The sequence below is a fragment of the Podarcis erhardii genome, assembly GCF_964252035.2.
Source record: "Podarcis erhardii genome assembly, chromosome: 15".
Lineage (NCBI taxonomy): Eukaryota > Metazoa > Chordata > Lepidosauria > Squamata > Lacertidae > Podarcis > Podarcis erhardii.
This window is the reverse complement of record NC_138505.1, coordinates 20,330,224-20,618,581: the sequence shown is the minus strand read 5'-3', so window position 1 is coordinate 20,618,581 and position 288,358 is coordinate 20,330,224. Positions and strand designations below refer to the sequence as shown.

General features: G+C 43.7%; 1 protein-coding gene across 2 annotated transcripts; it reads right to left on the bottom strand.

Moving 5' to 3' along the window:
• Positions 1 to 47,070: 47,070 nt before the first annotated feature.
• On the bottom strand, positions 47,071 to 220,978 carry MED13L (mediator complex subunit 13L). Of its 2 annotated transcripts, none has more exons than XM_081841684.1 (31): positions 220,030 to 220,978; positions 189,647 to 189,884; positions 149,070 to 149,154; positions 145,753 to 145,836; positions 112,057 to 112,202; positions 107,521 to 107,712; positions 106,959 to 107,147; positions 102,013 to 102,175; positions 100,042 to 100,146; positions 98,212 to 98,937; positions 92,410 to 92,632; positions 91,044 to 91,149; positions 90,362 to 90,486; positions 89,547 to 89,646; positions 86,226 to 86,446; positions 85,154 to 85,359; positions 81,362 to 82,308; positions 78,957 to 79,136; positions 78,363 to 78,586; positions 76,220 to 76,412; positions 73,184 to 73,634; positions 72,270 to 72,489; positions 69,657 to 69,845; positions 68,063 to 68,286; positions 66,490 to 66,632; positions 65,794 to 65,952; positions 62,062 to 62,238; positions 59,289 to 59,443; positions 54,598 to 54,759; positions 52,231 to 52,343; positions 47,071 to 50,198 (listed from the first exon to the last, which is right to left on the bottom strand). In XM_081841684.1, the coding sequence occupies exons 1-31, from the start codon at positions 220,087 to 220,089 to the stop codon at positions 50,066 to 50,068; spliced, it is 6,639 nt and encodes a 2,212-aa protein (XP_081697810.1). In that variant the 5' UTR covers positions 220,090 to 220,978; the 3' UTR covers positions 47,071 to 50,065. The 2 variants fall into 2 exon arrangements, with proteins under 2 accessions (XP_081697810.1, XP_081697809.1); XM_081841683.1 differs by lacking the exon at positions 220,030 to 220,978 and adding an exon at positions 218,247 to 218,372.
• Between the last annotated feature and the right edge of the window lie 67,380 nt (positions 220,979 to 288,358).

Here is a 288,358-nt window from a genome sequence, read left to right as displayed (position 1 = left end):
CAACCCTTCTTCATAAGGCTGGGTTTCCAAAACCTTTGATCTTCTTTCTTTCTTTCTTTCTTTCTTTCTTTCTTTCTTTCTTTCTTTCTTTTGAAACAGTTTTTATTTGATTTTACAAGTATATAGTTATAACAATACTACCATTCACATCCACATTTACAGATTCCTCCGAATCTTTGACTTCACACCTCCCCTCCATGGGTCCTTATATTGAACCTTTTCATCATTTCCAGTAATCTGTATTTTATATAACATCGTGGTCTCCATAGTACTTGCTACATTACAAGTGTTATTGCAATCCTGCTAATATTTCCACCTGCTTACAGTGGTCTCCAAGATAAATTATTTTTAAATTCCCATTCTTTATTGAAGTCAAAACCCTTGATCATCTTGGTCACCCTCCTCTGCACAAGTTCCAGCTTATCAATATCCTTCATTGGGCACAGGTCTCCAGGTGGAGGCTGACCATTGCAAAATAGAGAGGTTCTATGCCTTCCCTGGAGTCTATTGCTTCAATCAGATTTGCTCTTCTTGTTGATTTGTAACCCACCCTGGCAGCATGAACCTGGTGACTCAAACAATAGATGATAATTACAGTATTATTAACAGCCTCGTAGCCAGCATTGCTCAGGAATTGTAAGGAACCAAAATGTCGGTGCAGTTTTGAATTTACCGGTTAAAACCAATGCAGTTTTGAAAAGGTCGGTCAGCCATCTTGATTCAGTCGTGTCCAATTGTATCCAAACAAAGGCAGAAGCTCGCTCCTTGATCTCAGGAACCTTCATGCGAAATGCGGTTACGTTGGCTTAAGCAATATCCAAATGCCTAGCAAATAAGGGGCTTTTCAAAATGTGTGGTAGATAACAACAATAATTCTGAAGACACAGCAACAACAACAGTTTTCTAAGTGCTCGGCGCATCAGAGATATAACAAAGGCAAAGCAATCTGTGAATTAAAAGTGAGCCGTGATCCTGCTGACAACCTCTGTAAACCTCTGTTCAGCTAATAGGACCATTGAGGCAGAGGCAGAACATGTCAGATTTGGGAATGAGTGCCCGGCCCGTAGCTGCTTTTGTGGCTAACCTCAACTGAAATTATATTTCCACGTATTACAGCAGTGTTCTGCTGCAAATAAGCAGCACCAAATGGTATCCCCTCCAACATTTCTCTGATGAAAATAGGGACACCCCGACATTTCTCTGATGAAAATAGGGATGTCCTACAGAAAAGTGGGAGATTTCAGGATCAAATCAGAAACCGGGACATCTTCTGTAAATGCGGGACTGTCCCTGGGGGGGGAAATGGTCTGCAAAAGTTTGAGAGAGAGTTGCCAGTGCAAATCTTTTGCTTGCAGGCCTGTACCGTGCGTGCTCCCTCTCCCCCCCCCCCCGCCACTCCACCAGCCAAGGTGGGCCCTTTCTGTTCCTAATCTATTGTATTAGCTCCTGACTCTTCAAGCGCCATCTACCGAATTGCGGGGGGTGAAAGGTCAATGCATTAAGCACAGCAGATTAATACACTGCAGTAAATCCCAGGGCTAGCACTTGAAGGAGCCAGCCATATTTCACACGTGATTGTTCCCCCGACTGATTGCGCCGTCCGGCGAGGGGCGTGCGTGTTTGGTTTGGTGGGGAGAGGGGGGGCTTTCTTTTTACAAGCTTTCCCCAGTTCCCCTGTTTAGTGCCGATTGCTGTGCCCCACACCAGTTGTGCTTTGATCAGAGAAACCGAATACGTGAGGTCTGGGCTTTATAGGAAAGCAAGGTCCAGATTAAGGGAATTAGCCACAGTATATCACAACTAATAAAACGGTGATTGTGCCCCACCACAGCGCTGCCCGGGGGGATAGCAGTGGCGAGGAGGGGGGGCCAGAGCCTTTGCTTATAATTAGAAGGAGCAACTGCACCCAACAGGAGTTTCAGAGCTGTTAATAATACTTTTTGATAGATTACTTATTTTTGAAAGGAAGAGGTAACAGGAAAGGAGAGAGAGAGAGAGAGAGAGAGAGAGAGAGAGAGAGCGCATGCGTATTTGTTAAGTCTCCCCAGACTTGGAGCAATGACTTTCTTAAAATTAAATGACAAAATAAAGGCAATGTAATGCCTAACTTAAAAGTTATTAAAGGGGACAGTGGGGAACCGAATAAAAATTTTTGTGCAATACAGTGACTGCTTATTCAAGATGCAAATGGAACTGGTCTTAAAATAAGCTCTCCAAAGTATCTATGCAGATACGGCTATCCTGAACGGCACCACTTTTACTATATTCTTCTGTGGGAATGATTATATGTGATGAATAAAATGACTTTTGCTCTGTCCCCGGCAAATGATGTGCTGCACATGTGAATGATTTGTGTGGATTGAGAAGAATCGTTCATGTTAATGTACTACCTGATATCTGTTTTGGGATGATGTTATGTTACACATTTGTTACCATGTTTGAAAATCCAATAAAAAGTTATTTTGAAAGAAGGCAGAACAAAGGCAAATGTAATACAAAGGAACTATAGCTAATCTTAAATAAGTATTACAATATCCTTAGCAGCAATGATATTTCAAAGTGCTCTTAGTAATAAAGCACTGGCTTTGGTGAACTCTTATGGAATTAAACAATCATGTCTGATGAAAAAAATCAAGAGAAGTGTTGTGGTTTCACTTCAGCTTTTTGTCTTAAATGTTGGGCGAAATGTTCAAGCATCTATATTTCAGAAAAACAAATGGTGTTCGAATAACTTTTTAAAAGCAGTGACTAACAGTGACCTGTAACTTTTCTGGTAGTGATTCTTGCCCAGAAGAAACTGCTTAGAAATCTAGAGTGTTAATGTAGCTGCGACTGAGTTTTGGCACGTCCAGCCAAAAAATCTGGAGTTCAGGCTCTTTCTAACTCTGCATTAATTTCATGCAGCGAGTATTATATCCTGAGGATGTGCAATAAATAAATGCTGTGTTAATGCAAACCAAATTCATCCTTGTTATATTGATATTGCAAGTAGGGACAGATTAACATGTCCATTTTGGTTTCTCTCACATTTTCCCCTCGCTAATATTAAATTCAGATCTCCACATTTCCGCAACGATGTGCAATTTTTAAAAAATTCCTCATGAAAATTCACCAGCATTTTAGTACAGGTTCCTCCTGACATATATATATATACATGTTTGCATGCAATTATACGCCTTTGCAAAGGAATTTCCCCTGATTCGATGCAGTTGTTTTTGCTATCTTCACTCATAACGTGCATTTACATGGATTTTTCTACGCATTACTTGCAAAATGCAGAGAAGTGTGAATACTGAAGGATGCCTGGAGTTTGATTCCCATATCCTTTCCCAAAGTGCAAATTTTTATTTATTTATTTATATATATTTTTATTAGAAATTTCAACAAAACATATTATCCAAAAACATGTCATCTTTGGGGGGGGGGTTCCCCATTTTCCTCCCTCCCCCCACCCTCCCATACAGATCCCACCCCCACACACCCCACCTTCCCTTAGTTCCAATCTTTGGTTTCTCTGTAAATGCTATTCTCTGCATGTTAGAAAGTTGTATAAATCCTTAAATTATCTAACTGATTATTGTCAATAAAGAGTTTGTGAGTGTTTATTCAAAACCTGCCTTGGCAGGTCCCAAAGTGCAAATAACAGAGGTTTGCCTTTAAAGGTAACAAACAACCTCGGACGACTCTTTTTCCTTGAATATTTTTGAACAGAAGCTGGATGGTCATCTGTTAGCCTTGCAGAGTAGCCCAGCATTGCTATATTAATATCGCTTGAGTGGCAGCTAAGAGAAAGCAGTGTTCAACAAGCATGCAGTGTAGTCCAGTCTCTTTCTTTTGGTGGGTTGTTGTGGGAAAACAATGGGGTAGGGGCCTAATTTGACTGCAGCAGTAACAAGCGAGCAAGTGATTGTTTTTCTCACTCATGGGGGTAGACAGAGCCGTATTTAGGTTTGATGAGACCCTAAGCTACTGAAGGTAATGGGGCCCTTTATATGTCCAGCTGTCCTTTGACAACAACAAATTGTCGCTGTTTTTTGTGTTGAATATATGCTATATGGTAATTTATGGACCTAATAGGTATCTAAAGCCATTTGCACATAACAAAATATGTATTTTATCAAAGTAATTGTTGAATTGAAGTTAATCTGGAACGGATTACGGTTTTGCATTACTTTCTATGGGAAAGTGTGCCTTTGGTTTTGGAACAGACTTCCGGAACGGATTAAGTTTGAGAACCAAGCTACCACTGTATATAGAAATGAGCAAACCAGTGATATTTTAGGGAGCAGCCTACCAGGCGGGGCCCATTACTTACATCATATGAGCCTAAAGGTAAAGGTAAAGGGACCCCTGACCATTAGGTCCAGTCCTGTCCGGCTCTGTGGTTGCGGTGCTCATCTCGCTTTATTGGCTGAGGGAGCCTCCGTACAGCTTCTGGGTCATGTGGCCAGCATGACTAAGCCGCTTCTGGCGAACTAGAGTAGTGCACAGAAACGCCGTTTACCTTCCCGCCAGAGCGGTACCTATTTATCTACTTGCACTTTGACATGCTTTCGAACTGCTAGGTTGGCAGGAGCAGGGACCAAGCAACGGGAGCTCACCCCGTCGCGGGGATTCGAACAGCCGACCTTCTGATCGGAAAGTCCTAGGCTCTGTGGTTTAACCCACAGCGCCACCCACGTCCCCTACACAACACAAAACACTGTTGCTATGTGTAGGTTTTATTTTATTTGTTTTTTATCTTATATTTTTCCTTCCTTTATATTTTTGGGGGCCCCCAAGAGAGTGGGGCCCTAAGCTATAGCTTGTTTAGTTTATATGTAAATCTGACACTGGGGGTAGGAGACAGGGCGATCCTTGGGAGTCAGTGGTTGCTGCTGGTTTAATTTCTTCAATGGATATATGCATATCAAGGGCTCTAATTGTTGTTGTTTTTGCTCCAAAAGAAAATAAAAAGGTGATTGATGGAGCTGTTCTAGAAAACCTGCTGAACTCATTGCAAGGCATAAATAAATAACTGCAACAAATTGTATTAGAGAACAGCGCTTAGCAATTCCATCTTGACTTTATGCAAGCATGGGCTTCTGAACCTTGGCTGCTGTAAATTTTTAATCTCTTTTGACCCCCGTCTCCTGAAAAACCATGCCAGGGAAAGAAGGTACCTTTCTCCGTATGTGGTGGTCTTGTAATAAGGTTAAAGCTTACTGGGTAATAATAGATGATGAATTGAAAAAGATGTTTAAGTTAACATTTGTGTAAAAAAACAAAAAAACAAACACCAGAAGCTTTTCTCTTGGGAATTATGGGATCAGAATTACCTAAACAATATAAAAAATTATTTATGTATGTGACTACTGCCAGAAGAATGATATTTGCCAAAAAATGGAAAGCCGTTTTCTATATTGAAATGCATTTATGAGAACAGTGCTGCTTGCTGTCTGTAAGAGATCTTACAACTTGCATGTGCTTCCTGATTTATTTCCCGGGGGGGCACCTCACTGCAAAAGAGGATGCAAATTTGAACATGATGCAAAGTCTATGCCAATTTTCATTGGAGGCTGGTCCACTAGAGCAAGCAGGGCGCTGCCCTGCCAGCACCAACCTGCCTTTTGCCAGCCCCCACCTTCCATGCCTTTCTACCTACCCCCAGTCCAAGGAGCAGCCTTGCTTGTTCAGCTTCCTCCTCCTGAGTCACAGTGTTGCCCTTGTAAAATTCAGCATGGAGGAAGATGGTGGCAGAGGTAAACTTAGTTATCTCCACCTGCCATTGGCTCTGGCGCCACCTAGTGTTGGGCTCCTTGCCTTCAGCCATTCAAAATGGGCACCAACCACTGGTCCCAATCCTTTTTTTAAAAAAAGACTTTGTTAATTTTTCATAACCTAACAAATTAATTTCAAACTTCAAATTTGTTATACATCTCTCTTACAATTGAACTTCCCCCCTCCCTTCCTTGCTGTTTTTTAAACGCATCCCTTTTGTATACTGCATAAATATCACACATTTCACATAACAGAATCATAGAATCTTAAGAGTTGGAAGGGATCCAAGGGACATCTAGTCCAACCCCCTGCAATGCAGGAAATACATATTCCTCTATTACATCACACATTTCATCTAATATATACCCCTCTATTTCATATATTATCATTTCTTCCTGTGGCTCAAATTTCAAATCCTGCCCACAATTTCATTTGGTTATGAATATTTTTTTTTCAAACAATCCAAAATAAGGCTTCCACTTTTTCATAAATTGATCCCAATCTTTTTTTTCCCCCAGTTTTATTCGAGTTCGGGATTTTTACGTACATTATATTATCTCCTTCCAATTTTTAAATTTCCTGTACATTTTTTTTTTCCCTTTCCCTCCCTTCCCACCCCCCACCCCCATATCCATTGGAAAGGTTCGAACAATTATCCTCAGCCACGGGCATAGCGTCTTTAGTTTCCACCGAATGTCTTTTGTTCCAGTAGTTTTTTAAATTGACCCCAATCTTATGCAAATCCCTCTCCTCTTTTGCATATGGGATGGAGAGGCACATAGAACAAAGTCCTGCTGGCATCCTACTGGCTATTGTGTTGTTGTTGTTGCTAGGTATACATTCTGTGGTGTACCATATTTTTCGCTCCATAGGATGCACTTTTTTCCTCCTATAAAGTGAGGGGAAATGTGAGTGCATCTTATGGAGTGAATGGCACTGCGCAGAGAGGTAGAGCTGCTCAGCGCCCCTTCAGCGATGTGCCTGTCCTGCGAAGCCAGAGGAACAGAAGGGGCTCCTTCTGTTCCTCCTCCCACTTCGCTGAAGGGGCGCTGCACAGCTCTCCCTCTCTGTGCAGTGCCCCTTCAGCCACGCGCCTGTCCTGGCTTCTGCCTTAGCCGCGCGCAGCCTCTTCGGGCAGGGGGAGCCTTCATCCCGCTGCCCTGAAGAGGCTTGGCGCGGTCATCCCAGAAGCCAGAACAGCCACACGGTATCCCAGAAGCCAGATCCCTCTTGCTGTTCTGGCTTCTGGGATTCAAAATATTTTTTTTCTTGTTTTCCTCCCCCCCAAACTAGGTGCGTCTTATCATCTGGTGCGTCCTATAGAGCGAAAAATGCGTTAATTAATTCTGTGTTGTACCCTGCCGTGGCATCAGCACCGATGAATGTCAGGCACGAAACCTTGTTCGTAAAAGCATCCTTGGTCTCATCCATTAAGGCCCTGAAAGTCCTAACCAGCATTTTGAACGGACCCTGGAAACAAACCAGAAGCTGGCAGTGTTCAGCAAGGGAGCAAGAGGCAAACAGCACAAAGCTCCTGTTAAAAAATTCTGGATCAGTGAAAACACTCGAGCTATTTTGAAACACACCACCTTCCATTGAACAAGTTGGAAACGCTGAGATGAATGTGTGATTGTTGCTAATCTGGTGATAAGACGTAAAAAGAGCCTCCAGGATCAGGCCAATGGCCCATTGATTCCAGCATCCTGTTCTCACAGTGGCCAACTAGATGTCTGTAGGGAACCAGCAAGCAGGATTCAATCACATGAGCATGATCTCCCAACACTACAGCTTTTGAACATCCAGTTACGCTGAATGTTGGAAGATTCAGGACAGTTGAAGGAAAGGGCTTCTTCATGCAGTGCAGAATTAAACTTTGGAACTCCCTCCCACAGGAGGCAGTGATGATGGCCACCAATGAGGATGGCTTTAAAAGAGGATTAGACAAATTCATGGAGGAGACGGCTATCATTGGCTAGTAGCCACAATGGCTATACAGTTGTACCTTGGTTCTCAAAAAAGAATCTGTTCCGGAAGTCTGCTCAACTTCTGAAAATGTTCAAAAAGCAAAGTGCAGCTTCTGATTAATAATAATAGTTTATTATTTATACCCCGCCCATCTGGCTGGGCTTCCCCAGCCACTCTGGACGGCTTCCAACAAAATATTAAAATACCATAATACATCAAACATTAAAAGCTTCCCGAAACAGGGCTGCCTTCAGATGTCTTCTAAAAGTCTGGTAGTTGTTTTTCTCTTTGACATCTGATGGGAGGGCGTTCACAGGGCGGGTGCCACTACCGAGAAGGCCCTCTGCCTGGTTCCCTATAGCTTCACTTCTCGCAGTGAGGGAACCACCAGAAGGCCCTCAGTGCTGGACCTCAATGTCCAGGCAGAACGATGGGGGTGGAGACGCTCCTTCAGGTATACAGGACCAAGGCCGTTTAGGGCTTTAAAGGTCAGCACCAACACTTTGAATTGTGCTCGGAAACGTACTGGGAGTCAGTGTAGGTCTTTCAAGACCAGTGTTATATGGTCTCAGTGGCTACTCCCAGTCACCAGTCTAGCTGCCGCATTCTGGATTAGTTGTAGTTTCCTGCACTCAATCGGAAGCTGCGTCAGATGTTTGGCTTCCAAAAAACATTCGCAAACAGGAACACTCACTTCTGGGTTTGCGGTGTTTGGGAGCCAAAACGTTCGAGTCACGAGGCGTTTGAGAACCAAGGTACGACTGGATTCTGCCTCCAGTCGAAGGCAGAAATGCTTCTAAATCCCAGTTGGTGGAAACCACAGAAGGGGAGAGGGCTCTTGTGATCGAATCCTGCTTGTGGATCTGGTTGGCCACTGTGAGAACAGGATGCAGGACTAGATGGGCCATTGGCCTGATCCAGCAGGCTCTTCTTATGTTCCTAAATCCAATCCTGGGCTCATTTCTAAGGGGGGGGGATGGTTCCTTTCAGCTCATTGTCTTGTCATTTAAAAACAACAACAGAGCCTTCAGCAAAATATAAAATAAAGGTCTGGTCTGCTGTCCAAACACCTCCTTAAGTGGCTTCCTGACCTGCACAATTTGTGCTCGTCCCTCTTTTATTCTGGTGAAGTTTTTAGTGGTCATGTTAATTGAGTCCCTGGCAGTCTGAAGAGCGTTTAATAGAAGGTTTAATTATTTTTTCCCCATCTGTCTCAAGAGACAAGTGTTTTAAATAAACATCGCTTGCTTCAGAAGGCTGGAGAGAGGGTTGCTCATGTCCTCTGCCCTCCCCCCCGCCTCCCATGGCCAGTCTCAGTATTATTCCTTGCTGCCGAATCGGGGGCCTTAATAAACTCATTTCTTTTAAAAGCATCTTGGATCGCAGGGGGGAAAGCACTTTGTGTGTTACATTGAACCTCCGCATAAAGAAAGGGCACATGCTCGCTTGAGCGTGAGCAAATCCGTCGATTTCACTTTCTCTCTCCTTCTCATCTTTTCCCCAATTTTAAGTCCTGTTCCCCATATTTTCACATCAGTTTGCATTTTTTTAAAAAATGTCCTAAAAATCCACCAGGACTTTAGTGTGAATTTCTCCTTGTGTACAGATTTCTGGATGCAGTTTTGCATTTGTGGATGCGGTTTTGCAAAGAAACTTTCCAGGGGATAATGTATTTCCAGGGTTTTATTTATATTCTGTTTCTTTGTTGTTCCCACCCTTTTCTCCCACCTGCTGGATCAGACCTAAGACCCATCTACTGTAGCATCTTTCCCAACCAGGTGTACCTATGGAAAGCTCACAAGCAAGACCTGAGAGCGAGAGCGGAATACTTATGTCATGAGAACCTAAGTAGAGCCTGCTGGATCAGCTCCATCTAATGCAGCATTATGTTTTCAAAGTAGCCAGAGATCTTGGGGTACCCAAGCCCAAGATCATTCCCTTGCTTGTGGTTTCCAAAAACTGGTATTTAGCGGTCCACCTACCTACGGGACCACCTCTCCTGGTATGCCCCATGGAGGACCTTAAGGTCCACAAATGACAACACCTTGGAGGTCCCAAGTCGCAAGGTAGTTAGATTGGTCTCAACTAGGGCCAGGGCCTTTTCAGTACTGGCCCCGACTAGGTGGAACGCTCTGTCACAAGAGACTAGGGCCCTGCGGGACTTGACATCTTTCCACAGGGCCTGCAAGACAGAGCTGTTCCTCCTGGCCTTTGGTTTGGACTCAGTCTGACCCTTATGTTCCACTCTCCTTATGGTTTTGATTTATGGGCTACTATTAAAAGGAGGCTGCATTTTAAATTATATTTTAACCTGTATTTTAAATTGGTTTATTTTTTTATTTTATTTTTCATTGCAATTTTACTGGTGTTAGCCGCCCTGAGCCCAGCTCTGGCCAGGGAGGGTTGGGTATGTATAAATAAATTTATTATTATTATTATTATTATTATTATTATTATTATTATTATTCAGAAGCATTGCTGCCTCCAGCCATGGAGGCAAAGCATTGCCATTATGGCTGGTAGCCATCAATAGCCCTCTGTTCCCTGAATTTGTCCAATCCACTTTTAAAGGCATCCAAGTTGGTGGCCATCACTGCGTCCTGTGGCAGTGAGTTCCATAGTTTAACCTGAGTGCTACAGCAACTCTCTCCGCTTGTGATTTGCAGCAACACATATTCTGAGCCATACTGCTCCTGACAGAGGAGGAAGAACATGACCATCATGACTAGGAAAGGTGGAAATATGTGCATCTCTAACAAAATCCGCAAAGGTGGACTTCAGCAGAACTCAGCAGGGTTGGTTTTCTGTGGCCCCAAATTCCCAAAGCTGTTTGCTGTTTCCTGTTGGTGCTGGAAAAGAGAGCAGCAGATTCTGGGCCTTCCTGTTGCCATCAGCCATGTTGCCTCTTATGGCAAGCTTGCAAAGAAGCAGAGCAAGATTTCTCTGCCTATCTCGCTTTCCCGGAGAGAGGTAGAGAGTTTAAGGCTAAGGTCACCCTCTCCGGGTTTATAATCCTAAATAAGCCGGCGAAATGGCCTTGTCGATTAGCCTTTATGAGAGAAGAAACAGGAAGATGGTTTATTTCGCAGACAGAAAGGTTACTGGGCAATTATATTTTTTATAGAGCTGTCGTAGGACAAATCGCCGGCCCCTCTTACCTTTGATGCTCCCCAGCAGACGGCCCAATAAAGATCAGAACAAGGCAGGGCAGAGGGGGTCAGGGACAGGCCTTTCTGTGGGGCCATGCCTCGCCAGTCCGAAAACAGATGCCCCTTCTGAGCGTCACCACCGGAGAGCTTGGGCAGGAGCCTCCACCCCAAATCTAAAACAACAACAACACAGACTTGCAGATCTCCATAACATGAGGAGCAGAGATCAGAAAGAACTGGAAAAACACACACCCCAGTGTTTCACATTTGCAACAACCAGGCCTGGAGCCAACACACAACATCCTTGGGCAGCTGCTGGAGTCTGTGGTTGATGGAGACACCTGCTGAAATCCACAGTCAGTGGAGATACCTGCTGGGACCTCTGCTCTGGACCACAGCAGCACTTGGAGAGGGGGCGGACCATCGCAACTGCTGGGAGTGGCCTTAGAAAAGAGGGAGTGGCCTGGGAGGAGGTGTGGTCTAGGGAGAGGGCCATGGGTCAGGTAGAGAGACCTGGAGGACCATGTTCAGCTCCTGGTCCTGAGGTTGCCCACTCCATCTTAGGTTCTACTCCACCTTCTGCTATGCTATCGAATGGTTAGAGAACCAGGCTAGGACCTGGGAGACCAAATCACAGGAACATTGGAAGCTGCTTTAAGACTGAGCCCATCTCACTCATTATTGTCTACACTGACTGGCAGAGGCTCTCTTGGGTTTCAGGCAGAGGTCTCTCCCTGAAGATGCCAGGGATCAAAACTGGGATCTTCTGCTTGTAAAGCAGATGTTCTGCCAGTAAGCTACAGCCTTTCCCATGCTCAGGCATGAAACTCATTGGGTGACCGGGGGCAGTCACTCATTCTCAGCCTAATAGGGTTGTTTTGAAGATAGAATGGGGAGGAGATATATGCATGTCAGCTCACTGGAGGAAAGATGGGCTATGAATGTGATAGATAGATAGATAGATAGATAGATAGATAGATAGATAGATAGATGATAGATAGATGATAGATAGATAGATAGATGATAGATGATAGATAGATAGATAGATAGATAGATAGATAGATAGATAGATGATAGATAGATAGATAGATAGATAGATAGATAGATAGATGATAGATAGATAGATAGATAGATAGATAGATAGATAGATAGATAGATGATAGATAGATAGACAGATGATAGATAGAGATAGATAGATAGATAGATAGATAGATAGATAGATAGATAGATAGACAGACAGACAGATGCCAGGAGAGGTTTTGTCCTTTTGGTTAGAGATGCACTATATACATATACCAATGGCCCTAAAATCAGATATCAATACTTCAGAATATAAGTCAATACATTTTATTTTATTTTATTTATCTTATTGCATTTCTACCCCACCTTCTGTTGGAGACAGAGGCATACATACTGTCTCCGACGGTGAAGAACTTGGAGACACACACACACACACACACACACACACACCTGCCAAAGAAACAGCCCAACTACACACATTCCACAAACATCCCCAGATCAGTTTGAAACTTCCCCAACCTGTTAAATGCATGCATAACTCTGTGTGTGTTTAAATTGCCGTTCTATTTATGCTGCGAGAGAATCGATACCGACTCTTTAAGAGCAGAAGTTAAATGCACGCATAACTCACTGGGCAAAAAGGGATTTCTTAGCACTGTCCAGAAGCCAGAACTGCTATTAAGTTGTAATCCTCGGGGCGTTCTCTTCTTATTCTTATTCTTCTTATTCTTTTCTCAAACCTTTCCAAGAGGAGCTCCACACAGGCCCTGGTCCCTTCCCCTCCAAGCCCCGGAATCTTGCCCCGGAGTCACATTTGACTCTGTAATTCACCTGCCTTCAGAAACCTGCAGAATCTCACCTGTGACAGCTCTTCTAAGAAAGGGAAGAAGGCGGTGGGGGGTGGGGGTAATCAGAGCCTTTTATCTGGGTGATGTACAGCCAGCTTGTCAGAACAGTGGAGCATCTGTGCCGAGAGACACACAAGGGGCAGGGGGAGGAAAGGCAGAGATGTTCGGGGTCTGACCTTGGCAAGCTCCAGGGAGAGCTTTGCGCAGCAGTGGCGCCCAAATGCCTTTGGGCCCTGCAGTATGGGCCCTTGTCTGTAGCTGGGGTAGCCAACCCGGTGCCCTCCAGTTAGGGCTGGTCTGCAAAGAAATAAGCACCAGTCATCAGCCCTGACCATCAGCCATGCTGACCCAGGCTATGGGTGGAGGAGAAATTTGATTCAGCTCACATTTAAGCTATTAATGATCCATTTCCTGGGAGCAGCCGAGATTGGAGGTTGCATTCTTATGAAGAACCAGTGTGGTGTAGTGATTAGAGTACCGGACTAGGAGCTGGGAGATCAGGGTTCGAATCCCCACTTGGCAATGCTTACTGGATGCCCTTGGGCCAATTATGGTCTGCTTTGGATGTAGAAGGTCTCAGGTCCTTGTAATTTCCAGGTAAGGCTGGAGGAAGACTCATTGTCTGAAATCCTACTATTCAATGTGGTCAATACATTGGTTTGATTTAGCATGAATTGTGTTCATTTTAAATTGCTATAACGCACCCTGGCACCATATGGTGAAGGGAGAGTAATGCAATTATTATTATTATTATTATTATTATTAATCTTCCAACTTTCTAAGAAGTAACAGGCAGCCTCCCCCGGCTTTCCTAAAACAGGAAGTGCATACAAATCCAGGAAATATTGATGCTTTCAAATTAATAGTTACTTCTAGGGGAAATTGGCATTTTACATTGAATGGATGTCACGGAAATAATGAAATATGTACAGATGTGACTTGTAGAGGAAATTTCATTATGATATTCCGGCAGAGAGGAAGAAAGAGGGGAATTCCTTTCTTTGGCCTCTATGTAATAAATCACCAGTGTCAAAGAGAAATATTAACGGTGCAGACGTATGGATTTTCCCCTTGGGAGGCAGACACTCATTCTGCCTATTTGAACGGCTTAAAAGCGAAAGCATCGGGTATATAAAATTATGCACAGTGTACGTAGGACTTCTCCCTTCTCTGATAATACTAGAAATTGAAACGAAGCTGAATGTTGCAAAAAGAAGCAGGTCATGAAAGCAATTCTTTCTCAGCAATTGGTAACCTAAGCTGCAATCCTATATCCACATACCCAAAAGCAGGGTTGGGGGTGGGGCTCAAAGACCCTTTACTATTTCTGCAGCAGAGTCCCAGACTCTAGCAGCCTAGAACTGCCCAATCAGCATGAAAAGGGAGCTTGTTTTAACCACTGAGAAGAAGCCTTCTCACCCTTTGTGCTGATGGGAGCCAATCAGAGTGAAAGGAGGAGAATCAGCCACTGAGGATTGGCTCCTAGGGCCAATCTGGGGAAGGTGTGCAGGAAGAATCCCCAAGGAGGAGTTGTTCTGTGTGCTCCAAAGCTAAGCATTTAGGAACCCCAAAAACACAAAGAGGCTCCCTTTCAAGAATATGGAGAACATAACCATGTTAAAAAATTATTTTATGTGCAACGGAACTTCAACAAAAGCACAACTTAACTCACTCTGAAAGAAGGTAGGCCCACAGGGGGGCAATTTGATTTTTTAAGGGGGCAATTCAAGAATGAGTTAGACCAGGCATAGGCAAACTCTGGCCCTCCAGATGTTTGGGACTACAATTCCCATCATCCCTGACCACTGGTCCTGTTAGCTAGGGATGATGGGAATTGTAGTCCCAAACATCTGGAAGGCCGGAGTTTGCCTATGCCTGAGTTAGACCAAGTTAATGGCCTTTGAGGCTTCCTCCACGTGAATAAGAGTTCACTTTTTGAATTATATGTCACCGGTGGGGGCATGCATCAGGATTTTAGAGATGCTTAGGTGGGGCATGGCCAAAAAAAAGGTTGGAAACGACTGGTCTAGCCAAAGGCAACACAAAGAGGTCTGCGCTGATTGTTGCAATGCATCCCTAATTATTACTACTGCATAGTTATACGATTAATATTACCGTATTTTTCACTCTATAAGATGCACCAGACCGTAAGATGTACCTAGTTTTTGGAGGAGGAAAACAAGAAAAAAAATATTCTAAATCCCAGAAGCCAGAAGCTACATTTTGCTCCATAAGATGTACACACATTTCCCCTTCCTTTTTAGGAGAGAAAAAGTGTGTCTTATAGAGTGAAAAATACGGTATTTTAGAAAACAAGAAAAGCCCTGCTGAATCAGGCCAGTGGCCCACCTCGTCCAGCACCCTGTTCTCACAGCCGCCAACCAGATGCCTGTGGGAAACCCGCAAACAGGGCCCAAACACAAGAGCCCTCTCCCCTCCTGTGGTTTCTGGCCATTGGTATGCAGATGCATTATCCAATCGTAGAGGCAGAATGCCTTCATCATCTCTGCAGGAGGTGTAGCTGTGAGTGGGTGTGGCTGTGCCTACCATGACTAGGCCTTGCTATTCTGAGTATGACACTATGTTGGTGGCCTTGCTGGGACTGTGTTTTGAGCAGACATGCATAGGTTTACCCTATCAGAGGCAAAGGTCTTGTGAATGTGGTGTAATTCACGAGACTTGAAAAGGTGGAAGGACATCTCCTCTGAATCTACTGTCCCTGGCTGCTGCTTCAGACCACGAGCTTCTCCCCCAGAGTCTGTTTGGGGAAAGCCGCCGCAATGCCGCACTTAATTCACGCAGCTGCCGGCTCCGCGAGCTTCCTCCTCAAGCACACAGCAATTATTTTCAGACACCCACCCGCCCAAGAGGGACGTGTTCGATAAAGCCGATAATTTTGTCCTATTCAGAGTCATTTAGATTGCAAGCTCTTTAGTGCAACGACCTTCCCAAACCTCCTCCCTTAATGCTTGCCTGTAAAGCACCGAGTAAACGGCTATCATTATAATAACAATAATTATGGTATTTTAAAGCATTAACCCTGGGCTCTCGATGATCAAGGTCACCTCTTCAGATAAACAGAGCTCAGCGCCAGCCTCCAGCAAGCTGCCGGAGTTTCACTTAAAACACACACACACACCAGAGTCCAGAACAGATGAACACTGCACTGAGGGGGGCAAAGGGAATATGCCAGGGTTTGAGGTGGGGCTGGAGTCCTATTGAAGCGCTGCAGCTTGGTGGTAGAGCAGAACATCTGCTTTGCAGAAGAAAGCACACTGGCATCTCCTGGTAAGGCTGCTTGTGGGTTTCCTGGAGACATCTGGGTGACCAGGAATGAAAGCACTACTGTGCTAGTGAAAGGGCAGGTCCAAGCCCTTCCATCAGGTCCTCAGGACACTTCATAGGTCATACGCTCCCCCAGGAGACACCTCTTTGTGTCTTTGCTCCAAATCATCCTCGAGGATGTAAAGATGGTCATCCTGGAAGTGTAGGGTGGTGGCAATGACAGGCTGGGAATGTGCAGTGTGGCTACATAAGAGGCAGCCCTTAGGTTCAGGGGAGCAGAGGATTGCAATAGGAGGAGCCTGTAGGGAGAGGACCTGGATCTGAGCAACTCAGAGCAGTTCAACGTAACAACAACAACAACAACATTTTTATTATTTATACCTCACCCAACTGACTGGGTTTCCTCAGGCACTCTGTGTGGCTTGTAGTGCATATAGAAACATACTGAAACGTCATACAATGGTACCTCGGGTTAAGTACTTAATTCGTTCCAGAAGTCCGTTCTTAACCTGAAACTGTTCTTAACCTGAAGCACCACTTTAGCTAATGGGGCCTCCTGCTGCTGCCGCGTTGCCGAAGCACGATTTCTGTTCTCATCCTGAAGCAAAGTTCTTAACCTGAAGCACTATTTCTGGGTTAGCGGAGTCTGTAACCTGAAGTTTATGTAACCTGAAGCGTATGTAACCTGAGGTACCACTCTATTGAAAACTTTCTGACACAGGGCTGCCTAAAAGTTGTGTAGTTCTTTATCTCCATGACATCTGAAGGGAGGACATTCAAACAGGGCGGGTGCCACTACCGAGAAGGCCCTCTGCCTGGTTCCCTGTAGCTTCAATTCTTGCAGCGAGGGAACTGCCAGAAGGCCCTCGGCGCTGGACCTCAGTATCAGGGCAGAAGAATGGGGGTGGAGATGCTCCTTCAGGTATACTGGGCTGAGGCCATTTAGGGCTTTAAAGGTCAGCACCAACACTTTGAATTGTGCTCAGAAATGTACTGGGAGCCAGTGGACCGGTGTTATAATGGTCCCAGTGGATGCTCCTGGGAGACTGTGGGTGCAAGTGAGAGAGGGATTGAGAGAGAAACTAAAAGGGTGGGGCGGATATAGAGAGAGGCTGTCTCCAAACAACAAATAAGCAGACTGAGTTGGAACACGAGGAAAGAGAAGTCAAAAGAGGGGAGTCAGCTTATGGGGTCCTTGGATAAGAAGAGTCCCTAGCTTCCAGGGTAGCTAGGGACCCACCAGGTGTACCCTGCAGGATACTGAACTAGATGGCTTTAAAGGAAAATCAGACAAATTCATGGAGGAGAGGACTATTGAGGGCTACTAGCCAGTTTGGCTATGCTCTGCCTCCACCGCTGGTTGCAGCAATGCTTCTGAATACCAGTAGCTGGAGACCACAGGAGGGGGGGGGGCTCTTGTGCTTGGGTCTTCCTCTCTGGCTCCCCACTTACATCTGGTTGGCCACTGTGAGAAGAGGATGCTGGACTAGATGGGTCATTGGTGTGATCCAGCAGGCCTCTTCCGATGTTCTATGCGCTGAGAGTTCCTTCTGACAGCACATTTCTCAGTATTTCAGGGGCCTTGTTCCCCCACCTCTCTCTCTCTCTCAGAGCCGTCTTTCCTGTTGAGCTTGGTGGCACATTGCACCAGGGTGCTGGCCTCTCAGGAGTGCCCCAGCGAGTGGGGGAGCTGCCAGCAGCCTCCCCTTTCCCTGCACACCTGCCAGCTGTGCCCCATCGACTATATGGCGGGCGGGCGTGCAGCTTGCCTCCCAAGCCTCAGCAGGAGGAGAGCGATCCCTACAGAGGCTTGGGAAAAGGTCAACAACTCGGGGGGGGGGGCGCCGGAGGGATCTTTGCTCCACGGCGCCGGATATGCTTAAGACGGCCCTGCTCTCTCTCTCTCTCTCTCTGCAAGTGCTGAAGTCGCACAACCTCCAGAACCGAAGAGCTGAAGATAGGGATGAGCTGATAACAGCCATCATCTCACATGAAGGATTAATCGCCCGAGCTTCCCCATTAGCAAAGGCTCGGCTCTGCCGCCTGCATCCTGTGCTCATTGGCTCAGCAGCAGATGCTTATGCACATTCATGGGATAATGATATACTAGAGAAGCGCCGCTGCCCTACAGTCAACAGGTCGGAATCAGCCTCGTCAACAGATGTCATGTGGAAACAGGAGCTGCACCAGTTCCCTCTGGCCCCCAACCTTCTGATTTAGTTATGGGGGGAGCCAGAATTTCATTCCCTCCGAAGTTGCCACAGAGAAACCGAATCGCTAGCATGTAATGGTGCACTAAACAGGGCTGCCCAATGGCAGGGAATCACCAGTGTGATGTGCGTTCCAGGTGTTCTCGATGGACTCCATCTCCCATCATCCCTGATCATTGGCCACGCTGGCTAGGGTTGATAGGAGATGGAGTCCAGCAAGATCTGGAGGGCTCTTGCTCTGTGGAGAAGCTCAGGGAAGTGGATGGGAGTTGTTATTACAGTGGTACCTCGGGTTAAGGACTTAATTCGTTTTGGAGGTCCGTTCTTAACCTGAAACTGTTCTTAACCTGAGGTACCACTTTAGCTAATGGGGCCTCCCACTGCTGCCGCACCACCACCGCACAATTTCTGTTCTCATCCTGAAGCAAAGTTCTTAACCCGAGGTACTATTTCTGGATTAGCAGAGTCTGTAACCTGAAGCGTCTGTAACCCGAGGTACCACTGTATTATTATTATTTTAATTACCTGCCATTCACCCTAAGGTCCCAAGGTGAGTTACAACATTAAAAACAACTTGCAGGTCCTGCAAGTTTAGTAAAAGGTAAAGGGACCCCGACCCTTAGGTCCAGTTGTGGCCGACTCTGGGGTTGTGGCGCTCATCTCGCTTTATTGGCCGAGGGAGCCGGCGACAAGCTTCCGGGTCATGTGGCCAGCATGACTAAGCCGCTTCTGGCGAACCAGAGCAGCGCACAGAAACACCGTTTACCTTCCCGCCAGAGCGGTACCTATTTATCTACTTGCACTTTGACGTGCTTTCAAACTGCTAGCTTGGCAATAGCAGGGACCGAGCAACAGGAGCTCACCCCGTCGTTGGGATTTGAACCGCCGACCTTCTGATCAGCAACTTCTGATCACCCGCAAGTTTAGGTAGTCCTAAAAAAAAAAACCCATACACCTCAATTGTCAAAAGGCAGGGTGAAGAGGTGAGACTTCGACATTTTCCAGAAGCTGTATAATGAAGGTGCTGGGAGCACCTCTGTGGGGATGGGGTTCCACAGCTTAGGGGCCACCACAGAGAAGGCCTTCTTCTGGGTCACTGCCACCCCAAGTGTCTGAGGGTGGAGGAATTACCAAGAGGGCCCCCTCTGCCCATCTCAGCACCCAATATGGTCTATGGGGAGGCATTTCAGGTGTTTGGGGCCTCAGTCAGCTCTCTAATGCATGTCTTTCCACCAAGGAGGAACCCTGCACATCTGTTAACAAAGAGCATAAAACAACAGAATGATTGGTGAAAACAACTCTTGAAAAACATTCAAAGGATTGAATTTTTATATTGTAATTTCATGTTGTGAACCGCCCTGAGATCTACAGGTAGCGGGCGGTATACTAATTTAATAAATACTAATTATTGAATGGCCGAGGGCCTGGGTTAAGAGGAATGATTTCACCTGGCGCTGAAAGACCTAGAATGATGGTGCCTGGCAAGCCTCTCTGGGCAGAGCATTCCATGGACGGGGAGCCACCACAGAAAAGGCCCTCGAGTGCCTTTTCTATTATTCTATGATTCCAGGAAAACCTCCTCTGGAAGCTTGGCTGGTTTCTCTCCAAATGAAGACACCCATACAGTCACCAAGTTCTTGCTGAAGGAGACTTGGCTGTGCCACGCTCAGGCTTCCTGAGCTCAGCACCTCTGCGCCTTACCTGCCCGTACCTGCTTTCCCTGAAGCCTCCACTCCACTGTTGTCTGTGTGTTTTGCATGGAATGAAAGGTTTCCCCCTACAAGCTGACCTGAATGTCTTCCCTTTGCTGCCTGTCAAAGGCTCCCTTTTATGTGAGCAGGTATTTCAATAGGGCCACGGTGATTTACAGCCCAAATAGCGCTGTTCCCTGTCAGAGATTGCGATCGAAGAGGTGTGTTTTGCAGCTAATAAGAGTTTCTCTCTCCCCCCCTCCTCCTCTGCTGTGTGTCTTCCCCCTGCAACTTCTTCAAATATTGTTTTACGAGGCTGGTGCTCGCTGTCTTCCCAACACAGAGGTTCCACCTGAGGGGATAATTCTATCACCTCAAACCCACAGGGGTGAAGCTTTGATGCTTCACTTTTGAAGAACTTGGAGCGGCTCCACTGAGGAGCTCACCTTTTTTTCTCCTCCTTCCCCCCTCCCCAAAACCGCCACAACTTTCGAGGAACACAGAACCACAAAGGCAGTGTTGCTTAGTGGTTAAAGCAGGCATGGCCAAGGTCCATTTTGGGGGCCTAATTTGCCCCCCCCCAGCTGATTTTATCTGGCCCCTGTGGCAGTTCATTTATTGGGGTCAAATCCTTAAAAAAAAAGCTGCTCAACAACTTTCGTTGACTCTTGTGCATGTTCACTTCATCAAATCTGGCCCTCTTTGAAAAAAGTTTGGGCACCCCTGGGTTAGAGCATCGGGTGAGGACCTGGAAGACCAGGGTTCAAATCCTGTACTCAGCCATGAAGCTCACAGGGTATCTCTTGGGCTAGTCACTTGCTGTCCATCTCACCTACCTCACAGGGTTGTTGTGGAGATAAAATGGGGAGGAGAACCATTGAAGCCACCTTGAGCTCCCTGGAGGTAATACATGAGATACAAATGTAATGAAGGTAGTGGAGGAGGCGGAGGCGGAAAGAGAACCCTCACGTCAACAATGACATGCCAGGCCAAACCAGAAAAGTTTGCTTGTTCATCTTTCATCTCTATTTATTTGTTGCAATTACAGAGGGGAGAGAAGCAGGAGAAATACAAACATTGGTCACCACCGTAACACCCATGGGTGCTCCTGTTGCCACAAAGGCCTTCTGTCATGCCTTCAGGGTCCTGTTCTCCTGCCACCCATGGAAACGGGAACTGAGAGGCAGTGTGGTGTAGTGGTCAAGGTTCAAATCCCCACTCAGCCCTGAAGCTCACTGGGTGATCAGCCTAGCCTACCTCACAGGGCCGTTGTGAGGATAAGATGGAGGAATGGAACCATTCACCTTGAGTTCCTCGGGGGAACGGTGGGATAGGTAAAGGTAAAGGGACCTCTGACCATGAGGTCCAGTCCTGACCGACTCTGGGGTTGCGGTGCTCATCTCGCTTTATTGGCCGAGGGAGCCAGCGTACAGCTTCCGGGTCGTGTGGCCAGCATGACTAAGCCGCTTCTGGTGAACCAGAGCAGCGCACGGAAACGCCGTTTACCTTCCCACCAGACCGGTACCTATTTATCTACTTGCACTTTGACATGCTTTCGAACTGCTAGGTTGGCAGGAGCAGGGACCGAGCAACGGGAGCTCACCCCGTCGCGGGGATTCGAACCGCTGACCTTCTGATCAGCAAGTCCTAGGCTCTGTGGTTTAACCCATAGTGCCACCTGCGTCCCTCTAACAGTGGGATAGAAATGCACTAATACTTATATTATGCACTAATAATTAATCTAATTATTAAATGCACTAATAATTAATCTAAATAAGGAATTTAGATTCCCCTTCCCCTGCCGTACCTTCCACAAACTGAACTATAAAGTGTGTAAGCTTTTCCATGTACAGCGTATGTAATCTGCTACCCGAGTTGCTTCTCCGTGAACTTTCCCCCATCATATTTGCCGTCTCGGTGTGAACTGTAACTGATTTCATTGATTTAAAGGATTTGAAATGCCGCTTTTGATTCACATGAATCCCAAAGCTGCTTCCGAGTAACGAACAAAGGCAACGTGGCAGATCATCATGAGCTGGAAGAACCAAGCAAGCAAAACATAAGCCACACGTTTTTACATTCACCCCCCATGTGTACATGCTGAGCAGCTCACTACTCATTCTGTCTGCTCGGTTCATAAAAATAAACAGCCAGCACACAAGATGACCCACACCCACCAGAAATCCCCACAAATAGAACAGGCACCTCTCTAGCCCCACACCAGTCACATGGGTTGCATCTTGTGGGAGAAGGTCATTGTGCGCTTTTTTATGAATTGCATGCGCTTTCGTAAGAACATGTTAATATTCGAATGAATAATATTTTTAAGCATGCGTCCTGGAGAAAAGTGGCAAGTAGGTGGGGGGGGCATAGGCTTCTGTCCTGGGCCAGTTGCAGATCGACGTATTTCTAACCAACTTGGACAAAGGATCAGATCTGTAGATGGCATTGGAGGGGTAGCCAATGCCCCTGAAGACAGAATCAGGATTCAAGATGACCTTAACAGATTGGAGTACTGTGCCAAGACCAGCAAAATGTCAAAAGCGATAAATGTGAGCCTCTAAACTTAGGCAGGAAGATGGGGAAACGCCTGGCGTAGCAGCAGTACATGGGGAAAGGATCTAGGCCGCAGGGGTGAGCAAACGTATTCAGCAGTCGGCCGGTTCACTGTCCTTCAGACCTTGTGGGGGGCCGGACTAGATTTTTTTTGGGGGGGGAATGAATGAATTCCTATGCCCCACAAATAACCCAGAGATGCATTTTAAATAAAAGCACACATTCTACTCATGTAAAAACAACAAGCAGGCCCCACAAATAACCCAGAGATGCATTTTAAATAAAAGGACACATTCTACTCATGTAAAAAACATGCTGATTCCTGGACCGTCCGTGGGCCGGATTGAGAAGGCAATTGGGCCAGATCCAGCCCCCAGCCTTAGTTTGCCTACCCTTGATCTAGGGGTCTTAGTGGACTACAAGCTGAACACGGGCTGCATCTACACTCTGAAAATGTGTTTTAAAGCTCACAATGGAAAATTTTGTAGAGTTCCGATTTCAGCTCTACAGCACCATTTGGTGTCACAGCGTTATAATGTTTTATTTTTACTAGTGTAGCCATGAACCAACTATGTGGTAGGGCAATATGGAAGCTGGAGCAAGGTTGTTTTCTCCTGCTCTAGAGGGTATGACTTGTATCAACTCTGTGAGTCTATGGTATCTATAATGAATTAAAGGGAGCTGAAGTTGTTATTTAGCCATAATTTGGCAACAGTCTTTCTAGGTACAAACACCTTCAAGCTGCTCAACCTTTTCCTTTAATTCCAAAAAGACATTTGGTGATTCCTCTCCCGCCCCCCCCGCCCCACTTTATAAGACAATACATGTAAATGCAGATTTCCAGTGTCGCCGTTACAACAGTTTGCTTGTGAGACATGTCTGTTATTATCTTCCCATCCACTGTGAATGACAACCTGTGATTTTCTCATGTCAGGACACATTTTAATCGTCTATTAGGCCGGGCTGTCCTTTTACAGCACCACCTACAGTCCTTTGGGTGGGGCCTCCTATTAATCATCAGACCCATAAAAAGCAATTTCCTTTGATACTGGCTCTTGGGAAAGTTTGTGCCTCACGGGGCAGAAAGGTGAAGAAGGTAAAGGTGAACCTGCGGCGTCGAAAAAGAATCCCTCATGCCGCCTGGCTGACATCTGCCAGCCATCTTGAGCAACTTGCTCCTCGCTTTTTTTTCTTCTTGTTTAGTAAGTTACAACAGAATGTCAAAATAAAATATTTAACAAGGTTCAGGCTCAGGGGTCAAATGCAGCCTGCCAGACCCCTCTTTCTCTCTCCCTAGGCCACACCCCTTTATTCACAGGCCACACCCCTTCACAGGCCACACCCCTTCTCCCAAGGCCACACCCCTTTTCCCCAGGCCACACCCTTTCTCTCCAGGCCAGGCCCATCCATGGCCCTGTTTTGTAACAAGTGCTTTTTGCCTGATCTGAATATGTCCTCAAGTTCTGATTATGCTTCTCGCTTGTTTGGATGAGGGACACAAAGAATTAAGGAAGTGGACAAACTCCCGATATTCAGATATCTTTGGATATCTGAATCTGCAGCATTTATAGCTAGATTGGGGCATAATTCTTTACATGCAGATAAGTGAATTTTCACATTGTGAGCAAGCAGATAGCGCGACCTGCATGTAGACAAAGGTAAACATCATATTCTTTGCTTCGCCCCACTTTTACCTCTGGCCGTGCCCACCACTCATGCGGACCCTGGGAGTTTGCCCAGAAGAACTGGACTGGAGAAATGAGAAGGAGAGAGTGAATGTGAAACAGACAGCTTCATCCATCTGGATAGCTCAGTTGGTTAGAGAGTGAGGACCAACACCCTGAATTGGCACAGGCATGTGGGATAAGGTTACCAGACGTCCCTGTTTCCCGGGGACAGTCCTCGGATTTACATATCAGTCCCCTGACAAAATCCATCTATTCAGTAGGAAGTTGAAAAGTGTCCCCGGATTCATTGAAAAAAATCTGGTAGCCTTAATGTGGGATCTTTCTGCCACTGGTGGCGGCCTCCTTTGCAACACACAGGGCACTTCAGCCAGATCATTTGCTGGTGCTCCGACTTCAAAAGGTGTTGGGACACTTGGGAGAATAGCACTGGGTTCAAAACAACCCACAACACCCCCACCCCACCCCCAAAAGCCTTCACTCATTATAGACTAATTGCTGAACCATAACTGCAGTGATTCACCTCCCCATTGCCTATATCTCTTGTCATAATAACAATAATAATAATAATAATAATAATAATAATAATAATAATAATACTAATAATAATAATTTTTATTTATATCCCGCCCTCCCCAGCCGAAGCCAGGCTCAGAGCGGCTAGCAACAGTAAAATGATAAAACATTCTAAAATCATTTCATTCTAAAATTAATTCCAATCAAATTAATGGCAACCATTGGGCTAGAAGTTCTGTGAGGATAATGGCTCCTGGCACCAACTGATGGCATCTTCGGAGATGCCAGGTGCTGTTAGGTGTTTTTGGCATGTTTATACACACTTTGTACAGGACAGGTAAAATGGCAAAAGGTAAATGACCCCTGGGCGTTTGAGTCCACTCAAAGGCAACTATGGGGTTGCAGCACTCATCTCGCTTTCAGGACAAGGGAGCCAGTGTTTGTCCACAGACAGCGTTCCAGGTCATGTGGGCAGCATGACTAAACCGCTTCTGGTGCAACAGAAACACCATGCCACACCAAAAGGAACAGGCTGTCTGGGTACATGTTTTCTTTCCTCATTCTTACAAGCAGCGATTCAGAGCAGGAAAACGCGCACGCTGGAGAGTCCACCTGTCTCCTAGATCACATGCGCTCAGCATGTGCTCTTCTGGAGGGGCTGATCATCGTGAACTCCTTGTCCCTGAGCTCAGTGTTTACTGGCTGGTTCATCTCGTTTCTCTCTCCATCTCTTAATTAGCTCTTTGCAAGAGAGGAGATGCCCTGGGAAGCCGTGCTTCGTCTGCAGGCATTCTCCTCTGCTTCTCGGGGCCCTTTCAGGTGACAATTGTAGCCCGTGGCAGGTAGAGAAGGAGGAGAGAAGGCACCTCGGGCTGCATCGGCAATTGCAAGGCAGTGTAGGATTCCTTGTTGCTGCAGTGCAGGGAGTTACAAGAGGAATGGCATGGGTGGCTGTCAATGGGTGGCTATGCTGTCCCTGGATAGCTCAGTTGGTTAGAGCATGGTGCTGATAATGCCAGGGTTGCAGGTTCAATCCCCATATGGGACAGCTGCATGTTCTTGCATTGAAGGGAGTTGGAGAGGATGATCCAACCCTACAATTCTATGATTCCACAGTCGGAGGAAGTACATCTCTGAATCACTACTGGGAATCACAGGTGGGGAGAGCTCTGTTGAGCTCAGGTCCTGCTTGCAAACTTCCCATTGGGGCAGCTGACTGGTAAAGGTAAAAAAAGGTAAAGGACCCCTAGATGGTTAAATCCAGTCAAAGGTGACTATGGGGTTGTGACGCTCATCTCGCTTTCAGGCTGAGGGAGCTAGCGTTTGTCCACAGACAGCATGACTAAACTGCTTCTGGAGCAATGGAACACCATGATGGAAACCAGAGTGCACAGAAACACTGTTTACCTTCCTGCCTGAGTGGTACCTATTTATCTACTTGCACTTTGACGTGCTTTCAAACTGCTAGCTTGGCAGGAGCTGGGACAGAGCAACAGGAGTTCACCCCATCGTGGGGATTCGAACCGCCGACCTTCTGATCGGCAAGCCCTAGGCTCAGTGATTTAGACCACGGCGCCACCCGTGTCTCTGCATCTGATTGGCCACTGTAAGAACAGAATACTGGACTAGCTGGGCCTTTGGCCTGATCCAGAAAGCTCTTCCTACATTCCTAAGCCCAGTCTCTCTACTCTGCCTCCACCCCACATGTCTAAGAGCACAGCTGACTAAGACTGTTAGTCTCTAGGTGATTTACAATACCATACATATATCATAATACAAAAGTGTGGTATAGTGATTAGAATGTTGGACAAGGGCCTGGAAGACCAGGGTTCAAATCCCGGCTCAGCCACAAAACTGTAAAACTCACCAGGAGACCCTGGGGACCAGCCACAGTCTCTCAGGCTCACCTGCAGCAGAGAGATGTACTGCTCTTTTTGGTCACTTAAAAAAAAAAATTAAAAGGGGAGAAACAGGCAAACGGGAGGGGAAATTGAACCTATCTGTGAAATGGAGAAATATACAAACTAATAACCTGCTTTTGCTCAGGGCTGGGCTAGGAATGGTTGGTGGAGCTGGGAGCTGTAAGTTTTGACTTTTTGCTGGTCTCTTCCCGCCTGCTCATAGGGACTCTCCCAGGGAGAGGAAGCCTATCATATGCCAGATCTTTATTATAACAACTCCACTCAAGCATACTTTTAAATATTCCCTGTGGGTCCAACAATTCTCTTTCAAGGGCAGCCTTTAAAACACTTACTTCCCCCCACACCAGCTCACAAAAGACTGTTCTGGGCTCTTTGCAAATGTGTTAATAAAATGATCTGCGTTGGTGCACCTTTTCAAAAGCCGCCTTTTGAAAAGATTGCATTAGCAGAACCTTTTCTACAATTATCTGCATTGCAATTGTTTCCCCCCTCCTAATTTTGTTTCTGTGTGTGTGTGTGTGTGTGTGTGTGTGTGTGTGTGAGTGTGTGTGTGTGTGTGTGTGTGTGTGTGTGTGAGAGAGAGAGAGAGAGAGAGAGAGAGAGAGAGAGAGAGAGATCACAAAATAACTCCTTTCTCAGATGTGCTGTTTGATATTATTTTTACCTGGGAAATGGCAGGGATGGAACCCAGGACTTTGTGTTCACAAAGAGCATTTGCTACCGCTGGCCTTGGGGAAAACTGCAAACTCTTTGCTCCTCTTGTTAATGGTTTTGCTCCCAAGGCTCTTAGGAGCAGGAGTGAAATAGGAACAGAATGGTTTTTATTGGACTCACTCACAGCTGGTGTCACGGGACTGCCCATCAGGGAAAGTCACGTAAATGGTGCCATCTTACCTCTTCTGAATCACCTTCTTTGGGAGGCAGAAACTACAGAAAGTATCTTAGAATCATAGAGCTGGAAGGGACCCTGGGGGTCATCTAGTCCAACCCCCTGCAATGCAGGAATCACAGCAAAAGAACCCCTGAACCTCATGCCTGGAAGACAAATCGTCTCCCTCAAGACCTCTCTACCTGGTCTTTGGAACCATCCCCACGTAGGGTGGACAGACTTCCAGGGCTGCCCTGAAGTCCTAAAATTAGCCTGCCTGCCTCCAGGTGGCCAGGGGAGTGCTTAATAATGTTGTTGTTGTTGTTGTTGTTGTCGTTGTTGTTGTCGTTGTTGTTGTTGTTGTTGTTGTGAAGGCTGTGCATGCAGCTTGCAAGCTTCAGCCTGGCAAGAGCCAGCTACAAATGATTGCATAGACTTTCCATGAGATCTGCCCTCCTCCCCTCCCTCTTCCCCTCTCCCAATTAACCTCCATCTCCAGGGCTCAGGGAGGGAATGCAGAGGAAGAATCGTCCCATGACATCACCAGGGGCCCATCCCTATGTCTCACATCTCGGCCCTGAAATCTGAGGGTTTGAGATATTCCTGACCTGGCAACCTACACACAGGCCACACCGCTCACCAAGGCTTGCACGGCGACTAGATCTCTTATCTGGGTCGAGAAAAGCGTGCAAGTGTGTAAAAATGAACCGCAGGGAGGTTGAGTTGCAATCTCTCCAGAGCAAGCGTTTCTCCTTAGCTTGAGGGAAGCTGAGCTGTGGAACTCCTGGCCACAAGGAAAATGCAGGGGCAAAGGCTGAGTCATAGGAGCCAACTCCTAGGGGCTGTGGGGAGCTTCGGCTCCTGAAATAAAACATTTGAGGGGGCTGGGGCCCCCCAAAGTGGATGGGCATTGCTATTCAAATGGTGTGTGTGCATTGTGTCATGTGATTGATCATGTGGGGCGGGGTTTACCTGGGCCCCCCGCAATATTTTATTCAAGTTGGCACCCCTGGGCTGAGTCATTTCCAAAGCTGGATTAGTTAGCAGCAAGAAATGTCCTGGCACTGCTAAGGATTGGACTTGGTTTATTTTACATGCAGAGCCTGTTTCTCGTCTTTCTTATACCAGTCACTAAAGACTGAGTGATGTAGCTGAGCTGACTGCCAACTCTCAATTTAGTTCAGTTTAACCGGAGCCTCGGGATCCACATCTAATCTTTAGCTTCCCAGTAGTAAACCTAGTTAGTGCAGAATGCTACAGCACGATTGCTGACAGGTGTGAGGCTTTGTCAGCATCTATAACTCAGAGATCTGCACTGGTTGCTGGTTTTGCTACCAGTCAATGCATCACTACAGTGGTACCTCGGGTTAAGGACTTAATTCGTTTTGGAGGTCCGTTCTTAACCTGAAACTGTTCTTAACCTGAGGTACCACTTTAGCTAATGGGGCCTCCCGCTGCCACCGCGCCACCACTGTGTGATTTCTGTTCCCATCCTGAAGCAAAGTTCTTAACCCGAGGTACCATTTCTGGGTTAGCGGAGTCTGTAACCTGAAGCGTGTGACCTGAAGTGTCTGTAACCTGAGGTACCACTGTATTTTTGTTTGTGTGCTTGTTGGCAAAGCAGTGTGTAGGTGTGCACACACAGAGAGAGAGAGAGAAAGAGAGAAGATTTCTGGGCATTGCCCGCAGATTTTCTTTCTGGATTTGCCATGGGAGAAGCAGAGTTCTTTTGTAAGGGGGGGCTGCTCTCTATCACAAGCAAGGCCGCCAGGACAGCCACGGACATTGGCTGTGAAAATCTGTGACTTGAAGAGTTTCTGCTCGAGCTTTGCTTCCCCCTCCTCCCTCCCTTTCATTCTTTCCTTGCATGCCGTGACTGTTTTAGATTGTAAGCCCGAGGGGCAAGGGCAGCCTTGATACAGGCTTGTTTGATTGTTTGTAAGCCCTTGTATGAGACAGTCTGAGAGCCCTTTTGGCTAATGGTCAGGGCGTATAAATGCCCCCAAATAAATCAACGAATCAACGGCCCCATTTCCCCTCCCGGGAAATGGACAACTTTTCTCGGCACACAACAAGCAGATGCGGAAAATGAGCAGAGACCTCTCTGGGAGCCGTAGCTATAAAAATCCATTACCTCTCCTTTTGTTCCTCTCACATCCTGAACTTGTAAGAAGGGGGACCTAAAGAGGATCAGTAGGAAGAAAAGCTCCATAATTGTGGCTTCCAAGTACCATGCGTCTCGCACGTCACCCTGGCAACCAACCAGCCAACCGCAAGGACAGGGGTAGCTCAGTTGTTATTAATCCCCAATGGGCTGTAATCAGAGCATTTGGGGGAAAAAATAGGCAAAAAACAGGCTCTTGTGTAAAGTAGCAAAAAACGGGGGGAACAAGGATGAAGGGGTGGAATTAATTTCCTCTTCTTCCTCCACTTGCCGGCTGATTGTGGTCCGAGAGCAAATTGCATCCATTCCCCCCGCACCTGGGCCTGTGGCAACGAAGAGTCTCCCTCTTACCTAGCAAGCAGGTGCAGATGCAGTCCTGTGACAAGGGCTCTTCCATCTGGAAGATAGATCAGAGGTTTTCTAACAGGGGCTGCCAATCTGCTCCTCTGAAGCCCAAGCACTCCCATTGCTGCACATCCTTGAGAGATCCTTGAGGCAAAGAGAGAGAGAGAGAGAGTGGGGTGCAGGGAGGTTGAATCATTTAAGGATGTTTCCATAAACACCCGATTTCCAAAGTTGAAGAACCACCACCACATTACAAGCCTTCTCTTGTCAAATACTGAGGTTCAGAAAGTCAACATACACCCTGGATGGGTGCATTTCTGCCTCGAACACCTTGTTCGGTTTTTGCAGGCTTTTGAAATAAATGATGCTTTTCTATGAAGGTGTACTTTTCCCAACAAAACAAAACAAAAAGCCCTCTACACACACACACACAACTCTGGACTGCATGATGCATCAATGCTCTGTGTTTTCATTTCAAACTGGACACTCAAAGCTACATAATTTGAATAGTCCTTTTGGGGAGAACTTCTGGGTGGCCAGAGAAAAGAGCAGAAGAAGGATCAGGCCAGTGGCTCATCTAGTCCAGCATCCTGTTCTCACAGTGGCCAACCAGATGCCTTTTCTGGGAAACCAGCAATCAGGATTCGAACACAAGAGCCCTCTCCTCTGCTGTAGCTTCCAGCAATGGGTTTTCAGAGAAGTAAGGCAAAAACAGAAATGGGAGTTGAAATTCCCAGTGTTTGTTTATCAGTCCCATGTCTGGAATGGAAATCAATCCAGCTAATATGATACGTATCCATAGTTGTTACTGTTTTGGGCCTGACAACAATACATAATTTATTGTGACCGCCCCTTTGCACTGTATTTCCTTTGCACCAAAATGAATCTACATTATGACAATGTAATGAGTTATGTAAATTTTCATAGGTTATGTAATTTCACCAAAGTAGACAGCGAGACAAATAGTGTAGGCTTCTTTTAAAATGAAAGATGAATTGCAGCAGAATGGAAACAGTACTGCAAAGAATGCAGGGCAGAATGGGAAACAGAGCCTTCTTGCATTCCAAGCAATATCTGCCATGTGAAAACACGACACAGACAGAAATGGGCAAATGGTGCCCGGTCAGCCTTTAGAAACTCCAGCCAGAAGAACAACCGCCTCAGCCTTGACTACTGTAAAGTATTATATGTGGGGCTGCCCTTGGAGACAGTATGGAAACTGCAGTTAGCACAAAATCCGCTCGAGTCCTTTCGTCATCCACTTTCAGATCAACTTCTAGCCTAGACTCTTTCATTAATATTAAATGCTGTAGCAATACAGCAATGTGCGTGGTGCTTTAAAAAAATATCTTCTCAAGGTTTCGATCACCTGAACTGCCTGCATTATCTTCCTGTCATTCTAATGTCTTATTCAGCAAACATTTCTGAGCTGGGTTGTTTTTTTCTCCTCCAATGTCTTTGCAAGACCTTCTGCAGCAAGAATGCGTCTCTCTTCACTGCCTGATCTCACCTCCCACCAATCCAGCTGGTCTGGTTCCAGTTATTCCAGGGCGCTTGCTGCATTTCTGAAGAAGGTATCATTGTTCAGATGTGGGAACACCTGTAGGTTTCGAAGCACGACACCTGAACCTCTCCCTTCATCACTTCCCTTTAGGAACCCACTCAGGACAGTGGTACATCTGGTTGCGAACGGGATCTCTTCCAGAGGCCCGTTCACAACATGAAAAGAATGCAACCTGCAGTGGCGCGTCTGCACACGCACAGGTTGTGATTCGCCACTTCTGCGCATGTGCGTGGCGTCATTTTGCACTTCTGCGCATGCACGCGTGGCGAAACCCAGAAGTAACCCTTTCTGGTACTTTCCGGTCATCGCGGGACATAACCTGAAAGAACATAACATGAGGCGGATGTAACATGACTGTACTATGACACCTTTGGCTTTTTCATGTTTCCATTGATGCTAGTTCTGCCATACAGGGGGAATATACTAAGCAAAAGACAAGCTCTCTGTTCTTAGGCAATTACAACCCCAGGGCTGTGTGAGGCTGTGTGGAGCAGGCTGCCGGCTAAGGCTAAGCAAGCCTCGTTGGGGCAGTTTTTGCACACATGGCAATTCAGAGTGAGGGCAAGACGCATTGCCCTCACTCTGATTTGACTTCATGATGACACCAGGTGATGTGGAATCATCATGAAGCCAAATCAAAGTGAGGGCAATGCTCTCTGCCCTGGCTTTATTGAGCCTTATGGGAGGAGGGAATTGGCAGTAGCCTGGACTCCTGGCAGCATGATCATAGACCAGCACCCCTATGAAGTGACGTTGCAGCATTTGGAATGCTTTAATTTAGAGGATGGGGCGACTAAGAGGTGGCATGACAGAAGTTCATAAAATCATACATTGGCGTGGAGAAAGTAGATAGAGAAAAGGTTTTCTCCCTCTCTCATATCACATAGATGGGTGGACATCCAATGAAACTGAAAATTCAGGACAGAGAAAAGAAAGGAATTCTTTATGATGCTCATGCATGGAATGTCATGGCGTATCATGTGCAAACCCACCTCCCCTCTCCCCAGCGCCCTCACAAGCTGGTGCCTCTGGACCAAACTGTTCCCGGCAAGAAAAATTCACTGCACGCCATTGTCCAAGTCTTACGCAGAGAAACTGGGGAGTTGTACGCTGGAAGCTCTGCATGTAAAACTGATTTTCTACCACTGGTCTGCAGTCCTTCTGCTAAGGCCCTGCCCCTAACTTGACCAGTATGCTCAGTTTCCCCCTCACGCCTTCTTGACTCCTCAAAATGGAAACAGGATCAGGAGACTAAGCTCAGGGTCTCCATGCCTCCTGTTTTGCTACAGTTCCCAGGAAACCGACCTGAGAGACATTACGCAGCTTCTTCCTCCTCCTCCTCCGAACATGGAAAGCTGGTCTCTGGATAACTGGCATGAAAGTTAAGCCAGTGTGAATGGCCTGTGCCCAGTGACCAGGGAGGAGGACTTTTGTTATTTAATAATAAAACAAAAAAACCCATCTAAATCCTCCTTTCTCCCCCCACCTCCCTGGAAGAAGCATTTTAAAAATATTAAAAAGGCCGCTTGCTTAAGCCGGGAGATTAAACAAGTCGAAAGCTCATCATCTCAGGTAGGAGATCGGATTCCAAACAAATGAGGAAGGACGGTGACAAGTGTGGTAACAGGAGACCCCACCCGACCGGGGAACTAATCACTCAGAAAGCATTGTCCAGGGGAGGGAATAGGAGGGGGCACATGGATGAAGGGATGAGAGGCAAACAACCCCACGCGCACAAGCTCCTGGCAACCCCGGCGCCTTGCCATGGAGATGCACAAAGGAGGAAAGAGATGCAGGTCTCTCTCTGGCAGCTGAGCTGATCTGAGGCCTGGCCTGACCCTCCAAAGCAGAGGTCTGCAACTGAAGGCCCATGGGCAGGAAGCGGCCCATGAGGGTCACTTAACCGCCCCTGAACCGAGCTGCCCACTCAGCGAGTCCCCATGCACAGCGCTGCATGGGGACTCTCTTTTGCGACTCCAGAAATCGCTTCTGTGCATGCCCAGATGCCGAAAATCGCTTCTGCGCAGGTGTGATTTTCAGCATCTGGGCATGCACAGAAGCAATTTTCGGTGCCGTGGACATGCGCAGACGCAATTTCTGGCATCGCACTGTGCCAGTCGAGCCCATGGAGGATCTCCGTGGTAGTGATCCGACCCATGCCAAGTAAGCCTTGCCGACCCCTGCTCTAAAGGCTGCCCCTGTGGGGCCACATTGGCAGACACTCCAGGCGTCCCTACTTTCCAGGGACAGTCCCAGATTTACAGAAGCTGTCCCCATTTCTAATTTGATCCCTGAATGTCCCGCTTTTGCTTTTGTTGTTGTTGTTGTTTAGTCATTTAGTCGTGTCCGACTCTTCGTGACTCCATGGACCAGAGCACGCCAGGCACTCCTGTCTTCCACTGCCTCCCGCAGTTTGGTCAGACTCATGTTCGTAGCTTCGAGAACACTGTCCCACCATCTCATCCTCTGTCGTCCCCTTCTCCTTGGGCCCTCCATCTTTCCCAGCATCAGGGTCTTTTCCAGGGAGTCTTCTCTTCTCATGAGGTGGCCAAAGTATTGGAGCCTCAGCTTCAGGATTTGTCCTTCCAGTGAGCACGCAGGGCTGATTTCCTTAAGAATGGAGTTATCCAACACCCGAGCCATCTGAAGGGAAGTTTTTTTTTAAAAAAAAAATTATAATGTTTTATTAGGTTTTTATATATGTTGGAAGCCACCCAGAGTGGCTGGGGCAACCCAGTCAGATGGGCCGGGTATTATGATGATGATTATGATGAAATCGGATGCCCCTGTTTTCATCAGAGAAATGTTGGAGCACCAGCCCATCAACTACATAAACTGTGCAGCTTGCTTCCACAGGAGGACACCCAATTGGATGGCTTTAAAAGAGGACTAGACAAATTCGTGGAAGAGAGTGAATGGCCGCTAGCCAAAATGGCTGCACTCTGAATAGCAATTGCCAGAAACCTCAGGTGGAGAGAGGGCTCTGGAGCTCGGGCTGCCACAGAGATCTGGTCGGCCACTGTGAGAACAGGATACTGGACTACAGGGGCCCTTGGCCTGATCCTGCAGGCTCTCCTTATGGGAGAGCGTTCTTGTCCTCAAATCCTGTGCATAAAAGTATTGGGCTAGCTGAACCAACAGTGTGTCTTGGTCTAAGACAGCTTCCTGTGTTCCCGTGTCTTAAGGGAAGGCTCATAGCACAGTGGCATCTCCAGGCTGGACTCAGAGAAGTTGCTTCCTTCAGCCCTGGGCAGTGGCATAGCTAGTCGATCGGGTGCCCAGAGCAGTGCACGTGCCCTGCACCCGGGGGCAGGACAAGCTGCCCATGGGGGCGGGACAAACCAGGGCAGGGTGCTCTGTGTGGAGCCTCACCACTGCCTCCCCCTCAGCTGTAGAGCCACTGAGGGAGAGGCGGTGGGCAGATGCAAACTTCACGCTGCCATTTCAGGCAGCGCAGATCCTGCAGGTGCCCGAACCACCACGTCACTCCCAAGTAAAGGTCAAGGTCAAGGATCCCTGGACAGTTAAGTCCAGTCAAAAGCGACTGTGAGGTTGCGCCGCTCATCTCGCTTTCAGGCCGAGGGAGCTGGCGTTTGTCCACAGACAGCTTTCCGGGTCATGTGGGCAGCATGACTAAACCGCTTCTGGCAGAACGGTACACCGTGACAGAAACCAGAGCGCACAGAAATGCAGTTTACCTTCCCACCGGAGTGGTACCTATTTATCTACTTGCACTGGCATGCTTTCAAACTGCTAGGTTGGCAGGAGCTGGGACAGAGCAATGGAAGCTCACCCCATTGTGAGGATTCAAACCGCCAACTTTCTGATCAGCACGCCCAAGCGGCTCAGTGGTTTAGACCACAGCGCTACTCCCAGGAGAGACACATGGCTCAGGCATGCTGCAGGCCCCATGGTAAGTGCTGCCCCCCCGCGGTGTGGCACCCAGTGCCCTGTCGCCCTAGCCAAGCCTCCTGCCTGGATAGCTGCTGCTCATCAGAGCAGGCAATATAGAGCTAGATGAATGAAGAAGAAGAGTTTGGATTTTATATCCTGCTTTATCACTACCCTAAGGAGTCTCAATGCAGCTAACATTCTCCTTTCCCTTCCTCCCCCACAGCAAACACTCTGTGAGTTGAGTGGGGCTGAGAGACTTCAGAGAAGTGTGACTAGCCCAAGGTCACCCAGCAGCTGCATGAGGAGGAGCGGGGAAGCGAACCCAGTTCCCCAGATTACAAGTCTACCGCTCTTAACCACTACGCCACACTGGCTCTCAAAAAGCCAGTGGGTTCATAAGCAATAACTGCTGGGGCACCTCATCTTTGGCATTTGCCTCCCTCCCTCAAAGAGGACATGCAGCTTATTTGAAATGGCTCCTCCTGTCCGCAGCTTTTAAGAACCCCACACACCAACCACCCAGAAAGCTTTATTCAAGGGCACGGTGCGATCTGCTTGCTGCAGACAGGAGATCATGGGAGATGGTCCTTAATGGCTGGGTCAGTGCATTTGAGTTTGCATTAATGTTTGCTATTTTTTGCAGGACTATTTGTATTTTTAATACAAGGCAAAAGGCACCTAAGTGCTCTGACGAGGCACTCTTTAATGCACAATTTGTATATATCCAAATCAATACATTAGTAAATGAATAATAACAAACTGGGAGAAAGCACTAAAGTTATGGGAACGGCCCACTTCCCAGTTCTCCGTCTGTTTAGACTGAAAGGGCCATTAGGAGCGAAAGGTCTCCCGGACTGTGCGACCTGAGCTGAGCCAAACATGGACCCAGCCGGCCTCGCAATATGGCAGGGCTGCTGCATTTGACAGCCTCTCCCCCCTTATTTCAGCAGCCCCCGGCAGCAAGTGGGGGGAACCTGTTTCCGGCCAAGGGCCACATTCTTCTCCAGATAACTTTCTGGGGGCCATATGCCAGTGGCAGGGAAAGTGGATGGAGAAATAAATGTTCATTTTACCTATGTACAGAAGGCTACTTCCTGCACACAAACGCACAGGTGAACATCTCCCTGTCCAGACAGACAAGAGGCACTTTCAAAGTGGAGGGGCACATTCCAGCCAGGCAAAAACACTCAAGGAGGATGTGAGGCAAGGTAGGGGAGGGGTGTGGTCTGAAGAGGGGTGTGTGGCAAAGGGAGAACAGATAGAGAGTCCATACCCCCCAATATTCTTACCTGTGGATCTGGGACATCAAAGGGGCAGAGGCGACGGGGAGGAGGACATACCCTCCAACATTTCTCCAACAAAAATAGGGACGCCCTATTTAATAATAATAATAATAATAATAATAATAATAATAATAATAATCCTATTACTTATTCCCCTCCCTTCTGACTGGCTTGCCTCAGCCACTCTGAGCAGCCTCCAACATAGATAAAAACATAATGAAACATTAAACATCCCAGTACAGGGCTGCCTTTGGATGTCTTCTAAAGGTTGTACTGTGGTACCTCGCTTTACGAACTTAATCCATTCCTGAAGTCTGTTCTTAAACTGAATCCGTTCTTAAACTGAGGCGTGTTTTCCCCAATGAGGCCTCCCGCCGCCGGTGCCCTTCCACCGTTCAGCTTCCATTCATAGACCGAGGTAAAGTTCACAAACCAGAACACTACTTCCGGTTTTGCGGAGATTGTAAACCGAATAGTTTCTAAACAGGACTGTAAACCGAGGTACCACTGTAAAGTTACTTATCTCCTTGGTTCATGCGTCGTATAACTCCATACCCTCCAACATTTCTCTAATGGAAACAGGGACGTCCTAAGGAAAAGAGGGATCAAATCAGAAACTAGGATGGCTTCTGTAAATCCAGGACTGTCCCTGGAAAAGAGGGACACTTGGAGGGTCTAAAAGGAGCATCTCTTTTTCACTGGCCTCCACAGCGCGCCAGGGAGCTGTGGGGCAGTTTCCTTGGCACCAGCCCAGCATGGCCAGGCTGCAGCTCCACTCCAGAGTCAGGCCTAACCTGGGTGCACAGAAGCGGAAGAGAAGAAGAGTGTTGGTAGCGCTGCCCCTCTCCTCCACTGGGCTCCAGCGTGCGAGGGAGGCAAGGACAGCCCCTGCGAGTGTATTATCCTTGCAGCACTGGCCAGGCTGGCAGTTCCTATAGCAGGTGGGCCAGAGCTATGGGTTCAGGTACATCTCTGGGGGCTGCGCAGCAGCAGCCTCTTCTCTCTTCTCTCTTTGCTACGACCTGCAAAAGGGAGGAGGCCAGCAGCAGCCATGGAGAGGCTCAGCCAGCTCATCCTCCTCTCAGAGCTTGGCAGTGGTTCCAGAGGGGCAAAGAGGGACATTCCCAAATCCAAATGGAAGCTGGAAATGCTTCTGTGTATCTGAGATGTCACGGTAAAATCAGGGCGGGCGTCTGACTTATGGGGCTGTGTTTAGCTCCCAAGTTCTGCTGTGATGCACCAGTGTGAATAAAAATAGTAACAGTGGAGATTCTTGGTATACATTGATCTCGGTAATACAGTAGTACCTCAGGTTACAGATGCTTCAGGTTACGTACGCTTCAGGTTACAGGCTCCACTAACCCAGAAATAGTGCTTCAGGTTAAGAACTTTGCTTCAGGATGAGAACAGAAATTGTGCTCTGGTAGCGCGGCGACAGCAGGAGGCCCCATTAGCTCAAGTGGTGCTTCAGGTTAAGAACAGTTTCAGGTTAAGAACGGACCTCCGGAACAAATTAAGTACTTAACCCGAGGTACCACTGTACAACAAAATTAGACTCTGGTAACTGGTAAACTCCCACTCGGTCCACCAAGGCTCACATGATCCTTCTTATCTTGGTCATGTCAGCTGAGTTAGATATATATGGGGGCACATAATATAATAATAATAATAATAATAATAATTATTATTATTATTATTATTATTATTATTATTATTTATTACTTATACCCCACCCATCTGGCTGAGCCTCTCACACCACTCTGGGTGGCTTCCAACAGATTAAAAACACAATAAAACATTAAACATTAAAAACAGGGCTGCCTTCAGATGTTTCCTAAAAGTCAGATAATTGTTTTTCTCTTTGACATCTGTTAGGAGGGTTTCCACAGGGCGGGCACCACTACCAAGAAGGCCCTCTGCCTGGTTCCCTGTAGCTTTACTTTTCACAGGGAGGGAACCACCAGAAGGCCCTCAGAGCTGGACTTCAGTGTCCAGAGACACTTCTTCAGGTATACCCAAATCTTGTAAGTGCTTAGGGCCTCTAATTGTCTTAAACCAGCCCTAGCCACCCCCACTAGCCAGCCCCCTGTCTATCCCCTTACAAAAAAGCCATCCTCATTCACTCAGAATTCCCCTTCACACTCATACACATACTCTGCTACCTACACTGCTACAGAGCCAGTATGGTGTAGTGGCTAAGAGTGGTGGACTCGTAATCTGGTGAACTGGGTTCAATTCCCCGCTCCTCCACTTGCAGCTGCTGGGTGACCTTGGGCTAGTCACACTTCTCTGAAGTCTCTCAGCCTCACTCACCTCACAGAGTGTTTGTTGTGGGGGAGGAAGGGAAAGGAGATTGTTAGCCGCTTTGAGACTCCTTTGGGTAGTGATGAAGCGGGATATCAAATCCAAATGCTTCTTCTGCAACGTTCCCTGCAGAATTGAAACTCAGTTGAGCAAAACCCCTTTTTGGGTTTTACTTGCTGGACAGGTGGTGGGATGGTGGGATTAACTGGTACACTGTGCCATCCAAACAGGGGTCGGGCAAAAACGTGGATGAGCCCTAAGGTCTACCTGAGGTGAGCATGCCCAGAAACGAGCCTTGAAACTTCTTCATCTATGAAGATCGGCCACCCTTGTCTCCAGGGATAGAGAATTTCTCCTCCCTTTACGCATCCTTTCGCCTTCCCTTTCATAGTGTTGGCCTGTGGCGACACCTGCTGGTGAGAAGTGGAAGCAAGCTAGGTAGCTCTGAAGGTCGCTAACACACCATCGGACAGCACCAGCCTCCGTACTTCGCCTCCCGACCCCCATCCCACTCCACCAATTGAATTAGCCATCAGAGCTTCAGTGCTGAATGCACCAGAAGCCTAATTCAGGCTGTGCACACTGGCTGTCCCAGAGAAGAGCAGGTTTGCTCCGCTCTGTGATGACCGAGAGAGGTGGCGGGGAAAGGACAATGGAGTCAGAAGAGCCCTACAAACTAGTCCAGCTTCCTGTTCTCACAGTGGTCAACCAGATGTCCCAATGGGAAGGCAGCAAACAGGACCTGAACACAGCAGCCCTCTCGCCTTCTGCAACTCCCAGCAAGTGGTATTCAAAGGCATGCCATTATAAAGGCACAGGGATAGTCATGTTCTCAGATTTCTGTTGTAGTCCACCTCTTTCTGTGATGCTTGTAGGGCGATTTTGGGTCACCATTGGCTAAGGGGTTGGGCAGTTTCTGAAGCCTTTAAAAGCTTTTAGAAGCCTTTATCCTTTATCCTCAGCTCAAATCAAGGAGGGGGAACTCAGTTGTAACCAAAAAAATTTCTAAAAAATCTCCCTTGCTTTCAATTGCTGCAATATGCTCTCTTACCTATAATGAACTTATGGGTTCCCTTAAAGTGAGAGTTGGGCTGTAAAGGCCAAAGCCTATTTTTCTATAAGAGTCCTGACCCACAGTAAGAGTCCTGACCCACAGTAAACCCACTGCTTACTGGTGAAGTGGAACAAATAGCAATCTGCAGAAAACCCTAATGACGTTCATTCCGATTCAGCAGTAAACAGTGGGTTTTCCTGGGGAAAGCAGAGGGATAAAAGGAAAACCCCATTGGAGCCATGTCTAGAAATGGCAGGACAAATGGAAACGGGAATGAGTTGGAAGGATCCTGTTCCCTGTGTCCTGTTGGGTTCTCATTGCAGGGGACCAAGTGCTGGGATCAAAGACCTTCCTCTACTCATCTCTGCTTGGGTCAAAATCTCACACTCTCCTATGGATCCACAGGGCAATTACAGCCAAAAATGGGAGATGATGAACACCATCAAGCCACTGGCCAGGATGAGGACGGAAGATAGAATTGGCTCAAGAATTCTGGAACCTCTTCGGGCTCCTTCTCCACTGCCCCCCGCCACAACTCCCATCTGCCCCGATGGCTGGCCACTTGAGATTACAAAAAACGTCAGGTCCATTAGTGTTTGGCAAAGTGCTCTCTGATTTCCTCCTGCTCCTAACTGGATGGGAGGAGGAAGCAGGAATGGGAGAGAGAAGATGGTATACTTGTCACATACAGAGCCTGCCCAAACATTTTGGAAGAGTGAGGCAACTGCTAGGGATGAAAGAATTGGTCCATTCCAATTCTCCTAGGTTCCCATCTTTTCCTATCTTAAATTCAATTCTCCACATTTCTGCAGCAATTTGCAGATTATTTTTTTAATCCTCATGAAATGTCATCAATGATATCCACAAATTTCTGCTCACATGCAGATATTTTAGGGTTGCCATATTTCAAAAAGTGAGTATCTACACACACACACACACACACAAAAATGAAGTTTTTGGCCAGAGTTGTTGGTTTTTAGTTTTGTCCAAGGTTGTTGAGCTTTTATTTGTGATATATATATTTAAAAAGAAAGTTTTGCAGGTTTTTTTGCCATGAAGTCCAGATTTTCCAGGATATTTAAGTGATTTCCAGCCAGACATATGGCAACCCTAACATATTTGTATGCGGTCCTGACTAATGTACATATTATTGCAAGAAATTCCCTCCTATATAATGCATTTTTGTATGTTGGCTTCACTAAATGATGCATTTTTTGCACACATCACCCTTGCACACATACATACACATAAACTAAGAGAGAGAAGATGAAAACCTTGGTTGGTTGGAGACCTGCATTGCAGAATTCAGAGACGTGCAATGTTTTAAGGATAGCTGTGTTTCGGTTCTCATATTGCTTTGGAAAATGTGCATCTCACCCTTCTTCCAAGGAAAGGAAGGATGGATGAAAGGGCTTGTGGTATGATGGCTAGATCTGTCTGCTTCCATTCTGTGTCGGTTCCACATGTCTTCACTCATAGGTTTTCCATCTGTCAGCACAAAATTCTTCTTCCAAGCTACTACTAAGGATCAAGGGGAAAACTTGAGCAGGAAATCTGTCTGCTCTTTCAGATTTGCCAGTGCCATGTTGTCTCTTGCTCTCTTCCTTTACGAACCCTGACTGCTTCCATATATAATTCACTCGCAGTCACGCTGCATCGTGAGACTTGAAGTCTTCATGCAGGGTATGCAAGGATGAAGGAAGTTGCCTTAGGATTCAGATCAAACCTTAATGCCACAGCTGAATTCATACACACCTTAGTGTTGTCCAGGTGACTCAGCGTGCTTCTCTTGAACTTCTCCTGCAGGATATACACATATTTTCTTAAGTATGGTGCATCCACCAGGAATTGGAAATAACAGGGTTTTGGTCCCCCCCCCCCCCCTTTCTGGCTTCTTTTGCTGCTGCTGTTGATAAAAGCCGCTCTCTGTCTGCTTCATCACAGACCCCAAAGGCCCAGGCCCCTTTGTCTAAGAGGTGGTCAATGCAGCACGTACGGTTTAAGTAATGGTTTTGCAAAAGGGTCTCCTAAAAGCAGAACGGCAGCCATACAATGAAGCCATTAGAGGAGAGTGATACCCAGTGAAGTGCGCATTTAGAATGGCTTTGGTGTCCCTGGGCCTGCCAAGGCATCCAGCCACGAGCCTGCAAATCATTCAGCTGCCCCAGAAGCAGGGGAAGCATTTGGTACCGAGTCACGAGTCATGCTAAATTCATCTGGGAAGGACAAAAAAATAAAAATAAACCCGGACATTGGTGGCATAGAAAGTTACAAGCTTTCCGCAAGAAGTTACAGGATACGAACTGGTTGGAAAGGAAGCTGTGAGGTTGCCATGGAACTTTTTGCAGGCATGAACAGGATTGGAAATGGGTTTGTGTGTGGCCCCCCCGATAGCATTGTGAGCACAAATCATCATCAATGTGCTGCAAGGAGAACATCCCGAGTAGACCCTCCGAGTAGTCCCTATTTTCTTGGGACGGTCCCGGATTTATGGAAGCCATCTCAGTTTCTGATTTGATCCTGGAAATGTCCCAAGGGATTCTCATGCAATGGAGTTCATGTTGAAGACACACTTTATCTTCCCTGAATCTCCCATCATCATGATGATCATCATTGTTATTTGCTAAATTTGTATATCTCCCTATACACGCAGGTCTCAGGGCGGTTACTTAAAATCACAATATAAAATCACAAAAAAAGTTTAGCTCCATTGGACGTCCCAAAGGTACTAATGTTATGGGGGGGGCACTTTTCTCTCTACCTTCTTTCTCCAGGTCGTGCATAATTGTATAAGCTTCTGTCGCTTCTTATTCACTTCTTCCCCTGAATTAAAAAGCCCCCAACACTGCAGCCTCTCCTCGTGGAGGGTTCGCGACACCCCCCTCGATGATTTCATTTGCCCTTTTCTGAACCCAACCATCCTAGCTCATTCCCCAATGGGTATGTCAGCTAGCCAGCCAGCCTGTCTCTGGTCGCAGGGCTGACCTTTCCATCACAGAGCTCCGCATCCTGGAGAGGACAGCAGAAAGAGAACGCAGAGCGGACTTCTGCAAGGGACTTTCTTATTTGTCAAAGCCTGACTCCTGGTGGGCAAACACAGGCATGACTTCTGCTTTTCAATACATTAGGCTTCCCCAAGCTGTTTGAACCTTCCAGATATCTTAACATAAGAAGAGCCCTGCAGGATCAGGCAAATGGATCGTCTAGTCCAGCATCCTGTTCTCAAAGTGGCCGACCAGATTCCTGTGGGAAGCCCACAAGCAGGACCCAAACACAAGAGGCCTCTCCCCTCCTGCCCTTTCCAGCAACTGGTATTCAAAAGCATTATTGCCTCCAACTGTGCTGGCAGAGCATAGCCATTGCAGTTAGTATTTATAAAATGTGCTTTTATATCTTCTTGTATTGCTGTTTTATCAGTTGTAGGGGTGTTGTTGTTGTTGTTGTTTATATAGCATACTGTTTGCTTTTTAGACTGTACAGCCATGTGCTCCAACATTTCTCCGATGAAAATAGGGACGTCCTGGAAGATCAAACCTCTCCATTCTGAAGGAAATCAGCCCTGAGTGCTCACTAGAAGGACAGATCCTGAAGCTGAGGCTCCAGTACTTTGGCCACCTCATGAGAAGAGAAGACTCCCTGGAAAAGACCCTGATGCTGGGAAAGATGGAGGGCACAAGGAGAAGGGGACGACAGAGGATGAGATGGTTGGACAGTGTTCTCAAAGCTACCAGCATGAGTCTGACCAAACTGCGGGAGGCAGTGGAAGACAGGAGTGCCTGGCGTGCTCTGGTCCATGGGGTCACGAAGAGTCAGACATGACTAAACAACTAAAGAACAACAACATTCAATCATCATCCTCATCCTCATCCTCATCATCTGGCTGGAAACCCAGCTAGATGGGCGGGGTATAAATGTTGTTGTTCTTGTTGTTGTTGTTAATGCCCTGCCTATCTGACTGGGTTGCGCCAGCCACGCTGGGTGGCTTCCAACCTATATGAAAACATAACAAAACACTAAACAACCTTCCCTATACAGGGCTGCCTTCCGATATATTCTAAATATTGTCTAGTTACTTATCTCCTTGGCTCAGGGGTTGCCTAACTCCATACTCTCCAAGGTTTCTCTGATGAAAATTGGGGCATCCTAAGGAAAAGCAGGACATTCTAGGTTGTTGTTGTTGTTTTAAAAAAAAATCCTGTGTAAAAGCTGGCGTTTACCATTTGTATGTTAACACAGTTTTTTGGGGGGCCCGTGGTTCCTGATGCTGGCGAACTGCAAAGAGGGTGCCGGTGTCGGGTCTGAAAGCATAGGCTGTCTCTGTCCCCTTGTCCAAACATTTGCCAAAGCAATAAGATCACATTTCAAACACAAGAAAATAGGTAGCTGTCTCCCTTGCATTAATGCTGGGAACAACAATAGCAGCTGCCGTTGCAAAGCCTTCCTGTTTGGGGACATCGAAGGTGTTTCTGGTTTCAGTGAAAATAGCAAGTGGTTTGATATCTTTTTTCAAAAAAGAAGAAGAAAGCCCATAATGTTTATTATTTTTCTGGGCCTGCTTGCATCTTGCCGTCGTGTGATTTCAGACTCGCCCGTGCCCTGCTTTGAACTGCGTGATAATAAAAAGCAGGACACACCCGCAGCTCACACATTGGAGCTCTTCCTATGATGCACACCCTGGCTCCGATCCAGTTCTTCTAATGCCTGCAGAGAAGTAAAAGATTGCATTGGGCGCTGCACTATGTTAAAGTCACTTGGCAGTAAACTTGTTCCGTTGTTGAAACGTGCTTTGAACCAGCGGGAAACGGTGGCGCAAGAGAACGATCAAGCGGGATGCAAACGTTGCGCTGGATTCCTCAAAGTTGTGCAACGCTTTAAGAACTCATCCTTGCGCAAGCGGACAGAGGATATTGGACGCAGTTCAGTGCCTGCTTAAGAACATTAAGAAGAGCCTGCTGGATGAGGCCAGTGGCCCACCGGGTCCAGCATCCTGTTCTCACAATGGCTAACCAGATGCCTGTTGGAAACCTTCAAGCAGGACCCCAGCACAGGAGCTTTCTCCCCTTCTGTGGCTTCCAGAAACTGGCACTCAGAAGCATTGCTGCCTCTTGATAGTGGACATAGAGCATAGCCGTTGTGGCTGGTAGCCACTGACAAGCCTTCTCCTCCACAAATTTGCCCAAACAGGGTTGAGGATGGGGGACCTGCAGGAACTGCGAGGGCCAGGTGGGTTTAGGTGAGGGCCAGAGGGAGAGGGTGGAGGGTCTGGCAGGGGTAGGGGGTGGGCAAGGTTGGCAAGCAACAGGGGTTGGCATGAGCAGGGGTCACAGCCCCTCAACTTGGGAAACAGCTGCCTTGAGACCTGATATGTGTGCCCTCTGGAGCCCGTTATTATAATAAGGAAAGTTATAGATAGGATGGAATGCTGAGAAACCCAAATTTTTCCTTTTCTCTTCCTAGTAAATTTCACAGAATCTGAATTATGCTTTTCAGGGCACCATCCTGCATTATAAATCTCAGATGAAGGCTTTGGAAAACTTGGGGAGTGATGGTAGATCGCTCCTATCCCATCCAAATAGCTGTAGAGACTGCATTGCACAATAAAGTCATAGAGTTGGGGGGGGGGGAAGTATCCCTGGTCCATTCTAGTTGACAGGAGGGACAAACCTTCCCAAGCAATTGGTTCATCCCCCCCCCCCCCCAAGTTCTCTAGGGCAGTCTCTTTATTTTCTTTTTAGAGAAGGGTTAAGCAATCATTTTGGAGGTTTTTCTAGAGAAACTTTAGGAAAGCCAAGTATTAAGAGACCATGCCCACAGCCCTCCATGCCAGTGGCCCCTCCTCCCCTACTCAAGCAAAGTATCCTTGTGAGAAGGGTGGGGAAAGACAATGGGAAGTACAGTCGCACCTTGGTTTTCGAACAGCTTAGTTCTCAAACCTTTTGGCTCCCGAACGCCGCAAACCCAGAAGTGACTGTTCCGGTTTACAAACTGCTTTTGGAAGCCAAACGTCTGACGGGACTTCCGCAGCTTCTGATTGGCTGCAGGAGCTTCCTGCAGCCAATCAGAAGCCATGCTTTGGTTTCCAAACATTTTGGAAGTCGAACGGACTTCCAGAAAGGATTTCGTTCGACTTCCAAGTTACGACAGTATCAGGAAAATCTCCTGCAAACAAGAAGTTGTAGAGGCTTTATCCTGGACCTGAAAGCAGGCTTTGGCAACTTGGCACTCTTGTGAGGTTTTGGACTACAATTCCCCATCAGCCCCTGCAAAGCACAGTTGTGATGCACTAAAAGGATTCGGGAGGAGTCAGAACATTTATGCAGCCCAGGTAAATTGAATTTTTTCCCAATTATAATACTAGTGTTTCTGAATTTCATTCAGACCAGTTGGTGTGGCACAACTATGAACATCACCCCCCACCCTTTCAGCACATGCCTGCTTCCGTTAAAATAGCAGGAAATAACTGTATACCAGGATTATCGCCCCAAAGTTCGTTGCTTTCCTCCCGTGATTTTCTGGGTTGAGGTTGCAAATGGCCTCTCCCCCGCACCCCCCAAATCAAGTAACAGAGAAATGAGTGCTTTAAGATGCACTGTACTGTGTTAGATTTCTGGGAGCAGCTTTTACGTGGTGTGACAGCTTAATAAAGTGGAAACATGGAGGAAATGGAATAAACTGTCGTGTGAATGCAGCCCTGGTCTACTATGATATGCTGGAACAAGGCCAATGTTTCACGACTGTGGAATCATAGAATAGTAGTGTTGGAAGGGGCAAGCTTCATCTAATCGAACCCAGTGCGATGCAGGGATCTTTTGCCCAACGTGGGACTTGAACCCACAGCTCTGAGATTAAGAGTCTTGTGCTCTACTAACCGAGCTAACCTATCGCCTTGTCCTTTTCCCCCCCAAAAAGCACAGTTAACTCAACATGGGCCGGCGAGCAGCTTGTTGAGTCACCAGCACGTAAATAGAGCGGCAAAACCCACACGAGTTTCAGTAATTCAATAATTTATTCATCTAAAAAAGTGTGTAAAAGTATATAGCTCTCATCCACAAGGTATATATGAATGACATTTAAAATGGAGGTCTTTATTATTATTGTTTCTTCTTTTTATCAAAGTCTTTTTTTTTTTTTTAGTGTATTGTACCAGCGATATACTGTAAGATTTAAAATGAACTTCACGTAGTTCTTTTTTTTTCTCGTTTTGTTTTGTTTTTGTTTCAAATTGTTGGCTATATATAAAAGAGGCTCACTGCAAAAATGCTCAAGGGGAAAAAAAAGCTCAGAACTCCCCTCCCCCCCCCCCCGCCCCAAGAAATGTACAGCTTTTACATTTAAAAAAGGTTCTGAAATATACATACAAGCATGCTGGACACCCCCTGCACACCCCTTGCCTGCCTCCACCCACCCCACACCACCCCACTTCGCTCAAACTGTTATAATTCCAATTTCTGCATGATTTCCAAAATTAGAAATTAAAAAAAATAAAATAACTTCTTCACTCTGTAGGAAATCCAGGGCTTGTACATTTCAGATTAATTCAGTAAAAAACTCACAAGTAAAATAATGCATATTTTAAAGGGAAATATTATACAGATTTTCACACTGAAGTACATAAGATTTTTTTTCTTTTTAAAATCTATTGCCATTCATTTATTTTGCACAAAAATGTATAAATATGTTACCAGCTTCTATTAACTTAAAAAAATTAAATAAAAACACCACCAGATGAAAACTACTTCTCGCTACCCCTCCATCCCCTTATTTGTGGGGTGGGGGGGGAGGCATTTTAATTTTTGCATTAGAACTGGATCTCTGGGGAAGGAAAGAACCCCCTTGGTAAAAACAGCCCATTAAAAAGAAAAAAGGTAAAAGTAAATCCATCTCTAATTCAAAGTTCAGGTGAATTTTGGGAACAAGGAATCCCAAAAATGGTAAAAGATAACTTTACATAGTTTTCCTCACCAAGATTTTTTTTTTTTTTGTATACAAGTTTACAATCTTCATCTTTTAATGCTCTTCAAAAGGCCTTGAGAATCTTCCTTTCTGATTAAGAAAAAATAGTAATGCAATATTTTTTTAAAATCAATTTTACACTGTATACATTAGATACAAATGGTTTTGATATATCTGATTTTCCCCCTCCTGTACATTGCAAAGGTCCCCCCTGCCCTGCCCTGCCCTGCCCCTAGAGCAGAGAATAAAAGCGATCCATTTACAGGGTCTTCCTCTGACCGATCCCTTCACCCATCACGCATGGGATTATTATTATTATTTTTAATAATAAATTTTGTTTTAAAACCTTACACCATCATTTCAAGAAAAATATTCTTTAAAGTCATAGAAATTTTAATTAATTATTATTATTATTTTCTTCTTCTCCTTTTTTTTTTTTTTTAACCAGAACAAGACGGACTTTTGGAAGAACTTCAAAAATGGTATTCTCTCCAGGGACGATGGTCAGCAACCTGAACCACGTCCCCACAATACTTGATTCCTCTTCTTTAAAGCAGCCCAGGCCTGCCCACAGTGCAAAGAGAAACTTTAGAAATGGGATCTTTTAACAGCATAGACTTCTCAAATCCTAGAATTAAGGAGTCATAAAAATAATATGATTTGTTTTAAACTTTTTTTAAAAAATGGCAAACATTTTAACTAAACCGATTCATTTTTTCCCCACCTCAGTGGTCTTTCATTTTCAAGTACTAATTTAATGATACAACTTTTAAAAATTATTTCTTTGAAATAATATTTTTCTTCCTATAGACAAATACACCAGATTCGAAACTGATAAGAGTGTAAACAATCTATGTATGTGTGTGTGTGTGTGTGTGTGTGTGTGTTTATGCACATATATATCACACATACATACATAACACACACGAATATATGACAGATGAGTCTCTCCCAGATTATAGGTGACTTGAGCTTCGGGAATAATTTCCACATCCATCAGACTCCTCTCTTAATCAGTATTTCTCCCTTCAATTTGCCTTGACGCTAAAGTGTTTTATTGCCTCCCACTGGTCTGTTGTCCTGCATTGCGTTATTGTTCATGTGACTTTATTTAAACCTCGCTAGAGTTCCTTAACCAAAAAAAGTCCACCAAAGATAGTAATAATAATAATAATAAAAATAGTGACTCCTAAAGTTCTTCCTCGAATGCTCTTCCTAACTTGTTTTTGTTTTGTTGTTGTTGGTTTTTTTGGATTTCCTCCATGGTTTTTACCCCATTTCTCAGTCAGAAGAATGCGAGGTATGTCGATAAATACTTCTTGGCAGAGCATAGCTGGATCAACTACTGTACCTGGTCCTCTATAATTTAACAGCCCCCATTAATAAATTAAAAAACAAACAAAACTCGAAGAGAGCATCTCCAAGACCGTTCGCATCTACATGGACAGGTAACAAATGCATGCATTCAACCCAATCCACTCAGACAGGAATTGCAGGTAGACAGAAATCCCACTATTTTTCTTTTGAAAAGACTACAAGAACTGGTTCTTCACTGCAGCCACGTTCATCCGGCGGTTTTTCAAGGAACAATGTTAAAAGAGTTTTGGGCCACCCAAACTGGTCACAACAACATTTCGCTCGGAAGGAGGGCACTTGTCTCTTAGGCAAAGAGATCTGTGCGAAACAAAACAGAAAATAACAAAAAAAAAAAAAAGAAATAACAAAACGGAAGGACACTGTCTTCTGTGGTCCGTTGTTCCATTAACATTCCGCCACTGCGTTAACACTGCCCTTGAGGTTGCAGTACATCTCACTGTCTGGTATGCTTGGCAGAAGTCCTGATGTGGCCTACCAGGCACACTCCACAAACACTGGAGAAGCCTCCTGTTATTATTCCTGGAAGAAACAAGGCGCTGCTTGGGCCCCAGAGGCTGGGGTCCGACGAGGAGAAGGGCTCCTCCGACCCTCGCGAGCCACGGCCCGTCTTTCTCAGGTTGAAGGGGAAGGTCATCCAGGCGCTTCCGGGTGATTAGAGGATGTTCATGATGGCATTGTATAGCTGTGTGAGCACCACAAAATGGACAGGAAGGCAGGAGCTGCGGTCCTGAGTTGCGGGGTTGCAAGTGAGCCACGACAGTGCATTGTACTGCTCCAACACAAACCTGCAGGAGAGGAGAAGGGAAAGAAAGGGGATGGTGGGTCAGGACAAGGGGCTCCTTCTGTCCCACAACCTGCACTTCCCAAGGCTTCTACTTTAGGGCCTGCTCGGTAGTGGCGCCCTTCCTGTGGAACACCCTCCCATCAGGTGTCAAGGAAATAAACAACTATCGGACTTTTAGATAGTTTGGGGAAGTTTTTAATGTTTGATGTTTTGTTGCGTTTCTAATATTCTGTTGGGAGCCGCCCAGAGTGGCTGAGGAAACCCAGCCAGATGGGCGGGGTATAAATATTATTATTATTATTATTATTATTATTATTATTATTATTAATAATAATAATAATTTACTGATATATCAATTACCAGCCCTTCACCAGCAGGTTCCAGGGCAGGTTATGACAATCAAAACACAGTATTAAAAACTCTTTAATACACAGAAATAAGGTGCAGCAGGCAGAAGGCCTTCTCGGTAGTGGCACCCACCCTGTGGAACACCCTCCCATCAAATGTCAAGGAAATGAACAACGGTCTGACTTTTAGAAGACATCTGAAGGCAGCCCTGTACAGGGAATCTTTTTAATGTGTAATGTCTTATTATGTTCTTATATATGTTGGAAGCCCCCCAAAGTGGCTGGGGCAACACAGTCAGATGGACAGGGTATAAATAATACAATTTTATTTTACTATTATTATTATTATTGTTGTTGTTGTTGTTGTTGTTAGGTGGTAAGATGGAGATAGTAGCCAGGTTTCTGCAACATGCAATGAGGATTTGTGAATGTTATACAACATTAAATTAAGTGTTAGGTGCAGATTTTGCTGAGTGATTTTATTGTACTGAACCTTATTGGAATCTTGTATAAATGCCAATAAAGGCTTGAGAATTGAACTGAAAAAAGTATACATCGCAGGAGGGTAAGTATGCCTTCTGCATTTGACAAGAGCTGTGTTGCAAAGGTGCCAGGCACACCTCTGTGGAAAGAGAATTCTGCAGCCTAGGGGCTCCCACAAAGAATGCTTTATCCCAAGGCACCCTCCCCAGACGTCGGAGGGACGTGGGACTACCAAGGGCACCCTGCCTGCTGATCTTAACACCTGGGGGAGGTCTGTAAGGAAGGAGGTTTCTCTTTCCTACTGCTCAATAATTTGAGATCAGTTTGCTGTTCTATTTTTGAAAGACAGAATATTGAGAAGCATAGCCCTGCCTAAAGGGCAGGGTGAAATGTAGCTTCTTTCTCCAAGACACAACTGTATATGGCAAGGCTCTAAGAGGAGATTGTGAGTACCTTCCCTTGGCCACCAAAAAAATACAACAGACACTAGCTTTAATAAATAAATGACCTTATCTCTAAGACAGGCACAGGCAAACTTGGCCCTCCAGATGTTTGGGGACTACAACTCCCATCATCCCTGACCACTGGTCCTGTTAGCTAGGGATGATGGGAGTTGTAGTCCCAAAACATCTGGAGGGCCGAGTTTGCCTATGCCTGCTCTAAAATCTTCAAAGTTTCAGGCTTTTCCTATCAAGGATGTTGTCAAATGCTAGTGACGATTCCTCACCACTCTCTGGCTCAACCTTCCTGGCAGCTAGGCTGGAAATTCCTGCAACAGTGGAGGCTGGCTGGTGAATGGGGTGTTGCCCCGCAAACCTCAATCTGCCCTTTGCTAGCTCTCCAACCATCTGCCTTCTTCCTTACAGCCAGTCTAGTGGTGGGCCTGACAGGTTGCAGCACCTTAGCGAGGCCCTTGTAGGATGCAGCAGGGATGAGGATGGGGCAGAATCAGCTCTGCTTTTCATTGGATCTGCCCACCGTTGGTCTCCCTGCTTTCCATCCCACTAGTCCTGTTGTGCACCAGCCACCATTGCCCTGCAACGATAGGCCAACGGAAAGGAGGGCTGTTTGCACATGCCCCTCCCATAAAGGTCTGCAGAACGAGCCAACAGACATCTTTCAAAGCAGATGAGCAAAGATCAAAGGGCTGGTCAAAGGCCAGCACTTATTTCCGGGGCTTGAAAAGACACAAAACTCAGTTACCTCAGAACATCAGACGTGGTTTTAGAGTCCAAGGGGTGGGGAACCCTCTGGGAGTTCCGTGCAGGGAGGAGTTCATCCGTGTGAGCGACAGAGATGTGGTGATGCAACGATGCCTGTTTTGGGGGAAAGACAGGTGTCACCACACAGGGCTGCTGCAGTTTCCTTCCAGGTTCATAACCACCACCTGACGACGAGGGAGCAGCTACTCTAAGGTGACCAAAGGGCTTGGGCTAGCGGGGTTGTAATCTACAGAGCGGTTCTGCTCTCTCCTCCATCCCCTTGAACCACAACCTTCTCAAAACATGCCCAAAAGATGCCCATGACAAATACTGGCCAAAGACATTTCCTTCAACTTGGTGGGGGGAAAGCTGGCCAAAGAGTTCCTTCAGCCAGCGGCGTAGCGTGGGTTGTCAGCACCCGGGGCAAGGCAAGTAATTTGCGCCCCTAACCCCTAACCTGCCGCCGCTGCCAGCTTCTTCTTGCTGCTGCCGGAGAGCCAGTGTGGTGTAGTGGTTAAGAGCGGTAGTCTCGTAATCTGGGGAACCAGGTTCGCGTCTCCGCTCCTCCACATGCAGCTGCTGGGTGGCCTTGGGCCAGTCACACTTCTTTGAAGTCTCTCAGCCCCACTCACCTCACAGAGTGTTTGTTGTGGGGGAGGAAGGGAAAGGAGAATGTTAGCCGCTTTGAGACTCCTTAAAGGGAGTGAAAGGCGGGATATCAAATCCAAACTCTTCTTCTTCTTCTGCCTGGGCTGGGGTATTTACGGTAAGGTAGCCACAGCGGCGGTGGCAGGTCCGTGTCAGGTGATCTGAAGCGAGTTGCCGCTGGTGCTGGCGCCCAAACGATGCCGCTTGCCAGGAGGAGGAGGAGGGCAGAGAGGTGAGGAAAATGCAACATGGCCCAGCAGCTGCAGTGGCGGCGGCGGCGGCGGGGCTGTGAGGAGGGGCTGCCTGGCGCGCCCTCCACGGCCCTGGTGCGCGGGGACTGCGGCGAGCGCTGAGAGCCGCTGCCTGCCGGACGCCTTCAGCCCGGACGCGCGCACAGCTCGTCGGTTCCGCGAGACATGGGGCTCTGCTACAGCCTGCGCCCGAGGCTCTTCGGTGACTCCGGAGGCGGCGAGCGCGCCCCCCCAGATGTTGCGCCCGGTGCGGCCGGCCCCCCCTGCACCCCCACGCTATGCCACTGCCTTCAGCCAGAGATCAAGACTGGTTCTTGCCGCTTACGGGGAGGGTGGAGCTATGGAAATTCTGCAAATATGAAAGGGGGGATGAATGCAAGGAAGGTGCCCTGGGGAACCCCTAACAAAGCAACCACATCACATCAGAATCTGTTTTTGCTGACCAAAGCAGGAACTGCTGCTATCACCATGTTTGGCAAGCCCACATGCATTTCAGTGAGGTGCTTAGTTTGCAGCTGATCTAGGTAAGTGTCCTCCCACCCCACCCTGGCCAAGCACCTCACAGGAAGGCAAGAGGAACCCTTGAGAGCTTTGGTCCCAGTTTTAACAATACCACCAAGTTGAATTATGAACAGCATTCATGAATCTGGTCCAGGGTGGGCATTGTGGGCATCGGGGTAGGAGAGATGGGAAGAAAGCCTGTGAACATTAAAATGAGGTTTCTGGCCATCCAAGAGGGCTTGGACTAGGGAGACAGGCATTTGAATCCATGCTTAGCCATGAAACTTGGACTAAGTCTCAGAACGAGGCTCCCTTCTCAGTGCCAGTAAGTGGGGGTGCTAGGGATTGAGCAAGGGATCTGAAGTGGAGCATAAAACCCAGTTACAATTCCCTGCCCTTGAGGTAAGGTAAAGGGACCCCTGACCATTAGGTCCAGTAGCAGACGACTCTGGGGTTATGGGGCTCATCTCGCTTTATTGGCCGAGGGAGCCGGCATACAGCTTCCAGCCTGGCTAAGCCGCTTCTGGCGAACCAGAGCAGTGCACGGAAACGCCATTTACCTTCCCACTGTACCTATTTATCTACTTGCACTTTGACGTGCTTTCGAACTGCTAGGTTGGCATGAGCAGGGACCAAGCAACAGGAGCTCACCCCATCACAGAGATTTGAACCGCCGATCTTCGGCAAGTCCTAGGCTCTGTGGTTTAACCCACAGCGTCACCCGCGTCCAGTCCGCTTGAGGTACATTCTTACAAAAGAGCAAGACGTGCTGGCTGAGATAAGATGGATGTGGTCGTGCCAAAGACGGTAACGCAACATTCCCCTGAGTGCATTTCTCTACAGCACATACAAGGCGCTTACAAAGGTGGGTCTAAGAACTTATCTATGACCAAGAGTAAAAGAGCTCTACTCAGGTTACAGATGCCACAAGAAGCAATGGCATTCTTTTCAAAAAATGTCCAACAAACCTTCAAAAAGAGGGGACACTGATTCTGGGCCTGTGGACAGGATGACCAGAACCACTGAGGGAGGTTCTCAGCTTTGGCAGTAGAGACGAAGTACCCCAGAGCAAGAGGCTGCTGCTTCAGTTCTTCAGGTGCCTCCCGGGAGAGGAGACGTTCTCCTTGGCTCTGGAGAAACGAGAAGGGGGATAGGGGAGGAAATGCAAAATTAGGCATGAACGACACATGGAGAAGACAATGGGTACTTAGCTTCGGTTGGTACAGGAGGCTTATTAAAGAGAGGTGGCAAATTTGACTGCCAGTCTTGTCCTCCCCACAAATCATGCAAATGTTGTACCTTTTCTCATTTAATATTTTACTGATCCTGTTAAGAAGGGCAAGCATAAGAAACAGAGAGAAAACAAAGAATCAAAAATGTAAATGATAAGGTAGCACAGGCTGGAAGGACAAAAGTACAAAGATGCAGTGCAGGTCCAATAATAAAGTATAATAATAAAGTATTGACTAATAAATAACAAGGATATGTATAAATAAAATTATTTTCCACCTGTGAGTTCCATCACTACTGAGAACAAAGGTTCTATATATATATTTGCATATATTGGTGACACAGATAGACCACATGCCCCAATATTTGTATAAGAAAGAAAATCATGCCATACAGCCAAGTAACAGTAATTTGAGTTCTGCCCATTCAGATACTATTAGTTTATGAGATCTTTTCAAGGAAGGCAATTTGCCAAACCCTAGAATACCACGCAAATGTTATGTCTTGTTTCAACATACATTTGTATTCCACTGGGCTTCTCTTTGCTCTCTGAGCATGACAATTTCCGATCAACATTTGTGTTGATCAGTTGGGTTGAAATATGGTCGGATGCAGGAGCTAACAACTTCCATCAAATCAATCAACATTCAATGCAAAACTGGTCTACAAGTCACACTGTTCCTATGGGTTACTTCCAGTATCATGTGGAATATGCTGCTATATGTATTGCATATCACACAGTGTACTGATGGCAGAATTTGTGCATTCATTCTGGTAATTAAAGGCACTTAGATCAAACTGTGGCGTGATGGATGATTGTCTTAGCTTACATTTCAATGGTATAGTGCAGTTATTCTCAAACTTTCTTTCCCAGAGACCATCTGAAATTGCTGAGGGTCTTGGCAGAGCACTTAATGATTTTTCTGCCAGTTGTAGCAATTGTAAGGTGCTGTGCCAGATGCTTTATGGCAGGGATGTCAACAACTGTGGCTGAACCTCCCCCCAAAAAGCTCAACAACTTTGATGAAGTTTCCCCTCCAAAAGCCCAACAACTGTGGTCAATCCAATGGATAGATCATTGCCCGTTGTTTTTTATATAGTGGGAGTAGATCGCAGTCTCTTGGAAGTTGGATGTGCCTGCTATATGGTTTTTAAATGTACGTTTGCAGACATATCGCAGACCACCTGGATGAGGCTTACAGACCATGGTTTGGGGATCTCTGACTAGATGGCAAGCAGCTTCTGGCGATTTAACTTACAAGGACAACAGAAAGACCAACCAAGATTATGGAAGGAGAAAAAGGCATATGGCTGAGATGGAATGGTGATCTTGCCTTATCTTTCTTTTCAAATAGCTACAAATCCATCCTTTCATGGATAAAAAGAGAGGCTGCAATTTGGTAATTGGGAAGGGTAACACATGAGATTTGGTTAGTGGAAACAGGGAGGGGGGCATTCCTCCACTAAATATTTTCCAGGCCTATTTGCTTGGTATTAGGAGGATTTGTTCATATCTACATGCACACTTGTGCAATCCTTCAAACATACATGAGCAAAACATCTTAGTGGCTAACAAAACAATTCATTGTTTTTGCTGCACGCAAATGAACAAGAAATTGTTGACAAGAAACAAGAAATGAACACCAGAAATTGTTACGATTAAAAAAATTTCCTTAGGAAAACCTCTAGCACCAACAAAAGTAGTCAACTTCTCAACTCCTTTAGCAGATCGTAGAATATGATTATAATGTTCTTGGTAAGCACACAAAACAAAGCAAAGCAAAACAAAACACAGCCCAGCCCAGCTCTTAGTCATGACAGTCATCAAGAAGGAAAAACCTATATTGCCTTAAAAACAGGTTGGGCTCCAAACTCCGTGGAACTGTTCAAGATTTTAAATTTGTCGTGTTTTATAATGTTTTCAGTTATAAAATACAAATATGCACCCCATCCCTCCTCCAGAAAACAATAAAGTTGTGGTACATTTTTACAGTAGCTGCAGGTGATTTGAGAGACAGCTTGACCACCACCACATCCTCAAAAGGACCCACTTAACAGGTCCCTGCTAAAGGTGAAATTACTTTATTCATCAAGCTGGCCCTCAAAGTGACCAGTTTGTCCACCCAGAATGCCTCAGAGTTCCCCTGGCTGAAAATTCAACAGCAGGACATGGAAGCAGCACTCGCTTGCAAACCGCAGCAATTAATTACAAGGTCCACGGACGAAAGGATGCCCTCCCTTGACCTGGGGGGGAAATGATCACACGCTGCTGCTTTTGTACGAGCAAAAATTACACCTCAATTACCAGGCTCGTGTTAATGGTTAAGCTAGTTGCTCCAAAAGGCATTCGCCTACAAGGGGCCACGCTGGGTTACCAAACTCCCTGATCGCTCATCTCATTATGGGAGAAATCTGAGGCTGTGCAGGATCGTCACGCCGTGTTGCGAACAATCTGCAAAAATGGCTACGACTTGGTAGAAATTACTGAACAACCTGTTTGCTTGAAGACTGCAGGGGTTGGGTGCAGAATGGGAAGGCTGCAAGGGTTCAGAGGTGGTGAGGTACAGAACGGATAGCAAGGCTACACTTTCAAGCAGGAGTGAGGACCCTCTTTCATACAGAGGGCCACCTTCTCTTCTGGGGAACTTTCCGGGGGCCGCATGCCAGAGCTAGTCAGGGCAGAGGGGAAAGTGAGTGGAGCAATGGATGCAATTTGACCTTTGTACCATAGGCTAGTTTTACAAGCACTTGGGCATCCCTTTCTATCCTCTATCCAGGGAAGCAAGAGGCATGATCAAAGTTCAAGCCAGACAAAAATACCCAAGGAGGATGTGAAGGGTGTGGGTTGGGAAGAGTCCCGATAGTTAGGTAACAGAGGCATCTCTGCTTTTAAGAACCAAAAAAGTACCCTATGGACAGGTGTGCATGCTGCAATATATTTAGGTTAACCCAGAGAGCAGGAACTTGAAAATGTCAGTGGGGGGGGGCACACAAATACAATATAAAAACTAGGCCAGCAGCCTATTTCTATCATTCAGTGCCACACTTAGTAAACAACGGCATTCTGGAAAATTTGCATCTGCCACACCAAAGGAAATCCACACAGTAGCTGCCTTTAGGGGCCACTGGAGATCTCACCACTTCCGCACCTGCCACTGGAGTAAATGCGTAACCCCCGGGATGCAAAAACAAAGCCATTTCACTTTGAGTGAGAAGAAGAAGAAAACAGATGTTTGCCTTAGTGGAGATGCGAAACTCACAGATGTGCTATTAATCAGGAAAGCAGCATCAGAACCTTTCTATTGACTTTATTGTCCCCATTATCCTTCATTTATTGAAAGTGAAGATGAAGGGAAATGTTCTCTTTTGAAGAGAAAACACTTTACAGGTTCTGCCGCTGCCACCACCATCTCCTTCAAAATGCACAGCCTGCAGGTTGCAGGAGCATTCCAAGCAAAGGATGATAGGCATACATAATAACCCCCATGAAGTGCCTCGTGCCACAGAGGCTGCAAGTGGGAGGAACTTTGCTAAACACTTCAACTATACACTAAGCTTTCCAGAGTTAGAACCTTCCTTTCTGAAATTAACAAAATTAATTTACATTTTAAATAAGCTTTGATGCTGGAGCCAGCTTCTTAAAAGCCACTTTAAGGAGAACTAACTGCTGAACTACAAGCACCCTGGGCTAAGAAAACAAAATCTGCATAAAAATCCCAGCACCTGGAGAGTGTGCGTTCCGATGGATGGTTTTATCGCTAGCAGGAAAGGAGGAGGGTGGGGGTGGGTGGGGGGAAAGCCTCTTTTCTTGCAGAAACTCTTCTGTGGAAACTTAAATCTAGCCCGTTTCCAAAACTGAATCCTTAAATGTGATTCCTTGAAGCCAAGGGCACCTCAGCACAGTTTGCAAAAAGAACCAAATGTGTTCAATTGTCATGCTTGCTTCTTGCAACATGGCAAAACATTCTCCCCCAGAGAAATCCTAGCTACTCTAGAGCAGGACCCCAGGGAACTTCTGAATGTGGCCTCCGAGGCCTCTTTATCTGGCCCTCAGGACTCTACTGAGGCCACACCCATCATGGGCTGTGCTGCATGCTCCCCCTTGAGTGCTTTTGCCTGGCTGGGATGTATCCTTGAATGGCAATGATGTCTCTTGCTTGTATGGGTGGAGGCTGGATAGACTGTCGGGACAGGCAGGTGAATGAGTGCAGAAGCCCTTAAATTTTTGCATGGCTGGAATGTAGCCTTACTGGACAAAGGTAAGAGTCACTCCCCTTGCATGTGGACCCCAGGAAGTTCCCCACCCCTGCTCTAAAGGAAGCACTTTGTGACTGAACTGAAAGGGAGGGGAGACTGGAGCCCAAACCCATAATGGATTTGGAGCACTACCTACTGAGCAGGTATAGTGCGGAAATCGAAAGGAACTTACCCGGCTATGCTGGAAGGATGGTCCTATTCCAATCCCAGAAGGAGAGCCAGGGGAAGGGACCGGAGAGGAGTTGGGAGACGAGTGGAGATTCCCAGTCATTAGAATCCCAATGTCGTTATCCATGTCATCCGGGAATGGAAGGACAAACATGTCATCTCAAAGAGGAAGGAAGAGTGAAAGAAGAGATTAGTCATGTTGCCTTGTGGGATACAGAATGACTTGGGACATGGCAGCACTAGCACAGAGGAATGGCAACTGCTAACTTTTGCCTTTGAAAATCCCCTGTGTTGCAAAACAGGACACTCTAAACAACAATTTTTTTTTTTTATTAAACTTTTCTTGGTTTACAAAGGTATGCGCTGTTTCAAAATTCATAAACAGAAGATGTAAAATATGTGCTTGGAGTCGCAAATTTTAGTGACCATTAGTGATCATTGAAAGTGACTTACTACTCCTACCATTTCTGTTTATGGAACATGTGTTCGATTCATATTAATTTGTGACTCCATGCATATATTATATGTTATCTGTTCATGAATTTTGAAACAGTGTGATGTTATAAAAATATTGTCAGTATATTATTAGCCAACGTGTTGCTTGTGGTTGTTGTTTCGAACATTTGCCTTTGGACAGGTGTCCCTTCCGTCAGGAGAGTAGCCAGGACTCAGTTTTCAACAGGGCACGTGCTAATTGGGCAACTGCTCATCAGTGGCTCAAAGCCTTGCAACCTTTTGTGTCAAGGGACCAGGGCTGAGAACCGTCTCCCTCTCCCCTACTGTCGCTCTCAATACAGGACAGCAGAATTTCATGTGGCTATGCTAAATTAAATAATATTTATTTCTTTACTATACTATGTTTATATCATACAGTAAAGGAGCTCAATACAGTGTTACATGATGACGCCTCACTTCATTCTAAAAACAGACCTGCAAGGCAGATTAGGCTGAGAAAGTCTGTTTTTTCCCCCCTACATTGCCTCATGTGCTTTTTATGCACCACACATGAAAATTCAGGTTGTTCCATTTCTTAATGTACTCTCCAGGAAGTCCCTGCTAAAAGTGAAGTTAGTGGCAGTAAATTCTTGCTCAGTAACGATTCCAAAAATATTTTCAAACATAGATCTCTTGTTTGCGAAGGAGATCTAAATGTTTGGTGAATGGTTTTCCCCTTTCCAAGGGCACTGGGTTGGCTGGTGAAGAAAACCACTTTTGACTTAGTACAAATGAAAGTATATGATGTTGATTTGCAGCAGAGAGAGAAAGACCAAGAGATGGGGGTGGGCAGGAGCCTTTTGGCTACTCTTTTCATCCACACCTTCTCCGAAGCATTTCTTTTCCCTCCCACAAATCTATCACTCTTCCTTCTCCTCCTCCTCATCCAAAGACAGCAGCCAGAAGTGATTTTTAACATGGCTTATTAAGCTTGCTTCCTACAAACGTGTGCGCTACAAACCAAAAAGCCATTGCCATGCTCTCGACAGCCTCCAAGGCACAAACAAGAGGGTTAATGGCTTCAGAGGCTTTAATTATTAAACATAGAACAAGGAGTTGAGAAAATTAAATCTTAACACCATTTTGGAAAATGCTAGCCTTTAGACATGGCTCCAATTAGCACACGAAACCCCAAAGGCTAGGTTAATGCAGGTTAAATATTTGGAAGCCCTGTGCTCAGGAGGAATTTGGGGGCCATAAAAGGACAGTGGCACTGGAGGGTAGGTGTCCCCCATGAGGCCCACTAAATTCCATCAGCAGATCAAAGCCAGGCCTTTGCATTAACGCCCCCTCCATCATTGAAGGGCCCCTTCATACTGCAACTTGCATGCATTTTTAAGGCCTCTTCTCTCTCTAGATAAAAGTACTAACATTCTCCTAATTTTCCTACAGAAAATTGCTGAAGAGTTGTTTTACTGATTATGTGTTTGCCTCCGTGGATTTCTTCAACAGGAGGAAGGGCAGGATATAAAGTGATTTTTTAAAATAAATAAAAAATCACTCTTCCACTCAGAAGCAGCTTTTACAAATATAACCTTAGTAATTCAAATCATTTTTATTTATTTCATTTATAGAACACCTTTATCTTCCAAGGATCTCAAGGTGGTATACATTGTTCTCCGTCTCCCCGTTTCATTTTAAGAGATATGTACAGGGATAGTACAAATAGCCAAGCTTCTGCAAAAGGCTGAACCATTTTGGGAAATGAGCTTCTGGGTTCTGTGTAGTTTATCCATATATCTCTGCTGGCCTTGCATTATTTGCCTCTCTCCAGAATATCCCTCCCTGTCACATGATTCCAGACCCTCTAGAAACCTACGAATCAGGCGCAGTGCAAGCATGCAGACTGATCAGCTTGATGCTAATCACAGAACAACAGGGCAAATCATACATCCACAAAAAAATATTTGCCGCATATGGTCATAGGGTCAGAAAACAACCGGCCCTTACAAAATCCCCACTAGCCACAGCAAAGCCAAACTATACCACACAGAGTCTTTGCAATTAGCCAAAGCTATTAAAGAAAGAAGCTTGGCTTCTTTTCACTATGTGCAGCTTGCAAATATTGGCCAATTTGGCTTCCTAAACAAGAGCACGTGGCTAAGTAGTCAGTTGAACAGAAAAAGAAGAAACCATTTTTCTCAATGAACAAGAAGCTCCCATTGTTTGTCTTCATGTTTCTGGTATAAAAGCAGCAGTGCTTGCCAATGACTGTTAGAGCAAGAATGTTTTGATCAACGTTATAGGGCAATTCCCTACACGCTGCCCAGCAGCTGACTTACCATTATTGGGGCTGAATCCATCCTCATTTGGATAGTTTGCTGGAGCGACTTGGATGGTTGCAGAGGTTGGAAACACCAAGATGTGTGTACAAGAGGCATCTTGTGGCGTATTCAGCTGGGACGACTGCAAGTTAAGAGCAGTGCTGCGGCCAAACACAGACCCCATTGTGACAGCATCTGTCAAGAGAAGCAGAGTAGATTTGTCAGGCCTCAGAATGGCCAAGGCACCATCAAAAAGAGAGTGTGCAAGTGTGTGAAATTAAGACTATCAAATGCAGCAACAGGAACAAATGGACTCATACCAGCATAGCCGCATCAGAACACAGCTGCTTGCCTATTGTCTGATCCTCAGACCAAAATGTAGGGCTCTTCCTGCTCCCTCTCACACACTAATCCTTTCTACAATTCTTTGTACAAGCAAACCAAGGTTTGCAGTTGCATCTGAATCAGCCATCTCCAGTTCACATTAATCCTCCCCAAGCCTGAATTGGAAACAATGGGTTGAACTGAATTTGCAACCCAAGTTCAAAGCAAAGCTTGCTGATATGGACATAACTGGAAACCACGGCTCAGCCAAACAAGCAAGTTAGTGAAGGAACTGAAGTGTGAATGGAGAACCAAACGGTCAAACCATGGTTTCCCCATTGCATTCAAATCAGCCTTTTTCTCTAACTCAGAATATCCATGCAATGAGGAAGACAAAGGTTTTAATTATATGCCCCTGGGGGAAGGCTTCCCAGGAACAGGGAATGTTTAAAAATCAAAATATAAAGGGCAGGTACCCACATCGCTTTAGGCTGCTACTTTTATTTTATAAGAGATACTGTTGAAAAGTAACAAGAATGCATAGAATTGTGGTTTAGAGACACAAGCAGTGTTGTGCTCATGTCCTGCTTGTGAGATTCCCACTTCAGCATCTGGTTGGCCACAATGAGAACAGATGGGCCTTTGGCGTTATCAAGCAGCAAGGCTCTTACGTTCTTAAGCACAACCTTTCCCCATTAATTGGAAGCTGAACCTCTGAAGAAAAGAACCTCTGGGACTTGTGGAAGGTTCCTGCACAATTTAGAACACATGATGTGCTCCCCCCTACATGATGTTACCTGAGTAGGAGATTATAATGACTAGAAGCCTATACGCAGTGGGGAATGGGGCTCTAATGGCTCTCCTCTCCTTCCTATAGGTCCAATGGATGTCCAAGTGTTAGCTACAATGCTTGCCCAAAGCTTATGCATGTGGAGCCCAATCTATGTGGACCAAATCAGTGTGATGCTTTCATAGGTCATTCAAGGGGAAGCAATTTGTGCAGATTGGGCTCTGACAAAAAGTTGCACCCAGCACCCAGGATCCAGCAAAGATGGGCAGTTGAACTGCTTCAATACATGTAAATTTTACACTCATCTGAACACAATATTCACCAGTCAGATTGAAAAGGAGATCGATGTATTTTATATTTGAGGGCTGTGGAATAATAATAATAATAATAATAATAATAATTTTTATTTATACCCCGCCCTCCTCAGCCAAGGCCGGGCTCAGAGCGGCTTACAAGCAATAATAAAAACAAGTTAAATGATTACAACTTAAAAACAAAATTTAAAAAATACAACATTAAAATATTGAAACATTAAAATATTAAAATGTAGCCTCATCGCAGGAGGAGAAGGAAAAGAAAAAAGAAAGAGAGGGAGGGAATCAAATTGGCTCCAAGCCAAAGGCCAGGCGGAACAACTCTGTCTTACAGGCCCTGCGGAAAGAAATCAGATCCTGCAGGGCCCTGGTCTCGTGAGGCAGAGCGTTCCACCAGGCCGGAGCCAGAGTTGAAAAGGCCCTGGCTCTGGTTGAAGCCAATCTAACTTCCTTAGGGCCCGGGACCACAAGGGTGTTGCTATTTATGGACCTTGAGGCTCTCCGTGGGGCATACCGGGAGAGGCGGTCCCGTAGGTACGAGGGTCCTAGGTTGTGAAGGGCTTTAAAGGTCAAAAGCAGCACCTTAAATCTGATCCTGTACTCCACCAGGAGCCAGTGCAGCTTGAAAAGCACTGGGTGAATATGCTCCCATGGCAGGGACCCCGTGAGGAGTCTCGCTGCAGGATTCTGCACCCGCTGGAGTTTCTGGGACAGCTTCAAGGGCAGCCCCGCGTAGAGCGAATTACAGTAGTCAAGCCTGGAGATGACCCTCACATGGATCACTGTGGCCTGGTCGGGACGGGAAAGGTAAGGGACCAACTGCTTGATGGAAGGTGGAAAAATGTCGCCTTGGCTGTTGCTGTAACTTGCACCTCCATGGAAAGGGAGGCGTCAAGGATTACACCCAAACTCTTAACGGAAGGCAATGGCACTAACTGGGCCCCCGCAAGAGAAGGGAGTTGGTCCCTCATCCCCATGCGATCCCGACCTAGCCATATGACCTCTGTCTTCGAAGGAGTTAGTTTCAATCGGCTCCCATGAAACCATCCAGCCACAGCTTCCAAGCATCTGGTCAGTGTGTTCGGGGCCGAGTCGGTGTGGCCATCCATCAGCAGATAGAGCTGAGTGTCATCAGCATATTGGTGACAGCCCAGCCCAAAGCTCCCAGCCCCAAAGCATTGGGGAGACGATTGTGCCCTGCGGCACTCCACACACCAAGGAGTGACGCGACGACATTTCCCTCCCTAGTGCCACCCTCTGTCCCCGACCAGAGATACGGGCTATGCCCTGTATCCCCACGTCTGCGAGGCTGTGGTCCAGAAGATCATGATCGACCATGTCAAAGGCTGCTGAGAAATCTAAAAGGATCACCAGTCCTGACCCGCCTCGATCCAGCTGTCCACGGAGATCGTCTGTTAGGGCAACCAGAGCCGTCTCGGTCCCAAAACCAGGACGGAAACCGGACTGAAATGGATCTAAAGCCAATGTTTCCTCCAGAAACCTACCAAGCTGTTCAGCAACCGCTCTCTCTATTACCTTACCCAGATATGGAAGATTTGAAACTGGGCAGTAATTCGATAGGTCTAAGGGATCTAATGAAGTTTTCTTTAAGAGTGGACATACCACTGCTTCCTTCAGTTCCCCTGGGAATGTCCCCGTGTCAAGGGACAAATTGATAATTTCAACCAGGGGGGTCCGCGCAACATCTGGACACTCCCTAATCAGCCAAGACGGGCACGGATCAAGGAGGCAGGTGGTGGGCCTACTAACTTGGAGGAATCTATCCACATCAGCAGGGAGTATTTGATCGAAATGGTCCAACACTGGACCTGAAGTCAGTCGAGGGGCCTCCAGTTCAGTCACTGTATCTAAATTGGCAGGGAGGTCACGGCGGAGCAACAGGACTTTCTCCGCAAAAAAGCTCGCGAATGCCTCAGAGCTGTGGGTCGAATTTGTGCTTAAATTTGGTTGTCCTCCTAAGGACGTTATTGATCTAATTATTCTAAAAAGTTGTGCCGGGCAAGAGCTAGTGGATGCAATGGAAGCTGCAAAGTAAGATTTCTTAGCAGCTTTCATAGCCATCTCATAGGCTTTCATAAGCGTCCTATAAAATGTTCTTGAATGAGGGAAATGTCATCTCCTCTTGCCGCTTCTTCATACTACATCTGCTGAATACATGCCACAGTACTTCAACATATGCCAAAGTAGATATATCATTTTGAAAACAAATCCAGCCCCCACTAAAAATAGTGGAAATGGACGAGTTGTTAAATGAAGATAAACACACTAAGCACATTATCAGACTCTAGTGTGGCTTATTACCTGGCATCACCACAAATGACCCCTGGGGCTCCATGGCAACCAAACAGGCACTGAGAATTGAGGGGGAGTCTGCAGAAGAGATGCCACACATCCGACACACCTCCTTCAACTGCTTGCTGATTGTCTGCAGCGAACACTCTCCAAGCAGGATGCTCCAGTCTGGAAAAGGGAAAGCAAGGGAGAAAATGCCACTAGAGTCTCTCAGGGGATCTTCTCACACTCAAAAGAGCCCCAACAGTACTCAACCCAGTACTTAAAGGGGAAACTTGCCCGCTTGACTGCAACACGGTTACACACCCCTGTCTGCACAGCTCTGCATTCACACACTGGTTCCCTCATAATCATTCTCTGCTTCATAGTTCTTAAGGGCTCTCTCCTCTCCCTTTATGCCCTTCCTTATAATCTTTGCTCTGCATGCTCATTTGCTCTCCCCATCCTCCCCCCTTTCTCACCCACCTCCCTTTCAGCAAACAGAAGACATGATTCTGTACTACAGGTGAAGACCCCCAGACTTCTTAACTGGGGGTTAAACTGAGCTCAAGACTGTTGTGGCTTAGTGTGGTTTTAATCTGAACTGCCGTGCTGTCATCAAGGGTTCTCTTCCAAGTAACATAATACCAATAAGCAACTTTGTTCCCCAAGCCAGTACCTGTTGCTATGCTTTGCAACCTGTTAAAGAGCACGTGGTCAGCGTACCTTTCAACTCCCCATGGCCCAGTCGCCCAAGGCGTCCAATCACAACTCTCCAGGGCAGTGATGTCATCTGGACAATCCCAATACACCATTCCCACAGCTTCTGCAAGCCAATTTTACGGGCCGATACCTTGCACCTCCTTGATCTATGAAGATGAGAGAACAAAAGATTATTTTTGTATTTCAGCCTAGGATAGCAATAACCTAATTTAAGGTGCAAATTCATGGTATTTCTAAAACTTATGCTCCATCTGTGAAGAACTGGAAAGCAGTAGTATAGATTCACATCGAAGAGTATTTCTTGTCACATGGGCAACCAAACAAAAACTTTGAGCGCCATCGGGGTGACTATATGAATTGTCTGTAAATGGAGCCAGACCGCTAGTCCACCTAATCAACTGATTCTGTAGTTGGAAGTGAGTGGATGGAAGTAGTTCTATGCCCTCCAAGATGAGAGCCTGGTATAGATCTGGCCCCTTCTTAGGTGAGAGATGAGAGGGGTGTATTAGATGGTCCAACAGTGATGGGTCATGAGTCCAGTACTGCTTCAGAGGGTATCTTATTTGTGTATGCTTGGCAGTGACCCTTCAAATGTGGGCTGCAATATTGTTGAATGTGAGTAGTTTATGTATGGGCGGTTGATGATGCTTGAGGTAGTGAATGGTTGCAGTGGTTGTGTGAAATGGATGATGAGAGAGATTGGATGGCTGATTGCGTGTATGTTTCGTTGTTTGAAATTTTATATTTATGTGACCTTGTAGTGCTCTCTGATTTTAGATTATGTTTATGCATAAGGATATTATGTATTTTGCTATGTGAATCATTTGACATGGTTTTATTTGCTCATTGTGTGCATAAACTGCTTTGAGATATTTTAGATAGTAAGAAGTCTATAAATGGAAATAATAATAATTAATTAATGCTAATGCTACTTCTACTACTAATAATAATACAGTACAGTGGTGCCTCGCAAGACGAAATTAATTCGTTCCGCGATTTTTTTCGTCTTGCGATTTTTTTCGTCTTGCGAAGCACGGACTTTGGAAAAGCTTCAAAAATCACCAAAGTCTTCAAAAACTTCAAAAAAGGCTACCACACCGCGTGCTATGAGTTGCTCCTCGAAGTGAATGCACGGTTTTAAGAAAAAGGAAACAAACTTGCAAGACAAAGGAAACAAACTTGCAAGACGTTTTCGTCTTGCGAAGCAAGCCCATAGGGAAATCCGTCTTGCGAAGCAACTCAAAAAATGAAAAACCGTTTCGTTTTGCGAGTTTTTCGTCTTACGAGGGATTCGTCTTGCGAGGTACCACTGTACTGCCTCTCCTGTGGCTAGCAGAAGTACTCTAAGATGTCAGGGGGGAAAGGGCTTGTCCAGCCAAGCCAAGCCAAGCCAAGCCAAGCCAAGCCAAGCCAAGCCAAGCCAAGCCAAGCCAAGCCAAGCCAAGCCAAGCCAAGCCAAGCCAAGCCAAGCCAAGCCAAGATCCCCCAAACTGGAAATGCTGCGGATGACTGAAACCTTCTGCGTGCAAAGAGCATGTTCAGCTACTATGTGTAGAAACCCGGTTTTCTGCCCTACCTGTTTGGCAAATCGATGTTGACAATGCAGGTTTCCAACAACTCGCCGTGCAGGTCGGTGCAGGAGGCCAGAAGCCACCGCTGGTCGTGAGATAAACAATACCCAACAAAGAGCACATTGTACTTCTGGCTGGCTTCTCCAAAGGTCTCCCCGAGCTCTGTCTGTTTGTCTTTGATGGGTGCCAGGATAAACGGAGGGGAGTACAGCTGAATGGGGCTGGGCCGCTGTAAAAAGAAGAAGACATCACGTAAGATGGTGAAAGAGCTTTTAAGGTCACAGTAGCTCTCTGCTTATGGTATGCCATTTGTCTGAAGCAAGGGCTGTGGAGGGCTACCAGCACTGTACGCCTTGAACACTCAAACAACAATATCTCAAGATTTTCATCACTGCTAGAAGCAGTGCATTCAGTGTTGGATGCCCACGCCTGTGGCATTCCCTTCCATCTGAGATTAGGCAGGCACCCTTCTTGTTGTTACCCTTTGTGTGGTTTATTTTTAATTGTAATTTTGTGTACACCACTTAATTATTAAGTAGTGTATCAATACCTCAAACAAATAAATAAAAATCCATTGTGTAGTGGGGCAGCCACTTCATAAAAACTTCTCAAAACAAGCTCAGAACATAGGTATTACTATTTTTTCAGAGCAAGGACAGGTGCTGTGCCCATTCATTCACTCCCTCCTCTCTCCTCTCTCCCATCACAATATGTAACAAAGTTTTGAACTGAGATGGAGAAGGAATGGTGTTCAAACTGATTTCTATGTGGAATTTGTCAGCTCTGACCCAAGTGAGCTTCTTGCATCAAGCATGAGCTTATGCCTCAACTGCTAGGTGCATGGTCATTGTCCTTTCTCCTCAAATAATGACATGCCAAAGAATACACGAATTACATATATATATCATGTATAAAAGAGTCAAGCCACGTGAGATAATGCAGTTCTCCAGAATAATTTTAGATGCATCTTTTATGGTTAGATGCACTGTTATAGACATCTGTTCTTGTGCTGCTTACTTTAAAAACCCTGAGTGTATATATAAGTCAGTGGAGGTGCTCATTCTGGACTGAGCAGGTTCCGCTATGCAACTGATAAATCCTTGGCTCAAGGAAGACAGCATTTGACACCATTTTTATTTATTATTTTTGCAGCGTCCTATTTCTGTGTGGTGTTTTGTTTTGTTTTGTTGATCTGCACAGTTGGAAGTTCTACTGACCTAAGGGTGTTGAGACAATGCATCTGTGTGTTTGCTTCATTCCAAGAGACACGTATTAAGGTGTTTAGTAACATGTGAAAGGGAAGCAAATGCTCATTCAGGTTTGAGGCTTCTAAAATTCAGGGTGGCAGGGTTAGGCTGCAAACCCAGCTGTGCAGCTAACCTCCTCAATGCACTGAAACAGCCTCGGTAGCCTTGGAGACTATTGCTGCTCTCGGTTTCTCAAGCAGGGATTCAAAGCAACTGCCGCATCCTCCTCTGCCTGCTTCTTGCGATAACTTGGGTACAAGACAGCAATTAGATACTTCAGGCCAAGTACCAGGTTCCGTTTCAGCTTTCCAGGGTGGGGCTGGTTATTGTGTGTGTTTGTTAGAGCACTCACCTCCGGGTTCTTGAGAGTCATCTCGATGTTGGCTGCCGGCCCAAAGCCGGTCAGGGACTTGATGTGGATCTGTGTGGGCAGCGGTTGCCTGCACTGGCAGTAGACAGAGAACGCCAGAGACTTCAAGTGCTGAATGTAAAAGACTTGCTCGTCCTTCATGGTCTGCAGCATGTATTGGCAAGGCACAATCTAGAGTGTGATAGACAGAGGAACCAAGTCAGAATTATAAGGCTCATCTTAGGACCTGTTCGCATGTTTAATACTTAAGGGGCACCCATAAAATATTTTTTTTGCCCATATACACAAAAGTGAAGGCAAGCAAGAAACCTGATAATTTTTAAACTGTTTTGCAGGTTGTAGCTTTTTAGAGTAGAAAACTTGGACACGCTGTTTGTTCCCTTAATGTGTGAAGCAATCACTGTTATTCTGCCTGTTCTACAACATGAGCCATTTGCCACAGACTGGGGTGAGCTGAGCGAGTTCACACAAACTGATGCCATTTCAATAGCCTGGAGAGAACCCGCTATCAATAACAGAGTCCCATTATGCCACTGCTTAGTCATATAGAAGCAATTTTCATGTGCGTGTCTGATGTACTGCAACTCCATGGCCTTCAAGACACCCAAGTACTTCTCAGAAAAGCTATGTTTTAAGCCAGGCTCTCAAAAACAGCAGCTGCAGTAGGAAACCTGCTCCTTGGCCGTTCGACTTCACAAAGATAGGAACTCAAGAGGATGGGAAATTCTTTCATCCAGAAATGAGGCTTCCATATAGAAAGCTGGCTATTGAGTAGAAAAGGTCCTGGCCAAGGCTTCTCCCTGACAGGCTAACTCTATCTAGTTGGAGGCAGAGGAGGAGAGGACTGAGAGTGAAGAAAGAGCTGGGGGGCGCACTTTCCCATTCTTTGGACTCCCTGGGAAACCTGCTGTTGTACCTGGAACTGGGTGTGGAGAGTGCAGCTGAATGGGGTACAGCTGTGGGCCTGCCCATACAAAGCAAGTCTAGAGTGAGAGACTAGTCTTCTCGTTGTGAGACTTTTATGTGTGAGCTAAGAGTTTTGGGGGGATCCTGGGTGAGAACCCAGAGGCTGAGAGGTAGGGTGTGTCAGAAGGAAAATGAACTGATCTCTCTCTCTCTCTCTCTCTCTCTCTGTATATCTAAATGTAACTTTGTATTAATGTAACATTTTTATATGTAACTCTGTATTTTTGCAATATTTTTGTTTAAGTTGTCTGTTGCTGCTTCAGTTTTCTGTCCACTTAATGTATTAAGTGGTATAGAAATGCTGTAAATAAAATAAATACACAGAGGTAATTTTTCCCCATGGGTAAGTGCTCCATCGCATGAGCTGCACTTGCTGTTAATACTCCAGATACAGGTTTACTTTGCTGTTTGTGAGAATTAATCCTCAGACTCGTCTGGAGGTCAAGATCATTGCACAACAAACACTGAACTAATTGTGTGTAGTAATCAAAGGGCTCCAGGCAGAGGGCCTTCTTGGCAGTGGCACCCTCCCTGTGGAATACCCTCCTATCAGATGTCAGGGAGATAAAGAATTACACAACTTTTAGAAAACATCAAAAGGCAGCCCAGTTCATGGAAGTTTTTAATGTCTGACAACTTAGTAATTTTTATATTTTGCTGGAAGCTGCCCAGAGCAGCTGGGGAAACCCAGCCAGATGGGTGGGGTATAAACAATATTATTTATTATTAATTATCATCATCATCATCATCATCATCATCACTACTCCTGGATACAGTAGACTCACCACACATTTAATGTGTGCCTAATGGCCACTGCCAATTTCCTCCCAAGATTTTTGCACTTTATCTTGCTATAGAGCCAGAAAAAATCTGCTACGGTCTTCCAACACAGCTACATTCACAAAGCAAATGAGATTAAATCAATATCTTAATTTGAATGGTTCTGCAGGATGTCCTGTGCAGGTGTCCTATGAGATATTTGCTACTAGGGGTATGTGATGTACCCTACCCTACATAAATTTAATTTCTGCTCCCAAGCCACAATAAACCCACAAAAAGACACGTTGCTCTAAAAATGTTTGCACAAACTGTGCTGTCCGGAAGAATCTTGCAGAAGAGAATGTGCTATATTCAATATGTCATGTTGTGTTCTATTTAGAGCTCTGATTTCCACTGGCAAAAGGCCATGTACTTACAAACCAAACTACAGGTTCGTGGATATAAGAAAGGCACATAATGAGCTGGCAAGAGCACCATTTGGCTCAAAATCTAAGAGGCAAACTGGTCTCTCTCTAAGTAGCCTGGGCCCAGGACACCTGAGGGACCTCCTCCTTTATCACCCTCCTTGCTTCCAAAGATCAGAAGGAGAGGCCCTTCTCTGTGTCCCTTCTGAGTGTGGAGGCACTGTTGAGGATGACTAGGAATAGAGCTTCTGTGGTTGCACCAATACTGTGGAATATCTTGCCCCATAAAGCACAGATAGCCCTCTCTCTGGCTGTCTTTTGCAGACGTTTTTTGCCTGCTGAGGTCATTTTTACTTGTGATCTCTGCTGCCGAGGTTGCTTTTAAATGGGTTTTAGTGGCTAGAAGGGCCCAATATAAAAATTTCTATATAAGCAGATAAGTTACCTGGAGAATGAAAGAATTCCTCATATGTTCAGGCAAGTTGTCCAGCATCTCTGTGTAACACCGCATCAAGCTCAAGAGCCAGAAGTTGGCAGAGGTGGATTCCTCCTCGGCAGTGTAGGTGAAAGGATCCACCATGTAGATGACGACAGCCGGAGGGTAGGCGTGGCTATCTGCCGACTCGGGTTCCGTTGGAATTCCTATCCTCTCCCTCTCTGCAGAACTAGAAAAGAACAGGGTGTTAAGTGCTGATTTAAAACGTCTCAGTAAAGAGATTACACATATGGGGGGCTATGGAAAAGAGGCATAAGGGGAAAGGAAGGGGGAGGCCCTGAAGCAGCCCAAGAAAAGAGGACCGGCTTGCTCCAAAGGCACAGAAAAAGCGAATTATTAAGAGACAGCAGCTTAGTGCTACGAGGCTACCTTGGGCTATCCCAAAGCCTAAGCGTTGGTTGCAGCAGAACACAGGCTTAGCTGTGGTTCCTGCAAAGTAGGGAGCTGGGACTAAATGACCCTTTGGGTCCCTTCCAATTCAATGATTCTACACAGAGTTATGCCTCCTTAAACCCTCTAACAAGGAGTTCTCAGGGTGAATATTTTAGTTTGGGGCAATCCCATCCATGTTGATGTATTCTGATTTGGTTTAACAGTGCTACTCTTGCATTTGTATTAATACGTTCCATCTGCCTTGGGACCTTTGGGTGACAGGATTGGACTAGAAATCTCGGAAAGCAAACCAGCTGAAATCAATTGGCTTAAGCAATCTTAATGCTGCGTTCAATATTATGAGCAGAGCGTCAACAGCAACAAAAATCACCAGTCATCGTATAGTATGTAGGGATAAACTACAGAACATCAGACATACACATGAGAAACAGAGCTAAAAACCCTCTGCTGTGAATGCTCACTGGACCTACCTTTCCTGTCCTTCTTGCTGCTGTTGAGATGAATTATGCCCTGCCTCTGCATCTCCTCCGGAGACTGTGCTTCCTTGGGGTCTCTCCGTAGAATTTACACCAAGAATTGGGTTTTGACCTTGAGGTAGGCCACCGCTGAACCCTGAAGAGGAGGTAGTGCTTGTCTGGTTAATACTGGGCACTGAGGAGGATGCTGACAGCTGTGGCACTGTGGATCCAGAGGTTGAACTGTTGCCTCCTGGGAGGCTTGTGGTCCCTCCGTTGGGTGTGGGGGTGAAAGAACTGCCAGTTGGGGGAGCCCCAGGCGCAGCAAGGCAGGCCGAATTGGGAGGAATCGGTGCAGAATTCCCGGATAGCGTTTGTTCCTGGCTTGGTGGTGGTGCTGGTGCTGTCTGGTGTTTAGGTGGCACCAGCAGGCTGCTGTCAAGTTGCAAAGTAGCTAAGTAAGGTGCTGAAAGAATACACAGATGCAAAGATGTTAAAAATCGTGACCGAGAAAAAGGCTGTCTGAAGGGCAAGCCTTGGCAACAGCAAGCAAAAAAACCACCACAAAGTCTAGGCTTTCAAAACAAGAGTCAGGCAGGCAGACAGAATTATTTCCTTGATAAGGACTTTACTGACTGGGAGTCAAGTGGCACTGCAGAGTCCCTGCAGTGTGACAAGTGGGAGGAAAGGGAAATCATGAAGTTTCCTTTTTATTGCTTGCTCTGGAAGCCCAAGGAGTACAGATGTATAAATCCAATTTTGCAAAATGTCCTGGGAACTGGCTGTTTACATTACTGACAGGTTTCGCTGGTATGTGCTTAACTGAGGATTCAGCATATGAATTCCAATCCTGGAAGTTGTTCTGGAGTTATATTGGGAAGGACAGGCCTCATCCATTACTCAATGGACCAAATAAGGTGCTGGCACTTTTCACATACTGGTGTGCAGGATGTTCCCCACACGGGCCAGGGAATGATTGCTCCTCTTCCTCCTTCCCACACAATTTGATCAGAACTCCCTTTTGATTTGAGGTTACGTATTAGTAGAAAGCTGTTTTTCCTTGCCCCCCCCCCTTTTAAAAAGTTAACACCGTAGGCTATCCCACGTCTTGGGGATAGAGTGGAACATAAAGTTGCATGGTTCTGAACCTGTATCTTACTGAAGGAAGGAGCAATGTTCCCGCATATAGTAGAGGGCATCTGCCTAGAAGGTTGTATCTCCTGATAATCCCAAGGCAGGGACATGTTGATTTGTATACGCTTCCTTCTTTCTGGCTTGTCTATGACTAAGCTTAGGACAGAGTAGAGTTTCCTTAGCAGTAACAGAGAAGCAGAGAATGCTACAGCTGGGCCACATAGGAGAAAGCCATAGAATGCCAATTCTTTCCACTATATGCCCCAGAAAATATAGTGCGCTAATCATAACCATTTGATCGGATATCACATCCAGCAGCCAAGAAACTGACCTCATGAATCATCACATACAGTGGTGCCTCGCAAGACGAAATTAATTCGTTCCGCAAGTTTTTTCGTCTTGCGAGTTTTTCGTCTTGCGAAGCACGGTTTCCCATAGGAATGCATTGAAAATCAATTAATGCGTTCCTAGGGAGACCGCCTTCAGACCAGGTCCGGGGACAGTCTGTCCCCGGACTTCTTCTGAAGGCTGGGGGGGGGGGAGGACTTTTCTCCCCACCGCCAGGCTTCAGAACAGCCTTCTGAAGGCTGGCGGTGGGAAGAAAAGCCCTTCTCCCGCCGCCAGCCTTCAGAAGAGTTCCTGCAGGGCTGCCTAGGCTGCGAATAGCAGCCTGCTGCCCTGTGCGAGGGACGCTCTGAAGCAGAGCGCCCCTCACGCGGGGCAGACATCTGCAGCTTGGGGAGCCCTGCGGGGAACTCTTCTGAAGGCTGGAGGCGGGAGAAGGGCTTTTCTTCCCACCGCCAGCCTTCAGAACAGCCTTCTGAATGTTGGCGGTGGGGAGGAAAAACCCTCCTCCCACCGCAAGCCCCGGGAAGAGAGGAGAAGCTGCGCGCCTTCCCCTCTGTTCCCGGACCTGTCCTAAAGGCTTGCAGCGGGAGGAGGGCTTTCCTCCCCACCGCCAACATTCAGAATGCTGTTCTGAATGTTGGCGGTGGGGAGGAAAAACCCTCCTCCCACCGCAAGCCCCGGGAAGAGAGGAGAAGCTGTGCGCCTTCTCCTCTGTTCCCAGACCTCCCACCGCAAGCCTTCAGGACAGGTCCGGGAACAGAGGGGAAGGCGCGCAGCTTCTCCTCTGTTCCCGGGGCTTGCAGTGGGAGGAGGGTTTTTCCTCCCCACCGCCAACATTCAGAACAGCATTCTGAATGTTGGCGGTGGGGAGGAAAGCCCTCCTCCCGCAGCAAGCCTTCAGGACAGGTCCGGGAACAGAGGGGAAGGCACGCAGCTTCTCCTCTGTTCCCGGGCTTGCGGTGGGAGGAGGGTTCCCCGCTGTCCCGAAGATTTCCCTATGGGCTTTTGTCTTGCGAAGCAAGCCCATAGGGAAATTCGTCTTGCGAAGCCGCTAAAAAATCGGAAAACCCTTTCGTCTTGCGGGTTTTTCATTTAGCGAGGCATTCGTCTTGCGGGGCACCACTGTACATCAGTTTTTCAGCCAATGCTCAACAGATTCAGAACAAAGTGTGAGCAGTAAAAGAAGTCAGGCTGGTTGGAAAAACAGGATATACCTGCCAAGATAAAGCAACTACAAGAAAATCACCCCAACACAAGCCCGGGGAGAGAAGTGTAAAAATAAATAACTATTAGCCATGAGAACTAGGCTCCATATATAAGGAGAGGTGTTACCCTCATGTCTGTTTATATGCTTCCCAGAAGCACGTGGCTGACCACCGATGGAAAGAGGACACTGAACTAGATGGACCTTTAGAGTTCACTCCATCAAAACTGTCCTTCTGCTCTTGGCTACCTATGCAACCTTTGGGACAGGCAGCACCATTGAGAGAATGTAAAGTGTCTGGGCTTTCAAGCTGAAGAGCCCAGCTGAAATGAATTGCCTCCGATCTACTCTGTCTCTGCACTTACCTAGGTGGTGACGACAGACTTGCGCATAAAGTTTGAGCCTGGAATGATTGTCACAGTCTTCATTGCCCCAGGGTGGGTTAAACCAGTCACTCACAAGCTCATCTGTCAGCTTCTGGGCTACAGTCTTTCCCACTTGCATGATCCCATCATGCAACACTTTACAGATTGGTTTATGTTGACCAAGTCGACACATCTGGAGACATAAAGAGGAAAACTGATTGTAGTAGTGCAATACATATTCACAAATCACAGATCTAGTTCTAGAAATCTTCAGAGGTCTGAACATGCATCCCCAATCCAACATTTATTTTATTTTTTAAAAAATGGGATACTCCCACAGGTAAAGCATAAATGAAACAAAAAGTCTATCTCTCACTTTATTTCAACTGGCTCACAATTAAGCCTAAAGGACAGAAAATAAGAATCCAAGTTTGCCCAAGTGCAATTTATTTCAATGCCAGTGTGCTTATCTGCCATGACTTTCAGTGGAACTCAAGCACTCTGAGCTCTCTCAGGATATCACACTAAAACAGTGAGCAATTGCAAGAGAAGCTTTCCTGCTCCACAATGTTTGCAATTGTGGAAACTGAAATAGTCTTTGTTTCTGTTACCCACCCTGACTTGTTGCTTAAGCATTACTGCATCCTAGTGGATAATTGAAGCATTACTGCTGTCATGGACTGGAAATAATAAAAAAAATAGGAGTGTGCCTCTGAGAATAAACAGAAAATTGAATGGACTGGCAATGCTATACAATAACAGGGCTTTCCAAAAATAAAATAAAACCAACACGAGAAATTGCATATAATCCAAATGTGCCAATTTTTCAAAGAACTGTAGATATTTTTCCTTACCTCATGATCCCCCTGGTGTGCTAGGCTAAGAAAAAGGTTTGTATACTCCAAAGAACACCCCCACACCCCCGGACATGACACTAATTTTCTGCTTCTTTGAGAATCTGCTGAATCAGAATCAGAAGAATCTTTATTTGCATCAGCTACTAGCCATAGCAATAAAATAAAAAGAAGTGTACTGAAGATAGAGGCAAAAACTTAACTATACAAAATACATCAATAATGAAATAATAGTTCTTATTCTAATTGTCCATGCTAAAATTGCAGTTTTTGCCGTCACCTGGTTATTTTGAAGAGAGACTCTGATGCTTTAAAGCAGACTTTGCCAACCTGCTGCCCTCTGGATGTTTTTAATCTACAACTCCTGTGAGCAGGGCCATAAATGGGGAGGGGGTGAGGTGGGCCCCCGCCAGGGGCACAAGCAAGGGGGAGACACAAAATCGGCTTTAAAATATGTTCATAAATATGTCTATAAACAAAAATATTAATTATTGCCTCATAAGAAAATGTTTTAGATAGAGGGTGAATTGAATGGGGGGGCGGGTTGGAGGAGAGGGAGAGAAGAGTGAATTTGTCAGTGGCTAGGGGACGCAATGTGGACAGTTCTGCCAGGGCACAAGATTGCCTAGCTACGGCTCTGCCCATGAGCCTCAGCAAGTTTGTGCTTGCTAGAGTTGATGGGAGTCACAAACTAAAACTGGTGCAGAAGGGACCAGGTTGGCAAAGGCTAGGTAAAGGGACCCCTGACCATTAGGCCCAATCGTGGCCGACTCTGGGGTTGCGGCGCTCATCTCGCTTTATTGGCCGAGGGAGCCGGCGTACAGCTTCTGGGTCATGTGGCCAGCATGACTAAGCCGTTCCTGGCGAACCAGAGCAGCGCACGGAAACGCCGTTTACCTTCCCGTTGGAGTGGTACCTATTTATCTACTTGCACTTTGACGTGCTTTCAAACTGCTAGGTTGGCAGGAGCAGGGACTGAGCAATGGGAGCTCACCCCGTCGCGGGGATTCGAACCGCTGACCTTCTGATCAGCAAGTCCTAGGCTCTGTAGTTTAAACCACAGAGCCACCAGCGTCCCAATTATTGCCTTTAGCCCTCCCATGCTGCTCTAGCTATGCCATTTTTCAAATAATAGATGCTGATGGTGTAATCTGTTGGGGCACAAATGAAAGACAAAAGACGAGGGCTGCTGTTTGCTATAATTTCGGTCACGGACACCTGCTTTTTTATGGGGGGGGGAGGGCACAGAGTCCTAATAAACCTTACGAAACTCCCTCTTGCTCACCAACCTCATATACGGCGCTCAAGTCCCTGAAGAAAGTTTTGGCTCCATCAAGCAAGGCCTCATTTTCTGGACACACCACGATATAAGCAACATCCCGATGGCCTCCATATGGGTCCAGCAGCAGCCTCTCCCAGAATGGCAAGGAGAACGGAGAGATTGTCAGGAAGTCCTTGTCATAGCTGACCAGCAGAGTGGGGATTGGAAGAGGCTCAGGAGACTCCTCTGAACCTGAATCAACAGGGAAGGAAGTGTCAGAGGACTCAAGACACCACAGGATGAACTTTGACAGGCTGTCCAAGACTAGCTTTCGATGCAAAAAGTACCATATGGCTCCGGACACCTTCCATGGAGCCACTTCCTCCACTGAAAGGTTACCAGAAATGCTTTGCAATCAAGCAATAAAGGTTTTGCTGCTGTGAAAACCGCAGCCAGCACAACGACTATGGGGTGTGAATGGTGCATGGAACGCAGCTGGCATGGTGCCTACTGGATAACGCACGTGGCGATGTGCATCCCACACCTGCCATTTTTAAATCTAGAAAGCTGTGGTCTCCTGCATCAGCACAAAGAAATACAAGTATGGGTGTGTTTGCTGTACCATAGGTTCCCCGTCCTGCCATTTTATGGAACTGCTGCCAGGTGAGGGGTCCTTGGACATGCTGGATGTTTTCCCAGGTCCTGCCAGTCCGCTTCTTCTGGATGGCATCTTGGAGGAAAGGCTGGAGGGACAGGAGCATGCGTACTACGTCCTGGGAGGAGAGCATGCTGATGTCTAGAACTGAAAAACAACAACAAAGCAGCTAGACTCAAGAATACAGTGACAGGCATCCAAAATGGTTCAATTCCCTTGCTTTAAAAAATAATAATCACAGAGTATCTTACTTTTTTATCAATCAATATATTAATAGTAGTTTTAAAATTCCAAGGAAGTCTTTTTCATCTTTCTGGTGGTATCCAACACTATACTCTGATCTTGATAATGATACTTTGGTTGGTTCTCTAGAAGTCTCACCCAAAAGAAGCTCTTACAGAAGGTACACATAAGCCACAGTTCTGAGATGTGCATGCACAGCTTTCACACATTCTGCAATTTGCAAGACACTTGAAACCCTTGTGTGACTTTCAAAAAGTAGTTTGAAGTTGAAAAATAATGAGAGCTCCACTGGGCATAGTCCCTTGTCCATATGTTAAGAGGCTCTGCAGAATATCACTTGCATAACCTACATGCTTCCAGTGGCTGCAGAGTCTTGTTAAAATAAGTGGAGTTCAGTAAACAGAATACAGGCACTCAAAACATACACAGCTTAATATTGTAGAGCATCATACATTCTAAATGACATTCAATCATTTAAGTGCCATTGCTGATCGAAACAAAATGTCAACAGCCATGCATAAAAGAGAGGTTATCAGCAGGCACTGGGTAAGTACAGAAGTACAGAGAACCCACTTTAAAAGTGTTCAGAATATTGACTGACAATTGGGCCAGGGATGAAAACCAGGAGGAGGAGGGATGGAGTTTCCAGAAATGGGGGAGGACAAGACACATGGACATAAAAAAGGTATACAACATCACATCATTGTACAGGTAGGTCAACTGGGAAAGTGTTTAAAATGTCCCCAGGGATGAATGTTAGAGCTGCTAATAGAAATAAATAAATCAAGAATTTTAATGTAACTGAAACTGGCCACCAGTGTGTTCAGCTTACCTGCAAAAGCAATCGCTAAACAGTCCAATGACAAGTGAAGTTGGCATAGAATGCTGACTGCTGTAGGTCAGCATCAGGGAAGGGAAGGGCAAAATGAACTGTGAAGTTAGAACCCCGAATAGAAGCACTCCACACTGCAATGTTTTGTTTCAGTGCCCTGCTTGTGCAGAATAATACTGTATCATATCAGAATTTGAAATGAACAGCAGTAAAGGGCTATTGAACAAACCCAGGAAACTTCAGAAGCTTCTCATGCCAGGTCAGTATATTTGTCCATCTCACTCAGTAATGTCTACTCTGACTGGCAGCCACTCTCTATGGTCTGAGGCAACAAAGGTCATTTTTCCGTTATGTGATCTTTTAAACTGGAGATGCCAAAGATCGAACCTGGGACCTTCCATATGCAAAACATGCATTTTACCTCTGAGCTACCACCTCTCTTTCTGCATTATTAAATTTTGTCTGGCCAACAAATAGGACTGTGCAGGGTGGGCAAGGGAATGAATAAAGGGGTTGAAAGGGGGTCAAAAAGTAAATTTACAAGATCATGGGCATGTTCACCTCCATTGCCAGTGAGGAATCTCTGTATTTAATTAGATGATCTGATAATACAACAATTTTACATTTTAAGATTCCTCGTAATGGCGACTGATGATTTATAAGTGTTGATTGTATATTGATATTTCTTGACTTTATTTAGTTTGCACTTCCAAGAATTTGAGGTTTGGGTTGAAGGCAAATTAAAAGCACAACAAGGAGTGATTCCTGCTTTGTGGGAGGTTGGACTACATGCCCCTTTGGGTCCCTTTGAATCAGGACCAGTCTGCCCATGAGGCAAGGTGGGACAGCTGCCTCAGGGCACCAGGCTCCAGACAGCCGGGAGGGGCAGCAGATCCAGCCTCAGAGGAATGCAACACCCAATGCCACCGCCTCCTCCACTGGGTGCCCAATGCACACCTGCCACTGTGCACTCACCTGAGTGACCACTGCTGCTACCAGGCAGCAGTTGGCAAGTGCAAGACAGTGAGCACATGGTGGGTGGGCATGCAGCAGAGGTGGGAGCAATGGGGGGCGGCATTTCTGCTTTGCCACTAGCAGCAAAATGCCCCATGCTGGCTCTGCTTCCAACTGTACAATTCTATGAGTTGGTGAACTCAGAAGTTTGAGAAACCAACCCTGTAAACCACCCTTATATTGAAATGAAGTTGACAACAACAATAAAAATAAAATAATTAACCATAGACCCATTAAACCCAGAAGTGTTTTCCAAAACAGCGAAAGAGAAGCAAAATCTCACCATTGCTGTGAGGCCAAGAGTGAACTGTTGCACTTCTGACTAGAGCTTCATCCACTTTCCCACCGGTGGGGTTATCCACATACTGCCTGCCTTGCTCCAGAGCGTTGAAGCACTCGATCCAGGAATCGTTGCTCTCTGCCTGAACTCTGTCGTAACTCCAGTTTGTGTAAGAGAGCGGCTGCCTGCTAGTGGCGGACATGTAGTCCAAGCAGCTCAGGGAGGTGAAAGGCTGGGTGTGCTGATTCTGGAGGAGGAGGAGGAGGCTTACTGGGGGCTCCTGGGCTCTTTTGGACCCCTCTCCCAGCTGAGGAATCAAGGTGGTCTGACACATCATCAATCTCCTCTCTGCCACCTGGCCAATGTCTGAAGTCCTGCCAAAAATATCCAGTTCATCCTCGATGAACAGCCCAGAGTTGTACCCTAGCTTGCGGTTCATAATTGCACTGAATCCACAAGTGCACCGATACTGGTCCTCGTTCGATGAATCCGGGATATACAGCCCAACGTCGGCACCTTTGATATTCATGTTGCACGCGCAGATGCAGCAGCTGTCGAAGTTGCTGTCTTTGAAGATGTTCAGCACGGAGTCCGAAAGGATGAGTGTGACGTACAGGCTGTGGGCTTCCAGGATTGGTTGCACTGTGGCCGGCTCCACGGAATTGAGAGGCCGGGTTGTGGAAGGCGTCGAGGCTGGCGAACCTTGGTCCGTGCTGTCGTACTTGACGGATCCTTGCCCGCTGGCAGTGCCCCCGCCTCTAGGAGTCCTTGGGGTCCTGGGTGTGCGTGGCGTAGGGACAGAAAAACGAGGAGTGGCCGGGGAAGGCAATACTCCCGCCCCACTGTTGCTGGCCGGGGCAGCGCTGTTTAGCGTCACTGGAGTGCTCATCTGGGGAGTGTTCATCTGAATGTAGTCTTGATCGGCCAGGCTCCCAACACTGGGGACGTTGCTAAGAGCAGATAAGGGGAAACAGGAAGAGTTATATGGCTGCGTTTATGGTTTCTTCACACAACTTTCATCTAAATGGGAAGTGGATACAGTGGTACCTCGGGTTACAGACGCTCCAGGTTACAGACTCCGCTAACCCAGAAATAGTACCTCGGGTTAAGAACTTTGCTTCAGGATGACAACAGAAACCGTGCTGTGGCGGTGCGGTGGCAGCGGGAGGCCCCATTAGCTAAAGTGGTACCTCAGGTTGAGAACAGTCTCAGGTTAAGAATGGATCTCCAGAACGAATTAAGTTCTTAACCCGAGGTACCACTGTACAGAGATCTGTCTTATTAAAGCCTCATCCATAGCATGCCACAAGAGATCTCGTCAACAACCAGTAAGGAGCTTTCTGATAGGGCACAGGAAAGAGACTAAACAAAAAAATACACCAAGCTTTACAAATAAATGTTTTTTTAAAAGCATCTACCAAGTGGCTGGAGCCAGGTCACTATTAGCAGTGCAACAGCTTGAAAGGAAAACAAAATGCTGAATCAATAAGACAGCCACATGTGCACAAAGGAAATGCTAAACATGTATAGGAATAACAGTACTTAAAGTGCTTGCTTCTGAATATGGATCTTATATTTTAACTGATTTATACCTACTTCACCTAATCCTGGGTAAATTTCATAAGCTGTTGAAATTCAGATCTCTGCTTGCAAACTAGCCTTTGGGTTTGCTGTCTGCTTGTGCCACAACTGGAAGAGGCCAACACTTGTATCCACATTATTCAAAACTGCACAATTAATTTCTCAAATTTCTATCATCAGGAAACGGCCTTCCATTTCACCGAGAAGCTACTTTTAGATGACACATGCACAACTCCTGCCATGGAATTGCACAGTAAGGGCAACATGGATGCAGGTCTCCACAGTTGTTCCTACTTACCATTGCTAATAAAAACACTTTTCTTAAAATGTGCTCCTTATGGCAATTGCTCCCCTGATGAAGGAGTAGAAACCTGCAGATTTAAATGCTTCTACTTTCCCTCTTCAGCTAATGTGAAAGTTTAAATATTCATTTTGAACTCCCATTCTGCCAGCAATTTGAGAAGGAAATGCAGTGAAACTTGATTCTCCAGAATAATTTCCCTGTTATCTCTAATGGACTGGAGTGCCAGTCAGGGAAAATGAAATGGGGAAGGGGAGGGGAACAGCCTACAGGTTTAGAAAGAAGCTGAAGCGCAGCGAGTGCCTCTGAGAAGCAACAAAAGGTGACCAAGAAATCTTGATTAGCAATCACCTCTTTCGCAGAAGCCTGCAGTAACAGTCATTGCTCTAATTGGATTACACTGGAAATAAAAGATTTTTATCCCAATAAATACCTGCAATTAATAATCAGCTCAGGCCTTGGGAAGTAGTTACCATTACAGGGGGAAAAAGAAATTAAATTGCTGCCTAGGTGGTGTCAAGAGCTTCACATTTCCCCTTTCTTTTCCTTTTTTTGCAATTCCTCAGAGAACACCGAAGAACCTTTGAAGAAAGTGATTGATATAAAGGACTGATATAAAGATACTAGCTGCTTCCCCTCTAAAAATTGACTGCGAATGGGAGAGCCTTACATTGCATGTTCCATTTTTAAGGGGTTTCATACATTTTATGGTTTCCATGCTTGCTGTGTTTTGAGATCAGCAGCTGGGCTTTGCATTTCATTGAGACTGCTAAACAGGGTTTCAATTAATTCTTAGTTGATATACTGACACTAACTTGCGAGAGGAGAGGATCAGAGCACAGCAAATGGGCAGGTTGTGTTTGGACCAGGAAGAGCCAGCAAGCTGGACAAGGAAGTAAGTGATGGGAGAAAAAACTTGACTGGCATTAAGGTCAACCTCCTCTTTCTATGATGGGCGCAAGGAACCTTTGCAACTGCATTCCCTTCCAGGCAACCTTCATGCCAGTGGTGGGCAAGGTCAGCAGCAAAGGTGGGAACAGCAATGAATCTAAATTTTACCATTGTGCAATAGGCTACTTTGTATACAACGTCACACAGCCCTGTCCATCCTCTGGCCAGCCACACCAGAAGCATCGTCAGAATTCAGTGACACATTCTAGCCAGGCAAAAACATGCAAGGAGGGAGCACAGAAGGTTAGCCTGCCTCTCAGGGAGCCCTGAGAGTAGCTCACTCAAGGATGCTTCCAGGAAAAAGGAACACAGCCATGACTCTCTCCCCACCCTAGGTCTCTGCATGAGTAAAGATCTGTTATACACACAAGCAACTTAAAGGGAACCAGGAACCAAGTGTGGCTCAAGAGCCACAAATTAAAGGGGAGAAAGAAGACAGGGAGGGGAGAAAGCAGGAGAGATCAGCCTTAGTTCCGTGGCTGCACTGGGAAGACAGTCTTGTGTCACTAAGCACCACTGGAGCTTGGTGTTCTGCACAGAGGTAAGCAGTGCATGCCACTCTAAGAAACAGAAGCCCGAAGAGGCCAACAAGGCTGTATAAATCCCAGTGAAGTAATTTGGGGTGTGCATGCATGAAGGATTTTTCAAAAGAAGTGAGAAAGCAGTCACTTCTGTCACCTGTCTCTCTTTTGTGGCTGACAGATATGGGGATTGATCTCCATGGCTATACCCATCATGGTAGTTTTTTAAATATTTGATTGATAAAAATCATGCCCAGATCATTCTTGGCAGAATTAACGGTACTTCTAAATAGCCTCCTCTCCACCTCATTACGTTCCAAGTTAATCCCAAAGGCTAAGTAAAAATCATACACGGTGGATTAACAAGGAAGTCAATGAATAGCCTGCATGACTATGCAAAAACACACAAACCCGTTTTCTCATTTCCACTGCTGTACTTACTTGTATCCATCTCTGATGAAAGCAGCTGTAGGCGGTAAAGGAAGTTGTTCGATTTTTGGAGGAATGGCCCAGGAAGGCCGATAGACACAGGTCTCTGGGATCTTCAGAGGTAGCAGGCACTGGCTGGGAAGCATCTTCAGAGGAGCAAACATGGAGGAGCCCACAAAGGGCTGAAAGGTGGAAGATTTGTGCACAAAGGAGAAATCCTACAAAACCAAGGAATTGCGTGGGTTGGTACACATAAAAGAAGCATACAAATATTATTCAGGCAACTTTTCTTGCCTAAAATTATGATTAGTAGCCTTTAGGAACCTGGAAAGGTGCCAGATACTGAGTCAGACCATTGGGTCCATGTAGCTCAGTACTGTCTACACAGACAGGCAGCAGCTCTTCATGGTTTCAGGTAGGGTTCTCTCCTAGCCTACCCCCTACCTGCAGATGCCACTGGAGATTGAACCTGTGACCATCTACAGGCAAGGCAGATGCTCTTCCACTGAACTACATCTCTTTCCCATTTTAATCTTCAACCTTGGCAAGCAGCTCTAAATTCTTTGAAAACAGGAATCGCGGGATTTATTCAAGCTACATTCTAAATGAAGGAAAATGCACCAGAGTATCATGCTACCAGCTTTGCAGCTGGGAAATGGGTGCCCACTACTTGCTTAGTACAGGTGGCAACATCAGCACCTGGCAAAGTATTATCTACCCCAAATGGCAGCAGCTCTCCAGAGTTTCAGGCAAGAGTCTTTCACGTTACTTTTACCTGATCCTTTTAATGAGAGATGCCAGAGATTTAAGTTAGAATCTTCTGCGTACAAATGCATCTTCTACCATTGAGCTACAGTTTTTCCCTGAGCTCAGCCACTGTACTTAATTCTCAAACTTTGCTGCATTGAGATGTCTGGACAAAGAATGTCTGTCCTTGTTTCGTTGGCTGCAGTACCTGCAAACCCCCAATTCATTTCCATGGTTATTCATATTCATTTTAAGGCAGAGCTGATCAACAACTTTCCTGCCCATATCTCTCCGCCCATGTTTCAGTTTTACACCACCACCTGCTTTAGCTTGATACCTTGATTTCTTCTGGTTTAGGGCTGCCTAATCCATCTTCCACTTCCATTTTAAACTCTGTGAGCTGGGTTGTAACCATGTTGACCACAGGGCTTTCCATCATTCCCAGTGTAGTCACGGTCTCCGAGTTGATGCCGTCTTTATAGCTCATCACAGGGGAGAAGGCAGGGTGTTGCTCCAAGGAAGGTGGTGTTGGAAACATCCTCTGCAGATCTGCCACGGCTAGACAAGATAACCCATGTGTTAACACATTATATATACTTTTTTAAAAAAGTAAGCCTTCCATGATGCTCAAAGCAGACTGTCAGTTTCAGAATTAGCCTCTCTGAACTCTTATGGTAGTGGATTCAATCATTAACCTTAGCTGTGTGAAGAGACTCTTTGTTTCATCTGTCCTGAATCTTCCAACATTTAGATTATGAGAGAAGGCTATCACTACTATGGAAATGGAGGTTGGCAATTAAAACGCTCCTCTGAGAAAAAGTGGCAATGAACAGAAGTTGTATTATGAACCTGCTATCTTTACAGCTTAGCCAGCGAAGCCAAATTTAAAAACAAACACAGTACTTTGAATCAAACATTTCCCTGCTCCACCTCAATTGTATAGTTTTCAAGTGACACATGCCAGGGGGGTGGACATGCATACGCGCAGCTCTCAACCAGGTCTGGAATGGTTTGCTCCACCATTGGTCCATATCTTTATAATCTCAAGAAGTTTATAAATCAGCAATTCATCTCAAGGTAAAACAAACTGCAGAAGCAGATCTGGGGTATCTAACTTCCTCTACTGTATTTCTTCACCTTATTCTTTTATATCAATTGTGAAACAGGATTGTGACATTTTTATTTTATGTTTTATGCTATATATTTATCTTGCTTTTGGTTGATTAAGAAATAATTATTAATATTAAGAACAGGCAAGAAGTTATTCATGCTTAACAACTACGCAGCTTGCTTTGTTCTTCTCAAGGACATATCAAGGTAGAACTGTTAAAGGAAAGTGAAGTCACAGGTTGGGCAAACATTAAGGAATGCAAGTCTCCAAGTCTAGAACCAGACTAAAGTAGAGATCCTATTCATCCCTGAGTAGCGAGAGACTAGCTTGCTAGCAATATAATAAAAGGAGAAAGCAACCAAAGGAACTGCAACATAGTGTGAACAGCAGCTATGTGCATTTCCTAAACTCAGCTGAGACATGCATGCACAAAGCTGGGCTTATCAGTCACGTCCAGACCAGAGGGAACAGCCACTGATGCTACAGTGTGGTCCATGAGCCTCTCTTTGACAGGCAGTTTGTATAACATGCTAAGTATCCATCAGCAACTCTGATCAGTGCTCTCCAGCAGATTTGCCGCTGGGACATCCCTGTGGAGATTGTAAGGCACACACAGCATGCTGATGTCACCCTGCTATTCTTCTAATTGGCAACAAAATGGAGCTTAGGAAAGCACTGGTCTTGCATCCAAAAGGGAAATCCTTCAGAGAGAGACCAAGCTTCTAGCCCATCAAAATTAGTGTGGAAGGGGAAGCAGGTTATGCTGTCTAATCGTCTGACAACCCTCTCCATCTCTTTCTCTCTCTCGTGCATGTACACTTACTTCTGCTCTTTCTGAAATCTTTTACAGAAGCTGCTACACACACACACACACACAGAGAGAGAGAGAGAGAGAGAGAGAGAGAGAGAGAGAGAGAGAGATATGAACATTGAATGGGGCAAATCCTATCTACTTAACCCTTCCCAACCTGCTCCACACTGTGCCATTCTTTTTGGAATTCCCCCTTTTTTTAATTAAAAAAGAAGGTGGGGGCAACTTTCTGCAATGCAGTGTCATTAAAAGAAGAAGAAGAAGAAAATATTTAATTAAATAAACCCACAGAACTGACTGGGTATCATTATTCATTTTCATGTGTGTCATGCTTGAGAAAGCCTTGCATATTTTAAGCAGCTATAGATCTACTAAAACTGTCAAAACCCAATCTCTGTGTACTTCATACTTCTGCATTTGAGTAAATCAGCACTGCTTTTATGGGTCCATAAAACTCTCTGACTCATCCTCGTGACACCATGGTTTTTCCCCTCAATTTGTTCTCATTACCAGCTAGAGTTAATGAGATAATGTTCAAGAATGATTTGCGGTGGAATAAGAGTTCAGCTTTGAGTGGCCGTGGTATCTCTCTCTCCCTCTCTCGGAAGCAGGAGGATATTGTAATTCACAATGACATCTGTTAGTATCACACACACACACAATTCTATTTTCAAATATACATAAAACATTTCTAAAGCATATCACGTATGCGAGGGTTGCAGTAGGGAAACATCTGCGGATCTCAAAGGCAATACAACTCCCTGCAGTTCCTGGCATGATGGAAAAGGAGCAGGGCATTGGGAATCCACAATCTATATTAATATATGCTGGATACAAAAAGCCCAGCGCAACCCAGATTCTTCTGACTTCACCTAAATATTTAAAGTCATGCTAAGAGACAGCAGTTTGAACACTGGCAAGCTTCATTTCTCCCTCGGTATAAATTGAATGGAGATATATAATGCAGTTTCAATTAGAAACCGTGGGCTTCTATTGCAGGCAGCAAATTCCTTATACACTTTTTTTAAAGTGGTAGCCTTTAAATGAAGACAGCATAAATTAAAATAATTGCATTTCCCTGTGACTTGTACAATCACAACTTGGGTAGGAACACTATGCTTCAATCTACCAGCTAGCAAACGAACAATGGCGTCTGGGACACCAGTACTGAAAAGACACAGCTCTTGTCAAGAGGAAGCCAAGCTGTTTATGGGAGCCAGGTGATTTGATTTTATCATGCTGGTTCTATTGGATTTGCACAGGCTGCCATTTAGTTTCTGAGCTCAATTCAATTTCTGCTGGCTCAGCTCCACATCACTTTCATGCTGCTGGAATTTGTTGAACAGGTTGAACACTGTTAACTCATTAATCTGAGTGTATGCTGGGATGGGCTTCTTTTTTTAAAATGAATGACGCTTGGGCTTATTACCGTATTGTTAGCCACTCTGCGTCACAACTTTGGAAAAATAAGCAGGACAGAGATTTCAGAAAATAAATGAATAAGAGGCAGTCAATACCATGGAACACAAGAGCAATTCCAACTGAGGCAAAGCGGTCCTCCTCCTGGGTCTCTAATAAGATAGGAATACCAGTGGAATCACCCTAGATATCTCAAGACCAGCTAAGAAACTTAATACCTATTTACATAGCAATTCTTTCAAAACATGTGTGTTTTTATATGATTGGCTTGTACTTTTAATATTAGGTGAAATCCTGGAGACACACTTAACACTTACTTGGAGGATAAGGTACTGCTGTTCTGCCGTCCTTGCCCAGAGGGCGCTCTTCTGTCCCCACTGCAGGTATTTTTGATGACCGAAGGGCAGGTGAGACAGCCTAGATTTAGGATTTTTTTTAAAAGACCTCATTAAAAGCAAATAATACCTCTTTAAAACCAAACTGGCCATAACACAACTTCACAGCCTTTTCTTTTCATTCCATTTTAAATAAAGCAATGAAGAGCACCTTTTAAATGAAAAAAAAAAATCATGGGGAGGGGGCGGAGAAACCTAATTTTGCATTATTCACTCATTTTTAATTTTTTGTTTTAATGGTTTTTAAAAACACCTTATGTCTGTGTGCTTTTTACAAATGAATAATTTTTTTTTGTGCTGGTGTTTTCCATGAAACTGGCAGCGGAACACGGCTACTTTATTAACCCACATCAGCACAAAGCAAAGTTTCTGGTACCGTGGGCAAAGTGAATGGAAACAGGGGAAAAAAACATAGAGAAAAAGAATTTGGTGTATCTGCTGCATTAGACACAGACTTTGCTCTCATGCTGAAATCTTCCTTTGGGGCAAGAGGAGTGGCTGCGGCATGACATTCCATTTACCACGTAGTTCACACTATGGGGAAAACTGGAGGCTTTCAAACACAGGTTGTATGCCCATCTGTCAGGGAATCTTTAGCTGTGAACTAGCAACTCTGCAATTCCATGAAATCAGATGGAGGAGAAATCAAGTCCCAAAATTCCCTGAGATTATATATTACTCCAAAGGGAGAGTGACACCAAGAGCATATAGCATATATTAACACATCACACACTTACTCCAGGATCATCTTCATCTGAGTTATCGAAGAGGTTGTCTAAATCATGTAGTGAAGGGGCCAAATCTGTTACTTGTGTGAGGCTACTAGAACCAGCTCGGCCTGCAGCATTATCTTGCCGTGTGTCTGCAGGGAGGGTGGAGAAAGAGAAAAAAGAGGGGGCGGGGGGAAGAAACATCAAGGATTTTAGACATCAGGCAGAAAGGCATTAAATCACACTCTCCAAAAACACAATTGCTGTATTCCAAAGTTTATCTTTTAAAATAATCAGCTGAAATCCTAGCTGTATGTGGAAATATTTTCAGGTGCCGAACAACATTACAGTTGCACCTTGATTCTCTAACTTAATCCATTCCAGGAGTGTTCAACTCCCGAAACATGTTCGAAAACCAAGGCACAGCTTCCAATTGGCTGCAGGAGCTTCCTGCACTCAAACGGAAGCTGCGCCGGACGTTCAGCTTCCAAAAAACATTCACAAACTGGAACATTTACTTCTGGGTTTGCAGCATTTGGGAGCTGATTTGTTCAGGAGCCAAGCCGTTAGAGAACCAAGGTACCACTGTCCCCTGTTTTCTACTAATTGCTTGTGTCATAGTTGATCACTGAAGTATACTGCCTTATAATTCTTATTAAGATGTCGAGTGGCATCTTTCACAAGAAGGGTCCGACACATTTTCACATACCTGTTTTAGGAGCAGAACTGAAAATGGACATTGCATCTTTCCCATCTGGAATGGTGGTGGAATGGCCAGCCGCAGAAATCTCTTTAGTTGCTGTTCCATCTTCTGACTGCAAACAGAGAATTTAATCAACCACAATTTCCTTAAAAGAGTTAGAAAAGTAAAATAAATCCAGGTGAGTAGTTCTGAGCTCTTACAACCTCACACCCACTGCTTTCAATGGTGTTGCAAATAGTTCTTCTGGTAACTATGCAATAGCAACCTGTCACATGGGATGTGGCTCCAAACAGCAGATATAATGCCCTCCCCAAAGTAATGTTTCAAAAGCAGTAGGCTCAGTCAAAAACCAAAATAGCAGAGAAAGGTTTGTATGAATGCAGAATGTAAAATCACCATGACTTTCCTGAGCTGTAAGATAATTCAAAAATGATAATTTAATGTATGCTAGCAAGCTTCCATATTCAGGTAATGTGTGTCCCAACTATTTTAATGAGGATTCTTAAGGATCTTTATTTCACAATGAGCTTTTCCAATCAATCTGAAATGGGGGTCCTGCATCTGCCAATGGCATTGCCAAGAAGTGTCCTACTAAGTGAATGGAATTCTTTTCAGCAGTGCAAACTCCAGGTGCAGAAGACCTGGTTCATTAAAACCTCCCTTATCCTCCATGCTAGGGTCCCAATCTGGAACACTCTCCTTCAGCATGCAGGCTTTTTAAAAAACAAAGAAAAACAATTACCAACAAACTTTGACTTAAAGGTACAGCTACATAGTTTGTATTATGTGAAGTTTGGACCTTGGGCAGAAGGGAATGTCTCACGAAGGGCCTTAGCTCGGTGGTAGGCTACATGCTTTGCATGCAGAAAGTCCTATTGTTCAATCCCCAGCTTCTCCCAGAAGATTCCTGTTTGAAATCCTGGAGAGTAATCAGTGTTCACAACACTAAGCTAGGTTGGATTAATGCTCTAACCTGGTATAAGGCAGCTTCCTGTGTCTCTATGGCACAAACACGTGGCATTTTAAAATGGCGAAAGTATTCAGAACTATTGTATTTACTCATAGGCAAACATAATCACTTACAGCTCAACTGTGTGTATGTTTGCATTGAAGCAAGTACTATTGTACTGAGTGAGTGGTAAGCCATCTGGCAGCATGCAGCCATTCAACAGAGCTTTCACTTTGGTAAGTATATGCAGGATTGTAACCTTAATCAATTAAAATTATTATGTCTAAATCTACAAAGAAATTTTTCACCACAAGACATAGAATTTAAGACTTCAAAGGTCTGAGTTGTAGTACAACAGACAAAAATTTCCAAGCAAGAATCACGGCACTCAAAAAATATTGCGCTACTAGTTTGACAGCATACCTTATTCTTTTTCAGAGATTCTCTATCAGCTCCAAGCTTGCACTTCTTAGTGCCAGTGAAGCTGTACTTGATATCGCCATCCTGAAATGTGTAAGGATCGCTGACATCTCCCAAACATTCACCAGGTTGCTGTATTAGAGGTAAGGGGTCAAGATAATTCATTGCTGGCACTGAGGGGGTTTCTTCCAAGATTTTAAATCTTTTATTAGGTTGTGCTAAGAGCCTAAGAGAAAAGGAAACAGAAAAACAGTAAAGTCTGTTCTGCAGATTTATAGATTTTTCTTACACAAACACAGCTAATATAAACAAAATAAAAAAATTCCTTCCAGTAGCACCTTAAAGACCAACTAAGTTAGTTCTTGGTATGAGCTTTCGTGTGCATGCACACTTCTTCAGATACCTGTACCAGATACTTCTTCAGATATCTGTAACAGCTAATATAATTCCTCTTCTGGTTCGATATAGCTGAAACAAAATGCTTCTCTAGCAGAGCATTACGAATCTACTAGCTGACTTGTAAGCTTGCATTCTGGCCTAGCCACAGAAAGAACAGAATCTTACAGACACATCACTGAATCAAAATCTCCCCCATAACCAGAAACATTATGGTATACATAGAGCATCTGCAGAAGTGGATACTGCTGGAGAAAATATGGCGATAATCCTCCTCTTTACACCCAATTTGAATGGTTGTTAGCTACCTTTCAGATTTCTTTGAAAATGGAAATATGTGTTGCAATAAAACAAAGAAATGTTCGAACCCCTATTTTTGGTATTTGCTTTAGACGTTATCTTGCTGTGCAGGAACAGGATGCACAAGTTTCCTGTTCTTCCTTTTCCTCTGCAAGATTGTTGTATTGGAAATATAGCCCTTACATTTCTCTCCCAGATATGTGGGGGGAGAAGTATACTTCTGACACAGTTCTGCAGGATCAAGAGCATCTCATTTTTATGTGCTGTGGTGGACAACATTTTTTCCCCATCAAGGGCTACATTTTCTGGGAGTCAATTGGGGGAAGGGCAGGAGGGCATGCCAGTGGTAGGTGGGGCCAAAGCCAGCAGTGGCCAGAGCCACCGCTTTTCTCTCCTCCTCCTTCCTGCCTAGTGTGGGTTGGTGGGGTAGAAAGAGCTTCCTCTTGACACAAGTCTGAACTGATCTATCTCAGGGGGCTTCTGAAATTAAGGATGAGCGCCACATGCGACCTTAGGGCTGCAGGCTGTCCACCCCTGTCATATGGAACATGTGGCCTGAGAGCACTTTTCTGTCCTCCAAGCCTGGTCTCACATGAAGAGCTCACTTTAGGACATTGATCTAGCCATCACTGAGACACACGTGTGAAAAATTCAGAAATATTTTTGGAGATGTTCAAGTGCATGCAGGTTTCATTCATCCCTATCTTCCATACGCCAAGCCAAAAGTTCAATTAGCTCTGTCACAGTCAAAATAACAAGAACATATAACAACTGTAAAAGGCTCAAGGTGTCTGAGACATGACCATAGGGCTGTCCTTCCACACTGGCCATAATGACAGGGTAAGGTTCATTTCCAAACAGAATTCAGCCTGCAAAACCCTAGGCTCCGATTTAAGCACAGTATTTCTGGAATGGATCTGGTACCTACTGCATTCTTCATCTGTTCTAAACACACCTAGAGATCACTGGCCACTTGTTGTGCTTGAGTTTTGCAGGCACATAAGGGGAAGGGGGGGGGGAGTTCTCATGTTAATGAGGAAATGCCCAAAGCCTCACTTTATATGCCCTCTGATGTAAAATGGGGCATTCTGATGTAGCATTCTGGAGGTCTCCAAACACAAATAGAAGGTACTGCTGCAGAATCAATTCTAAACTCCAAATTTCTGGGAAAGTGAAATCAATCAACTCTTTGCCAATCCTTTCTAGAGTGGAGAATTTTGTAAAAGGCAGGCTAAAGACTGGATAGCATTTGGTATAGGTATTACAAAAACAAGCTAAAAAGCTCCTTAATGACTTTTATGAAGTGTAACTGCCACACTCTCTTGCAGTACAAATATAGCACTCCCTGCAACACTGATGTATGTGAAAGCAAATTTGAGTATTTCTGTTCAACTCTTATAACAGCTGTGGTCATTTCTGGACCAGGATAGCTTGGCCACTTCAAGACTAGATTATAGCAATATACTCTTTGAGGGCTTGCACTTGGTTCTGAAACTGCAGTTAGGGCAGAATGCTGCAGCACGATTGCTGACAGGAGTAAGAATCCTACCAGCATATTACACTTCTGCTAAAAAATCTGCACTGGCTGCCAATCTGTTACCAGGCCAAGTTCTAGGTATTACTTAATAGTATATAAAGGTTTTAACAGCTTCGGACCAGCTTACTTGAGGGATTGCCTTGCCCTGGACATGCCGCTTTGATCTGCAGAACTTCCAGTTTTAAAAGTGCCGTGTAGTGTACTTTCCTCATTTGCTTTGGAACTCCCCGCCTATTAATATTAGGTAAACACCCCTTTTATACTGCTTTAGATGCCTGCTAAAAACTTGACTGTGGCAGGACTATCTAGATACATAGTTTAGTTATGCATGCTTGTTTTTAACATTTGTTGATTTTATCTGTGTCCTATTGATTAATTTCTATATTGTTTTATGTTCACCACTTAGGGGACTGTTTTTTGATTAAGCCATTTGCAATCTTTTTCTAAATAAACAATCTCTAGGTTAAAAAAAAAAGTTAAATATCACATTAGCACAGATTTAGGCTTTGATGAGGACTGAAAGTTCTATGTAACCTCAGGAAACAGCTGGCCTTTTCTTTCCATAATTCTAGTTTGCTCACAACAGGGTGCACACGTATTTCCATGATCTGAGGCTGCCTTTAGCACCAGAACAGCAAGGCAAGAGAAACCAGTTGCCCACATCTAAAAAGTTTAAAACTATCCAATCTTCTCATGGACATGCAGGGACATTCATCATTTCTAGTATTTAATAGCATTTATTTAGAAGTCAAATCTAATTCTCAATAGTAGAGCCCTTTTTAAATATGTTACCTTCACTTGCTATGATATTCCTTAAGGAGTTTCTGCAATAAACTGCTCTTCTGGGGGATGGATGGAGGGGGGGTATGTTTGTGTTCCAATAGGATCAAACATGGAGCAAACAACAAAATTGGCTTCTATGTGGCTACATGTCCAGATAATGACAGGGAATCATTTGGAACAAGAGACCATGGTTAACGGAAATAATCAAATTATTATTATTGTTATTGTTATTAGCTTTATCTTGCCCACTGCAATCCAAAACAACAACAGATGGACAAAAAAAACCCCACATAGATACATTAAAACCAAGAGGAACATCCCACCCACTTCTAAAGGGTCACAGAGAGTTAAAGGCTAAAGGCCTGTTTATAAAGTCTTTGCCTGCCACCAAGCTAATAGTATTAGGATACCAGATTACTGCTTTCCAGAGCAGCTCACCACATGCAGAGTCCCAAAGAAGATTCTGAAAGGACTCACAATGTAACAGAGCCTAGTAAATAGTGTTGATTCACTCAGAAAGGAATCCAGTAAGTCCACAGCAGCTTCTCATACTGAAGATTACAGTGAAATATTCAAGACAGGAAAAACTAATCACACCACTCTCTATTGTAGGCCCCTGTCAAGTTCTTTATCACCTTGACACTCAGCTCACCATCTTCCACTTATGGCACTCCCACCTCCTTGGAGACTTCAGAATTCACATAGATACCCTATATTCTCCTTAAGAGTCCATCACCTCTGTTGAATTGACTCTCTACTAGCAGCTATGACTGCTGTGAACTGCTCTGTCTTGGACCATTCTGCTGTGGAATTAGATGACTTGTTTTACAATTACTGTCTCTTTCAACAATGAGTGCACCTTACCTCCATTGGCCCCCACTTCTCCCCTTAGATCAAGTGGTCACTACTCCAGAGCCTATGAAAATCTACCCAACCAGAAAAATGACAAGAGGATTCACATTGCTTGCTTTCTAGATTTGCTATTGAAGCATTTGTTGCTTCCTCATATAATCACTTCTTATCCTTAGCGATACCAATTTAAAGCAATTTTCTTCAGAATCCACATAATCATCTTTAATCCCAGGTTTACAGCTATTTCATTTGGCCTAACATCTACAGGGCTGCATCAGTGTGGTACTCAAGAGAACCCTTTCCCATCTTCCCCAGGTTTAAAGAACACTGTTCAATGGAGGGTTTGTAGCTCTGCAAGGGGCATCAGGGTCTCCTAACAACACTCAGTATCCTTAACAAATTATGGTTCCTGAGATTCTTTGGGGGGAAACATGTTGGGCTTTTAATAAATTGTTAGTGGCACTCCTGAGAATTCTTCTCACTTGCTTTTGCTATATTCAGGAGCAGACAAAAGTCTCCTGTAACATCTAAAGGTAAAGCACCCCTGGATGGTTAAGTCCAGTCGAATTTGACTATGGGGTGAGGTGCTCATCTCGCTTTTCAGACCGAGAGAGCAGGCGTTTGTCTGCAGACAGCTTTTCTGGGTTATGTGGCCAGCATGACTAAACCATTTCTGGCACACAGGACACCGGGATGAGTGCCATAGCACACAGTTTACCTTCCCGCCAAGCAGTACCTATTTATGTACTTGCGCTGGTATGCTTTCGAAGTGCTAGGTTGGCAAGACCTCGGATAAAGCAACAGGAACTCAACCCGTTGTCCAGATTTGAACTGCTGACCTTACGAGGCCCAAGAAGCTCAGTGGTTTAGACCACAGTGCCACCCAAGTCCCTGTCTAGTTTCACCTTTAGCCACAAACCACTGGTACCAGACCTTCTGACTTTGAATATCCGTTGGTATCGTCCCAGATTTGTTTCAGGCAGTCACAATACATCACCAAAGAGGTAAAGTCTCACAGTTCTTACAGGGGTCAACAATATGGTCCTCCTTGAACATTCAGCAAAAATTTTCTTATTTGCAACAGAATTACTTTGACTACACTGGACAACTTTTGAACCCAGTCACTGAAGCAGCAATCACAGTGGGAGGTATGCTGTGACTCTATACACAAAGGCACGGAAACCAATAGAAAGACAATGATATACAAATCTCACAAGTTATCCACAATAAAAGCAACTATGTCTGCTTGAAAATTGCTCTTCCCATTATTGATCACACCCTCCCAAAACCTTGCAGGGGGGGAGGAGAAACAAACCTCCACTCAGCCTTCCCCCACCACCCAAAGCTAATGATTTCAACTGTTTCACAAATATATATATATGAATATGGCACACTTTAAAAGTAGTGATCCATGTGTAAACATTTGGTCTAACGCAAACATGGGAGCGCTCTTGTGGTATTTTACTTCTGCATAAAAATTATACAGCTCAACCAGCACATACTGCAATTCCACAACAGGAGTGGTGCCATATAAAAGCCTGTCAATGAACTTTAAAAAGTGCCTATCAAGTTTCTTCTAAAGTTATAAGCAGAAGGCATTTCCTCTCTAAAACTATGACATGGCATTTCCTATTGGCCTTTAGAGGGAGACATTAATGCACTGTACAATATAAAACTATTGCCTGCCGCTTGTTCAGCCCAGAACAGAACAGGAAACAATTTTTTCACATTTTTTTTCAAGCTGTGCTTTTACTCTCCATTTTGTCTGAAAACCTAAGACCCCAAAGCTCATGTACTCATGGCTTGGGTCTTTTTCTGTACTACATGCATGCATCATTAGCCAAGACATATAGAAGGACCACTAGCCACCAACACCCGGAGCAACCTCAAATGGCAACACCTGGGACAGACACTAAGTCTTCCGGGAGTGTCCTTACCTTTTTAGTGCAGTGCTCTCAGGGGCAACATCCATTTTGGTGTCGTATCTCTCACACTGGAGTTCTGGCGGGCTGAAGTCTGGATCCCCAGTTGAAGGAAGAACATATCCCTGCCATTTATTTGATGACTCTTGGTTATGTATAACCCCACAATATAAAGCTGTCTCGCTGACTTCTGCCATCAGAGGAAGCCTCTGGCCCAAGAGGACTGTCCTTTCCTCTGCGCTGGCCATAGGCTGGAGCTCTAATCCATTGCTGTAGAGGGCTGGATTTACAGGAACTGATGGAGGGTCCAAACTGTCTGCTTCCTGCCCCCTTGGCTGGGGGCTAAGTGTGGGAGGCAGAGGGGATGTTGGGGAATGGGGGGAATCCATAGGATTCAAATTCGTTTGTTTGCTTGGGTGCCTGGGTGGAAGAGTGAGCTGCTTTTCATATTTCCTGTTGCTAGGGGCTTCCAAAGAGGGCTCCATCCCCGCCAAGGCTAGCTTTTGTCCCGAAGGGTCCTGCTCCATACACAGCTCTTCAGTGACAGACGGACGATGGTGAAATGGCAGCAGCGATCTTTTTTGGAGTTTTTCCGACTTCTCCTGCCTCTCTGTGGTTTTGTGCTTAGAGGCAGGAGGTGGCAAGGCAGAAGAGGATGAGGATCCTGCGCCAAACCCTGGTTGTGATATCGTTGGTGGACGACTGGAACCCACAGCACAGCGCTGCTTGAGAAGCTTATGCCTGGAAGAGAAACAGCAAGAAGAATTTACCAAGTGGACTGTAAAGAAGAGTAAAGAGGGTGAAGTGTTAAGTTTGTATGCTGATGCATCTAGATTTCTCCTCCATCTCATTTGTAAGTGGCTTTGCAACAGTAGCAAGTTATTTTGGTGATTCATCTGTTTCGAACCTGTCACTACCTTGACTTTCACATGAACTCCCCTGACAGCTAGATAAAACCAGTCGTCATGAAATACTCAAATCATGTGTAAAGCATTTTCTGGATAATCCTATGTATTTCTTCTGGAGAGGGACAAAAATATATATTCACTTGCTTGTTTCCTCATCTCCTTAGAATGAAGACTTCTTCTACACAGTCATTCATCATGGAGACTCAAGATCGGCCCTCCACACCAAGCCAAATTGTCATCAATTTTACAGGTAGTGAAAGGGGTGGCTGTCTCTAGAGAGGGTGAGAAACCTCACATGATGGCAAGTTCATGCAAAACTCCAACTATGTGCTGTGAGGCAGCAGGACTGTGGCCATCTGTCCCGCCTACCAAGCATACTTTGCTGCAACCTCTGCCCTGCCATATGTTTAAGTCATAATGTTGACCAATATGTCTAACCTACAGAGGCATGGACCTAAGAAGCCCCATCATTGGCGCATTAAGCAAACTGACTCAATGTAGCTGCTTTTATGACAGATTATAAGGCACTAGAGAGAACAACCAACTTTTGTAATAGACCAACAGTTTGAAGGGGTAGGTACACACTCTGATGATAAAGATTGGTATGACTGACCAGGAAGAAAGCAGCTCAGGCATCATACAATAAAGAGTTAATAAGTCTCATCCTTTAAAACCTGGTGCTACAACGTAAGATTTGACCCTGGCCTTAGGGAGCCAAAACAGGAATGCCTTGCCAAATGTCAGCTCTGGATACAGGCACTTAGCAGACTGAATGGCTTTTGGGGTGATCCCACAACTTTGTTAAGCAGAAGCTAAGCATGTGCTTGTCTGGCACAACCTTTAAACAGAGAGCCCCCCCCCCCACCACACACACAAACAGGTATTCATGACAGAAACCACCCCAATCATCTTGAGAATTATTCTCTTCTGCACTGACCTGGAGCAAGAACAGCACACTCTTTGGACTGGATCAACAAAATCCCAAGTAACACAGCTTCTGGGGGCCTCTTCCTCCACGTTAGTAGCAGTAATTTGACTCCTCCTGATACACAAAGAAATAATTATTTAAAAATAAGTCAGCAGTCACCACGGTAGCAGAATTCAATTTGTGATCTTATAAGCTACAGAAAAAGAATGCTGTGATCATTAGAGAATCTTGCAGCAACTACAACCGGGCACAAATCCTGGGCCCTTTGTTGTTCATCATCTTTATAAACAATTTGGATGAAGGCACTGAGGGGATGCTCATCAAATTTGCAGATAACACCAAACTGGGAGGGGTGGTCAAGATGACCTTAACAGATTGGAGACCTGGGCCCCAACTAACAAAATGAATTTCAACAGGGACAAATGTAAGGTTCTGCACTCAGGCGGGGGCAGAGCACCCAGCACAGGTGAGGGGGCAGCCACGATGGCACCCCACCGGGATTGCGCTGCCTGGGGCAGTGCACTCCCCCCACACTCCTCTTCCTCCGCCAGTGTCTGCATTTGGCAGGAAGAACCAGATGCACAAATGTAAAATGGGGGACATCTGATTTACTAGCAGTACATGTGAAAAGGATGAGTCAACAGTGTGATGCAGCAGCAAAAAAAGCTAATGCTATTCTAGGCTACATCAATAGAAGTATAGTTTCCAGATCAAGGGAAGTAATAGTACCACTATATTCTGCCTTGGTCAGACCACACCTGGAATACTGTGTCCAATTCTGGACACCACAATTTAAAAAGGACACTGACAAGCCAGAATGTGTGAAGAGGTGGGAGACCAAAATGGAAATCAAGGCTTATGAGGAAGAGTTGAGGGAACTGGGTATGTTTAGCCTGGAAATGTGGAGACTGAGAGAAGAGATGATAGCCATTTTCAAATATTGAAAGGGCTGTCACATGAAAGATGGAACAAGCTTGTTTTCTCCTGCTCCAGAAGCTAGGACTCAAACCAAACATATATGTCAAAACAACCAAAGTGGGAAGTACAGAAATTAAAACTAGGAATCCAAATCCTTTAGAAATATGTAGTGAAAACCTTAAAGGACTAAGTGTTGAAAGCAACCATACACAGATACCTTTAAGTGTCAAGTAGCAGCTTTCTCTCAGAAGACACCCAGCAGTGGTTGTGACAAGCCTCCACTGGCCCATTTTCTGAACTACACAATTAATAACCTTAACTCTGGGTTGTAACATGAAGCTGCCAAAGTAGTACAGAGCTCCATCCTTCATTCTACAAAGTCAATCAGTAATTGGATGCCTTATTTAAGATTAATAAATTATTAAATGGAAATAAATTAAAAGCAAGCCCCCTATAATTATTATTGCACCTTAATAAAGCACACATCCCCATTTTTCATATATATATATATATATATATATATATGGCTGAGGCAAGAGCTCTTCCTTAGGGTAGAGGACCATACATAGTTCACTGACAGAATATGTCCTCTGCATGCAGAAGGACGCAGATTCAATCTCCCACACTTCCAGATAGGGATGTTCTTAAATTTTGTTTCACTCACAGTTCTTTTGTAGTACCCTAGGTTTCAACTCAGGGTTAAAGCCACAGTTTATGATGCCATGTTCTTTACACATGACACAACATGAGGAATCTCCTGAACCTTCAAGGGAAGAGAGCTGTGCAATCCCTGAGCTTATCTAACTAAAACCTAGACAGACTTTCTTCCTACACTCTGTGCAAGCCCTCCACCAGCACAGGTTATTTTGACTCAGCTCCGCTACTGAGCCAGCCACTAACCTTCACAACAACAAGACAGACAATGCTTCTACATGGCATATTAAAATGCAAATGAGGAGAATGTCATCTATGGGAGGGAAAAAACACCACCCTGATAACTGTTAGAACTGGATGCCAACTGCAAGTCGAAACAGAGGAAAACACGTGTGATTATTATCTTACTTGGACTGTGTCCTGTTGAGGATACATTCCTTCCAAACGCGGCGGACCATACGATTCTGGAATTTTGGAGGAATCTTCCCTGATTTCTTTGGACTTTGCACAGTGACCATACCGTCTGGTGCTGATGAATGGCTGACTGTGCTTGGAATGCCTCCACTTTCACCTGCAAGATAAACAACAACAACATAGGATACAGTCATACCTCATGTTGCATTTGGTTCATGTTGCGTCTTTTCGGCTTGCGAACACAGCAAACCCAGAAGTGTATACTTCCAGTTTTGCCGTGCATGCATACGTGCGCAAAAGCGCTTTTTGCACTCCACGCTTGCGCAGAAGCGCCGCTCTAGTTGCGGACTTTTCAGGGTGTGAACAGCACCACTGTATAGCAAAAGGTACTAGAGTTAATTCCTGGAAATGATGTTCTTTGGGGGCCAAAAAATGTAGGATTAGAGTGAAAATTCAAGCCAGATCAGATATAACTTCATTGGCTTCATAAACCATAAATGAGTCAGGCTCACATACACTTTGCTCCAACTTCTTCAACTCATAACACCAGCTCTGGCATGGAGATCTTGGTTTGTTTGGACCAGAGTTCCCCGTCGTGCCTAATATGGTGAATTCTGGCTTAACCAAACAAGAATATCCATGTTAAAGTCAGTCCATTGGGGGGGGGAGGATATGGGTCAAATATTATGTCCAAAACCAGCCTTTCATTTGGGTGACATCTTAAACCTTACATTTATTACCAGCTGCCACATTTATTATCAGACTATGGATTGGTTTGGACACCAACACCAAACTATGATTTAGTGTTACATGAAAAGGCCTCAGAGCTCCTATAACTGCTTTGTGAACTCCAGTTCCTTAATGCAGTTCCTTTTTTAGTGGCAGAGCTTGCTGTTACACTTGAAGTGGGGAAACTATGATATGTTTGCAACCCAGAATTTGGAATCATGTTTGATTGCTTTTCCAGCTGCAAAACAAGGAAGCCAGAGAGGGCATAAAGGGAGGAAGAAACGTGGAAATCCAAGGCTTGCTCATATAATGGCAAAACACAGTTTGATCTTTAATCTGAATCAAGTTCATTTTGAAATTACTGTAGAGGTTGAGCTGATGTCATGCACAGTCATTCGGGACTGGCAATGTGTCCTCCCCCCCACGCCCCCGCCAAGGCAGTAAAACTGCTTATGAATGGCACCAGCAACGGCTTCTGTTCTTTGTTATGAATGATATCTTTAGACCAATTGGATGAGCGGCAGCACTCTAAGCATGAACTGGAACAGCAGAGGGAGCTTTGAGCTTGCTTAGCCTTCCTAACTGCATGTCACACACTATGTGCTTGAACTGAAAAAGGAGGTAATAGTACAAATCCTCAACAAGGTCAAACATGTTTACAGAACTCCTTGTTCTTATGTCTGGCATGGCCAGAAAAAGCCTTATGAATAAAACACTGAAAGCAGCCAAAGCACTGCTACATCAGAAGGCGAAAAGGCAACCACGCCTGCCCCTGCTGTAAAAGGACGTCTGTGCCAGGGTTTTGTGTTTGCTGTTCTTTCCAGCGGCTACAAGTGTTTGCAAACCAGGTTGTACAATGGCATCCTGCTCTCTCACTTGGTTCTTACTACACTGCTGTCAGCAGCCAGGGTCTCTCAAGGGACAGTTCCCCATCCCAAGTCTACGTTTCTGATCTGCAACTGCTGGCTGACATGTGAAGAAAGCAACTGTGTGCAGTTGTGATGCTTTCAATAATGCCACAGTGATGCAACCCTTCACAGGATCCAAGTCCTGGGGGGTGGCATGCAAACACTATCCTGCACAAGAATGAAGAAACAGGCACCAGCTAGCAACACATTTCTGGGATTTTCATAGACCTGATGCGCTGCATTCATTGACTACCACATTCACAAAGACATCAGTAGGAGTGTGCCTAGAAATTTAGACAAATCCTAAGACGTGAGCCAAATTGAGTTTGATTCTGAAAACTCTCTCCAAACACAGACACAGACACAGACACAGACACACAGACACACACACACACACACACACACACACACAGAGAGAGAGAGAGAGAGAGAGAGAGAGAGGCACACACAGAGACACACACACACAGGGAGAGAGAGAGAGAGAGAGAGAGAGAGAGAGAGAGAGAGAGAGAGAGAGACACCTCTGAAGAAATTCTGACAATGAAGGGGGAAAAACAGTGCAGACCGTGTGTCTGCCAGAAATGAAACTTTTCTCCTCAAGCTTCCCATATAAGGAAAACACCAAGGTGGGGAGAGGGAGAGCTCTTTTTTGACTGACAGGTCTAGCTTCCAATAAGAAGAAATGATTTTACCAAAGATCTTCAACCACAGTGCTTTGGAGACGGGATGCTTTCCTCTATTCATTGCTCTCTGCTCATTCTGTCTCTTCTGAGCAGTAACAACTACAGCAAGGTGGTCCAACATGCAGCCTGTGAGCCACATGTGGCCCTCAAGGCCTGTTAGGTGGCGCCTGGAAGAGCAAGGAATGGAAGTGGCTCCTGATGCAGCAGCGATGGCAGTGTGACCCGGCTTCAGGAAGGAGGCATGAGGGTTATGGCATGGTCCTAGAATCCTTCCACCTCCTTTCCCAGCTTTCGGGGAGGTGGACTAGATGACTCTCATGGTCCCTTTCATCTCTACAATTCTATGCTTCTATGCTCCACGACATAAGAAGAGCCTGTGGGATCAGCCCAATGTCCAATCTAGTCCAGTATCCTGTTCTCAATGGGAAACCTGCAAGCCAGGATTTGAGCACTCTTCTCTCCTGTGGTTTCACCCTGACTTTGCTTACTAAATATATTAAATCTCTTGTGTATTTAACGATATATATTTAATTAAATACATTGTGTTTATTTTAAAAAATATTGAATATATTGCAAACACTTTAATTTACAATGTGGAAATTTCGTTCAGCATATGGCCCATGGGCTCTGTTTCAAAATGCTCTTGCCGCTCACTTGGCGTGAGAGGTTGGACCACCCTGATCTAAAAAGTTCTTTGTGGTGGAGTTGAAGCTTTTTGCTTATATTCTAAAATCAGTTTCTTTCTCTTGTTTTCTTGTATCTACCTCTCATTCCTTCTCAAAAGTCCTATCCATTCAGCCCTTTTGATTTATTCTTGGTGCTGTTTGTTTGACTGAGTCTTTCCTAAGGGTTGGCATTTGTCTGTTATCCCTATCGCTTCCCCCAAGTCCTATATATATACTAGCTATATCATGAGGCATGTACAGGGTGGTGGTAAGCCATATGCTGCCACCCCCACCCCACCCCCAGAGACAGAAGCGTTGGCAGTTATAGTCCAACACCATCCATAATATAATTAATTGCTAAAGTTGTTCGTTCTTAAAGCCTTCTCACATAGCTTTTTCAGCAAGAAGAGTAATACTCGTTATAATTAATTGCATCAACACAAAGCAGATCTGCCTACAGTGTATGCCCAATACTAGAAGCAGCTTATGTCCTTGAACATTGGCAGCCATGCAGGAAAGGAAATTATTACAACCGGATATACCTGTGTAGTGCTGAAGGACATGCCTTGCCTTTACCCAAAGTAAGTTAAGTACTTTCATTGATTTAAAAGAGACACGCCATTTTAACAACCATCAAGGAACAGCAGAGGATATTAGATTGAGGTTTCACTAACACATAAAGACAACATTTTTATGACTCTGACTGGAACTCTTTCTGTTTCCTGAAAGCTGCAGAGCTCAGATTTTATAGCGCTCCTCAAAATTTTGCTCCATCACTATGCATTAAGAAGCATGTGTTTTGAAAATATTAATTTTACTGAAGGTGGTAGTAACAGACCTATGTATTCAAATGCAAGTCAGTGCCAAACTCTGATTAGGGGAGGGGAGGAAACTTAAAATAGATACAGGGACAAGGTGCTGAATTCTTCTACTGCTTGCTACATTTGACTTGCACCTTGTCCACCTAAGCAATTTCCCCTTACACTTAATCAAGCCTTTGCTCCATCTAGCTTCACATTATCTACATGGACAGGCCCAGTTCTCCAGAGTTTCAGATGAGGGTCTTTTCTATCACAACCTGGAGATGCCAGGGGCTGACACCAGAACCTTTTGCATGCAAAGTATGTTCTCTACCACTGAGCTATGGTTTTCCCCAGTGCTGGGAGTGCAGTGGTGTTGATGGTGTTAGAAAACCTCCTCCCACCCCAGTCCCAATGATAGCCCCCCACCAAAGTCTGCTATTCACACTATAAGTGATGTTTCTGTTCACTGGTGGTCCCAAACTTGGTTGGCGTCTCTACAGCTGTTTAAAATTAAAAATGAGATGTGCTCATTGCAACTATTGTTGATGTGCCGCATCTAGTTTGCCCCAAGGGCTAGAAGAAAGTCCCACCAGGGGAAATACAGATAGCAGGAGGGGATGAACACAAAACATAGCAGACAGAGGAAAGATCCAACAAGCTCTCCCTCCACTTTTTATATGAACTGAGCATGAGCTGTCTCAGGGAAAGAACTATGTGGTAGGAGCTGGGCTGTTCTCCTGGCCAGGCCACTGCCTCCTGCTATGCTCCTGAAAGTGACTTGGCCAGGACAGGGAGAGAGAGTTTCCAAGGAGGGCAAGACAGCCAGAACCAGCACTGACATTGGCAAGGAAGCAGGGTACCTCTATCCAGCACCCTCCTACGAGGAATCCAGCTGCCATCTAGTCAAGGTATACAAGAGAAGAACTGTGTGGCAGGTGTTGCCCTGCTGTCCTGGTCTGGGCCCTGTCACCTGCTATGAATCCTGGATCTGATGTGAGCAGGAAGAATACTTCTGAGTACAGCCTGGTCTTTATTAAGGTGAAGACTGCAAGAACGATCACTGACATTGGCAAGGAGCTTCTGTTCTTCTTCTAGACAGGCAGAATACACATAAAGGTTTTAAAAGAACTGTAAGGTGGCTTCCTTGCTTACCTATGACGGTCTGCTCTGGAGAGGTGGGTGGTGTGAGTAACATTCCACAACTGCTGGGATCTTTCACGTTGCCAGCTCCCTGCTGTGTCATGCTGTTGTGGGCTCCTAGCGTGGAAGTGTTCTGTGACACAGGAATATCATTTTGCGAGATAAGAACGAAAGCTGAAGGATATACCATTCGGACGCCACCTGTTAAGGCAGGAGTGAAGCGACAAGAGTAGGCTATGAATGCTTTTAAACATTTCCGATTTAGCGAAATTGTTTCTGCTTCGATACACAAATTTTAACTACACAGCCAAAATCCATTATTCATAAACATCATCTTTTTGAAACGGTCACGTTTGTAACTAATAGGCAGCACGGATCAATAGTCTGAGATCATTGTGAGCTAGAAGACAAAGCAGCTACCAAATCTTAAGACAAAGTAGTATCTCCAAAATTCTTTAGTATTAACAGATCCACAGTAAAGACTGCTACATATTGAACAGGGCTGCGTTTTTTAACTTTTTGAATGGCGGTTGCAGGAGGGGAAAAGCTATATGAGCAAAATATTGAACCTTACCAACTATGACTTCTACTGCCACCGGAAAATCGTCATCATATCCCAGTTCTTCCTCTTTCAAATTCTCTTTCTTCTTCAACACCATTGGGTAAAAATACTGCCACTCCTCAATTAGCTTCCGGGTTGCTGGGTCTGACATCTTGTATGCTTGGCCCGTTAATGTACCACTTAAGCCATAAGGGCTTATCAGCACTGATAAAACAAGGGGGGAAAGAAAACAAAAAGATAGTTCAGCATACAGCCTCACCTCAGGCCCCAGCAAACATTGCAATAGCCTAAACAAATTTACTCTGAAGTCAGCCCCACTATTCCATGGGGCTTACTTTCCAGGAACTGTGAACTGCCCTGGGATCTATGGATGAAGGGTGGTATAACAACAACAACAACAACAACAACAACAACACCACCACCATATTTTTCACCCCTTAGGGCGCACCGCCCCATAAGACACACCTAGTTTTTTTGGCGGGGAAATAAAGAAAAAAAATTGTATTTCCCCCCCAGGCGCGGGGCTGGCACGGGGGAAGCCCAAGCTTCCCCCAACCCCAGCACCCAGAACAGCCTGCTATCCGCAAGCCTAGGGAGCCCAGCGGGAATTCGTGCCGGTGTCCCCTGGCTTGCGGAAAGCTGTGCGAAGCCCAGACGCGCTCTTCAGCGTGCCCCAGGCTTCAGAATGCAGGCAGCTCTGCGCAACCCTTGGGAGCCCAGCGCGACTGCAGGCAGCTCTGTGCAACCCTTGGGAGACAGGTGTGAAGTCGCACCGGTCTCCCAAGGGTTCTGCAGAGCTTCCTGAAGCCTGGAGAGCGAGAGGGATCGGTGCGCACCGACCCCTCTCGCTCTCCAGGCTTCAGCGAAAGCCTGCATTCGCCCCATAGGACGCACACACATTTCCCCTTCATTTTTGGAGGGGAAAAAGTGCGTCCTATAGGGCAAAAAATACAGTAATAATAATAATACAATCAAAATGTTGCCCTAATAAGTAGCTTCCTACTATACACAGCTCATAAACACACACACAAATTAGAAGTATTTTGGCTGGGGGATTGTGGGGAAGAAGCATGTTTTAATTCTGGCCAAATGTATATATATTGTTGTCAATTCAATTTAAAATTGGCTCCTAAACCTTGCAAACCTGGCCAAAGAATGTTCTGTTAAGGACCTCAAAGTACTCTGTGCAGCATTGAGACTCTCAGAGCATGTTGTCCTCACAGCTGTGGAAAGCAGAGAGATTTAAAAATGTGATAGTAAAGAAAACGCAGCTCAAATTAATTAAGTGTTTTCCTCCTCAAGTGTCATTATTTAAGATCATTTGATGTTTTTAAGGCCACTGAGTTTAAGGATTTAAATCTGGGGATAACTCTGGAGTAAGAAGATTATAGAGTAAGGACGATCCGTCCTCCAGCTGTAGCTTGGCAACTAGCCTTTCATGCAAATCACATGCTAATTAATTAATTGCATGCTAATTGGATGTCTCCTCCCTCATTTCCTGGCCTGTCCACTTCTACAGCCTTCATTCTTCATCCCTGATCTCTTTTATTCATTCTAGAATGCCCCCATTTTTAGAACATCTCCATATCCCAGTTCTCTTGCTGAGGCTTCCTTTATAAGTTTAATTTGTTTATTTAGTTACATTAACATCTGACCTCTGTGCTGCCATGGAACCCAAGGCAGAAAATATTTATTTACATGCTACATTTTTATCCTGGCTTTCCTTCGAGGAGCTCGAGGCAATGTACAATGCATCCTCCACTTCTAGTTTCAATACTCTTCTGAAAACCTTTTTCCTTCTAGCTGTTCTATAAATTCCTCCCCCCCCCCCCTCCGCAAACTTATTCAATCATTTCAGAAGCATTTCTTGTCATTTTAAATATACTTTTAATTTCTCTCTCTCTTCCTTGCTTCCCTGTTTATTCAACCCCATTTGTAAACTTATCACCTATGAATGGTTTTCAGGCAACAACTTTTAAAAATGTTTTGCAGTTTGTACAGCACCAGAAACATTGCTGACATCCCACTATCCAGCAAAGCAAGGCATTCAGCTCTGTAAACAATTTTATTCATATAGGAGCCTCGAGGACTAACAGCTGCTGAACTTTATATTCTACAGCAAAAAAGGTAAACGAAGAGGTAAAAGAAACGCCACTGCATTAATTATATTGAACACCTCTTTTTGAAAACAATCTGGCATTTTGTAGCAAATTAAGAATATTTAAAATTGCCTAACGAAGAGCTTGGACATGTGCATTCATTTTCATTAGGGAAAAAAATGGTGCAAACACTAATTACTAGCCCTTAGCTATTAGGTAGGCAATGCTTAAGCACGTTTAACTATGGCCCTCATCTTGAAACAAAATAAAAAAATTCCTTCCAGTAGCACCTTAGAGACCAACTGAGTTAGTTCTAGGTATGAGCTTTCGTGTGCATGCACACTTCTTCAGATACACTGAAACAGAAGTATGGACTTCCATTTCATGCGGCTCAATGTGGTGCCTTCCATAGTTCCAGTTACAGATAGGTAGCCGTGTTGGTCTGCCATGGTCAAAACAAAATAAAAAAATTCCTTCCAGTAGCACCTTAAAGACCAACTGAGTTAGTTCTAGGTATGAGCTTTCGTGGAATTTTTTTAATTTTTTTATTTTTTAATTTTTTTAATTTTTTTATTTTGTTTTGACCATGGCAGACCAACACGGCTACCTATCTGTAACTGGAACTATGGAAGGCACCTCATCTTGAATTAAGTGATCCTGCTTAAAGTGTCTGTACAGAAACAGTCAAACAGAAATTCATTTTTTCACAATTGACTCCTTTGTCTCACTAGGCAGATATAATCCTTTAGTGCAAAAGGATGCAAGCTGCATGGCCAGAAGACATGGATTTACTCCTAGATAGTAAAAATGTTCTACTTAGTTTCAGACCGATATTTGTTAATTGTTACAACAACCAATTAGCGCACACACCTCTTCAGGAAATATATTAATTAACAAATATAAAACTTCATTTAAACCTGGGGGGTGAGGGTAATTTAAATCACCAATTTACGAAAGTCCACCATGTGGCAAATTAAAAGCTCACATTAAGTCCAATTAAAGCAGATATTTGAAGGTGGGAAAGGAAAGGAACACACTGAAGGTGGAGTCATCCAACAGTGAATAGCACAGAAGGTACTCAAGACATCTATTAAAATGAAGAAGGGGGACCTTCCGTTAATATCAATACTCACACACAGGGGCCCATCAGAGCTGAGGCTTAAAAGGACTAGTTTCTTACAGCAGCTACTGAGCTTTAGCGCTGTCTGTCACCAAGCTAAAGTTCTAGGAAGGGTTTATAAATACAGGTCATGTGCTCAAAAACCAGTGCACTATTCTTATCATTCAATCAATTAGCCTAGTTTGCCCATCATGCTATGCCAAACCATGGTTTAGCATTTACATGTAAGCATCCAGGCTCCAGGAGGGTTTGTGGCTGCTTTGTTCCTCCTCCTGTCATTCTGCTACTGTGCTACATACACCATGTCACCTAAACATGGGCTCAGGGTTTAACTCTCTCCAGATTAACCACAAGAGGTAACCAAGGTTTGTAACAATGGCATACAACCCATGATTTGTGAAGCAGAGCTAAACAGTGAGCCAGGGTTTGGAAGATATCCTAAGCTTAGTGCACCACAGCAGCAGAGTAAAGGGAGGAGGGGCAAAATGGTTGCATTCTCCCCTCAGAGAGCCCGTGCATTTACATTAAGCCAGGATAAGGTTTTACACAAGTGATGGACTATGCTGAATCAGCAAAGCTAACAGTTAAAATAAGTGAACTTAACAATGATTGCTTCATGGAAAAATAGAAGCCTTTTCAGACTATTTAAAGAAATGATGAATTTGTGGGAGCAGGATTTGAACTATGAGCAACAGAAGGAATTAGAGATTGTTGCATTCTTGTTATGATATGAGGTAAAAGGTCAAAGGTAAAGGACCCCTGGACAGCTGAGTCCAGTCAAAGACAACTATGGGGTTGTGGCGCTCATCTCGCTTTCAGACCAACAGAGCCAGCATTTGTCCACAGACAGCTTTCCGGGTCATGTGGCCAGTATGACTAAACCGCTTCTGGCACAATTGAGCACCATGACAGAAACCAGAGCACACGAAAACGCTGTTTACCTTCCTGCCGCAGTGGTACCTATTTATCTACTTGCACTGGCATGCTTTTGAACTGCTAGGTTGGCAAGAGCTGGGACAGAGCAATGGGAGCTCACCCCATCGCAGGGATTCGAATCACCGACCTTCTGATCGGCAAGCCTAAGAGGCTCAGTGGTTTAGACCACAGTGCCACCCACGTCCAATGATATAAGAGAGGGGAGATGGGGTGCAGCAAGGGGGAGAGGAAAAAACACCATGGAAAATGGAATTGGAAGTCAATAAAACAAAAGAAAAATTATTATGTACTGGAATGTCTATGTGATTATTATTATTTTTTTGAAAATTTAGTAAAACTTATTTGAAAAAAGTTACTCCAGATGACAAGAAGACACGCACATAGGACACCTACCTTGGAATGGCATAGGGGAAGACTGAGCCATGTGGAGATGCTCCTCGCTGATCAGATATATTGGTTGGTGCTGGACGATCTCCACACTTGTACACACATTGCACTCCCCATGAAGGAAGAATGTGAAGGCGCAGGACAAATGCTCACTGAAAGGAAGAGAGAAGAGGGAAACATGACAAAAGGTCGTTTAATCCTGGGATCAATGCTTCAGAGAATGGCAACAGAGTTTCTATGGATCTTGCTGGAACAGAAACTACAACACATGGTCTTGCATGGGTGTGAACACACTTTCATCTCCATCGTAAGTGGCAGAAACATCAAGCCCTTCCCTGCTGAAAAAGCAGAGAAGCACGTAGTGAAAAGGAACCTGTATATGCTGATCAAGACATCATACATTCAGTCTTCACAAGACTTCACACGAGAGATGGAGCTGCTGCAAACTAAAGCTCATGCCTCAAAACAAATCACAATAAAGAACATGAACAAGGTTTTACTGCTTTAACCACAATCAAATCCCTTCACAAAAAAAAGGCATGTTGCAAAACAGGGAGCACATGCCCCATTAAAATAAGTGCATTTTTAAAGAGTTGAGTTAACTTCTAAATTCCTTTCTTCTAGCAGATCAAGATGATCGGGTGACAGCAAAAACTGCAAGGTTTTTACCGAGGGCAATCAGAATAAGATCTATTATTTGATTATTGATGTAAACCTCCAAAATGTATTTTGTATAGTTAAGTTTTTACCTCTATCTTCAGTACATTTTATTTTATTGCTGTGGCTAGTGGCTAATGCAAATAAAGATTCTTCTGATCTTGCTCTCTCTCTCTCTTTTAAGAACACGGTCAGCTCAACCCCGGCTATGAAGCATGCATTTCATCAACTTCCAGCAACAATAGTAGTTTTCAGAACAAATCTCTTCAACTTAGTTGTTGAACAGAAACAGGGCTGCTCTGGTACCACAGGGACAGTGTTGATAGCATATGCTAAGGCACCAGATTTTGTCTGCTTCACTACTGGCTGGAGGGGCAAGATGCTTGTAGGGCTATCGAGCACCCTAAGCCAGGTACCTAGAACATGCAGCTCTGATCATTTCTTTATTGTTCAGCCAACAACTGCTGAACAATCCCAACAGTCACTAGAAAACTCAAAGATACTTTTGCCATACTGGGTATTTTAGAAGCTTTAGATGTTATTCATAACTCAGTAACACTAGCTAGCCCTCTTCTACTTTATTCTAGCTCCCATTGAAACTGCTTAGCTCCCAAAGAGAAGACGATACTCCTGGGTCTTCCACACAATGGCTGCCAAGTGAATAAAGGCAGTGTGAGGGAAACACTAGGACACCCCAGCGTTTCCCAGAAGGCAACGTAATTGGCTTTATATGCAGGTGGAGAGGAGATGGCACTGCCTCACAACTCTGCCTCTGAGAATAGCAGAAGGGTGGGTTCCCTGCACTCTTAGCTAAAGGGGAAGTGTGGCATTGCTTAGTTGTAAAGAAAAGTTGCTTCTGGGCAAAGTTTCCCAAAGTGAAAGAGAGTTGGGATCAGCTGATTTCTGTTGAATCACTCATGACCATGCCTTTGATCCTTGTTGCTTCCTTTGGCACAGAGCCCAGCTCTAAGAGAAAAGCACTGCCCAAGCCAACCCACAAGTACGCTTGAATGAAAGAAAACAAACAACTGGGATAATTTAGTGGACCACTCTTCAAATCACTGCAGCCGTTTAACCAGCCGACCCTTATTGTAAAACTAAAGCTTCCACACATTATCCTATCACTAAAGGAGGAAAGATTTGCTCAAAAAGTCTTTTTGACCAGGTCAATATTTTTAACCTACCCAAAAGAATGTTGAATGGTTTAATGTCTCAGAACTGCAAGCATAATGTATTTATGACTTACAACTGGACAATGGTAAAGTTTAGTTAGTGATGCCTACTTTCAATATGACCCAGTTCAGATATTGAAGCCAAACAATAATTAAGTTCTACTCAGCTTTACTATCCCTGGTGTTTTTATACTGTATTATTCCAATGAATGGAGTTTACAATACTAAAAACAAAGCCCCATCGAGCTGGAAGTTCAGCGACACTGAATTATTTGTAGCCTGATACTCACATGCCTGGTATATCAAACAGGAGCCTGAAGGCTTGTTTACCTCTGGTGCAAATCCATTGGCAGGAAACAGTACAGAACTGCAGGAGGAGGAACTGAAGCCCTTAGTTGCAGGCCTGTTCACTTCGTTGTGAAGGAAGCCTGAACTCTGCCGCTGTGAAAGGCTGGTGTTCTCCTTCTCTCAAGCAAATCTGAAGGGACGTTCTTCAGAGAGCAAGCTACATGTCTGCAGCTATTCTACAAAAGGAGATCCACTTTGAGGAAGGATGGGACCCTCTGCCGGGTCCCCAGCAGGTCAGTTTGTGAGGAGGGGCTGCTGCTGCCTGCCACGTGAAGTAGCAGATTAGAGCCTTTCCATGGCAGCTGACCTGCATGTGTGTAGGTACAATGCAACCTATATAAAGAGTGTGTTACATTTTTGCTTTGCCTCTTCTCTAGAGTCTCGGTATGCAAGCTGCGCAAAAGGCGAAAGATGGGGGACAGGGAGAAAAGAGACGGGGATGTCAAAGAGAGAAGGAGTGGAGAAAGAAAGGCTGACGAAAGTAGCAGAGTGGAGAAGAATCTGAAACGAGACCTGAGGGAGAAGAGAAAGGAAAAAAAGGGAGAGAGGAAGGAAGGAAGGACAAATATGAGAATGCGGGGGGGGGGGGCGCCATGGACAGAAAAAGAGTTTTAAAAGAGTTTTGACAGAAACTGCTATTCATCTAGCAAGCATTAACTGACATTAATTTCCTGATTCAAGAAATCTAATGCTGTCAAATAATCAGCAGTGGTTTGATTTTGATTTTGTGAATTGTTTGCTTTGTTCATTGTTTATGTCAACAGTTCTTAAGCTTGCGAGATAAAGAAATACTGTCAAATCCATTGGAGCCCAGAGTGATTGCCAACCTGCCCTCCTATACTCTGATTACAGAACTCTAAAGGCATCATACTATCATTACTCCAACAGAGATAAATAAAAGGACAGATACGTCTCCAGTGCTATTTTGTGGACAACCATTATTTATAAAAGAATCAGATTACATTTCTGCTTTTAACTTGTACATAAATTTTCTAGAGTTAGGGTGGGAAGTGAGGTAGCCAGGTTTGCAATGATTAGAACGCTGGGTGGGGTGGGGGTTGTGAAGAGATCCAAAGGGATTTCTCCAAAATGGGTGAGTGGGCAGCAAATTGGCAAATGCAATTCAATGCAAGCAAGTGGAAGTGATGCAGACTGACGTAAAAAACAAAACAAAAAAACCAACCTTATTTCAGATATACTCTAATGGAGTGTGAAATGGTGAGTGATGCAGCAGCTGTAAAAATACTGTGTACAGCTCTAGTTGCCTCACCTCAAAGAAAGATTTTGTAGAGCTAGGAAAAGTTCAGAACAGGGCAAACAAAATGATCACAGGGCTGGAGCAACTCCCCTACAAGAGAAAGTTAAGGCATTGGGGAGAAGGGAAAGTTGAGAAGGAGGGACAGGACAGAGGTGTGTGAGCATGCCTAATGCACAGAATGTGAATGAGGCCAAGTTTTTCTCATGAGAAAATACTGAGGCTCAAGATATACGAGTTCCCTTATCAGAAGAAGCAAAACAATAGAAGTGGGCGTGACTCCACACATTCACTTTCTGTTTGGATGTTATTTATAACATCTAAATCCACCCTAAAACTGAAAGCATATGAAGTATAACACTTTATGTTCCTGGAGACCTAGAACACTCAGAAAGGAGTGTTCAGAGGTGAAGTCAAACTGTTGGAAGGTTGCAGGGATTCCCACATGGTGGGGTTAATGTTTCCCACTTTCATGCCACGTTTGCAGATAACACAGAGCAGGTCTGCCAACAGGCCTGGTGCTTGAAGCTAGCTCTCTGTAAAGCACACCCTTGGGATCCTGCTATCTTCCATTCTGCATACATGACCAAGCCAGCATAGGCCACTGAGACAGAACTGCAAACATACTGAAAATGTGGGCTTGGATGAGCACATTTCTGTTTGAGAGACTATCCGGCCAAATCTTCCTGACACAGCACGTACAGTGGTACCTTGCTTCTCAAACTTAATCCATTCTGGAAGTCTGTTCCAAAACCAAAGCGTTCCAAAACCAAGGCACGCTTTCCCATAGAAAGTAATGCAAAATGGATTAAACCATTCCAGACTTTTAAAAACAACCCCTAAAACAGCAATTTAACATGAGTTTTACTATCTAACAAGACCATTGATCCATAAAATGAAAGCAATAAACAATGTACCGAAGTCACACAATCAATCAATCAGTAGCTGAACTGGGTTCCACACAGTCACAAAAACAAAACAAAAAGAGCCGCAAAAACAAAAACTCAAAATAAATAGCTCAAAAACAGCTAACTCAAAAACAGACAGACCTCAGTGTAACACTCAAAACAGAAGTGTAACACTCAAACTGGAAGTGTAACACTCAAAACGGAGCACCTTCAACCTCTGGAAAAAGTTTGCAAACCTGAACACTTACTTCCGGGTTTTTTGTGTCATCTGCAAACAACATCTCACAAATAACAACCTACCACACTTTTGTCTTAGCACAGACATGCCAGGTTGAACAGAAACCCACTGCTCCTTGAGTGGAAGTATACAACGTCTTCAGTCATACTGAAGGCATTAGAGAGCTACAGGGAGAGGAATATACCAAAGAGAGATGGGGCAAGAACAGAGAATACTCAGAGTGCACTGTGTTTCTGAAAATCCTTCCGTAGAGAGACTCAACCTGGCTCCATTTTGCTGACCTTCAGGTGAATTGTAAAAATCATCATCACCACCAACAACATATCTTCACCAGGAATTTTGCTCAGAAATTTACACCTGCTACTCTGATAGGTTTTATCTATCTCTGTTGCAGTGGTGTTATGCTTCTGCTTTGTATTTATGCAAAGTTGTGTTTTAATGGTTGCTGTAAGCCACTTTGTGGGTCTTTTAGGTGAGATAAGTGTTTTAAACAGATACATGCAGAGAAAAAGTTATTTTGCATGGGCATCAAGGTAAAAGCCAGCCTCAGGGCTGAATTCACACAATGAAATGGTAAACCACATAAAATATCCTGTAAGATTCATTCAGAAGCACATTCAGTGTAGCTTAGAAATGCATGAATGACAGACAAGGAAGCGGAAAGGTGTGTGTTCCACTTCAAGGTGTATGCACCTCCAGTAGTAACCTGCTTATGAATAGCTGCAGCATGTCTGCGGTTGGTTTCAACACACATTGTCTCAACTAGAATTTATTTGATGAGTCAATCATATGTTACAGTGGCAGCTCCGCTGGCCTTCCTCCAGAGGGCTCCCTTGCAGTGCTTAGCATGGAAATAAAGATGAGGACACACTGGCTGAATCAGATGATCATATCTGGACTTAATAAACTGAGATACACATACGCCATTTCCCTGCACATGCAGCTCCTTTGCTCATCAAGCTATCAAACCATGAAGCTTCGAATTAACCATAGTTTACCATTTTGCCCAACCTGGGAAACTATAGTTATGAACTACTGAAGAGGCCAGGATATTAAACATGCTTAACATACCGTACACACACACACACACACACACACACACACACACAGCTACAGCTGTCAACTATAGTTCAGACAAACCAGAAAAATATGGTTTATTAGAGACTTTCTGGTTTGGCTGCATGGGCAGGCAAAAACTGAACTAAGCTCCGAGCATCCAAACTGGGCCAGACTCCCTATTCCAAGTTTAAACTTAAAACCATGCAGATCAAGGGACCCCACCCTGTTCCATATCTTTTTGATTACATTATTCCTCTCAAAGTGAAACATCACTCACTCACCCTAAAAAAGATAAAGTCACAGGGCTGGAAGGAGAAACTCAAAAGCTGCAACATCACCATTTAAGATTTTATTTTTATTTTTTAAAGCAGACTTGACCCATTACTCTGTCTGTACCTAACAATGGCTCCGTGACGAATAAACAATTTCGAATTATTCCTCAGTCATAAGCAAAGCAGTAACAATTCTGAAATTCTTATGGAATGGCTTTATTCCACAACATAGAATCGTGGAATTGTAGCGTTGGAAGGGACCCCAAGCCTCACCTCAAGTTTCTCAGGCAGCACAGCTTGGAAAGACATCCCTCTATGTTCAAATGAGGATCCTGGATAATGTCTTCATTTGGAAAGCTTCTGCAAATCCATTTCACCAGATATGCATCTTGCTGTACCATTTAGAACCTTACGCTACTTTTAATAAATAATACAGCTGGCAGGAGGCGGGGGGTGGCGTTCTGACTGCTGCACTGATTCTCAATCTCCAGGGTTCAAGAAGCAAAAGCATATGCAGCTAAGGCTTTAAAATATACTTTGATGTTTCCCACTTTTAGGATTTCTAGCATGAGGAGACCTCTGCCAAACATATATATTCAAATCAGAATAGCCCTTTCTTTCCGACATTAACACGCCTTTTCAAAAGCTATTTTTATCTCAGCTTAAGGAAAACAGATTGTGCTATGTGATAGATGTCTCTAATCATGTTCTACTCTTGTATTCAAATTTGTGTATTTATAGAAGAGCATTCCAGTGCTTTCTCTACATTATCCTTCAGATGTTATGAAGATGTTCTTACCAAAACAATTACACAGGTGAAACAACACACAGAGTCCCCTGGCACCTTAAAAAGACTCATTTATACTGGCAGGCACTTTTCCAGACTAGAGCTTACAAGGCTGGAAAACAAGCAGGGAAAACTGGCAAGGCAATTTCATGCACATGATTTAACTGTGATGATTTCTTGTTTTAGGAGGAAAAACTCCAGAAGGCAAACTAAGATGGCTCATAGCCCCTGAATACTCGCCTTTGTAAATATGAGGTGCAAACAGGATCACTACACACAGCAGTCAGAGCACACCAATATTCCATGTTTGCTATGGACAATATTAAAAGCATACATTAAAGAAAGTTCTTCTTGAGGATAACCCTGTGCCTTGCAGCTTACTCATATTCAGTTCTCCTAGTATTTAGACTATTTAAAAGAAATGGGAATGATTAGATAAAAAAATAACATTCTTCCTCAGATGCATGACTTACATGCTCCAGAATACAGAATATTCTGCAGGATTTAAAATCACATCAGAAGCCCCTTTGCAAATACCAGACCCTTCTTCAACTGCAATTTAGGACTTACTTATAAATGGTTGACCATAAATACCCATCTTTCTCATAAGCAATGCAGGAAAGTTGCCTTACACTAGGCAGGCTATCAGTCCACCTACCCAAGGGTGGTCCAGCGTTTGGCCCTCAATGCCTTTTTGGGCAGCCCTCAGCAACATTGGATACCCTGCCCAGTCCTTGCACAGCCTGGCTTTGGTAAGGAGGTGTGAGGGCTCTGGCAGGTTCTTAGAGCTCTCACGCCTCCTTTCCAAAGCCCAGCACCTTGCTGAGGCAGCTCTGAGAAAGGGGGGAGGGGGAGACATCAAGTTTTGGCCTTGCTCCTCACTCTTCCCCCCGCTCGCCCCGACAACAAGGCAGTGTGCAGCCCACTGGTTCCATGTCAAAGTACACCGGCGCCCCATTTGGTATGAAAAGTTGGACCCCGCTGATCTAGCCTAACTAGCAGCAGCACTCTGGAGTCTCTGGCAGAGATTTATCCAATCACCTGGTACTTGATCCTTTTCTTTTCTCTCCTAAGATGCCAGGGATTGAACCATGCAGTCTACTACAGAGCTACAGTTCCTCCTTTTGCTCTTTGCTTTTCTTTCCCCTACTCATAAATAAAAATCTTAAGTGACAATGCCCCACACCCTCCCTCCAGTAGTGTGGTAGTACCAATGATTAAATTCATCTTCTATCAAGGCAGGACCCATTTGCACATGCTAACCCACCAGCTAAAAAACCAACAGACCAGGTAATCAATTGCAACCCTACAAATAAATTCTGCAACTGTACAAGAACTTTCAGAAGCCATAAGATTCAAACACCAAGATCCTCCCTATGAATATAAATTAGCCTGTTTCTTCACTAGCATCCAGAGTGTTGAGATAACAAATTCACAATGCAGAAAAGTGTTTAGATAACACAGGAAGCATTTAGATAATGTTATGAACCCATTATCTTGACACTTTGTATGCATTCTTGCCAGGACTAGCATGCTAGAACTAATTTGCTTGACTCTTGATAGTCTCTTCTCACTGATTTTATCTCCAACTCTCTTGCTATCTCCATTCACAAGCAAAGGAGAAAGGGATCAGCTAGCAGTTTGGGTTCCAAAGTGGGCTGTCATCAGACACCAAGGCAATGCAAAGGAAAGGCTTCAAGCTCGACATTAGAGCTTGCCAGCTCAAACACGGATCTGTGTTCCCACTGTAACGCAAACCATTTCATAGCGGCCAAGATAGGTTCTTCCAAATGCTTACAAGCATGCTCTCTAAACACTTAATTATCAGTGATGATGCAACTGGGCTGTTTAACCTCACTTGGTGTCGGGAGGTACTAACCACTGCCCTACGTGGTAAACCAAGTCACTGTAGCTTCTCAGGGTAGAAATCTCACATGGTGGCCAGAGGAACACTGTAACATACTTCAGTCTGCTTCTCACAGTACTTTTACTGATTTGATTGCTTTATATTGATGGAAACTGACTTGAACACTGGTATCTAAATACTATTAAGAAATAGGAACAGGAAAGAAAGATATAGAAGTGTTGGGAAGACAGAAAATGAAAACAGGCAGGGAGCTCTAAACCATGGTGCCTGGATACTAACTCCATCAGTTAAAACCAAGTTCTATACTACAGTTAGCATTTATATTATTTATTGGACTTGTTAAGACACTGTTTTAAATGTAAACTCAAAGAGACTTATAATATAATGTAATACAAAAATTCAAACCAAAGCAAAACAAAACAAAACAAAAAAGCTGAAAAGACCGATATACATAAAAAGCAGTCTAACAAATCCCACCCACTAACAGAGACCACAGTTTCTAAAACTCTCCAAGCTAAAGGCCAAAAGGATGGATGAAAAGAAGTATTTTTCGTCCAGTGCCTAAAAGTAGCCAGTGATGGTGGCAGGCATGTGAGGACAACATTCCATAAGGAGGGAGCCACAGCTGAAAAGGCACCGTGGCAACCTATGGTTTGTCATGGAGTCCGAAAACAGACACTCACTGTAACTGAATGCTAGTATCTATTTTACTGTACGCTGCAAAAACTGTGTTTCTGACACAGAATGAATTAAGGAACTATCTGGCAGGGTCACACAATAGGGACTCACAGGTTTCTGTTCAGTATCTGAGTACAGAAGAAAGGTTCACCTCTATGTTAACAGTAGTGGTTTTCTTCAGGGCAGAGCTGCCTGCTCCTCATTGCTCCCATGTTTCAGCTTTATGTCCTACTTCTTTATTCTCTCCACCCTGTGATATTTGAGTAGCTTGATTTCACTCTCCATATGAAGCTGGTAACCATAGTTTCTCCATATTAATAGAGCCTTTTTTATTTTATTTTATTTTTAAGAAAGCATCTGAAGCAGACAGAAAAATGGTTAGCATTGTAGCGATACATTTCTTTTCTGTAACAGGCCGCTACTGTCAATTCAGTTGAATGGGATTCAAATACATTACTTGTAAAAATGCATCACTTCTCCATTCCCTGCAGGCCTTTCCCTTTAGAATGGCAGTAAAGGTTATTTACAGGGCTAGAAAAATCTCAAATGATGCAGACTTCTAGGAATTTGCAGTTATTTCCACAGCTCATTTTCTACGCAGTGTAATGGTAACAGTTACAGAAGCTTTGTGTTAGGGCAGCTCATTCCAAACATATAGGATACAGTACTGTTAATGGCACCCCATATATTTTATTCTCTAGAAAATACTCAAATGATTAAAAACTAGATTTAATTCAGTCAAAGGCTCAAACCAGCTCTCACAATTGTTCAGAGTATAAACACACACCAAATCAATATTAAAATGATCAGAAGCAACCAATAGTAAATGTGGTAAGCAACACATGTGACACAATCAAAGTTCCATACATGTTAGTCCCATAGTTTCAATGGAAACAGTAAACATAATTTTGTCTTAACTGTGGCTACTAATGCTTCACTTCTAATGAGGGAGATCTCCATTACAGGCTCCTTAGCAAGACGTCGCTCAGCATTCATCACAGAAAGTTTCTCAGTACATGCTGGAAGCCGTTTTTATTTTTATAGTTGCTTCTTTTAAGGAAGCCAGCGATGCTAAGCACTGCACATTGTTTTAAAAGGACACACCCTGACCACAGCCTTACAACCTAACAACTGTGCTTTAGACTGTGTTTATCTTTTTATCCAGTTGAAGCTCTTGCAAAGCAATACTCCCAGCCTTCTCACACCTGTAAATATGTACTATGAATGCCACATATCCAGAGCTAGGCCAGAGCAAGGAATAGCACTATGTGCAACCTCAATGCAACAGACTGAATCACAAGTCTGCCAACCATTCCAGTAGAAATAACTGGCAGAAATATCCTACGTTGGATTTCGTTCTATAGAAGCATGACAAACCTCACCATATTTTATTTAATTAATTTGTAAGCTGCCTTTCAAGGCACAGGTGCCCCACTCCCTGTGCCCTCACCTCCTATGTAAAGTTTTTTTAGAAAAGAAATTCTTAACTTAATCATCAGCATGCTCATAATGCATTCAATTAAAACCACATTACACCATCCTAAAACTGAACAGTAGCAATTAATTCATCAGAATAATAAATATAAACAGCTGAAATACACAGACAATCCATCTCTGTCCAGTTTAGATTTTTGCCTATAAGCTCATGCCATAGTTCCTATTCTGGATGTAAAAATGAGCAATACTTTATTATTACACGCCTGAACCTTGGGCTCAGGTGCTCCCTGCTTCTCTTCTCCTTCAGCATGGATGCAAGGAGAGCAGACACATTAATCTCAGCTTTAATCTCAGTTTGCCATATTGTCCAGACCTGAACTGTGGTTAGTTTTGACTATCTACAGTTATAACAAACCAGCTACATAAACTTTCAAAGCATTTCACACATACCAAATCTTAGTTAAACTTACATAACTTTGGTTAGGTGCAAGTTCTGCACTGAGATGATAAACTGGGGCTTGCGCTTGACCAGCAGATCAGAATCCAAAACCATGGCTTTGCATAAACAAAAATAAAGGTACATCACTTAAAAAATCCCAGCTGTTGTTAGCTTCTAAGAAGTCAGCTCTTTATGCTTCTGCCTCACCAAGTGTTTCACAGAATTCAGTAAGAACAACATCAGATGCAGAGGAATCTCATATCCTAAAATCCTTAATTAATTAATAGTTCTCTCTCCCTCTCTGGTAGAGGGAAATACCTCACACTCCTACCTGTGGGAAATGTGTGCTTTTTTTCTTCTGGCACCTCCACATTAGGGGTAGGTAGTTTTTTATACTGATTTCATGCATTACTGCAGAGGCGACTTGCCATCTCTCTTATAGCAGTTCCTCTTACTGTCATATTCAAAGGAAAAACTATGTGTACTCTTCCATACATTTTCTCAGACGTCCACTGGAATATTATCTTCTATGTTTTGAATGTGTTTCTTTAAATAATATTTAACTTGTCCAGGCTCTGTATCCGATCTGGAAAGCAGCTGATACTTTCTTTGCAAATATGTGTCTGCTATTTTTTATTATTAACTTCTCAAATTCCATTGCCTCTCTTCGTTGCTCATGCACTCTGTTCCTTTGCACAGGATTGAACCTGGAACTGGAGCAGGAAGGGATTTCCTCTTTTAAAGGAAATATTTTAAGCTTTGAATATGCTGTGTAATATCCCAAGTCACCAAACCTAAAAATACAACCTTTCTCCCCCCAAATTTCAAAGCTTTATTCATATTCACAGTCCTATCAGCTTTTACTCTTGCACAAGGGGCCTTTTCTCCTCTACTCCTCTGCCCATATCCTCCCCAGGGGGTTGGGGGAACCCCAGAACAGATTCAGGGGGCTTGCACAAGGAGAAAGCCTTCCGCTGATGGAACATCCACTTTAACTCTACGTTGAACTCCACTCCACCATTACACTATTACCGGTAAGTACTGATTTCCAAGAGAGAAAAGCTTGGACTCAATAACTGTAAGAATCCCACATCCTTAACAGATTAGACAGTGCATATTCTCTTCAGTTTTCCATTGGCTCATTACCACAGTCTAGAGGTACAACAGCCTTCAACAGTAGTACAATGGCTGTAACTACCAGGTCTTTAATAAGCTATCAGAATTCTTTGCTGAAATACACATTCTCACCTAGAATTTGTCACTAACTAGAAGCATTAACTGGGAAACAGGCACTGAATTTCAGATGGTGTGCTTAAAATGGAGGCATGCAGTTATGTCTTAAAAGATTATCAATCATATCTGAAACATCCAGCTAAGACTTTTTCAACCTTGGGTCCCCAGATGTATTTGGCCTACAACTCCCATCATCTCTGACCACTGGTCCTGTGAGCTAGGGATCATGGGAGTTGTAGGCCAAAAACGTCTGGGGACCCAAGATTGAGAAACACTAAAAAAAATTAAAGACGTTCTTGGAGTTGTCTAATTCCTTTGTTTCTGACAATCTATTGTTTAATTTGAAGTTATTTCTAACAAGTACTTCAATTCACTTGCCAGGTTACACAAACAAGTAAAGATAATTTAATTACAGAGCACTGGCTTTATTCGTCAGTTAAGATGTAATGCATTTACTTAAACAAAAGGTGCAATAAACAAAGCATTTTGATAAGAAGAATAAAAACTTATTCAATGACAGGCATATTATATTCCACTGATAGTACCATTTAGCATACCAATTCAAACCTTACTGCTTAGATTTCAGTCCCTGAGGCCTCTTCAGAATTAACAGATCTTCAAATTTACTCTGACTGGCCACCATCAAAGCAAGCAGAGCCAAATTTATATAGCCAATTAATGTTATTCATCAATTTAAAATATAATCAATACAATATATCAAAAACAAAGCATAAAGTTAAACCAGTAATACCATATGCAGGCTTTCTTCTAGACACACATCTCCAGGTTACCTCTTCCTACCTTTCACTGAGGTATGTCAGTGACTTGAACTCACCAATTTCCCCCATTAAGAATATTCATCAAGTTTGCTATTCCACCCCTTATTCATTTTTAAAGCCTAATTTCTTTTTACAGCTTTGAAATGAAGCACATTCCAGCTGTTGTTGTTGTTGTTGCTGCTGCTGCTGCTGCTGCTGTTGTACCCAGGCATGAAAAATATTTAAATGTCTAGGTGGCAACAAATGTTTAGGAGACCAGGGCACAACAATCTGGAATTCATCCAGCCCTGCTTACGCACTAACCAGTCCTCCCCTATTTCCCAGGATATGCCATTATGTCAACTGTGTCCATCTCCCCTTTTTCTCACAAGGAAGAAAGGGAGGTCATATCTTCTCCTTGCAGGGAATTAAAAAATATTTGGGGGAATGGGTATGATTAACCTAAGAATTCCCTATAAAGGTTTTGTTGGTACATTCATGGTCAATCATAGTTAGCAGTTTACTATTCAACACTCTTTGTCTCCAGCCGTGAGAGGTGCTGCCATTAAGGCATTTAAATATGCTCCAGCAAGTAGGATCTACTTTCATTTCCTGCAATTTCACTCTCTGTAGGACTGCACATGTTAGTAACACAACTTGGGAGCAGGGGAACAGGATCCTGTTGGGTCCTTCCCATGGAACTGGAACCCCAATTAATTCCATGGGAGAGCCAAATGCAATCGGTCCCATCCATGTACTCACATTACTCATACACAGGACCCTGAAGAATAGCATCGCATCACACAGAAGTGCCTACCATGCTGCAAGAAGCACATGAAAGGCAAGAATTAGCCAGTTCAGGCACTCCAGGTTTACAGTGTAATGGGGATGTGCTTTCTATAGAGCTGGCTTCCAAAAGATAAGAACCAGAGAACCAGAAAGAATTATAAAGTGTATTCCTCAAAACTAGAACTTCTAATTCCTCCCCACCACCACCTGAGAACAAGTAAACAAAACTATCAACACTCCTAAGGATTCAGGATAATTGAGCTAAAATAGATCCAATTACTTATGCACACAGAGACATAGGATAGGGGGAAACAGCTTGATTAACAGAATGACATAAAAGCTAAAGCCTACACCCAAAATGTTTCAAAGCTTCATTGTGCTAGGATAATATTATGTATAATAGAAGCAGTGAGAACAATCCCCAGGAACTTCTCTTGGTGAAGTCCCGCTGCCTGGTTTACTCTATCATTTGTTATTAGAAAACACATCATGTCCTAGGCACAATAGAAGGAGAATAAAAAAACAGCACTCCTACATAAATTGAACATCGAACACAAAAGGAAGTATTTTCAGGAAAAACAAATTACAGGGAAATTTTACTCGTGAAGAATTCACAAGCCAGAAGTAGTCCACTGTTACCAAATCACTCAAATTTGGACTGATTTAGGGTGTGCCATTTAAGCAAAACCCCATTTTTCATGAAAGCAGATTTGCATTCTTTGCTCATTTATCATCATCTACGGTCAGACATGCCAAAGGCAACAACGACTGAACCCTGCCGTTCTGTAGGTGCCTAAAATCCTCAAGTAAATCCCAAAGAGGGGGGGTTGACAGAACATTCAGTGTCTTGGCACAGATTGGAGTGCGCTGCTGACTCAGGAGCACTGCCAGTTCAAACAATTTTATTGGAAAGAAAACACCGTGAATATTAGCAGTGCAGCGAAATTTCAGCCATAGGCAGAAACAAAATTGTTGAAGTTTTGAGGTCAACACTATGCCATGAGCTGCTGTTACAGACTGTCCCCCTGTTTGCTGGTGGGAATCATCAGCCATCCAAATAAAGTTGGCGATTAAACTCCCAACAGCTGGCAGTGTATTAATTACTGCAGTGTAGCCATAATTCCCACACTGACAGATTTGCATGATCTCTGACCTCAGACTACTAATACTAGCTAGCAAATATACCACTGGTCAGTTTTCTAGCCATACCAAGCAACACACAAAGACATGGAAATGCAGGCTTACAGAACAGATCAGAGGTTTTGCAGTGGTCACCTCTTTGCATAACAGTTTACAGTCTTCTGAAACGTCTCCAACAGAGGAAGAATGTCAACTTCCCTAGGGACGTTATTCCACCTCTGTCTCATGGCACCATTTAGACACTTCTCCAAACAGTGCAATATAAACATAATCAAAATACTGCCCTACTCATGCCCTACAGCCTTTGCAAATCTGCCCTATGCATAAAGGAAATAGAGCAGTTCTTGGACATGCAGGATCCCTAGGTATATGTTGGACCTCCAGGATCAGAATATGTATATGCAGATTTTATAATACATATCAAGGATTACAATCCTAATGCAAACAAAATAAAATAAATAAATAAAAATAAATAAAAATTCCTTCCAGTAAGGAGTTACTGGAAGGAATTTTTTTATTTGTTTTTATTTATTTTTATTTGTTTTGTTTTGTTTTGTTTTGTTTTGTTTTGTTTTGTTTTGTTTTGTTTTGTTTTGTTTTGTTTTGTTTTGTTTCGACTACGGCAGACCAACACGGCTACATACCTGTAACTAATCCTAATGCAAAATTCACACAAACCTTTGGGGTGTTTACAAACAGTTATAGAAACTGATATGCTCCTGTGAGAAGTCTTCACAGCCATCACCTCCCCCTCCCCCTCCCCTCCGACTGCCAATTTGAAATCCTACATTATTTTGTTTATTTGATTATTTTGATACCTTTATACCCCACCCTTTTCCATTATAGAACTCACAGCGGCATATGTGGAAGTCTCCTGGCAGTCTCCCATCCAGGCACTGGCTGCCTCCTTTACCCTCACAAACCATGTACTGGGTTCTGTCTACAAATGAAAGAAGCTCAGCTTGTCCAGAGAACCACCAAATACAATTTTGCTTGTAAACACACATTGCACAAGAGGTCTGTCAAATGGTAACAATGCTGCAACATTTTAATAAGGGGAGTGAGCAAACTTGCGATATTTTGAGGACAGTACATTCAGATTCAGAAGAATATTGCTTTCTTCCATGTAAGTACTGGGGTGGCAGAGAGGGAGGAAATTCTGCCAACCTAGAACCATCCAGAACTCTTACCAAAACTACCAAACTAAGGTAGTCAGCCTTATTAACAAATAAAATAGTACACAAAAGTATCAAAGGCTCCCAAGGTCTGAAAGAAATGGAGAAAGCAGTTCAGGGCTTTTAAAAATTAATCTCAGAGTGCATTCTTTTGTTTGAATATTTTCTTTGAAGGGAGAAGGTCTTATAGGCTGAACTGCTAGGTCAAACAGCCTCTGCAACCCACCAACTTTCTGAAGCTCTGAACAATTAATGCAAGGTGGGGTTTATTTGTTTGATGTTTTTGTTTTTTGGAAGGTGAGGGTCTTTACAATTGAATTCATTTTTGTGCGTTATCCTTGCAGAAATTATTCTTGATACAGTGAAGTCGGGTGTGATCTGCTCTGGTAATCAAGATAAAAATAGACTGCATCTTAATGACTAAGAAATTATGAATACATGTTGAATTTGTTGCTTTAAAAGCCACATAAGCTTCACAGTAATTATCATTATTAATGTGGAAAAGCTAGACAATTTATATTCATGCTAAATTATTTGGAGGTTTCTGTTAACCACACACCATTAAAACACACACACACACACACACACACACACACTAGATACAAGGTTAGAGTAGACCCACTCAAATTAATACTTAGTTTAGTGACATCCATTAATTTCAATTAGTCTACTGTGAGAAGGAATAAAATTATGACTTCTTCCTGCTCCACCTAATAATTGTGAGGTTTTTATCTAGGATCCTATAGCCTCTCTCTTTAAGAGCTGGAAGCAGCAGGCAGGCTAGAGGTCAACTGCTGGTTTAGGGCTGCAGAAAATTAAAAACAAAAAACCACAACCTTGGACTGTGAAAATAAACATCTGAATGGAAGAAAGGAAAAAACTACTGGACTTCTGTACACTGCAGAGTAGTTTCAGACAGTCTCATTGTCATTGTATGGTTAAAGCACCCCCTCACTCAACCTTAGGGGACAGGACATTTTGATCTACTCCAAATGTGTCCCCAAAAAACTGGGCCACTGGTTTTTAAATTTGAGAAACATTTTTAAATAGCATTATTTATTAAAATGGCAAGCACCACTCTTCTATGCTGAGGCTTTCTGAAACACTAGCATCAGCCTCTCAGCAAAACCAACTTCCACTGATGTTGCAGGTCTCTGAACTACATATGTTGAGGAAGGATAATAATAATAATAATAATGCCACCAAGTGTGCTCTCTTCTTTAGAACTACTTTCTTCTTGTCTACATATTTATGTAAATTAATGAATTGTTCAGGTAAACTGATTTATAAACTAAGCCCCATAAGAAAATGTTTATTTACAGAAGCATTTATATACCACCATTTATATATTGCAATATCCAGGCAGCTTAACAAAGCATAAAACTATCATTCAAATGACTGACCAGTCAATAAAGCTTCAAACAGCTGCATAAGCATGTTGGCATTATATATGTATGTATATGTGTGTGTGTGTGTGTGTGTGTGTGTGTGTGTATGTGTATATATATATATATATGTGCAGGTTTTGGTGTCCTCGGGTGTCTTCCCGTGTAAAAGTTGGGGTGTCTAGGCGACGTTTCGACGAGGTCTCACTCGTCATCTTCAGGCTGGTGCTTTCGGCTTCTTGTTACTGGAACAGAGCAGGATCTCAGTGTTTGAGTTCCTATAAATACTGTAGAGGGGGTGTGGTGTATAGCCTCCAATGTTCTGGGCAGAGAGGAAGTTCCCAGGCTAGTGTGCCTTTTCTTCTTTTGTTCCTTAATTACTTGAGAGATATCTTGAGTGATTTCTTGAGTGATATCCTGAGTACCACTTAGGTGGGTCATTAGGTGTGGATTAGTTGCTAAAGTCTTTGTGTCAAGATATCTCTCAAGTAATTAAGGAACAAAAGAAGAAAAGGCACACTAGCCTGGGAACTTCCTCTCTGCCCAGAACATTGGAGGCTATACACCACACCCCCTCTACAGTATTTATAGGAACTCAAACACTGAGATCCTGCTCTGTTCCAGTAACAAGAAGCCGAAAGCACCAGCCTGAAGATGACGAGTGAGACCTCGTCGAAACGTCGCCTAGACACCCCAACTTTTACACGGGAAGACACCCGAGGACACTAAAACCTGCATTCCTGTACCCGTGAAAATCTACGAAAGCATATATATATATATATATATATATATATATATATATATATGAGAGAAAACTGGGATGAAAATTCATAGGGTTCTACTGACCATAAAATTTCAGGAAGTTGGATCATACGAATAATGAGAGCAGCTGGCTGAGGATTTGGGGGCAGGTCTTTGCCCTCATTCGCACCCTGTACTACATTGAAGAATTGGTATAATAAAATGATTTGTATGAAGTGTTATTCACACTCTGAAATCTTTTCTTTTTAAATCACCCACCTAGGTCAAAGTTACATGGGAGTAACCATATTTATCTCCTTACCCTAGGAACAGCATGCACGTTATGACACTCAGTTTGGTTCCAGTGTGCATTTTAAAACAATTTTTCTACCGCACAGTCACAGAGGTGGTATTTAAGTGGCTTTAACCGTTGCTCGGTCCCTGCTCCTGCCAACCTAGCAGTTCGAAAGCACATCAAAGTGCAAGTAGATAAATAGGTACCGCTCCGGCAGGAAGGTAAACGGCATTTCCGTGTGCTGCTCTGGTTCACCAGAAGCGGCTTAGTCCTGCTGGCCACATGACCCGGAAGCTGTCTGCGGACAAACGCCGGCTCCCTCGCCCTATAGAGCGAGATGAGCGTGCAACCCCAGAGTCGGTCACGACTGGACCTAATGGTCAGGGGTCCCTTTACCTTTACCTTAAGAGGCTGAAAATGTTAAAGAAAGAAAAAGGCATCACTTGGACCATCTCATAAGTACAGTGGGAACAGAGGCCTCCGTCACACTTGCTTTTCCCTTCGCCAAATAGAATCTTGTTAATTTTTGTCATTCTTCCAGCATGGGGCCAAAAAGTTTTGAAATACACATGCAATTCTTGGCAGACTATTTTAATTTTATTTATTAGTTATAATAATGGCGTGGTTACTTTTCCCCCTCAAGATTCCAGATCTTCTTGGATTTGTTTCTTCAGATTTACATCATTATCTTTGCATCAACTCTTTAAATTCCCATTGATTTTTAAACCCTAAGTATTTGGAAGCACCATTTAAAAATGTGTATCCAACTTTTCCTTATCTATTTCCTCATTATATGTGCTCATTAGTAGTTCCCTTTTTGTCACATTCATTTTAAGCCCCATCACCCTTCCATAATCTTGCAAGGCTCTTAAGTTCTTCAGCAGAGTTAGTCATATCTGCCATAAAGACTATCATGTCATCTGCCACAGCAAACCACATACATATATCTAACCCTAGAAAGGGTCCAATGTGTTCAGGGGGTCTCAGCGGGTAATCTGCACTGCTTTCACTTTCCTCCTCCCTCTAAAATGTGCACCCTCCAGATCACTCAAGAGGTTTGTTTCCTTCAAAAACTGGCAGTAGAAAGAGTTGTCAGCAAGCAGAGGAGATTGCCAACAGTGCTTGGGATGGACAGACTCTGTTTCCCTTCTCCCTTCCGCTATCTCTGCAGCTAGCACTTGGATAATACAAATGGCGGCATCATCACCCAGTCCACAGATGGAAATTTCCAAGTGCTCTGGAAGGCCCACACTGCAGCAGAAGGAGGAAGTGAGACTGCATAGGGAGGACCTATTCTCACAGTTCTCCCTTTGCCAGAACTAGGCAGAATTGGCACCCAGGAGCAGCAGCTGGCTGGGCTTGAGGCTCCCTTTCTCCAGAGCCAAGACTGCCAGGGATACTGGGCAATGCACCACACATCAAGCGAACCCATGGGAGGGAGAGTCTGAAGCCATCACATGATATTTCTGGTCCTTTTGTAGGTAAGATGGCCCACTTCAGAGCCCACCACCTAGCAAATCCTCCACAGTAGCGCAGCTATGTGTACACTTATGTGTAGATGTTTGTGTGGTCTGCATATCTGGCGGGGGGGGGGATTGCATGTGCACAGTGCACGTAAAAAAGTGTGTGACATCCACATCAGTCCCGCACATACTCTGTTGCCATGTGGTCCTCAGGAGGGTTCACCAAACAGCATCTCTGGGTAAGTAAAGCTTATGTACCTCCCACCCCAGTTTTACCTAGATATTTTCTCATCATCTTTCAACATTACATTATAGTCAACATATCATTTCCTTTTGTTGTCACCCTAGCTCTCTTTCCCTCGTGTTCCAACTTGCTAAACTGTTGCAGGCTTTTTCTGTGTAGCTGAGCCAAATCAGCACCGTGGTATAAATATTTACATTTTACTATGTGAACTGGAACTGAAGTAGCTAATTCAGGTGTGACAAAACTGTTTAATAAACTGTTATTGTATTAATGCAATAAATATGAACAGTTGAACCCGAACTAAACCATCAACTGCTTAACTCTCTGTTCTCGTTAACCATTTCTGAAAATTTGCATTGTATACAGCAGTTGCTAATTTACAGGCTGCTTTATCATTTTTTTACTGTGTTTGGTCACTCTACACTGCAATTTTCTGAATGAGAGGCGTTAACAGATTCACGAGAGTTCCACTGCTCACAAAGGAGTTCTCACATGACCAAGAACACCCTGATTCACCCTAGCGGTATTGGGGCAATCCACACACACATTCCATTGCATGAAACAGGCCAGTGTCCTTGAAGTGAATGACAATGCAGCGCTAATTAATGTGGGATCTCTCTGTTCACAGCAGCGGCACACAGAGAGAGCGAGGAACTCGCGAGTCCCTCAGAGATTAGACTTGAACCCAAGCTGTCCAAGTCCCCACTCTCCCCCTGAAATCACACTAGCTCACAACCATTTATAACAGAAGGTGCCGAAATAATGGAAATCCTAATTTTATTAACATTTTTAAAAAAAAAAAAAAAAAGAAGAAGAAGAAGCAAACACAATGGAAAGCCCTCAGGAATTACACAGACTCTCCGCAGCCCAGGCGGGGGGTGGGGGGGAGTGGAGAGGGAAGCAAGTAGTTCCATCTTATAATGCTTTAAAATAATTTATTTTTTTAAGAAAAGGCGGGGGGACACCTGAACACATAGTTGGTTTGAGGCAATGCTCTTCTACTGACATCATGCCTCTATCTTTGCTACTTAGAGCCAGTTACCATGGCAACAGCTAATGTCTCAATGTCACACTATGAATAATTGCTGGCTGAAAATGAAGAGTGCAACAATCACAGCAGTTCTATATTCAAAAGGGAGGGGGGAGAAAGAGAGTCTTATGTTCAACTTGACATTAAAAAGTCAAATGTTTAAGTTACAGTGGCATTTATGGTACGCAAGAACAAAGCAAAGACTCCTTTTGTCTCGAGTAGAGTGTGTGTCTCCTGAGGAACCAACACTTGAAATGAAGCAGTGCGTTTATGTCTGGGAAGTGCAACTGTATGCAATTCATGGGCAGTCTCTGAACTGCTGGCATTCCCCCCCCCCCCGCTTCCCCCTCCCTTCAAATAAGGAGGCTCGGATACTTTGCTTCTCAGTGTGTGGCAGGCACAGAAAGAGTCAAATTCGAAATGAAATAATTTTAAAAAGAAAGAAAGAAAGAAAGAAAGAAAGAAAGAAAGAAAGAAAGAAAGAAAGAAAATTTCATAAGCACCTGCATCCCCCAAGTAGGTTTCAAAAGGGCCATAAAGCAATGTGGATCTATGCACTCCGTTTAAAGGCAAAGGAGGAAATGTCTGAAGTGTTCAAAGACCTTTACTTCACAGCACTGCACCTCTCTTTGTGTCTCGAAGTATCACAGGATGTGTCACGCTTCTGCCCAGTGACTGTTAAGCCCTGCACACTATTTTCCAAGTGAAAATTTCCCCACCCACCTTCACTGCAATTTGCCCTGTAAGGGAAACTTAACAGCACTGTGTTCCCAAACCCAAACCAATGGGGAAGGACGCAGCGGATATTATATAAAAACAACCTGGGGGATCTCACTCACAGATCTCCCACGTCACACCTGATTTGGTCCTTTAAAAACCCCACAGATTCTGATGATATGTAACCTTGTGGGGAAGGAAGGGGAGGAAACACATTTGTTCTTAGATACCTTCGTTGCCTTTCTCTCTGAAGCATGTCGGGGGGGGGGGCGCTTTGCTTTCATAATTCTCCTTCCTTCCTTTTAAACATCACATGAGGAATAATCAAGAGGGAAACTTCCACCAAATATTTTCTGCACCTTCTCTCCTTTTAGGGGTAAAGGATGAAAATGTACTCCTCAGAAGCAAATGAGAGGCAAGCTGAAATTATGAATAGCTGATATGGAAGGTCGGTTAAGGGAATTTGTCTGTTATTTAGCATTTATTTATTTCTGCCTGAAGGCACATAAATAAATGTTTATTTGGGGGTTGGAGAACAACTTTACCAAAAGGTACAGGCCAATGAATCGGCTGCTATATCATTTTTGGGTGGCACTAGGAAACTAACGTAGGAGGTAACAATTTTGGAATAGCAATAAACTTAAAATCTTATTGTTCCATTTGGAAGACCTTGCTGAGTCTGCTACTCACTGATACTGGTGACTATTAATAATATGAATACTTACTCTTTTAGCTATCCCTCCCATCACATTTGCAAATGCTAATTCACATGAACACATCCTGAAGTAGAGAATCAATAGTATGTCAGAAGCTATAAATACTCCTTCCACTACCCTAATGTGAACCTGGCCTTCTAGACACCATTGCCACCTCTCAATTTGCTTACTCTTCTATGCAAACTACCACTAATTGCATAGTTTTTTGTTGAAACAGCATCAATAGGCAATGACTTTAACTGTGACTGCTGGGCGAAAAAACCTTTGGCCCTTTAGATGTTGTGACTACAACTCCCACCATTCCTAGCAGTTTCTGACAACTGCTGTAAATGCTAAGGGATGCACTGTTGGCATGCATCTGTCTCAAGAGACAATGGAATGCACCTCTAGGGGTGAAGTCAAACCACTGTGTTACCTGAGAATTAGAAACTGTCATAGGGGAGATGGAGAAGAGGGAAGCAGAAGTCAATGAGGGGAAGAATATGTGAGATTATGGTTACATGTACTCAGGTTTCATTTCAATAAGAAAGTGAAGACTAAAGGCTTTGGAGAAGAAATGAATTTTGAGGAGGGACTTGAAGAAGATAAAGAGCTAGCACCATGCAGTGTTCTGGGAACGAGTCCCAGGCACAAAGGAAGAAGGGGCCAAGGTCAGGTAAAGGAGCAGGAAGCCTCTGCCCCAGCATCTGATCCCTAGAAATATTTTGACACCTCAGACTTGGGTAGAAACAGCCCAAATACTTCCAAGTATCCGGAGCTAAGAGATAAAATAGGCCAAATTCAGCATAAGGAGGAAATGTAGAGCTTTGGACTGAGACTTTTACAATCACTGGAGAATTTCTTATGACCAAACTGTCTCAAGATTGTACCATGCTCAGTTCAGAGTGAGGGATAAAAAAAGAAAAATAATTATTCTGTGCTGCCATTTATGCAACGGCTTGCACACAGAAAAGTATGTTTGGGGGAGGGTCGTTTGTAGAAAGTCAGCAAGTCATATATGGGCCAAACAACGAAGTAAATAATTTCAAACATTTCAGTCTGCTACACTTGGAAAAATCCAGCCAGCAGCTTCTTGTTCCGATACAAGCAATCAGAGCTTCAATTTACGCCTCCTCCATTTAAATATTGTTTTCACATTTCAGACTGTAATTTCTGTCAGAGCCAGAATATACCACTTGTTTCCACCAAAGAAAAAAAACTGCTTTTGAAGAAAATAAAACCTGGAAAACATTTGGCTCATCCCTACATGCAACACCATGTCCTGGTTAGCACAAGCAAAGGGAAGAGAGAGGTATTTGTATACCAAAAGGCAGGGAATATGTAAAGCCAGAAGGATGTTAACTTTGGTTAGGCAATAGGAAACTTTATGTCCTTGCCTGGGCTAATGACAGATATGTGATTTCAAAAGGTACGGTATATAATATTGCAGATACTTTTAACCACTGCCTTCGGTGTTCCTTCTTCAACTTACTATTAGAGAAACAAAAATGGTACTTTATTTAAATAGACTTTTAAACAGCAGGCTACTTGAGTGCTTTAGAAAACTGACACCAAATGCTTGATCATCTCCTTCAGGGTTTATGGTTCACAAAGCTGCACACCAGTGAGGTTTAAAAGCAAGTCCTCGTGTTACACATACCATTTGAACAAAAATCTATTATACAATCATTCAACAGGAAGAAACACAACTTCTGCTCTCAAGCAGGGCACCTTATATTTACAACACCCCCAACAGATACTTCTTCAACCACTTTGTGAAATTGCTTGGCGATTGTTTTCACAGTCTTCCTAGTCCTGTGCTTTTACGCATTGGATGGACATTTCCCACTGTTGGCCTACTTATCTGTGCACTCACTGACTACAGTCTTAGGCGGTCTTGTGGGAGGGAGCATTTGCAGCCCAACAGTGTTTTGTTTTGTTTTTATGTTTCTCTTGCTGCACCCAGCCACCTGACAGAATGGGCAAACCTTTCTGTTTTAAAATGACCTGCCTGTTCAGCTAGGTGATTGGGTATAATAAAAACTCAAAAGACAACTCTGTTCACAATATCTGTACACTTCTCCATACAATGCAATGCACACCCTGATCACTGGTAACATATGGATCTATACAACAAGCCATGAGGTCTTAAAGAGACTACAGTAGTTCAATTTGTTCTCTCGTAGCTTTAATGATCAGACACATTAGTGTCTTTAAAGGTTATTACATTTTAATTCCAGAACCTGTGATTTCCCATCACAATCTAGCATTGGCACCAATGTCTCTGGTATTATTCCTGACATCTGGAACCATAGAACAAAGCCTGCTGATTTTACAATGTCTACACTTGTTTCAGCATAATAGACTCCTAACCAAGGTCACTGTAAATTGAAAATGGATTATGAAGCACAAGCCCAAACAAGGTGTCACAGAAGTAATTTTCTCCTCTGTTGCTTGAGGGGTGGGTGCAGTGTTTTAATCCTATTTGTGCCCAGATCTAGACAGTATACAGACCATCATTCTGGTACAGGAATATCCAATCAAGTTAAAAGCTTTGTTCAGATGGATAAGGATGGATGCCCTGCAGTTTAAAAATTTAGTGCTAGTGCCTGAGAAAGAAAGAAAGAAAAACCCAACCCCGTGCAGGCCTGACACTTTAAACAAAAAATCAATTGCAGCGTCTAGGATCTGGAAATCATTCCCCAACCATGCAAATTAGAGCAGGTAGCCACAGTGGGGGGGGGGGGGTTGAAACCAAAGTGGTTTGCCATTATTCCTTCCTTCCTAGAGAAGAAGCATATACTTGGATATGTTCATTTAGCAATGACAAAGCCCTTGAGCAAGAAGGAATAAGCACAACCGCCACAGGCAGCTGTACAGGGAAAGCAGAATAGTACAAAGAGTGACAGCTGTTTCACTACCAGTTTGCCAGAGATAAGCTGAGTATCCACTGGACTGGATATTCTCATCTCCCACATTCAACAAAACGTTAGAAAAGGCTGTTCAATTATATACAGAGACTGGGTAGGTAAGCCAGGTTGTGTGTACAAGTCACAGATCAAATTAACCGAGGTTGGGCTGACAATCTAGGAAAGATTAGGCTACCAGCTCTCTGGTAAGGAGGAGGTGGCCTAGATGCTCACAATCTATTCCCAAAAAACAGAATTTCCACCTCTTCCTCCTTCCCTCAGGAACCAGGTTGCATCAACATCCTCCCCTCCTGTCCAGTGGCACCCCTTTTTAATGTCAGGTCAATCCATAAGAAGAACTCCATCATTCACAATTTGTGGATGGGGAGGGCCAACCTAACATGCATTGCCAAAACCTAGGAGGGCAAGCTGGGGAGATGATTTGACCCGGCTGTGATACACCTGGGTATTTGATGCAGCATCAGCACAGGCTGATGAGACCTTCTCAATACATTCTGAACCAGCACAAAGCAGCGATTTGGTTTTTATTCTGGAGTGTTGGATTTGTGGGGGCTTGTAACAATTCTGTTATCAAGGTTCCAGACCACTTTACATGGTGAAGTTTGGTCTTACAAGAGCAATTCCTCCATGCAGAGACTGGGAGTCTGCTTGTTTTATGCTATGTTGTCTTATATTTTTAATGCATATCAGTACTGAATTTGCCCTACAGTGAAGAGCAGGTAATGAATCTGTTAATTAAATAAAATTTTGAAAAACCTTGTTCTCCAGTAGCCTCTCCATGGTAGAATTATCATCCTTTAAAAAGATGCTGCTCGTGTGATGTTCTGAAAGCATTAATCAGATAATCCATCAAATTAAGTTAATGAATCAATCACAGGCTGATAGACGGATCATTACTGCGAGACGTCTCCTATGAAACCATGTTCAGTGAAGAGGACATTCTTGCTCTACAGTGGGCCTGCAAGCCACCTGTGATCACTTCTCTAATTTGGCCCATCACCGTGCTTTAGTAATTTCATAATATTGATTACTGCAAGCAACTCTATGCAGAGGTGTCTTCGAAGAAAATGTTTAGAAATGTTTTAGAAATTTCAGCTAGAACAGAATCCTGAGCCTGATTTCTTCACAGAACGGGCCACAGGGAGTTGGCTTCACATTGACTCCAGACCCAGTTCAACGTGCTAGTGATTACCTTTAAAATCCGACATAACCTGGGGACTGCATTCAAGCATCTCCTCTGAAATTTACCTCTCCACTCCCAGTGATATGTGACGAAGATTCTGCTCCATGTTCATCCTTTATGGCTGCATTGAACCTTCTCTGTAACAGCACAAACGCTGAGGAATATTTTGTCAACCAAGGCAAATCTGACCTCGGGTTAAAATGCAGCTTCCCCAGCCATCAAGTGGTTGTTGGAGCTTGGTCTTTTTCCTTTTATCATGTGAAATTTTATCTGGCCAACAAGTTTTACTCCTGACTGTTTGTTTCTCTCTCCCTCCCCCCCCCTCCTCTCTCTCTCTCTCTCTCTCTCTGTGTGTGTGTGTGTGTTAACTGAATAGTAGTTTAGATAACAATTATATGCAGCATTAAGCCATAAAATGACACCTAGAGCAGTACAGCCACAATAAAATAGTAACAGCAATAATAAAACAAACTATGTGCAATTCTAGGCAATGGATATGAGCCACCCATCTGGATGCATTCCTGCCTGTTTGCTCCTATGCTAAACCACCTTAGAGAAAAGTGGGAACTGCAAGCATAGAATTCTTGGATACTTTAATGGGTCCCGAAAACTTTTAATGTGACTAACTTGAATTGGACAGCGGTAAGCTGCTTTATGAACTTATTACTAAAGAGGGGGTGTACTTTTTGATATCATTTTTAATATTAATAATATTTTTTAAAAAACTAGAAGCTGGCGTGACAGTGACGTTCCCCACACAACCTGCCTCTGAAGAAAAGGTATGCCATAGTCTCTCACCTTCTTGGCTTATGGCAAAGACAATTGTTTTTACCTATTTAGTTTATTTACACTGCATCATCAGAGTGCATGGTACTTTAGAGAGTTACACAGGCAACAAACATAGCTCCCTGCCCGCTAGGAGTTTATGATCTAAAATAGGCAGTGGGGAAAACTACAGAAGGAAAGAGAAAAGAATCTAGGCAAATGCTATTAAACTTGATTACAGCTGGAAATTAAGGATTCAAGCAAAGCCAAAGTTGACCCTGAAAAGGTAGGTTCTGATGAGGCATTTGAAGGAAGGGAGGAGACACCATGTCCATATCCAGGAAAGGAGTTCCCCACTTAAGGCAGAACTAATGAAAGACCCAGGAGATCTTCAGTCAACTGAGGTGTAAGAGGAGAAGCAGCAGAGATCACAAGAGGAGATGTAACTAAAGACAAAGGACAGGAAGGAAGAATGGGGGTTATGCTGGGGGTAACTTTAAAAAGACAAGGAGTTTGTGCTGGATATGGAAGGGGACAGAAAGTCAATAAAGGGATCTGAAAAAGGGTGTCATGCGGCTAAAGTGATAGAGAAGGTTAATAATTCTGGCAGTGAATAATTCCACATGTTTATTCAGAAGCTGTACTTATTTCAATTAGACTGAAGTCTTCACAAAGTGTCCAAAGGACTGCAGTTCAAACCTTATCTGGCTTCAGTCACTTAGCAACTAAACTGAAGCATTTATTCCACAGTGTTACATGTGAATGGCTTGACCCTTAAGAAGGTAGCTGCTACGCAGGGTCAATTCAACCACCACTGCAGTTGTTTTGCCCAAAAGGAAGGCCTGTTTTTATTTAGACTGATGCGGCTGCTGCCACAAGGAAAAAAGATTTATACAATCTTATTTAGCTTCAGTTTATGAGACAGGCAACACTCATCCCAAGTTCCTTCTCTTTGAAACTCATAGCAATTAATATTTAATACTAAGCACCAGCTGTTTCTACATGGTGTGGTGTTATTCCCTTGAATGTGTAAATCAAAGCAGCCAAAGCAGTAAAAACCTTCAAATTATGCTGTAATTCACCTCATCTTTAGAAATGGCTTCCTTCACATCAGGCAATTAACTTCCAAGAGTTTGCACCTTCCACAACTTACATGATTTAATGGTAATCAGAACATGACTGAGTTTTATTACATGCTCAAATGGTTCTCTAAGTAAGTGACCAGAATGCTCAGCATACCACAAACGACTGTGCTAATATGCCAAGAGCTGCTCTGTGGGAACATCAATGGCCCTGTTTATCTTTTGCTGGTTGACCTGCAGGGGTGTAGGTTATGGACCAAACCAAGGATTAGAACTTCAGTGCCACCAGGACAACTATGTGAGAACAGCTGTGGTTTCCATGGAGGAAGTTGTCTTATGCGAAACCAGATCATTAGTCCATCTCAATATTATCTATACTGACTGGTATATAGTTCTCCAAGATTTTGGACAGAGATTTTCCCCAGTGCTCCCTAGAGATGGCAGAGATTTAACCTGGGGTGCTCGTGCTCTACCACTGACTTATGACTCCTTGCTTATGCCACACAATTCAGAAGCCATTCAACTGCAGTATATGAGCATGCAAGAGAGACTGTTGTGGCTTCTTGCACCCACAGCCAGGCTGGCCTTTGAAAAGCCCCATGCAGAAAGGTTGGTAATGGAGCAACCCCAGTGCCAGAAGCTGTTCTCATGGGATGGGTCATCTCCACCCAGTCCTGCTTTAATGAGGTTACTCTCACCTCACCTGGTGCTTCTCCCCACCCCCCACCCCTCTGTTGCAGAACACCATCAAGAGTACACTCCAGGCCAGCTACAAAGCAGTGGCTGCAACTGCTGGGATCAGGGTTGCTTGGTGGTCTTTAAAATACACTCCCTCCAGCCAACTAATTCTTACCCCAGCAAAGTGATGTTGCAGAAATTACCCACACTCCACTCTTTGTTATTCTCATGCAGAGGTAAAAATGTTTAAAGCAAAGGATTTTCAAGGCTCTATAACACTATATGTGTACTTTAAAACATCAGCATTAATATGCAATTGCAGGTATTTCATTTTCATTATCTTTGTTACAAATGAAATTAGAGGCTGCAGAATTAGAAAATGAAGGAAACATTCTGATCATAAATATCCACAAACTATTTCATCCCACAGTCTCATTAATTCCAGAGTAATTCTCCAGAAATTGAAATACAAAGTTGCATTTAAACCAAATGCAAAGCACTGAACAATGGGAGAATCTCTCAGCACTTGAAAGGGTTACATTCTAGTAAAGATGTTTTGAGAAGTGGCACAATTATTTTTTCTGTTTTGACCATCACAAACTAGACACTCTTGCTTTGGAGATTGTGCTGCCAGAGAGATTTAATGATCCCGTGGTTTATTTTTAAGAGGAGTGTCTTCCTCCCCACCCCCACCCCCAAACCAATGTGCAGGGGCAACATTATTAGAATAGCCATTCAGAAACTAAAAAGGAGCTTTACAGTGTTTACTGATGCCCTTAAGACAATTCATTACAGATATAGTAAGTGACAACACTGTGTGGCAGGCTGCACAACTGGGGCTCCTGACAAATCTAATTAACAGCACATCAGGGGTACTTTGCTTATCCTTTACATACTCCGCCAGCTTTGAGTGTCTAATGAGGAAAGCAGCTTAAACATTCCTAGAACTTCAACTAGTTGAACAATACAGCCAGCAACAAGGCCTCCCCTTAAAAGAACTGATGTCCAGATGTGTCACGTGTTTGTGTAAACGAAGACATTCATGTCAAAACAACTAAAGCAGTTCTCCACAATACTGACAGATGGAACAGACAGAAAGTGGGCAGACGCTCTTCATGCAGTCAGCTGCCATTTGTGAACCTAGAGTGGCTGCAGGTAGTTACAACTGCACTGAAAACATCAATTGCCTGTGTACTTAAGACTGTGCACCTTTAAGCCAGGCAAACAAGACCTTATATGCAAATTATATATAGTAAGGGTTACCTCAACAGTTGCAGCTGATTCCTTTACCTTCATAGCCACCCCCAACCTCCCTGTGAACATCCAACATTCCACATGCTGTATTAAACTCTGTCTACACTATTCATAACTATAGTAACTCATCCAACTCAAAAGCTAAGGTACTTAATGTTAAACCTCTGGTAACCAACTATATCCATCCACCATATTCCAACTTAAACAGCCTAATATGCAGCCCACTCACCATAAATCACAGTCACAATCTACAAACTGCCAAATGAAACACAAAGGTGAATCTTCTTATTTCAGGGACATGTCCTATTCCCTTTCAAGCATAATTCACACAGTGGGGGCTCCAGCCATTGAAAAAGTAGTGAGGTTGTGCCACTGACTGCACTCCCAAAGTCAAGCAGCTTGCTCCCCTTGCTCCCAAGGTTCATACATTGAGTGTGGACATCTGCAAAAGGGAAACCTACAGGATCAAGAACCCCAAACACTTCGAGGTTCTCAATCCAATTGAGATCAACACATGCAGGTTTCCCTTTTGCAGTCACCCACATTCAGCATGTGGGCATCAGGAATGGGGCAGGGGATGCTCTATATCATTGGGCTCGGGCCAGCAATGGACCTCCTGTTGCTTCAGTAACTCACTGAGGAGACAACTGAAACCATGTAATTATACAGGGCCCTATACAGTCCTGATTTGAAACTAACTAAGAAAGTCTGAAATGAATGCAAGAGGTGACTGTGCCCCCAACAGAATAGCTGTGTTAGAACTCCAAAGGCTATTAGCTTCAGGACAAACAGACAACATCTGCAAGTTGGAGAAATGATTGTGGGGGGGGGGGGGAAGCTATGTGTCAATTAAGTCTCCAAAAAGACAACAACACATAGAGGCTAAGAGTGGAGGGTTTGTAGCTGAAATCAAATAAATCCATCATAATAGAAGAAAACCAGCAAAATCCAAGGCTATAAAAACATACAAAGAATTCAGGAAGAGGCAGTGTCTGAATACTGCTAATAAACCATGAGCACCATCAATGCAGGCATGGCACAACCAGTTCTGCAAAGCATCTCAAATATTTGATAGATTATGGAGTGAGACTATGTAGTTCCCATTGATGGTACAACAGGTGTTCTTTTTGCTCTGGCCTAATCCCAAATGGCTTAAGTTTAAGAGAGACACCCTTTTACAGGGATGTACCAATATCAAATGGCTGGCTAGATGTCCACAGTACGGCATCTCCGTAGAGTGAAGTGAACTTAAGTTCTGGCTTCTTTCGTGTCCTTGATTCAGGTGACCCTAACAGCTAGGAAGCACCGGGGTCCTGGATATAAGAAATACTATGCAGTGACTTAGGGAAAAAAAACTACAATTGTGCAAATTCATTTATTTTGGCTCAGACCAACTTCCAGCTATTAATGGCAAAGTGTTTTGAAGGCATAGTGAAAATAATATTTGAAAAGCACCAGCTGAAGAAGCAGTAACCCTAGCAAAGGCTTTGAATGTATGAATCCTGAGATTCTGAGCCACATCGTCCTCCCATCTTGAAAAGATTCTGAAGGTCTGAAGCATAAATTACTGTGGAAAGGACAGATCTTTACTTAAGGTATAAGGTATATATATCAAGCTAAATTATTTCAGATCCCTACAAAAGTGTACATCTAACTTGCATGTGAAAGTTAACATATTAGATAAGAAATGTAACAAGGATGGCTGCAGTCCTCCAGCCAGCATATTCTAGAAATCTGCATCTGCTCAGCAGTGCCACAAATGCCTCTGTAGGCTTTCCCTGAGCATTAGTTAACCACATGGAAAGTCCTCCCTCTTTCTATAAAGCACATTAAAATCACAAAGCATGTTGCTGCAGCTTTTACTACCACGGATGCAAAGCAGGAGTCAAAAGTGCAATGAAGGAACTGTGGTCTCAGGGGCAAACCCAAGCTTTTAAACTGAACAAGCTGTATGCACGATAAATGCTGGACTGGCAAAATCGCTGAAAACAGAACACACTGAAGCCTCTCTTCACAGCTGGGGACTCAAACAGAAGCACAACACACTACCAGAAACCAATCAGTTTTGCTATTTTTACATTCCTCTTGCTTGCTAAGTAAGCACACTTTTGAACAACTGTAGTTTTTTTTAAAAGAACTTAAAACATTCAGTTCAGTCTGAAATATCTTTTTAATGTCCGCCAACAGTACGCTGCATTTCTGTACCAAATGCATCTGTACTATTTAGCTAAGATTACTGAATTCCTGCAATTCTTTGAAACTGGTGTTTAAAAGAGGAATACATAACATCAGTAGAAAAACACTACTCAAAAACCACTTCCTACTCAAGTGGAACCTATTTCAAACATTGAAAAGTACCTTAGGCACATATAAATTTTATACAAAACTTTCCTGTAGACCAGTATTCACACATGCAACCAATTATGGCAGTATCAATAAGACTACATTTCCCAATATTTCCTATAAACTTCACTGGGCTTCCTACAAGGTTTTAAAGTACTGCAATACAGACAATTAATACACTGACAGTGTGAATTGATGAGTATCCTTTTCCATTTCTCTCTCTCTATATATAAAACACACACATACACACACCTACCTCAGTCCAATATTTCAACATAAGCTTGGAAAAGCAAAGCAAAAAGGCCTCAAAGTCACGGCACACGCACGCACGCGCGCACACACACACACACACAAAACCACCTGGTTCTGGATATAGCCAACTCTCAAATGAGAAGTGTCAGGGAACCTTGACTGCAACATATTCCATAGAGTAGGCAAAAAGGTGCTAACATTGCGCCACTTCTGTTACAATGTGCTACAAAGTTGGGAGAGGAGGGAAATCAACACAATAATGTCAAACTCGCTAACAGGGCCACCAAGGACTAGTTATTCATTATCATCATGCAGGAGTGGGAAGAGAATATGCTGGGAAAGTGGGTACATGAACAGGGAAACACCGCAGTTAAAGCACCAAAATAGCACCGTCAATTTCGGCAGCATACTTCAAAGCCCTTGGGATCCTTACCTTTTGTTAATGGGTTTTTCATCTTTCTCATATGGCCGGATGAACCATTTGCCAATTCTTACGAAGTTCTTATCCATTAGGCATCTAAAAGAAATAAATTGTGACACCAATTACTCAATAACTACTGAAAATATTATCATCTCTGCACATTCTCCATTGTATTGAGCTTCTATATTTCACATGCAAAGCTCTTCATCTGTTTGCCAGCTCTGCTCTTTTGTGCTAATGATATCAGCCTTGGTGTATCACTGGCCTCCTTCAAGGCTTCCATCTATGGAACTCCTTGAAAAGAGCTGCTCCCCATTAGCTTCTGATACTCCAGTCTCAAGCACAGTAACTTGGAAGGGAATCATATTTAATTTCAAGGGAACTCGTTTCCAAAGCAGGCTTGCCCATCTAGCTGATTCAAAATTAAAATTTGAGAGAGAAAGATGTTTACCACTTTCAATATGTATAACAGACAGCTTAGCTGGATGTTGGTACTAATGGTCCCCCAAAAAACTGCTCAGCTGACTGGTCAAGTATTGTCAAATGAAGGTCAAGCATTTTATTTAAAAGCATAAGCTTCATTAGAACAAAACTGGCATTTTGCAGAGCAAGTTCAAGTGGCGGCAAGAAGAGTTCAGTGGTGGATTTGCTGCCAAGAGCAAAGCGAAGTCAGAAGATAGGTGGGCATTCTGCCCCACCCCCCAAGTTTCTTTTGAAAATAATCTGGGGGAAATTAACTACACCACCTGGGGGACTATAAGGCTAGCGAGGGGTACATCAGAAACCGACCCTCCTGGCACACTCTATTTCAGCCCTTATACCACCAGCTGAAACACTGTTGGTACTACATCTATGCCCACAAAGCTTTTTGCAGGCATGCCAGGGCAGACAGGCTTCCCTCTGCTGGTCCTCCTGCCTTGACCTAACTGCCCTCATCTGGCTTTTGGCAGGGGTTAGGATTGTTCCCTTAATTGTGATTAATCTTCACAAAACTTTCAGCATATGTAAGAAAGACTTCTAGAAATGCGGAAAATTAACTGTAACTGTAATGTTCTTTTTGGCTGTTTTCCTGGAATACTAGGGCCAGGCTACAACTTTCAAGGAAACAACACAAAACTATTTCTATGACACCCCTTAATCAAAGTTTTCTGAGTGGTATACAAAAATATGTTAAAATACATTATGAATGGGTTTTTTAAAAAAGAGCAATTACAGCATCACAGCAAGAGATGAAGCAAATAAAATTAAGCACAGACAAGACTTGAAACCTTTTTCAAGCCAAAACATTGAAACATGTTAAAAACCCTGAGGTTTGCTTGTTTTTTAAAGGGAGGGCTACACATGATTCCAAAATGGATGTGAAATAGACCTCCGTTCCACAACTAGGGTGCTATCATAGAGAAAGCCCTCTCACTTTCAGACACTCAATGGATCCACTTGGGAGTGGCACTTGGGAAACAACCTCCAATGAGCAAAGCAATGTCCAGATAGAAATATATGGAAAAACCTAGCCCTAAGCCATTTAGGAATGTAAACATTAAACCCAGGGCCTGGAAATGTATCAGAAGCCCATGGGACTGACAAAGTACTTCCTTAATATGTCCAGCCCCAGTTAGCAAACCTTGAAGCACAATTTTTGTGTTGTGTTTAACTGAATTTTTGGACCCTTTTTTTTTTTTAAAGGCAATTTAACACACAATGTATTGCCGTACTCTAAACATGAAGTTACCAGAGCATAGCTAACTGTAGTTTGGCTCTGTCTATTTGGACCACAGCTGTGTTTTCAGCTGAAGCTGATAAAAGGCACTCTGGACCACCAAGGCCAGCTGTGACTCCGGTGACAATGCTAGATAGATCATGAGTATCCCCAAACTGCAGAGCCCCATCCAGGACACACTGCATGCCACTCAATCACTTGCTTATACTGTAGTACTTCCTTCTTGTATGAATTGAGTATCATAGATATACAAATCGGAAACTCATTATCCAAGCGGCTAACCTTATGTAGCCAAAACGGTATCACCTAAGCATCAAGAGGGAAGTACCAGCAAACTTGGATGAACCCCAAAGTTTGAAAAAGTTCAGAATCACCACCCTACTTTGAAGGAACAACTCCCAAACAGCACAATGTGACAGTGGAATGCTAATTCTCTCTTTGGGGCTGGGGGAGAACACCAGAAATCCAGGAGAATGTAATGCAGTACTTTCATGCTAGTTGCTGGTGCACTGAGCAGAGACATTTCATATTGCGATGTGCTGCAGATCCTAAGTTTGTACATATATACACATAGGGGGTGTGCGTGTGCGTGTGCGTGTGCGTGTGCGTGTGCGTGTGCGCGCGTGTGTGTGAAATAAAAGCTAACTAGCAGTAACCAATAAGAAACAAATGTCAGCCATAAAGGTATATGACACTTGGCCACTTGGCTCCTTGTGCCAGAGAGGCAGTGACTGCACAGGAACTTCCCTACGCCTATGGTGATATTGCTAACATGTGCTTACCTTTTGGACATAAATTTTCAAAGAAGTGGAAAACATTTATAAGACAAACATCAAAATGCCTCCAGCATTTGTACTAGTGGCGATAATGAATGACACCAGACTTCATACTGTATATAAATATATTCTGTCGTTTCTGCTGATGGCAGCTTCTCTGGAAACCCAACAAATGCTGGTGAAGGCCTGGTAACTGAAGTATGGCACCAAAGGGTCTGGTCAGTAGCACTGGCAGAAAAACTAACATGCCACATCCATGTGACTAAAGGAAGGGCAAGCCCCTTTTCTTTATACATGGCATGGAAACCACTTACATCTTACATGAGACAGGAAGAACAGACAAGGATTCCCTCAGCATCTCATGGTGGAGTTTGGAGAGATCTCCTTGATTATATTATTGCATGCTATTTGTATGGTGCGACAATGTAGCTTCCTTTTATTCATGGTATTTTGAATGCTCTTATGGTTGAACAAAAGACAGTCAAGATGTTTGTAACAGTTCTTGTTCATTAAATACTGCAAGATGAAATACAAACATCTTTTTTAAAAAGGCACTAGCCTGATGTCAATGGGCAGAGACTTCCAAAATATAGGTGCTGCCACAGTCAAAGATCAATTTTTTAACAACTACGGAACAAGTATTGTGTAGCAACTGTAGCAGTAACAGTTCTGCTGATCAAAGTGGTTATAATGAGAGTATTCTTCACCTCTTTCTCCCCTTGATCCAATCCTCTGCACAAGCTTGGGAGATGTATGGAGATGGGGTTGGTGACAAGACAAGTCGGTAGCCCAAACCAACATTAATGGACCCCTCTGAACAGATGGAGTTCTCTTACCTTTCCAGCAAGTTGTGGATTGCCTTGAAAAGCAGTGTCCTGCACTCATATGAAAGCCCATTCTCCCAAAGTCCTTCTTCCACCACTGTAAAAACAGGCAAAGTGTTAGCCTATCATCCAGAAAACAAGAGGAGGGTTTAATCATTCAAGTAAACGAAAACATAATTCAGCTGGGTTTTTAGAAGGACTATCCAAGCTGGAGCCATCCCAAAGTATCAGACTACAATTGCCTTAATTCTGGACGACTGCCCATGCTGACTAGCACCAGGGGATTATGGGAGCTATAGTCCAAAACATCTGGAGGGCACCAGATTAGTGAGGGTTGGTCTTCCTGGTTACCTAAGCAAGTACCAATATGCATTACAGTACTACCAACTGCTTCAGTTATAAATCAGCTGTAACAAGGTACCCATCCTCCTCCCAGTTTAATAGAAAGCCTATTTCAGGTTTATGCAAACTTTAAGGGATGAGTGAAGCAAGTTACCGTATTTTTTGCTCCATAAGACTCACTTTTCTCCTCCTAAAAAGTAAGGGAAAATGTGTGTGCGTCTTATGGAGCGAATGCAGGCTGCGCAGCTATGCCAGAACAGCAAGAGGGATTGCTGCTTTCACTGCACAGCGATCCCTCTTGCTGTTCTGGTTTCTGAGATTCAGAATATTTTTTTTCTTGTTTTCCGCCTCCAAAAACTAGGTGCATCTTGTGGTCTGGTGCGTCTTATAGAGCGAAAAATACGGTATCTGAGGTGAAGCAAGTTGACCAAGCGGGATTGCCATTCAAATTAAAATGATCCTAAAACCAGGTAAACTGAAGTGCTTAACTCCACATTATGCATTCATACATTTCACACATATAAATAGAATTCTGAGGAAAAGATGGATGGGTGAAGGAGGCAAGAGACTGAGGAGAGATGGAAAAGGTATAGAACTGAGGAGAGAAGGGGAAAACAGAAATAGGTTTAGTTGTTTTGCATTCAGTCTTCTGTTTGAATTGGAATTCTGTTGCTGGTGTTGATTACTATTATGTACCTTGTAGTGCTCCATGCTCTGTTTTAATTGTCAGCCAGGGGCATCTTGCATTAGGCAATACATACATTTTAATAATATAATAATGATGGGTGTGTGGTGTTGACAAGAAAAAAGCAGGCACGCATGGTAACTCTGGAGGAAGCCAAAAACAAGGGAGGGGCTCTCCCCCCCCTCACAAATTTGTTTACGTTAATCGGTCAAACATTTGGCTTCAGCTGAAAAGCAAACACCTCAAAAGCATGCAAATGTTCAAAAGGTGCCTTGCAAGTTTCATTTTATGGGAGAACACTTATAGGAGATGGCACTTTCACCTTCTGTTCCTTTGGTTGGTCCATTCTCAGACTTTTGCAGTGCCAAGCTACCGTCGCCTGGAGATCATTGTGTCTAACTGGCTCAGATACATCTCAGTAAATGAATAGTAAAAACACTCAAAGGGGCTTTTTAAAAAACCTTGGTTATGGGTGCATATAACCTTTGTTTTTAACATTCCTAGTAATCTCTCTCACATACAAAAGCCAAAAACCAATTTTGTGCCTCTCACAATTCTTTACTTTCCGCCTTCACTAAAATATATGAACATTTTACTGCGCAGATTCTTCTCCCTCCCTGCCCAAGTACCACCTGCAGGAAGCTGGGGCAAGACAGAAACAGATATAAAAGACCCCATGGGGAAAACAGAAAGCAAATAACATATTGCATTAATTAGACAATATAATAAACATATTATATTACAAGTAATATAAATATAATAAGATATAATTAAGTTGCATGTGGGAATACTCAAGTAATTCCCACTAGAATGAACAGCAGAAGCATTTATAGTAAGGAAAACAGGTATATGATAATAAAGACTTCAAACAATCTATTGATGGGGTATGGGAATGCAAAAATTACTACGCATTTGAACTGCTCTGGAGGATATCACTAAAGAAAATCCAGCTTCCTGCACTGTACACCAAAAAGAAAAAAAAGGGGGGGGGAATGTTTAGCTCCAGGAAATCTAAAGTACATTTCACTGTTTTACATGCACCATTCTGCTTCCCTGAAACCTTATTTTGAAAATTAAGTAAAACTATTTGAAAGTAGCTCGGAAGGGAATGGGACTCATATTTAATCAGAGCAATGTCCCTGGGGAAAAGTGGGCTTAAACCTTTCTCCCACACCATTTATCTGATATAATACCACTTCTACCATATGGTATTAGCTCCACCCTTCCCCAATGCCACTGCCGCTATCAAAATTAGGGCATTCCATACATACATCCCTATCTGCTTTCAAGTAAAAAGCAAAACGTGGGGAATTCTGCTCACAGATTTCTCATGTACAGTGGTACCTCTAGTGCGGACACAATCCATTCAGGGGTGCCGTTCACACCCCAAAAAGCCCACAATTAGAGTGGCGCTTCTGCACAAGCGTGGAGCACAATAGAGCGCTTCTTTGCATGTGCGAAGCTGCGTTTGCAAGCCGAAAAGACGCAATATGAACCTAACGCAACACAAGGTATGACTGTAACATGTACTTCAACCCTTAAACAAGAAATCTGCATGCATGTGAGGAAGGCTAAAATACAGAGCTTTTCTACCTCCCACAGCAGAACTAATTAAACCTTATTACTCTGAACATTGAGTACTCTAACCATATTGGCCACTGTGAATATGAAGGGGAACATACTCTATACTAGTTGTTTCACCATTAAAAATGACTGGAAATCAATTTATTGCTCTGTTCTACCAAAAGATAGGAGGGTGCCTGTGACAAGGAAGTAAGCAACTACAGGAGGAGTTATGTGGTAAGCAGGGTTTGGGGCTCCTTTTTCCTACAGTATCACTTCTTCCTGGTTTTCTTTTTTAAAAATCAATTTAAAAATCCAGTTCACTGGCAAATGTCTACATTAAATAAATATATCAAAAATTCAATTACCGAAAGCCTATACTAAAGCTTTCGTTTCATTTTAGATTAAATTTGTCTACAGTGAAGCAGTTTAGTGACAAATGTAGATGTATCAATGTGTCCTGGAAATTGACATACAAAAAAGCAGCAAAGGAGTGTGATGCTACATTGATTCTGAAATACTGCATTAAGGCCATAAAATATCTAATTAAATGCAATGCTATTGATCGATCATTGTTACATCGCCATTGATTCTCCTGTAAGATTTGTGTTCAAAGTCCTTAGTGACTAAATGGACTTGATACTATACCAGGTGCAAGCATACTTCCTGCTCTGATGTCCTTACACAGGTCATAGCTAAAGAAATGTGGCATCAGTTCTCCTCTGAACTGAGGAAGTACCTTCCTTTGTACAACCACAAACCATCAGTACTAAAATGCACTGTTTGTTTTGACACTCTTGCAAATACAGTGTACAGTGCAGTCACTCAAAACGCTCAAGAAACTGAACCACTTGGTCAGTCTGTAACCTCCAGCTAGTGTGAAACAACCTCTTTTTAAAAAGAAGTTGTGCACAACTATCTACACAAAGACTTTTAAATCTGAGGGGAAACACAATATAAAAATAAGGTTGTAATCAGAAACAAATGGAAGCCTATAGCACACCATTCACTCAACACTAGCAATGCCATTCACATCTCCCAACATATAGATAGTAACAGCTTGTACTGTTTTCAGCAATACAAATGACAAAATGGTTATCGGAACATATTTAGCGCTAATTCAACAACCTGTGGTCCTCCAAATATTGCTGGACTACAAATGACCATTGATCATGCTGGTTGGGAGTTGGCGTCCAACACCACTGGAGGGACACAGGTCACTCATCCCTGCATGAATGTTTGCAGAGGTGAGCTCTCGCACCGCTACCTGGACTAGAGCATTATACAAAAGTGGACACACTTTTAAATTTACCGTATTTTTCGCTCTATAACACGCACCTAACCATAACACGCACATCGTTTTTAGAGGAAAACAAGGGAAAAAACATTCTGAATGAAACAGTGGATGTATCATTTTTGGGCTTCATGCTGTGGCCACAGACATGTGATCTGATGGTGAATTTGGGGTGACCCAATGCCAAAATCCTGAGAATTCCTGTGGATCCATGCTTTGTAACCACGTTTTTGCACCATTGCAGCCCCAGGCAACAGTGGGTGCGTGATTTTGGGGGTGCAGGCTGTAGCCATGGACATGCTATGTGATCTGATGGTGAATTTGGGGTGACCCAATGCAAAGATCCTGAGGATCCATGTGGATCTATGCTTTGTAACCACATTTTAAGTGGGGAGCGAAGGAAAAACAAAGAAGGGACATTAGAGGGGTGTGCAGAGAAGCAGCTGGCTAAGAATGCAGGAGAGGGATTTAACAGGTTGGAGGAAAGAAAGGCAAAAGTTTCCCCCCACCCAAGCCAGCCATCTCTCTCTCTCTCTCTCTCTCTCTCTCTCTCTCTCTCTCCCTCCCTCCCTCCCTCCCTCCCTCCCCCCTCTCTCTCCCTCCCCCCTCTCTCTCTCCCTCCCCCCCTCTCTCTCTCCCTTCCCCCCTCTCTCTCCCTCTCCCCCAGCAGCACCGGAGCTTGCCTGGAGGGGAGGGGCTTTCCCTGCTCTTTGTTCCGTTTCAGCAAACACAGCAACGAAACAGAGGAGGGTGGGCAGTAAGACCCTGAGGCAGAATGCAGGAAAGCAGCCACTTTCTCTTTTCAGTTTTCCCTTTTCCTTGAAGCGTCGCGATTTGATTTTTGCCTGGTTTTTCGGCTCCAGGGACCACACATTCGCTCTATAACACGCACAGACATTTCCCCTTCCTTTTTAGGAGAAAAAATCTGCGTGTTATAGAGGGAAAAATACGGTAACTATGAGATTTCCCTTCATCATCAAAAGTAAAGGTAAAGGTAAAGGTACCCCTGCCCGTACGGGCCAGTCTTGACAGACTCTAGGGTTGTGCGCTCATCTCACTCTATAGGCCGGGAGCCAGCGCTGTCCGCAGACACTTCCGGGTCACGTGGCCAGCGTGACAAGCTGCATCTGGCGAGCCAGCGCAGCACACGGAATGCCGTTTACCTTCCCGCTAGAAAGCGGTACCTATTTATCTACTTGCACTTAGGGGTGCTTTCGAACTGCTAGGTTGGCAGGCGCTGGGACCGAACGACGGGAGCGCACCCCGCCATGGGGATTCGAACCGCCGACCTGACGATCGGCAAGTCCTAGGCGCTGAGGTTTTACCCACAGCGCCACCCGCGTCCCTTCATCATCAAAAGAAGACAGTTCAAAACTTGTATCTGAAGTGTCCTCATTTTGTCTCCCCTCTCAAAAACAGCTATGAGAACTAATGAACATAAGACCAAACGTACCCTTGAATTATGACAAGCATGTGTGTGTGTGAACACAGAGAGACATTGTCAGGGGCTCAGAAGCAGAGGCACAGGGAAGAGGGGAAATGGAGAGCGAAGGGGAAGAATCCGAGGGGAGCGTAGGAGAAGAGGACAGTGGTCCGAGGGATTCCATGAGCCTCTCCAGCGAATCGGAAGATTCACAGAAGGGGGCGCCAGTGGCCAGGGGCAGGGGGTTCCCAGGGGGAACGCCCCAGGAGCGAGGGGGCAGCAGGAACTCCCAGAGCAGTAGTTGGAAATCAGGACCAGCTTCCCCACCAGAGCAGAGTGGGGGGGAAGAGTCCCAAGCATCGGGGCCAGTGCATTCCCCACCAGGGAGAGAAGACGAGGCTGAGCTGACCACGCCTCCGTCGGAGAGTCGGGCGACGGAGGGGAGGTCAGATCCGGCTAGTGTCCCGGAAGAGGGAAGCAGTGACAGAAGTAGTGTAACGGTTAGGAGAAAGGTCACTGGGTTGGCGCGAGAGGCAAGTTCAAATGTACAGGAGCGCGGGACAGCAGAGAATGAGGATTGGGAACCGGGTCCTAAAGCCCGACGGAGGCAGGGGGAGGAGCTAAGTGACTCAGCGTCGGAAGAGTCCAGAAAGGGCAATGCCCCAGCGGGCAGGAGGACCCAGAGGAGGAGAGAGCAGCGGAAAAGGTGGAGCAGGGCTAGGATCTTAAACTGGTGTCAGAGGGGAGGAGACTCAGACGGGACTTCGCCGATCTAGGGGTTAAGACGTAGGGCTGCACACTGTGGCTTTGAAATGGAAACTGAACTTCAATAAAGACTTTTATACATTACCACAGCCTAGCGTTGGTCCTCTGTGAGCTGGGACCTAGAGGCAGCTCTGACAGTCATACATTGAATCCAAAAAATGATTACACATAAAACAAACAAAACAACAACAACCCGCCATCAAATCACAGGCCACATCTGATTCCACTGACAAAACCACTTGTTGTTGTTGTTTAGTCGTTTAGTTGTGTCCGACTCTTCGTGACCCCATGGACCAGAGCACGCCAGGCACTTCTGTCTTCCACTGCCTCTCACAGTTTGGTCAAAAACCACTACGAATCAAAATATTTTTGAAAGCACACATACAGTTCATACGGGCATTAATACAAGCAGAACAAAGAGCAAAACAAAAATCTGTGGGGTGGTTGTTGTGGTGGTGGTGGTGGTTGAAGGCACAGCTACTTTTACTCCTGATGACTAGATGACCCTTCGGGTCCCTTCCAACTCTACGATTCTATGGGTTTCTAAGTAGTAGACCCTTCCCAGCCAGGCATTTATTTTCTTTGCTTCTCCAGCACAAGGGTTTTTTAAAAAACAAAACACAACCGTATAGTTATAAAGGAGCATTGCCAACCAAGTATCTGACAACCTGCGTCCATGAGAAAAGGGCTTTATGCTGAGCTGGAACAGTTGTCTGTCACTGCTGCTCCAGCCATGGCAAGAAATCCCAGCAGCTGTACTGACTGAAATGCAGTTGCCTCATTAACATTCCCTCCACCACTACCACCAAACACCCATCCAGCGTTTCTGTGCTTTCAACAATAATCTTAAAGAGCATTTTACAGAAGACTTAGCCCTGCTAAGGGCACTCCGCAGCATGATCGAGGGAACATGGAAACACGATTCATTAGACACGCCTGGAGTGGTAACAATGGAGCTACTTCTTGCTGCCTTTCATTTTCTTATACTTTTGCTAAGACTAATGCATTCCTGTTACACAACAAGCAAATTTACATCCAGAAGAAAACTGTTAGCACCTCTGATTAAGCAATGACATTTTCTCTTGTATTAAGAAGATAGAAAATGTTGACATGTTAAACAAGGGTGTGGGGGAAGACAAACACAATCCAATAAACTGCCTTCTAATAAGTCTAATACGATGCATACAATAAATAGATTATGGAAGGGCCTAAACTATCTCATCTGCCTTTAACCTGGATGCTATTAAAAAGAAACTGCTCCACAGTCTCATTATTATGCTCCTCTGCCCCAGTAGATTTTCATGCTTAGCTGTTGTTGGCTTCCCTTGAAATGCTGTTTGTATAACTATTCAAAACAATGAATCTTTTATTTGCTTTTTTCACTTGCCTTCAGCATTGTACTGTCCTCTCCTCTCCATTCCTATTTATCACCAACTCTCATCATCTTTATCCACGTACTACAAAAGCATTCATTTCATGATGTACGCTTACATTTTTACATACAACCATCTGAAATGTATAGTTTGGATTAAGTTGTTAAAACAATATACCATGGAGGGGGAGGGTTTTTATAACGCGGTACCCAAGTAATGTTTCAGTATTTTGGAGCAGTAGTCCTTTCAGACCCAGGACCCATCTTTAATCCAAGCATGCATTTGAGGACCCATTTCTTAATTTGCTTGATGTGTAACAGTGTGTGGGTGGGTGGTTGTGTGGGTGTATGGGTGTCTTTCAGAAGAACGGTCACTGTCACCAGGACCACCACAGCAACTCTGTAAAAGAAAAAGAAAAGGAGATCCACGCTAAGGAGTTGAGTACTATTGCCATAGACCACAGCCACTAGTAACTAACCCAGTCAGCAAGGTGCAAACCTCATACTAAAACATCTCTGTATGGGGCTACACAGCCCACTAACATATGGGAGTAGACTCAAGAGGATGATAATGCTCCAGACAACTTAATTAAATGATGCTTGAGGCTACCTCAACCTCCACTGCATCCAGCTCCTAAGTCCAATTCTATACTCAGTAACCAAAAGGCTCTTCATCATTCTATTTAAATATTTCATACCTTTTTAACATCCTGCAGGAACCAGACCTTCCATGACTAAATGCCATCAACCTAGCAGCGTCTCTTTAAAACTAACCAAATTACTAAATATCCTATGGTGAAATGCGTCCATTGTATTATGAAATGCCAAGATGCCTCTTTTAACAGAGGAAATAAACCAAGGTCTGTGGATGGAAGCAGAAGGTGCTTTCACCTCCTGGCGGCATTAGAGCAGATTCTAGAGAGAGGCAGACTTCATTCTCTGAAGTGGTACTTGGGATGGTGTGATGACAGGTGGATGAGCCTTTCTACTGACATCCAGTGAAATACAGGGGAAGCTCTGTTACGAGTCAAAAGAGGAAAAGAATGTTCTGTAGCAAGGTATACTCTCTGACAGTTAGTGCGCGAACAAAAAAGACTGCTACATTTTGAGGGCTGTGTGTGTGTTTGCTGCAATTCTGCACAATCCCAGACAATCCACAAGCCAGTGTATGGTACAGATTGCTTTAGATAAGACAACTGAAATTCTTAAGGGAAGGTAAGTCAGACTGCGCAGGTCTGTTTGAAAGTGTCTGGGCAATGTCTCCTGAAAACTCAGAAGCCAGCCACAAAGTTGCTCAAAAAGACTATCTTCAGAGGCTTCAGTGCACTGGTCATCACCAGGCAGAAGACACAGAACCAACTAAGGCAAAATAATCCTACACATCTCAGTTTGAAGGATTTGTTTTTCAGCGGATGAATTTGGATTACCAAGATAGGCAATATTAAAGAGCACAAACAGCACTGTTTACACATCATGTGATTTGATTTATGGAACTCACTGCCAAAAGAATGTGGTGACGGCCATCAGCGCAGATACCTTAAAAGATGTGTTTGTTTGTTTGTTTGCTATTAATGGCTACTGGTCACAATGGGTATATGCAGCATCCACCTTCAGGGGCAGTATGCCCCTGAATGCCAACTGATGGGAAGCAACAACTTCCTGGATGCATCTCTCTGATTGCCTTCAGTGGGAAAGCATGCTAGACTAAAGGGACATCCAACAGATGAAGCTGTCTCCAGGCCACTAGTTCATCTAGCTCAATATCTTCTCAATACTGACTGGCAGCAGTTTTCCATGGTTCCAAACATGTTTTTTTGCCAATTCTACCTTGAGATGTCGCAGATTGAACCTGTGTCTTCCATCACACATATACCTGTACCACTGAACTATTGCCCTTTCCATGCTCTTATATTCATATTACTTAACCTTTTTATTATTGATTGGCTGATTATCATACTACATTTCTTCATGTGGACCTTCAAGGTGGCTTTCCCCAGCCTAAGACAGTTTATGCAGATGTTGAAGTTCTGTTCAAAATCCCAATACATTTTCCATGGCAACTAGACCTGGACCAGAAACTCAACAGATATGCAGCACGTTGACAGCATGGGTGACAAAACTTCTAAATATACAAGCATGAACAAGGCCCTCAGCCAGGAGACTAAGGACCCCTGGGAGGCTGCTCCCCTTCCCTTCCAGGAAAAATATCATGGCAACAAACTGATCAGCCTGGCCTCATCTATTACCTAGAGAAGGAGAAGCTGCAGGCAGCTACACTAAGGCTGCATGCACACTATATTTTAAAGCACATTCAAAACACGTTTATCTGCTCAAAGAATTCTGGGTACTGTAGTTTGTTAAGGGCTACTAGGAATTTTAACTCTGTGAGGGGTAAACTGCTGTATCTAGACTTTTTAAAGGGGTAAAATGTGCTTCAAATGTATTTTAAAAGGTACAGTGGTACCTTGGGTTACATACACTTCCAGTTACAGACTCTGTTAACCCAGAAATAGTGCTTCAGGTTAAGAACTTTACTTCAGGATGAGAACAGAAATCGTGCTCCGGCAGCACGGCAGCAGCAGGAGGCCCCATTAGCTAAAGTGGTGCTTCAGGTTAAGAACAGTTTCAGGTTAAGTACAGATCTCCGGAACGAATTAAGTACTTAACCCGAGGTACCACCGTATAGGGAGCACACAAGCCTTTGAACATGTGCCTGAGTTGGCTTCAGTTCTCTACCCTCCCAATCTCTTCTTCCTTTGGGGCTGTGTCTTTTAGATTGTAAGCCTGAGGGCAGGGACAATCTTACTATTGATTGCTGTAAACTGCTCTGGGAGTCTTTTTTTTTTTTTTCAGCTGTATAGCAACGTAAAAATACCTTAAATAAATAAAGCAGCTTTTTTATTATTTTATCTAACCAATAAATGCTTAAATCATTGATCTTCCTTTTTTTTAAGATATCCGGGGGCGGGGGCAGGAGAGAGAGATATGGTATGTTTTAGTACCAAGGTGTGGCTTCTGATTGGCTGCAGGAGCTTCCTGCACTCAATCAGAAGCCATGGAAGCCATGTCGGACATTCGGCTTCCAAAAAACATTTGCAAACTGGAACATTCACTTCCAGGTTTGCGGCATTCAGGAGCCAAAACGTCTGCGTACGAAGGCGTTCGACAACCAAGGTACGACTGTATATTGATAAATTAAATAGTGCCATAATGTGGTGGCTTAATATTGCCCTAAAACCATATTCTTTGTACTGGCAAAGCAAAGTCTCAGAATAAGACTCTGGAGCTTTTGTACCAAGTTTATAATTCAAGATTAATTGACTTCTTAACATGACCCTAAGATAACTTTCTGAAGGAAACAGCTAGCTATGGACATGTTTTGTGAATCAAACTCTAGTAACAAACTTGCCAAGAAAAGGCAGACCAATTCAACGGTACACAATAGAATCACAAGCGATGCAGGACATGTTATGTGTAGGGGGGTGCAAAGGTGTGCATATCCTGTAAGTACAGGAGTCTGGAACATGTTATCTGGAAAAAGCAAACTTCAGCAATACTAATGCACAGTGCACAATCTTTGTGGGGACTCAGACGTATTTCTGAACTCCCTCTCTATACTAATGTTGCTGAAAGTAGCATACAAGCTGACAGTTGTGTCCCAATAGAGGGAGTGCTGGGACATGTCAAAAACTCTTTACATTGCTCCACAACTGCATAATGTTATCATAATTAACAGTTGAAGCAGAATTTATATGGCTCACAGTCTGACCAGAGTAAAGCCACAACTAACTATACACAACAATGAAATGACCTTGCAGAAATTTTACTGCACATTCCTATTCAACAGCAGCACACACAACGTACTGCAGATAATCCAAAATAGTTATTGAGGTGTAGCACCAAGAAATTATAGCTGCATATAGAGGTAGTTTTCTCAAGACACCACCCTCTGAATCTTGACTACACAAGGAAATATTCCGTTGCTAACAGCTGTCCAGACGCAGACCTCATAGGGCAGCTTCACATGCTCTCTTTTTGCACTCGGTTATAGATTCCTAGTGAAATATATGCATGAAACCCCATCAAGGGCAAACAATGTGCAGAATGAATTCTGTGCATGTCCCTTCCCATTTCTGCTTCTAAGTATTTTGAAAACGCCATGAAATGGTATGACCCCTGGTTTCTAAACTTTAAAATGGCAATTCTACAATATTTCTAGCCATCTCACTACCACCTCTGTAGCTATGTCTGAGATGACTTTGATAACCATTGCTGCGTAGGACCTCTGAGGTTAAGGCAAATAGAAAGAAAAATGGTTCATCGGGCCAACAGGTCCAATAAAATGTATCAGAGCCAATTGTGATATAACTATCTTTTCAACAAACATGAAAAAAAACCTGGTTCTCCCTATATATTTTTCCAATCTAATGTGTGTATACATCCTGAGTCTATACAAAACAAAGACCTTAACAGTCAAGCAGAAAGCTTTATCCGCAAAAAAATCTTTACAAGGACTTAATTGGAATCAGAACTGACACTGCCATCCCTGCAGTCTTAGTGTAGCCCTAAGCTGATATTTTTGTTCTGGATGACCATGCAGCCCATGTCATCATGCATTAGTTTCAGATAACTCAGCCAACAAGCATCTCATCTTTTGCGCTTGCCTGGAGCCAGAGCTTGGTTTTGCTTATAGTCAAACTGATTCTATCGGGCAGGCACACCTACATTTCTTCTGAACAAGTGTGATGAGGGATCCCTGAAATCACTTCTCTTTTTACACTACCCAGCCCTCCAAATGCATATATACACACCTATAACTCAGGATAACACTTACTGAATCCGATAAAGTGGACTGCAGTCCATGAAAGCTTATGCCGTAACAAATTTGTTGGTCTTTCAAGTGCCACAAGACCCTCTGCTGCTTTACAGCAAACATAGCAATAATGCCCCTAGATACAGCACTCAAATTTCAGATGTCACAATTCTACTTAGTTATTGGAGTAATTAAAAAAAGAAACTCATCAGAAAATGTTATATTCTTTACAAATAACTTATATTGACTTTTAAGGGCATTCCACACACATTCCACAAACCAGGATATGGTATGAACATCATGATGTTGAATCAGGCCTAATCAGTGCCTGGATCTGTGACCACCTGGGTACCAATGACACTATTTTGGTCATTACTATGTCTGAGAAAGGAATTTCTTCTTAAGAAGATACACAGGGCAGATTTCACTCAGAAAAAGAAATAAAGGGAACGTTGAACATGTAATTCAGTGATAAGACTAAATGTTTCACTGAATAAGCTGAAGCAGCCTTCAAATCCTAGTATTTTAAAAAATGTGAACTTACATACCCTTTTTATGTAAAAGAGATTTCCTCCCAAGTATGCAGAGGACAGGCACTTGAGACAACTGATTCCTGAGTAGAGATATTAATTTCACATATAGCAGCCCAACTCCAGCACCAGACACCTATGCATTGCACTTGCAGAGCATCTTTGAGACTCTTTTTTTCCCCATCTCACATCCCTGGGAGATGGCACGTTATCACGTCCCATCACTCCCAGGGGCATTTGCCATTTTTAACATGGCAGAAAGGCTTTCTAACTGCTTATAGCAGTTACTGTTTGTAAAAAAGAAAGAAAACATTGCAGTCAGCACTTGAATCATCTCATAACAATGCAAGTTACCTATTTAAATGCTAATTTTAGAGCATTAAAAAAAACCTAATAGGAACTTAGGGAAAACATAAACAAAAGTGGCACAGGCCAGACATATACTTATACAAAAGTGACACACCCAGAGCTATGTATGCACACCCCTTTTCAAGGGCAGAGGGAGAGCCATGCTCAGCCAGTAAAGGGCTGAACTAGGTACTAGGATGTGCACGCAAGCCCCAGCCCTAATATCCCCAGGCACACTGGCTGCTTTAGATCTTTGTGCCATTAGTGTGAAAGTCTGGGCTAAAAAATAAATAAATGTAGGATTCAACAATGCACTTCAGACCATACTGGCTCTTCAGGGAAATAAGGATTCATCATTTAGATGTGCTATCACTTTTCTTTTCCTTCCGGGCTCCCATTTTTGTAGCATTTAGCTTTAATACCCAAAATACTTTTAACACATATCAATTTACCCCAAAAAACTGCTAAGTAATTCATGGATTTTGCAACAGTTTTTTTTTGTTTTGTTTTGTTTTGTTTTGTTTTTTAAGGTTACATATATCCCTGTTTGGGTGTGCTCTAAATCATTTATGCTTCTATCACCCAAGCTAATTTCATCATTATTCTACAAATTTTTCTTTATAAGAGTCTAAAACCAATATTTTAAAGTAAAGCTACAAAGCAACATCGTTGCATACTGGAGAACATTGGCGGCAAAATTTGAGAAAGAAAAAGAGATAAAGCAGTCATAAGGAAAGTACTGTACAGGCTTTAAAAACTCAATAAAAGAACAAAAAGCAAAACAACGGCTTAAGTTAAAGAACCAAAACAGGGGGAGTCAATACACTGCATTTAATCTAATAATTAAGTGATATCATTTTCAGAAATAAGTTTTGACTTCATTGCTCTTGGGAAAACTTAAAATAGTTTTTGTCTTCACTTAGGGAAGTTTCAGAACACTTACTGAGAGCCATCTAGAAGCAGCTTTGCTGCTTTCAAATGAGATGTAGATTGCACGTATAAAACCTTGAGAGAAGGAAAATTTCACACAAAGATTGGGCAAAGTCTAGCTTAAGAGACTTTAAAAGCTTATCTACACACACACACAAATCTTTTTATCAGTATCACAGTAATTCTTTTGTCTATCATGTGTGTGCCAGTTTGTTAAAAACCTTTCTTTCCTGTGCACTAGCGAACACATCTTTATTTAATGGCATGTGCCCAGAGGGATGATATATTTTTGTAGCAAGCGTTCAAAGAACTTTTACTCTCTAGATGTAAATCTTGTTTGAAATATCTAGGTTAAAACAAATCTGGATTGGTAAGGCACTTCAAAACAAGGCTTCAACTTGCTTTTGAAAGAGACAATAGGATTTAATCAAAACTGTAATTTGCGCTTCTCAGTGTGCTACCCGTCAGTTTCACAGCAAGGCCTGAATCGAGTTCTGAAAGCCCCCCTTTTCCTGCCTTAATATTAGACCTGCCAGTGGACAGTCAGTATCTCTCTCTTGTATTTAACCTTTATTTAAATCCATTTAAGCATAGGATCTTATTGAAATTAATTCCATGGTTTGGTTTAAGCATATCACTGGCTTTCTAAGAACTTAGGAAGCTATCTTTAGTCTTACCTATTTATCAGTCTGGACTAATAAAGTCTACTCACACTTGCAGCAGCCTCTGTGGAAAGTGGGGTGGGTGGGTGGCTTTTTTTGCCAGACATATTTAAGCAGAGGCTGGATGACCATTTGTCAGAAATACTGTGGTAAGGGAAGGTCTGCAGCTCAGTGGTGGAGCATCTGCTCTGCATACAGAAGGTCCCAGTTTGAATCCCTAGCATCTGCAGGTAGGGCTGGGAAAGAATACCTGCCTGTATTCCTGGAGAGCTGCTGCCAGTGAGTGCCACCAATACTGAGTTGGATGGGCCACTGGTCTGAGGGGGTATACGGCAGCTTCCTATGTTCTCTTGTCCAGCAATGCAGATCCTGCATTGACCAGAAAGTTAAAACTAGATTGCCTCCAAAGTCCCTTTCAATACTGATTCTACCACCTGCAGCATGATCATTCTAATGAGAAATACCAGGAATTGAAACTAAGACTTTCAGACCCTCTCTCTGCATTTCAACCCACATGGTTTGCTTTCAAGTAGAAAAGCTGTGGGATCTCCTTCTTTATAAGATTTCAGGGAAAATGTGAAAGGGTACTGTATACTTCATGCAAGTCCCAACTTTGTAGAAAGCACATTGGGATTCTACCTCACTGTATTTTGATAAAGATATATGTTCAGCTAGGTAAAGGTAAAGGGACTCCTGACCGTTAAGTCCAGTTGCGGACAACTCAGGTTGCGGCGCTCATCTCGCTTTACTGGCTGAGGGAACCAACATTTGTCCGCAGACAGTTTTTCAGGGTCATGTGGCCAGCATGACTAAGTCGCTTCTGGCGAACCAGAGCAGCGCACGGAAATGCTGTTTACCTTGCCGTCGGGGCGGTACCTATTTATCTACTCACACTTTGACATGCTTTCAAACTGCTAGGTTGGCAGGAGCTGGGACTGAGCAACAGGAACTCACCCAGTCGTGGGGATTCGAACCGCTGACCTTCTGATCGGCAAGCCCTAGCGCTCTGTGGTTTAGACTACAGCGTCACCCGTGTCAGCTACTTGATCCAAAAATGAGACCAATAAAGTTATTCAAACTAAAATATGTAAGTGTCATAGATTTGGGAAGTACCAAGTTTCTCATGACCCAGGCAACTCTGGCTTCAATGCTTTTAACATTGCATAGCTATGCCATACAAGGACCTTTCCACCGCCACCCCCCTTGTCTCTTTGGTTGAAAGGGTGGTTGAGATACACATACCTCAAGTAACTAACAAGGAAGATTTAAGTAAATCAATGGGGGGCTTCAGTGCATTATTTTGATGTTTCTGGAATAGTTCCTATTTTAGCTGATAAGAATTTTAAGGCAGTGTTGAATAAGACAATTTAAAGCTAAATCCAAATCTTTTTCTAACAGAAAATAAATCTCTTTTTGAGCCAGTGAAAGTGCCTTTTCAGCATGGAAAATAAGCTTTAGAGAAACAGCAAAAGAGAGATTAGATTTAACACTCAGAACATATTTTGTGATATACTTGTTTTTTCTTTCTTGCATTTTTAAAAGGCACTAGGCACTTCACCTGAGAGAAGAGAGTGTTGAAAACTTCTGAATGTGTCTCCCCATATTTCTCAGAGCAGGAGAAAAGGACTGGTCTTTCCTTACACAAATCATGTAAGGATGTTTGAAGACTTTCATTACAGGAATGAACAGAGGGAGTACTGAGATAATTTCACTGCAACTGTTCTCACGCTTAGAAGGGAAAACCTCACCCTGATACAATCTAAAATCAAAAGGACGAACCCTTTGACTTGCAGTCATACACAAATGCGGATTTCCAATCAAATGCAAGATGCTTATTCTGCACTTGCCATTTTGACTGTAGAATTTCTGTAAAGTTAGAGATTGATCCTTCCAGACCCCAAGATACTTTGCTCCTGAGTGCATATCTATTAGTGTGTGAGTGTGTGTGCTTGTAAAATCTTCCCTACTTACCTATAAAGCATGTGCTAACACATTTCAGTATTTCCTAAACTCTGATCTATTTTCTCTGTCCCTTGCTGGCAAGGGACCATTGGGCTGCACTGGCTGCTGTTTTATTTTGCATGCATTTTTGCTCAACATGTATTTTAACACCTATGTATAGAAGACAGATTTACAGTAGACTAGAAGGCTATTGGAGTTTAACTATGAATTGTGCGCACAACCCAGTTAAATAACCATGACACACACACCCATCTCAAGGAAAGGGGGAGTTTCAGCAACTTCTACAGGTGGCCTTCAAATGAAGTCTGATCAGAGACTCCCCTTGTGAGTATTAAGAAACCAGTCCAACACCATTTTTAAAAGTGACAAGTATGGTCACCCAGTGCAATTCATAGGTTACGGCACTGGTGAAATCATCCTTTTTCTCAATGCGCATTTGTAACTTTAGAAAGATCGGGAAACAGATGAGGGGAAGTCATAGCAGATCAGAACAAGAAACTAATAAATTCTAGGAATCTATGTTAACGATACGGATTGTATGGAGGTGGCTATATGCCAGATAAAAACTGGTATAAGTATCTGTTACTGACCCAGCTGTTTCACTTATAATCAGAAGCCACATGAACTAGCAAGACCCCCTTCTTTGCCAGTTTCCTAAAGAAAGAGCAACTGGCTACTAACAGATCTTAATAATCCACAAGGCCTGAAGAGCACTACTTTAGAAAAGCTTTTCTTCTTGACAGAAATCAATGAAATGCCTCTTGAACACAGCAAGAAGAGAGTCTGTTCTGTCTACAATGCAAGCCTCTGCAGAGCAACCAAGTGCCAACAAAGGGGTCACATTTCTCACCCATTCACTGGATTCTTTTGAGTTTCTCATGCTTGCAATAATCTGAGCAACACCATTGCTTCCAATTTGAAACTCTTTTTATACAACCTGTTAAGCATATTATGAAGACACAAAAAGCTCCTGCAACCTACTGCTGCTGCTATTAGTCATGTGAATCCTGTTCAAATCAATTTATTTATATGTAGCCGCTTAGATTCTGACCCTTTGCAAAGACTGAAGAAAGCAGGAGAAAGAAATCAAGCAGTTCTGCTTCCACAGAACTCGCTGTGATTACAAGAGTTTGGGAGTGGGAAATTGGTACATATTTTGCAATTTCAGAACGCAAGAGGAGCATCCACTTCCTCCATTGATGCAGACAAGCTGCCTGCAAGTATGGGTCATGACGGGGCCAGGAGTCAAGTGCTAAATAAATGCCACCTACATACCGCCACCAAGTAACCGTGCCAAGCAGAGACTACTTAGAAAACAGACATCAGGAGTCTCACTGGACACAATGCCAAATGAGTCCTGTGAATTTGTGAACAGTATTCACCCTACTTTAGAAAGGGCCTCCACCCCTGCTAAAAATTGTCTCTAAATTTATTTCTGCAGGCTATCATGTTTGATACTGTTGTAAATCCAGTGATGCATTTGTCAAAGAGAACACACACTAAGTCTTTCTATTGTCTTTACCAGATAATCTTGTCCTGAGATACAACAATTAGCCTGGTCACAGATACTGTCAGGGCTAACATCTCAACAAGGTTGTCATGGACTACAACCTTTCCTATGCAATTGTTAGGGTCTCTCCAAATTTCAGCACTATCCTACTTGGTTTCCTTAAAAGACATTTTAAAAGGGAGGGGGGTGAGAGTTGCTACATAAAAATCCTCCTTAAGGATTTTCACCAAGGCAGAAAAAAATGAAGTGTTTTCCAGCTAAAGAGATACAAGTCCTACATTATTTTGATGCATAACTTTCTTTTATTTAAAGCAGCCCCATAACCTTGTAAATATTCAATGAATAATCATTTGCTATTTATACCTATTTTGAAATCAAGCATGTTTATTGAGGGTATCATCTCATGGTTGTTTCCACAGACAACATCCCCCTCTACTACATCAAGATACAACACTCAAATACATGTATACAAATCTGTGCTTATTTTATATGAAGCTTTATATCCTACCCTGCAGGTGCCTACACACCACTCAATGAGAGTCAGTATTACTACCACAAGCGCATGTGCTGGGAAATCAAACACATGCTGATTTACACAAAAATGCACACTCTTACCAACTTCACACAACTATATGTGTGCTTTTCCTAAACAACAATTCTCAATAGGAAAAAAAGAAAACCACAAGTGAAACAGCCCTTCACACGGAAGAACCAAATTTCAGAATGTTGCTGAAATTTCTTTAGCATTGCTTTTCCAGATGTCAGTTCACATCACATTTGTTATTCTAACTCTGGCACAAGAGGGCTTAAAATGGAGGTTAATCCGATCCTAGGAGGCAACAGACAGAATGTAATTTAAAATGGTGGGGATGAGTTTGCTCCTTTTTTGACTGTATGCAAATTGATCTATCAAAAGGGATCCAACTATTTGCTTTTGTAAAGCAAGAGACATAAGCCATGGGAAACACCATCTAAACTATGTTAAAAACAGCCATTGTAAGGTATATTAATAGGATCCCAAGTATACAGTTTGATGAATTGAGGCAGATAAGAATAAAAATCCCAGAGAATTCTCACAATCCTTCTGGGAAGAAAGGCTTCCAAAGCAACAGAGAATGCATCTCTGTGTGTAACTATTATCTGAACCTGGTTCACGCATACTAGCCTTGATTTATCTTAAGATTCAGTATAGGATATGGAGGGGAAGGCAGCCTTAAGGGATAATGGATCAAATTCAGTTAACACTGCAACCCTGAGCACACGTCTACTCAGAATTAAGATGCGCTGATTTTAATGGAGCTTGCTCCCAAGGAAAGTTTATACAGACTTGCAGCATCATCCACACAGACTAAGAATGTTCTACAAAGTACGTACAAATAAAATTAGAAATACAGCACCAATTGATTCACTCTCAGATAAATGTCAACACCAAGCAAACACACATGGAAAACAAAATTAAAATATTTCACTAGTGTACCCAGTGTTAAATAACCAATGTGACTAACTTAGGTCCATTAATTTCAGTGAGCCCACTCACTGTAAAACTTAGCTAGATACCCCTTTGTTCAAGTAATACTACAATCAAATTATGGCTTCGAGGGATTCTTCTTTATTCTTACAAATAAAATTGTATCACCAGAAGCTGAAATATCACCACAAATCAAATTCTGCATTCTTCTAAAAATGGCTTACTGAAAATATTTCTGATTATATAATTCTTATTACAATGAAAAGTTCAAACAAATGGCCAAAACTCAGACATATTGTAACATATTCTGGAATCACTCATCTCTAAAATCCATTAATTTTACAATTGTGTTACGTTGTTAAGGCCTTGTTATTTGGGGTGGGGGGTGATTCAACGGTGTATTATATCTGCAAGCCCATAGGCAGGATCCACTGGTCTAACATTGGTTTGTCTTAGGCAAGGATTCCCAATTTGTCTTTAGTGCTAAGCAAAGACTGTGTGGAGAAATGAAACAAACAAACAAACAAAAACCACTTCCCAGTCACACGGGAGGAGGAGGAGGAGGAAGAAAGGGGAAACACACAAACGAGATGTTTCACTCATATTAATGGAAGTTCATCTACAGCACATTAAACCATGTTTTAGCACTGCATGCAAGTAACCAGTAGCCATACAGTCAGCTAAATTTTTACCCGTGGCAACTTGAAAATCTACTGTTGCTGCAGCAAAAGTGCTACAAGAAAACAGACTCAGCCACTTTAGCAGCTCAACAATGAGCAGATTAACTAATGGCTGTGATATCAGAAGCCAACTTCTCCTACCTCACCAAGAGGTTTTACAGCTTGGCTTTGTTTGCTTTTAGTACATGAATAAATAAATGTGACAGTCATTAATGGGGTGCTGAAGAAAAACATTAAGATGGGTATGGAGAGAAAGGCTAGACAGATAATTTAATCAGCATTCAAATCAGTGACTGGTGTATCGGTCCAATGAAGTGCAGAGTTAGGCTCATACCAGCACACACAAAATATACATACAGCAAGCTCTAAATTTATATTCCATTGCTCTTGTTCTTTTTAACAATCACCACAATTTTCAGTACACTGAACTTATTGTAAAATCCTCTTAAAAACTTTGATATAAAAGATAACATAAAAACTATAGATTACACAGTATATTGTATGGATACAGCTACCACCACAAGCATACAAACATGCTGTGCTCATCCTACATTCATTTGCCAGATGCCATTTTGCAGCCTTATCTCCTCTTATATTTCCCTGAATTTATTTCACAGTCATTGGCACAATACATTTTTATCAGCTTGGGCTTTGTGGCCCATCGATTTAGAGTAAAAAAGAACAAGGGGGAAATGTCACCATATTGCAACACTGGATTTATTGGTAACAGGAGAAAACAGAATGTGCTCACCTGGAAGTGATTTTGGAGAAATTCTCATTAGACATTGCTTAGTATTTCAGAATTTGAAAGGACAGCGATCATAAAGCACACCTTCCATACCTAATGAAGTTCAATATTCCTCCAGAATCTCTCTCTCCTATTATCATCCAGGAGAAAAACCAATCAAAAGGGATTTCTTCCTTCTTAGCAGCATTTTTGCCAAGCTTCTCATTTGTTACTGATTTCGGCAACTGTTTTGTGTTTTTCTTTGTCAACGTTTGAAGTCAGATATGGATTTAGTTGATAATCTGCTTGCTGGGGTCAGATTCGTTTGCTCTACCTATTAATGTGCCAGAAAGCCAAAGAAGGTACAGTGCCATTTGTTTACACTCTGCATAGCTTTACACAGACCAGTTGTACTGCAACTATGAGAACGGACTAACACATCATATGGAGCCAGCAGCTTATACTACAAATAAATTTCATGCAGCTGACAGGTGGAGATATATCTCTGACCTACCTGCCAGACAATATACTGTGAAAGATTCCTTTCGAGGTTGACACTGGATTATCCTTAGAATGCTGGATAGATGAACTTTCCCTTCCCTTGTGGTCCTAAGTAAAGTATCACTGTACCCCCAAGAGTCAGTATGGTGTAGCTGTTAGAGCACATATAACTAGGAGCAAGGAGACTCATGGTGAAACCCTCACTCAGCCATGAAACTCACAAAGTAACTTTAGGCTAGTCACCACCTCTCAAGTCTAAACTAAAAAGAGGACATAGAATTACATACACCCTGCTATGCTCCAAAGAGGAAGGATGGTATATAAATGCAATCACAACACCAGGTAGGATATGAAACAAAATGTTGCATTGCAAACCTCCATAATTCCAGGATACTCCATTCCATTCATCATCCACTCCACCCCAACAGTCAACTAGCAACCTATGCCCACTGTGCATGCTCTGTCTTCTTTGAGCTATATTGGGTTTCCCTGCCAAGCATACAGATACCTGCTTCACATGGAAGTTGATGGGCATTGCTATTCAAATGGTGGGTGGGTGCTGTGTCATGTGATCAATTATGCAAGGCAGGGCTTACCTGCCCCCCCAATATCTTATTCAAGTTGGCACCCCTGTGCCTGCTGATTCACTAGCACTTGGACACCTAAACCTATGCACTATTGTCACAGTGAAAAGGTTCATAGTGCAACGTGGGTTATTGCCATTAGTGTGGAGTTTGGAGGCAGGAGTAGCTAAAATGGTATCCTCCAAATGTTCTGGGTTACATCTCCCATCACCCTGATCGCTGACCGGGTTGGGGGGGAGGTGGCTGATGGGAATTGTAGGTCAAAACATCTGGCTACCCCAGTCTGAAGTATCCCAGAAAGATGAATGTATTGCCGAGATTGTTATTTTTGTTCCAGACACTGCAAATTTTAGACAAGATGGACTGTTTCAAGAAGTGGCAGAAAGATATATCTAAATTTGTCTGGCAGGGCAAAAAGCCCAGAATAAAATTTAAGATTTTGACTGATGCAAAGGATAGAGGGGGCTTCGCCCTGCTGGACTTAAGACTTTATTATGAAGCAGCAGCTTTTTGCTGGCTGGAACAATGGCTACTTCTTGAGAATACAGATATCTTGGATCTGGAAGGCTACGATAACAACTTTGGTTGGCATGCATACTTATGGTATGACAAGGTAAAGGTTCATAGAAACTTTAAAAACCATATTGTCAGGAAAGCACTGTATAATGTATGGAATCGATATAAAGATTTGTTGGAGAGTAAAACCCCCAGGTGGTTGTCACCAATGGAAGCTAAGGCGGTAAAAAGACTGAACATGGATTCAGACTGGCCAAAATATTGTGAAATTATAGAATATGATGGTGAAAAGTTGAAACTACAGAGTTTTGAGAAATTAAAACCTAAAGTCCGAGACTGGTTACATTATTACCAGATTAATGAGACATTTAAGCAGGACAGGAAACTAGGATTCCAGAAGGAGAAGTCAAAGCTAGAAACAGAATTGTTAGAACCCAATACTAAGAATCTGTCTAGAATGTATAATCTGCTGCTAAAATGGAACACACAGGATGAAACGGTCAAATCAGCTATGATTAAGTGGGCACAAGACATTGGTCATGATATTATGTTTGCTGACTGGGAGCAGTTATGGACCACAGGTATTAAATTCACGGCATGTAATGCCTTAAAAGAGAATATAATGAAAATGATCTATAGATGGTACATGACCCCAGTCAAGCTTGCAAAGATATATCATTTGCCCAATAACAACTGTTGGAAGTGTAATGAATGCGAAGGAACTTTTTATCATCTTTGGTGGACCTGCCCGAAGATTAAGGCCTACTGGGAAATGATCTATAATGAAATTAAGAAAATCCTTAAGTGGACATTTGTAAAGAAACCGGAGGCTTTTCTCTTGGGCATGGTAGGCCAAATGATTCCAAAGAAAGATAGAACATTTTTTATGTATGCAACAACAGCAGCAAGAATTCTCTTGGCAAAGTATTGGAAGACTAAAGAACTACCTACTCTGGAAGAATGGCAGACCAAGGTGACTGAATTTATGGGACTGGCAGAGATGACCGGCAGAATTCGTGACCAGAGGAGAGAGACAGTGGAAGAGGACTGGGAAAAATTTAAAATTTATCTTAAAAACTGTTGCAAAATTTCGGAATGTTAAGATGTCAAGGGATTTGATATAAAGAATTACAGCTGTAAAAATTTAAACTTAAGAAAATTTTAAAGAGAATTAAATATAAAAACGGATGAAGGATTGCTAAAAAATTTTAAAATAAGGATGCAGTGAAGGGGAGGCATGGGGAAGTCGTGTTATGTTTGTTTGTTTTTTGTTTGTGTTATAAAATTAATAAAAATCATTAAAAAAAAAATGAAGTATCCCAGAAATTCCTTAATCAACTGTGTCCGAGTTGCACCACCTTTCTGCAAGTTGGCTTCTTTCAAGGTAGTTACAAAACTTAAGACATAACTTCTAATAATATTAAATACATCCAATGTTTCCAAGCAAAATTTCAGCATAGGAATTCAAGATTAAAAACTGAATCCTTGCTGAAGTGTAACATACGTGGCATGTACATGCACTACACACCCAAGACAGATTAACTCACACATGGGTTTCCAAGGCAATTAAAGGTTAGTTCCACCTATACTTTGTAGTGACAGGTGCAGTGGCTTCTATTCAAGCTGTCTGAAAGCAGCACTATTTGCAATTTGGAAAATGTTTCTCATCATGTTACACAGACTCTTTCACACTGGTGGAAAGTTCAGTTCTGACTAAGGATTCTAACTCAGGCTATGAAAAACTTTCCTTTTTCTAAAAGAGACATATAGATTTCCATTCAAACTGCCACTTCCTCAGGTTTTGGGCACTTTCTATCCGAGAAATGAAGACCATCACAGAGAATTTAACATCAGTGACATTCAGGCAAACAACTAGTAAACCGGGGGGGGGGGGGGGGGGACCTTCTTGTTGTTGTTTTTTAAAGATATTTATTTTAATTTTATATAATGAAACAGATATTACAATCAAACCAAACAACAAAGAAATACAATAAAAAAGAACATATTAAAAAACACAGTATAAAAACATATAACAATAAAAAAATAAAAAAGAGCAGAAAATAAAGAAAAATTAGTTTTAAAATTCTTATCTTTATAACCCTCTTTCCTGACTTCCTCACGTCTCCCTTTCCTGCATTCCCCTTTACACAATCAAATTTAGCAGCTCCTTACCCTCTTTCAAATCTTAATCAATATTGTACATTTCCCACCTATTATGTCTTCTAATTTCCCCTTTCTTTTTGAATGCATTCTTGTATGTTCTTTATAACTTAATCCCTTATATCATTTTATTTAATTTCGACATGATATTACTCAGCCTTTACACCCTTTTCTTTGAAACATTCTTGCATTTTTCTTTTTACCATGTCCCTGTTGCCATGTTACCTTCTTGTAAACCAATGGAAACTAAGGAGAACAACAACTACTCACCAGCTTTTCCAACTGACAAAAAGCACAGAAAAAGGCATGTCAGCAGCTACTCCTTCTCCTTGCTCTCTGAAACTGAAAGGCACATCTGCCAGCCATTATCTTTCTACTCTCTGCTTCTAAAGATAACACCAAGAAGCCAGAGAAAACAAAATTATCCAAGAATATTTAGATAATTTTAGCAGCATCTACAAAGTCAAAGTATTATTTTTTTTCATTTTAGTAAAATCAAAACTAAATAAAATATCCCAGGTTTGCAGTATGCAGCACCAAGAGATTAAAATGCAAAAACACACCTTTAGGGGGGGGGAAAGTATGGAAATTAATATCTAATGCAGAATAACTAGAGTCAGCATGGTCCAGAAATGTATATTATTTCCCTTAGAAGACCTAGCCTCAAGCGCAACCTACCACAGGCCAATTGTCACTCTTGCATGTTCACAGTTACTTGCCATGAAAGTAAGTCTGCCACGTGATCTACCTCACAAGATTAATGCAAAAGGATGCAAAATACATTTTTAAAAAGTAATTTAGGCTGCAATACTACACAAGCATACTTGTGAGTAAGTCCCATGGAACTCAGAGGATTTACTTCTGAATAGACATACACAAGATTTCACAGTTTAATGAGTGCTTTTGAAATCAGCATAAAAAAGCTCACAGTAGATTATGGTTTGCTTGTATTAGCCTTTGGCTAATTAAACAATCTATGGCCTTTTAAATTGTTTGAGGGGTGTTGTTTTTGTTTGTTACTATGTTATATATTTTTGTGCTTTTACGCTGTAAACTGCCCTGTGATCTTCGGATAAAGGGAGATATAGAAATTAGATAGATGATAGATAGATAGATAGATAGATAGATAGATAGATAGATAGATAGATAATTGTAATGTACAGTGGTACCTCGGGTTACATACGCTTCAGGTTACAGACTCCGCTAACCCAGAAATAGTGCTTCAGGTTAAGAACTTTGCTTCAGGATGAGAACAGAAATAGTGCTCCGGCGGCATGGCGGCAGCGGGAGGCCCCATTAGCTAAAGTGGTGCTTCAGGTTCAGAACAGTTTCAGGTTAAGTACGGACCTCCGGAACGAATTAAGTACTTAACCCGAGGTACCACTGTAGTTCTTAGACTAGATAATATTTTATGAGTCAACTTGGTGCATTTTGCTCACTCTTCCAAAATTGTTGCCACAGTGGTTGAAATATTCAAATTATAACTTCATTATATTCTTGGTACTTAGAAAGGCTCAGGTGTGCAAAAATCCGCTTTAAAGGTGGCAAGCGAGAGAGTTTCTTACCTCCTTCCTTTGCAATATCACCAACAACTAGAGCCAATATTCTAATGCAATGCCACACTAAAATTGCTTGCTTGCCTTCCATTTTACACTGATCACAACACCAGACCCTTATTTGCTATGTCTAAAGCATTACAGGACATCAGTTTCACCCACTGGGGCTATGGGTTTGTGACAGCTAATTCTACACACATACTGGCTGAGGGTCAGAATTTGAAGCAAAGCCAACCACATGCAGCATCACATACGTAAGCCGTTTTAGCCCACCTAGTGACACATTTAAAAACTGGACCTCATTTAACATTCTTCAAAGATGGTATGCTGGAGTAACCCAGTGTTCAGTATATCTTAAGCACTCCATCTAGCTATTTAAAAAAACAACAACCCCCAACCAAGATGCCAGGAGACAAGTGTTAACAAGCAGGCAACCTACCCAAGCTTGAATGCTCAAGACCCTATGATGATGTTCGCTCCTCAGTTGGAGTCTATTAGTATTGCCTCCCACAAAAAGGGCCCGTGACTAATAATTGTCTAGCTAAGTGTCAATTTTCATAGGAAATGTCTCCTGATAAACAGTTACCTCCTTTCCAGTACCATTTGCCTTTAATAGCAACCATATCTACAGCTCCCTGCTGTGTAAACAAGTAACACTAAGCTAATCAAATCTTGGGGGATGAGTTAACAGTAAAACAAGCCTGGGCAATTTGTATGGAGGCCCTGGGCTGCCCAGATGACAAGATGCACTAACGTGGTCCAAAGGAAAAGAAAGCAATACATTTGTCCCGGGCTTAGCGGAAGGAGTTGCCAGAAGGAGGCGTACTCCACTCCAGGGAGTGCAGGGTTCACTCCTTAGCCATTTTTCTTCCCAAAAATGCCCTGAAAGGCAGTGGAGGTTTAGGATCACTGTTTTCATTCTCCAGGTGAACGAGTCCCATCTGGCCCCTCATTTCCCTGGCTTTGGTTCCATCCACTGTTGGTCTCTCTGCCTTCTACCCCACCAACCCCAATCTTCAGGCTTGACTACTGCCATGTATTTTATGAGGAGCTGTCCTTGAAAGCTGATATTTCAAAACAGAAATACTACTGAGGGTCACTAACTTCTGGGCACACCTAGAACAATGTTCTGTCTGCCAGACTGTAACTTCCAGTATGTGTGTTAATGCTGCTCAGAAAAGTATCGGAACTTCTGTTATAATGTCAACCGTTTCTAAGTTCTTACTTCTCTAGCCCCATATTCCCAAGAGAAAGCTCTGATCATATTATGCAAAACTGATACCATATTTTCATTTTTCTCCAGCAGGCTACCTAAATATATGCACTCAATTTTGAAAAACGGCAAAATGCATTTGCATTCTGCACATGAAAGAACTGCAAATGCAAAACCAAGTAATGTTTTCCTTAAAATGGAAGAGGTTAGACTGTACTAACTTTCAGCACTATGTGCTTTTAGCAAGCTGGAGTGGTTCCTTCAGAGAAGCTGCAGGGATAATTACTTGATCTCATGAAAACAGATGAGGAAAAGGGAAGAGCTCAGCATGGGAAGACGGTGATTCTAGACAGACATAATAAAACTATCATTTCAATCACTTTGATGATCTTTCTGTGCCTATGTCCTTAAATGCCTTACTAATAAGCATTGTTTCCCACATTCATTATTAAGTTATTTAAAATGAAGTCTATCATTGATATCCAGCGGGCTCTTTAATTATCTCGTGCCTGAGCAGAAATGCTTACAGGTCAAGTAAATTAAGGAAAATAAATTTAGTTGAAAAATGTGAAGCACACACTGCTAGAGTAATGACATATTTTTCTTTTAAAAACAACAACATGAAGTTATATCCATGCACTGGTCCAACCAAAATGCTATGGCATGTCTCAGAAGCAAGGCAGGCAAGTGAGGAGATGCAGGGCAGGCTGTGGCACTGAGGACCACATGAAAGTGGCCCAAGACCCACTGTCTGAGAAACACTGCATGACATGACAAGTTGTATACAGAGGCACAGTTGAAAATCCCAAGCTTTCAGTAAATCTTCACTTTCAGAAAACATTCAATCATATTCTGCCCTTATATCTATCACCACTCATTAATGAAATCTACACAGCCTAGTTGTAGTCAATTTCCCCACCCACCCCTCAACTGTGTGTTTGTTGTGATGGGCGTGTGCCTGTAGCTTTTCCAATGAGGTAGAATCTCATCAATTCAATTGCAATTTGAGTAACTACTTTCTGGGAAGACAGATACATGCATTTTCTTTACAATGAGATATGGAGGTTTTCTTTGGTATGGGCTTGGAAATATACAAGTTCTGCTACAGACCCCAAAGAAAAGATTGCACACTTTTGCAGAAGAATGAATAACACAGGGTGCCGTATTTGACAGCATCTTGTGCCTCAGGAAAGCACAGGGTGTGACATGATTATAAGAAGACTGCATTCAGAGGCCATTCTCCTGGATGTGTAGGCATATGATTTTATGATTTGTGGTGCCCCAAAACTTAGTGTGGGGCACACACCCTTAATTCCTTGTTTGTTTTTGTCATCTGAGATAATCATGCATTCATGAGTGCTACACAAACACAGCAATTTTGACTGGATAAAAGTATTCTGCGCCTTGAAGGAGATTGTGTCCCGGGTTATGGACAGTTAGGATATTGTGGGGTATTTCAAAGCTTACTATGGGGTTAGGGGACATATAGACTTCAGTTAAAATAAAATAAAAACTTTTCTGACCCAGAGGTGTTTTGAACCTCTGTGCAAATAAGGAACTGGGGACAAGCAATAAACTTCAACACATGATTTAAGGCCACTTCCCTAGGTACTACTGCTCCAGCAAGCCACACTTTAAAATAATCACTTTGGTGTGTGTGTGTGTGTGTGTGTGTGTGTACACACACACTTCTATAGTTTTCGTCATATGTACAGTGAAGAGGACTGTGGAAGCGTGTCATGGAATGAAAAGCATGTCATAGAAAACAATACTGAGATGTTTTTAAGAATGTACATTATTTACGCCAAACACTAGCCAAAGGGCATGATCACAGAAGCAGCTTTGCCTCATTTTGGGACCAGATTTACACAAGGGTCTAAACTTATTCTATCGTTTTGCTTTCATTCTCTCCCTCTATGTTTGAATTGCTGTTTACTATCTGGTTTTAAATTTTTAAAAGCTTTCCTTCTGTAAATTGTTTTGCTTTCCATATCACTGCAGACCACCTTTAACTGATCATGACCCTAATTACATTGAAAGCAGGTCAACACATGTCACTGTTGACTGTGTAAATCTATAGGCATAAAGAATAAAGCCATGCCCTAGTCTTGGCTAATGAGATATAAAGAATAGGAATCAAAAACAGAACTCCAGAAATTTGATATTGCTGCTCTTTAAGGACAAATAAATAATATGCATGAAATATAATGATAGCTCAACATGAAAAATTATTTGTACAACCCTCATCTGCCTCTTACAATACAAACAAGGGCAACACAGAACCTCACGCTCTTTAACAACAGAGCGAGTCAGTCTGAGAGCAACAATTATTGGTTGTAAGAGGAAAATGCACATTCCAAGGTAACAGTTCATCTATTTGTAAGATTAGCTCTCCCTTTGTATAGAATGACTCAGTACACAACACAGGCATTAGCAATGAATTCTATTAATGCAGATCTTACTGGAAGCTAACTTGAATTTACTTTACACAGTTAAGTGACTTTATTTCACTAGAAAAAAGGATTCTCCCTAAAGCAAATACATCTACCATTATAAAAGATATTGCTCAAATTTCCCCAATAAATGGCAAAAAGAAAAAAAGCTGTCTTATTAGATTTTCCCCTCAGGCAACATTTTTAAAAATGCAATCTTTTAATGATTGTTTAATTTTCATATAACTAGAATACATACTGCTCTGCCGTTGCCTCAATATAATGTCTTATTTTCATAGGAAAAAAACTAATTACATGGTTCAGTAACTTGCCTATGGTAACACATTGATTTTATTTACTTTCAAGAAGTTGGACCCTAGCTCACTCTCAACACTCCAACTAATTCCAGCCACGTTTAATAGCTCTTTCAATTTCTTCTAAGCATTTAGATTACAAGGTTTAAGTGAAGATATTGAAACAATTTACCCATAATCGGTGTTTATTTGTTGCTGAATTTAACAAGGGCTTTTATTGCTGTTGTTGTTATTTGAAGTACATAATTAGAAATTACACCCTCTCATTTCAAAAATATAAGTATAGCCTAGGTAATTGCTAAACAATGAATACTCTATGATCATTTTCTGATGCATTTGTAAATAATACAGGCTGAGATCCAAAAAGCCCCTCACATAACAAGCAAAAACACTTCTGCTTGCATGGGGACAGCAAAACATCTGAAGCTGATGCAGTTTCCACCACCATTACACGGGGTGCTTTTCCAAAAGGCCTCATGGTCATCAGTAATGGATTTTTCTGAAGGGGTGTAAGGGACTGCATTAGGAAGGAAGCAGGAAAGTCCCACTACACAAGCAGAATTCCCCAAAGGTTATTTATATACATAGAATCATAAAATTGTAGAGTTGAAAGGGACGAGGGTCATCTAGTCCAACCTCAGATCAAGCGTCTCACGCTCTACCAATTGAGCTATCCAGGAAGCTCCAAACCACAACACTAGAAGAACAGCTTTTACTGTAACTATGTGAGAACAATGTGTGCTGCACTAGGTTGCTCATTCTCTGTTCTTGGAAAATGAGGCAACCTGCTGTCCCAGGTAGAAGAGAGGGAGAAAAAAATTTATCTTGGGAAAAGGTCACGCAACTGCTAGCATTCAGAAATTGCAAGTCAACAAGAACATCCACAATAACATATTGGAACTATATTGGGGGCAGAGGGATAATTTCAAGCACTACCAGGTAGATGGGGCAGGGGGCGCTGTGGGTTAAACCACAGAGCCTAGGGCTTCCCAATCAGAAGGTCGACAGTTTGAATCCCCATGATGGGGTGAGCTCCCATTGCTTGGTCCCTGCTGCTGCCAACCTAGCAGTTCGAAAGCATGTCAAAGTGCAAGTACCGGTAGATAAATAGGTGCCACTTCAGCGGGAAGGTTAATGGTGTTTCTGTGCAATGCTCTGGTTCGCCAGAAGCGGCTTAGTCATGCTGAACGCCAGCTACCTCGGCCAATAAAGCGAGATGAGCGCCACAACCCCAGAGTCGGTCACGACTAGACCTAATGGTCAGGGGTCCCTTTACCTTTACCTTACCTTTACCTTTACCAGGTAGATAGATACAGCTACAATATATCTACACACATTTTTAATGTAACGTGCTTTAAGGATCCTTCCTTCTGGCTCAAAAATCAAATAACAAATACAATATTATTTCAAGAGCTCAGGCCAAACTACAAAAAGGGTACCCATCTATTATCCCTTCCATGGCTGATAGCAGTTTGGGTGGGGAACACTTTTACGGCAAGGGAAAAGCAGTAGATGCAGAGAATTACGAGTTAAATCCCCCAACACCACAGTCCTGGTCCAATGCTCTGCTACTAAAGTTGGAAAATCCAATCCAGATCTACATCACAAAAGTGGGGCTTGCAAAGCACCACAAGTCAGCTGACATGGCTCAGCATCCAAGTCCCAAAGTGCAGAGTCCAACAAAGAGTTGGACTGCCGTGGTGGGCTGAAACCAAGTAGAAACCTGAAGATGCAGGCTCAGATCCTGCTGATGTGAATCCACAGAGACTACAAAGAATAAATACTTTTCTGCTGAATAAATATCAGCCCCTGCCTTTGGCAACTTCTGGACACTTGAGAAAAAGTTAAATGGCTTGGTTTGTGTCCTCACACAGTGGAGAGGTTGCCAACCAGAAATCCATAGTTTCATATCAGAGATGAGAACTGTATGACCCAGGAGTTTTGGATTATGCACCTGGATAGTACCTTTTACACTATAAAGAGTCAGCTGCCAATACAAAGGTTTAAGAGAGAAGCCATAGTTGAGTTGCAGAGCATCAACCTCATCCCCACAGGATCAAAGATTCAGTTCCCAGTGCTTCCAGTTAAGAAGACTGCAGACAAGGGGACTAGAAAAAGACCCCTAAAGTGCAGCTGGCAGTGGGAATAAACTGCACTGGGTTCACAGGTCACCAATGTAGTGCCCATGGATGTTCGTATGCCAGCCAGAATCTTCTACTGAATCCACATAAGGTCTCAGTAAATATCCCCTCAAAAAGCCACAATGCCAGAGACCATTTGCACAACGTATGTGAGAACATATGATCCGAAAATATAAACCCAAAACCACCTTTATTGTGACCAACTAAAATGTCAATGAAAGTTTAGTTATAAGGCACCTTTCTGTTTAATTATGATAGCAACCATTTAGCATACACACCTGATCTGGAAATGTATGAAACAGAAAGTTGGAAACTTCATTTAAAAAAAAAACCTTTTATTTCACAATTGCACTGATTAAAATTAATCTAATCCTGATTAAGATGAATAGAAGCTGTAGAAGAGCACTATAAAGTTGACTAAAAGTATTAGCAGATTCAGTGTATTCGTCCCCCTGCCCACATGTGCCCACATGTTGTCTAAATTCACACACAAATCCATAGTGGGGGTTTTATAAACTAGTGCCTTTTAACAGACTGAAATGAGGCCAAAAATGTATTTTTAAATCCTTTGTGAATTCCCTGCTCTCATTTCCTGAGGAAGGAAGTTAAATATACATGTATGGAATGTGCAACAACTGTACTACAGATGGCAAAAAAATAAGATGTCCAGGAAATGCCCAGCAAGCTACACAACGGAGGTTGTGACTCTCGCCAAGTAACAGCTTTTTCTGCTCCCAAGATGTCAACCAGATGTTGAAGTAGCATAAGGGGGGCAGAATATAATTAATGTGTAAGAGGTAAGCCCTTGGCTTAATACAGCATATTTTGGCATGCTAACAGCCATAAACTAAGCTTGTCAGAGGATAAGAGCCCCCAAACTTTCAGTCCTGAATATGTGGAACAATAATAATAAAGAGTCCCTTCTAAGCATATGCTGAGGACAAGCTCCTGATCATTGAACAAAAGATATTCTGGGAACGCCTAATTTAAAATTCAAGATGGGGCTCAACCCAACCACTTGGAGACACACACACACACACACAGAGAGAGAGAGAGAGAGAGAGAGAGAGAGAGAGAGAGAGAGAGAGAGCACTACTAGCTGGAATTACGGTTTCAATGTGAAAAGACTACTCAAGGGCCAAAGGGCGGGGGGGACCACATTTATGAATGTAGGAGTATTTTCCAGCACTTGCAAGCTAGATACCAGCTACAATCCTTTAATGCTAGGGAATATGAAGAGAGCCGTATGCTGCTTCTTGGATCAAGCTTAAACAGTCATGCTAGCTCCATATACTCACTTAAAAGACTACTGGCTGCATGTGCATACAACACAATCTAGGTGGCTAGTGATCCTGTCTACCCCTCCCTCCTCTTCATGTTTACCTAGTGTAAAGTTCCATTTTGTAAGCTGTGGGAGGCAGGGATCTTCCTTCTTGTATTCCATTAAGCACACTGGAGGCATTATATCACCAATATTTAAATATTTGAGGGATTTATGCCCCACACAGTTTATAACTGTAACATGTGTACAGTACATACATAACATATATAATAAATGACATAGTTTTGTTTTATTATGCACTCTGTATTCTCATTTTGTATTTTTGTGTTATGAACCACCTGGGATCTTCAAATGAAGGGTGGTATACAAATTTTAATTTTAATAATAATAATAATCGTTCACACATAGTGGTAACCCAAGATCTGAAACAAACCATGCTTTACCGCAAACACTGTGCCTGCTTCACTTCTCCCTTTTCCAAGCCAGAAAACAAACCATGTAATGGCTGTCTTACCATCACATGTGAACCAGCACTTGTGGTGTGCTTCTTACAAATGTTAAGCCAAGAACAAATCCTGGCTTTTGCTTGTGGTTTGTTTGGAGAGACGCAAACCATGAGCACTGGTTCATACATAATTGTTAGCCAGCTGCTCCATAATTGTTTCTTACCCAGGACAATGAGGAGGAAAGAAGGCACAACTGATCAGAACGGTGTCGGTTCATAGCAAATTTCTACTATGGCTTATCAAACTGATCAGTATAAATGCATAGTCCTTTAGAGGAGTTGAAAGTTAATATAAGTTTTCTGTTGTTTTTTTCTTAAACTTTAAACAATGTAAAGAAGTATATGCCATTTGAGTTTTAATGGCTCATATTTACAAGAAGTCCAACAATAAGGATTTCCAAAGCAACACTTTGACATTCAGTGGCGTAGCGTGGGGGGTGCAGGGGGGGCCGGCCGCACCGGGCGCAACATCTGGGGTTAGGGCAAATCCACGGGTTAGGGGGCGCAAATCCACGGGTTAGGGGGCGCAAATTACTTGCCTTGCCCCGGGTGCTGACAACCCACGCTACGCCACTGTTGACATTGTTTTAATATCATCAACAGTAAGGATACTTTATTAATTTTTCCCTAGTCAAGTATCAGCTCAGATGCTTTGGGGTTTTTGACAAGCTGAAGGTATTTGTACAGCATGTAAAATTAACATGGTAAAAAATAGCAGTGCTTACTAGATAGAATTTCAAATGTACCAATGTACCAATTCTGATCCCAATCAATTTAGGGCTTTTCCACTCCAGCAAGAAGTCAAAGAAGTGCCAGTGTCTATGGCATTGCATGGCAAAATTGCATTCAGACTGGTGTCCCCTATAGGGCTTTCCTCCTAATCTCAAAGGCCAAGGCAAAAACTAAGAGGTGCTAAACCAGAGTGCAGTCAATTCCCATACCAGAGATTTTCTTCCTCAGCAACACAACCTGACAATACACAAGGTTCCTTTCAATTCAAGCCTACATTCTTCTCTTTCAACAAAATTAACCTAGACATCACCGCTATCCAATCTACTTTTGGTTTTTCCCCTTTTTCTTTTACTGGACGCTTAAGTTCAAGGTTATTCTTGTATTTAGGTAAATCTGAAACAACGGCAAGTGCTAAGATTCTTTCTTTTGAGACGGAATGAGGAAATACAAAAGATCATACATGCACACAGCAACGGAGTCAACTCCCCAGATGTTACATGTTTTCCAATTTACATTTAACTCCAGAACTAGCAAATATTGTAATTCAGTTACTTAAAGCATTGCACATAAGCCAGAGACATCTTTTTTTACGGCAGCAAAGGAAACTGGAGGCGGAGATTTCCTTCCAACAAGATGATCACCAAACACACTTAAGCCCCAAACTGCACTTGAAAAATAAATAAAACTTGTTTCATAAAGAGAAAACATATTATTGAAGCTTATCTGGGTAAGTAGGAATGTCACCAATGCCTCCACTCCGAACAGGTGCCTCATAAAAAATTAAGAGCCATGGAATTGCTTGATGCAGCACTTCTGAGCCATCGCTTTAATTATACATGAACGCATTGCTACCTGCATAAAATAGGCCAAGAGGCACGCAGAAATCATCCCTGCTCTGAGATTTCTCAGGTTCCTTGCCAAGTAAACAATCTGGTATTCGTGGAGGTACGCATTTTGTAAAGACCCAAGAACGACAGCGCTGACATGTTACAAAGCAGGGTTAAGGAGGGGTGGGGGGATAAAAACCCACAACCTTGCTAAACTTCCATGACCGCAGCCCAAAGACAATACAGCACACAGCGACCAATTAGGCATTGTGGAGTGCCATGCATATTTTACTAAAAGGACGACAGTCACTGCCTTTAGGATGTTCCGACTATGCAGCTTACAAGTTAAACAGCCTACTTATTTATTTATTTATTTATTTATTTAGCTGTCTTGGATATTTTTTTCCTCCATTCCACTCTTTAACCAGAGTTTATTTATATACCGCATTTTGCTGAAAGCGGTTCGGCTGGCAAAGACTCCCCAAATGGGTTACCAATGAACGATACTAGCAATATAAAACTGTAACAATAATCAATAAAACAAAAAAAGCAACAAACAGCCAGATTATAACCAAGTTTTTTGTTTCTTTTTTTACGAGAATTCAGCATAAGGTATGCGCGTACACATTAGAAAGCCTGACCGGGCATCAAAAATAAAATAAAAGGGAAACCAGGAAAATTTCACTGAGAAGGGAGTTCAATAAAAACGGAGTGATACAGCTAAAGGGGGATGCATCCTTGGGTGATCACCTTCTTTATTTCAGTTTTGTGGAGCTCAGAGCAGAGCATTAATAGCAAGGCAAGCTTTTAGCTTATGAGACTAGCTAGTTGAACCCTTTCTGTTCATATGTAAGCAGCATGCAGAGAAAGAACAAAGAGTCTAAACGTGTGAACCAAAAATAGCCAAGCCAGCAAATTGTCATAGAAAACAGAAAAAAGAAGATGTACAGAAGTTGTTGTTTTTAAGCAGATTAAGTTCCTCCACCTGGCCACTAGGCACTGCATTTCCACAGCACTCTCTAAGACCAGACAAATTTTATTTAATTCCTCCTACTGCCCCATTTGTTTTAGTCAGTGTTTGCCTGGGAATGGCATGACAACGCCAAATAGGCATCTTCAGAGCCTGCTTCAAAAGCAATAGAAATTTCTTATTTATGTTCACATTCATTATTATATATCATGACACTAGATTCGTTTTTACCTCCACCCCACATATTATCAAAACATTAGTTGATGTGTTAACTAATCTCTATTTCTGGACAGCTGGGGGTAAGCAGTATTTACAATGGTTTTTTGTCCACAAATTGGTGTAGTAGCTTCCCTGTCCACAAACTGCCTCAATCGCCAGCGGTATCCAAAATTCTGGTCCAGGATGCTTGAAAGCATGCACTGTTTTTCTGGAGGCAAAAGCTTTGAAAAAACTTAATATGGAGGCTAAATGGCCAAAATATTGTGAAATTTTAGAACAGGAGGGCAATAAGTGGAAATTGCAGAGTTTTGAGAATCTAAAAGACAAAGTGCGAGACTGGCTTCATTATTACCAAATACTGGAGGTCTATAAGTTGGACAGGAAAATTGGCTTTCAGGTGGAAAAATCAAAACTGGAAACAGAGTTGTTAGAATCCAAAACTAAAAATTTGTCAAAAATGTATAACTTGCTGTTGAAATGGAATACACAGGATGAAACAGTTAAATCAGCTATGATTAAGTGGGCACAAGATATTGGTCATAACATTATGTTCGCTGACTGGGAAAGGTTGTGGACCACCGGTATGAAATTCACGGCATGTAATGCTTTGAGAGAGAATATTATGAAAATGATCTATAGGTGGTACATGACCCCAGCCAAGCTTGCCCAGTCAGATAACAAATGTTGGAAATGTAAAGAAAATGAAGGTACATTTTTTCACCTCTGGTGGACATGCCCAAGGATTAAGGCTTTCTGGGAAATGATATATAATGAAATGAAAAAGGTATTTAAATATACCTTCTTGAAGAAACCAGAGGCCTTTCTCCTGGGTATGGTAAGCCATGTGGTGTTAAAGAAGGACAGAACTTTTTTTTATGTATGCTACTACAGCAGCAAGGATTCTTATTGCAAAGTATTGGAAGACACCAGATCTACCCACCCTGGAAGAATGGCAGATGAAGATGACAGATTATATGGGACTGGCAGAGATGACTGGCAGAATCCGAGACCAGGACAAAGAGACAGTGGAAGAAGATCGGAAGAAGTTCAAAGACTATCTTAATAAACATTATAAAATTAATGAAGGCTAAAAAGATATGGGTTTAAAAATTAGTGGTTTGCAGGGGCGTTGATTAAGGAAAAAGAATAGAATTATCAAAAACTATGGGAAATATGGGAATGGATTTGCTGATAAGATAAATGAGATTAGAATACAGAAGGGGGAGGTGTGAGGAGGTCGGGGAAATTAGGTTTAGAAAATAAGGTTTGAATTTATACTTGTTTTTGGTTTGTTGGTTTATGTTTTTATTGTTGTCTGTGTTTATATGTGTTTATTCGAAACTTTAATAAATATCATTTAAAAAAGAAAGAAAGAAAGCATGCACTGTTTTTCTACCTAGCTATGTGAAATTTAACATAATAATTGCCATTGTTCCTATTGGTATAAATTAGAGAATGAAAACAGCCCAATGAATATTGGTAACTGCCTATAGATTAGTGCTGCACTGAATTTTCATGGTATGTGTCACAGCCACCCAGGTGGGTCCCAGCTCACGAGAGACCTTACTCCGTTATAGTTTACTTACAGGAAAAGTTTATTGAAGATAATTGCTTCTTTCACAGTTCAGCATTGTGGCTGTACGTCTGTCACGTTAGACCGCCGAAGTCCCCCTCTGACTCCTCCCCTCCTCCACACCAACTTAATAGCCTGGCTCTAGACCACCTCTTCCTCTCCTTTCTTTTCCGCAGGGTCTTTCTGCCCCCCTGGGTTCTCTCTTTCCGGGATTCGCCTGAGGCTGAATCCTCTGCCGCCTCCTGCCCCCTCCTTCTGGCTTTGGGGCCGGGCTCCTCCTCTGAGCTTTCCCCACTTCCGCGCGCCTCTATGTTTGAACTTGGCGCGCGTACGTTGCTTTTGACCTTTCCTTCGTCCTCTATACTGCCCCCTGTTCCACTCTCTACCCTTTCCGGCTGAACACCTTGCTCCAACCCCCTCTCTCTGTTTTCTCCTGTTCCTCCTCCCTCCGAGAGGCTGACAACTCCACCCCCTTTACTCCGTTCCGGCTGAGACCCCTCTGACAGCGTCTGTGCTTCACTGGGCTTTCTCCCCTCCTTTCCTGACTTTTCACAGCTTCTCTCTTCTCCTGCTTTTCGCCTGATCATGCTAGCTCCCTTTTGGGAATCCTCTGACTCACTGCTTAGGCTCATAGATTCCCTTCGAATTCCGTCATCTTCTTCCTCGTCTCTCTCTCCCTCCTCCCACTCGCTTTCCCACTCGTCTCTCTCTCCCTCCTCCCACTCGCTTTCCATCTCCTCACTTCTCCCAGAAACCCTGACAGTATGTTATTATCCCCGCAAAAGAAGTTGCAATTTGGTTTCGACATATATTTTTTTAAAAAAAACCTACCTTCACTCTCTCACATCTGTTCACAGCCACTGACCCCCAGAACACATCCTTGTCCTTGCCTCGGCAATAAGGCCAACCATACCCTGCTTTCCTATGCTACAGTAGCAGGGTTTTTTGCCTACCAGTGCTACATGCAGGATTTTTGCTCCCAATTTTTTTATTTAGAACATTTGTTGGCAACCCAATCAACAAAGTCCTCTGGGAGGTTCACACACAGCAGACAATATGCAAATTAAACCATAAAAACCCAATTAATTTCTGACCTAAAAACCAGCACAAACAGTGAAACAGCATTTAAAACCCAGAAAAATCAAAATGTTCCAAGAGCAAAAAGAAAAAGCCTCAGAGAATTTTTTTATTATTTTATGAAATACATAAAGACCTGTGTGGCACCAGATAAGTGCCAGGTTGACTCTCATCAGGGAGGGAATTCCATAATTAAGGTGCCACCATCCCTGTTCCAAGAGCTCAAGGTGCAAGCTAAATAGAATAATTCTAAATTGAAAAGTACATCCCCCAAGGTGAAGTGGAGGAACTGGTGGTGCTCTGGCTAGTGGAGATGTGGAAATAGATGTCCTTTATCCATACTGAGGCAAACTGTGCTCCAATGTGATGAAGTGGAAGGACGCTAGACATCTTCCTTGCATCTTATAAATGCATCGCAATATCTAATACAGGCTGGAGGCCTCCATCTTTCTTGGAGATGGTGAAATCCTTTGAACAGAATCCATGATGTCTTTGGGCCCTGTACACTAGTTCTATTGCCCCCTTGTGGAAGAGGGTTTCAATCTGCTCCTCTAGAGGAGATAGTGGTGTTACAACAGAAAATATAGTTGGGATAAAGTCTCTGTACTGCCCCATTAGGTTAAAAAGACAACGCAAAAAATAAAGTCTCTACATTATTGAATAATATGACCATTAGGTCTCTATGCTCTTCATCTGCCTATTTTAGTTCAATACGTGAGTTTACACTTGTACTCAAAAATCACCAACATTACCAGTATCCTTACATCCAATTTATTTCTGGTCTGGGGTTTCATTCATATATTGCATTCGCAACTTTTAATAAATTTTTCTGTACACAAGCACTGAAGACCACACAGAAAAGAAACGTTCACTGTAGAATTAGAGCAAGATGGAGAAGGGAGAGAATACTTACTGTGTAGCTCACGATGTATCACATCTACTAAGTTTGGTTCATCTCCCCACCAGAATATCCATAACTCCTTACAATCAGGTTTGACATCACGGCGCCAGACACAAAGCAGATTGGCCTGTAGACAGCGGATGAAACTCAGAAGGATGGGGTCATCTTGAGCAGGGGCCGAGATAATGGGGCCACAATCTCCATGGCCTTCAAAGTTATACCTACGCCACTTGATGCCAGTGAGTTCCGCCTGCAGGGAAGAAAATCAAGAGAGTATTAAAACCTTTGCAAGTAACTGATATGCAAGTTTGCCAACTTATTTTAAAGTTCCTTATTTTGAATCTTAGTTATCTAGAAAATAAAACAGATTTTAAAAATCAATGGAACCTGAATTAGCTTTAATCTGATTGGACAGTTCCTCAAATACTTCAGATTTTAAAAGAAACCGAAACACTAGCATTGCTCTTTCTTAAACTTTCAGTGCCTCTTCAGAAGAGAAACCATTGTTGTTGATACAATAGATGTTGGATAAGTCTGCAAAAAATGAATAGGCAGAAGCTTAATAAGAAAGCAGATTTTCATACAAGAGAATACAGCGATACCTCATTTTTTGAGCATCTTGGAAGCTGAACGTTTTGGTTTTCAAACGCTGAAAACCCAGAAGTAAATGCTTCCATTTTCAAATGTGCCTCGGAAATCAAACAGCTTCTGCTGTGTGTTTTTCAATTTTCTCCACTGAACTTGAGGCCATTCTTTTAGGCCTCGGTTGTCGAACATTTCAGAAGTCGAATGGTCTTCCAGAACAGATTACGCTCGAGAACCAAGGTACCACTGTACTACGCTTTTAAAACTTACCATGCTTTCTTTGTAGGGAAATAGGTATTTCTCCTATCAAAAGCACTAACAGAAATAAGACCCACGGAAACCAACATGTAAAGCACTTGCAATTTAATATGCAGGGGTATAGCTGAACTGTTTGTTATTGCTGAAAGCTAAGATTCTATATAGAAATCTAGCAGTTCCTCAAACTCCCAGGCACTGCCAACTGTTGCAAACAGAATACAGGATAAAAGTGGATGCCTGATCTGGCTCTGTCTGCACATTATCACAAAACAGAAAACAAAACAAAAAAGGGAACCCTATCTTATACCAAAGCTCTTTTATCTCAAGCTAGTGTTTTATGTTAATAAAAAGATGAAATTTAAAAATTCTTCATTTCATTTCAATCTGCGCCCTATTCTATAATTACATTTTAAACCATTTTGGTTTGACAAGCTCCTGCATCAATGCCCAAAAATATGTAGCTGCTACTAGCATACACAAGATTAAAATATGCAGGATAACTGCACAGCCTGTTTATATTACAGAAATGTAGTACCACATATCTTAATCATTAAAATCTATTTAATCCATTGTTTGAATAAATAAATATTTCAAAATTATTTGGCAACTTAGGGAAAAAACATAAAGCAGTCCTCTGCTTTCAGCAGCTAAGAAACATTTTGGAGCCCTTGTTCTGGGTATCTGCATTCTGCCTACTGACAAGAGAAATATTAATGAAAGTGAATTCATACTGATTTATTATGTGGATTATTAAATTGGGGCACCTAATGACTCTGTTCCCTCATGGCAGGCACACATACATTATCTTCTTCAGAGCAGTTACTTTGTTAATTTACTATTTATTTATTCAATTTGTTGCCTACTTTTCATTATAAAATAATCCCAAAGCAGGGTACAATACTAATGAAACCCAATAGACTCATACGATCTATCAATAAACAAATAAACAAAAGACAGCAAGCTGGCAAGAGCACATACACCAGGGGGTGGAGAACTAGACTATTGGGGCAGATCCTCAGTTCCCCAAATCCCTGTGGGCAAGCTTTGACAGGTGGGCAGTCAAAGCTCAAAGTGGCTTGCTATCATCAGTTCAGTGCAAAAATCAAATTGAGGGTGTCCCCTTACACCAGGGGTCAGCAAACTTTTTCAGTGGGGGCCGGTCCACTGTCCTTCAGACCTTGTGGAGGGCCAGACTATATGGGGGGGGGGTGAACAAATTCCTATGCCCCATAAATAACCCAGAGATGCATTTTAAATAAAAGGACACATTCTACTCATGTAAAAACATTCCCGGACTGTCCACAGGCTGGATTGAGAAGGCGATTGGGCGGGATCTGGCCCCCGGGCCTTAGTTTGCTTACCCATGCCTTAGACTATGTGTTGGGCCGAAAACAGACTTAGGCAGCCCCATTCTCCTCATGGTGCCCATACATAATTGAGCTAGTCCCCTGGTATAGGTGTCCCAAATCCCTAACAACCTCCATTTCTTGGATTCATAGAATTGGAAGGGATCACAAGGATAATCTGGTCCAATACCTTGCAGTGCAGGAATCTTTCACTCAGCGGAGTGCTCAAACCCACAGCCCTGAGATTAAGAGACTCACGCTCTACCAACCAAGCTATCCCTCAGGGCTACAACATCACCTGAACAGGCTCACTTAGGAAGGTTGCTGGGCACTGGTGTAGGCAATATATAAGCAGCATCCCTTTTCTGTCTATAACCCAGGACCAAAATTCCTGCACTGCAACACAACACAGAGAACAGTAGTTGCTATAGCTCAACTGGCCCAGCCTGTCATCTGACCTCTTCCTCCCATCTCAAGAAGCAGCCATTTCAAGCAGCAAAGAGGAAGCATTCAGAACATCTTTCTAATTTTTGGCTCCACCACACTCTTAGTAGTATATATGGGGGAAAATAGTTTGCATTCTTAAGCAGAAGTTGCGCATCTGTATACACTGCAGTAAGCCAGGTGCCTAGGAGGTTTCCTGTCCTTCTAGGCGGGGAGAGAAAGGAGCTCATGCTGTAGGCATGAGGGGAATCATGGTAAGGAGGGGCACAAACGCACCCCTCCATCTTGCGTGTATGCTGTGGGTATTTCTTAATAAAGGACAAAAGCAGGCAAAAATCTACACGAGGCCACTGCTAGACAAAGGCGTTGGTAAATACTAAGATCATGTAACGGTATCTGGAAGCAATAAACTATGTTGCTAAATGTCTAGAGTTTCTGCTCCTTCCTACCCCTGCTGTCACACAGAGAGAGGAGAGAGAGGAAGAGAGAGAGAGAGAGAGAGAGAGAGAGAGAGAGAGAGAGACCAATTTCAGGTGCGGGGCTAGGTGGGGGGGAGTGAAGGAGGAAGAAGCAAAAGCTTTGGCAGTAACAAATGGGAACACACTGAGGACAGGACTTGCCGGCAGCTGCCTTGATCATCCTGGGGGATTCCATCTTCTCAGCGAAGCTAGTTACTAACTGTGGCTATACAGCCAGTCCCATAAACCACAGGACTATATTTTAATACAGTGGTACCTTGGTTCCTGAACGGCTCCCGAACGCCACAAACCCGGAAGTGTGTGTTCTGGTTTCCGAAAGTTTTTGGGAAGCCAAACGTCTAATGCAGCTTCTGATTGAGTACAGGAAGCACCTTGGTTTTCAAACCATTTTGGGAGTCAAACAGACTCCTGGAACAGATTAAGTTCAAGAACCAAGATACCACTGTATTCTGAAACCACTGCAGTACAGCCTTCCAAATCATTTTGCTGTGTAGTCCTCCTCTGCTTACTCCTTCCTTCCTGCCATCACTCCTTCCCAGGTGATACTGCTAGTCCTAAAGGCTACTGGCATTACTACAGGGCAGTCCAGGAGACCATGGACACAGCTCCTCACAGGGAGATAGAAAGAAACCAATCTGGTTTCCCATTCAGGTGCTCAGTCAAGGACAACTGTTGCCCACCTCAGAATAACATGAGGTTGGAGAGTCCATCTACATCCACCAACCACAGCTGACACTGCTATACAGTATTTGTTTTACATAAGCAGTTTCAATAGCCTCTCATATTTTTCTGTCTTAACAGGCAGGGATTGAATGTGGGATCATATGAGTCCAAAGGATATGCTCTTCTATGAGCTATGGCACCTCCTCAGTCCCTCCATTCTATCATTCTGCTTTCACGATTATTTTGAACATGACCAAGTACAGACATAAAAGAGACAAATCTGACACCATTGCAAAAAAACACAGCAAATGCTTCCAAAGCCGACCCTCCCCCGCCGCTCAGTCATACTGAAACTTAAAGCTCAGAATTAACGTTGTTATTTCCAAAAATACTACTCCTCAAGCAAGAAACTGGAGCCCTACCCAGTGATGTGGATTTTCCAGAAAAAGTTGAAGATATTTTTCCAACGCCCTAAATCAATTGGGTTCTAATTTAGCATGCTTCAATTATGCATACTTCTGCTTTTAATCCACTCTTCACAAAGAATAGAGACTATGCAAGAGATATATTGCCTCAAAAAAGTTATTCAGTCTGACAGATAGTGTATCCAACCATTCTGTTACTAATTAATGGACTTCCCTGTCTTCTTCGCCCTCAAATGCCTCCCAGAGTTGCTCAGATTTGGGGGTGCACAAAGGGGTGCAGAGGGGAGGAGAGGAAGAAGATGTCCCATTGCATCGGTGAAAATCTGGGGTGGCAGGTGTCCTCAACAGTATGTCACCCAATCTATTTTTAGAAATGAGAGAATTTAATACACCATCTGATATACAGGGAGAAAGAGGATTTCTGCCCCAAATCATTAGTTGATTTTTTTTTCTTTCTTTTGCTTTTCTTTAACTTACAGTGAAAATAATGACCTTACTATAACAGGACTATTTCTAAGGCTTTGTATTTGAAAATACCCTTTCAAATTTTCAAATTCCTACAGACATCACCCTGGCAAACCCTATAAACAAGAATACTGTACTACTGTCAATTTAAACCAAAGCTGAGCTTTCTAGTCACATCACCAAATGTGAAATGCTACATTGCTAATTTCAAAACATGAAAGCACAGTATTTTAACTTCCATCTGGCTCTTCCTGCTTCTAACGAAAAACTGAGCAAGCTAACATGCTTGATGAGTGCTGAAATGAGCTGGTTGATACATGTCATCTGAGGTATGCAAAAGCTGAAATCCTAACAACACTTAATAGGTAGTGATTCCCATTGAAATAAATTGAATTTATGTCTGAATAAACATGCTTAGGGTTGCAATGTGAAGGTGTTATTTTACCAAGAATGTTCAAGTACTGTCTCCATGGTCTAAATGTAACTCTAAACTGAATGTACAGAGAATATGCCTCCTGAAAATGAATTATGAGAAAGGGGCTCCATTTCAGGGAACTTTTTCAAGAGGTGGGGAAGCCTTCAGGGGCACAGAAGTAAATTTATGGAGTCCAACGCATTTTTAAAAATCTTGTGCTTTTGACCTCCAAATCTGATGCAACATATCCTGTTGGTTGTGCCCAAAAGTTCCCCTGTAGGATTCCTCCCAATTTTCTGCCTTCCCACTTTTCTGTTCAAGTTTCAAGCACCAATATGCATGTCCAAAATAAACTTTATAATAAAGCACACACAGCCATAGCGCAACATTCAGAAATTGTCACTGTCATACTATGCATCTCAAGAGAATCCTCAAAATGCTAGACCCTTGAAGGTAACAGTAATGTGGACTTCTTACTTGAGAGCCACTATCACATCGGGTATTCTTATGTTTCTCCTCCCCTCCATTAAACTGCTTTTGGCCCTTCAGGAGAGGAAGTCAATTTTCAGCATGTGTCACATGCACACATTCACAGAAACAGGACAAATATTTGACTCCCATTCATCAAAATAGGATTATGAGACAGATCACAGTATAAACACATCAATAAAACCAATGAACACAAACAAAAATTGGAACAGTACAAGCAATCTACAACTTCCTATATCAATACAGCAGTCCACAGAATCAACACATAACCCTGCCACAATCTGTAAAAGAAAAACATTGTGAAAAATTACATTTGATTCTGCATTTTGCAGCATGGTAACACAGAGATCTGAATAGGTCCATATAGTTAAAGCTATGATTTTCCCAGTAGTGATGTATGGAAGTGAGAGCTGGACCATAAAGAAGGCTGATCGTCAAAGAATTGATGCTTTTGAATTATGGTGCTGGAGGAGACTCTTGAGAGTCCCATGGATCTTTGCAAAAAGATCAAACCGATCCATTCTGAAGGAAATGAGCCCTGAGTACTCACTGGAAGGAAAGATCCTGAAGCTGAGGCTCCAATACTTTGGCCACCTCATGAGAAGAGAAGACTCCCTGGAAAAGACCCTGATGTTGGGAAAGATGGAGGGCACAAGGAGAAGGGGACGACAGAGCACGAGATGGTTGGACAGTGTTCTCGAAGCTACCAGCATGAGTTTGACCAAACTGTGGGAGGCAGTGGAAGACAGGAGTGCCTGGCATGCTCTGGTCCATGGGGTCACGAAGAGTCAGACACAACTAAATGACTAAACAACAACACAGAGATGCACATACATTCAAGCTGCCAGAAGGGGCTCATAAGGTGCATCCATCCCACCAAAACTTTCCTCCCCAAAACAACCAGCATGCAGACAAGTCACCAGAAGCATTACTGGGCTGTAATCTCATCAGCCCAGGTATATTCTGAATTGCCTGCTGTAATGGTTCTAGGGGTTGCTCGTGCGTAAATCGGCGCAACGCTTGGCTGGGTTGCCTGGGTGAACCCTTTCTGTCCGGACAGCCACTCACCCGTGGCTGTCTCAATCGCTGGCAGAATCCGTCAGTGGGCGTTTCTTGAACTTCTTCCAGCAAAGAAGCTCTTTGACGCCTAGTCTCCGCCTACTCTCCCTGCGCGGAAACCTTCTGCGCAGGGAGGGTGTGGGCAGCGGAGGACCCGTGCTCTCCCCGCTGGTCTCCGGCGAGGAGTCATGGAGCCACCTCGCCAATTCCCCCATCTGCCCCCCTTCTCCACTAGTGTTACGCTGATTTCCTTCCCCAGAAGATGGGCTGCTTCTCTCCCTCCCGGTACGCTCTCCGGAATCCCTCTGGAGCCCTCCCTCTCCCTCTGGCTCCGATGGCAGTTCCCTAACACCTGCCCTGAACTTGTTTCAACTGCAGCAGAATTTCTGCCAGTTAACTTTGAATTAGACATGTATATGATCTGAAGGAACTAATAATAAGTGAAAGATAAAACCTGGAACCGCTATTTCAACAAAACCAAAGTAAGTAGGTCAGGAGTAAAAAAGTAACAAAAGGTAATGCCTTTTTTTCTCCAAGCAATTTTTACCCCCACAAAATCTTGGTTTGCCACCTCCCCCTATCCTTTGAACACACACTAACTCAAACCCACTTTAAAGGCAATGCACATTTTGTGAAAAGATATACACTTCAGTACCACAAATTTCACAGCAAGAGAGCAGGCTATAGTGCATGGAAAGCTACACTTGGGCATTAAGAATAAGTCCTCATTTTGGTTTTTAATTATGCATTTTGAGAAATGTTCAGCGAAATGACTTTCTGAAGCAAGCATTTATCTGTATCATGCAATCTATGAATTATGTGCCCAAAGCTCCAAGCACTCTGTGTTTTGAAGCAATTTAAGTCATCAGCATAACAAATTTTACCGGTTGTGCTAGAAGTACTCTGTGACAAAGTTCTTGCAAGTTATCTTTCACCCCAATAGCTGACCAAAGCTATATATATTACTCAGCTAAAACTCACAAATGAAAACTGTTTTCCTGTTTACATTCACTGAAGGGGAAACAATGTTATTTCAGTGCAAGAAATGCCCTTGTATGACCACTCAGAAAACAATACTTTACCCAATAAATCTCTTTCATCTGTAAGCAAATATAACCAAGTTGGTTGAATGCTGTTTTCATTACACCTCTTTGTGTACAGCTTACTTTCAGCAGAGTTTGATGTTTTATTAACTTTCGAGTTTTCTGCAATTCTAATGTGACCCTGTACAATTACTATCCACTGATTTCAAAATTTCCTCTACAATTGTCCACACTTGTATCCCACAGGACATCACAGCATGGCATATGTGCAACATAGTGCTCTGGTTCACATATCACGCTAAAAAAAACCATTTGGCGCAAACATGTAAGCACACAGGTGCTCCTCCCTGGTATTTTTGCTCCTGAGCCCCACAAAGGTGAACTGTAGTTTGGCTTAACATGCCATCTGAACTCAGGACTATGGTTTAGCAATCTCCAGACTAACCATGTGCTGTAACAAAGATTTGTTCTTGGTTTATGAATCATGCTTTGTGATGATGATGATGATGATGATGATGATGATGATAATAATAATAATAATAATAATAATAATAATAATAATAATAGCAGCTAGAACCCCACATTAATCTATAAACTGAATTAAAGCTTTCTAACCAGTATGTTGAGATAAATGACTTTTCTAGATGAAAATTATTTCTCAAATATATCTGTTCAGTAGGAATCTGGGCCTGCTTCAACCTGCATGCCATGAGTACCTCATTTTTGCTTTCTACTTTTGGGCTGCCAAGTGAAGCACAGAGTAGCAACTCTGGAAAGAAGAACACAAGAAAATAAAAAGAGCAGTGTACAGGTTCTTCTAACCCAGTGGTTCTCAAACTTTTTTCTCTGAACCACACTTTAAGAACAAAAATTTACTAGCTCCACACCTATTTTTTTATTGCTAAGAAATACATTGGAAAAGAATAAGAAACAACTCCTTAGCAGTGCTTGATTTACAACATAGAACACAACTACTTTATAATATGATCATGGGACACCCAGAAAGAATAAAACAATGCAGCTACATAGGAAGACAAGTCGTTCCCAAAATATAAACGAGACACTTACATATGTACCTTAAGTATGCTTACAAACTCAACTAGAGGTGTGAGTTTGCTTTTTCTCATTTATATTAGGTCTAGTTTGAGACCCGCAAACTCTCATCTCCTCATTTAGACAAAGAAGCCTTTCTCTTTTCTGATCTTTCAGATCTGACAGTTGAAAATCCCTGTTCACAACAGTATGTCGTGGAGAACTGTAGACTAGCAAATGCTCTTGAAGAGAGTTGTAGACGTTGCTATCCAAAAATACATATGTTATGTTGTTATGCTATGCTATGCTATGCTATGCTATGCTATGCTATGCTATGCTATGCTATGCTATGCTATGCTATGCTATGCTACAGTGGTTTTCAACCAGTGTACAGTGGCACCCGGGGATGCCTTGAGTGATGGTCAGGGGTGCTGTGGGCAACATGGCCTCTGACCCCCTTCCCTTCTGTCTCTAATGCCATCTCGTGTCTCTGCCTCCCAAAGTCTTGCGCAGCTGTTTGTTGCAACAGTCTCGGCTACAAACTCTGCAAGCGAATGGTGCCACTGGGGCTGGCCAGGGGGTGCTGGTTGCCAGGATCTAAGGCGGCCTCAGAATAAGCAAGCAAGTGGGTGAGGAAGCCCAGCCAGCCAGCCTGCCAGCCCTTGCTGTTTGGAATGGACAGATAAGGCCCAGGCTCCCAAGGGGCAGTGTGAGGAAGCACCTCTCTTTGGGGTGGGGGGCAGCTCAAAGACTAGGGGCAGTGGCTGCCTGGAGGGTTCCCAAGGAGAGGAGAGGAGAGAAGGCTGAGAGAACACTCCCCAAGGGAGGATGTTCAAAAAAGGGTGAGAGGCTGCCAGCTCTGCAGGCAAGGGGTGATATAACTGGGCTCCTGAGCCCCACAGGGATGCTGCAGAAAGAATAGAGTTGGTCAAGGAAGCCATGAATTCAAAAAGATTGAAAACTTCTGATATACTACACTACACTACACTACACTACACTATACTGAAATGTTTAAATGTTTCTTTGATTGTCCTTGAATCTCTCCCTGCCCAACTTGTCATCCTCTCATGCTACATCCTTTGAGAACCACTGTTCTATCCCAATACTTGACAGAAGAGGAAAAATTTGCAAGCAAGTAGTCCCTCCTGAATGGAAAAAGCCTGCCAAAATTCCAGACTTCTATATTTCCATATTTCATCTGTAGCCCTAAACCCACTTACTTGGGAGAAACCACCACTGAACTCAAGGGAACTTACTTCTCATTAAATAGGATTGTGTTGTTTATCTTGTAACCTGTCATGGGTGTGGCTGTTAAGATCCTTTATGAAAATATTTGAAAGATACTCCCTCTAAACAGGGAAGCTATTCACTCTACAGGTTTTTTAAAAAGGAAAGCATGCAAAATGTATACAGTATCACTAAGATGAAAGGATTGGTTATAAGAATGAAACAACAGTGTAAATAACATACATGATTTTTGTGGGCAGATTTGCATCATTGTTCAGGAAACACAGGAAGTAGTATCAATGGAAAACATGATTTAGGATTTATATCAGCCTTTTTCTTGCCAATTTAAAATCATTGCTTTAAAGCAATCTAATCTGCAGATTAGTCACCCTTTCTTTATTAGAATTTCAGAAAACAATCAGTTTAAGTGTACACCAATGAATAATCCCTAATCTTGAAACAGTAGCGGCAGTCTGAGACTCCACCAGTCAACCATCTCAGCAAGCAGAATTATAAGAATGAGGTTGAGGACATACGTCCATATAGGATTTAAGACTGGAAAAGATTTACCACTTCCAGTGCCTACCAAACAGATTTCAAAGATTACAGGATTAATAATTCAAAATTGAATATTCTAAAGAAAACAAAGGCTCAGATTTACTTTCAAAAGCACCAGTGTAAACAAAATCCTAGAACTGAAACATAAATACAAGGTAGCATCCAGGTACAGTGTAGGCCTACCATCGTTTATATTTGTGCTTGCCTCTAGCAAAGGCCAGTAATAGCGATTTGTAACAAAACCAGCAGCTCCCAGTGCTTAACTGCAGGCTACAGAATAATCAAAGCAGCACAAAGATACATAATCCACACCCAGTCTTAATCTTTTAGCAGCAACCCTGGCATTTTTCCAAGAGGCAGGTGGTATGCCATAGGGCATGAAGTCCAAACACATACACGCTAACCATTTGCTCCTCAAGTAGGAAAGAGTGAGGATTGCCCCCATTTGGGAAAGAGAGCTATCATATTCCTAGAAACTGCCATTCTGACACCAGAATCCCATTTCACTAGCCTGATGATTGCAAAACAAGGTCTACAACCACTGTGCTTATATTTGGCATAATTCAGACTGCAGTCCTAAACACATTCAGCCGATGTGAAGCCCCGCTGAACTCAATAGGGATTACTTCTTAGTCGTCACAAACAGGACTGTCCTGTCATTCTACTTTCATCATTCAGATTGTGTAATTGGAACATACGAAGTCCATTATCATATAAGAAAAAGTCATTATCTATAAAAATGAAGTTTACATGGCTCGTAACAGCAATGTAATCTGTTAAGAATTCTTAGTAACTTGATTGCTACCACTGCAATAAGAACTAGTTTCAGCAATGTAGACCAGTAAGCAATTTTGTATAATAACTGAAATGATGGTGGTAGAACATGACTTGCTTTTGAATAAGAAAGCTACTGCAATATAGGGAAAAACTGCCTCTTGCGGACTGCAGCCCAAGGACATCCCTCTTCAACAGCTGCTCTTTTGTAGAATTTATTCAATAGTATTTGGTAACCTCCCATTTAGACTTCTGCAATGTCTACTGTATGAGGAGGATGGATAAAAATGGAGGGGTTTTCTTAGAATAGATTTTTTTTAATGTAAATGATATTTTCCTTTCTATAATAAATAGGTTAAATAGGGAACAGGTAAGTCTATGGCTGTATTTGAGATATAACTATGTGAATGAAAAAAACCAAACTGATCATTTCTCAAACATGAATATTCACACACTACCTACCATACAAACATATTTCCTCTTCACCTGAGAAATATATACACTGCTGTCATCCACCCAGTAACAATCATTCCTGCCCTTAGTTTGTGCTTATTACCTATTTTTGTGATGGCAGGCCTGGGCTAAGTGCAGGAAGGAGCAACACTGGAAAGAAGAATGGAAAACAGCATTGTGCAGTGTTCAGATTCTATGCCCACACTTCAGCTGCATCGCTTAAGGTTACAAAAAGATTGCTTTCTTCTTTTCTCTCTCTCTCTCTCTCTCTCTCTCTCTCTACACACACACACTCACACTTTTCCTGTCCTCCACTGGGCATAAGGAGTCATCCAAAAGGACAATCAAGGCAAACACAAGCCTGAAATCAAACTAAAATGGATCGAGATCAGATTTTCAATCTCATTCCATAATTCCCGCAGTTGCACATTATCCACACATTCAAGCACACTGCCCAGAAAAGCATACGTACTCTTCTCCTCACAGAAAATTTGTTTCTAACCTGAAAGGCAAACGTTTAATCAGAGAAGTGATCCCAAATAAAAGGGAATTTGTTCCCTTTCCACATTTCTTTTTCTCAGACCTTTTTATGGTCCACTAGAGTTTCTACTCCATGACCTATATCTTCTTCATTCATGTTTCTCATGCAAAGCAACATCCACTACACTGTGGAAGTCCTTGTGGGCCAACTTATGGAACAGTGGTAATATTATCTATCTCTCTCTCTTTATCTCTCTCTCTCTCTGTGTGTGTGTGTGTGTGTGTGTGCGCGCGTGTGCACGTGCATGTATATGTGTGTGTGTGTATGTGTATATATGTATATGTATATGTGTTTGTGTGTGGTTCTTTGGATGCAAGCCAGTGCATCTCAGGAACTAAACCAGCCCCAGGGCAAACAGAAACCAGTTTCAGAATGGGCTAAAGTATCGGCACACCTGACAAAGCAGTTCATGTCCCTGTTAACACTAAAATGCCTGCTTGTAAGACAAAGTATTTGTTAAGGCGTTTGGCAAAATGACAAATAATTTGTCAGCGCTCTATAAGTGCTTGTAAGTGTATTTAAGTTCAAAACAGTTATCAAATTTATAGCAATGGCTGACTGGGTGACAAAGAATGGGCATGAAAACTAGAAGCAGGCTACTCGCCAGGAACAACAGCCAAACAAAACTTTGCAGGACCGTGGGCATTAAACTTTAATCAATTGCTACTGGAAGCATTTTTACGAGCCTTCCAACAGAACTGAACTATTTCCAAACTTTACTTGAAAGAGTCTGGATGCTAAAGCTTCCTACCAGGTAAACAGATTTCACATAGGCACAACCAACTCATTAAGTAACAACTGCCTTAGAAAATATTATAGGATTTTGAAGCTAAGAGTTCACCAATCATTTGGCAACCAATAGAGTTTAAGGTTTCAGTACCATTTTATATTTTTAAAATTATCATTGTAAGTCGTGTATACTGACCTTTTCAACAAAACCCACTTTTTCTAAAAATAGAACTACAATGAGCTTACTATGTACTTTAGAGACCAGATCTGTAAAATCATGTGAATATTAGAATTCTGTAAGAAGGGCTCTGGGCTGTTCTAATTTTAATCATCATCATCATCATAATCTTATCATTTAATCCCTCTGAATTGAAGTGTCTTTAGAGGCATTTGTTCCACGCTCCAGATAGAGTGGACTGAGGAAAAAAGCAAATACAGTAGTTGAAACGACAGCTTATTGTGCAATGCAAACCAGTGAACTTGTCAGGACACCAGAGAAACTGCTCCACCCAACGCAGGCAAGCTTCCAAGGTCCTACTGCTTGGATCATAAGCATAAATTCTACAGGTGTGGGGAAACAGGAAGCTGGGAAAGTCACTCTCAAGCTGTACTGGATGGTCGCACAAGTTAGCTTTGCTAATAAGGCCTAGCAGGGACGGTATCCCCAGGTGAACATTTCCTCAGCCCATACTTGCTAGAAAACAGAGGAGGGGGGGGGGTGTCATTTTCAGTCCAATGGCTATATTCCCTCACAGGCAACCTTCTAGCTGACAAGTGCCAGGGGCAGAGGCGAAAGTGGGTGGAGCAAAATATGTGACAATTATCTTTGTACAGCCTTCATTTTAACCCCACAAAAGCTAGCAGTTTCTACAGTGAGGAAGGGTTTGATAGTTGAATATGCAAACCCCACAGAGAAAGGTGAAGAAACGTGCAGGGCAGGCTATTTCTCACTATTTTGTAACAAGACTCCTACCAGTTTAAAGCATTCGCTGAAGAACTTGTTCTGTTGTCCTAATCTCATAAGTAAAATCAGTGCTTTTTTTCTTTAAAAAAATGTTTAGGGGTACTCTCATTTTCCTTTTCATATTGAAATACTGCCCCTCAATGAGGCCAAACTTAAGATTCACAAAATGTTTAGGGGTATGCGTACCCCCCAGAAAAAAGCACTGAGTAAAATATATACAATGATTTTGGATTCAGGCCTGCGGGTGTGTGGAGGTAAAGATTTTTAAACAACAAAATACCTGAAGAAGAGTGAATTCGGATATTTAACAATGTGTCAATTAGGCTGATTAGTGCTAATTTGAAATATATATATATTTGATTTAAAACATTTATTAATGGCACCTTACTATAGTAAAATATGCACAAATGTGACAGGTAAGTGTTGGAGATAGAGTGTTAAGGTTTGTTCAGATATGCAAAGGTTTTGGAGATGAAGTGTTAGGGAGAATTAAGGAAATATCATAAAAAGTACTTAGCAGGATAAGTAGACACTACAGATTTAGAATCTGAAAATTACACCCATCCCTGAAATTTTAGAATAGCATTAAAAAAAGGGATATCACACTGTAAATGACAATGGTATCTATCTATCTATCTATATATATATATATATATATAACAGATTTATTGAATCTGTTCATAAACTTCTGGAATATTAACTTTAATGATAAGATACAACCATATGTTTTCTATGCTGCAACAACATGCTGACTTTATTACTGCTTGGTTTATCATATGTACTTAGCAGCATATTTACTGCAGTAATTTTATATGTATTATTTTCTTATGGTTATGGTTATGAAACAAAATGAACAAAGCAAGCATTTTGAAACAGCAGGACTTCTTTGATAGATCATTTAGCTGGTTATTATAAGTGGAAAAATAGTATTACAGCTAGCAGAAAAGAGTTTTGTTAAGCAAATGCTCAGCGCATTTTACAGCCTGATCAAATGCATGCTTACTCAGGCAGCAATGCTTACTTCCAGGTAAGTATGCATAGTACTGAAACCTAGAAGAAAGTTGTGGAACTGCCAAAGTTTGTAGACAGAAATTTTACGGATTATTTTTTTCTTCTGAACAGACTTTTACACACACACACACACACACACAAATGGAGGCAATTTTGAGAGACTTGAATGAAGTACATTAAAATCTGGTTTCATAAGAAAAACTGAAGAAAGAATACAGCTCAAAATTACAGCTTTTCCAACCCCTGTGGACAGAGTTTCAATGATCTAGCTTAGAAAATGGCTACTGAAAAGTATACCTAGGACCCTCGTACCTATGGGACTGCCTCTCCTGGTATGCCCCACAGAGAAACCTACGGTCTGCAAATAATAACATCCTCAAGGTCCCAGGCCTCAGAGAGGTTAGGCTGGCCTCAACTAGAGCCAGGGCCTTCTCGGCTGCGGCTCCAATCTGGTGGAACGCTCTGGCACAAGAGACTAGGTCCCTGCGGGACCTGACATCTTTCCGCAGGGCCTGCAAGACAGAGTTGTTCCACCAGGCCTTTGGTCAGGGTGCAGCCTGACTCCCTCCTCTGGCAACCTGCACAGAATTTTGCTTAATCGGTTGCCATTGATTTGATTTTAATTAATTTTTATAATGAAATATTTTTAGAATGTGTGATTATTTGATTGTTTGATTATTTGATTGTTGTTAGCCGCCCTGAGCCCGGCTTCGGCTGGGGAGGGCGGGATATAAATAAAATTTATTATTATTATTATTATTATTATTATTATTATTATTATTATTACTATAACCAATGAAGCCACGCCACAAAAAGGGTACATCTCTAAGACAGAATTAGAATGCGGGGGGGGGTTGTAAATTACTAGATGCAATCTGCTGCTTGATGCAGGATGTCACAAGTCTCCTACTTCTGGAAAAGGGTAGAATTCCTTACTCAGTGTTGAAATAAAATGTTTAGACAAGAAACTCAAACAGTCAATGCTGGCCAGACACTACACTTTCCCCACATTTTGAGTTATGTACCCAAAAATGTCAGTGTAATATTTGAGCTTCAAATACAAATACTGTATATAATAAATATGCAGCCTTTAAAGGGAGAAAGGAAACACATAAAGTGAATTTCATATTAAATGCTCATGTAGTTATCAACCCACATTATTATACATAACTTCATTCCATCAGATACAATTGTTATGTTTTTGGCAATACATGTAATGTTGCTATCAGGATGGAACTGAACTTAACAGCTGGCTAACAGAAAGTAATAGCTGGCTACCAAGATCAACCATAATTTCTGCATCCTGGCCTTGCCATTTGACCTGGATTTAATGAAATCACTGAATACTGAACTGGACAATTATTTCTATGCTTAAGGTGCTGAAGTAGTATTTCAGATTCCTGGACACCCAGGTAACAAAGACAGTTTCCAAACCATACAAACAGCCAGAAGCAGAGAAAGTTACTACTTTGATATGGCATTTTTTAAAAATCATTTTGCACAATAAAAGTTAAAGCTTACACTAGTATATATAGTGGAAAGAGGTAGGAATTTGTGCATATCCCGCTATACATAAAAAGTAATGCATCACACAGTTTATACATGCAGATGCCCAATTTGCGCAAGCACTCTGCACGCACCCTCCTTTTTGTGAGGGAGAAAACTGTCAGGAGCTCGGCCTACACTCGAGTACATACAGTACACACAAATTGCACATCACCAGCATCACGTTACCTTTGTAAACACAGTGAGAAGAAAGCCATAGCTCAGTGGAAGAGCATATGCTTTGCATGTAAAAGGTCCCAGGTTCAAGCCTAGCCTGTAGTTAAAAGGGCTGGAAAAGATTCCCATCTGAAACCCTGAAAAGCTACAGCCAGTGAGTGAAGACAATAATGAGACAGATGGATGAACTTGGTATAAGGCGCTATGCTCCTACAGGATTTCCAGACAGTGAAAACATTATTTGTCCTCAGTTTCAGTTTAAGAAGGGTGGAAACGAAAAAAGTAGGGCTGTAATAATTTGTTCATTAATCAGATATAGTACACTGATTTTAAAATCTTGTAACTGATTTTAAAAGTGTTCTCTATATTGGGTGACATTTTGCTACACAGTACAGGTTTACTCAGATACATTCTATTATTAATTTGAAAGTTCACAATTAGATGGACCAGGTCAGTTATTTTAAAAATTATCAGTAGATCTACCACAATACCACCACCAATAAAAATAAAAATAAAAAGTCACCAGTTTCAGCTGAAAGAGTGTCCTGCAAATCAGAACTATACCTAAATGTTATGGTTCTGCATGAAATTAGCAGGAGTAACACACAATTAAATCTGCTGTCCTCAAAGAGCTTTTAAAAAATGTTTCCTCCCACTTCCACACCCACACCCACACCTTCACAGGGAAGGGCTGCAAGTGGCTCAGTGTTTGATCTCCTGATAATTCCCTACACCTCTGCTCTCTTGCCATTTTTAGGCATTTGCATGTAGCAAGATGGCTAGCTATTACACAACTTTTAGGAGAAAGGAAATTGTATTTTCTGTAGCAATACTTAGCTCCAAGAATTGCAGTCATCTCATCATGCAGTGCCACAAAAGAGAATGTTTTCAGTCCCCATTTTAGCAGAAAAACTAGAAATGCAAGAATACACATTAAAGCCTGCCTGGCCTATGGTCCCTAGGATACCAATCTAACAACAGCTAAGTGCTTGACCATGCACTTAAATTCCAGAGGTTTCCATGAGTGATCCCAAACAGACAAACCCAACATGTGCTACTGCTGGTTGTGCCCAATTATACATTTTGAGACTGGAATACATCTAGCAAACTGATGTTAGAGACATCAACACAACAGAACTACAGTAAGAAGACTTTAAATAACCTTTAGAAATGGGGGAGGGGGGAACTGCTGCATTCGCAATGATCCAGGAAATGGCTCCGAGTCCGACATGCAGTTAAGACTGCATTTTCAAAAGAAAACTAGAATAGCACAGCATTCCAGCATCTTTTTCTAGAACTCTTTTTCAACGCAGAAAAAAATTCTATTGTAATATAGTAATTAGGTCAAAGTTAGATTCCACATCAACCAAATTTGATACAAGAGAGCCTGAGAACTGTTCTACCATATGTTAACTCGAGGGAGGGCACCAACTCAACAACCATGACAGCCTGCTTTTTTAAAAAAATTAAAAAATAAAAAAGGAAGCCACTAGCACTACAAAAAAAAAAAAAGAGGTTATGAAGGGTGGGTACTCTTTGAAGCGGTTTCTGCGAAATAAGCCAGCCTGGCCGCTCCCACCTGCCAGTGTTTTCAGCCAATGTGTGAAGTCAGATCTGTGATTGATAAGTGAGTCGGACATCAGGCAATAAGAATCCCTGGATTCCCAAAAAGCTTTTGTTTTCCCCTCCTCTTTAGAGCACATTTCCTGCTTCTGTTTTATTTTCTAGTAGTCTTTGGAATCTCCCTAGTTTGCTCTTCCTTTTTTCCTAGCAACCGGGATGCATCTTTCCTGTGGGGTGGTTCATCGGAGATCAGGTACACACAATATGTTATTTTCTGCAAATACTACTAAGCAATCAAGTGTGGGTGAATATTAAAAAGAATGTCAAATGCACAATGTGAAAACTCTGCAATGAGCCATGTCGCCTGCTGTGCAGGAGGTGATGTCCAGGAACTCATTAAGAATTCACTACATAGCTAACTTACAGTAAAATTGTGTATATATCTACTTCAGAAAGAAGCCTCTTTATGTTTAATGGAGTTAATGGGCACAGGATGGCAGCCTAGGCTTGGGTTTAGGACTTGCATGAGGGGGAACAGCGCTCATGTGCCTTTAACACCTCTATCTCCTCCTCAAGAGGTCCAGAGGGTGGCAAGAGAAGAACGGGCCTTCTCTTCAGTGACTCCGCGTCTATGGAATGCTCTCCCCAGGGAAGTTCTCCTGGCGCCTTCATTATACACCTTTAGGCACCAGACAAAAATGTTCCTTTTTAACCAGGCCTTTGGTTGATCTTATTGACATCCAACACCCTTTCAGAATGTGGCGGGGGGGCGTTAGTGGGTTATTGCTTTTGGTTTGATTTTATATGTTGTGGTCTTGTTGTGAATCGCCCTGAGACCTCCGGGTATAGGGTGGTATATAAGTTGAATAAGTAATCATCATCATCATCTCCACAATCAGGACTTTGTGTTATGCCACGGCAGCCATTTTGTGTTATGCCACACCCCCACGGTAGACATTTTCAAACTGGACCCCATAGCACTTGAAGCGTGCCCACTTGTTCAAAAATGTTGACAACCCCTGAGCTAATTATATATGCATCATAATGGGAGCATTCATCAGGCTTAACTTTTTTTTTTACAAAATACAGATGCAAAAAAAATGCAACGTAACAAGGTGCAAAAGTCATTAGCACTAATGTTTCAAGGTACCCTGAGTGCATTGTTATTTTATTTTATTTTTAATTAAAGATTTTCTTGATTTACAGAAGTATGTGTAATGTCTCTCGTATTTTTTCCATGTAACATCCCTGAGTGCGTTGTGAGCCTTGGATTTGGTCTTCAGCATGAACACTGAAATGAGATCCCAGTCCTATCTCACACTCCTGCTTAGCTTTCTTCATTTCTTCTGTCTAGTTTTAGGTGGCAAAAGTTGTTTTGCTATTGCTATTTTTAAACAATATGGAGCCGGAAAACCTCGCCAATCTACCAGAAATATACCAGCAGATCCTGATCTACTTTCTGCCCATCCCACACATAGATACACACACACACACACACACACACACAGAGAGAGAGAGAATAGTGCTCCTCTCTTCTATTCAGTAAAAGTGCTCAAAGCTATCACCATAAAGGGAGGAGAGAGATAAAAGAAGACCAGGAAGTCCTGTGGTCTAAAGAATGACAAAAGAGAACTGAGGTTTTTTTCAAAAGCTGCATCCTAGGGGAGTTCCACTATGTCAAGCCAAGGAGCATACAGATAAGCATATAGGCAAGTAGGGTTTTTAAAATCCTTTAAGATCACAACTTATAACCCTCTCCCTAAAAATAGAATCGCGTATATACTATTCCCTGAGGCACAATGATGCCATCAGGGAAAGACTCCTACTGAGCGGCAACACTGCTGAGCTGCATGAAAGAAGCAGGAAAAATGAGGTATAACATTATTCCAGTGTGCCAAGAATGCTGCTTCAAGCTTTAAACAGTGTTCAGTGCAATCCTATTTAGGTTTACTGAGAAGTAAGTACTATTGTGTTCAATGGGGCTTTCTTTCTAGTAAATGTGTTTAGGATTGCAGCCTTCATTTGTTTGATATATTCATTTAAGGCTGTGGCCTCAATCCAGAGAAATGGGCAAGTAGCCAGGGCAGCAAACATCCTGCAAAGTAAGTGCCTGATCATACACACAAGAACTGTTTAAGAAGCAACCAATGGCATCTTATGCTTGTTATGTGGTTACATGATGTAGTCATCCTCTCAAAGAGGTAATAAGCTCTTTTGTACCATAAAGTATCAGTCCCTCACATAAAAAAAACCCATCTCAGTACATGGATTGCATGTACGTTATCACAACATTTACATTTATTATCCCCAATCGGGCTTTGTTACAAAGTTCTCCAGAAACCTATTCCAATTTTGAATTCTATCACAAAGTCCACACCTCTAGTAAGCACACAACAATTCCAGCAGACAACATTTTTGCACACTGCAATTCCAGCAGATGACCTTTGTAAAAAGTAGTATGAAAGTTGATAAAGATTAAGAGGAAATTGACAATGGCCATATGCCATATACATATATGCATCACATATGAGTACATGGGTTAGTAGGATGCACATATACATATGGAATTATTGCCAATATCTTAAAAACAAGGCACCATCATTAAGCAAAATCATATTCTTTAGCTACGGAGACTATTAAGAAGCTGTCAAAAGATCAGTCAGTGGCAGCATTACAACACTATCACATGTTGCTAGATTTAATGCACAGAGTAAATTAGTTTAGCTCTGATTAAAGCTTAGGCTACTTGCACACAATCTGAAATCCAAAAATTATTTCAGATAAAAGCTACTGTGTCCCTGAACGCTAACACTTCAGTCACAAATAATTCTCTAAGTCATAAAAACAAACAGCCAATGAGATTTTCTTCCATCATGCACCCTTAAGTAAACATCTGGAAAACACTGCCCTGTCTGGGGTATCCTGACGAAATGGCTAAATTCTCATTAACTCAGCTTAGTGAAATGTTGCAGTGCAGTGTTTTCAGAGGTCAACACAGATCAGGAATGCAGGAACCAAACAAATTTGACACTAGCAACATGATACTTGCTCTCACAGATAGTATCATAAGCTTACAACCCTCCTGGCTCAGAATTCCTTATTCATGTGCCCAAAAGAATTCAACAGTGGCAGGAGGGACAAGGCAACAAGACAAGGTGAGAGGTGCAGATAAGAAGTTTGTTAAATTGTTTCTCTTCGCCTACTTCAGGTTTTTAAAGTCACACATTAATATAAATTGCCTTCCGAAAGAGAATGAAACAGAACAGAAGCCACCTGCAAAAACAATCCTGGTCAGCAGCACAGTAGACTGAAAGAAGTGTGGAAATCCTTATCTAATTTCATTCAGAATAGTTTCCATAAAACTACCACAACATCAAGACAATTTATCAGTAGACTCAACTAGAACAAAACCTACTGGATCATGTATCTCAAGTTGTCATGGAGCAGATGGATATGCAACAAATGATAACCTTACTAGGTGCCTGCCCCAATTCTCCCAGGGAGACCTCTCCTGAAACCCATTCCCCACTAGATCTCTGCTGATCTTATACTAAAGAGGAAGAGTCTGCTATATTCCCCACATTTCCCTATGCCAAGGAGCTCTTGATCCTTGCCCTGGGAAACCTGAATCAATTTCTCTAACAACATTGCCAGGCACCTGTGACAGCTCGTACATGGGCATCTGCACTCTCACCAGGAAGAGCAACCTGAAGCACAGCAGCAAAACTTTTATCAAGAGCCTGGTATAAAATGGTCCTGCTAACTAAGCTATCAAAAGTCACTGGGTATTTTAGGTCTGCATCATGTATCACCAAGTAATTAATAAAATGAATCACACAAGTATACATTTTCGTAAGTCAATGGCAACCACCGTAGTAAAAAAAATTCAAAAAACTTTTGTCAAACTGTGGTAACACCTGTGTCTGCCTAAAAAGATATTTCAGCAGGCCTATCTCTGCACATACACTTCAGTTATACTTGTTTTGAAATGCTGCTTAGTGTATCTGTACATTAAAATTTATTGTTTGATACTGTTTTATGTACACCACTTATGGAATTTTTCAATTAAGCTTATATATATTCTAATTTCTAATAAATACATTTGGGAGGTTCAGTTACAACTAAATACATTTGGGAGGTTTAATTTACATTTTAAAGTTTTGTATATTTTTCATTTCGTTGTTGCAAGTTGTTTTGAAACCCACCTGCTGAAGAGAGGGGTATATTTTGTTTATTAAAAATAAACAAACTTGTCAAAATCAACAGGGGTGGGAGGAGAAAGTAACAAACTAGCATCCCCACTCCTTGTCCCAGCAAGACGTGGAATAAATATTTGTCTCTGCTCCACCAATAATCCACTCAAAAGGAAGGAGAAAAGAAGTGTTTTCCCACATCCCTAGAAATTCTCTTCCCACAGCCGGGAAGAGAAACCTCAATAGAATGCAACAATATCAAAGTAAACACATAATTCTTACAGAATAAGTTGCTAGCTCATCTAGCTCAGTTTGGTCTGCTCCGACTGCCAGCAGCTCTCCAGGATATTCCCCCAGCCCACCTAGAAATGTCATTGGGGATTTAACTGGGACCTTCTGCATACAAAGCAGATGCACTACCCAGGGAGTTACAGCCCTTCAGTTGAGTAGGCAAGGACTGTATCCAAATTCCTACTTCAAATATTCTTAACTACCTATGAAAAGGAAGGTGCTTTTTCTACACCTAAAGCAGCTGAGACAAACATGGTGACCCTCCAAGTTGTTTTGGACAACTCTCATCAGTGCCATGCAGCACAGCTGTATGATGCCAGGGCAGATAGAATTATGCTGGGCATGCTACCAGCAGCTGATGGGAGTTGGTTGTCTGAAACATTTTGAGAACATTGGAGAGGTGTCTTAAAGGAACACACAAAACCTAAGGGGAGTTATAGAAAAGGGCTGAGCACCACCAGTCAATTCTTTATGCCTCCTTCAGATGTCCACCTCACACTTGGCTCTAGCCTGCAATCAAATTTTTGATGAGAACCATGCTTTCAGTTGAACAACAGAACAGTCACCACTGATTCACCCAAAAGCAAAAATAAAAGTATTATTTCCTCATTTCCAGTGTGTAGACATTTTTACAAAACCCTCTCCACTGAGTCTCTATTGCAGGAACCACTCTCAAGATACAGGCAAAAGGCTCTTAATATTACGTCACTTGCAAAGGGATCTTAACACCTCTTACTATAGCATGGATATTTCATATTCATTAGATCTATGAAGAAATGAAATTTAAAGATGTCAGCTTACATTTTGACATAGGTAAACAGGTAATTTATTGTCTTTTATTCATGCAACTAAAGTCTGCAGGACCAAGTTCCACAGATGAGACATAAATATAGTCTCAATAATGCAGCGACCGATATAGGCGCATCAAAATGACGTGTGACCGTGCACACGTGAACGGTACCAAATCCTGAAGTAGCCCCAAAACGTCGTAAAGATGTAATGAAAAGGGGCAGAGAGAGCTTACATGTGCTCCACCGATGTGTGTCGGGGTCTGGAAGGGAATCCCCACGCAAAACAAGTATTGCCTGTAGTTTCCAAGCCGAGATCAAAGGAACAGAACTGACAAGTCTAGAGCTACATAAAACTGTTTCCTACCAAACAAAGAAGGCATATGCTGCAATGCTGAAGAGTTAGGATTGTGAAATCCCACAGATCAGCAAGAACTTGTCTGTAATCAGGATTGCAGTAAAAGACTGGAAGTGTTATCGGCTAAGAACAGTAAAAGTATCAGACACTATACCAAGCTTTTAACAAGAGTGTGCAACATAAAAGTATGTTTTACACAGCATATCAGTTAAGTATAAGGAATCAATGGAAATATCTGCATTTCATCTGAAACAATCAGATCATCATATAACCCACAAATCTTTCACGTTTTCACAGAAAAAGCATATAAGCACTGAGTTGCCTGAAGGAAGAGCTGGTGCTGCCCATTTAATAAGAAATACTATGTACTGGTGGTGATAATGGTATGAATCGAGAAGTGAAAATCAGAACCTTAAAAAATCATCCAAACAATATCAGTCACGTGGTTTGAGATTACAAAAAATCAGCATTTGAAAAGGCACTCTATTTCAGTAGGAAGAAAAAATCCCAGCATAACCTAACTGAGAGCCAATCCACACCACACAGCCAAAGTTCATCTAACACATATTTAAAACAAGTAATTTATAGCAAGTGGGAACTGTAACCTGTTAAGGGTGCTTGGAATTGTAGTTCTGGGGAGGACTGCAGTTCCTTGGATACTCTGGGGGAAGTCAAGTGATTTAAATGTATGGTGTAGATCTACTCTAAGAATCTCAAGGGGGGGGGATTTCCCTCAAGTTTGTATCTTTCTGTGAAAGTGTATTAACTATGCACAAATCACTACATTAAAAACATCAGGTCCTGAATGTTCGAATCACATAATCATTCCTGTTCATCTTCATAGAAACAGGCTGCCTTTTCATAATACTCCTTTAAAGTTGGCTCTTGAACAAAAGGACAAAATATCACGTTTTTTAAAATGCTTAGTAAAATTAACCACATAGCTCCCAAAGGAGCCAGCGGGGACAACTTCCTAGGCACAAGGAGTCTCCTGCACTCTGGAAATACTTTGTGAGCAATGAGAAATCCATTCTCTTTATAAACCTGTGTTATTTAGAAATCAATCAAGCATTGAGGGTATCTTTTTTATTATACAATCCAGGGTAGCTTTAACCTTTATAAAGTTTGGCTTTTGGGTAAATGTTAAGTATTCTGATCTCATTTTTAAATTATAAAAGAAACCCTAACAAATTAACATTTATGAAGTACTTCATAGTTTTCACTGTATTTTCTATTTATTATTTCATATATGTCAACAATACCATAAGTGATGTATTGAAACACATTATTGTAAATCATCAGATCCTTGTTATGAAAACACTCACACACAAATGTAGTGCAATAAAAACCAGACGAACATACAAGTTTTGATGTTCTCTGCTCAAGTTAAGAGTCCATTACTGTGTTTACCCCATGGTGGCAGAAACCATATGCTTGCTTATACAGAAACCCCTCAGATTTAGCAACTGCAGCATGATTGTTCTTTGTTTCCATATGCTCAATATCTGTTCAATTAAAAAAAAAAACTTCGCCAAGGTTAAGAGACAAACATTGCTTTGTGTAATATGGGCAGGATTCTTGTACAACAAAAAAGCGTATAATGGCAATCTAATGCACACTTAGCAAAGAATATGTGAGACTTGCTTCTGGGTAGAGATGCATGAGACAGGGATATATTTAATCAGTAAGAGGATGAACCCTTTTCAAATTAGTCACATTGAAGCAATCGCATCATTTGCATTCATTCATGACAAAGGTGGGTTTAAACACAAATTCTAGTACAATGCAATTTGAGGCATTGTTGAAAGCAAGACCACTTTTTAAATAAATTGGGCAATATTATTTTAATCCATTAGCATTTTAAAATATAAAGTATTTTTATTGTGCTGGGGCAACCCAGTAAGTTGGGTGGGGTACAAATAATAACATTATTATCATTATCATTATAAGACCAATAAGCATGTGGGAGAAAAATGTCTTAAGTTTAGGTTTTAATATTTTCTGATGCACACTACACTTTTTCAGGCTGTAATCCTGAATTAATAGGAGGTAGGCCCCATTGTGCCCAGTAAGAGTACCTAAGAGAATGTATAGAATCAGGCTGTGGCATTGATACACTCCAATTGGGAAGAAGGATGAGATATAAATTCAATATTGTAAATAATGTTGGCACCCCAGATCTAAGCATATTGGACAGAATAAAAAATGCATGAGTGGGCTTCTTCTTCTAATGCAATGGGACTTCACCTTCTTCTTCTTCCCCTCTTGCACTCTAAAATTTGCTCCTGAGGGTCCCTCCAAAGCACATTTTAAGGGTTCACAGGGGAGAAGAGGGAAGAGGAAGTTCAAGTATCACTGCACAAGCAGAAGTATATTCTTCTCACAGAGACAACCCATTACATGGAATTGAGCCCCAATGACTATACAGACAACTTTCAAACGACGAGATATACTTTCACATTTTATGTAGAAGTGCCTGTGAATTCATGTGGACTTTTTTTTAAAAAAAGAGAGGGGCCAGAGTATAATCTTTTAAAACTTAACTGATTCTACTCAGATGTCCTGCTATGAACACATACACATCTGCATGTGTACACACCCAGTCACTCTGATGATCTTTAGCTTCCCAGCCATACTAATTTAGTAGAAAAAGAACTAGACTTCATTCCTGTACTGAATGCAAGAGCTACACCAGGGGTAGGCAACCTAGGGCCCGGGGGCCGGATGCGGCCCAATCGCCTTCCTAATCCGGCCCACAGTCCGGGAATCAGCGTGTTTTTACATGAGTAGAAAGTATCCCTTAATTTAAAACGCATCTCTGGGTTATTTGTGGGACATAGGAATTCGTTCATTTATTTATTTTTCAAAATATAGTCTGACCCGCCACATGGTCTGAGGGATGGTGGACCGGCCCACAGCTGATAAAGGCCGCTGACCCCTGATCTACACAATTCACTCACTGGCAGTCCTATCTGCTGCCCATACAAAGTAACACCGGTCCTGAGAGATCTGCAATGGCTCCCAGTATGTTTCCGAGCACAATTCAAAGTGTTGGTGCTGACCTGAAGGAACATCTCCACCCCCATCATTCAGACCGGACCTTGAGGTCCAGCGCCGAGGGCCTTCTGGCGGTTCCCTCACTGCAAGAAGTCAGGTTACAGGGAAGCAGGCAGAGGGCCTTCTCGGTAGTGGCACTTGCCCTGTGGAACACCCTCCCATCAGATGTCAAGGCAATAAGCAACTATCTTACTTTTAAAAGACATCTGAAGGCAGCCCTGTTTAGGGAAGTTTTTAATGTTTAATGCTGTATTGTGTTTTTAATATTCGGTTGGCAGCCACCCAGAGTGGCTGGGGAAACCCAGCAAGATGGGCGGGGTATAGATATTAAATTATTATTATTATTATTATTATTATTATTATTATTATTATTATAATTATAAAAATATTAGCAAGAAAGCAATTTTAAACAATATAACTCTCCTAAATTTGTATCAAAAATTTGAGGAACATCAAGCAAGCCCAACTGATTTACATAATTTAAACTACAATCAACAAACATTAGTTACATCATCCCACCACTTTAAAAAGACAACAGAAGGATCTCTATTTCCTAATGCATGGCGGAGAGAGATATCAGTTATATTTATTTAAAGACACAAGCAGTTATCTCTAGGACAATCAGGCAGAGATAGAAGGGCAGCAGCAATAGAGGGTATCACACTACTGCAGGGACTAGTTATATAGAGCATTTAGTGACGTTGGCCCATTAGAAAAACTCCAATACACATGCTGGGTATATAGACTGAACTTCAGCCTTTTTAGGTTTGGCACCCACCTATTAACCCCAACCTGCAATGTGGGACTGAATCATTTCCCTTCCCCTAGGCTTAGTTGGGTGGAAACTCTTACGCATTTCTTCTGCCAAGTAAAATGCCTTTATTCTCCCAGCCATTTGGGGGTAAATTAGTTATTAAAGCTTTATATTTTCTCATGCTGTTATTTTTTTTATTGATTGTTTTTTTTAATACTTGCTTTTAATTAATATATCATTTTACATTATTGCACATTTTGTAACATGTTGGCTATTGCCCTGGGATCACCCTATGAAGGGCTATCTAGAAATCTGGTAAATAAAAGAATAATGACTATTTCTCCATATCTCTCTGTTCTTAACTCTTTCCACCAATCCCACTTTTTTTCTTTTATTATTTATTATAAAATTGGGGTGGTATAGTGCTGCTGTTGGGAGCTAGAACAGATTGCTGTACAATCCAAACAGCTTAAAACCATGAAATAAGCAACCCCGAGGTCCTTGATTCTAATAAACATAATCATTCTTTTTTGCAACTCCAGTCCACATTAAGATGATACACTGCTCTGAGCTATTTGCAATACTCAGCACCCCTCTTCTCACACTCGACTTACTTTAACTTGTGCTACTAATTAACAATTGCAGATGTAAACAAGCACATGCCCTAAGTACACCCACTTCCCTCGAAGACAGCTGACCAGGCAAAAGACCCACCCCAAGACTTCTTTTTCACCTGCCTGCCAGAAAAGCATAGCGATTGAAAACATCAACGACCAGGTCCTGAAACAAATGTTGGTCTTTTTCAAGTTCAGCTGACTTTCTCTGAAAAGATCCATAGGTAGCTGCCAGTCTGAACAGCTGACCCTTACAGCTCCATTCATATCAAGTTACACAATCCAAGTAACAGAGTGAAAGTTGTCAATTACCAGCCGCAGGAGGAGGAGGAGGTGTGGTTGAATGTGGGAAGACGGGGCACCACACAGGAACCTACGCCAAGCAAAAGCTGTAGTTTTGGCTGGCAAGGGGAGGGGGTGCATTCTTTTCCTCTCACCCCCTCTCCTCACTCAGCTATGCCGACTTCTGCCGGGGGTCCCGGGTGAGAATCCTCCTCTGTTTTGCACAGCGCTGAGAAAAGGGAGGAGGCGCAGCCAGCTCCAAGCGCGTGAACTGGATTGCAGGACAGCAGAGTCAGCCTTCCTTCCACCGACCTCCACTCTTTTTCCGCTTACCAGACGGAGGGGAAACACGGAGAGAGGAGGGGGCGCCGCAAAGCGGCAGTTCCCCCTGCGCGAGTCCCTTTGCAAGAAAGAGGGGCGGGCGAGTGGAAGCGGGGCGGGAAGAGCAGTCGGGGCCAAGGACTGCTTTGACACCCAGGCTATAAAGGCCGAGAAAGTTGCTGCCGGGAGCGGGTCAGGAGGCAGGAAAACATTAGCAACAGCAGCAAGCAGGCCTCGCAGCGTCCCCTGCCTCTTGTCAGACTCTCATCCTCCTCCCCTTCCTGCCTTCAGGCTTGCAACAATCCCAGGCACGCTTGCCACGGGAGCAAGCTCCACTGGCAGACCACCGCAAGGGTCACGCTGCGAATCTGAAAGCCGAAATGCCCGCTCAGCAACGCGGGAAGGCCAGCTTGCGAGCAGCTATGCCTAGGATCCCGCGGAAAGGCGGCAAAGCTGCTTGTACGCACGTTTGTACTTGGCCTAGGCTGGACACAGAGCACAGGATTGCAATGCAAGGCCGCTAGTCCATAGGCGGAGAGAAGAGGGGAAAACAACCCTTGCTTAGCCTAGCATGGAGCTGCGATTCTCTTAGGAGCTGCCTCCCGGCGAGCACAACGGCATACTTGCGAGGAAAGCATGCACAGGGTGGCACAAGAAGGCCGCCGTCCAAGCACACCCAGGAAGCAAGCTGACATCCCCATGAACGTGCACCAACGGAAACAGTTTACCCATCAGCAAAGCCTACATCCAAGCAGGCCTTGCTCCCAAGGAAGTGTGCTTTAGGATGGCGGCCTCCCATATAAGAGGTTTGCCCCCCAAGTGCCCAAGACTGCAAAGCCCTAACCCCACTCGCCAGGGAGTAAGGAGGCGCGTTTTAGCATGGCAGCTTCTACATTTGGCTTCCAGGTTAAGGGCCTCCGGCTGCAACCGTACTTACCCCAGGAAATCAGCCCCACGACATTTCCTCCCTGCTTCTAGAACGGCTGCCTCTCAGCTCCGTGGGCCTTTACCTCTCTTTTCCCGCCGCCGCAAGAGCTTAAATGCCTACGGGATTGCAAGCTCAGCCGGCTGCCATCCTAACAAAACCCCAGTGTGCACGCAGGAAATGACAACAAACGGCATTTTCTCTTTGTTTCAGCCTGGCCACCTGAGCTCCGTGGGCCTTACCCCCAGGTGGACTGAGTGCCCACAGGGTCGCAGGCTGCAGCATGAGGCTACTTACGATCCTTACTCTGCTACAAACCCTATCCTTTTTCTCCCTTGCTTTGGCTCGGGTGGGCCTCATCCCCACCCAACCCACCCCCGATGGGGTGCGAGTGGTGGTCAAGCGCCCAGCGGGCTGCAGGCAGGCTCCAGCTCCTCAAGCAGCGCAGGGAAGTCAGCACCGCCGGATCCTCCAGCGTTTCCTCCCCGCAGCGCCTGGGCTTGCTCCCGAGTAGCCCCGGCATTGTTGAAGGCACAAATAACAAGAAGGATAAGGAAGGCCACTCACCAGGGAGAAGAGGTTGGAGTGACAGTCCTCCAGGCTCGCCCCGTTCGCCACCGCAGTCATGATCCTCCTCGGCGAGCCCGGCCTCCAGAGCGGGGCATGTCTGAGGAGGAGGAGGAGGAGGAAGGAGGAGGAGGAGGAGGGGAGGGAGGAGGAGGAGGGGGGTCTCAGGAAGGCCGAGGGGGGCGGGCCCGGCCGGCCGGCCGGTCGGTGGAGACGAGGGGGGGGGCGCCGCCGCCGCCGCTCTCTTTTCAAGGCCTCCCCCCCTCCCTCCGCGCTTCTTCCGAGGAGAGACGGAGGAAGGAAGAGAGACGCCGCTCAGCCGCCTCGCCCACCCCGGCCACACAGCGCGGGCGAGGCCGGGCTCTCTCGCTCGCCTTCCTTCTCCTCGGCGCCCGCCCGCTTCGCCAGGCAGAAAAACAAAACACACACACGCACAAAAAAAAGAAAAAGAAAACGAGGAAGATCGGCGCGGGCGGCGACGGCAAGCGGAGCGCGGCGGCGGCGGCGGCGGATGAGGGTGTGACGAGATGTGAGGAGGCGGCGGCGGCGGCGGCGGCGGCGGGTGGGTCCTCCTTCTTCACGGGCGGAGGAGGAGGAGGAGGAGGACGGAGGAGGACGGGGCCTCCCGCTTCCTTCTAGTTCCCTCACACACGCCCCGGCTCCTCGCCGTCGTCGTCGTCGTCGCAGTCGTCACCGGGATATTAGTCGAAGCGCGGTCCCGCTCGTGCGCGCGACCGACCAGTCTCCCTCCTCCTTTTTTGCCCCCCCCCTCTCTATTTTTTCACCCCCTCCTCCTCTTCCTTTTCTTCTTCTCCTCAGCGGCGGCGGCGGCGGCGGGGAGCTTTCCCCTCCTCCTTCCTCAGCGCCGCCTCAAACGTACATAGAGATATGTGTACACACACACACACACACGCTCACATACAGCCCTCTCGCCTCAGCTCAGGGCTCTGACAGCAATGGCGGCCGCCAGGAGCACCGCGCCTCGCCATTGGCCCAGCGCGGCCCACGTGGGACAGGCCTCCCGGCTGGACGGGGAAAGGCGGGGGGGAGGGGGGAATGAGAAGAGCGGCGGCTCTCCTCTAGCTCAGGCGCGCCCGCGCGCTGTTACGAAGCGCTCACCTTCGCCTCGGCCGCCGCTAGGGGCGCTGCGGAGCTGGAGTGACCAGAGAGCGGCGGCGGCAGGAGAGGCAGCCGTAAGTAACCCCTGCCTGGCCGGCACTACCTTGCTCTAGTGGAATGCGCAGAAGTTGCAGCAGGCGCCTGGGTACAGGGACACACCAAACACGCGAACCACGTTTTCCCACTCGCCCGAAAAGGTGAAAATGGGAAGTGTAGTTTGTTCAGGGAGGTGAGGGATAAACTAGCCATAGAAGTAAGGTAGCAGGACCGACGCATCGACCTTGCTGCAGTGCAGAAGGCGCAGGGGGCTCTCTCCTTCTGGATGCACGGGCGTTTAAAAAACACGCACATTTATCTTGGAAGCTGTAGTTTGTAACAGGTGCTGGGACTTGTAGTTTGGTGGGGGGATAAAATGTGCAGAAGATGCTGTGGGTGTTCTTTTTTTCTCTGGATGAGTGCACACTATACATTTAAAGCACACACACACACCCCGAAAAAATGGGAACTGTAGTTTGTTGCAGGCACCGGGAGTTGTAGTTTGGTGAAGGATAAAGTGGTGAATGAATGAAGGTGATGGCAGAAGCAGTAGTACTACCCACCCTACCTCAATATAGATGACAGTGAAGAAGCTACAGAGGACTCTTACTCTTTCTGACTGTGTACACACCATATACTAAAAGAATGCTTTCCCCCGCCCAGTGCTGGATTTACGTTACGTAGAAGCTAAATAAGCTATAGCTTAGGGCCCCACTCTCTTGGAGGCCCCCAAAAAATTAAAGGGAAAAAAACTGGATGTACTTTTCCAAAATATAAGATAAAAAACAAATAAAATGGCTTTAGAGGCCTATTAGGTCCATAAATTACCATATAGCATATATTCAGCACAGAAAACAGTGACAATTTGTTGTTGACAAAGGACAGCTGGACATATAAAGGGCCCCATTACCTTCCGTAGCTTAGGGCCTCATAAAACCTAAATCCGGCCCTGGCTCCCCCCCCAAAAAAAACACACTCCCACACTCCAGGGAACTTTAGTGTTTTAAGGGTACTGGAAGTTGTAGTTTGTGAGAGATAAACAAAGGTAGTGACAAGAGAGGCAGCAGTAATGCCCATTTCTCCCATCGCACTGTAGCAGAATGTGCGGAAGTGTCAGTAGGCTCTCTCTGGATGTATACATACATAAACTTATTCATTTATATCCCACCTTTTCCTCTCAGTTGGAATCCCATGTTCTCTCCCTCATTTAATCCCCACAACATCCCAGCAAGGTAGGTCAAGCTGAGAGGTAGTGACTGGCCCAAGGTCTCCCAGTGAGCTTCATGGCTGAGTGGGGATTTGAACCCTGGTCTCCCAGCTCCTAGTCTTCATGTTCTAACCACTATACCACACAGGGTCTCCTTAAAGCACCCCTCAAAAAGGGAGAGTCCTGTGAACTGTAGTTTGTTACGTTGTAGTTTGGTGAAGGATAGACTACAGTTCCCAAGATTTGTGGGGTGCTTTAAATGTGTGGTGTTTTTGCAGCCAGCAAGTCAAGACGGGACACAGAAAAGCCTCCATGTACACACCATATTTTAAAGTTTATCCCCATTAAAAAGCATACTGGGAACTGTAGTTTGTTGTGGGTGCTGGGAGTTGTAGTTCTGCGTGGGATAAACTAAAATTCCCAGGATTTTTGCAGGTGGCAGCAATATAATTTAAATGTATATGTACACAGCGAGTTGAGATGGGATGTGGAGAAGCCTTGGTGTGTGGTGTAGTATATAACCAGTGCTGGAGATACAAGCCTAAGAGCAGTTTATGCTATGTAACAACTTGTAATTGTAACCAAGTCTAAGAAGGTGTATAACTGAAACAGTTGCATATTGCTTCCTTCTTTACCGCCTTGTTTTTTCCACTGTGTCAAGTTTTATAGTAAGTTCTCAGCCCTCTGTCAAGTGTGATGCACACTCATAACACTCAATGACTAATGAACTGTTGTTATTATTATTGCACAAGTTTTCTGCTTCTGGGGCACTTAGAAAAACATATATCAAGCCTGTGGATCCTACTGAATCATTCGCATCTATATAACATCTCCTCTTCATCTGCCGAGAAAAATTATAAACCGCTTAACCCAAATGTTCTCCAAATATAAAGATAAAGCATGGCTAAAATCCACACCCAAAAAGACATAAAACCTCTGCTGTTAAAAACAAAGGTAGCTAATTAAATTGTGTGTCTGCATAGGCTTGGCGGAACAGAAAAGTTTTCAGCACGCAGCTAAAACAAGACTGCGTTTGCACTTCACTTGGCTATCTCTCTGTACATTTGGTGGGCATATATTACTCTATATGTGTAAACTAAGACAGATTTATTGATAGTGTCAGGGGCTCGGGAGCAGAAGCACAGGGAAGGGAGGAAAGGGAGAGCGAAGGGGAAGAATCGGAGGGCAGCGTAGGAGAAGATGACAGTGGCCCGAGAGATTCCATGAGCCTCTCCAGTGAATCGGAAGATTCACAGAAGGGGGCCCCGGTGGCCAGGGCAAGGGGGGTCCCAAGGGGGACACTCCAGAAGCAAGGGGCCAGCGGGGACTCCCAGAACAGCAGTTGGAGATCAGGACCAGCTTCCCCACCAGAGCATAGTGGGGGGGAAGAGTCCCAGATATCGGGTCCAGCGTATCCCCCACCAGGGAGAGAAGATGAGTCAGGGCTGACCACGCCTCCATCGGAGAGTCAGGCAACGGAGGGGAGGTCAGGTCCAGCCAGCATCCCGGAAGAGGGAAGCAGTGATAGAAGCTATGTAACGGTCAGGAGGAAGGTCACTGGGTTGGCGCGAGAGCCAAGTTCAAATGTACAGGCGAGCGGGACAGTAGAGAACGAGGACTGGGAACCAGGTCCTAAAGCCCGCCGGAGGCAGGGGGAGGAGTCAGGCGACTCAGCGTCAGAAGAGTCCAGAAAGGGGAATGCCTCAGCAGGCAGGAGGACCCAGCGGAGGAGAGAGCAGAGGAAGAGGTGGAGCAGGGCTAGAATCTTAAACTGGTGTCAGGGGGGAGGAGATTCAGACGGAACTTCGAAGGTCTAGGGTTTAAGACGTAGAGCTGCGCGCTGCGGCTTTGAGATGGAAACTGAACTTTAATAAAGACTTTTGTACATAACAACGACCTGGCGTTGGTCCTCTGTGAGCTGGGACCTTGGGGCAGCTCTGACAGATAGTTATTGTACTGTCAGCGTGAACTGACAGCGAAGGAATCTGGGATCCCCACAACCACCTGTAACAATTTTTCAGTAAAAAACCCCCAAAACCAATGACAAATATATAGTGTTTTCCTCATTTGCCACCTTGCAAGACAGGTAGGCCGGATCGAGAGAGATACAGTGGTGCCTCAGGTTACAGACGCTTCAGGTTACAGACTCCACTAACCCAGAAATAGTACCTCGGGTTAAGAACTTTGCTTCAGGATGAGAACAGAAATCGCGCAGCAGCGGCGTGGCAGCAGCAGGAGGCCCCATTAGCTAAAGTGATGCTTCAGGTTAAGAACAGTTTCAGGTTAAGAACGGACCTCCAGAACAAATTAAGTACTTAACCCGAGGTACCACTGTAGTGACTGGCCGAAAGTCAACCAGTATGACAAGCTTCACGAAGATATAAATCTGGACCTCCCAGGTCTCATCCTGACACTCTTCGCCACTTCTTTTAACACAAGTAAGTCCTGCTGAATGTTCAGCAGGGGGGTTTTACTCCCAGGTTAAGTCACCCAGGGTGGATTTTGGTAATCTTTCGTAATATGGTGCCTCGTGTAAGGCCAACATTTGGTGCCCCAAAATGGATCTTCTCAATTATGGATCTTCTCAGTCCTGCACTAGCTTGGCACCCAGGGGCAGGGGAGAGAAACTGCCCGCACCACCCTAAATATGGCGCTGGTGTCACCTTAGAACAGGGAGACTCTAATTCAAATCCCCACACAGCGACAAACCATATTGGATGATCTTGGGCCTTCCATTATTTCTTATACCAGTGATTCCCAAACTTTTTCAGGACACCCCCCCCCCACGGTTCCATAAATTCATCCCCAGTGCCCCCTAAAGCATTAGTCGTTTGCATGACTCACTAAGGAAGATAATGACACAATAAAATTCTAAACAGCAACAATGAATTGCATGTTTATTTGGAATCCAATTAAATCAATTTAGTTTAATTAATTCAACAACACTGATGCACTTATTCCTGTGATACCAGCTTTTCACAGTCTGCCCCTTGCCTCTTAGCACCTGCCTAGACAATCCCACTCCCCCCACCCCAGGGGACAGTACTATCCAGTTAGGGAAAGGTAAAGGTAAAAATACCCCTGCCCGTATGGGCCAGTCATATCCGACTCTAGGGTTGTGCGCCCATCTTACTTAAGAGGTCGGGGGCCAGCGCTGTCCAGAGACACTTCCGGGTCACGTGGCCAGCGTGACGAAGCTGCTCTGGCGAGCCAGCACCAGTGCAGCACACGAAAACGCCGTTTACCTTCCCGCTATAAAGCGGTACCTATTTATCTACTTGCACTTAAGGGTGCTTTCGAACTGCTAGGTGGGCAGGAGCTGGGACCGAAAGACAGGAGCTCACCCCGCTGCGGGGATTCGAACCACCGACCATGCGATCGGCAAGCCCTAGGCGCTGAGGTTTTACCCACAGCGCCACCCACGTCCCTATCCACTTAGGGAACCACTGTCTTAATCTACCCCATGGCTCCTTTAGAGAAGGGCAAGTTTAAAATGTAATAAATACTGTGCAGGGGAAAAAAATACTGTGCAGGGTGGGGTGTGTGGAGAAATATAACAGAAATATAACAGGAGGAGCTGAGGCTCCAATACTTTGGCCACCTCATGAGAAGAGAAGACTCCCTGGAAAAGACCCTGATGTTGGGAAAGATGGAGGGCACAAGGAGAAGGGGACGACAGAGGACGAGATGGCTGGACAGTGTTCTCGAAGGTACGAACATGAGTTTGACCTAACTGTGGGAGGCAGTGGAAGGCAGGAGTGCCTGGCGTGCTCTGGTCCATGGGGTCACGAAGAGTTGGACACGACTAAACGACTAAACAACAACAACAGGAGGAGTCACATTCACAAGCTTCCATGGACTTCTTCAGATCTATGCTATGGTTAGTGTTGGACTAGGACTAAGGCAGTGATGGCCAAACTTGGCCCTCCAGCTGTTTTGGGAATACAACCCCCATCATCCCTAGCTAACAGGACCAGTGGTCAGGGATGATGGGAATTGTAGTCCCAAAACAGCTGGAGGGTCGAGTTTGGCCACCACTGGACTAAGGGGACCCAGGTTCGAATCTACTCTTGGCTATGAAACCCAGTAGATGACTGCTGGGATAAGGTGGGATGAAAACTTGCCATAACGTTAAGGTACCGCCTGCATACCTCTCATATCCTCCACCATGGAATGTACAAGTCACATTCTCTGCAAATGTATAGTTCTCCCATTGGGGCTTAGTTCGGCTGGTTTATAAAGGAAATTAGAACATACAAAATCCTGCAAACACTTTGATGTTCACTGCCACCTAGTCACAGGAGCGATCATCTCACGAACACTTGTAAATAAGCCTTCTTGCAATCAATCAAGTTCACTTACAAGTAACCAGGGATCAGGTGATGATTTGTTCTTTTCATTTATTTAAAATGTTTTAAAGCTGCCTTTAAGTGAAGGGAAGGCAGCCTACAAAATGCAAAGCTGTAGAACTGAAAGGATATAGGAATGTAGGAAGCTGCCTGCCATTGAACCAGACTCTTGGTCCATCCAGCTCTGCAGCTCCCCAGGGTTTCAGGCAGGGAATGTTCTCAGCCCTTCTTGCAGATGCCACTGGGGTGTCTCACTTTAGCGGGTGAAACCTAATATTTGCACATTTCTTCAGTGAGGGGTCTTAAAAATATGATTTTGGGCGTGAGGAATCTAAACCTACTATTATTTTTGTGGCTGGACAACGTTTAGCTTGGTAAATCTACCTCTGATGAAGAAACACATAGACTGTTTTCAGAAAGCCAAATAATTTTAATGTTACCTTCGGAAAATGTCAGGTAAACAAAATAATAAAAATAAACAACAAAAATCACCATAATAATAATAATATATAATATAACTGCAAGTACTTGGCAATCCCATCATCCCTGACCACTGGTCCTGCTAGCTAGGGAACATGGGAGTTGTAGGCCAAAAACATACAGAGGGCCAAGTTTGAGGAACCCTGGTTTAGAGAGGCAGTCAGGGGTCATCTTTCATTTGATATATAATTTTATGGTATTACTCCAAAAGAAAGTGGTGCTATGAGCCATCAAACCTTGGAAATGCACTTTTTCCAAAAGGTCTCCACAATTTTGGGCTCTAGTGTATTCCAGGTGTGGTCTGACCAAGGCAGAACAGAGTGGGACTATGAATTCCCTTGATCTGGGCACTATACTTCTGTTGATGCAGCCTAGAATAGCATTAAGCCCTTTTCTTCCATTCTCACCATTCTTGCAACAAACTCGACACTCTCATTCACGTGTGCATTTGATGAAAACCCCCCTCTAATTTTTCCACCAGCAAATTCCACCAGCACGGGCGGGCCTGAATTTAGGTGTGCAGGATAGGGGAGATATGATGTGAGACTGAGGCAGAACATTTTCTTTCCTGCCATTTCCCCACACCTCAGGAGCAAAAAGCAGCCGGTGGCAGGTTCAATACTTATTCCCAAGAACAAGACAGCATAGGAACTGACAGCGGATCTTAACTGACAGCCATATGGGTGAGTCCGGGAGAGTGCCATGTTTCTTGTGATACAAAAGCATAATAAATATGTGTGTGTTTTATAAGGCTTTGGAATGGTTTTTTAGTAGAATGGGAGTTATTTTCCTTGCCCGGAGATCAGATCTATCCAGCCCAGGCACAGCTTGGCAACTTAAGCACTGAGCCTGGCAGGAGCGCCAACTTGAATAAAATATTGATGGGGTAGGGGCAGGTAAGCCCTGCCCTGCGTAATTGATCGCAAGATGCAGCACCCACACACCATTTGAATGGCAATACCTATCCATTTTGGGGGGCCCTCAAATATTTTATTGGGGTATGTGATGTGAAGGGACCTTGAACCCTAGGAGTTGGCTGCTATGGAGCCTGGCAGCTGGATTGCTCACAGGAGCAGGGAGCAGGTTAAGAAGAAGAAGAAGAAGAAGAAGAAGAAGAAGAAGAAGAAGAGTTTGGATTTGATATCCCGCTTTATCACTACCCGAAGGAGTCTCAAAGCGGCTAACATTCTCCTTTCCCTTCCTCCCCCACAACAAACACTCTGTGAGGTGAGTGGGGCTGAGAGACTTCAAAGAAGTGTGACTAGCCCAAGGTCACCAAGCAGCTGCATGTGGAGGAGCGGGGAATCGAACCCGGTTCCCCAAATTACGAGACTACCACTCTTAACCACTATACCACACTGGCTCTCCCCACGGGAACTGCCCTGCATTTATGGTCATCTCACCAGCAGTTGATGCCCCTTGAGACTCATGGAGCTGAAGGCTGAAGGCCCAACAACAGGCCGAGCCACAGCCAACAGCAGATGGAGAAGAGTAATTCTAGTTTTGTCCCCATCCGACTCCCTGCCGAGTTCTAGAGAAGCAACACTGAGACTAAATAGGAAGAGGAGGAAGCTGACAGCCCCAGCCACCTCCTGGACGTGTTGAAGGCAAATTGAGGTTGGTGGGACAATGGCCTGCTTGCCTTAACGGATCAACCTCCACTGGTTCATCTTAAGGCAAAACAACAGCTGCGGCCAAAATATGCCTCCACATAGTATCTGATCTCAAAACAGGAAGCCTGTGAACAGAGGGAAGGGGGAGCCACGACTCAGCACTTTCAAAAGGTGATCATGAAACCTTTTTAGGATTATTATACTGCAACGGTTTACTCTTACTTCAGTGCACAGCTTGGTTTCGTTTTCTTTTCTGCTCTACCGCAAAAAAAAAAGTTGCTTCCTAACGTGTGCAAGCACAAATGATATTTTAGAGGCACAGTCAGAGCACGAGGGATTTGGTGGATATTTGCATGCTGCTAGTGTTTATGCCCTGTGCTTTATTTTTGGAGGGAGTCTTAGTGACATCACAGGCACTAGCCAACTGGTGCTGTGCACAGCGAGCTTTTGCTGCTAACCTGCAAAATGGATTTCCTCCGCCTTTGTTTTAGAGCAGTCTGGCACTCCCTGCTTTTCGGTCCCCAGTGCATCGTCTTCACACGAGCAAGATAATTGACAACACTTTGGTTTGCTGTAACATCCTCTAGGTCTAGGAGACTCTGACTCAAGGATGAAATGTAACCCTCAGACTCTTAAAGCAGGGCTGGTAACCTCTAGCCAACAGGCCTCATTAGAGTAAGTATGGCTCCCTGCGTGACCTGTGAGGCTGTTTCCCACAAATGACCCCCATCTGCCCCCTATCTGATGTTATATGTGATGTCGGGTGTGGGAAGCAGGTAGGGAAACAGCTGTCAGTGAATAATCAGTGCACTCCTGATTGCAGTGCACTCCCAATTGTTCCTTGTCAAGGGAGGCCATAACCAAGCTCTGATCCACACATAAGCCCTCATAAGGAATCTGTGAAAGATCAAATTGTTAAACCATTCCTTCATATTGACCCCGCTTTCAAACTCTCTCAGGCAGTACAATCCTATGCATACTTACTCAGAACCAAGTCCCTCTGAGTTCAACGAGGTTTCCACTCAAGTAAAGAATTAATGGGATTGCAGCTTAACAGCTTCTCCACACTTTTGTGTGTGTGTGGATGCGTGTGCTATCAAGTTAGACTTTCTAACTAAATTGTGTCATCCAGAGAGTGGGAAGACATTAAAAGTTTCAGGAATTCACAGTGCAGGCTTACTGCCATCCCTTAGATGACCTGCTTATTGAGCATTCATTGTGATTTGCTTGTACAAAGCTTATGGGGAGGTTAGACTAAAGTCTGTTATTTCTTGAGCTATTGTTCTGATTTGGTTGGAAGAGAATTAAACAAGAGGATATCAGGGACTGGGCAATCCTGGAGGTATCCGGGACTCAAATTGTTCAGAGCCTTGTAAATTAATTCAAGAACCTGGAACCTAGCAGTGAACGTATCAATGAAAACAGCATGTAGATCTTGGAGACCAAACAATGGGTACACTTGGAGACGGACATAATCAAAAACAACCCCACCACAGCATACCCACTCCTCCAAAACAAACTAAGGAAAATCCCCACAACACTAAACAGGAAGGAAAAAATAGGCAAACTGTCCCCATCCCCTGGCTCACCACCCACTATTCCACCCCACAGCACAAAACCTCCAGATAAAAACCTGGTAAGCCAAAGGCCTACGCTGCCTAAAAGACTTCTACAAAAATAACAAACCCATACCAACACAAGAAATACAAGACAAACTAGTGGGCACTCAAATACCCTGGCTAACACACCACCAGCTACATGCCTTCTTAAATAATCCAGCAGTAAAATCAGCAGCCACTAGACCAATGACCACCTTTGAAAATCTTCTAACAGCAAAGGGACATGGCAAGGGGATGGTGTCCATACTGCTTCAAAACCCCACAAAACCCCTTGACACAATCAAAAGACAACGGGAGGGTGGCATAGGCTACAAAATGAACCACACCCAATTGACTAGAATGTGGTCTAAATCTCCCTTTAAATCCATATCAGCTAAAAGAAAATAACTCACTCTGAAACTTACTTACAGATGGTGTTTAACACCATGGAAACTGGTGCTGATATGCCCAGGAACCTCACCAAAATGCTGGAGAGGCTGCAGCCCCACAGGCACATACCTGCACATGTGGTGGGAATACCCCCAAATCCAGCCCTTCTGGACAACAGTCCTACAAGAAATAAGCAAAATAACTAAACAGATATTAGAAGACACTCCAGAACTGGCCCTACTAAACATCTTCCAAGATAATAATGCCCAGCCGCACTATAAAGAGCTCACAATCCACCTCTTCTCAGCAACCAGAAACATCATAGCCAGACACTGGAGAGACCCGTCAGGAGTAAACATGGACCAATGGTATCAAACTATATTGGAAACAGCCTTATTAGAAAAATTAACCAAAAGACTGAAACTGGTACAGGGACGAATAGAAGAAGGTGCCTTCCCTCCAGTGCTGCTCCCCTTTATCACATATGCAACCCAACAAGACAACAATAAGAACCCACTGACAGCATTTGAATTGATATGGCTGACCTGACCCACCATATGTGAACAAACAAACCCCTGTGTTGTAAAATATGAGTCAGCAATATCAAAATCAACATGATGGCCAGAAACAATTACAATGTGAAAAACTTTATGGATTAATTCAAAACATCAAAACTAACAAACTGAAGTCTCTGAAAGTCTCTGAAAGTCCAATAATACTCCTCACAAAACTTCTTGCAAACGTCTGATCTTCACAAATACTTTTCAAATAGTCCGTAAATTTACTCCAGTCTTCCGTGAATTTCTGGTCCCGCCGGTTTCAAATCCTTCCTGTTAATTTATCCTGACCGTAATAAATTTCATGTCATGTCATTACATTAAGAAAAGAACAGAGGACATAAGACGAGCCTCTTGGCCAAAGGCAGCTCAGCATCCTGGTTTCAGAGTCTCTGGGAAGTCCCTAAAATGGACCAGAGCACAGGAGCGCTCTTTCCTCCTGTGGTTTCCAGCAACTGGCATTGAGAAGCATTCCTATCTCCAGTGCTGGAGGCAGAGCATAGCCATCAAGGCCAATAGCCATTGATATCCCTCTCTTCCACGAAGCCAGTATTATTGCACTATAAAATCAGGATGTAAATATTAAACTGAATTTTAAAAAATGCTTCCAAGAACGTGTGTATTGGACAGCATTGCATGCAACCCCCAAACGCATACAAATTGTCACGCAGGCCTTTTAAAAGAAATCAAAATTGCAAACAGACGAGAAAACGTGAACTGAATTTAAGGATGGCGTGGTGATGGGAAATTGAAATTGACGGGTGCCTCCATCCCTACTTGAACCCAAGCACACCAACACACTTGAAAGGAATCTCAGCCCGGCGTGGAGCCAGAGGAGCAAAGCGAAGGATATTTTGCGAACGGTGGAAAAGCAGGCAGGTGTCACGCGGAAAAGCCTTGCGTTCCCTCCAGCCGGCAGAAGGCTGTCAGCTGCTGGGGACCAAACGCAATTGTGTCAGGAGCGCACCCATCGCCTGGCATACGACGGAGCCTGCCTTGTGCTGCGGGAAGGAGCCAGTTGCTTGCCTCTCCAGACAGATTCCAAAATTAGATTCAAAACACAGCCAAGAGCTGGTATCAGAGGAAAGATTGCTTCATTCCGGAACAACTTAGCACATGTTAAGCCTGCGCAGCTTGGTGGGTGGCTGAGCAAAGCCCCAGCAGGTGGTGCTTACCTTTTCAAAATAAGGAGGGAGAAGACAAAAGGTTGCAACAGCGTCCTAAGTGAAGGATATATAAATTAACAGCTACCATTGCTGCAAATGCTCAGTTACCCACCCCTTTTGAATTCTGAAAAAGGCTCCCTCACCACAGTACAGTGGTACCTCGGGTTAAGTACTTAATTTGTTCCGGAGCTCCGTCCTTATCCTGAAACTGTTCTTAACCTGAAGCACCACTTTAGCTAATGGGGCCTCCTTTTGCCGCTGTGCAACCCGAGGTACTATTTCTGGGTTAACAGAGTCTGTAACCTGAAGCGTATATAACCTGAGGTACCACTATACATCTACAGGGATCATCTACACTTATCTTTTACTCTGTGTTTTGGCTTTTTACTCTGTGTCTGGGCTTTTCAGGTCTGTGTCTGAGTGGTGTGTGGGTTTTTTTTGGTGTGTGTGGTTTTTTTGTCCCAGCACTTTCTCTAGGAAATCCTGCATTTTCCCACTGAATCAGTATGTCCAAACCCTTGAATGCACTTGTTGGCCTAACATTCTGTCTGAAATGGACTGAACTGACTGCACGCAGTGGCGTAGCGTGGGTTGTCAGCACTCGGGGCAAGGCAAGTAATTTGCGCCCCCTAACCCTGGATTTGCGCCCCCTAACCCTATCCCTAACCCTAACCCCCAGATGTTGCGCCCGGTGCGGCCGGCCCCCCCTGCACCCCCCACGCTACGCCACTGACTGCACGGCACCAAGTACAGGTATCGTTCTCCATTCATTCAGTGTACTGAGTGTGTACTGTGTTCGCTCTGTACTTACCAAGGTGCTAGGACATGGGTAGGCAAACTAAGGCCCGGGGGCCAGATCCGGCCCAATTGCCTTCTAAATCTGGCCCGTGGACAGTCCGGGAATCTGCACGTTTTTACATGAGTAGAATGTGTGCTTTTATTTAAAATGCATCTCTGGGTTATTTGAGGGGCATAGGAATTAATTCATTTCCCCCAAAAAAATATAGTCCGGCCCCCTACAAGGTCTGAGGGATAGTGGACCGGCCCTCTGCTGAAAAAGTTTGCTGCCCCCTGTGCTAGGAGGAAGCCAGGATGACTCCAGTTGTCAGATTCAGGTTTTCTGGTCAGATATCTCTTGATGAGGCTAGACTGTCTGCATCTACAGGTGGGATGTATTTGTCTGTGAAATTTTCCCTTTGAGATTGTCATTTCCAGGAAAATGAACTGTCGGATTCCTGCACTTTCTAAAACAGCACTGTCTAGACCTAATGGAAGATAATGCCTTTCAAGTCAGAAACGAGGGCTTTCTTATAGATTTTATGACGGCACAGGTATGCAGATTTGTGGAAACTCTTGACAGTGAAACTTAACAAAGACATCAAGAAATCCAAGGGACTTCAAAGAAGAACTAGATAATAAGATGATCAGATATATTATGTTGTTGAGAAAGAAGAGTTATTTGGTTTGGTTGACTTGGCTCTTCAGCTAGCTAAATAAATTCAAGCCAGTCTAAAAGTGCATTTTGCTTATCTCACATCATCGTAGAGAGACCAGCAAACCTAGAGCAGTTGTCATGGAAAAACAAAAAAGGTGCCTGTCCCTCACCTCACCTCAGTTCCCTAGTTCAAGAACTGACACTAGTGTTGCCAACTAACCAGGGAAAAAGTCTCCCCTACTCCTTTGCTGTTTAATGTGCAATCTGACCCCCAAAAAGCAGGTAAAGTTTTTCAGGGCAATTAGTTAAACATTATTATCAGTCAATATCAGGGCACAGGAGCAAGGGATGGTTGAAAATCTGGCAATCTTCACTGCAACCCAACTCTACAGTTCACCTTTTCTAAGGCCAATAGGATTCAAGCTTTGAAACATAGGACCTGGGCATAGGACGACTCCTTCTGTTGTGTGTTTATGATAACAGTGGAAGCTTCTTGCTTTCAGCTTAAGACTGCAAATCGATGTACGACTACAGCCAGAGTAGGAAGGTTAATCACCACCACCCACCCTCACACTAGGGTCTGCATGCATTTTTAACAACTTGCACTTAAAGCCACAGATAATTAGCCAACCTACTTAAGTGAGAGGCGAAAGGATTTCTTTGCACAAGGGGACATTTTGCACAGAATGACCTGGCCTTATTCCACACCCAAAGGAACAAGCCATAGCTCAGTGGCAGAGCAGGCAAAACACCCCAGGTTCAATCCCCAGGTTCTCCAGATAGGACACATAAAGGAACAGCAGTACGTATGATCATCCAAAGCCTGGGAGAAGAGAAACCTCTTAAAGGATGTCAGTGATGGAACTGGGCAGGCCTCGCTTGAGAAAGCATTTTACAGCAGGGGGCCACAACCAAAAAGGCCCTCTCATTTGTTGCCACCCTCCAAACCTTTCTCAGAGAGGCTCCTGGAGAAGGCTTTTCCGATAAAGAAAGCAGAATCTGGGCAAGAGAGGCGTTCTGCACGATACTGGGCTTTGTTTTGTTTTTTTAATATAATTTTTATTAACAGGCCAATCAAATCACATTAATTCCAAATCACATTAATTCCAAATTATACAGCCAGATTTTAAAATTTTTGTTGGGGGTACCCATACATCAAGCTCCAAAAGGGGACCAAACATCACTCATGTTGCTGCTTTAATTAAACAGTTCTATCCAGTTCTGTCCAGATAGTCTCTTTGTTACTTTCCTCATCTTCTTGTTGTTATCAAATATTCCTTTCTTTGCGATCTCTGATAGTCTTCACAAGCGGGTTGAAAACAAACATTCTCTGTGTGGGTTTTACACTCTCCAAAAATCATATCACATAAAGAACAGACGCCATTTCCACACCTCCAAACATTCCCTCCGTCTGTTTGTTAATTTCCCTAGGCTTGCCAAATATCTCCGGGGGCTCTGCCAGTTCAAGATCACATACCAATAACCATACATTCACATTCCGATGACCCTGGTTCTCCTCCCCCTCGTCTTTCTATAGGCAAGCCTGTCTTAGCGAAACACCATTTGTAACTGCGTCATAAAACTTTCCATTCCCCAGTATTTCTACCAATCCTCTCTTTGATCATTTCCACACAGTTCTTGATCTCCTGCTTGTGATTAATAATTTGCAACGATTCTTCTTTCTGGAGGGGAGGGTTATTGGTACTCACATAAGATAAAAAAAAGAAAAGTTTTTTCCTCCCCCCCCTTTCCATTTCATTCCAACGTACCAGTCTTTTAATGGTGATTCTTCACTTGATTTATTGTTCAGCCCGTCACTCCGCTCACAGAGATCCATTAATCAGCAGTCTTTACTCCCGATCTGCACTTGATGTATGTGCATTAGCTTCTTTCCAATTATATATTTCCAATTATATATTCCGAGCTAATGCGAACCAGTGCGCAAATTAGAGACAGCATCTGGGAGAGCCGGCCTTACTCAAGGGCTTCATGCCAAGTGCCCACACCCCCTTCTTTTGAATCCGGGGGTGAATTATGGACACCGCTGGCAAGGCAGTCCCCCCATTCCCTTGGGGGGGCAGGGAGGCTGCATACTCCCATCACAGCCTCTTAATTACCTCGTGTGGGTCGGAGAGATGTTATTGTCGGCCATCTTCCAATGCGCCCCCTGGTGGCCCCCCGATACTGGGCTTTGTAGGTTCAACCAAGCACTTTGAGTTGCAATCCGAAACAGCTGAAAGGCGCCCAGCCGGCAAAAGCTGGGATGATCACATTCACAGCCACTGCAAATTGCTGAAAGGTATCCACTTTGTGCCCATGAAGAACCATAGCCAAGGCTACTTTTTCATTTTTACCAGGAGCTCAGGCTGTAGGGCCCTTCAGTCTCTTGACCCTTTCCTCCTAGATCTCTATGGTTAAAATTTTGCTAGCCAGGACTGCAGAACCAGGGAAGCGAGGTCACTTTAGCCAGAGAAAAACTGGGACATCGTTCTAATGGCGACATCCTCGTGTTACTTGCTGTGGAAGGAGAGATCATGTGGGTCCAGTGCTCCATTAGAACTCTAAAAGAAAGCCACAACCCTCCTTGAAATTCCAATGGAATTAATAATTCTACTAGCCCTCTAGGCAGACGATGGGCTTGTTGAGTCATGGTTATCCGGTGTCAAACACACAGTTATGAGCTTGCCTGCGGTGAGGAAGGTCTTCTTTGCCAAGAACTTATTTATTAAGAATAGGTTCCCAGATGGTGATCAGGTTAAGCAGGGTGAACCCCTGAACATTATGAAATGGAGCAGGTGGGTGGGTGTGAGTGCATATGTAATAACTGACCTTGGGATGTGAAGCTAGCTTCCTTTTTCCTTATGAAGGCGAGCCTGGCGGGTGAAGTGTGTTATTCCCCTGGAAACAGCCAATCAGGTAACACATCATACACAGCCGTATGCAGAACACACAATTCTTGGCATGAGGACTAGAGACTTGGCTCATAAAACCTAGTGCAGTTCAGGATGTAAAAAACGAAAAAGGCGTTTATTTAGGCAACACCGAGAAATCATTCTGCACTAATTCAGGCTGTATATATCCTCCCATTTACTCTGCATCCAGGGCACTCTCACTGCTGGTTTGGGAAGTGGTGTAATCATCATCATCATTATCATCATCATCATCATCAGGGCCTTGCAGAGCCAGGTAGAGGCCCGGGCCAGGTAGATAATGTGGCCCCCCTTTTTACCCTGGGGATAACTGAAGTATTATAAATAAGTATATAAATATACTTAAGTAAGTATATAAATATGCTGACCGAGGCCCCCTTTGGAATCGGAGGCCCGGGCCAAGTGGCCCATATGCCCCCCCCCCCGTCTGCTTCCAGCAAAATAAATAAAAAATAAAAAATGTCAAACATGAAAAACTTCCCAATACAGAACTGTCTTTGGGTGTCTTCTAACATGCAATGTTAGCCACAATCCACATCTGTCCTGTTGTTTCTTACGAATCAGAGAGCGTGGTTTAGAGGTTAGAGTGCATGTTTTGAATCCCATATTCGGCCATGAAGCTCACTAGGCCAGTCACTGCCTCTCAGGGTTGTTGTTTTTGGGAGGTGGGTAAATGTGGAGGGGGGGAGCCATGTGCATCACCATAAGCTCCCTGGAGAAAATGATGGGATATAAATGAATAAATAAATAAATACTGTGCTTTGATGAGTTTTCCCCAAAACTGGCTTCAATTGGAATCGAGAAATAGAATGACCTAGCTGTGTTTGAAGCCATCAGTGTGCACACGGCCACTATTTTATATCCCCGCTTGATCAGTACGCGACCCCATTTCCTTCCTCTCCTCCATTCAATCCAGATTCACCATCTCTGTGAGGTTTTCTTTACTTTGCAGATTTTTTTTATAGAAATGGGAATATACAGACAAAATGGGAAGATAATGCAGGACAACATTTTGATGAAGATGTTGTGCAGGCACTGCTCAAATTCTGCACACATACGCAGCGACAAGATCACAGTAAACTGCTCTGTGGAAGTACCCAAACAGCCCTGTGAGGTATGCTAGGCTGAGAAAGACCAACTGTCCCAAGGTGATCTCTGTTGCCAGGTGGGGATTTGAACCTTCAACTCGAAAGTCACCATCCACCATTCTTAATGGCCACACCACACTGGTTTTCTGTAACTGTGCATATATTCTAGAGGAAACGGCACCTAACAGGTTGATTTGAGGATGTATACAATCTACTCAATTGGCCACAGCTTCCAACATTCGCTCCAAAATTCGCTCCCTGCTCCCACAAGCACCGCAGTGCTCTTCTCAATCTTTATTTGCCTCTTGTCAAACAAACCTTAACTTGTAAAGTTGCTTGTGTAACTATTTGCCCAGTGTCTTCACTTGGCTCCAATTTATATTTGTTTTCTAACTTTATTGCCGTCCGCTGAGATTTAGGAGCGGGTTGGGCATTATGTTTAAATAAATGCATTTCTGGAAGATGTAAAAAAGCAGACTATACGGATCTGAAACTATGAGTTTGTTGGGGGGGGGGTCCACAAGGACTCATTTGTTGCCATCTTTAAAAATAAAAAAGTTAAGCACTGCAGATTTGTTTATTATTGGTTGGACAGTAAGCTCTGAAGGCCACCATCATACAAAGGAAAGGCATGAGATAAAGGCATGAAAATAAATAAGTTTAAAGAAGTATACAGTACTTCCACTTTCAACATTCAGGTAGATGTTTGTGTGAACCTCCCTAAGATCTTTAGGGATTTTTAGAAAACAAATCCCTTGGCAGGGGGTTGGACTCGATGGCCCTTGTGGTCTCTTCCAACTCTATGATTCTATTATTCTATGATTCTATGATTCTATGAAATGAGGAACTCTATAGACCAGCTGTGATGAACCCTGGCCCTCCAGTTGTTGCAGAGCTACAACTCCCATCATCACTGGTCATTGACCATGCTTGCTAGGGCTGATGGGAGCTGTAGTTCAGCAATGTCTGGGGAGCCAAAAGTTCCCCACACCTCCTGTAGATAGCACAAACAAACAAACAAACAAACAAACAAACAAACAAACAAACAAACAGGATCTTTCAAAAGCTTGCCCTTTTCTAAACCCTCACTGTGCTATGGAGACCTGAAAGATGTCAACTGCAGCAGCTGTGATTTGCTCCGGGGCTAGGGGGAGGGGGAATGGCTCCAAGTTCCATCCTAGAGAATTTCTTATGATGAACAGTTACCTTCCCCATCCCCACCCCAGGTTTTTCCCCAGGTGCTGAGAGTTGTTAGGAGAGCCCTATTCCCCCGCACAGAGCTATAATGTCCAGGGTTCCCTTGGATGAGGGATTGATTGTTGAACTATTCAGAGAAAACGCATTTATCTATAGCTCTGTCAATTAGAGCGTGGTGCTGATAACGCCAAGGTTGCAGGTTCGATTCCCATATGCGACAGCTGCCTATTCCTGCGTTGCAGGGGGTTGGAATAGAGGTTCCTCAGGGTCACTTCTATGATGATAATATTTGCAAACCACTTTGAGATTTTGTTACAATCAAGCAATCTTGTGAATATATATTCACATTTATTCATTCTGCTTTATGTTTATTCTCCACTCTCCCCTTCCAATGGTTTGCTTCCCTTTGCTATTTAAATGTATTTATTACATTTGTATCCCACCTTCCCCTTTCAGGAGTTCAAGGTGGAGCACACCCACTTCTCCTCTTCTCCCATTTTATCTTTACAACAACCTTGCAAGGTAGGTTAGGCTGGGCCTAATAATAATAATTATAATAATAATAATAATAATAATAATAATTTATTATTTATACTCCACCCATCTGGCTGAGTTTCCCCAGCCACTCTGGGCGGCTTCCAATCAAGTGTTAAAAACAATACAGCATTAAATATTAAAAACTTCCCTAAACAGGGCTGCCTTCAGATGTCTTTTAAAAAGAAGATAGCGGGTGCCACTACTGAGAAGGCCCTCTGTCTGCTTCCCTGTAACCTCACTTCTCACAATGAGGGAACTACCAGAAGGCCCTCGGTGCTGGATCTCAGTGTCCAGGCTGAACGATGGGGTTGGAGACGCTCCTTCAGGTATACAGGACCGAGGCCATTTAGGGCTTTAAAGGTTAGCACCAACACTTTGAATTGCACTCGGAAACGTACTGGGAGCCAATGCAGATCTCTCAGGACCGGTGTTATGTGGTCCCGGTGACCACTCCCAGTCACCAGTCTAGCTGCCGCATTCTGGATTAATTGCAGTTTCCAGGTCACCTTCAAAGGTAGCCCCACGTAGAGTGCATTGCAGTAGTCCAAGCGGGAGATAACTAGAGCATGCACCACTCTGGCAAGACAGTCCGCAGACAGGTAGGGTCTCAGTCTGCGTACCAGATGGAGCTGGTAGAGAGCTGCCCTGGACACAGAATCAACCTGCGCCTCCATGGACAGCTGTGAGTCCAAAATGACTCCCAGGCTGCGCACCTGGTCCTTCAGGGACACAGTTACCCCATTCAGGATCAGGGAGTCCCCCACACCCGCTCGCCCGCCCCTTGTCCCCCCAAAACAGTACTTCAGGCCACCCAGGGGAGATTCATGGCCGAGCAGGGATTTGAACCCCTGGTCTCCTGAGTCGTAGTCTGGCACTCTAAACGCTACACCATCCTGACTCCTGCTACATCCCACTTTGCGTCTCCCCTGTTGATTATGCTCTTGGCTTTGTGGTGCTTAATTGGGATTACTGTATCTTAACTGTTCTTTTGTGTGCTGCTTCGAGAGCTCTTTTTAGGGCTAATAAAAACACAATGTAAATCTTTTTATAAATACAATAAACTAAAGCAAACGCTTCACAGTTAATCTGTACATTACACCCGTCTTCCCTGGCCGCATGGCCTTGGGATCTTTTAAGCTACTGTTTCCATCAGGCTTTTCGTTCTGCATTCATTCTTCCGCTATGCTTTCTCAGTGTTTCTGCACTGTTGCTATCTGGGGAGGAAATCTCGCACTCAGGGGCAAGAAAAAATAGCTTAAAAACAAAAGCAAAATGCTGGAAAATTTGTGTGGTTCAAAAAGTTACAGAATCTTCGCAGGAACTGATGGGACGAACACCGATTGGAAACTAAGCAGATGGAAAAGGGGTTTATGCTGATTTAATCCACCAGGAGTCCATATTTTAAGCCTGCTACACATTCTTAATAATTTTATTTTCAGGGTTAAGCCACAGAAAGCTATCAAGACTATGCTTCCCCACACCCCTTGGCTAAAATCTTATTTCTTGCAAACAGCTTTCAGAACTCAGCAAGAATATTTTGAGAGCAAGACATTTTGGACCATAAAGTCACTATTTTCATCTCAAGATTGGATATGACAAGAAAACAGAATAAAGGAGGGATGAAGGCCTGCCCCACAGAGCTCGGAGCTAACCTGAATTCGGAGAGCTCTCTCTCTCTCTCTCTCTCTCTCTCTCTCTCTCTCTCTCTCACACACACACACACACACACACACACACACACACATGCACACACACACACACACTGATTGCAAAACTGCCCATGCTTCCAGTTGAGTGTTGATAAACTTGGTGCAGAAAGCTTTTTGCTGAGATTGCAAGCAAGCAGGATAGAAATGGGGGGGGGGAGCAATGGGGTGAAGAAGGAAAGTTTCCATCAGCTCTCAGGACTGAAACCCCAGTTTTCCTTTTCCAGTAAATGGAAAGTCCATTCCCAGGCCTTCAGAACCTTACAAGCTTCAGTGTTAAACAATTGTGGGGTGTGCTGTGGTGGTACTAACTAGAGGATCACGGAGAAAATCCTATTTTATTACCATTTGCTGCTGCAGGCAATTTCAGATATTACTGTACTCCAGTGAAGTATTACACTAATGGAAATACTTGCTGTTTAATTATCCAAGAAAGTAGGAATGACTTGAATTTCTTCCCTTTTATCAGTGTTTCTCTTTTCTTTGGAAAAGGGCAACCTTGAACATGGAAAAGATATCTGTTGGCACAGATATCTATTGGCACAGATCCTATGTTGACATCATCCTTTCGGTTTCAGGTGAAATATACTCACAGTCACAAAGTGATTTCATGCTCTTTATTCAGCTCATAGTGGTGAGGAGGAATGAATGAAAGTCCCCTCACAGTATCTGCTTTATATACATTATTTACACAATGGGCTGCACATGATTGGCTAATTCCGGAATTCTACTGTAAGCCAATCAGGTTGTGGATTCACTTCTATCTGGAGCATGATTGGGTGGTTCCTGCCAACCAATCATACTGCTGCATTGTTCTAGGACCAATCAGACTGCTGCATTCTGAATCCTATTGTTCTAGGACCAATCAGACTGCTGCAGTTTGGATCCTATTCAACTCAGTACATAACACAGGGAAGCAAGACTCCTGGGAGAAAGGAACGGGAACAGTTGAGGGAGTTGGGTACATTTAGAAGATGGAGAGGAGATATGATAGCCATCTTCAAGTATCTGAAGAGCTGTCCAATGGAAGATGGAGACAGCTTGTTTCCTGCTGCTCCAGAGGGGAGGACCCAAACTAACAGATTCAAATGATAGGAAAGAAAATTCTGACTAAATATCAGGAAGAACTTTCAAGAGCTGTTCAACAGTGGAACTGACTCCCTCAGGAGGCGGTGGACTCTCCTTCCTTGGAGGTTTCTAAACAGAGGTTGGATGGTCATCTGCCAAGGATGTTTTAGCGGAGATTCCTGCATTGCAGGGGGTTGGACTAGATGATCCTTGGGGTACCTTCCAACACTGAAATCCTATGATTCTTGACTTGAGACATAACATGGCTGACTCAGCTTTGCATATGTAAATAAATGACCTTCCAGTGTCATCAAGGGTGCTATAACCAATGCTTTGGTTTACCTTGGTGCAACATCACTAGCATCCAATAGGTAGGGATGAATGAATCTTACAGTTTTAACAACCATTAACAAAGCTGCTTATTTTTTGGTGACCGCCATTTTAGCAACATGTCGTTCTTCATTTCCGATTCACCCTAAAAGTCTTTGAATTTTCCCGCCTCTCTCATTACTAGAACTCATGGACATCCAGTGAAGCAGAATGTTCGAAGAATCCAGGTAAGATGAGAGAAAGGGCTTCTTCATGCAGAGCCTCGTTAAATTGTGGAACTCACTGCCACAGGAGACAAGGATAGCCACCAACTAGGAAAACTTGTTTGTGCATGTGTGGACCAAAAGTTGTTTGCTTGAACTTGAATTGAACTGAACTGTGAACTGAACCAAATTCATCCGTTTTGTAAAGGGATCAAAGTAGATTCCTTTGGGGACAGCTTGAACTTGAACCTTTTTTTAAAAAAAGCTTTTAAAGCTCTGGTTATCTAATTGATTTATATTATTGCATTTCTATCTCAACTTTTTCGCGGGTGGCGCTGTGGGTTAAACCACAGAGCCTAGGACTTGCTGATCAGAAGGTCGGCGGTTCAAATCCCCGTGACAGGGTGAGCTCCCGTCACTCGGTCCCTGCTCCTGCCAACCTAGCAGTTTGAAAGCATGTCAAAGTGCAAGTAGATAAATAGGTACCGCTCCAGCGGGAAGGTAAACGGCGTTTCCGTGCACTGCTCTGGTTTGCCAGAAGCGGCTTAGTCATGCTGGCCACATGACCTGGAAACTGTACGCCGGCTCCCTCGGCCAATAAAGCGAGATGAGCGCCGCAACCCCAGAGTCGGTCATGACTGGACCTAATGGTCAGGGGTCCCTTTACCTTTACCTTTATCCCAACTTTTTGCCAAGGAGCTTAAGGTGGTGTACATGGCTCTCCCTCTCTTCCTTTAATCTCCACTACAACCCTTCTAGGAGAGGCTGCAACTTGCCCAAAGTCACCCAATGAGCTTCATAAGTTGAGTGTGAATTCAAAGCCTGGTCTCCCAGGTCCTGGCCTGAGGCCCCAACTAGTACATCGTCACCGGCTATTTCAATAGCTAACAGCAACAGCCAGAACAGGTAGAAGAGGCTGAGACCTTCTGGTGATCTGTCAGGGTAAAGTGTGCTCCAGTGATGCCTCTCTTCTCACCAGCTGACTGCAGCTCCCTGACACATGTGCGTACAGTAGAACAGACGCGCTTGTGACCAGCACCCGTGACAACCGACATGTGACAGGCATGCTCCTCTTTTGTTCCTGCCCAGGAGTGCTTTTCTGCCTAGGAAATTGTCATGTTTGAAGTAGCCCTGAGTTGCCAATGGTTTAATTCAAACAGGAAAGCTGCCAGACAAAAAGGAGGGCGGGGTGGGGGGCGGAGAGAGAGAGAAACATTCCTCTGCTCGTTCTGGATTGTTCCTCTCCAGACTTGCTTTTCAGCCTGATCTCCTGTTGCTTTTCATCTCTCTCTCTCTCTCTCTCTCTCTCTCTCTCTCTCTCTCTCTCTCCCTCCCTCCCTCTCCCCCTCCCTCTCCCTCTCCCTCTCCACACACACACACAAACCTCCGAAAGGTGCTGCAATGCCTCCCATCTCCACAGCTACCTTCCCTGGGCACACAGGTTTCAAGCACTTTCGATGCACTGTGTTCAGCTGGATTCAGAACACATTGCTCGTCTCTGCTGCTCAAAGGAAGGGATTGTTACAAGCGCTATTACATGACTCACCCCGGGCTCGCTCCTGCTTCCCCCTCCCTCGTCTCCCAATGCACAGCGTCGAAACATTCCGGCCTGCGTGCCAACTCCCCTCATGCAAAGACTTCTCTTTCTTTCTGTCTGCCTCGTTCCATCTGTTCCACGTGCTCCCTCGGTCTCCCCTCGACAGTCACTGGCACGGCGCGCACAAGAGGATGCCCTCGCCAAAGCACTCTCGCATGCCAGTCGAGTGAGCGAGCGAGCTATTCGGGCAGATTCAAACAACCAGAGCGGAGGGAGAAGGATTCCTCTCTCTTCTCTGCCCACCCATTCACCCACCCCAATGCAGGCTATGTGTGTTCAACGACAGCTGTGTGGCAGGCAGAAATTCAACCGACGAGGGGTTTCTCCGGGAAAAGAAAGTGGCTGGATTAAAGGGCAGGTCCACAATGTGAATTTAAAATATATCCAATGTACATTCCTAGGAGCAGTGGCATAATGGGGCAGGGGACACCAGGGCAGTTGCCCTGGGCACAGAATTCTTAGGGCTGCAAAATTTCTAAAAAAAGAAAATAGTAATAAATATATATATATATTAGCATGCCCTCCTCCTCACACAGAAAATCTCCCAATTCTCGCGTGGGCATAATGAGGAATAGATTTGAGAGATGGTTGGTTGCTAGGGCATTTTCTGCATGGACTTTAGAAAGATACCTGCTCCTGACCAATTGTCCATCCCGCTCTCCACCATGCTCAATGCTCATAGGGCGCTGTGGCGGCCAATCAGGTAGGTTGCCAAGCTATTGCCCCTTTGCTCCAGCCTATCTGTGGTTGGTACTGAGGATACTTGCCTTGCCCCAGGCACTGGCAACCCACGCTACGCCACTGCCTGGAAGCTGTAGTTTGTTAAGAGTGCTGCAAAGGGAAGCTCTGTAAGGGGGAAGCAACAGGTCCTGGGATTCTCTGGGAGAAGCCATGTGCTTCAAATGTGCATTAGATGTCCTTCAAATGTATTGTGCGCAGCTTATGTACATATGAAAAGTCCTGCTTGATCAAGCCAAAGGCCCAGGAGTCTGTTCTCAGAATGGACAACAAGATAACTTTGGGGAAGCCTGCAAGCAGAACCTGAATGCAACAGCAGCTCTCTCCAATTATGATTTCCAGCAACTAGTATCCAGAGGCACGCCGCCTCCAACACTGCAGCAGCACAGAGCCACCATGGCTAGTTGCCATGCATAGCCTCAGCCGTCATGAATTTGCTTAATCCCCTTTCAAAGCCCTCCAAGTTGGTGACCATTGCTCCATCTCGTGGGAGTGAATTCCATAGTTTAACTATGCACTGCGTGAAGAAGCATTTCCTTTTGTCTGCCCTGAGTCTCCCAGCACTGAGCTTTGTCAGAAGACAGGGGTGGCTGAGCCACGAGCCAGGTCCCCCCCCCCATTACCTTCCCCCCCCCAGTTAAGCATAGATGTAGCAGTGTCTTTCATATACAACGGCTTACTTCACCAGATGCAAGAGCCAGGCTACAAAGGATACACCCATATTTGTCTGTCCTGAATATTCCAACATTAAGCTTCCCCAATGAGGAGTTGAAGAAATCCAACAGGTGTTGCATTCTCTCTCTACACCAGCCTTTCTCAACCTGTGGGTCCCCAGATGTTGTTGGACTACAACTCCCATCACCCCTAGCTAGCAAGGCCAGAGCTCAGGGATGATGGGAGTTGTAGTCCAACAACATCTGGGGACCCACAGGTTGAGAACCGCTGCTCTGGACAATTGCAAATATTCGGCTTCATGCACTTCTCCTGGGAAGGGCTGTATCTCAGTGTTGGGGCAACTACTTCAAATGCAGACAGTCCCAGGTTCAATTCCCCACATCTTTGGGTGGGGCTGGGAGAGAGAGCGCTTACTGAAGCTCTGGAGAACCTTTGCTAAGCATTGTAGATAATACTGAGCTATATGGACCACAGAGGCAGGTCTGCAGCAGCGTTTGAAATTCTCCAGACACCGGGCGCATTTTGTGACTGGCACGGGTCCAATTGCAACCACACGGAGATCTCTGGATGCCAGGTTGGCAACTGACCTCTCCATCTGGCTGGCCCTGCCAGCTTTCTTAAGCAGGTAAGCAGAAGAGCTTATTCACTGTGTTTATGTCCCAACTTTTCCTCCAAGGAGTCCATGGTTCACCCCACACTCCTCAGTTAAACCCCACAACAACCCTGTGAGGTAGGTGAAGAGGCTGTGACTGGCCCAAGGTCACCCAGTGAGCTTCATGACTGAGTGGGGATTTGAAACCTGATCTAAATAAATTTGGGGAAAGCCAAATGTCACTTAGAGAAGGATCTGAAATATTTCCAGTGGAGCTTGAATTTCTTTTATTCTGGATTGTTTTATTGGATCTTTTAAACTGCTTTGAGAGTTTTTTTCCCTCTCCTTAAAATATAAAGCAGGATAGAAATGAAATGAATAACAGTAATAATATTTATTAAAATAAATCGCATTGGGCAAAAAAATGGCACCTAGACATTCTGTTGTGGCGACTGTAACCTAGGTTTAATGTGTCATTTGGCGATTGGATCATATACTGTGTCCTGAACCACAGGGTACCTGGTGGCAAGTCCCGCTAGTGTACACCATCCCATTAATAATATTATTAATATTATTATTATTTCCCACTCCTTGTAGACCAGGCACAGGCAAACCCGGCCCTCCAGATGTTTTGGGACTACTACTCCCATCATCCCTAGCTAACAGGACCAGTGGTCAAGGATGGTGGGAATTGTAGTCTCAAAAACACCTGGAGGGCCGAGTTTGCCTATGCCTGTTGTAGACAATGCTGCATTAGACAGGCCACCAATTTGACTCAGTATAAAGCACCTTCCTCTATTCCTCCATATTCAGATGCAGAACCAAACTAGCCATGCTTTTCAAAAGCTGGGCTTAAACCAGCTGCTTTTATTTTGAAGACAAAGCAGCTTCAGGGCCCAGATCTGGAATGTGCTTCCAATCTAGATCAGCATCGCCCCACCTCACCCCTGTGTGGATTTTCCTACCAAAAATCTCTTCCTCCCACCACTGTGTTTTTTCCCTTTTGCTGGCAGTGTTGTTGAAGAAAAACAGCGGCCTGGAAGGTGTGATGGTAGAGGAAACTGGTGCAGGGCCCCAGTCCAGATTGGGCCACCACTGTTATTTTTCTTTCAAAGTAAATTTGGTCAGTTTAAGCACACTTTTTGAATAAGACGGGAATACCATGCCATGTGGTTTGGCCTGCAGAGATGGGGAAAACAGCATGTACTTTTGTTTTCGCTAGTTTGAGGATTTTTTTTTTTCATTTTGGGGGGAGCAGAACACTGCAGTCCATTCTGCCCTTTGCGAAGAAACATGTGGGCTCCAGATGTCGCTGGACTCCAGCTCCCATCACCCCTGACCATTGGGCCATGCTGCCTGGGGCTGATGGGAGCTGGAGTCCAACAACATCTGGAGGGCCACAGGTTCCCCACCCCTGCTCTGCAAACTCTGGTTCCAGATTTGAGGTGCACTGGAAGGGAACAGTATTTTTGGAACCGAAAACGTGGCAATCTGAACACTTCTTGCTTCCTACAGTCCTCTGGGGCTCCATAGACAGTAGCCTGTTTGTAGCCCCAAAATATAGCTTTTCTCAATACAGAATCATTCATGCACACCCCCATACCCCCACACGTGCTGCTTACAATCTAGATTGATTCTAGAGCCCGCCATCCACAAAGGTGGCTGTGGTTACTTGATATGCATTTGACTTGCCACCTCCTTGATTAGGACCCAGTACTGGATTTATGTATAAGCTAAACAAGCTACAGCTTAGGGCCCCACTCTCTTGGGGGCCCCAAAAAAAATTTAAAGGAAAAAACCGGATGTGCATTTCCAAAGTATAACATAAGTTCAACAATTACTTTGATAAAATACATATTTTTGTTATGTGCAAATGGCTTTAGATACCTATTAGGTCCATAAGGTAAAGGTAAAGGGACCCCTGACCATTAGGTCCAGTTGCGGACGACTCTGGGGTTGCAGCGCTCATCTTGCTTTATTGCCCGAGGGAGCTGGTGTACAGCTTCCGGGTCATGTGGCCAGCATGACTAAGCCGCTTCTGGTGAACCAGAGCAGCGCACGGAAACGCCGTTTACCTTCCCGCCGCAGTGGTACCTATTTATCTACTTGCACTTTGTGCTTTCGAATTGCTAGGTTGGCAGGAGCAGGGACTGAGCAACAGGAGCTCACCCCGTCGCGGGGATTCGAACCGCCAACCTTCTGATCTGCAAGCCCTAGGCTCTATTCAACACAAAAAAACAGCAACTATTTGTTGTTGTCAAAGGACAGCTGGACATATAAAGGGCCCCATTGCCTTCAGTAGCTTAGGGCTTCATCAGACCTAAATCCGGTCCTGTTAGGACCCTATACATTTAAAGCATCATCACTTTAAACAGCCATGGCTTCTCCTAAATAATCCTGGGAACTGCAGTTTGCAAAAGATGCTGAGAGTTGTTAGGAGACCCTTATTCCATTTACAGAGCCACAGTTCTCAGAGTGAATCCAGAAATCAATCCTTCTCCACAGGGAACTCTGCGAATTATAGCTATGGGAGGGGAATAGGGGATTCCTAACAGCACCCTTAGGGACGTGGGTGGCACTGTGGGTTAAACCACAGAGCCTAGGACTTGCCGATCAGAAGGTTGGTGGTTCGAATCCCCGCAATGGGGTGAGCTCCCGTTGCTTGGTCCCTGCTCCTGCCCACCTAGCAGTTCGAAAGCAGGTCAAAGTGCAAGTAAATAAATAGGTACCGCTCCAGCAGGAAGGTAAACGGCGTTTCTGTGCGCTGCTCTGGTTCACCAGAAGTGGCTTAGTCATACTGGCCACATGACCCGGAAGCTACACACCTGCTCCCTCAGCCAATAAAGCGAGATGAGCGCCGCAACTGGTCACGACTGGACCTAATGGTCAGGGGTCCCTTTGCCATTTACCTTTAACAGAACCCTTAAGAAACTACAGGATTCTTTGGGTAAATCATGACCGCTGAAAGGAGCATGGCACTACTTTATAGTGCAGACGGGGCCTCAGTTATCCACACCTCTTTCTCCCTGAATGTTCCCCAGGTGAATGAAGACGGGAGCGGTGATTATGAACTTGGTACACACGCATCCACAACATGGGGGAGGTGTGAATATATACAGACCCATCACTGGGACCGCCTACATTTAAAATGGACACATTGTAGGGTAATTGAGAATGAATCTTCAATGAGTTTCTATTTTCAGAATGAAACCAGTTTCCCAATAAGCACTTTTCATGGGCAAATAAGACGGGGTAGATCAAGACTGTGTGTTGACAGTATAGAAAGAACAAGTACTCAGTCAGTCTCCATTGATTCTAGCGCAAAATGTTGTGCGCATGCAACCTTAATTCCCCCATTCCCAGCATAAGGAATGTTGCTCTAGAGACTTTTCTTTTCTTTTTTAAGTGAAAAAGCAAATTATCCAACTTTAAAATTAAAAAAAGAGTGAGGTTCCCCCACCTCCAGATTCACATAGAAACTTATCAGTCAGAAGGACCTGCAAGCTGTCAACCCACCACCTGCAGGGGCACATTTTCAGTCAGTGCGGGGAGACGTTTTTGGAGAGGGTGTCAAATTTGGCAAGATCTGAGATTCCCACTCTTGATTATATTCAAGGCTAAGTTGCAAACAGCAGTGTGTTTTCGAGACCATCTGCTGAGATTATTTTTACGTATACATCATGATAACTACAGCGATGTTATCAGGCCCTGTCACACTTTGTCTGTATCCAAAGAAAAGGGATTTTGTGCCTTTGGTCTGATTCCCTAATTCATAGGGTTACTGAATAATATACAATTAGAGTCAGACAGTGCATATATCCAGTGAGCTAGCTGGATATACAGAAATGACTGGAAATGATACCATAAAAGGATGGTTCAGGTTTCAAAACATACAAAATTATTAAAAACCATTTTTATGTTTTGAAATGTGGCTGCAAGCCATAAGAACATAAGAAGAATCTGCAGGATCAAGCCAATGACCCATTTCGTCCAGCATCCTGTTCTCACAGTGACCGACCAGATGCCACCTAGATGCCCATAGAAACTTGCAAACAGAACCCAAGCACAAGAGCACTCTCTCCTCCTCCAGCAGCTCGTATTCAGAAACACCACTGCCTCTGACTATGAAGGCAGACCATAGCCATTTATAGCCTTTACCTTCAGGAATTTGGCTAATCCTCTTTTAAAGTCGTCCAACTTGGTGGCCATCACTGCCTCCTGTGGAAGTGAGTTCCATAGTTTAACTATGTGCTGCATGAAGTACTTTCTTTGATCTGTACTGAATCTTCCAACACTCACTTTTATTTGAATGTCCACGAGTTCTATGAGAGAGGGAGAAAAGGGTTGCGCAGAGTCCGACAAATTAAATAAAGTATGCTAAATAAGTCAATAATATTCTGGAAGACTTTCTAAACTACAGTGGTGCCTCGGGTTACATATGCTTCAGGTTACATACGCTTCAGGTTACAGACTCCGCTAACCCAAAAATATTACCTCGGGTTAAGAACTTTGCTTCAGGATGAGAACAGAAATCGTGCTCCGGTGGCAGCGGGAGGCCCCATTAGCTAAAGTGGTGCTTCAGGTTAAGAACAGTTTCAGGTTAAGAACGGACCTCCGGAACGAATTAAGTTCTTAACCCGAGTACCACTGTATTATTATTATTATGTCCCCCTCTTCAGAAAGGGGGGGGGGAGAGAGAAGACCTAGGTAACTACCAGCCAGTCAGCTTGACCAGGAAAGGTCCTAGAACAGATAATTAAACAGTCACTCTGTGAGCACTGGGACACGGGTGGCGCTGTGGTCTAAACCACAGAACCTAGGGCTTGCCTATCAGAAGGTCGGCGGTTCGAATCCCCGCGACGGGGTGAGCTCCCGTTGCTCGGTCCCTGCTCCTGCCCACCTAGCAGTTCAAAAGCACGTCAAGTGCAAGTAGATAAATAGGTACCACTGCAGTGGGAAGGTAAACAGCGTTTCCATGCGCTGCTCTGGTTCGCCAGAAGCGACTTAGTCATGGTGGCCACATGACCTGGAAGCTGTCTGCGGACAAACACCAGCTCCCTCGGCCTATAGAGCGAGATGAGCACCACAACCCCAGAGTCGTCTGTGACTGGACCTAAGGGTCAAGGGTACCTTTACCTTTACCTGTGAGCACTTAGCAAAGGATGTTGTGATTACTAATACCCAGCATGGGATTCTCAAAAACAAGTCATTCCAGAGAAATCTCATTTCTATTTCTGATACAGTTACAAGCTTTGTGGATCATGGGCATGCTGTAGATGTAGTGTATCTTGATTTCAGTTAGGCTTTTGAGAAAGTCCCTTCATCCTCCCCCCAAAAAGCTCAACAACTCTGGTCAATCCAATGGCTAGATCACTGTCAGGTTTTTTTATAGTGGGAGTAGATCGCAGTCTCTTTGAAGTTGGACGTGCCTGGTATACAGTATTGGCAAACTCATTATCGGACTGCTAGTTTGTATGTAGCCAAAATAGTATCATCTATTGGAACAAGAAGGAGACAGATTAAAGCTGCAGAGTTTTGAAAAACTAAAAAACAAAGTACGGGATTGGCTTCATTATTACCAAATAATGGAGGCTTATAATTTGGATAAGAAAATTGGCTTTCAGGTGGAGAAATCAAAATTGGAAACAAAACTGTTAGATCCTAAAACTAAGAACTTGTCAAGAATGTATAACTTGCTGTTGAAATGGAATACTCAGGATGAAATGGTGAAATCTGCTATGATAAAATGGGCACAAGATGTTGGACATAATATTATGATGGCTGACTGGGAACAGTTATGGACCACAGGTATGAAGTTTACGGCATGTAATGCCTTAAGAGAGAATATAATGAAAATGATATACAGGTGGTACATAACACCAGTCAAGCTTGCAAAAATTTATCATTTGCCCGAAAATAAATGTTGGAAATGTAATGAGACTGAAGGTACATTCTTTTACCTTTGGTGGACATGCCCAAGGATTAAGACTTTCTGGGAGATGATCTATAATGAAATGAAAAAGGTATTTAAATATACCTTCCTGAAGAAACCAGAGGCCTTTCTCCTGGGCATGGTCGGCCAATTGGTGCCAAAGAAGGACAGAACTTTCTTTATGTATGCAACAACAGCAGCAAGAATACTCATCGCGAAGTATTGGAAGACACAAGATTTACCCACCCGGGAAGAATGGCAGATGAAAGTGATGGACTATATGGAACTGGCGGAAATGACCGGCAGAATCCGAGACCAAAGTGAAGAGTTGGTGGAAGAAGATTGGAAAAAAATTAAAGTTTATCTACAGAAACATTGCAAAATTAAGGAATGTTAGAAGGATGTTGGAATGAAGTTATGTGGTTTTAGCAGAAATGATATAAAGGATTAGGTTAAAATTGATTTTTTAATTGGTGAAAGACGAGAATTACAGTATATTAAGACAAATTATTAGGATAAAAACAAAGTTGGAAAGGATTTGCTGAAATATCTAATTGAACTAGAATACAAAAAAGGGAGGTGTGAGAAGGTCAAGGAAATAAGCAAAGGAAAGAAAGTTTTGTAAAGGTTTGATCTGGTTTTTTTGTGTGTTAATTGTTTGTATTTTTTCTGTCTCTTTTTATTTTTCTGTCCTTTTATTTTATTTTATTTTATTTTTATTTTTCTGTCCTTTTATTCTTTATCTTTGTAATCTTTAAAATTTGAATAAATACTATTAAAAAAAACACAACCAAAATAGTATCATCTATGAACAGGAGTGAAAAAACTGCATGTTGGGCTGAAGTACAAAAAAATTGGGGGGAAATCCTGCCAGTGGCAGAACCAAAGAGGAATGGACATGCCCAGTGGGTATGGATTGCTGGTTGACTTTTGGAGGGAGAGAAAGAAAACTGGGTCTGGAATGGACGGAATGTAGTCTCCCGGGGAAAAGAAAGGCTGGCTGGAATCCTGAACAATAATTTTCACTGCAACATTTTGGTTGCAGATTCCTCTTACCTCCGAGTCTCTGAAACACTCCGTGTTTGCAATTTGCACACACGCACGTACACCAAAAATGGGCTGGCAGTGTGTTTCTGCGGGGTAGCAATTGTATTTTGTCTGACATATAGTCTGTAATTATAGGGTTTTTTTAAACCCCTTTCCCAGCTGACCCGAGTTTGTGTCATGCACTGGCATTTGGTCAGGGGCATACCGAGAGGGAAGTCTCCCTGTCTGGAAAGCTGGGAGGGTAGCAGGGAGGAGTGGTGTTGTTTGCTGCTGAAATATTGCCATCTGCAAAGTGCAGTAAACACGGGGCAGACAGAATATTTCACAAACCTGCATGCCGTCGTTTCTGCCTTCACAGGGTTAGAACAAAGCAATACATCACAGGCGCCACTGCAGAGAAAAAAACAAACAAGTTGAACATGTTCTTCATGAAGAGGTTTTTTTTTTTTGTGTGAGCACAGCAGAATAAATATGCTCATAAGATTGTGGTGATATATGATTATTTCCTGCGTGCATGTGTGTGGTAAGGTGAATTGCTGCGAAGTAGATTAATATTACGGTTAGATTTCAAAAGAAACGAAAACAACCACATAATCAGCTGATTGATCATAGGTATATCCACAATATTCATTTAAAGCACATTTAAAACTCTCCCCTCAACTGCAATTTGGGGACGGCTACTGCAGCAATGGGAAAGCAGGGCAGCAGAGCTCACTCCTTTGGAACTGGTGTGAGAGACCAGTTCCATCAGGGACCTCCTTCCCTTATGCTGGGTAAGCTGGTCTGTATAGGAACAACTGTTTAGAAATTGGTGTCTGAGTTTTGGTTTTCCTCTTCCCTCCTTGTTCCTTTTCCTTGTGTGCCATGTTTCTTTTTAGACTGTAAGCTTGCGGGCAAGGATTGTCTTGTTTCGATTGTAGGTAAGCTGCTCTGGGAGCCAGTGTTCCAAACCAACCAACCAACCAACCAACCAACCAACCAACCAACCAACCAACCAACGTTAATCAAATAAAGTTAATTGAGTTAACTGAGCAGACTATATTTCATTGGGTCACAGCCATCATCTTGCATGCGGTGTGAAGTCTCTGAGCTGGCAAAGGGAGACCGGGGCAGAACTGAAGAAGGATGGAGGGAGGTGGGGAGAGTGTATTCAACACTCACAGGAAGAGCTTGTGATATGGTATCATTCTTCCTTGGAATCCCAAAGGCCAGGAGGACAAGGGGTTGGGGAGGGGGAGGCAGAGCAGCAAGCCATATGCGTCAGTCATCTTGGAAGCCTCCCTGACCCCTTCTGGGTTGGAATTTCTGACTCCACACTTGCTCTGCTTTGACTCAGAGTAGGAACCCATTCCCCGACCACATGTTTCTTTTTATAGACACCGACTTTTTATTGCCAGCTTCCTCTGGAGCGCAAGAAACAATATGTACGATTGCAGCCTGAAAAGCGAAAGGGAGAGCAGCCCGACTGCCCCTTCACACTGCATTGGGAGAGGACCCTTCTTTAGAAAGAAATCAAGGGGCGTAGGAGCAGCCTGCGAAACTCTCCAGCGTAGGCTGGCCTGTTGGGGCTAACAGGATGCTGCCCCACTGATCTTAATCTGCCCTGAGTCAACCTGCCTTGCTCTTACAACCAGTCCAGAAGCTGAGGTTTCCCCACTCTCATATTTTAGATTGTAAACACCTTGTGGCAGGGACCTGTACTCTGTAAGCACTATAGATACTGAGTGTGCTATATACATACATACCGTATTTTTCCGTGTGTAAGACGACCCCTATTTTTTGAGCCCCAAATTAGGAAATGTATGTACCTCAGGTTACATACACTTCAGGTGACATACGCTTCAGGTTACAGACTCCACTAACCCAGAAATAGTACCTCGGGTTAAGAACTTTGCTTCAGCATGAGAACAGAAATCGTGCTCCGGTAGCGTGACAGCAGCGGGGAGGCCCCATTAACTAAAGCGGCGCTTCAGGTTAAGAACAGTTTCAGGTTAAGAACAGACCTCCAGAACAAATTTAGTACTTAACCCGAGGTACCACTGTATTTTAAACATTCCATGTAGAAGATGACCTCCAATTTTAAACTTAAAAAATGGGGGGGGGGGATATGGTCTTATACACAGAAAAATACAGTACATACATACATACATACAAGTGTGTGGGATTAATTCCCATGACACATGCCAGAAAGAAAACAGCTTCAAAAGAGAGTCCTGAGGGCCAGACAAAGATGCCTGGAGGGCCACATTTGGCCTCCTAGCCTGAGGTCCTCCACCACTGCTGTGGGGTCACCAATAAAAGTTGCTGCCATATTCAATCCCTTTTTCTTTCTTTTTTAGTCTGGGAGTACCAATTGCTCTCACATTCCACCTTCACTCCAGGTAGACATAGTGTTCTGCAAATTTCGCCCAATAAACACATGTTGGTATGCAGTCTTGAATAATGTGCACATTTTTGCAACCAATTTCTCCTAATACAGTACATTTTGGTATATTGTTTTCACTACCACATCACTTCTATGCACACCCCCCCCCCCCATATATGCATCCTTGTAAACTGTTTGGCCGGAGAACTCATTGCAAAATTCAAATATGTGCAATTTTCGGATGGCTGAGTTTCGGTTCTCATATTGTTTGGGAAAGGGCAAAATTGATGGAATCGGCTTCAAATGCGAACCGGGTCAAATTTCTCCACCAACCCAAGCCCCTACTGCTTAAAATCTACATGCACTTATTAAACACAGCCAGTTAATCAACTCTTTGTTTTGTAGATTAATTTACTGATCGGCAGTTACATCCCTTCGGGTCTGTCATCCCTTTTCCCTGCATCTCCAGCCCTGACATGCTTTGAAGAACACGCAGATCCCCAATTAATGGCAAATCTCTTCCCAGTAGCAGCTCAGGGACGATGCGGCAGCTAAGAAAGGGAGAAACTCCGTCTCCATCTGCATTCCCAGGCTCAGCATGAACTTTCGACCCCATTGTATACTCTAATTGCTGGAACCAGCAGGATTAATCCACGACCTACTTTCTAGGTCTTTTTGCTGCCGCAGAGCAATGCTGCCTGGCTTCAGTCAGTTGGAGAATCTGCTATAAACCCACATTTAAAACTTGCAAGGGGAGCAGGTGACTGCCATCCAAGCCTCTTCCTTTAAAAGCTTACTGATGTCCAAAGCTAAGAGGTCTGAGATGCTGGTAGGAAGAAACTTCCCATCCTTTGTTTCCCATGTGGAAATGGCACTGTTACAGGTGCCAGACTCATCATCAGTCTTTCTGTCTTTCACCCTCAGTTTCCAACCTTTAACATGGTAATAACTGTCCTACTTCGCAGGCATGGTGTGAGCAGGGACAGGCAAATCTCTCCATTCCAGTTTCTTCCAGTTTTCCATCACATAGAATCATAGAGTTGGAAGGGGCCAACAAGGGTCATCTAGTCCAACCCCTTGCAATGCAGGAATCTTTTGCACAACGTGGGGCTTGAACCCACAGACCTGAAATTAAGAGTCTCGTGCTCCACCAGCTGAGCTACCAAGGCAGATCTTTAACCAAACTTAAGTTCGGTTTGGTTCAGACTTTTAGAAGACACCTGAAGGCAGCCCTGTTTAGGGAAGCTTTTAATGTTTGATGCATTATTGTATTATTATTATTTTTGCAATATAATCTTTATTAGTTTTACAAGTTTCATGCTACATACACATACACATATTGTATTACATTTTACATTTATACTTGCTCCTAGGAGCTGACTTCCCTCCTTCCTTCTGACTTTTTATATCACCTCTAAATTTTCTGCATTGTCTTTCTCCATTTTATATATATTATTGTTCTACTTCAACATTTGTCCATAAACTGTATATTAAAATACAGTAATGCATTATGGATGCATTACTGTATTTTAATATTTTGTTGGAAGGTGCCTAGAGTGGCTGGGGAAGCCCAGCCAGATGGGCGGGGTATAAATAATAAATTATTATTATTATTATTATTATTATTATTATTATTATTATTGCCAGATTTCCACATTAGTTTTAGAGCTTATCTAGTTATGTAGGACATTGACACATGATTTAATCTGGTTTTTAGCTCATTGCTGATTTTGATTTTCTTTTCATGTTTTAAATAGTTGTTTTTAACTTGTGTTGTTGATTTTTTTATAGTTTCATTCTTTTTGTAAACTGCTTTGAGGTTTATTTCAAGCAGAGTATAAATTTTAAGAACCAAATCAGTAAAGAAGGTTGATGTTAAAATGGACACATGCTGGACACATGGTGATACAGGCCAATGGAATAAAGCAGTGTTAGTATGGAGACCTTGAAATTACAAGAGACCACCAATGCAACGGATGGACAATCCAAAACCAACTGCAGGGCTTGTGGGGGTGTGAGAAGCAAACAATGGGAAATGACGCAGAGAACTTGAAAAAACATATATCCAAAGATGGGTGCTGAAGAAGAATCATAGAACCATAGATTTGTTGGACCCTGAGGGTCATCTAGTCCAACCCCCTGCAATGCAGGAATGCTGTCCCTGGGTGGGCTTGAGCCACCAACCTTCTGGTTAACAGCCAGACAGACTGACCCATTGTGCTACTGGGACTGGGATAAGAAGATGGACAGGAGGAGGAAGGAGAAGGAGATTTTTAAAAATAGAAAAAATGGTTTCTAATATTTCATGCTGGGAAGCACAGAGGACCATTGAGAAGAACAGCCCCACAGAGGACCTTGCGGTCTACAAATAATAACACCTTGGAGATCCCGGGCCTCAGAGAGATTAGGCTGGCCTCGACCAGGGCCAGGGCCTTTTCGGCCTTGGCCCCAGCCTGGTGGAACGCTCTGCCACAAGAGATCAGGGCCCTGCGGGATTTGACATCTTTCCGCAGGGCCTGCAAGATGGAGTTGTTTTGCCAGGCCTTTGGTCAGGGCTCAGCCTGACTCCCCTTTTCTTTTTGTATAAGAACTAATATGAAAAAGGCCTCCCAGCATTCTCACAGGCCCATATAAGATCAGCGTAAACAGTTGGGCCAGTGAACACTTACTGTTCCCAACCCTAACCCTGCCGAAAGCCATCTGATTAGACTTTAATTTGATTTTGACCTGTTTTTAGGAGGTAATTTAATTATTGTTTGATTTTATACTGATGTTAGCCGCCCTGAACCCAACTTTGGCCGGGGAAGGTGGGATATAAATAAAAGTTTGTTGTTGTTGTTGTTGTTGTTGTTGTTGTTGTTGTTGTTGTTGTTGTTACAAAGCATTATGGGATATCATCTCCCAAAGGGAATTGGATTCTTCCATCAAATTTGCACTGATATGGAAAGCCCTAAACAACATGGCTTAAAGACCGCCTGAGCCCTTATATCCCTGCTTGATAGCTGAGATCATCCGCAGGAGAGCTGCTAGCTGTCTCCCATGTTACAGAGGCCTGACTGGCGACATCTAGATGTCAGGAATTTAGAGCTGCCAGTCCCAAGCTGTGGGACGCTTTTCCAGCAGAGATACGGCAGGCATCCTCATTTTTTACTTCTGGGCGTCTCTTGAAGACCTCTTTATGCCGCCAGGCCTCTGCGGCTGTTTAATTAGCCAGCCACTTTAATGATTAACTGCCTTGTTTCAAATGGTGCTTTTCCCATTTTGGCGTTGTACACTGCCCTGTTTATTTTGCCATACCGCGGTACAGAAACACTTTTTTAAAAAGTAGTTTTTATTGATTTTTCAACGATACAACTAGCATAACATAAAATCAAAACAGAAGGAACTGAGAACAGTAAGTAAGATGAAGCAAAATATGGGTGGTGGTGGGGATATGATAAACTCTGGAACGGGCTAACGGCTCCGACTGCTGAAAATTTAATATCCAATGATCCCCCGGCTCCTGTAGTGGGTATTTATTTAAGTATAGTCAGAATAATAGAACTGCAGAGTTTCAAGGGACCCTCAAGTTCATCTAGATCAACTAACGGCTCGATGAGCTGTTGCAACGCACGAGACGCGAGGCTTCCCTTGAAGACAGCTTGGGACATGGGTAGGCAAACTAAAGGGGCCCAATCACCTTCTAAATGTTTTTACATGAGTAGAATGTGTGCTTTTATTTAAAATGCATCTCTGGGTTATTTGTGGGGCCTGCCTGGTGTTTTTACATGAGTAGAATGTGTGCTTTTTAAAAAAATGCATCCCTGGGTAATTTGTGGGGCACAGGAATTCGTTTATTTTATTTTATTTTCAATAACCACAAGGTCTGAGAGGCAATGGACCAGAGTCCTGCTGAAAAAGTTTGCTGACCCCTGGCTTGGGAGCTTCAACTGGTCCAAAATGCAGCAGCCAGGTTTCTGTCTGGGGTTCCATTGAGATCTCATGTGGCCCCTGTTTTAAAACAGAAGGACTGGTTGCCAGTTTGTTTTCCACTGGGGCCTCTGGTTGGCTACTGGGAGAACAGGATGCTAGACTAGATGGGCCACTGGCCTGATCCAACAGGCTCTTCTGGTGTTCTTAAGTTCTATATCAAGCAAGTGATGCCAAGAAGCTGGTTCATACCAAGTCAGATTTATCTGAACATCTCTGAGTCTGAGATGACTGATCTGCCCACTCTAGGTAGTTGACCAGTTGGCCCATCCATATCACAAGTCCATTCAAAGCCAGGTATGGAAGGGTAGAAGCTGAGTGGTAGAGCATCTGCTATGCATACCAGCCATCTCGGATTTGATCCCTGGCATCTCCAGGTGGGAAGAAGGCTGATCGCTGAAGAATTGATGCTTTTGAATTATGGTGCTGGAGGAGACTCTTGAGAGTCCCATGGACTGCAAGAAGATCCAACCTCTCCATTCTTAAGGAAACCAGCCCTGAGTGCTCACTGGAAGCACAGATCCTGAAGCTGAGGCTCCAATACTTTGGCCACCTCATGAGAAGAGAAGACTCCCTGGAAAAGACCCTGATGTTGGGAAAGATGGAGGGCACAAAGAGAAGGGGACGACAGAGGACAAGATGGATGGACAGTGTTCTCGAAGCTACCAGCATGAGTTTACCAAACTGCGGGAGGCAGTGGAAGACAGGAGTGCCTGGCATGCTCTGGTCCATGGGGTCATGAAGAGTCGGACACAACTAAACGACTAAACAACAACAACATCTCCAGGTGGGACTGGGAATGTCCTTTGTTTGAAACTCCGCTGCCAGCCAGAGTAGACAGTACTGTGCTAAACAGACCAAGGGTTTTGTTCAGTTTAAGGCAGCTTCCTATGTTAGGGGCAGGCCTTAGCAGTGGACCCTGTCCGATGAGTGGGAGGCCCAGGCAACTGCCCCAAATGCCAACACTGGCCCTGCTTATGACATGTTCCTTTTAAGGAGAAGCAAATGATTTTGCTTTATTTGAACGTAACTGTTCTCATCCATTCCTCTTTTCCGTTCTGAGACTTCTCCCTCCTTTGATTCCACCAGCTCGAGTGTAGACCTCAAATTGCTAGCAGCTGATTAAATGGCACCATTTCTATGCACTGATCCTGAGGCTGGGGGGATGGGGGGCGCGAATCAAGGAAGACAGAGAAACACGACCTGACCTGCTTAACCTCGTCTGACCCACTCCAGCAGGCAGCCTGACCCAGCCTCACTCCTTTTCTTCTCGGGCGACACTGTTTAATGGAATCCGCAGCGCTAGGGAGGGGCCAAGGCAGGCAGGCAGTTACTCCCCTCACAAAACCCCATCTCTCATTCCTAGGAAGCATCATCTTCTTAGATAAATACTCGAACGTTCCATAATTAGCCATTCCAATATGACTAGGGGGTTGTTATCCAGGCTGCCCTGTAACCTGGGAAGGGGTTGGTGGGGGGGTTGAAGGAATGTCAGTGGGTCAAGTAGGGACGCAGGGAAACTTCCGTCCAGTTTGCACTTTGAAGACCAATTTGAAGACCAAAATGCGGCTCTCTTTCCAAATCCCCCCTTCTCCAAATTTTGCAATAGAAATGCAAGAACACAAGACAGTGGAATGGGAGGTGGAAGAAGAAGAAGAAGAAGAAGAAGAAGAAGAAGAAGAAGAAGAAGAAGAAGAAGAGTAGTTTGGATTTGATATCCCACTTTATCACTACCCGAAGGAGTCTCAAAGTGGCTAACATTCTCCTTTCCCTTCCTCCCCCACAACAAACACTCTGTGAGGTGAGTGAGGCTGAGAGACTTCAGAGAAGTGTGACTGGCCCAAGGTCACCCGGCAGCTGCATGCGGAGGAGCAGGGAAGCGAACCCGGTTCACCAGATTACGAGTCTACCACTCTTAACCGCTACACCACACTGGCCCACTACACCACGCTGGTAGACTCTCCTTCCTTGGAGGTTTTTAAGCAGAGGTTGGATGGCCATCCGTCATGGATGCTTTTGTTGAGATTCCTGCATTGCAGGGGGTTGGACTAGATGACCCTTGGGGTCCCTTCCAACTCTATGATTATAGCTGGAGGCCTTCTGCAGGCAAAGCAGATGCTCTACCACTGAGATACAGCCCTTCCCCTAAAAGAAAAGATTGTAGTCCTCATGTTTCTAAATAAAGAGCTGAATCAAATAGGAATGTAGGAGGCTGTCTTATATCAATCAGAACATTACTCTACCTAGCTCAGTATTGTCAAAACTGACCGGTACAGCCTTTCCCCAGTACAGTGGTACCTCGGGTTAAGTACTTAATTCATTCTGGAGGTCCGTACTTAACCTTAAACTGTTCTTAACCTGAAGCACCACTTTAGCAAATGGGGCCTCCTGCTGCCACCGCGCCGCCGGAGCATGATTTCTGTTCTCATCCTGAAGCAAAGTTCTTAACCTGAGGTACTATTTCTGGGTTAGCGGAGTCTGTAACCTGAAGCGTATGTAACCTGAAGCGTATGTAACCCAAGGTACCACTGTATATTTCCAGCCCTACCTGGGAACGCTGGGGATTGAACCTGGGACCTTCTGTATGCCAGGCAGGTGCTCTGCCACTGAGCTACTGCCACTTCCCTGCTTAATTAGCTCTCAGCATTGCTTAGGAGTTGCAAGCCAGGCATAACTGTGACTTGACACATAGAAATGCTGTACGGCACCCTGACCCCAGGCTCATCAGCCCCATTGGGATTTAGCACATCTCGCTCCAAGACCACCCTTCCCCTCGTTTTCCCTGCAAGGTATCTTACTATGCACTTCTGAAATAAAAATTAATTATTGAAAGGGAAAACATGTCTCGGGGCTCAACAGCTATGAGAGAAAGTACTCAGCCACAAAAGGTATGCTCTGAATAATTAATCAGGGCTATATTTAGCAAAGAGGAAGCAGGCAGAAACCTAAATTAAACCACTAGGCATAAGTGAGTGTGTGTGTGGATGGAATACCACACACACACACACACACACACACACATATGTACACACACACACACATATGGTATAGTATACAGCAAAGGAGTTCAGCTGGAAATGTAGAGAGAGATCTTAAACCAAGTCCTGCTGAATAAATGCGTGCACACTCTAACATATCCTATATTTAATGTGCAGAGCATCATGTTTATGCTTTTACTGCTCCTTGGGGATAGGACAGGGGTCCCTGAACTTTCTAGGCCTGCGGGCACATTTGGAAATCTGGGAGACTGGTGTGGGCACCACAAAACACCCATTTCACAGAAGGAAAACTGATGACGCTCAGAACTCCACCACCACAGAAAGAGGCAAAACACACCCACCCAAATAAAAACAGACCCCCTACCTCCTAATCTACACTTCCCGCAGCACCACTGAAAACAGGCAACCCTCGCACGAAACAACAAAAAAAGAGTCAAAACTCTGTTTTTTAAAAAAGGGGGAAGGGTGTTAAGGGTGTACCTGAAGGAACCTATGCACAGATATATCCATATTAACAGATCCATACCATTCATTTCTCTTTTATCCCACCATTCAGAGAAAACACTGGAGCAGGGATTCTTCAGCTGCTATTCCTACACTGCCAGGGGTTGGACTAGACAGCTCTTGGGGTCCCTTCCAACTCTACTGTTCTATGATTCTATGAGTACAGACAATACTTCAAAGGTCTAATCTGGCCCTGTCCATGGAGCCAGCACAGCTCCAGCTCTGCCATCCACCCAGGGACGGACTCTTCAAAGGAGGTCAGAATTGGTATGGTGAATTCCCTGGAAGAAATCTGGGCTTCGGCCGAGTCCGGGATCATGAGTATTTTATGCAACAGAAACTTTTTTTCTGATCTCGAATACACAAAGTAATTATAAAGAGTTCTTCTGACCAGGTGCAAAGTTCCTTGCCCTTTACGTTTCTGCCCCACTGTGCAGGGCATGCCCATCTTGGCCAGGAGGCAGCACTTTGCTATAAAGTGCAGAGAAGCTTCATACATCCAAGCCTAAATATATGGTGTGACCTACGAGTGGGACCTGTATCAAAAATGTGGCAGTGTTGAGTGATCCATTCGTTCCTGACCCACACTAGTTTTCCACACACCCCATCCCAAGGAACAGTGTTCCATGGCCACCATGCCTCATTAGCCTGGTTCAGGGTTTGTTTCTTTGCCCCCTTAACTTTGCATAAGAACATAAGAAGAGCCTGCTGGATCAGGCCAATGGCCCCTTTAGTCCAACATCTCACAGTGGCCAAGATGCCTGTGAGAAACTCACAAGCAGGAACCTTCTCCCCTTGTGTGGTTTCTAGCGACTGGTATTCAGAAGCATTCCTGACTCTGACTATGGAGGCAAAGCAGAGCCAGCCTAGCTAAGAGCCATTGATAGGCCTCTCCTCCACAAATGTCCGGGAATCAGCATGTTTTTACATTAGTAGACTGTGTGCTTTTATTTAAAATGCATCTCTGGGTTATTTGTGGGGCATAGGAATTTGTTCACCCCCCCCCCAATATATTACGGCCCCCACAAGGTCTGAGGGACAGTGGACCCGCCTCTTGCTGAAGAAGTTTGCTGACCCTGGCATCTAAATTGGTGGCCATCCCTGCCTCCTGTGGAAGCGAGTTCCATAGTTTAACTTCGAATTGCACAAAGAAGTACTTTGTCCTGAATCTTCTTTTGTGGTTTAACCTTCCCAAACCTACTATACCTCCCTCGTTTCTCCAGTGGCCCCATTTTAGCTGCATAGCTGTTGGCACTCAGCACATGCGTCCGCTATTAGCAGGAGTGATTTGTTGCCGGCGGAGTGTGCTAGGAGCTGCTTGGAATACAGAAGCAGCCCCCTCCTCTTCCTCCAATGTGTGCTAAGGAGTTTCCTTATCTGGAGAGTATATTTAAATGGGCCTGGCAAAAGGATGGGGCAGGGGCAGGGGGGGTGAGAGAAAGAAACTATGAGATAATCCTGTTCTTGAGAAATAAATTAAAAACATTTGGGGCACAGGGTGTGTAAGTTATTGTAGCCCCAGGGCAGCAGGAAATTATGGGAATAATAATGTGTGCACCGCGTTTCTGTCATTATTTACCTTGGCGCTTGGTGAGCCTCCTGTTGTTGCCAAAACAGCGTCTTTCGATCCCAACTTGCCCAAGCAATGAACACACGTTCAAATCCATTCACACACAGAGAAGGGAAGCCTGAATACAAGGGGCAGCGTCTTTCTCATCCCAGGTCCCCGGATCCCATTCGTAACGCAAACTGGAAGCATCTTACGGTTGTCTGGGAAATCGTTCAGACTTTGGATCTGGTCCCGTAAACATTTCCAGAGTGCTTTCATCTGCCGGCTCTTGCGATTCCACAGGCACAACTTGGCATTTTCCACCAAAGGGGCCTAGTGGGCTACGTTTTTCAGTTCAGAGGAGGCAGTGATGACCATTAACTTGGGTGGCTTCGAAAGAGGATTGGAGAAATCCATGGATGGTTACTTGCCCTGATGGCTATGCTCTGCATCCACGGTCAGAGGCAACAATGCCTCTGAATACCAATTGCTCGAAGCCACAAGAGGGGAAAGTGCGCTTGTGCTCAGGTCCTGCTTGCAAGTTTCCCACTGGAACACCTGGTCGGTCACTATGAGACGCAATTGTCTCCCAGCCCTGTGTGGAGATGTCGGGGATTGAACCTAAAGGTAAAGGTAAAGGGACCCCTGACCATTAGGTCCAGTCAGGACCGACTCTGGAGTTGCGGCGCTCATCTCACTTTATTGGCCGAGGGAGCCGGCATACAGCTTCCGGGTCACGTGGCCAGCACAACTAAGCCGCTTCTGGCAAACCAGAGCAGCGCACGGAAACGCCGTTTACCTTCCTGCCAGAGTGGTACCTATTTATCTACTTGCACTTTGATGTGCTTTCGAACTGCTAGGTTGGCCAGAGCAGGGACCGGGCAACGGGAACTCACCCCGTTGCGGGGATTCGAACCGCTGACCTTCTGATCGGCAAGTCCTAGGCTCTGTGGTTTAACCCACAGCGCCACCTGCATCCCCAGATTGAACCTAGGACCTTCTGAATGCATAGCAGATGCTCTAGCCAGTAAGCTACAGCCCTTCCCCGTGGTAATAAAGCAGGATTTCGTATAACTGCCCTATAACAGCCCTATCATAAGGAAAACCATCAGGACTTCTGGAGGCGTAGGGACAGGGAAGAAATTTGATTCAGTTCACCTTTTAATTCTGAGCCTTCCTCACACTTGCTGAAACAGTGCATGAAGCAACATACAGCCATCCTTCAAAATTTGCACTTCTCCAAAGTTCTGCAGCCAAAGAATATGTATGAAAATGCATATATATATATATATATATATATATGCATACAACAATGCATTATACAAAGGGAAACTGGTTTGTGTAAAGTGTACACTGCATACAAAAATGTGTATATGAGAAGAAATTTGCACAAAAACACTGGTGAATTTTCACGAGGGTTTGTAAAAAAATTGCAAACAGATGTGAAAATGTGGGGAACTGAACCAAAGAGTGGGTGGGGACATATTCTTAGCCTTCAATGAGCAGGAAGCAGATGAAACAGCTTTGTGTAGCTGCAGATGGGTGGCAGAAGCAGTTTAAAGCAAGGCTCAGCATTGTCTACACTGACTGGCAGCAACTCTCTATTGGGTTTCAGGCAAAAGTCCTCCCAAACCCTGGAGATGCCTTTGGGGATTGAACCTGGGACCTTCTGAATGCATGGCAGATGCTCTACCACTGAGCTACAGACCCCTTTCCATCGAAGGACATCCCTGGCCCTAACGTTTACCTGTGAGATCACCTTATCTCTCTCTCACACACACACTTGACCACTTCGATCAGCTGACCTGGTACCATTACATGTGCCACATAATACCCATTTGGCATTTGCAAGAACTCGATATTTCAGGGTGGCAGCACCTACCTGTTGACATCAAGGCAAGCGCCCCCACTGTGCTGAAACCAATAGTTTAAGGTAAGCCATCCCAGTTGTTTAGAATGTGGGTGCGAATGCTATTCTGTGTTTAGTCTGTCCTTATTTCAGTTTCTCGAAAGCCTTAAATCCTTGTTGTTCATTTTTCTTATAGATAATTTCCTTGCTTTACCTTTCTCGGAAAACCGCTTTAAAGATTTTTTGCTTATTATTATTATTATTATTATTATTATTATTATTATTATTAACAACCAAACGGTGTATGAATCTGAAGCAATCAATCAATCAATCAATCAATCAATCAATAAAGTGAAAAAGCAACGAGAAAATAAAGTGAACTGCAGTGGAGGGCAGAAGCCACCACCATATTCTGCGGAAAGCTGGCTTTAGCATCCACCCTTCGATTTGACAACTGTGAGCAAGCCGTCGCTGGTGTGGGCAGACCCCCCCCCCCAGCATCTGGCAGCATGGCAAGTCTGCTGTGAGCAGAGTCCCCCCTCCTTCTCCCCCTTACCACGGAAGGACTCTGAGCATGTGCAGATATTCCCTTGGACCTCCTTTGAAGCTGGTTAGGCTTTCGGGGAAGACATTTGCAAAGATGGATTGAGCATGAAGCAGATCCAAGAGGAGAAATTAATTAGACCTGCCTCAGTTCATCCCTGGAATTGCTCGTTACAAAAGAAAGGATCAGCAGAAATAAATAAATTAAAAACTAAAAACTGAGAAATGTAGACGCAGCCAGGAAGCCCCTTGTCAACTGAACTGAGTCTATTGTTTAAAACAGTTAACAATGTGGCATTTAACGCAGCTGTTCCCAGAGGTGTATTATGATTGCAAATGCATAAGAAAGAGAACTCTCATTCATATATATATATGTATATATACATATATATATGTGCGCATGGCATGGAGAAAATGAACAGAGGGAAGTTTTTCTCACTCTCTTGCAACACTAGGACTTGTGGACATCCAGCAAAGCTGAACATTGTAAGATTCAGGACTTATAAAAGGAACTGTGGAACTCCTTTCCCCAGGAGGCAGTGAGGGCCACCAACTTGGATGCCTTTGAAAGAGGATTGGACAAATTCTTGGGGGAGACGGCAATTGATGGCTACTAGCTACCATGGCTATGTTCTACTTCCACACTCAGAGGCAGCAAAGCTTTTGAATGCAAGCTGCTGGGGATCGCAAGTGGGGAGAGAGGGGACTCTTGCTCATGAATCCTGCTTGAATTCACAGACATCTGGCCAGCCGCTGTGAGAACAGGATGCTGGACTAGATGGGTTTGTTGGCCTGATCCAGCAGGGCTTTTCTGATGAATATGCATCTGCACTGGCAGAGGAAGAGGAGTACGGGGGGAGCGCACCACCCCTGGCAGCGCAATCCTGGTGGGGTGCCATCGCAGCTGCCTGTCCTCCGCCCGCACAGGGCGCCCCGCCCCGCAGGCACCATGCCACGCCCCCAGGATGCGCACCACGCCCCTATGGACGGCGGGCCACGCCCCCGGGACACACGCCAGCCCTGCCCCTGCCTGCTCTCTGCCCCCCGGTGCTGGAGCACAAAACTCTGCCACTATGCATCTGGATAAGTTCAAGGAACGTTTAGCTGTTTCAGTTGATAGGCTTTCTAATGGGCTTCCACAGGAGGCAGTGATGGTCACCAAGTTAGATGGCTTTAAAAGAGGAGTGGAGAAATTTATTCAGGAGAGGGCTATCAATGGCAACTAGTCTGAATGATTATGTGCTGTCTCCAAGGTTGGAGGCAGTACAGTGGTACTTCAGGTTACAGACGCTTCAGGTTATAGACACTTTAGGTTACAGATGCTTCAGGTTACAGACTCCGCTAACCCAGAAATAGTACCTCAGGTTAAGAACTTTGCTTCAGGATGAGAACAGAAATCGCATGGCAGTGGCGCAGCGGCAGCGGGAGGCCCCATTAGCTAAAGTGGTACCTCAGGTTAAGAACAGTTTCAGGCTAAGAACGGACCTCTGGAACAAATTAAGTTCTTAACCCGAGGTACCACTGTAACGCTTCAGAATACCAGTTGCCGGAAACTGCAGGAGGGGAGAGGGCTCTGTTCCTCAGCTTGCAGGCTTCCCATGGAGGCAGCTGGTTGTCCACCGTAAGAACCGGACACTGGACTAGATGGGCTATTGGCCTGGTGGTTATGTTCTTATAACCATGCCTAATATGTTCTACGGAGCTGCCCTTTTATGGAATGACATCTTCAACAAAGGGATGTGCCTTATGACTTAGGGTAGCAAACCACACTCTCTTCCAAATACTTCAGATGCACAAACAGGAACTTTTTATGCGGAGAAGAGAGATTTGGTCAGGATCCTCAGTTTCCATCTGCACTGAAATGTCAGCACTTGTGCCCATCAACTTTCAAGAAACCCTTGAACCCCATAAAGCAAATTTATCCTTTTTGGAAAATTTGTGTCTGTGTTTTGTTCCATTATTGCTGCGGTACCTCTTTGTTGGTGGAAACAAAAGCTGTTCCCATGGCAATGCTGCGTGATGTCAGAGAAAGCAGGAGAGTGAGGTCATAAATTGTCCAGGGAGAGAGACAAAACAGCCACAGGGGCTGGTGTGCTGTGGAACTTGGTGTGCCCTTAAAGTTTAAAGAATTTGGGACCATTACTGGAATATTTGTTCTGTTATGTTTCCGATTCTCTTCTCCACGCTCGCCGCCCACAACTCCTCTCTTTTCTTCTGTGGGAGGAGGGAGAGGAGGGGGGGGAACCATTAACGCACAATGGAAAAAAATTGTCCCAGGAATTTCCTACTGGTGGAAGTCCAGGAAGCTGCAAATGCAATAACGCAAACACGGCATGTTTCATGTTTCTCCCCACGCTATTCCAAGAAAGCATCCCAAATCCCTCTACCGCTCCAGAAAAATGACAGAGCTCTGGAGAGGTTATGAGCTGTGTATTGAGAGGTCAGATCTAAAACACTGATTGTACGCCTAAGGAGGAATCGAATCCCTAAGGCTGTACACACGGCATACATTTTAAAAGTACACCCTGCCTTAAATAAAGAGATTGCTAGGAAGTGTAGTTTGTTGTTATTGTTGTTTAGTCATTTAGTCGTGTCCGACTCTTCATGACCCCATGGACCAGAGCACGCCAGGCATTCCTGTCTTCCACTGCCTCCCGTAATTTGGTCAGACTCATGTTGGTAGCTTCAAGAACACTGTCCAACCATCTTGTCCTCTGTCGTCCCCTTCTCCTTGTGCCCTCCATCTTTCCCAACATCTTTTTTTTATATATAAATATTTATTAAAGTTTTTGAATACAAATACACAAATAATAAACAATCTTACTTCCAACACAACGTAGTTTCATCAATTCTTTGGACTCCCTCACGTCTCCCGCTCCCATTTACATCGTTAAAAGGTTTTTCCAAGCAAATTATCAACTTGTTTACGGTCTTATATCCACTCATTTAAATATAATCTAGCAATTCTCCAAAAAATTTATGTTTTCTTTAATCTCACTTATCATCGAGTTCAAATCTAGTTTAGTGGTGGCCAATTTTTTATAATCTAGCATCCTTCTTAACATTCAACCAAGTTACAATGTTTTTGTAAATACATCTTAAATTTCTTCCAATCTTCTTCAATCCTCTCTTCTCCCAGGTCTCGGATTCTGCCAGTCATCTCGGCCAGTTGCATATAGTCCATCAGCTGCATCTGCCACTCTTCCAGTGTGGGTAGATCTTGAGTTTTCCAGTTTTTAGCAATGAGTATCCTTGCTGCCGTTGTTGCATACATAAAAAATGTTCGATCCTTCTTTAGCACCTTCTGGCCGACAATACCCAGGAGGAAGGCCTCTGGTTTCTTAGTGAAGGTATACTTAAATACCTTTTTCAGTTCATTATATATCATTTCCCAGAAGGCCTTCACCTTAGGGCATGTCCACCAGAGGTGAAAGAATGTTCCTTCATTTTCTTTACATTTCCAACATTTATTATCAGACGAATGGTATATTTTGGCAAGTTTAACTGGGGTCATGTACCATCTATATATCATTTTCATTACATTTTCCTTCAGAGCATTACATGCGGTGAAGTTCAACCCAGTGGTCCATAACCTTTCCCAGTCCTCAAACATGATGTTGTGCCCAATGTCCTGTGCCCACTTTATCATAGCCGATTTAACCATTTCGTCTTGTGTATTCCATTTTAACAGCAAGTTATACATTCTAGATAGTACCTTAGTCTTTGGTTCTAACAATTCTGTTTCTAATTTCGATTTCTCCACCTGGAACCCTAACTTTTTGTCATTTTTAAAAACTTCTTTAATCTGAGCGTAATGTAACCAGTCTCGCACTTTATCCTTCATTTTCTCCAAACTCTGCAATTTCCAATTGTCTCCATCTTTTTCTAATATTTCCCAATATTTTGGCCATTTGGCCTCCATATTGGGTCTTTTTCGGGCCTTAGCTTCCAGAGGCGAAAGCCACCTCGGAGTCTTGTTTTCCAATAAGTCTTTGTATTTTGTCCAGACATTAAATACTGCTTTCCTAACAATATGGTTCTTAAAGGCCTTATTGATCTTAACCTTGTCGTACCATAAGTATGCATGCCACGTTTCCAGACCCTTCATTACCTAAGTCATCCTCCTCAGCACACCTTCCAGCTTGTCAATATCCTTGTTAAACCGGGGTGCCAAGAACATGATGCATGACTCCAAGTGGGGTCTGACCAGGGTAAAATAGAGCGGTACAGTACTAAAATTATTCCCTGAAACTGGACACTATACTTCTGTTGATCCCAGATCTACAATTCCCAGCTCCTCTAACAAACTACAGTTCCCAGAGTTCTTTGAGGGAACCCCTGTTCTTTAAATGGGTGGTGTGTGGAAAGCCTCAGTTCTGCACAGAGAAGGAGATGGAAATCTGTGTCCCTCCGAATGTTGCTCTACTATATCCACCTCTGCCCCAACCAGTGTGGCCACTCACTACCCAGGGACGATGGGAGCTGTAGGCCTGAAACACCTGGAGGACCGCAAATTCCTCACTCCCATTTTCTGCACCCTTGCGATAAGAGATTTCACGCCTTAAAAAATGCTGCTCTTGCCACATCATTATAAAGAGATAAATCTGCACCGACGTTTCAGCACCAAATACCAACAAACTCTGCTAACTTGCATAAATTATGCAGGCTAAAATGATATGTAAAATCATGTATTTACTTATTCAAAGGTCAGGCAGGAACAGTCCAAAATCAATATTGGAAGGAGGGGGGAGCAGGCAGCAGAAACAAGCAAATGATGGCTCAAGAGGGAAGCTTTACATGCTCTCGCCTCCTAAACCACAGCTATTTCACAGTGAAGGAGCAGCAGGGACTGTTTATGCACAAGTAGACCCCCTTTACTCACAAGTAGGTCATAAACACATATCACAATATTGCTCTTCAGCCTGGACTCAAAGTTTTCAGACAGCTCCCCCTCCAATTCCCAGAGTTCCCTGCAAAGAAGAATTGATTGTTAAATAAACCCTGGGAATTGAAGCTCTGTGAGGGGAATTGGAAGCTGTACGACGGCTCCCTTGGCCAGTAAAGCGAGATGAGCGCCGCAACCCCAGAGTCATTCGCAACTGGACTTAACTGTCAGGGGTCCTTTACCTTTTTAACAATTCTCAGCAGCTTAATGAACTGCCCTTCCCATAATTATTCGGGGAAAGCCATGAGAGTTTAAAGTTGGATCATAGTAGCAGAATGGAAACTTACGGCTTGCTACTCGCTAAGGGAAATTTTTTGGAAGATGTTTTACAGGTGGTATATAACCCCTAGCAAAATATCTAAAATGTATAAAACGAGATACAGTGGTACCTCGGGTTACATACGCTTCAGGTTACAGACTCCGCTAACCCAGAAATAGTACCTCGGGTTAAGAACTTTGCTCCAGGATGAGAACAGAAATCGTGGCACGACAGCAGCAGGAGGCCCCATTAGCTAAAGTGGTGCTTAAGGTTAAGAACAGTTTCAGGTTAAGAACGGACCTCCGGAACAAATTAAGTACTTAACCCAAGGTACCACTGTATAATATGTGCTGGAAGTGCAATCAGGTAGATGGGGCACTATTTCATATGTGGTGGAGCTGTAAAAAAAATAAGAGCTTTTGGGATACTGTATATGAAGAGCTGAAAAAAACATTTAAACAAACTTTTATAAAGAAACCAGAAGCCTTCCTATTGGGCATATTAGATTCAGATATCCCAAATGAAAATAAGAGAATATTCTTATACACAGCAGCAGGAGCAAGAATATTAATAGCTAAAAATTAGAAAAGTGAAATAGTACCAACGAAAAAAGAGTGGCAGGACAGCTATTTGAATATTTTGAAATTGCAAAATTGACGGATACAATTAGGGGACAGTCTAACCAAAGGTTCCAAAAAGAGTGGGGAGTGTATAGAGATTACCTTAAAAAAAAGTGTCCTCAAATCAAAACCTGGACTTGATTTGAGTAATTTTCGCAAACCACAATATGGTCTATAACTACAGTAGATGGAGAAGGGTAGAAATGATGAAATGAGAAAGAAACAGTTTAACAAACAGGAAAATAAACCCGCTTTGATGAGGAAGGAAGTCTACTAGAAAAGAATGAGAATGGGAAATATAAAGTAGGGTATGATAAGTCCTTGTGCAAGAGCGTACGGATTTATGGTTGTAGGTTTGTTATTTGTTTTGTCTTTTCTTTTTAGTTTGTTTCTTAATTGTAATATCTTAGTGTGTGTGTGTGTTTATGTGTTATAACAAAAAGTTAATAAAAAGCATCGAAAAATAAAATAAAGTTGGATCATAGTGCTCAGGCCCGTTGACTCACCTGTCTCATTATTGTCACTGATTGGCAGCAGCTCTCAAGGGAATCCTGGGGGGGGGGGTTCCCCCCAGCTCTGCCTGGAGATACCAGGGATTGGTCTTCTGCAGGCAAGGAATGTGTCCTACCCACTGAGCTGTAAAGAAATTTAACCGGAAAATAAAATGTGAAATAGCAATAAGACAATGTAAAATAATAAGCAATTTCCCCAAATGTGATGCATTTCCACATTTTTTAAAAACAACAACACATCACACGCCAATGCAAAGTTTGGAGAAGTGTGAGTTTCAAAAGTGCAAGCTAGGTATGGACTGTATGTCCTTACCTCTCTCGCCTTGACCTTGCCACTGTGATCCATGCAACAGTCACCTCCAGGCTTGACTCTTGTAATTCACTCTACGTGGGGCTGCCCTTGAAACTGACCCAGAAACTCCAGTGGGTGCAGAATGCCGCAGTGAGACTCCTTACGGGGTCCTCGCCATGGGATCACATTCACCCAGTGCTATACCAGCTGCACTGGCTCCCGGTGGAGTACAGATCAGGTTTAAGGTGCTGGTTTTAACCTTCAAAGCCCTATACAGCCTAGGACCCTCGTACCTATGGGACCGCCTCCTCTGGTATGCCCCACGGAGGACCTTACAGTCTGCAAACAACAACATTCTGAAGATCCCGGGCCACAGGGAAACTAGACTGGCCTCGACTAGAGCCAGGGCCTTTTCGGCCGTGGCCCCAACCTGGTGGAACGCTCTCCCACAAGAGAGATTTGACATCTTTCCACAGCGCCTGCAAGACGGAGCTGTTCCTCCAGGCCTTTGGCCAGGGGGCAGTCTGACCTATTTTCCTTTGTATAAGAACAAGCATGAAGGAGGCCTCCCAGCCTGTTCACAGGTCCTTATATGATCAGTGAAAACAGTTGGTCCTGGCAAGTATTAACTGCACTCAATCTTAACCTGATAACTGCCATTTGTCCAGATTTCAATTTGTCTGAATTAATTTAAAGATGTATTTTAATTAATTGATGCCTGTTTTTATGTATACTGTGTTATTTATATGATGTTAGCCACTCTGAGCCCGGCTCCAGCCAGGGAGGGCGGGGTAAAAATAAAATAATAATAATAGTAATAGTAATAGTAATATAATAATAATAATAATAATAATAATAAAAATAATAATAATAAAAATAAATTATATTCCACCTTTTCTTCCAAGGAGTTAAAGCTGGCCTACACAGTTCTCCTCTCTCCTCATTTAATCCCCACAACAACCCTGTGAGGTAGGTTAGGCTGAGAGACAGTGACTGGCCTCTACTTTCATGGCTGAGTAGGGTGATTTGAACCCTGGTCTCTCCCAGGTCCTACTCAAATTGCTATACCACCACTGGCTCTTTGTTAGGTAGCCCCCCTCCTTTAAATGCGATCTGAATTGAATTTTCCCTACCAACCTTACAGGGTTGTAGTGAAGGGCAGCTGCACCCAAGAAAGACTAGCCAAAATGTGCCGTTTAGTCATGCCTCCTAAATGACTAAACAATGATGAATGAAGATGAATAGCTGCGGCATTTAGCTGAGATGCAGGGACGGCGAGAGGGTCATGTTTCAGTGGCCGCCTGCAGTGGGCAGAAACCGGTCCCATGAATCGCTCGTTTACCTATTCCAAATTACTCTGCTTTGGGATTAGAATTTCACGAGGGTGTTACTCGCCATCCTTAATGGATAATTACCAGCGATGACCTAAGAATACTATAAAGTATGCCATATATGTGGTCATGGTAACCACCGCAGAAAACGCGAATGTTTACAAGACTGTGGTATAAATTCCCAGCCATTATATAACGTGACTTGATCCAAGCACTGCCAGAGGTCCAGGAAGATTCTATCCACGCCAACTGCAGCGTGTTTCTATAGTAACCAATGCATTTCAAAATGGGGAGGGGGACGAGGACAAGGCTAAGGGTGGGGTGGGGGAAGAGTAATAATAGATGGGGAGAATCTGGCGGAAGGTTTCTCTTCTCACTTCAGTCCACTGGTGCTGAAAGTGGTCTCAAGACTTGGGGCACAGTCAAGTCCACGGAATATGTCAGGGGGACCACAGAGCCAGCGTGGTGTAGCAGTTAGAACAGAGCTTTCCAAACTGTGTGTCGCGACACGTTAGTATGTCAGCTGCAGTGTGTAGGTGTGTTGGGCAAACACTCCCCACAATTCTCCTGGGGCTGGAAAGGGGTTAATTTAACCTCCTGCTTCCTAGTAAAACTGAATTACTATGTCGCAAAATTAAGCATGTCTAAAAAGTGTGTCACCAACACGAGAAGTTTGGAAAGCTCTGGGTTAGAGTGTGAGACTGGGAAAGACGAGAAATCAAATCCCCAACTCGGCCGTGAAGCTTGCCGTGGGTGACCGTGGGGCAGTCACTGTCAGGGACGAATGAATGGGGAGTGGTGGGAGGCAGCAGCTGGGGAACCCCAAAGAGAAACCCCAGAGATGGAAGGCTCAGAGTCTGGAGATTGGTGGTGGGACATTGGGGAGAAGTCAGGGAGAAAAGATTGGGAGAAGGTGCCATAAACCACAGGGTTTAGTGAGCAGGGAGAGCCTATGACAAGGAGCAGTTCAGACTTGGAGGCTGAAGCAGAGGTCGGGACTGCTGAAGAATTAATAGAGTCTCTCTCTCCTGCTGAGATAAGATCCCCTCCCTGCTGGTCTCCAAGAACATGCAGGTCATCTCCACATGTGCATTTGATAACCCTGAATATTCAGTGTCTTTTTATTATGACACTGCTTCTTTAAACAGCCCTCTGAAAGCTCCCCAATAATATTTTCTACAGAACATTTTGGATTGCCAGCCAAATATGTTTCCAAGAGTCTTCGCCAAGGTTGTAAGCAACATTTGTACTGAAGCCACAAGAGTGAGGATGTGGAACATTTTTATTCCCGTCTGAGGGCCACATTCCCTCATGGGTGACCTGCTGGGGGCCGTGTGCCTCTGGTGGAGGTGTTGAGAGGCAGAAGTGGGCAGGGCCAGAGGTAAGTGTGGGTGGAACACTGAGTGCGACATTTGCCTTTCTAGTCCCAGTCATTCGAGGCCCTTTGGTGTGTTGGTTGTAAAGGGACTTGCGCTGCAAGACTGGAAAGATAAAACCCCCACCATTATCAGCTGGGGCTGTTGGGAGTTGTACTCCAAAACATCCAGAAGGCAGCAGGTTGGGGAAGGCTGGCATAGGGGATGACAACAAACACCTGTTGAAGCTTCCCAGTCAATTTCCAGACTGTATGTTACCTTGCAAAAGAAGACGACTCTCTTCTGAGTCTGCCTTTGACAGGTTCACTTGCCTTTTTTGTTCTTTTCGATTCCTCTGGTACTGTAGCACACAAAGGGAAGATGTCGTATGCATTTTAGACAGTTTAATTTTTCTTTTTTAATCAAAAGGAAATTAAAGGAGAGACAGCAGTGTGTATTCCTTATGAGTAATGCAGGGTGTCTCATTCTTTCTTAAGGTAGCCTGAAAGAACTACAACATTTTCATTATAATTCTGGGTCAGCTTTGCCATGGGACTACACATGTAGAGCTGAGGGAGGTCATTTTCCTTCCGGTCTCATTTGAATTATTCTCCTCCCTGCCACCAACTCAAATCACTTCTGCCACTGATGAAACCTTCTTTTGATCTATTCTTCTTTGGCAATCACTTGTAGCTGAGTAAGATTGTCTTTCATTAACATGGTCTTAACAGTGGGTCCATGAAAGCCTGTGGAGGCCAATTCTGGATTTACCTGTCCTTCCATAGTGGGGACATAGGTTTCTGAGTGGGAATTGATCGCGGTGAGGGTTTGCCAAATGTGCCTTCCTGTTAGCTCGTTTCTCCCTTGCATCTTCAAAGTCTACAACACCTTTGGTAAAGGCTTTTCTCCAATTCGAGAGCTTGCAGGCCAGTGTTTCCCAGTTGTTGGTGTTTATACTACATTTTTTTTAGATTTACCTTGAGAGAGTCTTCAAACCTCTTTTGTTGACCACCAGCATTACACTTTCCATTTTAAAGTTTGGCATAGAGTAGTTGCTTTGGAAGACGATAATCAGGAAACCAAACAACATGACCAGTCCAACGAAGTTGATGTTGAAGAATCGTTGCTTCAACACTGGTGATATTTACTTCTTTCAGTATGCTGGCATTAGTTTGTCTGTCTTCCCTAGTGATGTGTAAATTTTTTCAGAGAAACTGTTGATGGAATCTTTCAAGGAGTTGGAGATAGTGTTTGTAAGTGGTCCATGTTTTGTAAGCATACAGTAAGGTTGGTAGTACAATAGCTTTGTAAACAAACATTTTGGTTTCCCTGCGAATGTCCTGGTCCTCAAACACTCTGCACTTCAGTCGGGAGAAAGCTGGATTTCGGCATCAATGTTACACCATTGAGTTAGATTAGTGGTGCTGCAGAAGGGTTGTTTTGTGCTTGTTGGTGCAGCACTTTGGTTTTTCAGATGTTGAGCAATAGGCCAAGCTTTTCATAAGCTTCTGCGAAGATATTTAGGATGGTTTGGAGGTCATCTTCTGAGTGCGCACACACTGCGTTGTCATCAGCATACTGAAGCTCTGTGACAGAAGTTACAGTAACCTTCCTTACTTACCGTATTTTTTGCTCTATAAGACTCACTTTTTCCCTCCTAAAAAGTATGGGGAAATGTGTGTGCGTCTTATGGAGTGAATGCAGACTGCGCAGCTATCCCAGAAGCCAGAACATCAAGAGGGATTGCTGCTTTCACTGCGCAGTGATCCCTCTTGCTGTTCTGGCTTCTGAGATTCAGAATATTTTTTTTCTTGTTTTCCTCCTCCAAAAACTAGGTGCGTCTTGTGGTCTAGAGCGTCTTATAGAGCAAAAAATACGGTATATCTTTTGATATAAGATGCTCAATACAACACACAATGACTGGGGGGAACTGAGCTCACACCTGCACCATATATTTAAAAGGCATTTAAAGCAAATCGCTTCCCTCCAAAGAATCCTGGGGACCAGTTTGTTAAGGGTGCTGGGAACTGTAGCTCTGGGGAGGTAAACTAGAGTTCCTAAAATTCTTTGGGAGAAGCCATGATTGTTAAAGTGGACACTTTTGAAACAAGATTAGACAAATTCATGGAAGAGACAGTTATCAATGGCTACTAGCCATGGTGGCTACACTCGGCCTCCATGGCCGGAGATAGCAATGTTTCCAAATTTCAGTTGCGGGGAACCTCAGGAAGGGAAAGTGCTCTTGCGCTCAGGTCCTGCTTTCAAATTTCCCACGGGCATCTGGTTTGACATCATGAAACAAGATGCTGGACTAAATGGGCCATTGGCCTGGTCCACCAGGCTCTTCTTATGTTCTTAACAGAATTTAAGTGCCTCAACCCCATTCATCTGGAAAGGATCCAGCAGGCAGGAGTACCACTTGCAAAAAGAAATGTTAGCAGCCGCTGCCAAGCTTCTTGAGCAGAATTTGGTTGTACGATGCTCTGGGGAAAAGCTGATGGCAGCCTAATCTGTTGGAAATGCTTTTTCCCCCCAGCAGCCATGAAACGTAACAGAGACTTTGGATAACGTCGCAGATACTAGAAACAAACTCCAATCTCCCTTTATGCGTCTCCAAAGTAGCTTGACGAATTCCACTGAATTTACTCTTGAATTAATCCAGCGCAACTGAAGCCTTTTTAGCATGTTTAACTAGCCTATATTGTCGCCGATAAGGGTTAGCTGACCACTGTTTAAAAGCCTTGCTGGATAATCTTACTAGATTAATTAAGGGTGGCTTTTTGGAGCGAGCCTAGTTCTGCCCCATGTCTGAATTGGCTTAATCTACTCGCAAAGCCACAGTTAATCTGTGAAAAGGGTCAGGAGGGACTGCATGTCCCAGCAATTGAAAAGTGCCGGTTAAGTAACAAACGGAAGTCTTTTTGAAGAGGGCGTAACGCGACTTCGTCTGAGGGTCTGGTGCCATGCTAAAGCCACAAGCCATGCTTATGATAGGAATAGGTAACCTTAATCGAGTTGAGGTCTGCATTCCTTTCTAGACAACAATCCCAGGGGATGTGTGTCTTTGGTGGGCGGGGCCACAGGCAAAAGTGGGTGGAGCAATGAATGTAAATTTCATTGTTGTAGTGTAGATTAGTTTCCACGCCCACTCACACAACCCTCTATCCAGGCAAGCAAGAGGCAATCTCAGGGCCCCAACCAGGCAAAAACATTTGGGGTACATAGTAGGACCAGGGAGGGATGTGGACTGAGGAGAGGTGATGTGGTCTGGGGAAAGTTTGGAGGGTCAGACAGAGAGGCTTGGAGGGCTACATTCAGCCCCACAGGCCTAATGCCCCCACCTCTGTTTCACACTATTGGATCACATCACATAAAGCATAAACTGCAATCTAATTGGGAGGGTAGTTAGACACGTCTAAGTAAATGGCTAAACTTTGGATCTCGATCCGATGATGGCCAAAAACTTGAATGGCTTTAAAAGAGGATTGGACAAATTTGTGGAGGAGAAGGCTATCAGTGGTCACCAGCCATGATGGCTGATCTCTGACTCTATAGTTGGAGGCAGCAATGTCTCTGAATACTAGTTGCTGGGAGCTGCAGGGTGGGAGACTCCTCTTTTGCTTGGGTCTGCAGGAAAACATCATTTGCAATCACTAACCCAATTTGTGATGTTATCACCGATATCTGTAAGTCCAGAATTGCCAATGTGTGTAATAAACGGCCGCACTGCAATATTTAGTTGCAGGACTCACTTGTGACTCCATATTGCAAGCAGGGCCTGGTAAAGGAGAGAGAGAGAGAGAGAGAGAGAGAGAGAGAGAGAGAGAGAGAAACGAGCAGTAAGTTCATTTTTGGAATACGATTTGGAAGAGGGACATAGAAGTTGACCCATTAAGCCATTATATGATGTGCCTTTCACCAAACCCAAAGAGGCATGGGTGTCATTTCATAGAATCATAGAATCATAGAATCATAGAATTGGAAGAGACCACAAGGGCCATCGAGTCCAACCCCCTGCCAAGCAGGAAACACCATCAGAGCACTCCTGACAGATGGTTGTCAAGCCTCTGCTTAAAGACCTCCAAAGAAGGAGACTCCACCACACTCCTTGGCAGCAAATTCCACTGTCGAACAGGGGAATTTCTTAGGAGGATAAAAACGACTTGGTTCTGCTTTTTTAAACATTTACATATAACTTGATGAGAACTTGTGTGATGTGCAAATAAAGAAAATAAAAATGACTTTGAAGGAGAAAGCAATGAATGAATTCCTCCAGCTCAGAAAAACATTGGCAGGGAGGTCCTTGTTAGATCTGCCACACTCCCTCTGCTGGATCTCAGGCTCCACAGCACAAGACGGCATGCCCATTTAGGATGCATAGCCATATTCGTTTTCTTCTCTCATACTGCATGTGTCAAAACTGGAAATGATCTCTTCATTAATTCACAACGGTTAATTGATTTCTTATGGATTTATTTTACCTTTTCATCGAAGACCTTCCTGAAAAGAATGATGACCCCCCCCTCAAAAAAAAAGCTATTGTACAAAAGAAATTGGACAAATTCACGGAGAATAAGGCTGTGTGTGGCTATTGCAATGGAAGAGTCAGGGCAGCACATTTTGGGCAGCACATAGTTGAACTATGGAACTCTCTGCCACAGGAGGCAGTGATGGCCACAAACTTGAATGAATTTAAAAGAGGATTGGGCAAGTTCATGGAGAAGAAGGCTATCAATGACAACTAGCCACGATGCCTATGTTCTGCGTCCACCATTAGACACAGAAATGCTTCTGAACTCCAGTTTCTGGAAACCACAGTGTGGGGGAGAATGCTTTTGTCCTCTGGTCCTGCTTGTGGGATTCCTACAGGCAATTGGATGTCCACTGTGAGAACAGGATGAACAGGCTTGTTTTATGTTCTTACACATCACACCGATTCAGTTTGCCTGCGTGACTTGATGTACAGCCATACCTCAGGATGAATATGCTTCAAGTTAAGCCTTTTCGGGTTGCGCTCCACGGTGACCCGGAAGTAACGGAGCACGTTACTTCCGGGTTTCGCCACTCGCGCATGCGCAGACACTCAAAATGATGTCACATACATGTGCAGAAGCGGCAAAACGCAACCCATGAACTCGCAGATGTGTTACATTCTCAGCCGCCCTGAGCCCGGTCTTGGCTGGGGAGGGCAGGGTATAAATATATTATTATTATTATTATTATTATTATTATTATTATTATTATTATTACATTCACTTCAGGATGCGAACGGGGCTCCGGAACAGATCCCATTCGCATCCAGAGGTACTACGGTATGTGTGTCTCAACTTTCTTTCCTTTTCAGTGGAGCTTTTGGAAACATGGTATCGACACTCGCAAATAAGGGCGGGATAAGAATATGCTCTGGTTTTGCCTTTTAATGCAAGCTATCTAATTCATACTGTCCCAAACTGTATGTGGATAAAAATGAGGCTACCTTTTAAAATTCACACTTTTCTGAATTTTGCAAGACAGTTCTCCTAACAAATACAATGGGGAAAAGCTGCAAAAAAAAAAAAAAAGCAGCTTTTGTTTGTGAAAATAAATGCATTATATTAGGGGCTATTTCTTTCAAAAACATGTATCACAGGCAAAATTGTATACGAAAATGTTTATCTTAGAAGTATGATAGGAAAATGCTGACAAACTTTTTTTATTGCACAAAATTTATATGCCACTTAAGACAATTTCAAAATGGTTTGTGCAAAGAATAAAATGGTGAATTTTTTTTATCAAAATCAGTTTGAAAACAACTATTCAAAACATTCACAAATAATTGAGATCAACGAGAAGCTAAAAATTAGATTAAAATAGATGTTGATATTTGACATGTCCAGATAGCTTTGCCTAAACAAAAGCACTTTTAGGTGTCAAAATGAGTACAGTGGTACCCCAGGTTAAGAACTTAATTCGTTCTGGAGATCTGTTCTTAACCTGAAACTGTTCTTAACCTGAAGCACCACTTTAGCTAATGGGGCCTCCTGCTGCTGCTGTGCCGCTGGCATGCAATTTCTGTTCTCATCCTGAAGCAAAGTTCTTAACCCGAGGTAATATTTCTGGGTTAGCGGAGTCTGTAACCTGAAGCGTATGTAACCTGAAGTGTATGTAACCCGAGGTACCACTGTACAATGAAGCCTGACTTTAATAGGCAGAAAGTTCCAAAGCTGGGCTGCTACACTAAAATATCCATGGAATGAGAATTCTGTGGCACCTGTAACAGTGCCAGCTCCACAGATCAAACTGGCCAAGTGGTATATATGGGTAATGCGACCCTACAATTAAATTTTCACAAGGTCATTTAAATAATAATAATAATAGTCACAAACTGATGTGGAAATCTGGCAAATTGAATTTGAGTTTGGATAAATGAGAACCTGGAGGAAATTGAAATGGAGAGCTTTGTCTGTCCGTGCTCACACCATGCCTGCGAGGCAGGCCACAGTTATTTCCATTTTACAGGTGGAAAACGGAGGCTGAAAGAGAATAGCTGGGATTGCCCAAGAACTGATGACAAATATGTGGAACAAACGATGCATGATGATCCCAGGTCTCTCTGGCTGGTGCAGCAGCAGTCTGAATCACACACTGCTAATGAGTTATTTGTTCCCTTTGATGGTTTGGCTGCATCTGTATACGCAAAACCAGACATCTATTTTTATTCTGTCTAGTCTCATTGAAAATTTAGCTCTGGTGCTGAATTTATAGTCTTTTACACGATGAGATCTCAGCAATGGAGATTTTCTATTTCTTTGTTCCTAGGTAAGAATGTGTGGGATTTCTCCTAAAGCTGAACTAAAATTACTCTCCTTGGGCCTTAGTTTTGTGTTATAAGTAAAGGTGGGCGGACATGGTTTATCTCAGTTTCTAACACATGAAAGGCCACCTCCGTCCTTACACCTACCTTTATCAATTCAGTTTCATCTATTTCAACTAGGTTCATCTATTTTTTAAGCTGAAATATTGGGGCAGCCCATTCCTGGAGACAGTGTGGCATAGAGGTTAGAGTGCCAAACTACGTACTGAGGCACCAGGGTTCAAATCTCCCACTCAACCATGAATCTCCCTGCATGACCTTGAACCAGTTCCTGCCTCTCAGCCTAACCCACCTCGCAGGGTTGTGGTGGGGATTAAACAAGGGGGGCACCACCTTTAGCTCCTTGGAGGAAAAGGTGGAATATAAATGCAACAAACAAATAAATATTGGAGTGGGAAGATAACACTCCCCCTGTAGCCTATTGTAACATATATACCCGTTTCAAATTACTATATTAATTTCTCTCTCACTGAGAATTAATTTCTCTCTCACCTTCTCACCCCTTGCTTTTTCCTGTTAGACCTATTGCAGTCGTTAAGAGTCGTCAACAGGCTCATCGCAGCTATCTGCCAATCACCCATTCCCACCACCCTTCTGAGTAATACCCCTCCCCACCTTCTCACTATATAGAAAGGTCCGGTGACTTCTGTTTCAGTGTATCTGAAGAAGTGTGCATGCACACGAAAGCTCATACCTAGAACTAACTCAGTTGGTCTTTAAGGTGCTACTGGAAGGAATTTTTTTATTTTTTTTCTCTCACTGAGGTTAGCAAACATATTTACGCATAACAATGCAGAATCCAGATAGAAAAGGTATGATGAAACTCTGACATATAATGGCATTACAATGCAGAATAAAGATAGGTGAATCTAAGCTTTTCTAAATAAAGTTTTTTAAAGAAATACAATGCACCTCCTTATAGTGGCATGAGAGGGGGAGAGACTGTAACTAGGTGAGCCTATTTGCCTGCTCAGTCTGACAGTTTGGAGGTGGGGATGGGAAACACCTGGAAAACTAGAGATGGGTGAGGAACAGAGATTTCATGTTGCAGAAGGTTCTACTTATATAATAGTGGTTTTCTAGCTGTGTTCTGGGAGACTCTTTGAACTCTCATTCAGGGTTCTTCAAGTGGAAGATCAGCAATAGTGAACAAGCTTCCAGAGAGACTGTTTTTGCCTGCCACTACTGTTATTCCAAGACGTTGGTGGCGCTGTGGTCTAAACCACTGAACCTCTTGGGCTTGCTGATCAGAAGGTCAGTGGTTCGAATCCCCACGACGGGGTGAGCTTCCGTTGCTCTGTCCCAGCTCCTGCCAACCTAGCAGTTCGAAAGCACACAAAAAAGTCCAAGTAGATAAATAGGTACTGCTCTGGCGGGAAGGTAAATGGCATTTCCATGCGCTGCTCTGGTTTCGGTGTTCCATTTTGCCAGAACTGGCGTAGTCATGCTGGCCACATGACCTGGAAAAACTGTCTGTGGACAAACGCCGGCTCCCTCGGCCTGTAAAGCGAGATGAGCACCACAACCCCCGAGTCGTCTGCGACTGGGCTTAACTGTCAGGGGTCCTTTACCTTACTGTTATTCCACTAGGATGTGAAGTTGTGTGACCCATAGCTCTGTATCCTTTACACCTGTGGTTTCCAAAGTGGGTGGTACTGCCCCCTGGGGGTGGGTGGGTGGGATTACCTAGGGAGGCTTCTAAGAGGCAAGTGGAAGGCGGGGGGGGGGGGCTGGAGGTGTAAATAACTATCAGACTTTGAAAAACTGGTATCATTAGATGAAGTTCACCAATTTTGTGGAATTAATTAAACTAAATAGTTTTAATTGGATTTTAAATAAATGTGCAATTCATTGTTACCATTTTGAATTATATTGTGTTATTAAATTTCTTAGTCATGCAAACTGTTATGCTGAATAATGCTTTTTATAGGGTAGGGGGTGCTGGGGGTGAATTTATGGAACCAAGGAGAAGGGAGCCTGAAAACTGGGAACTGGTGCTTTACACAGATTCAATCCATGACATCTTCAGTAAAAGATTCTCAAGTAGCAGGACTAGGAAAAACCTCCACTGATAACTTCCTGCCAGGAGTTGACAGTTCTGGGCTCAGTGATGTGGATTTTCCCCAGAAAGCTTAGAACTGGAAAATTACCTTGCAAATTACTGTAATCTGCATAGGCTAATTTGCATCTGAAAAACTGCATTGGAACATTTTCGGGTGCCCCAGAGAGTGATCTAATATAGCATATTTATTTACTTGCATTTAGTAAACTTTATTTACTTGGCATTTAGCAAGGCTAAAAACTTCAAAGCTGTCACGCTTGCCTCGTATTGTACTCGCAATTGGCATCCACTCATTGTTACTAATGAATTTATGGAACGGAACATTTCCTGCAGAAAAATGGAGCAGTGGGAAATTTCCGTCCCGCATGACTGACTGGGCCAAATGAACCACCGGTATGATCCAGGGTAAGGAAGCTTTGTATGTTCAAGAGATGAGAGGATATGTTCATTCAGGGAAGCAGGGAGGCCCAAGCGCTGACATGGGCAGTAGTGAGCTCAACTGACTTGCTCTCTGGTTAGATGTTTTGAATTGCAACCTGATTGTGTACCAATGAACATCCCCCAGGATTCTCTGCAATGCACAAACGAGTCAATGTAGGAAAGACTCCGTAAGAGTAGGAAGTGCCCTGACTCCTGCCAGTTGAAGGACTCAAACTCAATTATGGTATCCACCCAAAACCCTAATGCTCAAATTGGTATGGTACGTAAGCAAAGTGAGAGGTCAAGACAGAGCAAGTGCACTGCAGCCTTTAATTTTATAGTATACTCATTGAGAAAATGTTATTTATTGCTTATGACAACTTGTTATATTTTTGTAATTATGCACATTTTTTTTCGTGTTGAAAGTCATCTGGTTCAGCTATGGAAAGGAGGCATACAAATAAACCATGATGATGATAATAAAATATCTCTCAAATTCTTTTTTTTTACTTAGAAAACCATCAGGTCCAAAATTCTAAAAATGCTTCTTTTTCTTTTGCTTGGTTTAAATTGGTCCAAATACAGTGGCACCTCGGGTTAAGAACTTAATTCGTTCTGGAAGTCCGTTCTTAACCTGAAACTGTTCTTAACCTGAGGTACCCACTTTAGCTAATGGGGCCTACCGCTGCCGCCGTGCCGCGATTTCTGTTCTCATCCTGAAGCAAAGTTCTTAACCTGCGGTACTATTTCTGTGTTAGCGGAGTCTGTAATCTGAAGCATCTGTAACCCGAGGTACCACTGTATTGAACTCTTTTCTGGATATGCTTCAGACATGGGGGCTGCTGTCTGCAATCCCCCAGCCCTTCTTGGAGATACGTTGGAGTGTTGGAGATACGTGCAAATGTGTATGTGAATCCGGTCTTGGGTGTTTGATTTTCGTTGTTGTGTATACTGTGTATATACGGACAATGACAATAAATTTATCTAATCTAATCTAATCTAAGCTAATCTAATCTAATATGGCTGTTTGGGGGTGCTCCCCCCTCCTTGCCGTGGGGTGTATTCAAGAGCTAGAAAAATTCTTTCTCTCCTCCCCCCCCCCCTTCACAAGTTATCCTTAAATAGCAGGCATGCAGCAGAGCGTAGCAGAGAGGATGGCGGTATCTTTTTGGTGCAGAGTGAAACAGAGATCCATCACTCCCGGTGCCAACACAAGCCATCAGTTACCGAGTGTACTCTCCAGAACAGCTCCTCCTGAGACAGCTGGCCTGCCTTCGTTCCAAAGGGCAGTTTGGAGGATTCTTCCCCATTTGCTCAGCAGTCCTCTGGGCTCCTCAGCCTCATGCATTATAAAGAAAGACTTAATGGTGGCTGGCTACACAGTGAAGGTTCTTGACCCCTCTCAACACACATCCACACCCTACCCCTCGGCTGTTCCTTGTCTCTGCTGCTCATGCGTGACTATTAGACTTTGATTTGATTTCGCTTCTAACGGCACAAACCCCCATTAAAACCCAATTCAGATTATCAACAGCTTTTCTTAAATGAATTGAGTGGCTCCTCAGGGATTCTCCTAGAGCCAGAGACGAACAAAAACCGGCAGGAGACCAGTGTGCTGTAAAGAATGTTGCAGATTGTTTTGCTGGCTAAGATAAATGTCCGTTTCATCCAGGACATTTGGCAGCCTGCCAGGTGCCATCTAGAAGGTCACAACCAGGACGTAAAGGAAATGGATATTTCGTTATTAGCCCTCAAATTTGATGCTCTACTGGTTTGTACACAGCATCAGAGGTAAAGGACCAGTTCACACACAAAGGTTTGCACATAAACACATGCTTTCCTCTAATACAAGCCTTTTAGCAAACATTATTAGGTTGGCGAACTGCATTGCAAAATTCAGAAAAGTGAGAATTCTGAAGGGCAGCATGTTTCACTTCACATCTTGCTTTGAGAAGTGTAAATTAAATAGATTTGCATCACAATGCAAGATGAATCCCACCCCACTTCTATGTGAACAAACTGTGTGCTATCATTACTACGATCAGTGGGAGTGAGTTCAAGCCTGCAGAACCAGTTGGGCAGCCTCCCCCAATGCAACCCATCTTTAATTATCTGATTCAGCAGTGGTCATCATTGGAGGTTGCTATTTCTAGGCAGCACCATTTAAAGAAGCTGGAAGGTGTGCAGAGGAGGGTGCTCAAGATGATTCAAGTGTCTGGAAACTAAGGCTTATGAGGAATGATTGAGGGAGTTGGGTATGTTTAGCCTGGAGAAGAGAAGACTGAGAGGTGATATGATAGCCAACTTCAAAT

Coding starts and splice junctions, on each gene's coding strand:
- MED13L (XM_081841683.1), bottom strand. CDS start 218,357: ATGCACCCCCTCCCCTTGCCAGCCAAAACTACAGCTTTTGCTTGGCGT. Junction 100,147..102,012: donor CTCAACAGGACACAGTCCAA/GTAAGATAATAA, acceptor TTTGTGTATCAG/GAGGAGTCAAATTACTGCTA. Junction 68,287..69,656: donor TGACTCTCAAGAACCCGGAG/GTGAGTGCTCTA, acceptor TTCTTTTTACAG/CGGCCCAGCCCCATTCAGCT.